At 41.4% G+C, this 282,146-nt stretch overlaps 2 protein-coding genes, 3 non-coding genes and 3 pseudogenes across 10 annotated transcripts; 4 read left to right on the forward strand and 4 right to left on the reverse strand.

Moving 5' to 3' along the window:
- Positions 1-1,197: 1,197 nt before the first annotated feature.
- On the reverse strand, positions 1,198-2,252 carry LOC105713637 (cytochrome b-c1 complex subunit Rieske, mitochondrial-like; annotated as a pseudogene).
- Positions 2,253-9,975: 7,723 nt separating this feature from the next.
- On the reverse strand, positions 9,976-10,530 carry LOC105713785 (large ribosomal subunit protein uL22-like; annotated as a pseudogene).
- Positions 10,531-19,249: 8,719 nt separating this feature from the next.
- SVOPL (SVOP like) lies at positions 19,250-201,134 on the forward strand. Of its 5 annotated transcripts, XM_064373094.1 has the most exons (18): positions 19,250-19,352; positions 19,828-19,919; positions 25,939-26,037; positions 37,870-37,941; positions 41,604-41,728; positions 45,502-45,565; positions 57,314-57,439; positions 60,545-60,673; positions 71,969-72,042; positions 74,060-74,265; positions 74,938-75,049; positions 76,365-76,446; positions 81,818-81,907; positions 110,051-110,164; positions 113,502-113,571; positions 119,047-119,223; positions 120,122-120,232; positions 148,757-152,917. In XM_064373094.1, the coding sequence occupies exons 1-15, from the start codon at positions 19,271-19,273 to the stop codon at positions 113,511-113,513; spliced, it is 1,479 nt and encodes a 492-aa protein (XP_064229164.1). In that variant the 5' UTR covers positions 19,250-19,270; the 3' UTR covers positions 113,514-113,571; positions 119,047-119,223; positions 120,122-120,232; positions 148,757-152,917. The 5 variants fall into 5 exon arrangements, with proteins under 5 accessions (XP_064229164.1, XP_064229142.1, XP_021520985.2 ...); XM_064373072.1 differs by lacking the exons at positions 19,250-19,352; positions 19,828-19,919; positions 25,939-26,037; ... (1 more) ...; positions 120,122-120,232; positions 148,757-152,917 and adding exons at positions 30,991-31,062; positions 200,911-201,134; XM_021665310.2 differs by lacking the exons at positions 19,250-19,352; positions 19,828-19,919; positions 25,939-26,037; ... (1 more) ...; positions 120,122-120,232; positions 148,757-152,917 and adding an exon at positions 30,991-31,062 and having other exon boundaries at positions 113,502-113,854.
- LOC135274532 (small nucleolar RNA SNORA40) lies at positions 77,226-77,354 on the forward strand. Its single transcript, XR_010342338.1, has one exon. It is a non-coding gene; the product is annotated as a small nucleolar RNA SNORA40 (small nucleolar RNA).
- Positions 118,294-238,967, reverse strand: TRIM24 (tripartite motif containing 24). 2 transcript variants are annotated; one of them, XM_012447556.3, is made up of 19 exons: positions 238,601-238,967; positions 192,153-192,271; positions 180,013-180,160; positions 174,225-174,357; positions 167,645-167,761; positions 164,213-164,327; positions 160,916-161,062; positions 149,980-150,097; positions 146,547-146,713; positions 140,103-140,276; positions 136,725-136,898; positions 133,810-133,945; positions 130,711-130,783; positions 129,553-129,721; positions 127,707-128,035; positions 126,546-126,678; positions 125,396-125,470; positions 123,439-123,588; positions 118,294-122,716 (listed from the first exon to the last, which is right to left on the reverse strand). In XM_012447556.3, exons 1-19 carry the CDS (start codon positions 238,965-238,967, stop codon positions 122,507-122,509), a joined length of 3,054 nt encoding a protein of 1,017 aa, XP_012302979.1. In that variant the 3' UTR covers positions 118,294-122,506. The 2 variants fall into 2 exon arrangements, with proteins under 2 accessions (XP_012302979.1, XP_012302978.1); XM_012447555.3 differs by having other exon boundaries at positions 146,445-146,713.
- Positions 186,480-186,956, forward strand: LOC110567097 (cyclin-dependent kinases regulatory subunit 1-like; annotated as a pseudogene).
- LOC135274544 (small nucleolar RNA U13) lies at positions 217,201-217,304 on the forward strand. Its single transcript, XR_010342345.1, has one exon. It is a non-coding gene; the product is annotated as a small nucleolar RNA U13 (small nucleolar RNA).
- A 28,436-nt stretch (positions 238,968-267,403) lies between the features above and the next one.
- On the reverse strand, positions 267,404-267,510 carry LOC135274610 (U6 spliceosomal RNA). The gene has a single exon (XR_010342400.1). It is a non-coding gene; the product is annotated as a U6 spliceosomal RNA (small nuclear RNA).
- Positions 267,511-282,146: the final 14,636 nt, after the last annotated feature.

Genomic DNA, 282,146 nt, shown 5'->3' on the forward strand with positions numbered 1-282,146 from the left:
TCAAAATTATGCTTTGGATGAGAACCTGTTTTTGAAGTACCCATGTGCCCTGTGTGCCATAGAGCTGTCTGGGGCTCATGGAACCGGCATCGCTCAAAGCTAAAAGGAAGCTTCCACCTCCTTCCATGCCAGTGTCATGACTTGTCCAGCACAGTGGAAGGCACATATTAGATGCTCAGTAAATATTAACTTAATGAGGTTGAGCAACAGAATGATAGCTAAGGTCAGACGGTGTACATGTTTGAGTTCCAACTTTGATGCTTTATCATGGGTGCCCTCAGGAAAGAAAAGGAGTTGTTCCCTCTTTCCCAATGGAAATAATGATCTCCACCTCTCTGGATTATAGAAAAGGTGGTTGTAAAGCCCTGGGTGTGAGGAGATACTGTCAGTGATGGTTGAACTGGAAGAACAGAATAAGACAGGATGCAGATGGTGGCATAAGAAATCCTCCAATTCCATGCCGCCATGGTCACTGGACAATTTTCAGGCTCTGAGCTCACTACTGTCCTTCTCAACAATTACCTAACAAGAACACTGTGCTTAAATGGATCACCAGCCTTTGACCCTTAATTCTTTTTTTTTTTGTATACCACCCTGTAGTTTTAAATTAGAATTAGGCCAGGCACGGTGACTCATGCATGTAATCCCAGCACCTTGGGAGGCTGAGGTGGGTTAATCACTTGAGGCCAGGATTTTGGGACCAGCCTGGCCCACATGGTGAAACCCCATCTCTACTAAAATTATGAAAGTTAGCTGGGCATAGTGGTGCGTGCCTGTAATTCCAGCTACTCAGGGGGCTGAGGCTGGGGAATCACTTGAGCCTGGGAGACAGAGGTTGCAGTGAGCCGAGATCACACCACTGCAATCCAGCCTGGGAGACAGAGTGAGATTCTGTCTCAAAAAAATAAATAAATAAATAAAAAATTTTAAAGTAAAAAATTAGAATTACCTAAAAGACATCGTACCTTTCAAGTGTATGACAGCGTAACAATGTTTAACAGTTGTTTTATTAAGTGAACGCTTAAAAGTATTCAACATTAAATTCAATTTACTTCACAGTAATGTTTGCAAATACATTATTATCAATTCTTGAATTATTTGAAATCAAGCAACTTGAAGTTCAGAAGGCTTGCTCTCAAATAACTCTTCTATGGTGACACAAAGACTGAAAGAAGCCTTTGACTTGAGTTGCAGTCTCTAACCCACAATGACTGTTTCATCACTGGCGAACTCATATGAGGGAGGTTCCAGGTCAAGAGGCGCAGGCCCCTTCCAGATTCTGCCAGACGCATCTGTGTGACCCACAGCAAGGGCAATAATCACCAGCAAAATCTTCATTTGCTGTGGGTACATAAGAGGATGAATGCAAAGGCCGAGTAAAGAAACCTGAATGGGTTGTCCTGATAAGCATTGCACTCATCCTTTACTTCTTTTTCAAATTAATTTATTTTTTTATTTTCTGAGATGGAGTCTCGCTCTGTCTCCCAGGCTGGAGTGCAATGGCGCAACCTTGGCTCACTGCAACCTCCGTCTCCCGGGTTCAAGCGATTCTCCTGCCTCAGCCTCCCAAGTAGGTGGGATTATGAGCGCATGCCACCATGTCCAGCTAATTTTTGTATTTTTAGTAGACATGGTGTTTTGCCATGTTGGCTAAGCTGGTCTCGAACTCCTGACCTCAAGTGATCCACCCACCTTGGCCTCCTAAAGTGCTGGAATTACAAGTGTGAGTCACGGTGCCTGGCCCTGAAATCATGCGGTGGGCCCTCAACTGGAACTCTTCAACTATAGCTTCTCGGTCAATTTCCTTTTCGGTTTTATGGCATACACACAGGGGTTTGCCTCTCCATTTGAAAGCCATGTTCTTGTCTTCTGGAATATCAGATAACTTGATTTTAATTTTCGACATGGCCAACTCATCAGCAGAAGCATCGATGCTGGAAACAAGCTGGGAGATGACATTCTTGGCAGCAGATGCGACACCCACAGCAGCTGTTGCAGTCACCAAACAGGAGAACCCTTTCCTAGCCTCGCCACCCTCTTTTCAAGACTTTGTCCCATCAAAAATCTCAGTGTAACGGTAATCAGGGAAGTCAGGCACGTTGATGTCTGTATGGGAATAATGAACAGAAGCAGGGACATTGAGGCCCACGGAGTTGACCCAAGACCGGCTCACACCTGGCCCTCAGTGACTCCTGGCATAGCAAAGGCGGCTGCATGTACAGCACAGGCAGCTCCAGGGTGGTGGGCACCATGGCCTATACCAGGGGCTACAGCACGCCTGCCACCCTGCAGGATGTGGCTGACAGGATGAGCATGAACCTGCCTCTTAATTCTAAACAATGGCTGTGAGCAAATGTTTGCAAGAGCAAAGCTTCCCTTTGCCCCTTACCTATACCTACTCTTTCAGAAATTCCTCCAGCTGTCCTGAGAACAACATAGTAATCTCCTCCAAGGTTCAGCAGCCTCTTTCAGTCTTAACGAGAAATGTAAATTCCCCTTTAAAAGGGGATCAGGTGCAGGCTGTTGAGAAGAGGGCGTGCCCTAGTTGTCATTCACTTGCCCAGAATGCAAAGTTGGCCCTTAAAGAATCCGGATCTGACACCTGACCTGAAAGGAGAGGATAAGAGCAGGGGGCCGGGTGTCTTGGGATCGCAAGTCTGGACACCCCCAGAAGCCATCAGTGCTCCAGCTTCCATCTAAGACTTGCCCACGGTGAGGGGAGCAAAAGAGCCTGCAATTGGAAGGCCGTCCAAGGAGCATACAGAGGTGAGAAACTTGCGGGCAACGTAGATCTGGGCTGACTTTTCCTGCTGCTTAGAGGGTGGGGGTGGGAGCTGACTGTTAGTTTGTGGCTGAAGGCAAATAGAGCATGAAAATTTCATTTGATGTTGCAAAACAAATTACATCACACACCACACACAAAATTCAGTTTAAAAAAGATCTACTGTGGCCCAATTATTTGAGCTTTAAAAAAATCAGTATAACAAAATACAATAGAATAAAATGTCAACCTGTCCTTCAGAATTTGTTTTAATGAAGCTTGAACTCCATCTGAGCCTTGAGTTTCAGGGTAAGTTCCCAATTTATCAGTTTCTTGCCAGGTTTTGTGAAGGTAGGTCATGGATTACTTTCCCCTTGGAGCTTTTTAGGAACTGATGGTGAGGGATGCAAAGCATTCTTTTCCATCTTATTCCCTATTTTCTTGAGTTGGTCTAACTGATCATCCATCTGCCATCCATCCGTCCATCCATCTGCTCGTCCATCCATCCATCCATCCATCCATCCATCCATCCTCTTACTGGGTTAGAAGGGAACCAAAGAACAGAGGATGTCAACTCAGCCTTTCCAGTGTTCCATTTCTGAGTTAAAATCTGAAGCTTGGCCGGGTGCGGTGGCTCACACCTGTAATCCCGGCACTTTAGGAGGCCGAGGCGGGTGGATCACTTGAGGTCAGGAGTTTGAGACCAGCCTGACCAACATGGAGAAACCCTATCTCTACTAAAAATACAAAATTAGCTGGGCATGGTGGCGCACGCCTGTGATCCCAGCTACTCGGGAGGCTGAGGCAGGAGAATTGCTTGAATCTGGGAGGCAGAGGTTGTGGTGAGCTGAGGTCGCACCACTGTTCTTCAGCCTGGGCAACAAGAGAGAAACTGTCTCAAAAAAAAAAAAATTGCAAGCTCTGTCTCTCAATAATGTTCCTCATGTCCATCTCTCAAACTCTTTGTTCTCCTCTTTCTTTATGTAGCTTTTGGCTGAAACTCTAGAAACTACTAAGAAAATACATTTTGTACATATGCTAACTAACTTCAAGTTTGTGTTTGAGTGTCTTTTTAATGACTTGGAGAGTAAGCCCCTTACAAGGTACAGATGTGAATGCTACAATCCTGATAATCTCCTGCTGACACCCCTGAGCCCCACAACATGCTTTACCAAAGGAATCCTGTTGAAAATATATCCTGGCAGGGCGTGGTGGCTCATGCATATAATCCAGCACTTTAGGAGGCTGAGGTGGGCAGATTACCTGAGGTTGGGAGTTCGAGACCAGCCTGACCAACATGGAGAAACCCCGTCTCCACTAAAAATACAAAATTAGCCTGGCGCGGTGGTGCATGCCTGTAATCCCAGCTCTTCAGGAGGCTGAGGCAGGAGAATCGCTTGAACTCGGGAGGCAGAGGTTGTGGTGAGCCGAGATCATACCAGTGCACTCCAAACCGGGCAACAAGAGTGAAACTCTGTCTCAAAAAAACAAGAACAATAAAAAAAGAAAATATATCCTATCCTAATGGTGCGGGAATGAGGACTTTCTTTGTTGCAGGTAAACTTACACATTTGTTTCTTTCCTCTCTTGGCAAATTCCCCTGACCTTGGGAACCCACCCGGCCTTGACCATCTTCGAGGGCTGTGCATTGGGAAGACTGGTGTCACAACTGACAGGCACTGAACGCTGTTCCGTGGCAGGGCAAGGGCCAGGCTTACTCTGAGTGAGCCACACCTCATCGCTAGCCCTTTTCTTCACCCTCACCCCACCCCCTGCAACGGGGCCTTTGGGAGAACTGAAGTTTGAAATCTTCTTCCTCCAAAATATATTGATTTTGTAATGTAGAACACAGGAGAATTTGGAGTGAAAAGTATCCATTTTGTTGTGCCTCTCATAAGTAAGATCAAGTGACAACTTTGGAGAGGTTTTGAGGTCTTATTTTCCTGTAGGAAATTAGCACACTGAGATCACAATTTCCCAACACCACTCAAGTTCACCCGGGAAATAAAATCAACCTAGTTTAGAAAACAAGTAACTTTTTCTCCCACTTTTGGGTAATTTTTCATTTGATCCCAGTATGTTCTAATATTAGCAGAACATTAGCAATAAATGCCTTTGGGAGACATATATATTTGGTAACTCTGTAGATACTTTATTATGTTTTTTATTTTTTGAGATGGAGTTTTGCTCTTGTCGCCCAGGCTAGAGTGCAATGGTGCGATCTCAGCTCACTGCAACCTTCATCTCCCAGGTTCAAGCAATTCTCCTGCCTCAGCCTCCTGAGTAGCTGGGACTACAGGCGGGTGACGCCACACCCGGCTAATTTTTTGTATTTTTAGTGGAGAAGGGGTTTCACCATGTTGGCCAGGCTGGTCTCAAACTCCTGACCTCAGGTGATCCACCCTCCTGGGCCTCCCAAAGTGCTGGGATTACAGGTGTGAGCCATGGCACCCGGCCTGTAGATATTTTAAAACATTCCCTGAATAAATGATTTGTGATTATGGCAAAGTTGTAAAAAGTGTTTGATTGCTTTGCTCAGAGACAAGGGATAATACTACCTTAAGGACTTTTGATGCAATGGCACATTGACATATTTTTTTGTTGTTTTTTTTAAAATATTTTTAGTAGAGACGAGGTTTCACCATGTTGACCAGGATGGTCTCGATCTCTTGACCTCGTGATCCACCCGCCTCGGCCCCCACAAAGTGCTGGGATTACAGGCATGAGCCACCGCGCCTGGCCCAGAAGCGTAGCTTTGTGTCACTGTGGGTTTTCTCTTTTTTCCTTTCTTCCCAAAAAATCACTCATTCATTCATTAGTTCAGTCTTGTTTTATTCTGTTCTGTTCTGTTCTGTTCTATTCTATTCCATTCTAATTTTTTTTTACATTGACATATTTTATAAACATCTTGTTTCATTGTCATCATACACTTAAGAGAAAGTTTATAGTTGAGAATTGCACAAAACTGCAAGTAACAGAGACCAGAAATCACAGTGGCTTAGACCTTAGAGGTATATTTCCTTCTTTCGCTCATGGTATCTGGAGGTGAGCAGTCCAAGGCTGCGGGAGATCTCCTGGTCGTCAGTTTCCAGGCTGTTTTCTGTTTTATGCTGGCCAGATTTAGTCCCAAGTTTCCATCTTTCCATTTGCATCATGACTTGATATGCCAGCCGGAGGGCCGCCACCCGGCCTCTAGTCTAGTGAGGGGGTGTGAGGAAGAGGCGAGGGGCGGAAGAGGGATTTTCTTGCAGACAGAGGAAATAGAGCGAGTTTCATCTCGACCTCACCATGACTACTGACTTCCTTCCTTCTATCCCTCCCTCCCTCCCTCCTTTCCTTCCTTCTATCCCTCCCTCCCTTCCTTCCTTCTATCCCTCCCTCCCTTCCTTCCATCTCTCCCTCCCTCCCTCCCTTCTATCCTTCCCTCCCTCCCTCCCTCCTTTCCTTCCTTCTATCCCTCCCTCCCTCCTTTCCTTCCTTCTATTCCTCCCTCCCTCCTTTCCTTCCCTCCCTTCCTCCCTCCCTCCTTTCCTTCCTTCTATCCCTCCCTCCCTTCCTTCCTTCCTTCTATCCCTCCCTCCCTCCCTTCCTTCCTTCTATCCTTCCCTCCCTCCCTCCCTTCCTTCCTTCTATCCCTCCCTCCCTCCCTTCCTTCTATCCCTCCCTCCCTCCCTTCCTTCTATCCTTCCCTCCCTCCCTTCCTTCCTTCTCCTTCCTCTTGTTCTTCTCTTCTTCTTCTACTTCTTTTTTTTTTTAAGATAGGATCTGCCTCTGTTGCCCAGGCTGGAGTGCAGTGGGTGGCATGATCCCGGTTCACTGCAGCCCCCACCTGCCAGGCTCATTTGATTCTCCCACCTCAGCCTCACAAGGGGCTGGACCACCGATGTGGGCCACCACACAGGGCTAACTTTATAAAGAACTTTTCTGTAGAGACCAGGTCTCACTATATTGCCCAGACTGGCTATTAGAATCTTAATATTTTTGTCCTATAATTTATGGTTTATATCTGCTACAAACATTTACTGGGCACCTGTATTTTTTTTGGCAATTTTTGTCTTGTTCTTTTAATTTTTAAAAATTATGGTAAAATACACATAACTTCAAATTTACCATTGTAACAATTTTTTACTGTTTATTATCATTGTAGAGATGGGGTCTCGCTCTGTTACCCAGGCTGGTCTCAAACTCCTGACCTCAAGCAATTCTCCCACCTTGGCATCCCAAAGTGCTGAGATCACAGGCATGCACCACCACGCCCAGCCTGTTACAATTTTAAAGTGAACAATTCAGTGGCATGTAGCATATTCACAATATTGTGCACCCATCACCACCATCAGACAGAGCCTGTTGTGCGAGGCTACCCTGTGGACTTCTGACCAGTCAATGGTTTGATCGTCTCCAGGTCAAGTGCCTATCCCTGGCCCAATAGGTCATGGCCAGTGATGGAGAGCAGGTGGGGGCATGTGGTGCAAAAACACAGGCCTTGACTGGGCATGCTGGCTCACATCTCTAAGTCCCAGCACTTTGGGAGACTGAGGCAGGAAGATCGTCTGAACCCAGGAGTTTAAGACCAGCCTTGTCAACATGAAGAGACTTGGCTGGGTGTGACGGCTCATGCCTGTAATCCCAGCACTTTGGGACACTGAGGTGGGCAGATCACCAGGTCAGGAGTTCAAGACTAGCCTGGCCAACATGGTGAAACCCCATCTCTACTAAAAATACAAAAATTAGCCAGGTGTGGTGGTACGTGCCTGTAGTCCCAGCTACTCGGTAGGCTGAGGCAGGAGAATCACCTGAACTTGAGAGGCGGAGGTTGCAGTGAGCCGAGATCACATCACTGCACTCCAGCCTGGGTGATAGAGTGAGATGCTGTTGCAAAACAAACAGACAAACAAACAATAAATTAAAAAAAGGGAAAATGAAATAACAAACATGAATCTGCCTTTACAGGATCAGGCTTAATTCAAGAGCAACTGTGAAGCAAATATTTGGACTGTAACAACTTTGGCCAGGCTCTGTGCAATACATCACCTCTCTTTATTGATAAGAGAAAGGAAATATGTAGGGTGTTTATGAGCCATGGAGCCACCTAAGTGGTTTAAAACGCACGCTTATACCACATTAAAATTTGTTCTGGGCCTGGTGCAGTGGCTCATGCCTATAAGCACTTTGGAAGGCCGAGGTGGAAGGATTGCTTGATCTCGGGAAGTCAAGACCAGCTGGGGCAACACAGTGAGACCCCTGTCTCTATTTTTAAAACAATTTTTCAAAGGGCTAAGTATGGTGGCTCACACCTATAATCCCAGTTCTTTGGGAGGCTGAAGTGGGTGAATCACTTGAGGTTAGGAGTTCGAGACTAACCTAGCCAATATGATGAAACCCTGTCTCTACGAAAAATACAAAAATTAGCCGGGTGTGGTGGTACACTCCTGTAATCCCAGCTACTCGGGAGGCTGAGGCAGGAGAATCGCTGGAACCTGGGAGGTAGAGGTTGTAGTGAGCCGAGATCACACCATTGCACTCCAGCCCGGCTGACAGAGTGAGACTCTGTCTCAAAAATAAAATAAAATAAAATAAAAATAAATACAAACTTGTTCTGGGCGGTAGTAAGTGGAAGGTTTCCAGGTTTCTTGCTGTTCTATATAGAAAAACGAGACTTGATGGAAATTGTTTTATTGCCCCTCTAAAATGTAAGGTTTAAGATTGTTAAAATGTAAAATATGTTTAGATTGTTATGAGACATCATAAAGCATGACTGATAGAAGAGATTTAATGTTGACTGAAGACTGAACTCATCGTTAAGCATTTTACTTGTAACTGAACTTAAAATGAACTCACTGGGATTTAAAAATATTATTTTCCCATCAAACTGAATCATTTTATTCCCAGATACTAGAAATAGCCAGATTCCTTTTGGTTTTTAAGTCTGCTACTGCGACTTGCATTACTATTTTATTGCTCTGTTTTTAAAAAAGGAATAAACATATAATTGACATAATCCACATATATCAAAGTCACCGTTTTCAAGGGTACAATTCAGGTTGGGCGCAGTGGCTCATGCCTGGAAGACCAGCACTTTGGGAGGCCAAGGCAGGTAGATATTTTGAGGTTAGCAGTTTGAGACTAGCCTGACCCACATGGTGAAAACCTGTCTCTACTAAAAATACAAAAAAATTAGTTGGGCGTGGTGGTACATGTCTGTAGTCCCAGCTACTTGGGAGGCTGAGGCAGGAGAATGATTTGAACTTGGGAGGCAGAGGTTGCAGTGAGCTGAGATTGTGCCACTGCACTCCAGCCTGGTCAACAGAGCAAGACTCTGTCCCATAAAAAAAAAAAAAAAGGAAGAAAGAAAAAACAGAAAAAAGAAAAGCGTGCAATTCAGTGATCTTTAGTATGTTCACAAGGTTGTGCAACCATCACCACTGTATAATTCCAGAACATTTCATCACCTGCCAAAGAAGCCCCACACCTATTATCAGTCACTCCCTATTCTCCTCCTTCCCCAGCACCTGGCAAAGACTCATCTATTTCTGTCTCTGCAAATTTTCATATAAATGGATATTTCATATAAATGGAATCACAAAATATATGGTCTTTGTGTCTGACTTCTTTTGCTTAGCGTGCTTTTGAGATTCATTCATGTTGTAGCAGGTATCAGACCTCCATTCCTTCTTATTGCTGAATGATATTCCATTGTATGGATGGACCACATCTCATTTATCCATTTGTCAGATGATGGACACTTGGACCATTCCCATTTTTGGCTATGATAAATGATGGCTCTTTGACTATTTATGTGAGTGTTTGCAGGGACACGTGTATTAGTTCCCCAGAGCTGCCATAACAACGTACCATACACTGAGCGGCTTAAACAAGGGAAATTGATCATTTCACGATTCTGGAGGCTAGATGTCTGAGACCAAGGTGTTGGCAGGGTGGGTTCTTTCTGGGGCTGGGAGGGAGAATCTGATCCATGCCTCTCCCGTTGCTGCTGGTGGTTGCTGGCACCCCCTGGGGTTCCTTGGCTTGTGGATGCATCACCCCCATCTCTGCCTTCATATTCCCAGGCCATTCTCCCTGTGTGCTGTCTCTGTCCAAATTTCCCCCGTTTCATGAGGACATCAGTTACAATGGATGAGACTCCCTCTCCACTCCAGTATGACTTCATCATTTTTCTTTTTTTACTTTTAATTGCATTTATTTTAATGACGAATTTACTGTTGTGTCATAAGTTTTTGTTTCTTCAGTTTCTTCTGGGATATCTTTTCCTTCTGGGTACCTCCTCTTCTGGTTTAGGAACAATGCATTCTGTTTCAGTAAGGATCATCTCAGTGGGCAGGGACAGCACTCACGTGTGGGTTAATCTGACCGTGAGCTGTGCAGGTCTGGCGGCGCATCTTAGGCGCTCTGTTCACTTGGATCTGCTCAATGACCAGAGAGTCTACATCTAAATCCTTAAGTTCTGCATTGCTCTCTACATTTTTAAGCATGTGCAGCAAAAATTCAGCACTCTTTTTGGGCCACCGACCTTGTGTCCAGACCCACTGCTTGGCTCAGGCACACCTGCCAACTCCGCCATTGTAACGATGGAAGGGTACGCACTGTTTCTGTAAAGTGACATCTTTCAGATACTTCATGGCTTTTCATATCTGCATACCCTTGATGGCCTGGGAAGTGTCATGAGTGTTCTTAAAGTGAACACCGTGATTTGAACCTCTTGATTTGCATGATTTTATGGGGTTCTCCGGGTCGAGTGAATAGTGAACCATTTTCACAGATTATCTTGGGCTGCTTAGGGAAAGAAGAGCTGACTTCGGCTTAACAAATTACATCGGCAATGATCCTAATTCCAAATCAAGTCACATTCTGAGGTCCTAGGGGTTAGGTCTTCTACATATACATTTTGAAGGGTACAAAATTCAGCTCATCAGATTATATTCTCAATTCTCCTGAGGTTATACCTAGGAGAGGCTCAGGACATATGGTAACTCTATGTTTACCTTTTGAAGAACTGACAAACTGTTTTCTACAGGGGCTGCATGATTTTAAATTCCCACCAGCAACACACAGGGTTCTGATGTCCCCACATCTTCACTAACACTTGTTACTGCCTTAAAAAAAAAAACTCTAAAGTATGAGAACCATACTGCCTACCTTTTTAATTTTAGGGATCTGGCCAGACTTGGTGGCTTATGCCTATAATCCCAGCGCTTTGGGAGGCCAACGCAGGTGGACTGCCTGAGGTCAGGAGTTCGAGACCAGCCTGACCAACATGGTGAAACCCCCATCTCTAATAAAAGTATAAAATTAGCCAGGTGTGGTGGTACATGCCTGTAACCCCAGCTACTTGGGAGGCCGAGGCAGGAGAATCGCTTGAACCTGGGAGGCGGAGGTTGCAGTGAGCCAAGAACACGCCACTGCACTCCAGCTTGGGCAACAAGAGCAAAACTCGGTCTCAAAAAAATTTTTTTAGGCATCCTAGAGCAGGAAGTGATATCTTGTGGTTTTGATTTGCATTTCCCTAATGACCAATGATGTTGAGTCTCTTTTCATGTGCTCATTGGCCATTTGCATATCTTCTTTTAGACACCTCTATTAAAATCATTGCTCATTTAAATAATTAGGTTGTCTTTTTATTGTTGAGCTGTAAGAGTTTCTTGTATGTTCTGGTTACTTCACTCTTATCAGGTACGTGATGTGCAAACACTCTTCTATTCTGTGTGGTTTTTTTTCCCCACTTTCTTGATAGTGTCTTTTGGTACACAAAAGTTTTAAATTTTTATTAAGTCCAATTTTTTTTTTGTTTGTTTTTTGGCTAGGTGTGGTAGCACTCTAGCCTTGGCAACAGAGTAAGACCCTGCCTCAAAAAATAAAAAATTAAATTAAAAATTTAAAAAGTCAGGGCAGGCACCGTGGCTCATGCCTGTAATCCCAGCACTTTGGGAGGCTGAGGTTGGTGGATCACCTGAGTCAGGAGTTTGAGATCAGCCTGACCAACGTGGTGAAACCCTGTCTCTACTAAAAACATAAAAATTAGCTGGGCATGGTGGTGGGTGCCTGTAATCCCAGCTACTCAGGAGGCTGAGGCAGGAGAATTGTTTGAACCCTGGAGGCGGAGGTTGCAGTGAGCCGAGATTGTGCCAGATCTCGGTGACAGAGTGAGACCCTGTCTCGAAAACAAACAAACAAAATTTTAAGTGCTGTTAAAAAGTTTTTAAAAAGGAAAGAAGGCTGGGCACAGTGGCTCACACCTGTAATCTCAGCACTTTGGGAGGCCAAGGCGGACGGATCACCTGAGGTCATGAGTTGGAGACCAGCCAGACCAACATGGAGAAACCCCATCTCTACTAAAAATGCAAAATTAGCCAGGCGTGGTGGCGTGTGCCTGTAATCCCAGCGACTCGGAAGGCTGAGGTAAGAGAATTGCTTGAACCCAGGAGGTAGAAGTTGCAGTTAGCCGAGATCACACCATTGTACTCCAGCCTGGGCAATAAGAGTGAAACTCCATCTCAAAAAAAAAAAAAAAAAAGAGGCTTCCAAATAAGGAATACCCTTCAAAAGAGTGTTCCAACAATGTCTAAAAAGGGAGTAGTAGCTTTAGAATTGTCTTTTCTTATATTCCTTATAACTTTCAGGCTCCCAGATGGACTGAGAGACCAATTATTTTGCATTTTCCACTATGTGTAAATAACAACTTTTCATGCTTTTTATGGTCTCCGTTGAGGGAGAGGATTTCATGGATTATCTTTGAGCATTATTGATCTCTTCCCCATCTGGGAATATTTATGTCTCTGTGACAGTGTTTAAGAAAACAAAGAATATACACACTGCAGTATAATTGTCTGTTGTGTTTATCTTTTGTGTCCCCAGCTAGATTAAAAACTCCTAGGCTCACACTTGTAATCCCAGCACTTTATAGGCCAAGGCAGGTGGATCGCCTGAGGTCAGAAGTTCAAGACCAGCCTGACCAACATGAAGAAACCCCGTTTCTACTAAAAATACAAAATTAGCCAGGCGTTGGTGGTGCATACCTATAATCCCAACACTTTGGGAGGCCAAGGCAGGCGGATCACCTGAGGTCGGGAGTTCAAGACCAGCCTGACCAACATGGAGAAATCCTGTCTCTACTAAAAATACAAACATTAGCTGGGCATGGTGGTGGGTGCTGAGGCAGGGAGGCTGAGGCAGGAGAATCACTTGAACCTGGGAGGTGGAGGTTGTGGTGAGCTGAGATCATGCCATTGCACTCCAGCCTTGGCAACAGAGTGAAACTCTGTCTCCAGAAAAAAACAAAAACAAAAAACTCCTTAGGGCAGGAACATGTATGTCAGATCCTCCTCTGAAATCCTCCATAGGAGCTACAGAGCCAACACTTGGCAAACATTAATGACCTTGATGTGCTGCTACACAGCTGTTCTCTGGCTCTCTTTATGTTCTGGCAAGAGGACACCTTGGCTTGAGTTTTGTTTTGTTTTTCTAACCACTTTATTGAGACACCAACGACATAAAAGCTGGTGCATATTTAATACATACAACTTGATGAGTTTGCAGGTATCACTGTGAAACCATCACCACGATCTATGCCATAAACCTGTTATCTCCAAAAGTTTCCTCTAGCCTTTTGATTATTTATTTATTTATTTATTTATTTATTTATTTATTTATTTATTTATTTTTTGAGACAGAGTCTTGCTCTGTTGCCCAAGCTGGAGTGCAGTGGCGAGATCTCGGCTCACTGCAACCTCTGCCTCCCAGGTTCAAGCGATTCCCCTGCCTCAGCCTCACTGAACCTGGCTATTATTATTTTTGTGATAAGAACACTTATCAGAAGATCTACCTTCCTGGCAAAAGTTTAGGCGCACAATACCATATTGTTAACTATAAGTGCAATGTTATAGGAAGATCTCCAGGATACATTCACCTCGTATAGCAAATATTTTGTGTCTTTGACTAATACCTCCCTATTTCCCCTTCCCCTCAGCGCCGCAGAATGGCATCCACCATTCCAATCTCTGCTTCTGGGACTTGGCTAGTTTAGATTCATCATGTAAATGATAGTATTCATTCCTCCGTGCCTGGCTTCTTTAACTTTATCACGTCCTCCAGGTTCACCTACGGTGTTGCAGATGGCAGGAACTCCCTCTTTTTTTTTTTTTTTTTTTTTGAGACAGAGTCTCACTCTGTCGCTCCGGCTGGAGTGGAATGGCACAATCTCAGTTCACTGCAACCTCTGCCTTCCGGGCTCAAGAGATTCTCCTGCCTCAGCCTCCCAAGTAGCTGGGACTATAGGTGCCCACCACCATGCCCAGCTAATTTTTGTATTTTTGGCAGAGACAGAGTTTCACCATATTGGCCAGGCTGGTCTCAAACTCTTGACCTTGTGATCCAGCCGCCTCAGCCACCCAAAGTGCTGGGATTACAGGCGTGAGCCACCGCGTCCGGCTAGGAACTCCCTCTTTTTTAAAGCTGAATAATATTCCATTGTGGCCAGGCACGGTGACTCACGCCTGTAATCCCAACACTTTGGGAGACCGAGGCGGGGGGATCACCTGAGGTCAGGAGTTTGAGACCAGCCTGACAAACATGGAGGAACCCCATCTGGGCAGGGTGGCACGTACCTGTAATCCCAGCTACTCGGGAGGCTGAGGCAGGAGAATCATTTCAACCCGGGAGGCGGAGGTTGCGGTGAGCGGAGATCGCACCACTGCACTCCAGTCTGGGCAACCAGAGCGAAACTCTGTCTCAAAAAAATTTCATTGTATGCAGGTACCCAATTTCCTTTTCCCACACATCTGTTAACGGACATTTGGGTTGCTTTAAAGTTTGGGTATTGTGAATAACGCTACAGTGAACGTGAGTATAGATATTTCTTCCAGATAACGGATTTCAATTCCATTAGGATATATCCAGAAGTGGGGCTGTTGGATCATATTGGTGGTTCCATTTTAATTTTTTGAGGATAGTTCAATATTGTTTTCCATAGTGGCTGCACCAATTTACATTCCCCCAACAGTGTAAAAGGGTTCCTTTTTCTCCACATTCCCACAACACGTGTTATCTCTCTTGGTCTTTTGATAATCATCATCCTAACAAGTACAAGGTAATGTCTAAGCGTGGTTTTCATCTGCATTTTTCTGAGGATTAGTGATATCCCGCACCTTTTCACTGGCCACTTGTACTGGCTGTCGGCTGTTTGGATGTCTTCACTTGAAAACTGTCTACTCAGGTCCTTTGCCCATCATTTGAGTTTTTTTGAGTTTTTGCTCAAGTTGCAGGAGTTTTTTTTTTTTTTTTTTTTTTTGAGATGGAGCCTTGCTTTGTTGCCCAGGCTGCAGTGCAGTGACACAATTCTCCCATCTCAGCCTTTGAGTAGCAGGGATTACAGGCACCCACCATCATATCCAGCTAGTTTTTGTATTTTTAGTAGAGATAGGGTTTCACCATGTTGGCCAGGCTGGTCTTGAACTCCTGACCTCAGGTGATCTGCCCTCCTCAGCTTCCCAATGTGCTGGGATTACAGGCATGAGCCACCTCGTCCAGCTAGGAGTTTCTTTGCCACCCCTTTCCCCCCACCCCCGCTGAGACAGAGTCCTACTCTGTCACCCAGGCTGGAGTGCAGTGGCACGATCTTGGCTCACTGTAACCTTCACCTCCTGGGTTCAAGTGATTCTCCTGCCTTAGCCTCCCACATAGTTGGGATTACAGGCATGCGCCACCACGCCCGGCTAATTTTTGTATTTTTAGTAGAGATGGGGTTTCACCATGTTGGCCAGGATGGTCTGGAACTCCTGCCCTTGTGATCTGCCAGCCTTGGCCTTCCAAAGTGCTGGGATTACAGACGTGAGCCACTGCACCCAGCCACACACTATCGTTTTATTTTAAAATTTTTAATGGTTGATTTGTTTGAATGAACATCCAAACAATCCACTTTTGATTTGCTGCGTCTCTTTGATTTAGTCTATGGGTTCCCCTTTCCTCATTTTTCCTTGCCATGCATGTAATGAAGAAACCGGGTCATTTATCTTACACAGCTTCCCACGGTCTGCATTTTCCTGGTTGCATCCACATGGTGTTATTCAACATGTTTCTTCATTTCCTGTGTAAAGTGCTAGCTAGAGCTACGTTCTTCATTTGATTCAGGTTCAATTCCTTTTATTTTGAGATGGAGTCTCGCTCTGTCGCCCAGGCTGGAGTGCAGTGGCGCAATCTCAGTTCACTGCAACCTCCACCTCCCGGGTTCAAGCAATTCTCCTGCCTCAGCCTTCTGAATAACTGGGACCACAGGTGCGTGCCACCACTCCTGTCCTCAACTTCTCTTTATCACAGGTGATGTTGTATATGTCTTCCTGTTGCATCTCATTAGGAGCCAATGCAATCTGCCTGTCTCTATTTCCATGGCATTACAATTTTTCAGTGGGTTCAGGTGTTATCAGCTGTATCCCTGTCCTAGCAAAGTTCGCCATCAGCCTTTCACCTAATAGTTTATCAGCCACTGATGATTGTTGCCTGGATCCATTATTTTTTAGAAGGTATAAAACAGTGATAATTGAATTCCATCCTTTTTTCTGCGTATATTAGCTTTATTATTCACAAATAATTTTCTTTCATCAACTGGCTACCCTGATGTACAGACAATCTGTACACAAAAGTCAAGATATTTACTAGTTTTCAGAATGGGTTTGTTTCTTACCATTCTCCAGAGGTGATCAGTGAGGTCTTCATTTTAGTGTTACTGTAAACAAATGGATTTTAGCAGCTTTAATGTGTTTCAGTTCTTTGCAGTCATTTGCCATTTTGATGTTCACATTGTCCCATCTTTGGCCAGTGGGAGCCTTTTCAATTTTAATTTTTTTTTTTTTTTTTGAGATAGAGTCTCACTCTGTCACCCAGACTGGAGTGCAGTGGCCGGATCTTGGCTCACTGCAACCTCTGCCTCCTGGGTTCAAGCAATTCTCGTGCCTCAGCCTCCCGAGTAGCTGGAACTACAGGAGCGCACCACCACACCTGGCTAATTTTTATTCTAGTAGAGATGGGGTATTCTAGTAGAGATGGGGTTTCACCGTGTTGGCCAGACTGGTCTCAAACTCCTGGCCTCAGGTGGTCCTCCTCTCTTGGCCTCCCAAAGTGCTGGGATTACAGGGATGAGCTACCACGCCCGGCTCTTAATTTTAATTTTGTAACCTTTCATTGCAACCCCACAGGTCTTTGATATTGCCCATACTATATAGGCTACAACAAGATGCCCCAGGCTCAGTTTGTACATTTCCTGTCCCCGAGCCAGAATCAGCCATTTACCTAAGGTGCCTGGATTTGTTTATATTTATTATATATGTGTAATACATATGTTATACGATAATATCGTATCTCTATTTCCAGTTCAAAATTAGGATTATAGGCTGGGCATGGTGGCTCACACCTGTAATCCCAGCACTTTGGGAGGCGGGTGGATCACGAAGTCAGGAGATCGAGACCAACCAGGCCAACATGGTGAAACCCCGTTTCTACTAAATACAAAAAATTAGCCGGGCGTGGTTGTACCTTCCTGTAGTCTCAGCTCTGTGGGAGGCTGAGGCAGGGGAATCACTTGAACCTGGGAGGCGGAGATTGCAGTGAGCCAAGATTGTACCACTGCACTCCAGCCTGGGCAACAGAGCAAGACTGTCTCAAAAAAAAAAAAAAAAAAAAGGATTATAAATTTTTTACATAGCAAATTTGATTTTATATTTATGTTTTTCCTCAATGAGGAAAATCTGGGTTCCTAACAGTATTAACATAACTACTTTATTCTAAATATGTACTAATACGCAAATAATGATACCAATGTTACCAACAACATCATTAGCAAGGATAGGTTAGGATTTCTGTTTATCCCGCGAGGAATGTATAATTAAATTACCATATCTTAAAGTCATTTGAAAACAAAAGTCTGTGTGGTTAAGCTGCTGACTTGATACCCATCTTTTCTTGTCTTAGTTTTCTTTTGGTTTTTAGAGTTAAGAATCCTTTTTAGGGTTAAATGCCAAAAGATGAGGTAAAAAGAAGCAGCCAGGTGTGGTGGCTCACACCTGTAATCCCAGCACTTTGAGAGGCTGAGGCTGGCGGATCACAAGTTCAGGAGATTAAGACCATCTTGGCTAACACGGTGAAACCCCGTCTCTACTAAAAATACAAAAACTTAGCCGGGCATGGTGGCAAGTGCCTGTTGTCCCAGATACTCGGGAGGCTGAGGCAGGAGAATCGCTTGAACCCAGGAGGCAGAGATAGCACCACTGCACTCCAGCCTGGGTGACAGAGCAAGACTCTGTCTCCAAAAATAAATAAAATTTAAAAAGCACTTCATGGGTTTCTGTCAGAATTAAATGACAATGACATGCACAAAAGCACACTGGAAACACAAGATCTGCGAGAGTGTAAAGCGCTGCTAACTGCGATTGCTTTCCTGTAGCAAAGCCATGTTCCCTCCCACTCAGAGGATGCTATTGGCTAAATTGCCACGACCTGCGTCTGGCCCCAGACTCAGGGTTAGTTACTGGCCTCAGAGTCCTGATTGTCTAATTTGGCCTTTTAATTTAGCTTGATTATCTAATTTAGCAATTTGGTCGCTATTTCTCAGGTTCCTTATATGCCACACAGTGATAAATGATAATACCTCACAGATCTTCTGTGAGGATTAGAGGGGATAATTCATGTATGCAAAGTGCTCAGGACAACGATTAGTGACAAATACATCCCTCATATACGGTAACAATAGTAACAGCTTCCATTTATCAAGCACATCAGTTCGTGCCAGGTATGGAGTACGTGCTTTCTGCGAAGCAACCCATTCAATAATCATAACAACCTTGAAAGTTGGGTGCCATTATTAGATCATCCCCATTTTAGGAAACTCATTTGAGAAAACTGAGGTGTGCAAAGGGCAAATTTCTCAAAGCCACATACCTAAAAAGTAGTAGGAAGGCTGGGTGCGGTGGCTCCTGCCTGTAATCCCAGCACTTTTGGAGGCTGAGGTGGGCAGATCAACTGAGGTCAGGAGTTCAAGACCAGTCTGGAGAACATGGTGAAACCCCATCTCTACAAAAAAAAAAAGAAAATTAGCGGGGCGTGGTGACACGTGCCTCCAATCCCAGCTACTTGAGAGGCTGAGGCACGAGAATCAGTTGAACCCGGGAGGCAGAGGTTGTAGTGAGCCGAGATTGCAGTCACTGCACTCCAGCCTGGGTGACAGAGCAAGACTGCATCTCAATCAATCAATCACTCAATCAATACAAAATAGTAGGGGAAAAAAGCAATGAGTTGCTTGGTTCCAGAGGCCAGATGTGAAAGAGGATAAAAATACATACCTCATTTGATTTTTGTGAGGGCTTCAGGAAATCGTGTGTGTGTGTGTGTGTGTGTGTGTGTAGTGTGCTTGGCATATACTAAGTAGCCAATAACCATTACATTTCTTTCCTTCTTCCCTCCCTTGCTTCCACCAGGTAAGCTGTCTGGGGAACTTGAGCTATTGAGAAGATGGCAACCAAGTCAACAGAGCCCGTCACGATCCTCAGCCTTCGGAAGTTGAGCCTGGGGACTGCAGAGACACAGATTAAAGGTGAGATTATCATAGAAGTCTCCAGCTCAACCTGCTGCTTCACTTCTTACCACAGGCCCCTCGTATTAGCTTGTTTTTATAATAATGGGTTGGTGGCTGGGCGCGGTGGCTCACACCTGTAATCCCAGCACTTTGGGAGGCAGAGGCAGGTGGAGCATGAGGTCAGGAGTTCAAGACCAGTCTGGCCAAGATGGTGAAACCCCGTCTCTACTAAAAATACAAAAATTAGCCGGGTGTGGTGGCGGGTGCCCAGCTACTCAGGAGGCTGAGGCAGAGAATTGCTTGAACCTGGGAGGCAGAGGTTGCAGTGAGCTGAGATTGCACCACTGCACTCCAGCCTGGGTGACAGAGCAAGACTCAGTCTCAATAATAATAATAATAATAATAATGGATTGGCTTTCTGAAGCTAAGCGATAGTTGCAATGCATTCCCTTCCCTGAAGAAGCTATTTCTTCCACTTGCCTCTCGTTGTTAGAGCCAAAGACATTCACCGTGGAAGACGCAGTGGAGACCGTCGGCTTCGGACGTTTCCACATTGCTCTCTTTCTGATCATGGGCAGCACTGGGGTGAGTGCTCCTTGCAGATGTGGACAAAAAGAGTCAAACTCTGTAAAATAGCTGAAGAGATTTGTTCTGAGCCAAATATGAGTGATCATGGCCTGTGACATAGCCCTTAAGAGGTCCTGAGAACATGTGCCCATGGTGGATGGGCGCAGCTTAGGGAGACAGGAGACATCAATCAAATACATTTAAGAAATACATTGGTTTGGTCCAGAAAGGCGGGACAATTCGAATTCAAAACAGAGTTGAGTGGGAAGAGGGAAGCTTCCAGGCTATAAGTAAATTTAAATATTTTCTAGTTGACAATTGGTTGAGTTTGTCTAAAGACCTGGGATCGATAGAAAGGAAATGTTTGGGTTGAGATAAAAGATTGTGGCCGCGGTGGCTCATGCCTGTAATCTCAGCACTTTGGGAGGCCGAGGTGGGTGGATCACCTGAGGTCAGGAGTTCGAGACCAGCCTGGCCAACATGATAAAACCCCGTTTTGTTTTGTTTTGTTTGAGACTGAGTCTCACTCTTGTCATCCAGGCTGGAGTGCAATGGCATGATCTCGGCTCACTGTAACTTCCGTCTCCTGGGTTCAAGCAATTCTCCTGCCCCAGCCTCCCAAGCAGCTGCGATTACAGGTGCCCACCACCACGCCCAGCTAATATATATATATATTTTTGTATTTTTAGTAGAGATGGGGTTACACCAGGTTGGCCAGGCTGGTCTCAAACTCCTGACATTGTGATCCACTCACCTTGGCCTCCCAAAGTGCTGGGATTACAGGTGTGAGCCACCGCATCCAGCTGAAACCATGTCTTTACTAAAAATACAAAAAATAGCTGGGCATGGTGGCAGGCGCCTGTAATCCCAGCTACTCAGGAGACTGAAGCAGGAGAATCGCTTGAACCCAGGAGGCAGAGATTGCAGTGAGTTGAGATTGCACCACTGCACTCCAGCCTGAATAACAGAGCAAGACTGCGTCTCAAAAAAAAATATTAATAAAATAAAGATTGTGGAGACCAAGTTTCTTTTGAAGTCTTATAGTGGCTGCCCTTAGGGACAACAGATGGCAATTATTTTCTATTCAGACTTTTAAAAGGTGCTAGACTTTTAGTTAATCTCTTCAGGATTGGGAGGGCCTGGAAGAAAATGATCTAGCTACGTTAATAAAGATACTTTACAGATGCAAATTTTCCCCAACAAAGAACAGCTTTGCAGGGCCATTTCAAAATATGGCAAAGAATCACGTCTTGGGGTAACATATTTGACTTATTTCTTTTTGACATAATGTTATGCCAGAGTCAGATCAGAAAATAAGTCAGGATATTTAGGGTTAATAAAACCCGTCTGATGAGAACATATGGTTTGTAGGGCATGACTCCCCAGACCCCTTAGACAGGAATTTGAGCAAGATAAAAACAATCAGAGCTGTCCTCAGAGATCACGTGAGCCTTCAAAGTTAACAAGGCTGAACGCAGAGTCTCTCTTCTGACCTCTGGCTCTGGGCTCTCCCGTCCGGGGGTGGGGGGGTGGGGGTGGGGGTGGGGGTGGGTAGAGATAAGATAAAGCAGGAACCCCAACAGGTGGGTCATCCAAAAATCACTTTCATTCACCTTTGGCAGGTGTTCGGTTATAAGCAAGTGAGCATTTGTATCTATGTTTTGGGAATTCAATACTCATTTTTAAAAGTGGTATAAATGGAGGTTCTTGGAAGAAAGGAGAAAGCTGTGGTGTTATTTTATGTAAAATCGAACACATGGCTCTCAAATATTTTGTGCCTAAGAATCACCAGAGACACCTGCTGTAATTACATATTTTCAGATCCTTTCAGAGGCACTGACGAAGGTTTGTTATTTACTGCTAGGGTTTGAATGTGTCCCTTCCAAAACCCAGGTGATGTCAATGAGATTGTGTTAAGAGGCGGGGCCTTTAAGAGGTGATGAGACCACGAGGACTCCTCCCTCGTGAATGGATTAAGGCCCTTATAAAAGAGGCTTCACGAAGCAACCGTGTCAGCTTCTTTGCGTTTCTCTCCTGCGACCACAGTCGTTCCTCCGCTGCGGAGGGCGCATCCCTTTCCGGGCAGCGGAACCTGATGGCACTTTGATCTTGGCTCCCAGCCTGCAGAACTGTGAGAAGATAAATTTAGATTCCTTATAAATTGCCCGGTCTCGGGCATTTTGTGAGAGCAGCACAAATGGACTAAGACATATGCATATGCAATTTTGAGGAAAGAAGAATGACAGCTTCACCCAGAGGTTTTCACAGCAGTGGTGATGTCTGTGAGCCCACACCACTACTCCCGCTTCCTCCTTTGGGAGATAAGGTGAGAAAATGTTAAGAACCAGGCGTGGTGGCTCATGCCTGTAATCCTAGCACTTTGGGAGGCCAAGGTGGGCAGATCACCTGAGGTCAGGAGTTGGAGACCAGCCTGGCCAACATGGTGAAACCCTTGCTCTCCTAAAAATACAAAATTCAGGCAGGTGGTGGCGCGCACCTGTAATCCCAGCTATTTGGAAGGCTGAGGCAGGAAAATTGCTTGCACCTGGGAGGCAGAGGTTGCAGTGAGCTGAGACCATGCCACAGCTCTCCAGCCTGGGTGACAGAGCAAGACTCCGTCTGGGGGTGGAGCGGCAGGAACAAAACAAGACTTCTTGCCCAGATGCATGATGACAATCAGACAGAGTGGAAAATCAAAGACCGGGGTCAGCCCAACAATGGTGTTGGACCGGAGGGTAAAAATGCAAAGGAGGGAGATAAGTGAGAAAATGCTAGAGAGCTCTGACCCTCCCGAAGCAGCTAAAAGTTACAAGAAACGGTTGTGTGGGCCTGGCGTGGTGGTTCACGCCTGTAATCCCAGCACTTTGCGGGGCCGAGGCAGACGGATAACCTGAAGTCAGGAATTCAAGACTATTTGACCAACATGGGGAAACCTCATCTCTACTAAAAATACAAAAAAAAAAAAAAAAAAAAAATCAACCAGGTGTGGTGGAGCATGCTTGTAATCCCAGCTGCTTGGGAGGCGGAGACTGGAGAATTGCTTGAACCTGGGAGGTGAGGTTGCAGCGAGCTGAGATTGTGCCGCTATACTCCAGCCTGGGCGACTGAGCAAGACTCTGTCTCAAAAAACAGAAAAAAGGTGGTGGGGGGTTGCATGATCTGGAGGTAGCCATGTGAATTTGACGCATCTTTCAGAAGTATTGCGTTCTCAGGCAACAGTCTATTTCTTTTCCTTTTTCTTTTTTCCTTTTTCTTAAGATGGAGTCTAGCTATGTTGCCCAGGCTGGAGTGCAGTAGTGTGATCTCAGCTCACTGCAACCTCCACCTTCCAGGCTCAAGCGATTCTCCTTCCTCCCTCCTGTAGCTGGGATTACAGGTGCGTGCCCACCACAACCGGCTAATTTATTTTGTATTTTTAGTAGAGACAGGGTTTCACAGTGGTAGGCAGGCTGGTCTCGAACTCCTGGCTTCAAGTGATCCTCCTGCTTCAGCCTCACAAAGTGCTGGGATTACAGGCGTGAACCACCTCGCCTGGCCAGTCCTGGTTGTCTTTAAGACCTTCTCTGAGGTCTAGAGTGAAGCTTCTCTGTGCACCCCACCCTGGCTCCCTGCCTGGTCCCTTTCCCCTAAGGCTGCTATAGCAGAATGGGGCAGAGTTTTACTCCGTATTAGTTTATTTCCTTCTAGAACCCTTTAGAGGAGTGGCATCTTGATTAATATGGATCCAGCTGTTCTGTATTACTGAAGGAAGATGAGTTTACTAAATCAAACATTCTTCTGAGATTATTAGTATTATTTTTAGACAGGGTCTTGCTCTGTCACCCAGGCTGGAGTGCAGTGGTGCAAGCTTGGCTCACTGCAACCTCCGCCTCCTAGGTGCAAGTGATTGTCACCCTCCCGACTAGGTGTGCAGTACCACGCCCTTCTAATTTTTCTATTTTTAGTAATCGATGGGGTTTCACCTTGTTAGCCAGGCTGGTCTCGAACTCCTGGCCTCAGGTGATCAGCCCACCTCAGCCTTCCAAAGTGCTAAGATTACAGACATAAGCCACCAGGCCAGCCTCTTCTGAGATAATTATGTTCTCTTACTTCTGACACTTTTTGAATTAAAACTTGCCAGCTGGCCATCTGAACTCTGGACACAACTATAACGCTTTCTGTGGAGAGACAATCACTCTAATATGTGTACTTCAAAGTCCCATACACTAGAGCTGACATAATTCCCCCTTTTTCATCCCAGACCCCCGAGTTATATAAGTATACACATTATTATAATAACCCATGTAGATATCCTATCAGTGTTATCCACAGAACATGTGCCAAACCAATTCGTTTTCTCCTTTAATTTCCTTTTCTTCCTCCTGATAACCTTGTTCCTGTCACTGGTGTCAGTGTTCTTCCCTTCCACCAGGCACAAAAGCTCCGTCATCATTCATGATCCTGTTCCTAACTTTCATCAGCTGTTTCTAATTATTCCTTCAATTCCTTTCTAGCATCTCCTGCCTTTGAGAGACAAACCTATCCTATAGCAGATTGCAAGATATGGATAGAGGATAATACTCTAACTTTGTATTGAAAGAAAGATTTAGTAGCACATGCTACGATGTTTGCTAAATAGACATTTTCGTAGGCTCAGCTCAGTGGCTTATACCTGTAATCCCAGCTCACTGGGAGGCCAAAGTGGAAGGATCACTTGAGCCTAGGAGTTTGAGACCAGCCTGGGCAACATAGCAAGGTCCCATCTTTTTTTTTTTTTAAAGACACTTTCCTGCTGATGAACTCATACTATTTTGTACTCATTGCTTTATTTTCTAGCTTTCATGAATCTTACTATCCCAGCTTCTTTAGATCAGAGACTTTCTCAAAAATCCATTTTTTTAAATTGCATTTTAGGTTTTGGGGTACATGTGAAGAACATGTAAAATTGTTGCATAGGTATACACATGGCAGTGTGATTTGCTGCCTTCCTCCCCTTCACCTATATCTGGCATTTCTCCCCATGCTATCCCTCCCCAACTCTCCACCCCCCGCTGTCCCTCCCTATTTCCCCCTACAGACCCCAGTGTGTGATGCTCCCCACCCTGTGTCCATACGTTCTCATTGTTCAATACCTACCTATGAGTGAGAACATGCAGTGTTTGATTTTCTGTTCTTGTGTCAGTTTGCTGAGAATGATGGTTTCCAGGTTCATCCATGTCCCTACAAAGGACACGAACTCATCGTTTTTGATGGCTGCATAGTATTCCATGGTGTATATGTGCCACATTTTCCCTGTCCAGTCTATCATCGATGGGCATTTGGGTTGGTTCCAGGTCTTTGCTATTGTAAACAGTGCTGCAATGAACATTCGTGTGCATGTGTCCTTATAGTAGAACGATTTATAATCCTTTGGATATATACCCAGTAATGGGATTGCTGGGTCAAATGGAATTTCTATTTCTAGGTCCTTGAGGAATCGCCACACTGTCTTCCACAATGGTTGAATTTTATTTTATTTTTTAAAGATGAGGTTTCACCATGTTGGTCAGGCTGGTCTTGAACTCCCGACCTCAGGTGATCTGCCTGCCTTGGCCTCCAAAGTGCTTGGATTACAGGCGTGAGTCACCATGCTCGGCCTCAAAAATCCATTTGTAAGGTTCATGCCCTGCAACCGTCAGGATCATGAGTACAAAACAACGAAGTTGATGGTGTGAATGCTGCCGGTTAGCTGGTTTCACCCCTTGGCAGTGGGAGTGGCCTTCACACAGCTCCCTTATAGGGCTACCATGCAAATGCATTGCTCAGCAAAATCATCAGTGAATACATGTCACAAATTTTTGGGAACTCTCAAACTGTTCAAACCGTAAAGGTCACATCCATGACAGCTGAAGTTCTATAGTTCCTTATCCAACTAGCAGTACTGTGTGGGTACACGATAGGTGCTCCCTAAGTGGGGAGGGTCGAAGGGGATAGGACTAGATAGGATGACAGACAGGCAGGTCTGGGATGAAGTGATGACAAGCCGGCGCTTAGACATGGCATTGTGTCCCTCTTTAAGGTGGTTGAGGCCATGGAGATCATGTTGATAGCTGTTGTGTCTCCTGTCATCCGCTGTGAGTGGCAACTGGAGAATTGGCAGGTGGCATTAGTAACCACGGTAAGTACCTGCCTCCTGTGCTTTTGGGTTCTTGAGGGCCTGGGCTCCCTTTCCTCCATCCTGCAAGGCTGAGAGCCAAAGGGTATCTCACCCCTTGGTATGTTGGCTTCCAAAACTCAAGGTTTGCAGGCTGAAACCCTCATTCAATGTCTTCCTCGCCTTGTTTTCTTTTTCTAGCGTGCGTAGTCTTGAACTGCTTACTATCCAGATGAGAGGTGCAAATCAGAAAGTGATCCCTAAGTCATGGGTTAAATTGGATCACTCCTTCAACTTGTTACTCCTTCAACTTTCCTCAAAGACCGTGAAGAGTAGCCTTATGGGCCAGGCGCGGTGGTTCATGCTTGTAAGCTTGTAATCCCAGCACTTTGGGAGGCCGAGGCAGACGGATCACGAGGTTAGGAGATCGAGACCATCCTGGCTAAGATGGTGAAACCCTGTCTCTACTAAAAATACAAAAAATTAGCTGGGTGTGGTGGCACGTGCCTGTAGTCCCAGATACTCGGGAGGCTGAGGCAGGAGAATTGCTTGAACCCAGGAGGCAGAGGTTGTGGTGAGCCAACATCGTGCCATTACACTCCAGCCTGGGCGACAGAGTCAGACTCTGTCTCAAAAAAGAATAGCCTTATGGGCTTGGTACGGTGGCTCATGCCTGTAATCCCAGCATTTTGGGAGGCTGAGGCAGGCAGATCACCTGAGGTCAGGAGTCTGAGACCAGCCTGACCAACTTGATGAAACCCCGTCTCTATTAAAAATGCAAAAATGAGCCGGGCATGGTGGTGGGCACCTGTAATCCCTGTCACTTGGGAGACTAAGACAGGAGAATTGCTTGCACCTGGGAGATGGAGGTTGTAGTGAGGCGAGATCACGCCATTGGACTCCAGCCTGGGTGACGAGTGAAATTCCATCTGAAAAAAGAAAAAACAATAGCCTTATAAGTTGCACATCAGGTTTTGCTAGAAAATGGAATTGAAGGCCGGGCACGGTGGGTGGCTCGTGCCTGTAATCCCAGCACTTTGGGAGGCTGAGCTGGGCAGATCACGAGATCAGGCGATCTAGACCATCCTGGCTAACAGGGTAAAACCCCGTCTCTACTAAAAATAAAAAATAAATAAAAAAGTCATGGTGGCAGGCACCTGTAGTCCTAAGCTACTCAGGAGGCTGAGGCAGGAGAATTGCTTGAACCCAGGAGGCAGAGGTTGTGATGAGCTGAGATCATGCCACTGCTTTCCAGCCTGGGCGACAGAGCCAGACTCTGTCTCAAAAAAAAAAAAAAAAGAAAAAATGGAATTGAAGATATGTATCATTCTTTCAGAAAGCACTTATTAAGTACCAGTTAAGTGCCAGTGGACACTATATGCATGAGTGCTGGGAAGACTACAAGCAGTATCACATTGTCTAAATAGTCAGAGGCAGTGATGGGAGGCGAAACTGCAGAGGTGAGCAGGGCCAGAAACACCCCACCTGCTGAGCGTAAATTCCATTCTGTAGCTACTGCTCCCCAACATTGGGCCAAACACATAAGCCCTCCATCCAAAATGTGTGACACAAGGCTGGGAGCAGTGGCCCACAGCTGTAATCCCAGCACTTTGGGAGGCCAAGGCGGGCAGATCACTTGAGGTTGGAAGTTCAAGACCAGCCTGACCAACATGGAGAAGGCCCATCTCTACTAAAAATATAAAATTAGCCAGGCATGGTGGCACATGCCTGTAATCCCAGCTACTCAGGAGGCTGAGGCAGGAGAATAGATTGAACCCTGGAGGAGGCAGAGGTTGTGGTGAGCTGAGATCGTGCCATTGCACTCCAGCCTGGGCAATAAGAGTGAAAACTCCATCTCAAGGCAAGCAAAGAAAAATGTGATACAAATACGTATGACAGTTCTTCAGATGACCATTTTGTTTAACAATCAATATAATAGCATTACTGACTTTATGGTCATACATTTCTGATAAGATGGGTATGAAAGTACACCTTCTATCACAGAGCTTTGCAAAATCTTTATTTTTAATATTAAAAGAGGCTCCTGATGTGTAAGCATGTTGGAAGCCACACTGGAGGGTGGGAATGTAATACTGGGGTTCAGGGTGCTCTCAGCTCCCCTCAGAGGACGTTTCTCCAGGTTCTTGATCTCCTGCCCTCTCAAGAATGAGAGAGGGGACCACGGCGTGGTGCGCAGTAAATGCCGGACTCAAAAGTGTTTGTAGAAAGTGATTTATTTAGAGAAACAGGAGGAGACAGAAAGAAACAGCTAACTCTCACAGGGAGTGAGAGAATCCAGGAGAGGAAAGCAGCTTCCACACTGAGTGGAAGGGAACAGAGAGAGATGGAGTTTAGGAGGGGAACACAGGCATCCACGAGAGAGTGTGGAAGGGGACTCCAGAGGGAAAATCCAGGATAGAGAAAAATAGTTTCCATGAAGGGAGGGTTCATGGAAGGGGATCCAAACGTGGAGTCTGAAGGGGTGTGGAAGAAGAAGAGGACTTTTAACCTGGGAGGAATCCCCACCTTCTCTAAGACCCCTGGCCAATGAAAGGAGTTCCTTAGAACTTCCGCTGGACTGACTTTGAGTTTCTTCCGCGCCCGCAAAATTTAAACAAACTGTTAAATCTCCCGGATGGAGGTAGATGGGAGGTGGAGAAAATATGGTGCTGGGAAGTTCTTGCCCTAGAAACTACGCCCCCTTGTGGACCCGGTAAGAGAATACATTCCCTCAGGAAGCCATTGGAAGGCTTTAAGGAAGGATGTGGTCAGTTTTTTAAGAACTCCAAGGAGATGAAGCTGCAGGGTAGAAGGCCAGTGAGGGCATAACTGCTGTAGGGTTCATCTTTCCCAGTGCCCAGACAGAGCCAACTTATCAAGCAGGGGAACTGCAGTAAAGTGTTTAATACACATAGAGCTGGCTAAACCAGAGGCCAGAGTTTTATTATTACTTCTATCAGCCTTCCTGAAAATTTGGAGGCAAGGGTTTTTTTAAAGATAGTTTGGCGGGCAGGAGGCTAGGGAATGGGTATTGCCGATTGGTTGGGAATGCAATCATAGCGGTATAGAAAATGGATCTTGTATGCTAAGTCTGCTTTTGGGGTGGGGGGGTACAGGACCAGTTGAGTCAGGAAGTCATGGGTCCGAGTGGAGTCATCCTGTCATCAAAAACACAAAAGTCTGGGCCAGGCGTGGTGGCTCATGCCTGTAATCCAAGCACTTTTGGAGGCCAAGGTGGCTGGATCACCTGAGGTCAGGAGTTCAAGACTAGCCTGACCAACATGGTGAAACCCGGTCTTTTAAAAAAATAATAATAAATAAATAAAAATTAAAAAGCCCACAAAAGTCTGAAAAGATGTCTCAAGAGGCCAATCTTAGGTTCTACAATAGTGATATTATTTACAGGAGTAATTGGGGAAGTTGCAAATCTTGTGAATTTCAGAACAAAGGTGGTAAAGCGGCTGGTAATCTTTTAACTAAGCCTACATCTTAACAGAATTCAGGCCCCTCTCATAATCCTAACCTGGTGGCCTTTTATTACTTCTATAAAGATGTTTTAGTTTTGGGAAGAGCTATTATCATCTAAACTATAAACTAAATTTCTTCCAAAGTTAGCTTGGCCCATGCCCAGGAATGACCAAGGACAGTTTGGAAGTTAAAGGCTAAAATGATTTCATTAGGTCAGATCTTGTTCACTGTCATAATTGCTTACCCTTAAAATTTTTGCAAAGATTTGCAACCAGCAGGTGAGGAAAGGTTGATTTATTTGGGTATTGAAGCTGGTTTTAATGAAGACAGGACTTTGTAGGTGCCAAGGGAAGACTTCTCATCACCTTCCAAAGGTTCATTAAAAATCAATGGACAGAAGGTAGATTCATAGGAAACGAGGCATACAAAATTTTATTCTGATAGGCATAGCAGGGAGGCATCACAAGAGTAATTACCAATAACACAGTGTGATACAGGAACATATATAGCCTTTTTCACAGGGGAGGAGGATGGTGGGCAGAGATTCTTTAGAGGGGCAATAAGTCATTAGGGAGAATGGATGGACCAGGGAGGTGAGGGGTGGAGTTGCAGAGGAACAAAGGTTGTTATGCAGATGAATCCCCCAGGTGATCTCTGGGAGCTGCCCTCAGATGACTGGGTGGCAAGTCTGGGGCAAGGTAATACCCCCAGCCCCTTCTTTTTTTTGGTGGCTGATCTTTCTTGGTAATTTGACATGATCCCTAGGGAGTGGGTTTAGGACAATTGCTTTTTTGTTTGTTTATTTGTTTTTGGAAATAGAGTCTCCCTCTGTTGCCCAGCTTATCACAGCTTTGAACTCCTGGGCTTAAAGAATCCTCTCACCTGCCAGGCGCAGTGGCTTTCACCTGTAATCCCAGCACTACGGGAGGCCGAGGTAGGTGGATCACCTGAGGTCGGGAGTTCGAGACCCGCCTTACCAACATGGAGAAATCCCGTCTCTACTTAAAATACAAAAATTAGCGGAGTGTGGTGGCACATGCCTGTAATCCCAGCTGCTCAGGAGGCTGAGGCAGGAGAATCGCTGGAACCTGGGAGGTGGAGGTTGCAGTGAACTGAGATTAGCGCCATTGCACTCCAGCCTGGGCAACAAGAGTGAAACTCCTTCTCAAAAAATAATAATAATAAAAATAAAAAAATAAATAATCTTCAGCCTCCTGAGTAGCTGGGACGTGGGTCACCACACCTGGCTAATTTGAAGAGGCTAATCTCTAACTTCTGCCTAGGCCTCTCAAAGTGTTGGAATTACAAACTGAGTCACTGCCCCTGGCCCAGTTGCATTCCTTTTGGAACAAAGCTTCCTTGACTAGATAAGGAAATTGTCAAGAGAGTCCTTCCCTGTGCCTGAGAGCGAAGGAGCGAGACAAGGTTAGAGGGCGTTGATTCTGCGCAGCTGCCTCTATCCTCTCTGCACGCACGTCAAAGTACCAGTCATTGTTGTATCACTTTCTGAGCCCCAACAACTTAATAGAAAGAATGAGGAGCCCAGGTGCTCAAATCCTCACTAAAGGGAGTGTCCGGGAGGTAAGTAGCCCTTGATGGGTGGAGGATAGCAGTCAGGTGGCAGAGGCCTTGAGGACAAATTCTGTAAGATAGTAAGAGTTAGTCTGAAACTGGTGGTGGAGAATTCCAGAAGAATTCCTCCTGCCCCCTAAACTTACAAGGCTGTGTGGAAAGGAGCAGCCCCCGAAGGTTGCAGGGTAAGGGGATTCCCTGTCACTCCCTGCCTTAAATCTTACCTGTGAATTTTAATCTTTAGGGGGTACCAGGGAAAATCCCCCCCACTGGAGGAACTGGTTAGTTCTCTCAGATAATGGATGGTATTGCCTATTGTGTTTTTCTGTGTTTTGGAGGCTAGGAAGTTTGGATTCCAGTTGTATGCCCAATCATAGCAGCACATCTAAAAATCTGCCCTTATTTTTATTAACCTAAATCAGATACTGAGGGAAAAATCTCATTCATCTGACGTTTATTGAGCCAGAGCTTGAGGGCATGACTGGGAAGAACGTAACAGTCCAGCAGGTCAGATCGCTTTCACTGACTCAGTTACAATTTTGCAGTGGTGGTTTTAAGAACACCAGTTACAGAAACATCTGTGGCTTGAAGCAGAGGTTTCTGGGTGACTCAAGATTTATATTCTTTTTTTTTTTTTTTTTTTTGAGACAAAGGTTCGTTCTTGTGGCCCAGGCTGGAGTGCAGTGGCATGATCTCGGCTCACTTCAACCTCCGCTTCCTGGGTTCAAGCGATTCTCATGTCTCAGCCTCCTGAGTAGCTGAGAGTACAGGCGCCCACCACCATGCCCAGCTAATTTTCATAGCTTTGGTAGAGATGAGGTTTCACCATGTCGGCCAGACTGGTCTCGAACTCCTGACCTCAGGTGATCCGCCTGCCTCGGCCTCCCAAAGTGCTGGAATTATAGGCCTGAGCCATTGTGCCTGGCCTATATTCTTCTTTAAAGGAAAGAAGGTATGTAGGAAGCGGTGGGTAGCCAGCGATGAGACAAATGGTTACATTTTTGTGAGATTTTAATTAGTGCCCAGTAAATCTACATTTATATAAGATGAGGTGAACACTGGAAGAGAAGGGGAGTAAGGAAGCCATCAATTATGCAGACATCTCAGGGTAGGTGGAAGAATGATCTCATCTTCTGCACCTGGGAAGATGAGCGTGCCACCAACATTATCAGCGTGAAATCTAACAGATAGATGTTAGTTGTAGAAGCTAGACTTAGATTGAAAACCTAAGTTAAAATAGACATGTCCTTGTTTTGTAGGAGGATATGGATCTTGAAGGTTTCAAGGCCAGCCGAGAATTTTCCGTCGGGTGAGGGGCTGGCCGATGGATAATGCTTTGACATAAGATTGTAAAGCAACAGCTATTCTGGGAAAAGGATGGCCAGTGTTACGTGACTATCTTCAGGTTTAACCTCCTCTTTGGTATGAGTTTGGAAGTTCCAAGAAGTTTTATTTTTTCCATTATTTTTATTTTATCTTTGAGATGGAGTCTCACTCTGTCACCAGGCTGGAGTGCAGTGGCACAATCTCAGCTCACTGCAACCTCCGCCTCCCAGGTTCAAGGGATTCTCCTGTTTTAGCCTCCCAAGTAGCTGGGACTACAGGTGTTCACCACCATGCCTAATTTTTGTATTTTTAGTAGAGACGGGTTTTCACCATGTTGGCCAGGATGGTCTTGATCTCCTGACCTCATGATCAGCCTGCCTCGCAAAATACTGAGATTACAGGCGTGAGCCACCATGCCCATCCTCATTTTTCCATTATATTATCTTAGTTCCTTTTCCCTCATTAAAACTCCTGTTATTATAGGGAACTGAAGTTGACCTCTAGCATTATTTATTAAACTCTTGTTGGCCAGGTGTGGTGGCTCACGCCTATAATCCCAGCACTTTGGGAGGCCGAGGCAGGCGAATCACCTGAGGTCGGGAGTTCGAGACCAGCCTGACCAACATGGAGAAACCCCGTCTCTACTAAAAATACAAAAAAAAAAAAAAAATTAGCTAGGTGTGGTGGCACATGCCTATAATGCCAGCTACTTGGGAGGCTGAGGCAGGAGAATCACTTGAACCTGAGAGGTTCAAGAGGCTACGGTGAGCTGAGATTGTGCCATTGCACTCCAGCCTGGGCAACAAGAGTAAACTCTGTCTCAAAATAAAAAACAAAAAAACCCCTCCTGTTATTAATGTTGGTGCCCTGGTTCCTTTTTGTGTTTTTAAAGCTCTAATACTTGTTGTCCGAAAGACCAGCAGGATGGCTAAATAATAGAAAGGACAGCTTTATTGGCAATAGTGATTTGTAAGCATGGAAGAGACAGTCTCCAGTGTGCACTGAAGGTGCTCTCTCTTGGAAGAGGAGAAGGACAGGTTGGGTTTTATGTTTCACAAGCCTATCCCTTCCTCATCCGTATTTGGCAGGTCTGGGGGCAAAGCTGTACGTATTTGCGAGGTGAGCCTACATGCAGACTAGGTAAGCGTGTATGCAACATACATCACTTGTTCACTTTGGGGCAGGGTTTTAGCAGTAAAATAAGGTGGAATTTGGCTCTTTATATCAAAAGGTGAACTATAGAACATAAACACCATTTGTGCACTGCCTGTGTAAGCTGCTGAAACTGGCCTGAGGTCTATAGTGGCTTATCAGAAAAGAATGTCTGTAAGGCCAGTCCTCTGGCCAGTCAGGACTCTAGTGGTCTGGGTGGTAAATCAGCTTGGTATCTCCGAAAAGAATTCAGAAATCTGCCATGCCTGCTAGGCCCTGAACCCTTGACCTGTAGATAATGTTCCTTTACTTAACGTTGGGGCCCATCTTAGTTGCTAAAGGGGTGTCTATTCTGGTGTTTCAGATCATATAGAAAAATTTTAGAAATAAAACACGGTGTTTCCTTAGACTCGTAATAAAGTGACTCGATTGGTTTCCATTTTCTCCTATGTATAAAATACAATTACAGTTTAGAAAGTGTCAACCTAAAATAACAGAGCAGCTATACAGAGAAATGAGTTTATCTGGAAAGGAACGATAGGGATTGCAATTTGGGAATTCCTGTACCGTGGTGAACCATGGCCTGGCCATAGGTGTACCCAGGAAGGCAAGGAAAGGCAAGAGTTTTTTAAAGGCAAAATGAGGAAGGCTATATAAGTTATTTTGAAATACTTGTCCTTGGCTACAAGGATCAGTAACAACAGTGGCATCAGTTCAAGGTTGAACAGGCTGGATATTGTCCTTGCAGAAGCAGTCTTTTTTTTTTTTTGCCCAGGCTGGCCTTGAATTCCTGGGCTCAGGGATCAGTGGTCTTGTTGCAAGGCTGTGGTTTTCAGAGTCCTTGGTGCAGTTTTTGTGCTAGACACGTGTGCATGACAGCCCCTCCTCTGTTGCCTATGATCCCATTTTGGTAGGGTGGCCTAACGGACTCCATTTTGGTTCTCATGGCTTTCACTAAAGCGTTACTTGCCAATCCTTGCATCTTTAGGGTGACTCTATAACTTTATATTGTTTTTTGTTTTTTTTGGAGATGGAGTTGCGCTCTTGTTGCCCAGACTGGAGTGTAATGGCATGATCTTGGCTCACTGCAACCTCTGCCTCCTCGGTTCAAGCAGTTCTCCTGCCTCAGCCTTCCAAGTTGCTGGGATTACAGGCACATGCCACCACGCCCGGCTAATTTTGTATTTTTAGTAGAGACGGGGTTTCTCCATGTTGGTCAGTCTGGTCTCGAACTCCTGACCTCAGGTGATCTGCCTGCCTCAGCCTCCCAAAGTGCTGGGATTACAGGTGAGAGCCACCGTGCCCGGCTAACCTTGTATTTAATTCTAACTGATCTGCACCCCAGTTGGTTTGTATATATGCACATCTTAGTTCCTTGAGAATGCTGGAGATCCAGGTGTGGTATTTGACCTGTCAGTTTTTTTTTTAGTACATGATACATATGTAAATGCAATATTTACAGCTCACATTTCATTGGCTGCATTTGTCAACGTTGTTTCCTAACGGTACCTACAGAGGCTCCTTCTGGCAGGTCCGCAGTCTCCCTCCTTACGTCATCACAGCTCCAAAGACCTCTCTCTAAGCAACTGAACTCGCCCGAGGCGAGGCTGTTTCCTGCTCTGGGCTCATCCTATCCTCCTGTCTGGGCTTAGCCCGTCTGATTCTGTCTCTGTTCCTGAGCTTACTGGGAACAGTTCTGCTAACGGAAGGGCCAGGCTAATGAGCAACTTTGTCACCGTCTCCCGGGCCCCGCAACCCCGTTTTCTGAGCAGTTGTTAATTGAGGAAACTGAAGGATTGTGGGGCTATGACGGCTCTTGTGTTTTGTGAGTCAGAGTTAATGCTGAAAAACACCTCATGCGGTGCTTAAATCAGAAATAGAAGAGTCATGTTTCATATTAAAGACAAGCACCTGCAGAAAAGAGCTGACCCTCGGGATGTGGCGAGAGTGCTGGGGGAGGGAGTAGGGGTTGAGCGCGGGCGAGGGAGGGGAATGGATGGGTGGTTGGGGGGGATGGGTGGGGAGTGGGGGTCGAGCGGGGGTGTGGGAAGTAGTGGTCGAGCGCGGGGGTGGGGGAAGGGTCGAGCGTGGGGTTGAGGGGGAAGGGTAGGGGGATGGGGGTAAGTGTCGAGTGCGCAGGATGTGAGAGCAGGGGGAAGGTGGAGTGCCGGAGGGTTGAGGGGGAAGGGTCGAGCGGGGGCGGGTGGGCGTAAGGGGGTGCGTAGGAGGAAGAGTTGGGGGAAGCCTGAGCAGCATGCGGGGGAGGGGAGAAGAGCGCAAGAGAGGGTCGGGGCGTGCGCATATCCGATGGAGGATCAGGGGCGTTAGGAGGCTAGGGTGCGCCTGATGGAGGATTGGGGATGCTGAAGGATTAGGCATGCACCCAGTGCAGGGTCAGGGGTGCGCCCAATGGAGAGTTAGGGGCCGCCTGTTGGAGGGTCAGGGTGCTGGAGGGTTAGGCGCATGCCCGATAGAAGATCAGGGATGCTGGAGGATTAGGCCTGTGTCCGGTGGAGGGTCAGGGGCGCGCCCGATGGAGGATACAGGGTGCTGGAGGGTTAGGCGCGCACCCGATAGAGGGTCAGGGACGTGTCTGATGGAGGATTAGGGGAGCCAGAGGGTTAGGCACGCGCCGGATAGAGGATCAGGGGTGCTGGAGGATTAGGCGGGTGTCCCGTGGAGGGTCTGGGGTGAAGGATTCCGGACGCTGGAGCGTTAGGTACGCCTCTGTTGGGGGGTCAGGGTCGTGCGGAATGGAGGATCAGGGGCGCCCGAGGGTTAGGCGCGCGCCCGATGAGGGCTTCAGGGTCGTGCAGAACGGAGGATCAGGGGCGCCTGAGGGTTAGGCGCGTGCCCGATGGGGGGGGTCAGGGTCGTGCAGAATGGAGGATCAGGGGCGCTCGAGGGTTAGGCGCGCGCCGGATGAGGGCTTCAGGGTCGTGCGGAATGGAGGATCGGGGCGCCCGAGGGTTAGGCGCGCGCCCGATGGGGGCTTCAGGGTCGTGCGGAATGGAGGATCAGGGGCACCCGAGGGTTAGCCGCGCGCCCGATGGGGGCTTCAGGGTCGTGCAGAATGGAGGATCAGGGGCGCTCGAGGGTTAGGCGCGTGCCCGATGGGGGGGGTCAGGGTCGTGCGGAATGGAGGATCAGGGGCGCTCGAGGGTTACGTCCGCGCTAGGTGGGGCGCGCGAGCAGAGGAGGACGTCTTCTGGGTGGAGAGTGGGGGGATAGCTCAGAAGGGCGCAGTGGGGCAGGGGCGGGGACAGGGGCGGGCGGGAGAGGGCGCACCAGAAGGGGCGCCACTGAGGCTCGGGGGCGAGGGAGGGAAGAGGGGAGAGGGAGAACCGGAGCCCCCGCGAGCTTACAGGTTTCTGTCTGTGCAGTCTGTCAAACAGGGCTACTGACGTTTTTGCCCTACAAAGTGTAGCGCACCGGGCCCCATCGCGGCTTTTGTCGTGCAGTAATACGTATGATGAATTTTTCATGGTTCTGTGTGGGAGAAAGGCATTTGAGTCTTCCCTGCGAAGAGTGAGAGAAGGAGAAAAAAAAGCAGAACAGCGACAGCTAAAGGGAAACAGAGCCGTTTCTGGTTTGCTTTGTTTTCCCCAGAAATGCGAGCTAACAGCATTCCTTTGATTGCCCTGGAGGCCGTCAGTCAGGGATGCAGTGAAGCCTGAACTGCTTGAAGGCAGGAAAATAAGGAGCCCAGAGGCACAGGCAGCGGCTGACAGCTCAGGCCGTGTTATAATAAATAACACCCTGGTATCAAATCCCAGATCCTTGAATTTTACCAGGGGAGGACAGGCCATTGTGAGAACGAGCAAGGAAAAGAAGTAGGTTTATCTTAGGACTTATATTTGTTCTGAAGAGTTTTTTAAATGAGTGATTGGATTTGGTGTTTAAAGAAATGTTTATTTGTCATAACATAAAGGGAGACTGCTTCTAGTCGTCCCAATTTGTGTGTTGAATAAGGCAGAGCATGCATGGAGACTTCTAAAAATGACAAAATTTACAAGTGCACATCTGAATGGAGCCGAAGCTGTCCTCTAGCAGCAGGAGGACAGCAGCTCCGAGGACCTTGTTTCCACCTGCGGGGGAGGGGGGTGTCTCCCTCGTTAGGCGATCGAGTGGGATCCGCCAACAGGGAGCATAAACTGCCTTTAAAATCCTGAACATGAAGTGTGTCAGGAGCAAGCAAGCGCTTTGTGAAACCCTGTTCTTTAAATTAACTCCCATTCCTCAGGTATTTCCAGCCTACTTCTAGTGCAAATGGCTAATGGGGTGAAGTAACATCTAAAAACGACTTGGAGAACCATTTTGTCTCACTCCCACCCGCAGATGGTGTTTTTTGGCTACATGGTCTTCAGTATCCTCTTTGGCCTCCTGGCTGACAGATACGGCCGCTGGAAGGTATGTCAGGCCTCAGGGTCTCATTTGGAAGTTTCTTTTGCGTATTCTTTTGGGGGCAGCCTTATCGCTGCTTCTCTCTAGTAGGCATCTCCCTCCCATTACACAGTATAGAAAATGTGGATATTTTCCTCCCTGATGCAACATCCCAGGCTTATCTTCTGGACATCTCATTGTTCTCAGGGTACCTGTGGGCACAACTTTTTCTCTGCATTCCAGGTGTAGAGTAAAAGGAAATGCAGGTATTACAGAGTTCCAAGAAATCTCTACCAAGAAGCACTAGAGGAATGAAGGCCGCTAAGTGGCTCTATTTGAACTCCTAAAGTTTGGGACTTAGAAGTAGTCATGGGTTGGTTAGATGCCCCCCATGTCCAGTTTACTGTGGATTAAGGACAGTGGCTCTGATGTCGGTGGGGGAACACGTCTGTTCTCTCTATCCACACATTCACTTCTTTTTTTTTTTTTTTTTTTTTTGAGACAGAGTTTCGCTCTTGTTACCCAGGCTAGAGTGCAATGGTGCCATCTCAGCTCACCGCAACCTCCGTCTCCTGGGTTCAAGCAATTCTCCTGCCTCAGCCTCCCGAGTAGCTGGGACTACAGGTGTGCGCCACCATGCCCAGCTAATTTTTGTATTTTTAGTAGAGACGGGGTTTCACCGTATTGACCAGGATGGTCTAGATCTCTTGACCTCATGATCCACCTGTCTCGGCCTCCCAAAGTGCTGGGATTATAGGCATGAGCCACTGCTCTCGGCCTCACACATTCACTTCTAAGAGTCAATAAGGGGAAATGGAAAAGGCCCCTTTTGCCCTTCACAGCAGCCCTATTTCTCTTGGGAGGTTTTTTCCTCTGGTTTTCGTTTAACTGACGAGTCCACTGCTGCAGCTACAAGCTCGAAAGAAGGTGTTCTTCTTTCAGGGAGACACCTACATGTCATGAACAAATGTCCAAAAAGTCTCTAGTACCCCAGAGCACTCAGCTGGGTTCAGAGAGAGCAAGTATCCCTTAACTTTGGGGCAAGAGAACTCACCCTTGTGCACCTATCTGTTTGAAACCAGCAGGAATTGGTCACAAATGGAAAGACAAGTCCAAGTTACAATCAGTAGGAAACAGATGCAAGTTTTAAAGCGTGTGATGTAATTTAGAACAAGAGAAAGTAAAACCACTAGTGCTGGATGGCCAAGAGCATAAGCCGAACCTGCTGCCATGAGGCAGAGGTGGAGAAAGCAGGAGTTCTCTGCGGGACCATTTGCCTGAATCTCCTGTCCAGGGACAGAAATGGAAGCCGTTGATCTTAAATGAGAGAATTTAAAAAGAAGCCCCCCCAAACCCTAGACCTCAACCTAAAGGAAAGGAGGTCCAGATTCAGATAGACTCACCCTTTTGTGTCCAGTGAAACCTCTGGAGTTAGGGGAACACGGTGGGTTCGTATAGCAAGTCCATGAGGAGACTCCGGGTGATTGTGGGGTAAGGGTCTGATGTTGCTCTGAACCCTGCCAGCTATGTCAGAAACATTGACCTAAAGGAAGAAACAGAGGCAAAATTAATTTAAGTAGGGAGTTTATTTGGACCAAGGTTGAGGATCGCAGCCCAGAAGTCATATGGTCCAGTTGCCCTGAATATATGCTCCGATTAGCAGCAGTTACAAGGGAGTTTTTTGAAGGAGGGGAGAAAAGAATTTGGGGGCACTTCGTAAGTTAACTAATAATTTACACTGGTTCATTAAAATAACGTAATCTATCTTACCTTACCCCTCATTGTTCTTTTTATCACAAAATCTAAACACACAGAGATAATGGATGAGCGTCACATCAAGTTGAGCAACTTGTGGTAACATTTTAGGTAATTTATCAGCTAATCTGGAAACTACAGGGAAGGGAAGAAAAACAAAATGCCTTTAGACAATTACCCAGGGCATGGGTGCGGGAATGTGACTGACATCTCACTGCCCCTGTGTCTCTGGACCTGATAAATTCTGCATACCTCACATTCCTCAGACTGCTTTGAGCCGCGCTTTTCTTTCTCAAGTTGATGGATGTACAGAATTAAAACATATTAGAATGTAGACATTTGCAGGTGTCAACATAGCAGCTACACATTTTGCTCACGTTGGTAGAGCTTTGGAACTAGCTCCTTGCTCAAAGTCACGTACCTACTAAGATTAGACATGAAGACATAAATTATGTCTTTTCTGTTTGCTTGATTTCTGGTGAAATTCTCTCTAAGCATAAACACAAATGGAGGAAACTCAAAGGAAAACATGCATAGAATTGGCTGTATGTTTTAATCTATGACATGAAATAACTATCATAGATTCTTGTAAATATGAAAACAAGTATCTCAAAAAGGACAAAAAGTCATTTTATAAAAGAAATGCAAATGGTCAAGCAACCTTGAAAAAACATGAAACACAAGATTTATCAAAAACAAAATACACAGCAGGATATAATTTTTCCTTTTCAAATCTGTAAGGAAAAATTTCCTTAAAGAATCCTGCACTAGCCGGGCGCGGTGGCTCACGCCTATAATCCCAGCACTTTGGGAGGCCGAGGCGGGTGGATCACGAGGTCAAGAGATCGAGACCATCCTGGTCAACATGGTGAAACCCCGTCTCTACTAAAAGTACAAAAATTAGCTGGGCATGGTGGTGCACGCCTGTAGTCCCAGCTATTCGGGAGGCTGAGGCAGGAGAACTGCTTGAACCCAGGAGGCGGAGGTTGCAGTGAGCCAAGATCGTGCCATTGCACTCCAGCCTGGGTAACAAAAGCGAAACTCCATCTCAAAAAAAAAAAAAAAAAGAATCCTGCACCATCGAAATGGACACATGTCTTCCAAGTGTGTAGACACCCTCATTATACCCTACTGGTGTTATTATATCATCATATATAATAAACGCTATTGGTATAATTTTTCTGACCATGAGCTTGGCAGTATGAATCAGGAACCTTGAAAATATTGTGCTAGCCTGATCATTTGTTTTCCAGAAATCTAGCTTGCTAAAGATGTCAGAGAGGGCATAATGACTTAAGCACAGATGCCATCACAGCTTATTTTAATAATGAGAAGTTCTGAAACAACTTTAACTTCAACAGTAGAGAAAGATCTTATGTGTTGCATGTATGAAAGTACATCTTTCCACTGGAATATGTACAGCCATTAACACATTGTTTTACAAACAGAAGATGAAACGGTGTTAAGAGTATTTTCTCTGGGTTGGACAATTAATGGTGGTTTCAATTGTTTAATTTTCTTTTTTCTGTATTGTTAATTATGAACTTACATGATCCTTATAATTAAGGAAACAGCAAATACCTTACATGTGCTCCTGGTACTCCTCCCAATGTACGCCTCATTGTGTCCCCAACAGCCCTGTGAGGAGGGAGGACACGTGTTTGCCTTCTGATGTGCAAGTTCAGGGACCTGCCACCCATAAAGTTGGGCACAGCAGGGTGGTTTTAAAGAATGGTCTGAACTTGGAAGGTCTAGGCTTTCAGACACTAGAATGGCATGGATCGTATTGCTGGATGATTGAGAGAGACCAGTGGGCTTGCTATAGATGAACCCACTGTCAGGAGGGAAACAGAAAATCACCTTCAGAAGTTAGGGCTTCTTCCCTCCGCGTGTGGAGGCGGGTCCCCGTCACCAGTGTTCTGTTGTTGCTTCAGATTCTGCTCATCTCGTTCCTGTGGGGAGCCTATTTCTCCTTGCTGACTTCGTTTGCTCCTTCGTACATCTGGTTTGTCTTCCTGCGGACGATGGTGGGCTGTGGCGTGTCCGGCCACTCACAAGGGTAAATATGTTACCCAGCGGACCCTGAGACAGAAACGCCTACCCCTGCAGGCCCTTACCCGAACCCTGCACTTAATAGACCAAAAGCATCGTGAACCCAGTATACCCAAGACAGGTTTCGTTCCATTAGGGAGAAAGCTTATTTTGCCAAAGTTAAGGACGTGCCTGTGACAGCCTCAAGAGGTCCTGGCGACGTGTGCCCAAGGTGGTAGGGGTACAGTTTGCTTTTACACATTTTAGGGGGATGTAATACATCAATTAATATGTGTAAGATTATGGGGTCTGTTGGGGGTGGCAAGGGAGGGACAACATGGGGAGAAATGCCAGATGTAGGCAGCAAACCACATTGCCATGTGTGTACCTATGCAACAATCCTGCGTGATCTGCACATGTACCCCAGAACCTAAAGTACAATTTTAAAAAATACATGTAAGATTTACATTGATTACCTCTGGAAGAGCAGGACAACTTGAAGGGTGGGGTCCTTCCAGATCATAGGTAGATGTAAATATATGCTTTTTTTTTTTTTTTTTTTTTTTGAGATAGAGTCTTGCTCTGTTGCCCAGGCTGGAGTACAATGGCGCAATCTCAGCTTGCTGCAACTTCCGATTCCCAGGTTCAAGTGATTCTCCTGCCTTAGCCTCCCGAGTAGCTGGGATTACAGGCATGTGCCACCACGCCCAGCTAATTTTTGTAATTTTAGTAGAGGTGGGGTTTCTTCATGTTGGCTAGGCTAGTCTCAAACTCCTGACCTTAGATGATCCCCCGCATCAGCCTCCCAAAGTGCTGGGATTACAGGCATGAGTCCTTGCACCCAGCTGATCTAAACATATTCTGATTGGCATTGGTTGAAGAGTTATTATCAGTAGAAAGGAATGTCCAGGTTAACACATTCTGGTTTCTACAACCAAGGTTTTATCATGCAGATGAAGCCTCCAGGTTGCCAGCTTCAGAGGAAGTAGGCTGTAAATGTTTTTTTTTAACCAGACTTAAGGTCTGCATTGATGTTAATGCTGTGGTGGGGGGTGGCGCATGTATCGTGAGGCATGTCCGACCCCACTTCCTGTCATGGCCTGAACCAGTCTTCCAGGTTAAATTTTAGAGTGCCTTGGCTGAGGAGGAAATCCATTCAGATGGTGGTTGTTGGGAGGTGAAGGGGGGGGTTCAAATTTTATTTTTGGTTTACAGCATTCATAAGATACAGATTTATAGACGTCACTGTGCAAATTCAGTCTGAGCTTTGTTTGGTTTTTAGTGATAGCTGCTTATTTAATGCTCTAGTAGGAGACGTTTTCTCCTTAAAATGATGCTTGATGGTGAGGCTAGCAGAGTGCTAGGTCAAACACATGTTAGCTTTTTTGTTCATAAGGCTATTTGTTGTTTTTTCAGATGTGTAATATTTTGTTACACTAAATACTAACAAAAAGTGCCACATATTACGTAACAAAAAGGTCAACCCAGGCTGTGCGCGGTGGCTCATACCTGTAATCTGAGCACTTTGGGAGACTGAGGCAGATCCCTTGAGCCCAGGAGTTTAAGACCAGCCTGAGCAACATAGTGAGACCCTGTGTCTAAAAAAAGAAAAAAAAAAAGTTAAGTCAGTCCAAACATAATTTATTGAATTCGTTGGAAGAATTTGGTTTGGTCATAAGCTCCTGGAACATTTAGGAGTAACCACTTTTAAGTAGTATCACCCTGTGATTTAAGACACCTCTTGTAAAAGGGAGGGGGGACATACATCAGACATGATCAAACTAGAGTGACTCCATCTTGAATAGGGTCTGGGTAAACTGAGGCTGAGACCTGCTGGGCTGCATTCCCAGGAGGCTGGGCATTCGTAGTCACAGGAAGAGAGGAGATCTGCAGGACTGGTTTCACAAGATACAGGTCAAAGAGACCCTGATGATAAGACAAGATGTGGTAAAGAAACTGGCCTAAACCCACTAAAACCAAGATGGTGACCACAGAGAGCTCTGGTTGTCTTCACTGCTCGTTATACCCTAATTATGATGTATTAGCATGCCAAAAGACACTCCCACTGGTGCCACGGCAGCTTACACATTCCCTGGCAATGTCAGAAGCTACCCTTATGGTCTACAACGGGGAGGAACCCTCATTTGTGGGAACTCCCCACCCCTTGAATTGACAGGGCCCTTGGGCGATTCTCCTCTGGGTGCCTTGGAGCAGGCTATTCTTAAGATATATTAGGAGATGTCAAAACACCTAATTACTGCCTTCATGTGTTAGAAAAAAAATTGTTCTTCCCTAGGGCATACAGTAAGCTTTGGAGCCCTAAAGGAGTAGAAGTTAAGTAAAAATTTAAAACATTCCCCAGGAAACAGCTCAAAAAATATGTTAAAACTCCCAAATTCTGGCTAACAACAGCAACAGAGAAGAGCAATTAGAAAACTGATGGAATACCTTTCTATTCTTCTAGTCACAAAGAAAATATGTACTTAATTAGAAACTTGTGCCGGGCGTGGTGGCTCATGTCTGTAATCCCAGCACTTTGGGAGGCTGAGGCAGGTGGATCACAAGGTCAGAAGTTCGAGACCAGCCTGACCAACATGGAGAAACTCTGTCTCTACTAAAAATACAAAAATTAGCTGGATGTGGTGGCACATGCCTGTAATCCCAGCTGCTTGGGAGGCTGAGGCAGGAGAATCACTTGAACTTGGGAGGCAGTGGTTGCGATGAGCCGAGATTGTGCCATTGCACTCCAGCCTGAACAACAAGAGTGAAACTCCATCTCAAAAAAAAAAAAAAAAAATTAGAAACTTGTGCCTTGACTGTCCTCATTACTTGAGAGAACTGTTTACCTTCTCTTGGGTGTAGTTTTAATTTCCCAATATGTTTTAGAAAAGGGAATCAGGCTGAGTGCAGTGGCTCACCCCCATAATCCCAGCCCTTTGGGAAGCTGAGGTGTGACAGCTGCTTGAGGTCAGGATTGGCAATGTAGCAAGATCCCATCTCTGCAAAAAATTAAAAAATTAGTTGGGTGTGGTGGTGAGCACCTAAAATCCCAGCTACTTGGCAGACTGAGGTGAGAGGATCTTTTGAGCCCAGGAGTTTGAGGCTGCAGTGAGCTGTGATCAAACCACTGGACTCCAGCCTGGGAGACGGCCACACTTTGTCTCTAAAAGAAATAAATAAGAAAAGGGAATTAGGCTTGGGGAAACATTTTGCCAATGCTTCCTTTGGCAAAACAGATAAGGCTTATATTTCCTTTTCTTTTTTTTTTTTTAAGACGGAGTCTTGCTCTGTCGGCCAGGTTGGAGTGCAATGGTGCAATCTCGGCTCACTGTAGCCTCTGCCTCCTGGGTTCAAGTGATTCTCCTGCCTCAGCATCCTAGGTAGCTGGGATTATAGGCGCACGCCACCACGCTTGGCTAATTTTTGTGTTTTTAGTAGTGACAGGGTTTCACCATGTTGGCCAGGCTGGTCTCAAACTCCTGACCTCAGGTGATCTACCTGCCTTGGCCTCCCAAAGTGCTGGGATTACAGGCGTAAGCCACCACCTCCGGCCAAGGCTTACATTTCTTAAGTGACAGAAAGTTTGAAATATTGGGAGTAAGATGTAAACCCAGGGGCAGTTGTCAGTTTACTTCTTATTTTTCTCTTATGTGGATATTAGCTGTCACAATTATGTTCTGATATATCGTCAACTTCTGTGCTCTTGAATTTTTGATCCCTGTGACAAGAAAAACTGATTATTTTTAAAAAGATTATTTAGTTTTTAAAACAAAATTGTGCTTTTTCCTGCTTCCTGTTTAGGTTAATCATAAAGACTGAATTTTTGCCCACAAAATACCGAGGCTATATGTTACCGTTGTCTCAGGTAAGACAAAATAAGGAGTTCTGCCTAGCCTTCTGCGTCCTATGGGATGTGATGTACATGCAGGCATACCTTGGAAATATTGCTGTTTGGTCCCAGATCGCCGCAATTCAGCGAGTGTCAGAATAAAGTGAGTCACGCAAAGTTTGGTTTCCCAGTGCGTGTAAATGTTACACTATCCTGAAGTCTGGTAAGTGTGCAATAGCATCATGTCTACAAAACAGTGTACACACCTTAATTTTAAAATACTTGATTGCTGATAAAGTCTAATGATCGCTGAGCCTTTAGAGAGTCATACTCTTTTTGCTGGTGGAAGGTCTTGCCTCAGTGTTGACAGCTGCTGGCTCATCAGGGTGGTGGTTGCTGAAGATTGCGGTGGTTGTGGCAGTTCCTTAAAAACAGACAACAATGGGCCGAGCACAGTGGCTCTTGGCTGTAATCCCAGCACCTTGGGAGGCCAAGGCGGCAGATCATGTTTGAGACCAGCCCGGCCAACACAGTGAACCCCTGTCTTTACTAAAAATGCAAAAAATTAGCCAGGCATGGTAGCGGGTGCCTGTAATCCCAGCTACTTGGGAGGCTGAGTCAGGAGAATCGCTTCAACCCAGGAGGCGGAGGTTGCAGTGAGTTGAGACGATGCCATTGTACTCCAGCCTGGGCTACAGAGTGAGACTCAGTCTCAAAAAAAAAATGAAAAAAGACGATGAAGTTTGCCACATCAATGGACTTCTTCTTTTCCCAAAAGATTTCTCTGTAGGTTGTGGTGCTGTCTGATAGCATTTTTAGTCGATCATCCCAAACTGTGTTATGCCTTTTCAACTAAGTTTAGGAGTATTCTAAATTCTTTGTTGTCATTTCAACAGTGTTCATAGCCTCTTCACAAGGAGTAGATTTGATCTCAAGAAATCACTTTTGTGGCTTATCCATAAATATTAATTCTATAATATATATTACAGTGATATTTGTATATATTATACTATATAAAAATATATGTATATATTATACTAATATATTGCATGCACATATATGTAAATTATGTAACTATATTAGTGTAATATATACAAAATATATACATAAATACAAAATATATGTATATATTTTGAGGTCAGATATGTAAATATATGTGTATATTACACTAATATATAGCATATACATATATGTATATTGTGTATTTACATACATATATGTAAATTATGTATATGGAATATATTAGTATCATAGATACATATATTTTGTAATATATACAAAATATATATTACAAATATACGTTTTGTAATATATACAAAATATGTATTACACTAATATATTGCATATATACATGTAAATTATGTAAATATACTAGTGTAATATATACATAGTACATATACATTTATATGCATATATATTACTGTATAGAGTGTGTGTGTGTGTGTGTGTGTGTGTGTAGCTTATATCACCATAGAGGATAAAAGTGAGGCTCTGATTATTATTTTTTTTGAGACCCAGTTTCGCTTTTGTTGCCCAGGCTGAAGTACGGTGGCGTGATCCTGCCTCACTGCAGTCTCCATCTCCCAGGTTCAAGTGATCCTCCTGTCTCAGTCTCCTGGGTAGCTGGGATTACAGGCGCCTGCTACCATGCCCAGCTAATTTTTTGTATTTGTAGTAGAGATGAGGTTTTACCACGTTGGCCAGGCTGGTCTTGAACTCCTGACCTCAGGTGATCCACCCGCCTTGGCCTCCCAAAGTGCTGGGATTACAAGCATGAGCCACTGTGCTCAGTGGGGTTTGATTTTTTCTTTTCTTTCTTTCTTTCTCTTTTTTGTTTGAAACAGATTCTTGCTCTGTCACCCAGGCTGGAGTTCAGTGGAGCGATCTTGGCTCACTGCAGCCTCTGCCTCCCAGGCTCAAGTGATCCTCCCACCTCAGCAACGTGAGTAACAGGGATTAAAGGTGCACACCATCCATGCCAGGTAATTTTTGTATTTTTTGTAAAGATGGGGTTTTGCCATGTTGCCTAGGCTGGTCTCAAACTCCTGAGCACAAGCAATCCGCCCACCTCAGCCTCCTGAAATGCTGGGATTACAGGTGTGAGCCACTGTGGCCAGCACATTCTGATTTCTTTAAATAAATCAGATTTCTTAAAAAAAAAAAGTTAGATAGCCAGATAGATAGATAGATAGATAGATGGATAGATAGATAGATAGGTAGATGGATGTGGTCTCACGTGTTGACCATGCTGGTCTGAAACTCTTGGTTATTCTCCTGCCTCAGCCTCCTAAAGTATTGGGATGACAGATGTGAGCCTTTTCACCCGGTGAGCAGTAGTATTTTGAAAAATCTTTTTTTCCGAGGTAGGTCTCAACAGTGGGCTTAAAATACTCAGTAAACCATGCTGTAAACAGACATGCTGTTATCCAGGTTTTGTGTTCCATTTCTAGAGCACAGAGTAGATTAGCATCATTTAAAAATTTTATTTTATTGATACATAGATGTACATATTTTGGGTATATATGTGATACTTTGATACATTCATGTAATCAAGTTAAGGTAATTGGGATATCTATCATCTTATTTATCTCTTCTATATACTAGGAACCTATGAATTGTTCTCTTCAAGCTATTTTGAAATGTGCAGTCAGTTAATACTAACTATAGTCACTCTACTGAAACACCAGCTCTTATTTCTTCTATCTCTGTGTTTGTGTGCAAGATTTAGTATAATTCTTATTTATTTATTATTTGTTTTTGAGGGAGAGTCTTGCTCTATTACCCAGGCTGGCATGCAGTGGCATGATCTTGGCTCACTGCAACCTCCACCTCCTGGGTTCAAGAGATTCTTATCCCTCAGCCTCTCAAGTGGCTGGGATTATAGGAATTCACCACCACACCTAGATTTTTTTTTTATTTTTTCTTTTTCTTTGAGACGCAGACTTGCTCTGTCACCAAGGCTGAAGTGCAATGATATGATCTCGACTCACTGCAACCTCCGCCTACTGGGTTCAAGTGATTCTCCTGCCTCAGCCTCCTGAGTAGCTGGGATTACAGGCATGCACCACCATGCCCAGCTAATTTTTGTATTTCTAGTAGAGATGGGGTTTCACCATGTTGGCCAGGCTAGTTTCAAATTCCTGACCTCGTGATCCGACTGCCTCGGTCTCCCAAGGTGCTGGGATTACAGTCATGAGCCACCACACCCAGCCCTGCATTTTTTCTTTAGTAGAGATGAGGTTTTGCCATGTTGGCCAGGCTGGTCTTGAACTCCTGACCTCGAGTGATCTGCCCGCCTCAGCCTCCCGAAGTACTGGGATTACACATGAGACCCACCAGGCCTGACCCCAAGATTGAGCATAATTGTTAAGGGCCCTAGGATTTTCAGAATAGTCAATGATCATTGGCTTCAACTTGAAGTCACCAGGAGCATTAACCCCTAATAAGAGAGTCAGGCTGTCCTTTGAAGCTGTGAAATAGGGCACAGCTATTGGTTTTTTCCCTCTGTAGCTGTGAAAGTCCAGCATGGCATCTTCTTCCAATGGAAGGCTGTTTCATCTACACTGAAAATCTATTGTTGAGTGTAGCCCTGCACCGGTGATCTTAACTAGATCTCCTGGATAACTTGCTGCAGCTTCTCCATCAGCACCTGCTGTTTCACCTTGCACTTTTTTTTTTTTTTTTTTTGAGACAGTCTGTCTCTGTTGCCCAGGCTAGAGTGCAGTGGTATGGTCTCAGCTCACTGCAACCTCTGGCTCCCGAGTTCAAGCGATTCTCCTGCCTCAGCCTCCCTAGTAGCTGGGATTACAGGCATGTGCCACCACACCCAGCTAATTTATTTGTATTTTTAGTAGAGATGGGGTTTCGCTATGTTGGTCTGGCTGCTCTTGAACTCCTGACCTCAAATGGTCCACCCACCTCAGCCTCCCGAAGTGCTGGGATTACAGGCGTGAACCACCGTGTCTGGGCCACTTTCTTATCACTTTGCTCACTAGAGTTTATTTCCTTCAAGAACTTTTCCTTGGCATTCACACCTTGCCTATTTGGTGCACGAGGCCTAGCTTTTGGCTTACCTCAGCTTTCGACATGCCTTCCTGATGAAGCTTAATCATTTCTAGCTTTAGATTTAAATAAGAGATGTGGCTGGGTGTGGCAGCTCACACCTGTAATCCCAGCACTTTGGAAGCCAAGGTGGGACGATTGCTTGAGGCCAGGAGTTTGAGACCAGCCCATACAACACAGTGAGACCCCATGTCTACAAAAATTAAAAAATCAGGCCAGACACAGTGGCTGTCATCCGTAATCCCAGCACGTTGGGAGGCTGAGGTGGGAAGATCACTTGAGGTCAGGTGTTTGAGACCAATTCGGCGAACATGGTAAAACCCTGTGTCTGCTAAAAATACAAAAATGAGCCTGGTGTGGTGGCAAGCGCCTGTAGCCCCAGCTGCTCAGGAGGCTGAGGCAAAAGAATCATTTAAATCCGGGAGGTGGAGGTTGCAGTGAGCCTACATTGCGCCACTGCACTCCAGCCTGGGAGACAGAGAGAGACTCTGTCTCAAAAAAAAAAAAATTGTAATATTTGCAAAGTGCTCTCAAGCAAAGCACAATTAAAAGGAGGTGAGCCTGTGCCTGTTTATTTTTGGCTGGTTGATGGTTCTTCAGTTGATACAGTATTATTTGGTACAAACCAAAGAGCCCTGGGAATGCTTGAAGCCATAGGTCCAATTCTAAGGTTTTCTGAATCCAGGATTATCATCACCCAACAGCAGCATTTAGAACGCAGCAACCAAAAAGTCCAGTGACTGGTCTGACTGGAGTGCCAGAAGCCTAGGAATGCATCCAGGATGAACTTTCTTCCCCACCCAGCCTTCGGTGGCGGGTCCCGGCTGCTACCCCTTCAGGCTATGCTGCCTCCCTTCCAAGAAACCTGATGGTTGAAAGTCCAGAATTGGTTCATACCTGAGAGATTGGGCTAAAATTGCCTCTTTAGTTGCTCCCAATTTCTCCTCAGGCCCCTCCTGGCTGTTGATTAGAGGTTTTGAATCCAGAAGACAGGTCAATCTAGGTGCCTTGTCCCATCTCCACGTAAAGCCCTGATTTTTCAGAGGAACCAGGAAAAAGATGACCCTTCCAACTGAAGCCTTATACACTTGGCAATAAATAAAGCAGTAGGAAAATACTTTCAAATTAATTTTGTTAGTAAACATAGGTGACAATTTTTTTTTCTTTTTAAAGATAGGGTTTCACCATGATGGCCAGGGTGGTCTTGAACGCCTGACCTCAGGTGATCCACTCACCTCGGCCTCCCAAAGTGCTAGGATTACAGGCATGAGCCACTGCACCCAGTGACAATTTTTTGTTTTTTTTTTTTTTTTTTTTTTTTGAGATGAAATCTCGCTCTGTCACCCAGGCTGGAGTGCAGTGATATGATCTTGGCTCACTGCAATCTCCGCCTCCTGGATTCAAGTGATTCTCCTGTCTTAGCCTCCGGAGTGGCTGGGACTACAAGCATGAGCAGCCATGCCCAGCTAATTTTTTATATTTTTAGTAGAGACAGGGTTTCACCATGGTGACCAGGCTGGTCTCGAACTCCTGACCTCAAGTGATCCACCCACCTCAACCTCCCAAAGTGCTGGGATTACAGGCGTGAGGCACCACGGCCAGCCTGACAAAAAATGTTTTTAAAGACTCTAAGAGGCCCAGTGCGGTGGCTCATGCCTGTGGTCCCGGCACTTTGGGAAGCCAAGGTGGGTGGGTCACAAGGTTAGGAGTTCGAGACCAGCCTGGCCAACATGGTGAAACCCCATCTCTACTAAAAATATAAAAATTAGCCAGATGTGGTGGTGGGCGCCTATAATCCCAGCTACTTGGGAGGCTGACGCAGGAGAAGCACTTGAATCTGGGAGGTGGAGGTTGCAGTGAGCTGAGATTGCGCCATTGTACTCCAGCCTGGGCAACGAGAGCAAGACTTTGTCTCAAAAAAAAAAAAAAAAAAAAGAATCTAACAAGTACTGGATAGTGATTCTTTTCAATCCCTGCAGCTCTCTTCTAATCTTTGTCAAGATAGAGGCACAAGCCAGGTGTGGTGGCCCATGCCTATAATCCCAACACTTTGGGAAGCCAAGGCAGGCAGATCGCTTGAGCCCAGGAGTTTGAGACCAGTCTGGGCAACAATGTGAAACTCTGTCTCTACAAAAAAAATTCAAAAATTAGCTGGGTGTAGTGGCATGTGCCTGTAGTCCCAGCTACTCAGGAGGCTGAGGTGGGAGGATCACTTAAGCTCAGGCGACCAAGGGACTGAGGCTGCAGTGAGCCATGATTGTGCCACTGTATGCCAGCCTGTGCAGCAGAGTGAAACCCTGTCTCAAAAAACACAAAAACTGAAGACACACACTCCTAATACTCAGTGCTTAGGTCTTGCACACGGTGCTATTGACTGAGCACACTCCTACTCAAGCTCTCCTATGGACATTTTCTCTTCCACCTGCGCCTCTTACCTTGCCATGCTTCCTGGTTATGTCTCTTCCTTGCTGGTCTTATTTTCCACATCTCCTGGGTCATCTAATATGCTCCAATACTGGGCCAGCTCATGCCTGTAACCCCAGCCTTTTGGGAAGCCAAGGCAGGTGGATCACCTAAGGTCAGGAGTTGGAGACCACCCTGGCCCACATGGAGAAACCCTGTCTTTTTTACTAAAAAATACAAAAATTATCTGGGCCTGGTGGTAGGCGCCCATAATCCCAGCTGCTCAGGAGGCTGAGGCAGTAGAATCACCTGAAACCAGGAGGCTGAGACTGCAGCGAGCCAAGATTGTGCCACTGCACTCCAGCCTGGGTGACAGAGTGAGACTCAAAAATATATATGTATATGTATAAAATATATATGTGTATAAAATACATGAAAGTATGTATGTATACACACACATACACACACCACACATATATACATACATATATATATATATATATATATATATATTTATATACACCTCAACCCCTTGATTATTTTTTTAGAGACAGGGTATCTCTCTCTGTTACTCAGGCTAGAGTGTATTGGTGTGATCTTGTTGTATCCAAGCGAGTCAGAAGGAATGCGCCACGCTCTGAGTTCCAAATTAGCAGTCCTTTATTAGCTGGTGACCGAGAGACAGCTAACACTCAAAATTCTCTCGGCCCCGAGGAAGGGGCTTGATTATCTTTTATACCTTGATTTAGGTAGGGGAGGGGGAGCCTAGCTGAAGGGAACTTTACAGAAGCAGAACAAGCAAGTTAGATAAGGAAGCTGGTAACCAGGGGGCAGGAGGTTGCCAGGGTTGTTTGTTGCTAAGGGTATTTTCATATAGTCATCAAGGCGGGTAGCAGGGGGAGCTTTCCATACAATCAATCACCAAGGAAGGTATTCACAATAGCAGGTATACTTGCCAAGCAGGAAGTGGTTACAGTGGTTACAGGTGCTGGGAACAGTGTGAACCACTCTCAGCGGTTCAAAGCTTCTAAGTGCAGCGTGACCAGCTCTGCACCTGTGGGGGCTATGTCAGAGAGGGATAAGCTAGGCTGGAGCTTACTGCTGAGATGGAGTCAGTTAGGCTAACACAGGCTAAGTTATTACAATCAGCTCCCTGCAGCCTCCTGGACTCCTGGGCTCAAGTGATCCTTCCGCCTCAGCCTCCTGAGTAGCTGGGACTACACATGCATGTCATGGTGCCTAGCAAATTTTAAATTTCTTTTCGTGGAGATGGGGTCTTGCTTTGTTGCCCAGGCTAGTGTCAAACTCCTGGCTTCAAGTGATCCTCCCACCTCAGCCTCCTGAAGTGTTGGGATGATAGGCGTGAGCCACCACACTGGCTCCAAAATCTCTATCTACAACCCAGAGCACCTCCTTAGCCTTCAGACCCAGGCAGCCAATAACATGATAGTCACTTGAATGCCTTACAGGCCCCTCAGTACAAGATACTCAGACCTAATCTCCTCTTCTTCCCCTTAAGCCTCTTATCTCTGTTTCCAATCTCAGTTAAGAGCCAACACTTTCCCCTCAGTGATCTTGGACACAAATTTGGGAGGCATCCTGGACCCTCCCTGTTCTTCATTCCTAATCACCAGCCCTACTAACTCACCCTCTATTATTGGACCTGCCTCCCAGTTTCAAGTGATTCTTTTGCCTCAGCCTCCCGAGTAGCTGGGACTACAGGCATGTGCCACCATGCCCAGCTAAATTTTTGTATTTTCAGTAGCGATGGGGTTTTACCATATTGGCCAGGCTGGTCTTGAACTCCTGACCTCATAATCCACCTGCCTCAGCCTCCCAAAGTGTTGGGATTACAGGCATGAGCCACTGTGCCCGAACCTATCACCTTTATCTCCAAAACGTATTAATCTGTTAAAAAATTTTTGTAGAGGCCGGGCGCGGTGGCTCAAGCCTGTAATCCCAGCACTTTGGGAGGCCGAGGCAGGTGGATCACGAGGTCAAGAGATCGAGACCATCCTGGTCAACATGGTGAAACCCCGTCTCTACTAAAAATACAAAAAAATTAGCTGGGCATGGTGGCGCATGCCTGTAATCCCAGCTACTCAGGAGGCTGAGGCAGGAGAATTGCCTGAACCCAGGAGGCGGAGGTTGCGGTGAGCCGAGATCGTGCCATTGCCCTCCAGCCTGGGTAACAAGAGCGAAACTCCGTCTCAAAAAAAAAAAAAAAAAAGACCATCCTGGCCAACATGGTGAAACCCTGTCTCTACTAAAAATACAAAAAAAATTAGCTGGGCGTGGTGGCACGCGCCTGTGGTCCCAGCTACTCGGGAGACTGAGGCAGAAGAATTGCTTGAACCCAGGAGGCGGCAGTTGCAGTGAGCCAAGATTGCGCCACTGCACTCCAGCCTGGTGACAGAGCAAGACTCCGTCTCAAAAAAAAAAAAAAATTTGTAGAATTAATGTGTCAAAAATGTGTCAATTAAAAATAAAACTTTTTTTTCACCATTTACTACTAAAATCCATTTCAGTCGCTGACCTGGTCGACTGCCGTGGCCTTGTTACTCACCTGGTTACTCATTGCCTCTCCAGCAGTGTTTTCCTGATAATTCACATCCCACTCTATCACATTTTTCTGTTTTCTTTCCAGCTCTTACCGCTTTCTGAAATAATCTTGTTTTTGTTGGTAATAGAGTTATTTAGTGATAAAATAGTCACCCCAGGTCAGGCACAGTGGCTCATGCCTATAATCCCAGCACTTTGGGAGGCCAAGGAGGGCGGATCATTTGAGGTTAGGAACTGGAGATCAGCCTGGCCAACATGGTGAAACCCTGTCTCGACTAAAAATACAAAAAAATTAGCTGAGTGTGATGGTGTGCGCCTGTAATCCCAGCTACTTGGGAGGCTGAGGCGTGAGAATTGCTTGAACCCAGGAGGCGGAGGTTGCAGTGAGCCAAGATCGCATCACTGCACTCCAGCCTGGGTGACAGAGTGACACCCTGTCTCCAAAAAAAAAAAGTCACCCCACAATTTCCCCAAAGAGTCTTCTGTATCTTCTCTCCATCTCTGTGAGGTGAATGGAGTTACTGTTGACTCCCCAACTTCAGATGGTGAAATAATGCTCAAGCTAAGGCTTAGAGTTGTTTTAATCTGACCGGTGGGGCCTGGCCATGGTGTTCTCCATGTTATTTCCTGATATAAAATAATCTCTAAGATATATATATATATATATGTATTTTTTTTTTCTTCTTTTTTTGACCCAGAGTCGCCCAGGTTTGATCACAGCTCACAGTAGCCTCAACCTCCCAGGCTCAAGTGACCCCTCCTTTCTCAGCCTCCTGAGTAGCTGGGACTACAGGTGCATGGCACTACACCTGCCTAATTAAAAAACTTTTTTAGATATGGTCTTGCTGTATTGGCCAGGCTGGTCTTAAATTCCTAGGCTCAAGTGATCCTCCTGCCTCGGCTTCCCAAAGCGCTGGGATTATAGATGTGAGCCGCCCTGCCTTGCCTGAGATACACTTTTAAGTATAAAAAGCAAAGCATGTGGCTCACACCTGTAATTGCAGCACTTTGGGAGGCCAAGGTGGGCAGATCACTTGAGGTCCAGAGTTCGAGACCAGCCTGGCTAACATGGTTAAACCCCTTCTCTACTAAAAATAAAAAAGTTAGCTGGGCATGCTGGCATGCGCCTGTAATCCCAGCTACTCAGTAGGCTGAGGCAGGAGGGATTACACTTGAGTTTGGAAGGTTGCAGGGAACCAAGATCCCACCTTTGCACTCTAGCCTTGGCAACAAAGTGAGACTCCGTCTAAACAAACAAACAAAAAAAACAGAACATGGAACAGTATGTATACCATGGTACCATCTGTGATAAAAGAAAAACAAAAATTTTCCTATTAGCTTGCTTAGAAGAAATGTAATATTGGTTCCTTCTGAGAATAGAAACTGGATGGCAGAGAACTTGGAGAAGAGGGAATCTTTTCAGTCGTCTCCTATGTGCCTTTTGAGTTATGACCCAGTGAATGTATTATCTAGCCAAAAAAGAAGTCAACGAGATGTCATGGGGTCTCAGTTTTGTTTTGTTTTGAGACGGAGTCTTGCTCTGTCACTCAGACTGGATTTCAGTGGCACGATCTTGACTCACTGCCACTTCCGCCTCCTGGGTGCAAGTGATTCTTCTGCCTCAGCCTCCCGAGTAGCTGGGATTACAGGCGTATGCCAACATGCCCAGCTAATTTTTGTATTTTTAGTAGAGACAGGGTTTCACCACCTTGGCCAGGCTGGTTTCGAACTCCTGACCTCGTGATCCACTCATCTCAGCCTCCCAAAGTGCTGACATTACAGGCATAAGCCACTGTGCCCAGCCTGTTTTTTTTCTTTTTTTCTTTTTTTTTTTTTTTTATAGTGATACATGCTGGGTGCAGTGACTCACGCCTATAGTCCCAACACTTCGAAGGCCGACTGTGGCAGATTGTTTGAGCCCAAGAGTTTGAGACCAGCCTGGGCAACATAGCAAAACCCTGTCTTTACAAAGAATACAAGAATTAGTCTGGCGTGGTAGCACCTGCCTGTAATCCCAGCTACTTGGGAGGATGAGGTGGAGGATCACTTGAGCTTGGGAGGTGGAGGTTGCAGTGAGCTGAGATTGTGCCATTGCACTCCAGCCTGGGTAACAGGGTGAGACCCTGTCTCAAAAAAAAGTTTAGTGGTATTGTTGACTCTCTCCCCAGCTTAGTCTCCCACTTACAGACAAAAACTGAGCCATAGAGAAGTGAAGTGAGTTGTCCAGTTCACCCAGGTCATTCGAGGTAGTGACGGGAGTAGAACCTGAGTTACGTGGTTCTCAAATACTCTCCCATCTCACTCTTTAATAAGGGCAAGGTCGAGTGCTGTGGCTCACGCCTATAGTCCTAGCACTTTGGGAGGCTGAGGCAGGCAGATTGAGCTCAGGAGTTCGAGACCAGCCTGGGCAACATGATGAAACCCTGTCTCCGCAAAAAAATTAAAAAAATGAGCCGGGGTGGTGGTGCGTGCTTGTAGTCCCAGCTACGTGGGGAGCTAAGGTGGAGGGTCACTTGTGCACAGGAGGTTGAGGCTGCAGTGTGCTATGCGCCACTGCACTCTAGCGTGGATGAGAGAGTGAGACCCTGTCTCAGAAACAAAAAACAATGGCAAAATGCTGGACGAGGTGGCTCTCAAAAGAGGATACGTAAAGCACATTGGACGGAAGGAATTTTAATCTTTTAAAAAAAATTTTCTTTTTCCATTGTCATTATTCCCCAAACAAAGAACTTTAATCTTGGACTTCTCTCTCCCCAGGTGTTCTGGCTCGCGGGCTCCCTACTTATCATTGGCCTGGCCTCTGTGATCATCCCCACCATCGGGTGGCGCTGGCTCGTCCGTGTCGCCTCCATCCCGGGCATCATCCTCATCATGGCCTTCAAGGTGGGGAAGCCCTCGTGGCTCCTTTCTGTCCTCCTCTCCTGCTGGTCCAGTGGCTTTCATGCCCACAAATACCTTTTTTTTTTTCTAGAGACAGAGTATCACTCTGTTGCCCAGGCTGGAGTGCAGTGGCGTGATCTCGGCTCACTGCAGCCTTCACCTCCCAGATCCAGGTGATTCACCTGCCTCAGCCTCCCGAGTAGCTGGGATTACAGACATGCGCTACCACGCCCGGCTGATTTTTGTATTTTTAGAGATGAGATTTCGCCATGTTGGCCAAACTGATCTCGAACTCCTGGCCTCAAGTGATCCGCCGGCCTCGGCCTCCCAAAGTGCTGGGATTACAGATGTGAGCCACTGTGCCGGGCCCATGCAGTGCACTATTGCTGAGAATCACACACAGGCCCCCAGGTGCTCGGGGACCAGTTAGCTTAGGAAGCCAGTTGCTTCCTGTGAGCAGATTGTCTGCCTCTGTTGGTGTAGTCTAAGACTTTCTGCTGGCCAGACGTGGTGGCTCATGTCTGTAATCCCAGCACTTTGGAAAACCGAGGCAGGAAGATCATTTGAGCCCAGGAGTTCAAGACCAGCCTGGGCAACATGGCATCTCTACTAAAAATAAAAAATTTAGGCCAGGTGCAGTGGCTCACCCTCTAATTCCAGCACTTTGGGAGGGCCAGGCAGGTGGATCACGAGGTCAGGAGTTCAAGACCAGCCTGGCCAAGATGGTGGAACTCCATCTCTACTAAAAATATTTTTAAAAAATTAGCTGAGTGTGGTAGTAGGCGCCTGTAATCCCAGCTATTTGGGAGGCTAAGGCAGAGAATTACTTGAAACCCAGGAGGCGGAGGTTGCAGTGAGCCGAGATCATGCCACTGCAATTCAGCCTGGGTGACAGAGCAAGACTCCATCTCAAAAAAAAAAAAAAAAAAAAAAAAAAAATAGCCGGGTGTTGTGGTCCATGCCTATGGTCCCAGCTACTCAGGAGTCTGAGATGGGAGGGTTGCTTGGGCCTGGGAGGTCAAGGCTGCAGTCAACTATGATTGAGTCACTGCCTTCCAGCCTGGGCGACAGAGCAACACCCTGTCTCTCAAAATAATAATAATAATAATAATAATAAATTAAGAAAAAAGAAACAGGCCAGGTGAAGTGGCTCATGCCTATAATCCCAGCACTTTGAGAGGCTGAGATGGGCAGATCACGAGGTCAGGGGTTCGAGATCAACATGGCCAACGTGAGGCGAGCACATCATGAGGTCAGGAGTTCGCGACCAGCCTGGCCAATGTAATGAAACCCTGTCTCTACTAAAAATACAAAAATTAGCTGGGTGTGGTGGCGGGCGCCTGTAGTCCCAGCTACTTGGGAGGCTGAGGCAGGAGAATCACTTGAACCTGGGAGGCAGAGGTTGCAGTTAGCCAAGACCATGTCATTGCACTCCAGCCTGGGTGACAGAGTGAGACTCTGTCTCAAAAAAAAAAACCCACAAAAAAGTGCTTCCTTTTGACCGGAACTGCCATTTTCCAGTAATTTACCGAAATGACCAACACAAAGGGAAAGAAGAGAGGTCATCAGGTCTTTTAGACAACATGGGGTTGTTCCTGTGGCCACATACATATGAATCTATAAGAAAGACGATATCGTAGCTATGAAGGGAGTGGGCCTGGTTCAAAAGGAGTGCCCCACAGGTGTCACCATGGCGGAACTGGAAGAGTCTATGATATTACACAGCGTGCAGTTGGCTTTGTCGTAAACAAACGGGTTATGGGCAGGATTCTTGCCAAGGGAGTTCATGTGTGTACTGAGCACACTAAGCACTCTAAGAGCCGAGATAGCTTCCTGAAACTCGTGCAGAAAATGATAAGAAAAACAAAGAAGCCAAAGGGAAGGGTACCTCGGTTTGACTGGAGCCCCAGCCCTGCTCCAGCCAGAGAGGCACATTTATGAGAACCATGGCGAAGAGCCTAAGCTGCTGGAACCTACTCCCTATGAATTCATGGCATATTAAGTGCAAAAAATAAAAAGATCTCTGGACTGTTAAAAAAATTAAAAGCATTGGCAGTGCACGGTGATGGCTCACGCCTGTAATCCCACCACTTTGGGAGGTCGAGGCAGGCAGATTATAAGGTCAAGAGATTGAGACCATCCTGGCCGACATGGTGAAACCTCGTCTTTACTAAAAATACAAAAATTAGCTGGGTGTGGTGGCACAAGCCTGTAATCCCAGCTCCTCGGGAGGCTGAGGCAGGAGAATTGCTTGAACCCGGGAGGCAGAGGTTGCAGTGAGCCGAGATGGTGCCACTGCACTCCAGCTTGGCAGCAGAGTGAGACTCCGTCTCAAAATGTTGAAGGAAGGGATTTCTGACTGTGGAAGGGGTTGTGTGCTGGGAAGCTGGCATATCACTGTGGAGGCTGGGCATGAGGCAAGAGGAAAAAGGCTGGAAAATCAAGAGTGTCAGAATAATTGAGAGCAGGACCCGAACTGCTCACTGGCCATGGGAATGCGGGTCCAGGGGCTGCTGTGGAGGAGCTTTTCTGAGGAAGGGCCAACAGCCTTGATTGCATGAGTCGGGAGAGACGGGGAGTGGTCAGAGCTGATGCTTCATCTTCAGTGGCAGCTCATACTGTTTTCTGCGTGTGATATTCAAACTATTCAGCACTCAGTGGGTTGAGGGCCTTGACAATCAGAACTGATTGCTCCACCGTGTGGGTGCTGGAGCCCCCTGTCCCTGTCACCCTTTGGTTGTTGCACGGTGGGGAGGTGCTGGGGTTCCTGGGGAGGGGCTGGAGAGGGGCACCTGGGGCAGTGGCTGTTTACCAACTGAAAGTGAGAAGTTCATTATGTTAACAGCTAGTTTGGGCCCTACTGGTGCAAAGCTGAGTATCAGCCTACTGTCATCCCGGAAGGGACTATGATCAGAAGAATGTGACCCTTTTTGTTCCAAGTCAACTTTGAATCCAGTGGAATTCCCGCTACATTGCATGCCTTTAAGCTGGTTACGTATCTTTCCTATCTTGGGAAACTAGGACTGTACTGTGTATAGAGTGATAACAGCTGTACCCCTGGGTTCTACAGCAGGGGCCACTCTGATGTTCTTGGTAATCTCCATCCAGTTTATTCCTGAATCTGCCCGGTTCAATGTCTCTACTGGGAACACTCCGGCTGCCCTGGCCACTCTGGAGCACATCGCCAAGATGAACCGCGCGGTCATGCCAGAGGGGAAGCTGGTGGAGCCCATCCTGGTGAGTGCTGACCCCGAGGTCTTCTCCCACCACCAGTGGCCACTGGGAAATCTCCTCAGTTGTGGAAGGCTGGAAGGAGGGGGACCCTTGCTCTCTAGTCCTGTCCTAGAGGTGGGGCGATGGCCGGGAAAGATGTGAGACTACCTGCATTTTCACTGTGAGCCATGGGACCCTAGTGAGTTACCTATATTTTTCTTTTCTTTTTTTCTTTTTGAGATGGAGTTTTGCCCTTGTTGCCCAGGCTGGAGTGCAGTGGCGCAATCTCAGCTCACCGCAATTTCTGCCTCCTGGGTTCAAGTGATTCTCCTTGCCTCAGCCTCCCAAGCAGCTGGGATTGCAGGCATGCACCACCATGCCCGGCTGATTTTGTGTTTTTAGTAGAGATGGATTTCTCCATGTTGGTCAGGCTGGTCTTAAACGCCCAACCTCAGGTGATCCACCTGTCTTGGCCTCCAAAAGTGTTGGGATTATAGGCATGAGCCGCTGCGCCTGGCCCTAGCTTTGTTTTTCTTATCAATAAAATGGAAATAATAACACCCACCTTGCAGAGCTGATCACGTGATCTGGCATCTTTGTCAGTAGATGGGAGGTTGTTTGCTTTTTTTGTACTGGCCTGGTGTTATTTTGTTATGAATGTTATAAACCTCATTACATGACTTTTTCATATCTCTGAAATCGTTTCTGTAAGGTAAGTGTTAACCTCCTTGAACATTTAGTAAAATTTGTCTCCAGAGTAGTTTGACCTGATACCTATTTTGAGGGGTTGGAAGATCGTGAGACATTGTTGAGCAGACAGTTCCTTTTTCATTTTTGTTGTTGTTGTTGTTTTTGGAGACAGAGTCTCACTCTGTCACCTAAGCCGGAGTGCAGTGGCGTGATGATCTCGGCTCACTGCAACCTCCGCCTCCTGGGTTCAAGCGATTCTCCTGCCTCAGCCTCCCAGGTAGCTGGGACTACAGGCACACACCACCACGCCCAGCTAATTTTTGTACTTTTAGTAGAGACAGGGTTTCACCATGTTGGCCAGGATGGTCTCGATCTCTTGACCTCGAGATCCTCCCACCTCAGCCTCCCAAAATGATGGGATTACAGGTGTGTCTAACTTGTGGTAAAATATACATGGCATAAAATTTACTATCTTAACTGTTTTTAAATGTATAGTTCAGTGATATTAAGTACATTTATATTGTTATGAAACTGTAACCTCCATTTCCAGAACTTTTTTCATCTTCCAAAGCTGAAATTCTATACCCATTAAACAAAAAATTTCTGTTCACCCTCCCACACCCTTTAAAACCACCATCCTATTTTTTGTCTGTATAAAATTGACTATTCGAGATCCTTCATATGTAGAATCACACAGCGTTCGTCTTTTTGTGACTGGTTCATTTCATTTAACATAATGTCCTTAAGGTTCATCCATGTGGCATAGGTCGGAATTTTCTTCCTTGTCAAGGCTGAATAATACCTCGTTGTATGAATAAAGCGTATTTTGCATTTGTTGATGAATACTTTGGTTCAGCTATTATGGCTGATGTTGCTATGAACATGGGTGACTGGATAGCTCTTCAAGGCCTCACTTTCAATTTTTTTTTTTTTTTTTTGAGGCGATTCTCCTGCCTCAGTCTCCCGAGTAGCTGAGACTACAGATACCTGCCACCGTGCTCGGCTACTTTTTGTATTTTTAGGAGAGATGGGGTTTCACTCTGTTAGCCAGGATGGTCTCGATCTCCTGACCTCATGATCGACGTGCCTCGACCTCTCAAAGTGCTGGGATTACAGGCGTGAGCCACTGCACCCGGCCTCACTTTCAATTCTTTTGGATATATACCCAGATGTGGAATTCCTGGATCCTGTGATAATTCTGTGTTTAATTTTTGTGAGGGGTCATTACACTGTTTTCCACAGCAACTGAACCATTTTACATTCCTGCCAACATTGCACAAGGAACCTAATTTTGCTACATCCTTTTTTATTCTTATTTTTATTTTTTTGAGATGGAGTCTTGCTCTGTCACCAGGCTGGAGTGCAATGGCATAATCTCAGCTCACTGTAACCTCTGCCTCCCGGTTTCAAGCGATTCTCCTGCCTCAGCCTCCTGAGTAGCTGGGATTACAGGCACCTGGGAAGCGGAAATTGCAGTGAGCTGAGATTGTGACACTGCACTCCAGCCTGGGCAACACGGTGAAACTCCGTTTCAAAAAGAAAAAAAAAGAAAAATATAGGTAACTCACTAGGGTCCCATGGCTCACAGTGAAAATGCAGGTAGCCTCACATCTTTCCTGGCCATTGCCCCGCCTCTAGGACAGGACTAGAGAGCAAGGGTCCCCCTCCTTCCAGCCTTCCACAACTTAGAGGCACCTGCCACCATGCCTGGCTAATATTTGTGTTTTTAGTAGATATAGGGTTTTGTTGTGTTGGCCAGGCTGGTCTTGAACTCGTGACCTCAAGTGAGCCACCTGCCTCAATCTCCCAAAGTGCTAGGATTACAGGTGTGAGCCACCACACCCAGCCAAGGCTGTCTTTTCATTGCATTCTAGCATACGATTGATTTTTGTTCTTGCATTAGTCTTATTACTTGAAGTATTTCTTTATATGGATTTGGACCTTTTTTTGTTGTTGTTTGTTTAAACTGAACTTAAGTTTTCTTTTTGAAAACATAATTTCAACTTTTATTTATTTTTTTGTGATGGGGTCTCACTCTATCACCCAGGCTGGAGTGCAGTGGTGCAGTCGTAGCTCAGTGTAGCCTTAACCTCCCAGGCTCAGTCCTCCCACCTCAGCCTCCAGAGTAGCTAGGACCACAGGTGTGTTCTAATTTTTAAATTTCTTGTAAAGATGAGGTCTTGCTTTGTTGCCTAGGCCAATCTTGAACCCCTGGGGTCAAGCAATCGATCCTCCCTCCTTGGCCTCCCAAAGCGATGGGATTACAGGTGTGAACCACTGCACCCCGCCATGCTTATTTTAGATTCAGGGGGTGTGTGTGCAGGTTTGTTACATGGGTCTGTTGCATGCTGCTGAGGATTGGGGTGTGATTGATCCCGTCATCCAGGCAGTGGGCATAGTACCCAGTAGTTAGTTTTTCAGCCCTTGCCGCTTCCCTCCCTGCTCTAGGAGTCCCCAGTGTCTGTTGCTGTCCTCTTTGTGTCCATGAGTACCCAATGCTGAGCTCCCACTTAAAAGTGAGAATATAGGGTATTTGGCTTTCTGTTCTCACATTAACTTTTTCTTTCTTCCTTTTTTTTTTTTTTTTTTTTTGAGACAGAGTCTCGCTCTGTCACCAGGGGCCAGGCTGGTGTGCAGTGGTGTGATCTCAGCTCACTGCAACCTCTGTCTCCTGGGTTCAAGCAATTCTGCCTCATCTTCCTGAGTAGCTGGGACTACAGGCATGCACCACCATGCCCAGCTAATTTTTGTACTTTTAGTAGAGACAGGGTTTCACCATGTTGGCCAGGATGGTCTCGATCTCTTGACCTCGTGATCCGCCCAGCTCAACCTCCCAAAGTGCTGGGATTACAGGTGTGAGCCCCTGCCCCCGGCCTCCCGCATTAATTTTCTTAGGATAATGGACTTCAACTGCACCCATGCTGTTGTAAAGGACATGATTTCATTCTTTATTTTGTGGCTGCATTAACCTGTTTGAAAATTTAAAAAAAATTATTGTCTTTGAGAATGAAATTCCTCAAATTCTATTTTCTCTCATTAACATATTGAAAGTAGCTTTGGTTAGTATCTTCTGTGTGCATCTTTTGCAACTATTTTTAACCTTTCTGTGTTGCTTCGCTTTAAATGTGTTTCTTGAGTCCGGGTGTGATAGCTCATGCCTATAATCCCAGCACTTTGGGAGGCTGAGATGAGAAGATCACTTGAGCCCAAGATTTCGAGACAAGCCTGGGCATTAAAACAAGACCCAGCCAGGCACAGTGGCTCATGCCTGGAATCCAAGCACTTTTGGAGGCTGAGGTGGGCATATCATGAGGTCAAGAGATTGAGACCAGTCTGGCCAACATGGTGAAACCCTGTCTCTATGACTGGGACTACAGGCGCGTGCCACCACGCCCAGCTAATTTTTATATTTAGCTGGGAATGGTGGCACGCGCCTATAGTCCTAGCTACTTGAGAGGTTGAGGCAGGAGAATCGATTGAACCCAGGAGGCGGAGGTTGCAGTAAACTGAGATTGCGTCACTACAGTCCGGCCTGGTGACAGAGCAAGAGCTCATCTCAAAAACAAAACGAAACAAAAAAACCCCAAAACACGAGACCTCTCTGTACCAAAAAAAAAAAAAAAGCCAGACATGCAGCCATAGTGGTCCACACCTGTAGTCCCAACTTGTTACTTTGGAGATTGAGCTCAGGAGGTCGAGCTGCAGTGAGCTATGATCGTACTGCTGTACTGGACCCTGTATTTTAGTAGTCAGGGCAACACAATGAGACCCTCTCAAAGTATTTCTTGTAAAGCTACAGTTGATTTTTTCCCCCTTCTCTTTCCTTTGTTTTCTTTCTTCGTTTTTGAGACGGAGTCTCATTCTGTCGCCCAGGCTGGAGTGCAGTGGCACAGACTCTGCTCACTGCAACCTCTGTGCCCTGGGTTTAAGTGAGATTCCTGCCTCAGCCCCCCAAGTATCTGGGATTTCAGGCGCCTGCCACCATGACCAGATAATTTTTGTTTTTTTAATGGTGACAGGGTTTACAATGTTGGCCAGGCTGGTCTCGAACTGACCGCAAGTGGTCCACCCACCACAGCCTCCCAAAGTGCTGGGATTACAGGCATGAGCCACTGTACCCAGCCAATATTCTGTCTTTAATAATGAGTCGGATCCACTTACATCTCCTGGCATATTTGGGCTTCTGTCATTTATTTTTATTTATTTATATTGTTTTGAGACACAGACTCACTCTGGTGCCCAGGCTGGAGTTCAGTGGCAGGATCTCAGCTCACTGCAACATTCGCTTTCTGGGTTCAAGCAATTCTCTTGCCTCGGCCCCCTGAGTAGCTGGGGCTACAGGCGTGCACCACCATGCCCAGTTAATTTTTGTTTCTTTATTTTAGTAGAGGTGGGGTTTCGCCATGTTGGCCAGGCTGGTCTCGAACTCCTGACCTCAGGTGATCCACCTCCCTTGGCCTACCAAAGTGCTGGGATCACAGGCATGAGCCACTGCGTCCGGCCTGTTATTTATTTTGTATTTCTTACGTGTGTGCACAGTTGCAGGAAAATATTTTGTGTTTCTTTTGAATGAGGTCTTTCCTTTTCTCACTGACTAACTTCTATCAAATTGCGTTGCCATTTCCCTTCTCTGCATTTCCTTTTATAGACTTGGAATTGATCCACTTTCTTTTATTCTAGAGGTAGCTTTAACTATTGAAAATGCACATTTATAGTATTTACTATTATTTGCTACCTTTATCTGTTGGTTTTCTCTTTCTCTTCTCTCATTTATGTGGCTTTGGACCTTAAATTCTTTTTTTTTTTTTTTCTTTAACTGAACTTGTTTATTTTGTTTTTTTTTTTCTGTGATGGGGTTTCACCCTGTCACCCAGGCTGGAGTGCAGTGGCACAGTCTCCATTCACTGCAGCCTCTGTCCCCTGGGACGCAGTGCTGCAATCATAGTTCACTGCAACCTTGACCTCCCAAGCTAGACGAACGATACAAGGACCCTAATTGTGTTTTTGCCAATTATCGTCTTCCAAATCTTGTTTGCCTCATATTTCAGTTACACTTTGTTTATAACTTTCCTTAAATTGTCTTTATTTTGGAGCCAGTATTTAGATTTCTTAGCATTTTTAGTGCTGTCTTTTTTATTGATATTTGAACTTAGTTTTTATCACTAATGATTTTTTTTGGCATCTCTCTCCTTTCTATTGTATTAATTTGGTTTTATTCTTTTTTTTTTTTTTTAATTTTTTGAGATGGAGCCTCACTCTTCTGCCCAGGCTGGAGTGCAGTGACGCCATCTTTGCTCACTGAAATCTCCCCTTCCTGGGTCCAAGCAATTCTCCTGCCTCAGCCTCCCAAGTAGCTGCATTTACAGGAATGGGACACCACGCCCGGCTAATTTTTGTATTTTAGTAGAGATGGGGTTTCACCATGTTGGCCAGGCTGGTCTCAAACCCCTGACCTCAAGTGATCCACCTGCATCGGCCTCGCAAAGTGCTGGGATTACAGTTGTGAGCCACTGGGCCCAGCCAATTTGTTTTGTTTTTAATTTTTGAGACGGAAGCTCACTCTGTTGCCCAGGCTGGTATGATCTCAGCTCACTACAACTTCCGCCTCCTGGGAGGAGGTTCAAGTGATTCTTGTGCCTCACCCTCTGAAGTAGCTGGGATTACAGGTGACTGCCATCATGCCCAGCTAATTTTTTGTATTTTTAGTAGAGACAGGGTTTCACCATGCTAGCCAGGCTGGTCTTGAACTCCTGCCCTCAAGTGATCCACCCTCCTTAGCCTCTGGGATTACAGGCGTGAGCCACTGCGTCTGGCCAATTTGGTTTTATTCTTAATATTTAAATGTTAGATCTTTGTGGGTTTAATTGGGTACAATGAAACATTGTACAGATTTAGCTTTGTTATATCCACATGACTAACCAGTTGCTCTGATGTGTGTGTGTGTGTGTGTGTGTGTGTGTGTGTGTGTGTATTTGAGACGGAGTCTCACTCTGTCTCCCAGACTAGAGTGCGGTGGCAGGATTTCGGCTCCTGGCCTCAAGTGATACACTCACCTTGGCTTGCCAAAGTGCTAAGATTACAGGCAAGAGCCACCACACCCAGGCCGTGATGTATATTTTTTGAATAATCCATCCATTATCTATTTGGATCTATTTTGAATAATCTGTTCTAATGATAGATTTGTAGATTCAAGTATGTATGGGGATTTATTATATGATAAAGAGAACATTTCAAGTTGTTGAGAATAGGATAGACAGGTCCATTGATGGCATTATATGGCACTGTTTTAATTATAGTATTTTATAATATACTTTTGATTTCTGATAGGGTAAATTCCTCTAACCAAACGTCCCTTTCAGAGTTTTCCAAACTATTTTTTCAGGCTTATTTTTCTAGAAAAATTTTGGAGCCACTTTATTAAGATCTACTCACACCTTCCCCTCAAAAAAAAAAAAAAAAAAAAAAAAAAATCCAACCGGGCACTGTGGCTCAAGCCTGTAATCCCAGTACTTTAGGAGGCCAAGGTGGGTGGATCACCTGAGGTCAAGAGTTCGAGACCAGCCTGGCCAACATGGTGAAGCCTCATCTCTCCTAAAGATACAAAAACTAGCTGGGCTTGGTGGCAGATGCCTGTAATCCCAGCTACTCAGGAGGCTGAGGCAGGAGAATCACTTGAACCCAGGAGGTGGAGGTTGCAGTGAGGTGAGATTGTACCACTGCACTCCAGCCTGGGTGATACAATGAAACACTATTTTTAAAAAATCCTATGAGAGTTTGAGTTTTTGTTGACATTGTAAGCTAATAATGTAGAGAGAATTACTATCTTTATAATACTGAGTATTCTTGTCCTACTTCAAGTATATTTCCCCATTTATTAGATTCTTATTTTTCTCAGCAACATTTTTTGCTACTTCTGTCAATACTGCATATTTCTTGTAAAATGTATTCTTATCCACTTTGTTTTAAAAAAATATTTTGTAAATGGAATTTAAAAATTATTTTTCTATCAGATTCATATATTTTATTTTCTGTGTTGTGTGGCTTACTTATTTTGTAAATGTTCTCTGAAACATTTTTATAGCTTTATAACCCTCTTAACAACAGCAAATACCAATTTCTTGATTGTTCAATGGCACCCATTCTGATAGAATTCCTTGTGAATTGGGTGAAGAAGCCATTTCTCTGGAGAACAGCAAGAAGCTTCTTTTTTTTCCTTCTCTGTTTTTTTTTTTTTTTTTTTTTTTTTTTTTGGAAACGGGGTTTCACTCTTGTTGCCCAGTCTGGAGTGCAATGGCGAGATCTTGGCTCACCGCAACTGCCTCCTGGGTTCAAGCGATTCTCCTGCCTCAACCTATCAAGTAGCTGGGATTACAGCATGTGCCACATTGGCTAATTTTTAATCAAGACAGGGTTTTTCCATGTTGGTCAGGCTGGTCTTGAACTCCCAATCTCAGGTAATCCACTTGCCTCGGCCTCCCAAAGAGTTAGGATTACAGGCATGAGCCACCGTGCCCGGCCCAAGAAGTATCTTTAACGTGAGTATTGGGTACATTTGGGCATGTGTACTATCTAAGCTAACTGCAGGAACTTCGCCATCTCCATGTGTTCATTCCTGGCTCCTGCCTGCATCCCAGCTCCCCACCTTTCTCTCTCTGTAGGACAGTTATTCTTGGAATTGACAGGCATATAAATCTCAAATTGATGATCAAGTTTAAAACAAAACTCCTGGCCAAGTGTGGTGGTTTGCACCTGTAATCCCATTTCTTTGGGAGACTGAGGCAGGTAGGTTGCTTGAGGCCAGGAGTTCAAGACCAGCCTGGGCAATATGGCAAGACCCCCACCCCCATTTAAGAAAAAGTAAAATAAAACAGAACTCCTCATTTTCCTCCTCCAACCAACTTTGTTTTCCCCTTTCCAGTCTTTTTATTGTGGCAAAATACACATGACCAAAAATTTACTGTATTAACCTTTTTTTAAAATTTCTGGGACAGGATCTTGCTCTGTCACCCAGACTGCAGTGCAGTGGTGCGATCTTGGCTCACTGCAAGCCTCAACCTCCTGGACTCAAGTGATCCTTCCTCCTCAGCCTCCTGGGTAGCTAGAACTACAGGTGTGTGCCACCATGCCTGGCTCATTTTGTACAATTTTTTGTAGAGACAGGGTTTTGACATGTTTCCCAGGCTGGCCTTGAACTCCTGGGCTCAGGCAGTCCTCCCACCTCAGCCTCCAGAATACCTGGAACTGCAGGCGTGTGCCTCCATGCCTGGCTCATTTTTTCATTTTTATTTTCCTGTTTTTTTTTTTTTTTTTTTTAACTATAAGGTCTTATTCTGTCGTCCAAGCTGGAGTGCAGTGGCGTGACCTTGGCCCATTGCAGCCTCAACCTGCTGGGCTCAAGCGATAGCCCTGCCTCTGCCTCCTGAGTAGCTGGGACTGTAGGTGCATACCACCACAGTCGGCTAATTTTTTAAAAATTTTTCTTATTTTGTAGTGACAGAATCTCACTGTGTGGCCCAGGCTGGTCTCAGATTTCTGGCCCCAAGTGATCCTCCCACCTTGGCCTTCCAAAGTGCTGGGATTACAGGTATGAGCCACTGTGCCTGGCCTTAATTTTCTTATTTTTTAGTAGAAATGAGGTCTTGCTGTGTTGCTCAGACTGGTCTCAAATTCCTAGCCTCTCTGCCTCCCATCTCTGCCTCCCAAAGTACGGGGATAGTAGGCGTGAGCCACCGCACCAGACCACTCAGTGCAGATTTTGATAGCAGGAGGAAGACAGGATCCAGGGCTACTGGACATCTGGCAGAATGAGATGGCATCACCACCAAGGCAGGCAATGAATGCATAGCAGGGACACCAGGAGGTACAGAGAAAAGCTGCCAGTGTACAACCTTGCTGGGCTGGCAGGGCCATGGGAAAGGCTCTTCTGCCCTCAGTTCATCCTCTGTGTCTGAGATGGATCCAGAGCAGCAGCACTGCCTGTAACTGGGTGACAGGAGCAGGGCTGCTGGGGTGTCCCAGAGACGCTCACTGTCCCCTTATCAGATGTGTTTTCCCAGGTCCTTGGGCCTCATTCACCCAAGAATGGGGAGGGGGCCTTGGTGGCACGGCGAGCTCATTCAAGTAAGTATCGGAATCAGAGAGTTTTGCAGAAAGTGATTTATTAGGCAGAGAGGGAGGGAGAGAGGGAGGGGGGGAGGGAGAGAGAGAGAGAGAGAGAGAGAGAGAGAGAGAGAGATCTCCCATGCCGCCATGAGAGGGGATCCCTGAGAGGGAAATCGGTATAGGTAAGGGATCAATGGTGGATCTTGGTCAGATTGGGAAGAGTAGTGGAAGAATGGGGTGGGTTGTAGGGATGGTTAATGAGTACCCCCCCAAAATAGAATAATACTAGTTGATAGTAAAACAGTGACTATAGTTAATAATAATTGTACACTTTAGAATAACTTAGAGTATAATAGCTCGAAGGATGAATGCTTGAGGGGTTGGATACCCGTTTTCCATGATGTGCTTATTTCATGAGATGTATCGAAACCTCTCCTGTGCCCCATAAATAGACATACCTCCTATGTGCCCCACAAAAATGAAAAATTAACCATTGGAGCAAGAGGCCTCTAAGTACCCTTCAAACTCTAACTTTCTGTGACAACAAAATCCAGGACATCCACCCTCCTGGTGTCTCTAGAAAGAGCCTGTAATCCCAGGTCTATTTCTGAGAAAAGAGCTGTTGGTTTTCAACAGCGTGCCCTCATCTGAAGTACTTAGCTTTACATAAAAATCCATTACTGCACCATCATGTAACATCCTTAATTGTTTTTATCCAAAGGTATTGAATAAGTACTATGGACCAGAACTTTTGCTAACTATACTCCTTAGAGACAGAAATTAGGCATTCTCCCTTCTTTCAACTTTATGCCATTGTTTTCCTAACAAGACTCATTCTCTTTTTTTTTGGAAATGAAGTTTCGTTCTTGTGGCCCAGGCTGGAGCGCAATGGCATGATCTCAGCTCACTGCAACCTCTGTCTTCCAGGTTCAAGCGATTCTCCTGCTTCAGTCTCTTGAGTAGCTGGGATTACAGGCATGCACCACCACACCCGACTAATTTTGTATTTTTAGTAGAGACAGAGTTTCTCCATGTTGGTCAGGCTAGTCTCAAACTCCCAACCTCAGGTGATCTGCATGCCTCAGCATCCCAAAGTGCTGGGATTACAGATGTGAGCCACCATGCCCAGCTCATACTTTTTTTTTAACACAAGAGTTTTCATTTTAATGCTAATTTTAGATGAATCTCCGATCAGTTTCACAGTTACTTTCATGTTTCCTCCTACCCTCCCCACCTCTGCGCCAGTGCTGGCGAGCAGAGGAAGAGCAAAAGGTTAGCATCTCAAGTTCAGTGAGTTTTGGTACTTGTCAATGATAAGAAAAAGCCAAAAGACAGATTGGCTGTGACAAATGTGTTAAAAACAACGATCTCTGGGTTTGTCAGCTGTACGCATAGGAGCTGAGTGGGTTTCCCACGCCACCGTGCTCCAGTATGATTCTCATCTTCTATGATCTAAAACAGTGAAAACACCTTTGTTCATCCTTAGCCTGCTGAGTATATTCTGTCTCCCTCTTTTCATTACCCCAGGAAAAAAGAGGAAAGTTTGCAGACCTATTGGATACTAAATATTTACGGACCACATTACAGATCTGGGTCATATGGTAAGAGTGTAATGATTTCAAAACTAGTTTTAAATAGAGGCATTGGGAGGAAGCCTATTTAAGTAAATCTGTCTGAGTGCCACTGGGGAGAAAAACATGACCAACTCCACATATCACATCCAGCAATGTCTTGTCTTTCTACAAACACCGCCACTGCTAAATAAATCAGTAAATAGATACATAGACAGATAGAGGAAAAATCTCTGATTGTCTTCAACCAGTTTTTAAATTTTTCTTATGATCATATGAGCTCACTTCTTAACTTTTGCAGCCTGGTTGTTTTCCTCACCACAGGACAGAAACTGGTCCTTTGATGTCACCAATCAAGTTCAATGGCATAGACTTTATGGTAGCTGTGATTCATTTCTCTACAGCATGATTTTGAGTAAGCAAATTTTCTTTCCCTTTTTTTCTTTTTTTTGAGACCGAGTTTTGTTCATGTTGCCCAGGCTGGAGTGCAATGGCGTGATCTCAGCTCACTGCAACCTCTGCCTCCTGGGTTCAAGCAATTCTACTGCCTCAGCCTCCCGAGTAGCTGGGACTACAGGCATGAGCCACCACACCTGGCTAATTTTGTATTTTTTTTTTTGTAGAGATGGGGTTTCTCCATGTTGGTCAGACTGGTCTCAAACTCCTGACCTCAGGTGATCTGCCCACCTCAGCCTCCCAAAGTGCTGGGATTAGAGGCAAAATCACTGCGCCTGGCCTGCAAAGATCTTCTAAATAGGACTAAAACATGCTGACTATAACAGAAAAGATAGATGAGTTTTGAGACTTTAAATTAGGAACTTAGGAACTGTGTCATAAGATATCAAGAAGGGTGGGTGCGATGGCTCATGCCTGTAATCCCATCACTTTGGGAGGCCGAGGTGGGAAGATCACCTGAGGTCAGGAGTTTGAGACCAGCCTAGCCAACCTGGCAAACCCTGTCTCTACTAAAAATACAAAAAAATTAGCCTGGCATGGTGGTGGGCGCCTGTAATCCCAGCTACTCGGGAGGCTGAGGCAGAAGAATTGCTTGAACCCAGGAGGTGGAAGTTGCAGTGAGCCGAGATCATGCCACTGCACTCCAGTCCTCAAGCCTGGGCAACAGAATGAGACTCTGCTTAAAAAAAAAAAAAAAAAAAAAGATATCCTGAAGAGCCTGAAGGGTAGGCTTACCCACTGGGAGAAAAAATTTGCAATGTATATTTCCTGCAAATCATACACACACACACACACACACACACACACACACACACACACACACACACACATATACACACATATATTATAATTTTTTCAACAAGAAAAAATAGACAACCCAGTTTATTTTTAAAATTTTTTTTAAGTTTTAAAAATATTATTAAAGTTTTAAAATTTATTTTATTTTGCATTCATAGAGATGGGTCTTGCTTTGTTGCCCAGACAGGTCTCAAACTCCTGGCCTCAAGCAGTCTTCCTGCCTCAGCCTCCCAAAGTGCTGGAATGACAGGCATGACCCACCATGTCTGGCCAACAGCCCAGTTTAGAAATAGGCAAGAGTCTTGAACAGGCACTTCACCGAAAATGTACACCAGAGAAACACATCAAAACATGCTCAACCTTAAAGTCCCCAGGGAAATACAAATTAAAACCCAACCGGATACCACTACAAATCCACCAGTCCATGAGAATGGCTAAAATGAAAGATTGATAATACCAAGGGTTGAGAAGGATGCAAAGTAATGGTAACTTACATACATAACTGACTGGAATTCAAATTAGTACAGTCACTTTGGAAAACTGGAGGTATCTATTACAGCTGGAAGTATGTGTATACTATGGCCCAGCAATTTCCGCTCCTAGGTTTACACCCAACAGGCACGTGTACATCTGTATGACGTGTAAGAGGCACTTCCATGAATGTTGTGTGTGGCAGCCTGGCTTCCTCCCTTTGCATTTCTACATTCTGCACCTTTCACTTGCTATTCCCTCCCGACTCATCCTTCAGGTCTGGTGTCAGCATTTGCTAGTAACGTTCTTTTCTCACTTCGAGGCTTGGAATCTCCTTTGCCTACTATGGGGTTATCTTGGCCAGTGCTGAGCTGCTGGAGCGGGACCTGGTCTGTGGTTCGAAGTCGGACTCTGAGGTGGTCGTGACTCAGGGGGACTCAGAGGAGGGCCAGAGCCCCTGCCACTGCCACATGTTTGCGCCCTCCGACTATCGGACCATGATCATCAGCACCGTCGGTGAAATTGCTCGTAAGTGTCCCTCTGCACGTAGGGTGGCCTACGTGCGGTTGAGTCTCAGCGGAGAGAAGTATGACCCTGTAACGTGGGTCCTGCCTAGCAGAACTGAACAAGTCACCAAATGGTGCTGAAAAATCTCCAGTTTGGATTGGTGTTGGCAAGAGAAGTCTGGAGCTTTGAAGTGCTGTATTCTATCAATCCTAAGGTGTTTTTCCCCTCCTCACATTTTAACATCTCTGGAATTGGTATGTGGCTTACAATGGCTTGTTGGATTGCAATTGACAGCATTATTTCTATTTTAGTAGACATAAAATGATCGTACTTAAAAATCAATGGCTGGATGTTAAATTGAGCTGATGAAAAAAAATCAATGGCACCTTGAATTTGATGAAAACATATAAAACATTTAAAATGCCGGCCTAGCAAGCTGGCAATCTGCAATAGACCTGCATAATATAATAAGTATCCTGGGCACCAGCACTTATCATTCCTGGACCCACGTGGGTAAAGTATATTAAGAGTCTTGAAATTGATGATAACGTGACTGGATTTTGGCTGGAATACTCGTGAGGTTTGGATGAAGTTGCTTCTTTCTGAAATGTCAAGGATGAGTCCGTGCCAGTGTTGCAATATGCCACTTGCCTTCCAAGGTCCCAGAAATTGTCTTTACTGTTTGCTTTCTAGTGAATCCTTTAAATATCCTGGGCATCAATTTCCTGGGAAGACGGCTGAGCCTTTCCATTACCATGGGATGCACGGCTTTATTCTTCCTTCTCCTCAACATTTGCACGTCAAGGTATTTGCTATTTGGTTGCTTCAAGTTTTGTGCAGTGGTTTCTAAATAGAGTCTCCTGACCCATGGTGTTCGGTAGTTTCAGGGACAAGTCCCTTTCATCCAGGAGAGTAGAGAATGGGCTGCCTGTTTGACTAGAATGGTCTTGCCGAGTCCCTGCTACTCCCCTTCCCTCTTCTCACGGACCCCATTTTCCTCCAGCTGTCACAGGATTATGGGTGCCAATGATGTTGTGCTCACTTTACCCACCAAAATATTGAGGATCATTATGTAATGCTTCCTGGAGAATTGAGACTCTGGTTGTTTATCACGTTATTTGAACCAATGCCAAGAAAGTTTTGTGATTACAGACAACGTGCTTCCTTGAGCCTTCTGCTCATTTCACTCTTAATTTGCTGAGCTCTGATATGCATCATTTATTCTACAAGTTGTCTGTACTGTTTTCCAGGGGATGGTAGCAGTGGATGTGCTTTTTTCCCTCCCTTTAAGACAGGGTCTCTCACTTTGTCACCGAGGTTGGAGTGCAGTGGTGTGGTCTCAACTCACTGCAGCCTCCAGCTTCTGGGCTCAAGCCATCTTTCTGCCTCAGCCTCTTGAGTAGCGGGGACTACAGGCACACACCACCATGCTGGGCCAATTAAAAAAAAGTTTGGTGGCTTATACGAATAATCCCAGCACTTGGAGAGGCTAAGGTAGCTGGATCACTTGAGCTCGGGAGTTTGAGATCAGCTTGGACAACATGGCAAAACCTCATCTCTACAAAAAATACAAAAATTAGCCAAGTGTGGTTGTACGTGCCTATAGTCCCAGCTACCCAGGAGGCTGAGGTGGGAGGATCACTTGAGCCTGGGAGGCTGAGGCTGCAGTGAGCTATAATTGTGCCACTGCATCCCAGGCTGGATGACAGAGCCAGATTCTGTCTCAAAAAAAAAAAAAAAAAAAAACCGCGAGAGAGACAGAGACAGTTTTACTATGTTGCCTAGGCTGGTCTTGAACTCCTGGCCTTGAGCAATCTGTCCGCCCAGGCCTCCCAAAGTGCAGGGATTACAGATATGAGCCACCGCGCCCAGCAGGTGTGCAATGTGAGGGGCCAGGGTGATTGGCAGCTGTGGGGAAATGGAGAGGGTGGTCGGGAGTAAGATTGGAAGGAGGTTTGCTTAAGGACCCCACAATCAGGCCAGCTGAGAAGCAGTACCCTACTCGGGTTCTGAGTTATCTGAGAGTGTGTCTTAGCATCCACGGTGCCCTTGGAGCTGGGCCACGGGAGGTGGTTCTCCATGCTGCTTTTTATAATTTCTCTTCGCTTCCTGTTTTCTAGTGCCGGCCTGATTGGCTTCCTCTTCATGCTGAGGGCTCTGGTGGCTGCAAACTTCAACACCATCTACATTTACACAGCTGAGGTGAGTTTTCATGCAGGGCTAGCTTCCAACAGGGTGTGTAAGGTGAGCCCCTTCGGGTGTCCATCCAAAGGTAATGCATCCCTGGTTTCTGTTGACTTTTGATGATTTTCTAAAGACAGTCTGTCAAAAAGACACCAGAAGTTTATTTGATGTGAATTTCCCCTTACCCATTCAGTCTGTTGAAAGACAGTCTCTGGAAGATAACATCTTCTTCCTTTCTTTAAATAGCATGCATGTAAAAAAACAGCTCATTGCCCTCGCACTAGGCTTAGAACACTAGGCTTAGAATAGGTAGCTGTCAAATGTCGAATTTCTTTTCTCTCTTTTTGAAATTAGGATACATTTTTCACTGTTACTCTTTTGGAAGATCCCTTTCCCTCCATCTGTTATTTGCTGCTTGTAGCTTAAACTTGAATATAATCTTGATTTATTCTTAGTTAATTTATTGAATTAGTACATCTTCATGCAAGGTACTGCCTGAGATACCTGAAGGATTTCCTCATAAACCTCCCACTTTAAAGAACTAATATTCTTAGAAAGGAAAGAGTATTTGAATAGGGAACTTAACAGTATTTTCACTGGTTTTGTCATTCATTGAGCTACAGGAAATAGTGCTTTAGATACCGATAAAGCTGCCCTCATGTTCATGGCAAGAAATGGGGAAGTCTATTGTGCTGGAAGATTCAGGATGTCAGAAACCATTAAACCTGCAGAGAAAAGTACTTTTTCTCCCACACAGAGATAAAAATAGAAAACTATGTGGTATTTGAATTATACATAATACTTTATTTAGTTCCATTAACAAAATCTAAAGTTGACTTATAGACAGGTGCAAAAAATAAATCCTCTTTTGCAATCCAGAACTCATTGTTCAGTATAAGTTTTGCTACAAATAAGAAAGGGGTATTATGATACCTGAGACACTTTTTTTTTCTTTAATTTTTATTTTTTATTTATTTATTTTTTGAGACGGAGTTTCGCTCTTGTTACCCAGGCTGGAGTGCAATGGCGCGATCTCGGCTCACCGCAACCTCCGCCTCCTGGGTTCAGGAAATTCTCCTGCCTCAGCCTCCTGAGTGGCTGGGATTACAGGCGCGCGCCACCATGCCCAGCTAATTTTTTGTATTTTTAGTAGCGACGGGGTTTCACCATGTTGACCAGGATGGTATCGATCTCTTGACTTCGTGTTCCACCCGCCTCGGCCTCCCAAAGTGCTGGGATTACAGGCGTGAGCCACCACGACCGGCTAATTTTTATTTTTAAAGGCGAGGTTTCACCATATTGGTCAGGCTGGTCTTGAACTTCTGACCTCAGGTGATCTGCCCGCCTCAGCCTCCCAAAGAGCTGGGATTACAGGCGCGAGTCACCGTGCCCAGCAATACCTGAGACACGTAAATGTGATTGGAGTATTGATAACCATCAAGGGTGGTTCCAGGCTAGGCATAGTGGTTCATGCCTGCAATCCCTAACCTCTGGGAGGCTGAGATGGGAGAATCACTGGAAGCCAGGAGTTCAAGACCAGCCTGGCCAAGAAAGCAAGACCCTATCTCCACAAAATTTAAAAATTAGCCAGAGGTAGGTGCATGCACCTGTAGTTTTAGCTACTTAGGAAGGGGAGGCTGAGGCAGGAGGATTGCTTGAGCCCAGGAGTTGGAGGCTGCAGTGAGTTTTGATGGTGCTACTGCACTCCAGCCGGGGCAAAGACCCTGTCTCTAAATTAAAAAAAAAAAAAAAAAAAAAAAAAAGGCCCAGCATCATGGCTCATGCCTGTAATCCCAGCAATTTTGGAGGCCAAGGCAGGCGGATCACAAGGTCAGGAGTTCGAGACCATCTTGGCCAACATGGTGAAACCCTGTCTCTACTAAAATACAAAAAATTAGCTGGGTGTGATGGTGGGCACCTGGAATCCCAGCTTGGGAGACTGAGGCAGGCGAATTACTTGAACCCAGGAGAGCAGATCATACCACTGCACTCCAGCCTGGCAACAGAGTGAGAAAAAAAAAATTTTGATTTTAGGACTGTAGAATATAAGATATGAGAAACTCTCGGCTATATCAATTTTGTATTCCAGTTTGATGTTGACTTGATATATCAGGATGACTTTTTGTTTTAACGGTTTTTATCTTGAGCATATGATGTCTGGGGTTAAAGGTGTTGACATATCCCACAGGTCTGTACTGTTCTCGACTGTGATAGTTTAGGAATGAATATGATTTGAACTCACTCATGTTTACAGAGGGCATCAAATGGGGAATGAGGCAGATCCACCTACTCCAAAAATGACCCTAAAGTAAATTGGTTGAAGAAGTTAGATCTCAAAAGATTCTTGGTGAATTTTGAAGTCTTCACCACTATATCCATATTAAAAGGAGACGAAAGAAGCCAACATAAAAGAATTATGGGCCATGAGGACAACTGGATTAAACATCAGTTCTATTAAGAAGGGCTAACTTGAAGATAATTGATTTGATGATAAATTTTATTCCTGCTCTGTAGGGGAACTAAGGTGACCTTGATGAACCGTGGAAGGAATTACAACATGAAATTCCTTGAATAAAAATTAATTGGCTGGGTGTGGTGGCTCATGCCTGTAATCCCAGCACTTTGGGAGGCCAAGACAGGCAGATCACTTGAGGTCAGGAGTTTGAGACCAGCCTGGTGAAAACCCATCTCTGCTAAAATGATGAAAACCCATGATGCAAATGATGAAAACCCATCTCTACTAAAAATACAAAAAGTTAGCTGGGCATGGTGGTGGGCGCCCCCCAGCTACTTGAGAGGCTGAGGCAGGAGAATCGCTTGAACCTGGGAGGCAAAGGTTGCAGTAGGTTGAAATTGCACCACTTCATCCAGCCTGGTGACAGAGAGACTGGAAAAAAAAAAAATTATCGACTTTAAATAATTTTGCGTAGTTAAAAAAATTACATAATAAAACAAATCTAAAGTTTAAAGTTATTTTGTAATTTTATGAACCAAAAGCCTATGTGTAACATGGCATACTTCTAGAATTGCATTTGGAATGTACCCTCAAACATTTATTTTGGGTATTTGCTCGTTTTGAGGGTCATTTCTAAGTATTTTATTTTTTATATTGATTTCTTTTTTGTGCTTTTGAAGTGGAGTCTTGCTCTGTCACCCTGGCTGGAGTGCAGTGGCACGACCTTGGCTCACTACAACCTCCACCTCCCTGTTTAAGTGATTCTCCTGCCTCAGCCTCCCAAGTAACTAGGACTACAGACATGTACCACCATGCCCAGCTAATGTTAGTATGTTTAGTGGTGACAGGGTTTGACCATGTTGGCCAGGATGGTCTCGATCTCCTGACTTCGTGATCCACCTGCCTCGGCCTCCCTTAGTGCTGGGATTACAGGCGTGAGCCACTGTGCCTGGCCTATATTGATTTAAAAAAAAAATCAGATGTGTAACTAAAAATGATAGTTTTCTGTTATTCTGTCTTCCAGACGACTCAGAATGTGAACAAAGGACTTTATCAGTATTACAGCAAAGAAACCGTCACATGAATTCATTATTTTCAGTCATAGCAACCTCATTTTTCAGAAAATAATAAAGCTTCCCATAAAGATATTCCACCCCCAGGCCTTCTCCTGTAGATATAGCTGTGTCCTGTGAGGCGGGAAAGCATCTTGCTTTTTGCATTTGACAGATGGTGGCAAAGATGTGGCCAACTAAAGGATGCTACATGCTTTGCCTTAGAGAGTTGCTAAAACTGTTTTATCAGTATTTTATAGCACTAAGAAAATGTTCCAACATTTTGAGAAAGAGTTCTTTCCTAGAAAGTATTCTTCATATAATTCTAGGTATTCAGTAATACTTGCTGACTTATTAAACTTCTTCTAGTTCCTTTAAGAATTCTGAATCAATGAAGAACCAATTAAGAATGAAGAATTATTAGGTTTTACTATAAAAATAGAAAAGTTGCAGCAAGAAAGTAGCATATGGCTAGGTATGGTGGCTCATGCCTGTAATCTCAGCACTTTCGGAGGCTGAGGCAGGAAGATTGCTTGAGCTTGGAAGTTTGATACCAGCCTGGGCAACATAGTGAGACCTTGTCTCTATAAAATAAAGATTTAATAAAATGTTAAAAAGGGCTGGGTGCAGTGGCTCATACCTGTAATCCCAGCCCTTTGGGAGGCCAAGGAGGGTGGATTACCTGAGGTCAGGAGTTCGAGACCAAACCGGCCAACATGGCGAGACACCCCCCCGCCACCCACTAAAAATACAAAAATTAGCCGGGAGTGGTGGTGCACACCTATAATCCCAGCTACTTGGGAGGCTGAGGCAGGTGAATCGCTTGAACCCAGAAGGCAGATGTTGCAGTGAGCCAAGATCGCACCATTGTACTCCAGCCTGGGCGGCAGAGTGAGACTCCATCTCAAAATAAATAAATAAAAATGTTAAAGAAAGTAGAATCTGCTATAAGATTCTGCAACAGCAAAGAGGCTAGGGAATTTAACAAAAACACGGGGGCCAGATGTGGTGGCTCATGCCTCTAATCCCAGCATTTTGGGTAGTTGAGGTAGGAGGTTTGTTTCAGGCCAGACACTCAAGACCAGCCTGGCCAACACAGCAAGACCCCATCTCTAATTAAAGAAAAGAAAAAGAAAAGAAAGAAAAATAAGAACACAGGGAATGGTGTGGCAAGTACCTAGCCTTCTAGTCAGTTCTCTTAGCTGTACTTGAAGACTTCATTAGATCTCTGGGGAGTATTTTCTTTCCATTCAGGCGAATCACTTTTATATATTTATAGTTCTGAAGTCTTTCTAAAATTCTATTTGGAATATTCAGTGAAACACATTTTTGGAATTTGCTCATTTTTATTTTTTATTTTATTTTTTGAGACTAAGTTTCACTCTTGCTGCCCAGGCTGGAGTGCAATGATCTAGGCTCACTGCAACCTCCACCTCCTGGGTTCAAGCGATTCTCCTGGCTCAGCCTCCTGAGTGGCTGGGACTACAGGCATGCATGCCCATGCGTGGCTAATTTTGTATGTTTAGTAGAGACGGGTTTCTTTCATGTTGGTCAGGCTGGTCTCAAACTACCGACCTCAGATGATCTGCCGCCTTGGCCTCCCAAAGTGCTGGAATTACAGGCTTGAGCCACCTCGCCCGGCCTTGGAATTTGCTCATTTAAAGGATGATTTTGAAGTGTTTATTTTTTGCTGATATTATCCCAAAAATTTAAAGTTGTGTGCCTGAGAAAGTGAACACCTTCTGTTTGATGTTCTGTAACTGTGTTTGGCATTCTGTGTATTCCAAAGCCTGACGTGAAGAGGGAGGGGAAGAGGAGGGCTCGGGGAAGGACAGACAGACAGACGTAAACTGACTGGTGCTTTCTACGCCTCTCCCTGCAGGTCTACCCGACCACGATGCGCGCTTTGGGGATGGGAACCAGCGGCTCCCTGTGTCGCATTGGTGCAATGGTGGCGCCATTTATATCCCAGGTATGGCCAAGGACTCTGTAGGGAGAGTGAGTCTGAGAGAGGTGGGGAAAGAGGAACCCCAGGGCCCTTCAGATGAAAAGTGTAACCAAGGATTTCTATTGACTTCGTGAGTTTTCCGGAGGTGCTGTTTCCCCCACTGTTTGGTGGATTTAGGTAGAGAGAGAAGCCACGTGACTGCTACCCGTCTTCCAGACTTCCGTCAGTAGTATGCACTGCATTGCACTGAGGGTTTGCTCGGTTTTAAACTGGGTATTACTGGGGGAAGATAGAATACAATGGACAACACGAGAAGCTTGGGCAGCTGAATGACAGCGGCTCGAACCCTGAGTTAGAATTGTTGTCTGGTCCATTGTCCAGGTGGCAACTGAAAAACAGAGCCCCAGCGTGCGGGCAGGTTCAACTGAGGTGCGGGGAGGTGGTGCTGGGCACAGGTGAGCCAGGCTTAGGCTGGGATAAAATCCAGGGGTGACTTGGAGCCGTGGATGGAGCCTTGTTTTGGGAGAAACAACAGAGGCAGCTGTGGCGACCCTCAGAGTCATGGTTCCTCAGAGGTCTATGGAGCTTGCCATTTTGCATTAGTCAGTCTTTTTTTTTTTTTTTTTGCTGCAAAAAACCAGAAATCCAGGCTGGGCACGGTGGCTCATGCCTGTAATCTCAGCACTTTGGGAGGCCAAGGTGGGCAGATCACCTGAGGTCAGGAGTTCGAGACCCGCCTGGCCAACATGGTGAAACCCCGTCTCTACTAAAAATATAAAAATTAGCCAGGTGTGGTGGCAGGCGCCTGTAATCCCAGCTACTTAGGAGGCTGAGGCGGGAGAATCACTTGAACCCAGGAGGAAGAGGTTGTCATGAGCCGAGATCACGCCATTGCACTCCAGGCAGGTGACAGATAGAGACTCCATCTCAAAAAAAAAAAAAAGAGAAACAGAAATCCACGTGACCTGGCTATAGCAAAATAAGGCAGGAATGAGGCTGAGCCCGGGGAGGGCCTGATCCAGGAGTGCGGGCTCACAGGGACACCTCTTCCTCTGTGTGGTGCCCATGGTCACTTATTTCCACCCGAGCATGCCAGCTTTCCCCCTCCCTGAGAACCAGGGTGCTGTGGGTGCCCGTGCACATGGCACTTCAGGAATCCCAAACACATAGCCTTTGCTCTGGCCTCCAGCGGACACTGATTAGTTCTCTCTGAATCCCGAGCTAGAGACCCCCATTGGCCCAGGTCTGGGCAGTTGTCCATGCTTGAGCTAACTCAGCTGTGTTTCACAGTCAGGGTTATGTGTAAATGCAGCTGGGGGAGGTGAAATTGCAGAGAACGTGAGTGGGGTTGGGCTGAGTCGACTTGAACGTGTATTTCCTACAATTTCACATAGGGATTTTGCTACCACGATTTTTTTTTTTTTTAACTATCTTGGGAATGTTTTCCCCACTTGTCTTTTTTGCTTTGTCTTTTTTTTTTTTTTTTTAAACATCTGAGAAACCAAGCTAATCCCCACCTGTCTTAAAGAAAAACGGGGATGGCTTGTGTCTGTTGCTTTTGCTTTTCAAAATTTCATAGTACTTATTTCGTCATTTTCAGAGAAGAACCTAGTGATGAAAAAAGTTGTCATTGTTTTTTTTCAGAGACAGGGTCTCCCTCGGTTGCCCAGGCTGGGGTGTAGTGGCACAATCATGGCTCCCTGCAGCCTCAGTGCCCCCACATGGAGTCTCACTATGTTGCTTAGGCTGGTCTCTAACTCCTGGGTTTAAGCCATCCTCCTGCCTTGTCCTTCCAAAGAAGTGTTGGGATTACAGGCGTGAGCCGCTGCACCCTGCCAGGAGTGAAATATTAACCCTATTTCAGGATGACTGGACTGAGACATAGTTCATTTTCCAAGCTTTCATTAGGAATTGAGTTCTCGGCCACCTGGAACGTTTTCCCTGGGCATTTGTGGGTATTTATCCCAGAGGCTACACTGCTGTTGGTGGGTTTGTGGATTAGGAAAGAACGCAGCTGGAACCAGGTCTCCTGGGGCCACAAGGCCCTGCTCTGCTCAGCATCCTGTAGCCGGGCTGGATCCTCAACTCTTTGTAATTGATTCTTAGTTATCTTTCTCTGCTACCCTCTTTTCTTTTTCTCTTCTTTCCTTCTTTTTTTGAGACGGAGTCTTGCTCTGTCACCCAGGATAGAGATCACAGTGGTGTGATCTCGGCTCACTGCAACCTCTGCTTTCTGGGTTCAAGCAATTCTCCTGTCTCAGCCTTCTGAGTAGCTGGGATTACAGGTGCCTGCCACCATGCCCTGCTAATGTTTTATAATTTTAGTAGAGATGGGGTTTCGCCATCTTGGCCAGGCTGGTCTTGAACTCCTAACCTCACGCGATCTGCCCACCTCAGCCTCCCAAAGTGCTGGGATTACAGGTGTGAGCCACTGCGCCCGGCCTGCTACCCTCATTTCTGAAGTGGAGATAAATAATAGCACCCACTACAGAGTTTTGCTCTAAGGATGAAATGAGGTGAATACATGTAAATCAATCAACCCAGTGTTTGACATAGAGTAAGCACCCGGTAAATGTTAGCTAATATGACCGTGATGATCGATAATGATCAAGGTGAAATGCTATTCCAGTGGATACTTCTCAGTAATTTAACTTTGAAGAGTGTTGTTATACCAATCACTGTGGAATCGAGATGCTCTGCTTTCTTTAGCAGGCTTGGATCGGGGAGCTTTCGAATCTGGGAAGCTTTGTGCCAGCTCCTAGGATATTTGCCTCAGTTTAGGATTGGGTGAGCTGCTTCAAGTAGACAGTAGGGTTTGGTGTGACTGTCATGAGCTGATTCGTCAGACTTCCTTTAAAGATAGTTCTCAAACTTTAGTGCTTCTCAGAATTATTTGGGTAACTTGATAACAGAAAGATGCTTTTTTTTAAAAAAAAAATTTATTTATTTTACTTCAGGTGCATACTATATCTGGCATTTCTCCCCATGTTATCCCTCCCCACCCTCTGCTGTCTCTCCCCAATCCCCCAACTGTCCCCTGTGTGTGATGCTTCTCTCCCTGAGTCCATGTGTTCTCATTGTTCAACACCCACCTATGAGTGAGAACATGTGGTGTTTGGCTTTCTGTTCTTGTGTCAGTTTGCTGAGAATGATGGTCTCCAGATTCATCCAAGTCCCTACAAAGGACACAAACTCATCGTTTTTTATGGCTGTGTAGTATTCCATGGTGTATATGTACCACATTTTCTTTGTCCAGTCTATCATTGATGGGCATTTGGGTTGGTTCCAGGTCTTTGCTGTTGTACACAGGGCTGCAATGAACATACGTGTTCATGTGTCTTTATAGTAGAACGATTTATAGTTCTTTGGGTATATACCCAGTAATGGGATTGCTGGGTCAAATGGAATTTCTATTTCTAGATCTTTGAGAAATCACCACATTGTCTTCCACAATGGTTGAACTAATTTACAGTCCCACCAACAGTGTAAAAGTGTTCCTATTTCTCCACATCCTCTCCAGCACCTGTTGTCTCCAGATTTTTTAATGATGGCCATTCTAACTGGTGTGAGATGGTATCTCAATATGGTTTTGATTTGCATTTCTCTAATTAACAGTGATGATGAGCATTTTTTCATATGTTTGTTGGCCTCATGTATGTCTTCTTTTGAAAAGTGTCTGTTCATATTCTTCACCCACTTTTGAATGGGGTTGTTTGATTTTTTCTTGTATATCTGTTTTAGTTCTTTGTAGATTCTGGATATTAGCCCTTTGTCAGATGGGTAGATTGCAAAAATTTTTTTCCATTCTGTTGGTTGCCGATTCACTCTAATGATGGTTTCTTTTGCTGTACAGAAGCTCTGAATTTTAATTAGATCCCATTTGTCTATCTTGGCTTTTATCGCCATTGCTTTTGGTGTTTTAGTCATGAAGTCCTTGCCTATGCCTATGTCCTGGATGGTTTTGCTTACGTTTTCTTCTAGTGTTTTTATGGTGTTAGGTTTTATGTTTAAATCTTTGATCCATCTAGAGTTAATTTTAGTGTAAGGTGACAGGAAGGGGTCCAGTTTCTGCTTTCTGCACATTGCTAGCCAGTTTTCCCAACACCATTTATTAAACATGGAGTCCTTTCCCCATTGCTTGTTTTTGCCAGGTTTGTCAAAGTTCAGATGGTTGTAGATGTGGGGTGTTTCTTCTGGGGCCTCTGTTCTGTTCCATTGGTCTATGTCTCTGTTTTGGCACCTGTACCATGCTGTTTTGATTACTGTAGCCTTGTAGTATTGTTTGAAGTCTGGCAGTGTGATCTCTCCAGGTTTTTCTTTTTGCTTAGGATTGTCTTGGCTATTCGGGGTCTTTTGTGATTCCATATGAAGTTTAAAGTGGTTTTTTCCAGTTCTGTGAAGAAGGTTATTGGTAGCTTGATGGGGATAGCGTTGAATCTATAGATTACTTTGGGCAGTATGGACATTTTCACGATATTGATTCTTCCTAACCATGAGCATGGAATGTTTCTCCATCTGTTTGTGTCCTCTCTTATTTCGTTGAGCAGTGGTTTGTAGTTGTCCTTGAAGAGGTCCTTTACATCCTTTGTTAGTTGTATTCCTAGGTATTTTATTCTCTTTGTAGCAATTGTGAATGGGAGTTCGCTCTTAATTTGGCTCTTTGTCTGTTATTGGTGTATAGGAATGCTTGTGATTTCTGCACGCTGATTTTGTATGCTGAGAGTTTGCTGAAGTTACTTATCAGTTTGAGAAGCTTTTGGGCTGAGACAATGGGGTCTTCTAGATATACAATCATGTCATCTGCAAATAGAGACAGTTTGACTTCCTCCTTTCCTAATTGAATACCCTTTATTCCTTTTTCTTGCCTGATTGCTCTGGCTAGAACTTCCAATAGTCTGTTGAATAGGAGTGGTGAGAGAGGGCATCCTTGTCTAGTACCTGATTTCAAAGGGAATTCTTCCAGCTTTTGCCCGTTCAGTATGATATTGGCTGTAGGTTTGTCATATATAGCTTTTATCATTTTATGATACGTTCTGTCAATACCTAGTTTATTGAGAGTTTTTAGCATGAAGGGCTACTGAATTTTATCAAAGGCCTTCTCTGCATCTATTGAAATAATCATGTGGTTTTTGTCTTTGGTTCTGTTTATGTGATGGATTACATTTATGGATTTGCATATGTTGAACCAGCCTTGCATCCCTGGGATGAAGCCTACTTGGTCGTGATGGATAAGCTTCTTGATGTGCTGTTGCAATCTGTTTGCCAGTATTTTATTGAAGATTTTTGTGTTGATGTTCATCATGGATATTGGCCTGTAGTTTTCTTTTTTAGTTGAGTCTCTGCCTGGTTATGGTATCAGGATGATGTTGGTCTCATAAAATGAGTTAGGGAGGATTCCCTCCTTTTATATTGTTTGATACAGTTTCAGAAGGAATGGAACCAGCTCCTCTTTGTACGTCTGGTAGAATTCGGCTGTGAACCCATCTGGACCTGGACTTTTTTTGGTTGGTAGGCTATTGATTGCTGCCTCTACTTCAGCCCTTATTATTGGTCTATTCAGGGTTTCAACTTCCTCCTGGTTTAGTCTTAGTAGAGTACAAATATCTAGGAATTTATCCATTTCTTCCTGGTTTACTGGTTTATGTGAGAAGAGCTGTTTGTAGTAATCTCTGATGGTAGTTTGTATATCTGTGGGATCAGTGGTGATATCCCCTTTATCGTTTTTTATTGCATCTATTTGATTCTTCTCCCTTTCCTTTTTTATTAATCTGGCTAGTTGTCTATTTTGTTGAACTTTTCAAAAAACCAGCTCCTGGATTTAGTGATTTTTTTGAAGGGTTTTTTTGTGTCTCTATCTCCTTCACTTTGGCTCTGATCTTAGTTATTTCTTGTCTTCTGCTAGCTTTTGAGTTTTTTTGATCTTGCTTCTCTAGCTCTTTCAATTTTGATGATATGGTATTGATTTAGATCTTTCCTCTCTTCCCTGGTGGGCATTTATTGCTATGAATTTCCCTCTCGACTCTGCTTTAAAGGTGTCCTAGAGATTCTGGTAAGTTGTGTCTTCATTCTGGTTGGTTTTGAAGAACATCTTTATTTCTACCTTCATTTCATTGTTTATCCAGTTGACACTCAGAAGCAAGTTGTTCAGTTTCCAAGTGGTTGCACAGGTTTGAGGGTGTTTCTTTATCCTGAGTTCTAGTCTGATTGCGCTGTGGTCTGATAGACTGTTTGTTATGATTTCTGTTCTTTTGCATTTGCTGAGGAGTGATTTGCTTCCAATGATGTGGTCAATTTTAGAGTAAGTGCAATGTGGTGCTGAGAAAAATGTATATTCTGTGGATTTGGGGTGGAGCATTCTGTATATGTCTATTAGGCTCACTTGGTCCAGCTCTGCATTCAAGTCCTGGATATCCTTGTTAATTTTCTGTCTCGATCTGTCTAATACTGACAGTGGAGTGTTGAAGTCTCCCACTATTATTGTGTGGGAGTCTAAATCTCATTTTAGTTCATTAAAAACTTGCTTTATGTATCTGGGTGCTCCTGTGTTGGGGGCATATATATTTAGGATAGTTAGCTCCTTCTGTTGGATTGATCCTTTTACCATTATGTAATGTCCTTCTTTGTCTCTTTTGATCTTTGTTGGTTTGAAGTCCATTTTATCAGTGACTAGGATTGCAACTCCTGCTTTTTTTTGTTCTCCATTTGCTTGATAAATCTTCCATCCCTTTATTTTGAGTCTATGTGAGTCTTTGCATGTGAGATGGGTCTCCTGAATATAGCATACCAATGGCTCTTGACTTTTTATCCAGTTTGCCAGTCTGTGTCTTTTGATTGGGGCGTTTAGGCCATTTACATTCAATGTTAATATTGTTATGTGTGAATTTAATCCTGCCATTTTGTTACTGGCTGGTTTTCTTTCCCATTAGTTGACTCATTTTCTTCATGGCATTTTTGGTCTTTGCCCACTGGTTTGCTTTTGCAGTGACTGGTACTTGTTCCTTTCCATGCTTAGTGTTTCTTTCAGGAGCTCTTGAAGGGCAGGTCTGGTGGTGACAAAATCTCTCAATAATTGCTTGTCCATAAAGGATTTTATTTCTCCTTCACTTATGAAGCTTAGTTTGGCTGGATATGAGATTCTGGGTTGAAAGTTCTTTTCTTTAAGGATGTTGAATATTGGCTCCCACTCTCTTCTGGCTTGTAGGGTTTCTGCCGAGAGATCTGCTATGAGTCTGATTGGCTTCCCTCTGTGGGTGACCTGACCTTTCTCTCTGGCTGCCCTTAGCACTTTTTCCTTCATTTCAACCGTGGTGAATCTGACGATTATGTGCCTTGGGGTTGCTCTTCTTGAGGAATATCTTTGTGGAGTTCTCTGTATTTCTTGAATTTGAAATTTGGACTGCCTTGCTAGGCTTGGGAAGTTCTCCTGGATAATATTCTGGAGTGTGTTTTCCAGCTTGGATTCATTCTCCCCATCATATTCAGGTACACCGATCAAGCGTAGATTAGGTCTTTTCAAATAATCCCATATTTCTTGGAGGCTTTGTTCATTTCTTTTCACTCTTTTTTTCTCTTGTCTTGCCTTCTCTTTTTATTTCGTTGAGTTGATCTTCAATCTCTGATATCCTTTCTTCTGCTTGGTCGATTCGGCTATTGAAACTTGTATATGCTTTGCGAAGTTCTTGTGCTGTGTTTTTCAGCTCCATCAAGTCGTTTATGTTCTTCTCTAAGCTGGTTATTCTAGTTAGCATTTCGTCTAACCTTTTTTCAAGGTTTTTGGTTTCATTGCATTGAGTTAGAACGTGTTCCTTTAGCTCAGAAAAGTTTGTTATTATCCACCTTCTGAAGCCTGTTTCTGTCATTATGTCGAACTCCTCGGTCAAGTTGTGATCCTGTGTTGTTGAGGAGTTGTGATCCCTTGAAGGAGAAGAGGTTTTCTGATCTTTGATGGTTTCATCTTTTTTGCCCTGTTGTTTTCCCATCTTTGTGGATTTACCCGGCTGTGGTGTCAGGGAGCTGCTTGATGAGGTCACCTGTCTGCCTGTGGGGGCGCTACTGGGTTTCTAGGGACTCCTTCAGGTTCCTAGGGAAGCTTCCTGTGTCTTTTTTATTTATACTGGGAGATTAGGCCTTCTTTTCCGCTGAACTGTAGGTGCTGCTGGGTTGTCAAGAACACCATCCCGTTGCTATGTAGGCTTCCTGTGTTTTTTGTTAAAACATGTAGCCCAGTCGCACACCTCTAGTGGTGGGTTATGCCCTTCCTCCCCTGGGCTGGATCATTCAGCGTTCATCTCAGACTGTGGCACTGGCTGTGCAACCCACTAGAGTCAGAGCTTCAGCCCTCTGGGGTTTGTGGGGGAGGGTAGGGACCCACCCAGCCACACCCGGCCTGCCGTCTCCCCCTTTTCAGCTTCCTCTCTCTCCAGTCATGGGGTGCAGGCCCCGCCCAGCTGCTCCCGCTTACAGCTCCCTCTCTCTGCTTGAGGGGAGGGGGTGATAGCTCAGTCTGCAGGCTTTTATTCAACTCCACGCTTGTAATTCCCGACGCTTGACTGGCAAAGATCCCCTGTTCTGTGTATTGCTGAGGCTTTGGGGGAAGCGCTGTATCTGGACTGGAGTGCAAGAAGAGGAGCCTCCAAGTCGCTGGTCAGTTGCACTTTCTGGGTGAAGCAGCACCCCTCCCCGCCTCGGCCTGCTCTGAGTGGGCTTTGCTCACCATCGGACCAGACCCGTTGAAATGCACCTGGTACCTCTGTTGGAGCTAGGAGATCTCTGGATTTCTGCATCTCTCTCACTGGGTGTTGTGCACTGGAGTTGTGTCTAATCAGCCATCTTGGATCTTCAATAACAAAAAGATTCTTGGATCCCCCATTTTGTAGATGGGAGATCAGTTACCTACTTTCTTTCTTTCTTTCTTTTTTTTCTTAAAGATAAGGTCTCAGCCGGGCACAGTGGCTCATGCCTGTAATCCCAGCACTTTGGGAGGCCGAGGCGGGTGGATCACGAGGTCAAGAGATCGAGACCATCCTGGCCAACATGGTGAAACCCCCTCTCTACTAAAAATACAAAAAATAGCCAAGCGTGGTGGTGGGTGCCTGTAGTCCTAGCTACTCAGGAGGCTGAGGCAGGAGAATTGCTCAAACCCAGGAGATGGAGGTTGCAGTCAGCTGAGATCATGCCACTGCACTCCAGCCTGGCGACAGAGTGAGACTCTGTCTCAAAAAAAAAAAAAAAAAGATAAGGTCACCCAGGCTGGAGTACAGTGACATGATCAGGGCTCACTACAGCCTCCACTTCCTGGGCTTAAGCAATCCTCCCACCTAGCCCCACAAATAGCTGGGACCACAGGCATGTGCCACCATGCCTGGCTAATTTTTTTGATTTTTAGTAGAGACGAGGTCTCACTCTTTGCCCAGGCTGGTCTCAAACTTTTGAGCTCAAGATCCTCCCTCCTTGGCCTTTCAAAGTGCTGGGATTACAGGTGTGAGCCGCTGAGCTCGGCCTCAGTTACTTGGGTTTGTAAGCATCCCCAGCAAATCTGATGCAGCTGGTGGTGGGCCACCCTCTGGGAGGCACTGCTGCCAACAGGGAGGATTGGGAGATTAGTTCTTCCTTTCACTAAATTCTTCCTCTTGTTCTTCCACTTCTTCTTTTTCCTTCTTCTTGCTCCCCCTTCTTCTTATTTTTTTGCCCTAAAACAAGCTGTTAAACCAGTTAAACTAAGCGCTTACATTTTAATCGGTAATATGTTGACACATTCTAATGACTATCTGTTTAATACAAAGGTCTCTTTTAAAATGAAAGTTTCCTGCTGAGCACAGTAACACACACCTGTAATCCCAGCACTTTGGGAGGCCGAGGTGGGCAGATCACATGAGGTCAGGAGTTTGAGACCAGCCTGGCCAACAGAGTGAAACCCCACCTCTACTAAAAATACAAAAATTAGGCCAGGCATGGTGGTTGGCGCCTGTAATCCCAGCTACTCTGGAGGCTGAGGGATGAGAATCGCTTGAACCCAGGAGGCAGAGGTTGCACTAAGATTGTTGAACCAAGATTGTGCCAATGCACTCCCGCCTGGGCTACAGAGCAAGACTCTGTCTAAAAGAAACAAAAAAATCAAAAAAATAAAGGAATGTTTCTTCCAGGTGTAATGGCATGCACCTTTAGTCCCAGCTACCTGGGGGGCTGAGGCAGGAGAATTGGTTCAGCCTGGGAGTTCAAGGCTGCAATGACCTATGTTTGCACGACTGCACTCTAGCCTGGGAAACAGAGCAAGCTAAATAAACTAATGAATTAATTAGTAATAATCCACGCACCCAACTACTTTAAATAAGAACACATTTTAAGACATTTAGTTGTTAGAAACTAATGATAGTAAAAAATAATAGTCGTCAGGAGTATGTGGTCCAAGAAAACAATAAAGGAAAATTTTGCAATGAAAGTATTGAAGACTCACTCAAATACAGAAGGGACCAGTGCAAGGCCTCTGCCAGCAGGTCAGGGGCTGCCTCCTCACTCACTCTGAGCAACTTCAAGAGATCGGTCACTGCAGCCCAAGCCAGGCGTCTTAGTTCAGGCTGCTGTAACATGTACCACAGACCGGGTGGCTCATAAAAACAGAAACATCTTTCTCATCGTCCTGGAGGCTCGAAGTTCAAGATCAGGCACTGGTATCTTTGGGTTCTAGTGAGGGCTCTCTTAGCTTGCAGACAGCTGCCTTCTCGTCACGTCCTCCCATCCAGAAAGAGGGGAAAGAGTTTTCTCTGCTCTCTTTTATTTTTATTTTATTAAAAAAAAAATTTCCTTTCTCATACTGGGTGGTACATCTGTGATCTTTTTTGTTTCTTTTCCCTAAAGTCTTGCTCTGTCACCCAGGCTGGAGTGCAGTGGCACAGTCTCGGCTCACTGCAACCTCTGCCTCCTGGATTCAAGCAGTTCTCCTGCCTCAGCCTCCTGAGTAGCTGGGACTACAGGTGCCCACCACCATGCCTGGCTAATTTTTGTACTTTTAGTAGAGATGGGGTTTCACCATGTTGGCCAGGCTGTTCTTGAACTTCTGACCTCATGATCCACCCTCCTTGACCTCCCAAAATGCTGGAATTACAGGCGTGAGCCACTGCACCCGGCCTTGTGATCTCTTTTTTTAAGGGCACTGCTTCCATTCATGAGTGCTGCACCCTCATGACCTAATTACCCCCAAAGGCCCCACATCCACAAGTGATACTGAGGATTCCACCTATGAATTTTGGAGGGACAGAAGCATCCAGTCCATAACACCAGGCATCCCTTGGTTCAGTGATGTGTGAATGGACAGTTAAAGTCCTTTTCGCATATCCATGGCTTTGGGCTTCACCCTAGGTTTGCAGCACAGACCCGTACAGCCCCAGGGTGTGTGTCTGTGATTTGGGTAGTGCAACCAAGACCTCTCCCTTGTGGTCATACTTCACCTAGTGTCTAATCGAAGGAGATGGTGTAGCATCCGAAAGAAGCATTGAAAAGCGTGTAAAGTCTCTATAAAAGCTCCTCAAAGAGATGTCACTGGAAAAGCCCATTTGTGACTGGAGCAAAACTTTTAAGCAGCCTCTTTGCCTGACTCACTTCTGTTGTCATCAGTCGCATAGCTGTTATCCCCAATCTCCAGTCTCATCCCTTCAACCTCACCACACCTTCAAAGTTCAAATGCTGGCCAGACGTGGTGGCTCACACCTGTAATCCCAGCACCTGGAGAGGCTGAGGCAGGTGGATCACTGGAGGTCAGGAGTTTGAGACCAGCCTGGCCAATATGGTGAGTCCCCATCTCTACTAAAAATACAAAAATTAGCAGGTGTGGTTGCACATGCCTGCAAATCCCAGCTACTCAAGAGGCCGAGGCGGGAGAATTGTTTGAACTCAGGAGGCAGAGGTTGCAGTGAGCTGAGATCATGTCATTGCACGCCAACCTGGGCAACAGAGCGAGACTCTGTCTCAAAAAAATAAAAAAGTTCAAATGCTGCCAAAATTCAGCTGAATTAGCTTTTTTCCTAGCCTCCTACAAACCCCCTTGATATATTTGCTTGTCTTCTCTGCTTTTTCTAACTGAAATCATTCAGCCTTTCAGGTTTCAGAAGAAAGCAAAGTAGACAAATGGAGACTCTTGTTAGGAGGAAGGAAAGTTCCTTAATTCAGGGTCCTGTTTTGGTGACCATTGAACAAGTTCCTTCTGGAGTAATTCTCTACAAGTTTTAGAGGACTTCTTATATAGTTTGGCAGCTAGAGCACCAAGAGACTCAATTAGCTGCGGTCTATTTGTTAGAATAGAATCAAGAATGATTTCATCCAAACTGAATGTTCAACACGTTTATGGAACTCGTCCTCTGTGCCTGCCATTTTCCTAGTTCTATTTATTTGCAGTAATCAGTAAGCCAGATGAGATGCCAGTGGTGTGCTGGAGCTGGCCTGGACTGGCTTTTGAAAGCCGATTGTTAAATTTTCTGGAAAATTTGCAACTGGTTAATGTCACATTGTTTGAAATTAGACATGGCGGTAGTGAGTACCCTGTGGAAATTGACAAATGATGTACATCAGGGCTTTGGGTTTTTTGAGAACCTGTTGTTGAACATTTTGACTGCACACCACCATAAGGTTCCTGCCCTCAAGAGACTTACATTCAAGTTGAGTACTTTATCAATAATGCAATTAAATTAAAATAACTCCAGATTGTGATTAGTGCTTTGGAGGTAACATGGCAATGGGTAAAAGGGATGACAGACTTTTTTAGGCAGTCCTCTCTGGGAAGGTGACATTGGAGTGGAGATCTGAAGTATGAGAAGCTGGCAGCTGTGTAAAGGGAAACAGCATTTCAAGTAGAACGACCTCTGGTTTGAGGGCCACATCAATGTGTTCCAGGAATAGCCATGGGGAGCCAAATGGGGAGAAGTGAAGGGACAGAGTGTGCCTTCCAGGCACATTAAGGACTTTAGATTTTTATCTTAGGAGAGTGGGGGAAAAAATTTAAGGGTTTTAAGCAGGTGAGGATGATATGATCAATTTTGTTTTTTTAAAAAGATCACTCTGGCCAGGCGCGGTGGCTCACGCCTGTAATCCCAGCACTTTGGGAGGCCGAGGTGGGCGGATCACCTGAGGTCAGGAATTCGAGACCAGCCTGGCCAACATGGTGAAACCACGTCTCTACTAAAAATACAAAAATTAGCCAGGCGTGGTGGCACGCATCTGTAGTTCCAAGCTACTTGGGAGGCTGAGGCAGGAGAATTGCTTGAGCCCTGGAGGTGGAGGTTGCAGTGAGCCAGAATTTTGCCACTATACTCTAGCCTGGGTGACAGAGTAAGACTCTGTCTCAAAAAAAATAAAATAAAAAGCTCACTCTGATTGTTTGCAGGGACTACATTGGAGGAGGGAAAGGGTAGAGCAAGCTTATAAGACAGTTCTCATTTCACATTGCCATGTACGAATGCCGTGAGAGGAAAGATTTCAGAATTCTGGAAAACCCTTTCCTAGTGTACTATAAAGATACAGGAAAAGATGGGAAACCTGACTGCGTAAAAAATTTAAATTTCTGGCCTGGTGTGGTGGCTCACGCCTGTAATCCCAGCACTTTGGGAGGCGGAGACTGGTGGATCACTTGAGGTCAGGAGTTCAAGACCAGCCTGGCCAAGATAGTGAAACCCAGTCCCTACTAAAAATACAAAATTAGCCAGGTGTGGTGACATGCGCCTGTAATCCTAGTTACTCAGGAGGCTGAGCTAGGAGAATCCCTTAGAACCGGGGAGTCGGAGGTTGCAGTGAGCCAAGATGACACCACTGCACTCCAGCCTGGGCGACAGATGGAGACTCTGTCTCAAAAAAAAAAAAAAAAAAAAATTTGTTTCTGCACAGAAGAGAAGTCTGTCTTGGATAAGGATGAAAGAGAAACTCTTACCTTTCGAGGGTCACAAAACCTAATTTAATGGTCACAGCTGAACAATGATCTTTTTGTCCGATTTAAATGCCTGATGTTCTCTTGAAGCATAGGAAAAAATCAGCACATAAGACGGCAAAGTACTTTACAAGTTAATGGGACTCAAAATACATCCATTTAATCTTCTCATAAGTTATTTCCAATAAGCAGTGAACTTACTGAGATACTGTACATTGTCAAAGATAAACAGAGCTGGGCACTAAAGGGGTGAGGATTGGTTTGGGATTTTTTGTGTTTGTTTGGTGGATCAGGGGTTTTTGAGACAGAGTCTTGCTCTCTCGCCTAGGCTGGAGTGTGATGGCACAATCGTGGCTCACTGCAACCTCTGCCTCCTGGGTTCAAGCAATTCTCATGCCTCAGCCCCCGGAGTAGCTGGGACTATAGGCACACACCACCACGCCTGGCTAATTTTTGTATTTTTAGTAGAGACGAGGTTTTGCCATGTTGGGGAGGCTGGTCTTGAACTCCTAAATCTCAAGTGATCTACCCACCTTGGCCTCCGAAAGTGCTGGGATTACAGGCGTGAGCCACCGTTCCTGGCCCAGATTTTGATCAGTAATAACTATTGCAAAAGAGAAGAGTCCATGGTGAGCTGAGCTCAGCCTCCATTTGTACAGAGGTGACTGGGTGTTTCACAGGGAGAGTGGCAGGTAGTCTAAGGAGGGTGGCAGGGGCTTGGGCAGGGGCTTTAGCAGGGTCAGTGAAGTAAACAGTTACAGATACCTGCAAGGGGGCGTCAGTCTGTATAAATCCCACCTGGATTTGCTAAGTGGCACTCTTGAAAGTTGGACTCCTCCAAGGCTGGGAGGTGGGGGCCCTATCTTCAGGTGTCAGCTAGAACAAACAGATTCTTTGGGCAGCTTTGAGTTTTCTCAGGCAGGTCCTTCGAGGGTGGGTGGAGCCTCATGGGGGTGTGTCCTTGAGCTCTTAGCAACTACCTTAGTGTGTGTTCAAGTGTCTGGGCAAGGTTGAGGCCTAGTGGGGAAGAGGGCTCGTAGGAGCTGCGCTGGGGTCTGGTCAAGGAGAGGATCTTAGTCTCTGATTTATAAATATGTTTGTGTGTGTTGTATTTTGAGTGATTTAAGAGATTTCCAAGGGCAATTTTGACCACATGTGATTTTTTTCTTCCATCCAGAAAACACAAAAACCTGCAAAGTAGAATTTAAACTTTACTAATATTTCACCATTTAATGATAACAAAAAAAAATATTTTAATGAGGTTTTCAAAATATGTTTTTCTATGTATGTGTGTGTATAAATATGCATATACATTGTTAATGATGTAGGTTCAAATGAAAAAAAGTTTAAATTTCACCCAAATATCATAGTTCATATGTAGTACTTTTTATAGTCTGCTCTTTTGTTCTCTCTCTCTTTTTTTTTTTTTTTTTTTGAGACGGAGTTTCGCTCTTGTTACCCAGGCTGGAGTGCAATGGCGCGATCTTGGCTCACTGCAACTTCCATCTCCTGGGTTCAAGCAATTCTCCTGCCTCAGCCTCCCGAGTAGCTGGGACTACAGGCGTGCGACACCATGCCCAGCTAATTTTTGTATTTTTGGTAGAGACAGGGTTTCACCATGTTGACCAGGATGGTCTCGATCTCTTGACCTCGTGATCCACCCATCTCAGCCTCCCAAAGTGCTGGGATTATAGGTGTGAGCCACTGCTCCTGGCCCTCTTTTTTTTTTTTTAAATGTATGGTCAGAGGAGAGGGAGGGGAGAAAGCAAAGGAAACGTAGGAAGGAAAGATAAGAAAAGGATCTTTTGTTCTTATGTTGCAGACATTTTTCATGTCCATAAATATAAAACACAAACATTAAGCTGAAAATATTTCATTGTATGTATCTCCTAAAAGTTACTTTTCAGTTACTTAGTTCCATATTATTGAACATCTCGACTATTTCAGAATATTTTTAATATAAACTACATGGTGGCTCACATCTGTAATCCCAGTGTTTTAGGAGGCCGAGGTGGGTGGATCACTTGAGGTCAGGAGTTTGAGACCCGCCTGGCCAAAATGGCAAAACCCCGTCTCTACTGAACAAGCAAAAATTACCCAAGTGTGGTGGCAGGTTCCTGTAATCCCAGCTACTCCAGAGGCTGAAGCAGGAGAATTGCTTGAACCTGGGAGGTGGAGGTTGCAGTGAGCTGAGATGGTGCCACTGCACTCCAGCCTTGGCAACAGAGCAAGACTCCGTCTCAAAAAACAAAAAACCAGTAATGAGCATCCTTGTGCTTACTTCTATTTACTTTTTTGTTTTGTTTTGAGTCAGGTTCTCACTCTGTTACCCATCACAGTTTATTGCCACCTCGACTTCCTGGGCTGGCGTGATCATCCTCCCATCTCAGCCCCCTGAGTGCTCGTTACCACACCCAGCAAATTTTTTTTTTTTAAGAGATGGTGTCTTGCCACGTTGCCCAGGTTGGAGGCTGGGCTTGAACTCCTGGGCTCAAGCAATCCTCCCACTTTGGCTTGCAAAGTGCCAGGATTACAGGCATGAGCCACTGTGCCCAGCTGTGCTTACATTTTCATCCAGTTGTGCAGTTATCTCCTCAGGGTGAATCCCTGGAAGCTGGATGGGTGGGCGAAGGCGTCTGCTTGCTTCCATTTTGGCACGTTGTGCTCAAGTCCTCTTGGGGGAGTTTGTACCGATGCCTGAGAGCCTTGCTGCTTCACATATCTGCCACAGATGTTAGTCTTTCCTCTTTGCCAATCTCACTGGCAATAAATGATACCTCTTTATGGTTGTAATTAGTGTTTCTTTTATTAGGAATGGTACTGAATGTTCTTATTCATATTGTAATTGGGTAATTTGTCTTTTTTTAGCTTGCCCATCAGGTACTTGCCCATTTTTCAATTCAGTCTTTAAAACATGGATTGGTAAGAGTCTCTCATAAATGTGTGTGTATATATGTGTGTGTGTATGTGTCTATAAAGGATTTTTAGCAATTTTTCTGATATATTACAAATATTCCACATTTGGCGATTATGTTGCAGAGATTTTTCATTTGTCTTTTTTTTTTTTTTTTGAGATGGAGTCTTTCTCTGTCGCCAGGCTGGAGTGCAGTGGCGCAATCTTGGCTCACTGCAACTTCTGCCTCCCGGGTTCAAGCGATTCTCCTGCCTCAGCCTCCTGAGTAGCTGGGACTACAGGCACCCGCCACCACACCCGGCTAATTGTTTTTTGTATTTTTAGTAGAGATGGGGTTTCACCATGTTAGCCAGGACAGTCTCCGTCTCTTGACCTCGTGATGCACCCGCCTTGGCCTCCCGAAGTGCTGGGATTACAGGCGTGAGCCACCGTGTCTGGCCTCATTTGTCTTTCATTCTTGTTCGTGTCCTTCTTTTTCTGTGCAGGGTTCATAGGCAGTCAAATGTATCAGTGTTTCCCTCTGTATTTCTGGAGTCCGCAATTAGGATTATAAAAATATAACCTCTTTTCTTCTAGGCCTTCTATGGCGTTTACTTTTTTGAGAGGGCAAGAGGGGAGTGTACCCTTTTGATTGAAGCATAACGTACACATAGAAGTGCCCACATCATAAGTGGTCAACTTATTCAGATTTCACGCAGTGAACGCATCCCGGATTCTGACCCAGAAATCCCTGCCGCATCCTCTTCCAGGCCATTGGCGACTATTGAGGCGTGAGGTCCAATGCCGGAAACAGCTGTGCAGTTTCCCCCATGGCAAGCCGGTTGTCCCAACACGATGTATTAAAAATCCATTTTTCACTCTTAGGTTAGAATTGTCTGTTTGCTTATGTTCCCACAATTGGCCTATTTCGAGCTCACTATTTTAGTCCATTGATCTGTCTGCTTTTGTCGCTGACATATTCTCTTTATTACTCTAGTGAGATTTATAGCACATTTTAAAAACTGGCTGTAACCCACTCCATTTCTCTTTTTCAGAATCACTTAGTAACATTCTGCCCAAATCCTATTAACATTTTAATTGTTAATATGTGAAATGTATGGGCTAACTGAGGAAAAACTGACTCTTTTTTCTTAAGGTTTCTCGCGCCCTTTGTTCAATTTCCCTCCCGTGGCCCTTGCTGGGATTTTATTGTTTTCTTCACATGGATCCTGCGTGTCTTGTTATGTTTATTCCTAGGCATCTCGTGGCATTTTGCTGTCATTGGGTATGGATTATTTTCTTTCATTATAACTTCTATTTTAACATTCCAAATAGCTAGCTGTATTTAGAAGGCTATTGATTTTTTTTTATTGATTTTTAAACAGCCAGCTTACTGAATGCATTCCTAATGCTTTCTCATTTGAGTCTCTTGAGTTTTTCAGGTTTATAATTGTAGGCCTTCTGTGATTTCTAGCTATCCCTTGATGCTGAATGCTTCCAATCAGCATTTAATGTGCTTCAGATTCCACAGCTTCCAAGCTGCAAAATCAACCTTGTTCACAATCGCTTTTCTCCTCTTTCCAGCTAAACTCCTGTAAAGGGTTCCCTTCCCTCTTCACTCATTCCTTCTCCTCCTCCAAGCTGAATGCAGCCATCTCTACTCGCCAAAATTATTCTTGGTGAGGTCTCGAGGGACCTCCGTGTCTCTAGGTTCAAAGGTTGTTTTAATCCCGCATCTCAGCTGATCTTTCACCCGAGTTCAGGACTGCTGGCCGTGCCCTCCCTCTGGCGTCCTGTGTTCTCTTCTGGTGGCTTCCATCACGTGCACTCGTGGGTTTCCTCCGACGTCTGCGGCCGCTGCTTCCCCACCTCTTTGTGACTCATCTTCCTCTATCTTTTGTTGTGGATTTCTTACTGCTCAATACGAGACCCTTACCGTTTATTTTACTCTCCATTGAGAGGATATCGTCCTTTATGACCGTAGTTACCGGTGATTTACTCATGAGTCCCACACTTCCAGCTCTAGACAAGGCCTTGCTTCCATACTTCAGAGTCGTCTACCTGATTACCTCCCCAGCATTTTCACCTGGGTGTCTCAAAAGCATCTTAAATCCAGCATGTTTGAAATTAAGCTCCTGAAGTCTCTCTCCGGACCCTTCTGGCCTCCCTGCTGTGAGCTCCTGACACTTTGTGCTCTTCCTTCATCTCACTTATTGTATTCAGAGAGGAGAACAGGAAAAAACAAAGAAGAAAACCGTTAAGCAGACAGTTAGGGCAAGTCCTCCTAGAATTTTTTTTTTTTTTTTTGGATATAGAGTCTTGCTCTGTTGCCCAGGCTGGAGTACAGTGGTGGGATCCCGGCTCACTCTAACCTCTGCCTCCTGGGTTCAAGCGATTCTCCTGCCTTAGCCTCCTGAGTAGCTGGGATTACAGGTGCCCACCACCATGCCTGGCTAATTTTTTGTATTTTAGTAGAGACAAGGTTTCACTATGTTGGCCAGGATGGTCTCGATCTCCTGATCTTGTGATCTGACCGCCTCAGCCTCCCAAAGTGTTGAGATTAGAGGAGATTACAGGTGTGAGCCACTGTGCCCACCCTTTTTTTTATTTTGCCCAAGCTGGTCTTGAACTCCTGGCCTCAGGTGATCCTCCCATCTCAGCCGCCCAAAGTGCCAGGATTACAGGCATGCGCCACTACACCCAACCTTCTTTCACATCCTTAATGCCATGATTTTTTACTTTATTTCTAAGTAGGTTTATTTTTTTTCCTAAAATAAAATACTTCATGAGTTAATTTATCAACCTCACTTACTTCTATTTTCCGTATTCATCTAGCCTTTTGTTTTTATTCTATTGCACTAATTTCTTAGGTTTATTAACTTTAACTTCTTGAATTGGAAGAGTAGTTCATTGTTTTCATTATTTCTTTTATATTAATATATTTTTTTCTTTTGTTTTTGAGACGAAGTTTTGCTCCATCACCCAGGCTGGAGTGTAATGTCGTGATCTCGGCTCACTGCAACCTCTGCCTCCTGGGTTCAAGCAATCCTCCTGCCTCAGCCTCCCAAGTAGCTCTGGGATTACAGGCTCCCACCACCATGCCTGGCTAACTGTTTTTGTATTTTTAGTAGAGACCGGGTTTCGCCATGTTAGCCAGGCTGGTCCGAACTTCTGACCTCAGGTGATCTTCCCACCTCAGCTTCCCAAAGTGCTGGGATTACAGGCATGAGCCACTGCACCCGGATGTCTATATTAACATATTATATATTAACAAAGTTTACAATCATTTACATTTTTTTCTTAGTATAAAAATATGCTTATTACAAAGCTTCAGACATAGAAATATGTAACTGAATATCATCAAAAATTAAGGCTGTTGACCAGGCATGGTGGCTCACACCTGTGCTCCCAGTGCTTCAGGAGGTCGAGGTGGGAGGATTGCTTGATCCTAGGAATTTGAGACCAGCCTGAGCAACATAGTGGGACCCTGTATCTACAACAAATAAAAAATTAGCTGGGCATGGTGGTACATGCCTGTAGTCCTAGCTACTTGGGAGGCTGAGGTGAGAGGATCGCTTGAGCCCAGGAGGCCGAGGCTGCAGTGAGTCGTGACTATACGACTGCACTCAGCCTGGGCAACAGAGTGAGACCCTGTCTCAAAGAAAAAAAAAAGAAATTAAGGATTTTGAAATAGAAATAATTTTGTAAAGGTTTAGTGAAAGCCAAATGTGATGACCACAAAGTTGGGAGTGTTCTGGAATCTGTCACAAGGAGAAAAGTTTTTATAGGAAAGTTTAAAAGAAAGAAGTCTTTTATGTCAGAGTTGTTCTCTTTTCATTGGAGGATATAATATAGAGGTTACGATTGTTAGCTGCAGATTATAACAAAGGTTACAAAGGTCTATGTGCAAGACAGTCAGTAAAATCTCATGCTTTAGCTAATCATTTTTTTTGGGCAGTCTCACTCCATCGCCAAGGCTGAAGTGCAGTGGTGCAATCTTGGTCACTGCAACCTCCGCCTCCTGGGTTCAAGCAATTCTTGTGCAGCCTCCTGAGTAGCTGGGACCACAGGTGCGTGCTGCCACACCCAGCAAATTTTTTATTGTTAGCAGAGAAGGGGCTTCACCATGTTGGCCAGGCTGGTCTTGAACTCCTGGTCTGAATTGATCCACCTGTCTTGGCCTCCCAAAGTCCTGGGATTACAGGCGTGAACCACCTCACCTGGCCTGCTTTAGCTACTCGTTAAATAAATCTGCACCCTATTCAGTGTCAGCAGGTTTTACATTGATCAGTACGTCAGCAATATGAAAAGTTTACCGTAAGATATTTGACTTGGAGACAGAATGTCACCATCAGATCAAGACCTTCCCAAAATGGATTAATTTGGAAGGCTGCTTATTTCTAAACTGTCAAATGTGACCTGTAAGTTATAAGAAAGGGAAAATGACCTGTAATTCATTACCAGAGATAATCACTGTTCGTAGTTCGGGCTATATTCTTCCAGATGCTTTTGTATACATATATTTTGTCCCTCTGGGCGTGTCTGTGTGTGTTCCAGTCATATTTGTATATATGTGGATGTGGATGTTTATATAGATAGGTGTTTTATATACATGTTATATGTATGATATATAGATGCTTGTGTAACGTGTTTATATGTTACATGAATTATATATAGATGCTTATGTATCTGTAGATATATTTACCTCCATGCGTATCTGTAGGTCTATCTAGATATATCTCTGGGTCTATGTTACGGTGACCTGCAGAGGCAGATGGATAGCATCCTTTTCAAAGTTTGGTCCAAGTGTTGAGACTGATGGTGCCACACACATACACACCACGAGGGTGTAAAACGGTTTCTTACCTCGTTACAAACTGGAGGTCCTGGGAGAGCGGGACAGACCTCTCAAGCAGGTCAGAAATAGCCCAAGAGAGCAAGGGAAGGTGACTGGCCTGAGCGTTTACTGTGGTTAGGGGTGGAACCGTAGTGAGGGCCCCTATGCAAGGGCAGGGGCTTTTGTGGTTTAAATCTCCTGCTGGCACCAAAGGAAGGAGCTTTCTCATAAGCTTGTCCAGATGTGGAACACAAAAGGAAGCAGGGGGAGGGGTGAGGCTTAAAGGCCATGAGCGAACATCAGATGGAGTCAGACATCTCTTTACAGTCTATAGCTACATCTGTGTGACTATGTAGATATGTCTGTGTGTAAACACACACATCTACATATATATATTGCAGTTGCCTTTTCTCACTAATCTTATGTCAGTACATGTAGATTACCCTCATTCTTTTAAGTAGGTGCATAGATTTCTGTGGCATGGATGCGTCATAATTAGATAGCCATCACCTTGTCAATAAATACATTGTTTCTATTTTATTTTTTTCTGCTATTTACAAGCAATGGGAAACTGAACATTATGCATAATACACCTTTGTCCACATGCAACTATTTTTTTTCAAGATACAGCGTCTTGCTTTGTTGCCCAGGCTGCCAGGCTATTCACAGGACTGATCATGGCTACTCCAGCTACTCAGGAGGCTAAGGCAGGAGAATCACTTGAACCCAGGAGGCAGAGGTTAGAGTGAGCCGGGATCCCACCACTGTACTCCAGCCTGGGCAACAGAGCAAGACTCTGTATCCAAAAAAAAAAAAAAAAATTCTAGGAGGACTTGCCCTAACTGTCTGCTTAACGGTTTTCTTCTTTGTTTGTTTTTTCCCGTTCTCCTCTCTGAATACAATAAGTGAGATGAAGGAAGAGCACAAAGTGTCAGGAGCTCACAGCAGGGAGGCCAGAAGGGTCCGGAGAGAGACTTCAGGAGTGTAATTTCAAGCATGCTGGATTTAAGATGCTTTTGAGACACCCAGGTGAAAATGCTGGGGAGGTAATCAGGTAGACGACTCTGAAGTATGGAAGCAAGGCCTTGTCTAGAGCTGGAAGTGTGGGACTCATGAGTAAATCACTGGTAACTACGGTCATGAAGGACGATATCCTCTCGATGGAGAGTAAAATAAACAGTAAGGGTCTCGTATTGAGCAGTAAGAAATCCACAACAAAAGATAGAGGAAGATGAGTCACAAAGAGGTGGGGAAGCAGCGGCCGCAGACGTCGGAGGAAACCCACGAGTGCAGTATTTGTCTTTTTGTGCCTGGCTCATTATCATTTTAGCATAATGTCCTCTAGGTTCATCATGTTGTTGCAAATGGCATTTCCTTCTGTTTTAAGGCCACCTGATCTTTCATTGTCTGTGTATATCACAGTTTATTCACCTTTTGGTGGACACCTCGATTGTTTCCATATTTTGGCTAATGTGAATAATGCTCCAATGAGCATTTGCAGAGGGAGTGCAGATATCTTTACAAGGCGGCAATTTTCTTTTCTTAGGGTATACAGCCAGCAGAGGGATTGCTGAATCATCTGGTAGCACTAGTTTTAAAATCTTTAGGAATATCATAGTATGTTCCATAGTGGCTTCACCAGTCTACATCCCACTGACAGCGGGTTTCCTTTCTCTACATGCTCGACAAAACTTATCTCATCGTTTTCATAAACACGTGATATCTCACCACATGTGACGTGATATATCTCTGTGGTTTTGATTTTCATTTTCCTGATGATCAGTGAGGTTGAGCACATTTTTATATACCTTTTGGCCATTTGTATGCCTTCTTTGGAGAAGTGTCTATTCAGGTCTATAAACACACTGTTAAGCAAGTATCCATTTCTTTTCATCATCACCAAAAGGGATAGCAGTCTTTTCTTTTGAGACAGTGTCTCGCTCTATCACCCAGGCTGGAGTGCAACGGCACAATCATGACTCATTGCAGCCTCAAACTCCTGGGCTCCGCGATCCTTTCACCTCAGCCTTCTGAGTAGCTGAGACTACAGGCGTGTGCCTCTGTGCCCAATTTTTCTTATTATTATTTGTAGAGACAGGGTCTCCCTGTGTTGCCCAGGCTGGTCTTGAACTCCTGGGATCTAGCTAGGGCTCCTCCCACCTCAGCCTCCCAATTTCGACAGTTACAGGTGTGAACAACTGCACCCAGCCAGGGATAGGAGGTTTTTAAACCTTTTTCAATCTGGTGAGCAATAAGTTATATCTTGTCTTAATTTGCACTTTGTTCATTATTAATAAAGTTGAGCAGCTTTCATTTACTATCTTTTCCCATTTTATTAATTTTTTTTATTTATGTGATTTGCAGTTTTTCTACAGGCTGTTAGCCATGTACTGTCGTACTACAGATGTTTTTATATTGTTTCTATTTTGGTTTTACTATCAAGTTTTTTGGCAAACAAAATATTAAATTTGTATGTAGTCAATTTACCAATTATTTTCACTGATGGTGTTTGTTTTCGGTCATGCTTAAATGGCCTTCATCGCTTGTTCACTCGTATTTCTGCAAATATTTATAAAACATCGAAAGTTCAGAGGCTTTCAGTGTTTCATCTAACACATTACATTGATTTTTTTCATAATTTATGCATAAGGCCTGAAATAAGGATCTAGTGTGCTCGCTCTCTCTCTCTCTCTTTTTTTTTTGAGATGGAGTCTCACGCTGTCACCCAGGCTGGAGTGCAATGGCATGATCTTGGCTCACTGCAACCTCCGCCTCCCGAGTTCAAGCAATTCTCCTGTCTCAGCCTCCTGAGTAGCTGTGATTACAGATACCCACCACCACACACCCAGCTAATTTTTGTATTTTTAGAAGTGCTGGGATTACAGGCTTGAGTCACCATGCCTGGCCTGGATCTAGCTCTAAAAAGCCACAAAATGCCCAGCTAGTTATTCTGAGGCCATCAGTCATCCTAGTCCATCTCCCTCTAATGATTAAACATGTCCCGGTTAGAATAAACCAAATGTCCATAGATATTTGGATCTATTTTGTGACTCATTGCTTTACTGATCTCTTTATTCCAGCACCAACACTACACTGCTAATGATTGCAACGTTAATTCCTCCAAGGCCAGTAACCTCTCTGACTCCCTCTACCCCCACGTTTTCAGAAGTTGCCTAATTTTTCTTATATGTTAGTTCTTTCTAATTAGCTTTACTACATAAAGAATCCAGTTTATTTTAAAATGTTGTTGTAATTTGTCTTTTGACATTTCTATATCTCATTAATTTTTCTTGCTATGTTGCTCAGGTTGGAGTACAATTGTAGTAGCTATTCTCGGGTCAGTTATAGAACACTACGGCCTCTAACTCCTGACTTTAAGTGATCCTCCTGCCTTAACCTCCCAAGTATCTGGGACTGCAGTTGCGAGCTACTCTGCCCGGCCATGTTAACCTTAGATTTAGTTTTTTCTCGAGATCCTGCTGGGATGTTAATTTCTATTAGAATTACAGATTGTTTTGGAGAAGATTATATTTTTACAAGATTATATTTTCCTAAGAACTGAAATAGATTTTTTATGTGCTTAGTAGAGTTGCAGTTTTCTTAGACATTTCTTGTAAAGTTTATTCCTAAGTATTCTATTTTTGTTCCTATTAGCTGTGTCCTATACATTTAATATGTCGTGTTTTCATTCCATTCCGTTAGTTTTTCTTGAGACTTCTTTGGTGAATGGATTACATAGAAGTGTTTGGAGATTTTGCTGTTAGCTGTTCTTAGCTGGACATCCTTTTGGGACAAGAACCCACACGACGATTTCAATTCTTTTAAATCTGTCGAGGTTCGTTTTGTGGCCGTGGATATGGCTTATCTTGGTGAATGTTAAGTGGCCATGTGAACAGAGGATGTATTTTGCTGTTATTGGGTGGACTGTCCTACAAATGTCAGTTAGGTCTCCTTGCTTGATGGTGTCATAAAGTCCTATGCTGATCTGCTGTCTAATAGTTCCATCAATTGTTGAGGTAGGAGTATTTAAGTCTCCAACTATTTGTGAATGTCTTTTTCCTTTTATTTCTAACAGTTTTGCTGAATGTATTTGGAAGCTCTTTTGTTTGATGTATAACCTTTAGCATAGCTTCTTGGTGGACTGACCTTTTTGTCATTATGTAATGTCTCTCTTTATCCCTCGTCTGGGCTGCTTTCTAGAAGAAATTAACAATAGATCTCTTTCCTTTTAATACAGTAAATCTGGAGTGGTCTCTGAAAATCTGCTTAACAAAATTCCAAGATGATTTTTATAATCTTATAATCAGGTATTACTCAGAGTTCTTGCTTATAAACAATAGAAACTAAGTTTACTAAAGTCAGTTTCTATTGTTTATAAGCAAGAAAAAGACATTCACAAATAGTTGGAGACTTAAATACTCCTACCTCAACAATTGATGGAACTATTAGACAGCAGATCAGCATAGGACTTTATGACACCATCAAGCAAGGAGACCTAACTGACATTTGTAGGACAGTCCACCCAATAACAGCAAAATACATCCTCTGTTCACATGGCCACTTAACATTCACCAAGATAAGCCATATCCACGGCCACAAAACGAACCTCGACAGATTTAAAAGAATTGAAATCGTCGTGTGGGTTCTTGTCCCAAAAGGATGTCCAGCTAAGAACAGCTAACAGCAAAATCTCCAAACACTTCTATGTAATCCATTCACCAAAGAAAATATCCAGTAACATCTACTGGATTGTTGAGTCTTGTTATGAAGCTTCAGGGAAGCCAGAAAGCCTAGGCAGTTACTCTCCCTGACCCTGGCTGATGGAGCAGAGTTATGTGACCTAAGCTTAGCCCATCAGGGTCTCACACCACCCAGGACTTCAAATGTGGTGTAAAGGATGTAAAGTAGGGATAGTTTAGGATTCATGCTGGTGGTGGCAAGAATTTTGGTGTCCAGTAATAGAAGTAGCAATAATGACAGAATGTAGACACATGCCTGATTATGGCATGATCTGATCTTAGTTCAGACTGCCTGGCCTTTTGCTTTCTATCCTTTTTCTAAGCTTGCTTCCCAGACTTCCAACAGTAAACACACACACACACACACACACACACACACACACACACACACGTGGTATACAAATTCCTGTTTGGGGAAAATTGTAATTATTTTGGGAGTGAAAATCAGCACAGTACCTATCACTTGCTAGGTCAATTGCAAAATAATGAGTGAGGTTAGTATTGTGGGTTCTGTTTGCATGGTGAGTGGAATTATTTAGTGTTTTGGAAGCCAGCAGCCCTGAAACACAGAAAGTAGGCTCCCAAATTGTGTATCATAAGGGAATCTAGGTGGTGGTGGTAACACTAGGCTGTGCGTCAGGATCTGTATCTGGCTTTAGACAAGGGAAGAAATTGTATTAAGCCAGATAGTTTCTGGGCCTTTCTTGATTATGTTATTCTGTGATTCTAGAGAGCTTTGCTGTTGGTTAACCTCCTCATACTCTATTGTCGTGAGATTAGTGGAGAACTATCAAGAACACAGACCAAGAGAAACTGAAGTATGAGACGGAGTGTCTGAATTAGTCAGTATCGGAAAGGTCCAGGCCAAAGAATGTACACAGATGGACAGAAACCCACTTATTGTGGAAAAATGGACACCAAAGAGTTTTGGTGTCGCACAAGGTTTGTCACCCAACTCCATAACTGGAGGAAAGACACATCAGTAATTCTTTCAGAGATGCTGACATAACATCTCTTCCAAAAAGAACTTTTGCCTGTTTTATGCTGTCTGGACTAAAGGGAAAGGGATATTTGGCAGAGAGAGGATAGAGTATGACATGAGAATTAGAAGTTAAGCAAGCTGAATTGGAATGAGAGAGGGGCTGGGAAAATGGGCACATCCCCCATCTTCTCCAGATACCAAAACCTGACTGTGGAGATGCCTGACAGGCAGGTGCCAAGAGAGGTCTTACCTGGCCAGTGCGTATTAATGCAGTCCCTGCTTTTTTTATCTTTTCTTGTTTTTTTGAGATGGAGTTTTGCTCTTGTTGCCCAGGCTGGAGTGCAATGGCGCGATCTCAGCTCACCACAACCTCCGCCTCCCAGGTTAAAGCAATTCTCCTGCCTCAGCCTCCTAAGCAGCTGGGATTACAGGCATGCGCCGCCACACCCAGCCAATTTTGTATTATTAGTAGAGATGGGGTTTCTCCATGTTGATCAGGCTGGTCTCAAACCCCCGACGTCAAGTAATCCACCGACGTCAAGTAATCCACCCACCTCGGTCTCCCAAAGTGCTGGGATTAGAGGCGTGAGCCACCACGCCCGGCCAAGTCCCTGCTCTTGAACTAATCACACAAAATGACTACACCAGATTGGCTCAGATAAAACAATTTGTCAGGAAGGTACAACCTGCAGAATGGCTGCAAAGGACCATCTTAGTGAAGTGAATCTGTATTTTCCTTTTCACATAAAGAAGAGTTTCAAAGTGACTGGAGCACAATAAATTGAGTAATTCTCTTGTAACTTGCAGGTTCTTATGAGTGCATCAGTACTGGGGGCCCTGTGTCTTTTCTCATCTGTCTGTGTTATATGCGCCATTTCTGCATTTACTCTCCCCATTGAGACCAAAGGACGGGCCTTACAGGTGAGTGATGCAGGGAACTCTGAAGTCTTTCCGACTACCGCTTTTGCCCAGAGGAAATGAATGTGGTATATGAACATCCTTCTTTTTAGCAGACGTGATATCCATGTTTGTGTTAAACACAGTATATATTTAGCAGCTTTCAAAAGAAAAACTGAGTCTGCAGTTTTTTCCACACATAGCTTTAAGCATCATTTTAGTTAAAATAACTAATAATTCATATAAAATTTCTTTCTGTAAAGTTGTAGTTTGAATAACAAGAATTTTTGTTTGTTTTTTGAGACAAAGTCTCACTCTGTCACCAGGCTAGAGTGCAGTGGCGCGATCTTGGCTCACTGCAACCTCCGCCTCCCGGGTTCAAGTAATTCCCCTGCCTCAACCTCCAAGTAGCTGGGACTACAGGCATGCACCACTATGCCCGGCCAATTTTTTGTGTTTTAGTAGAGATGGGGTTTCACCATGTTGGCCAGGCTGGTCTGGAACTCCTGACCTTGGGATCCACCCGCCTCGGCTTCCCAAAGTGCTGGGATTACAGGCGTGAGCCACTGTGCCCAGCAATAACTTCTTTTTCTTTTTCTTTTTTTTTTTTTGAGATGGAGTTTCGCTTTTGTTACCCAGGCTGGAGTGCAATGGCGCGATTTCGGCTCACCGCGACCTCTGCCTCCTGGGTTCAGGCAATTCTCCTGCCTCAGCCTCCTGAGTAGCTGGGATTACAGGCACGCGCCACCATGCCCAGCTAATTTTTTGTCTTTTTAGTAGAGACGGGGTTTCACCATGTTGACCAGGATGTTCTCGATCTCTTGACCTCGTGATCCACCTGCCTCGGCCTCCCAAAGTGCTGGGATTACAGGCGTGAGCCACTGCGCCCGGCCTATAACTTCTTTCTCTAATGACAGTTGTTGAGGCCTAAGGATTCTACCCTTTCCACTTTTCTTTTTCCTTTTTTTTTTTTTTTTTTTTTTTTTTTGAGACAGAGTCTTGCGCTGTCACCTGGCTGGAGTGCAGTGGCGAAATCTTGGCTCACTACAACCTTCACCTCCTGGGTTCAAGTGATTCTTCCGCCTCAGCCTCCCAAGCAGCTGGGACCACAGGTGCGTGCCACCATGCCTGGCTACTTTTTGTATTTTTAGTAGAGACGGGGTTTCACCATGTTGGCCAGGATGGTCTAGATCTCTTAACCTCATGATCCGCCCGCCTTGGCCTCCCAAAGTGCTGGGATTACAGGCGTGAGCCACCGCGCCTGGCCCCTTCCCACTTTTCTATCTGGATGTAAGCCTTGCTGCAGAGCTGAAAGTGGCTGGCAGAGCTGCAACAGCTATTTGTGTTGCCCTTGGGACCACGTGGTTTCAGTGTTGGCCCAGCTTCATTTACCTCTGGTCCCTGTGGGAAGAACTGAGTCAGAAGCTCCAATGCTGCACCAGTCACCATCCAATACTAACAGCAGCACTGAATGCTCACTCTATTTTGCAAAGTACATTAAAAAGAAAAAACACCCCTCAAAAGCGTAAGGCATGCTTCCAGGCTCAAGGTTGAAGAGAGGGCCTCTCCTACCCCTACCCTCATGGTTGGATTCAGTGAAGGATGGTCACATCCAAGTACAGGTGGTGGGTCTGACGTTTTCCTGCCCTCAACACAAAGCTTGTAACTGGCATACAAGGGCATGTATGTGTGCTTATGGGGAAGGGGGAGAATGGTTGGGTTAGGCGACTGGTCACATAGTTTAGTTGACCCTGAGCTGCCGTCTCTCCCTGAGGCCGTAGAGTCATGATGCTTCTGTGGCTGAATGTGACTTGTCCTGTCTGCCATGTCCTACTCATAGTAAACCTTATATGCATTCATACTTGTTCTGGTACCGATATGTTTTGTTTCTCTGAGTAGACACAAGGAAGGCGCTATTGGGTATTAAAGGCTTAGTCTTTTTTCTTTTGTTGTAACAGTCTAACTCTGTGGCCCCAGCTGGAGTGCAGTGGCACAACCTCAGCTCACTGCAACCTCTGCCTCCTGGGTTCAGGTGATTCTCCTGCCTCAGCCTGCCGAGTAGCTGTGATTAAGATAAATAACCTTATTATCTTGCCTTACTCCCAACTAGTAACCTAGTAGGAGAAATCTTTGTAGTCATAGCTATACCACTACATCTGGCTAATATTTGTATTTTTAGTATTGACACCATGTTGGCCAAGCTGGTCTCGAACTTCTGACCTCAAGTGATCCACCTACCTTGGCCTCCCAAACTGCTGGGGTTACGGATGTAGGCCACCGAGCCCGGCCTAGTTTGTCTATCTTTAAGGCTAGTTTATCTTTAAGGTAATAATGCATTTAAATCAGATTAGATGATCTACTATATAATTGTAAATTTAGGGCTTTAAGTTTCTTACTCAGAAAGTCGATTCATTCATTGAATGCTTAAAGCCAGAGACTTAGATAATTGATATGCTTCTTTTTAATCATAAGCAAAAAGATGATCAGATCCTTTATACAAATGAGAAAACTAAGGCACAAGTCGCGCAACTTGTATAAAGGAGCACACTAGTATTGTAGTGGGGCTGGCATTTAAACCAGACTGTAACACTAAGGGAACAGGAATTTAGCGTCACTTAATTTTGCAAATAATGATACATATAAAAAGAAACCTGACTCACCATCTAAGGTGTGAGAGAGTCTCCTATTCAAGTCATATCCACTTAGAAGAATTTTGTCTTCTGTTGACTGGGACTTGGTTTTAGCACTATGGTGAAATGATTCTGCAAGATTGTTGACAGCCTTTTAAGCAAACAAGTAGGTTCAATACAGTTGTCTGGGCTTGTATCCCTTGATGACTGCCACTAACTGGCTACATGTATTTGAGCAAATCTTAAAACACACACCCATACCCCCTCCCCCTACTTCAGCGTTGCAAGTGGTTACCACATGAAACCACCTGACACCAATACATCTTTTAGAAATGTTTGTAAGGACATGCCAAAAATGTTAACTTCCAACAAGAACACACAAACACAGCACCCTAATAATGTGGATGAGCCAGCCTGGCCAACAGTTTTCAAGTGGTGTTGATTCTGTGTTACAGCTACCCTACGAAACTGATTTGACGAGTCTGTTAAACTTAAAATTCCGAAAACACCATCTAGAAAGAGAATTTGGCCAGGTGCAGTGGCTCATGTCTGTAATCCCAGCACTTTGGGAGGATGAGGCAGGTGAATCACCTGAGGTCAGGAGTTCAAGACCAGCGTGGGCAATATGGTGAAACCCTGTCTCTACTAATATATATATATATATTTTATTTTAATTAAAAAGTCTATTTTTAAAAAGTCCATTACTGATCTATTAAATAACTTTCTTCCAGCAAATTAAATGAAGACCTGCAAAGCTACGTCTACGAGACGAGAAAAATGACTTCCATCTTCAGAACTGCGGTACATTGCTTAAAATTTGGTTTTACTTCTGTATGCTACTCGGTAATAAAGTGATCATGATTTTTCTTTTTTTTTTTTTTTTTAAATAAGGCATTTATGGGAGTGGGGTGGGTAACTGGATATTGATCTCTTCCTTGAGAGACAATATATAAAGTACTTTTATAAAATATAATTTAAGCTTTGAAAGGGATGTGAGAGGGAGATGGTGGGGAGAAGATGGCTTTTCTTCCTTGAAATCAAGTCTGTAAACCTTTGTATGACTAAATACTAAATTATAAACTTATATTTGATATTCTCCCATGAGGTCTGTAGCTAAACTTGGACTGAAGTTTTGTAGCTAAGGCAAGACACCTGGGATAATATCATTAAGTCTTTCTTTTTTTTTTTTTTTCCCACCGACTTCCTATGTTTAAATCTTTCAAAACAATTAGAATAGCCACCAAGTTCAAATTAAAATTAGCCTATGTAACTTATATTCTACATAGTTTGATAAAAATTGCCTATTCATAAAATGCTTAAATTAGAATGAGTATTACACATAATCACCAAGAAGCAGGGAATAAACTATTTCCCCCCTTACATTCCCAACCTCTAATTTTATTTTTTTTATATGGGGTATCTTTGAATCTTGTGATAGAGATTAATGAATGCAGCAAGCTTTCCTGCATCATGTGATTACAGGCATGCCATTTTACTGTGCTTCTATATACTGCACTGTTACAAACAGCACATACTCACTTCGTCTCTGTCATGTTTTGGTAACCTGTTATGGTGATTGGTGATCTTTGACACTACTATTATGTTTTGGGAGTGCCACTAACCACACTCATGTAAGAAGGCAAACTTAATCGCAACATGTGTGTTCCGACTGCTTTGCCTACTGGATGTTCCCCCTTCTCTCTCCTTTTTCTTAGCCCTTCCTATCCCCTGAGACTCAGCAATATTGAAATTAGGCCAAATAACCCTACAATAGCCTGTAAATGTTCAAGTGAAAGGAAGACTGGCACATTTTCCATTTTAAATGAAAAGCTAGAAGTGATTAAGCTTAGTGAGGAAGGCATGTTGAAAGCTAAGACAGGCTCAAAGCTAGGCCTCTTATGCCAAACAGCTAAGTCGTGAATGCACAGACAAAGTTCTTGAAGGGGACTACTTTAGTCAACACAAAAATAAGAAGAAAGCACAACAGCCTTATTGCTAATGTGGAGAAAGTTTGGTCTGGATAGATCAAACTATCCACAACATTCCCTTAAGCCAAAACCTAATACAGAGCAGGACCCTACCTCTCTACGAAGGCAAGTGCAAGGTGAAGCAGCAAGTAACTAATGGAGACACAGCAGCAACTTATTCAGATTTAGCTAAAATCACTGATGGTAGTTACACTAAACAACAGACTTTCATGTAGATGAAACAGACTTCGTTTGGAAGAAGATGCCAACTAGGACTTTAGAGTTACAAGTCAATGCCTGGCTTCAAAGAATAGGCTCTCTTCTTGGGGATTAATGCAGCAGGTGAAGCCAATACTCATTGACTGTTGTGAAAATTCTAGGGCTCTTAAGTATTACACTAAATCTACTCTTTTACTTTATAAATGGAGCAGTGCTTAGATGACAGAATTATCTGATTATGGGATGGTTAACTTTTTGAGCTCATTGTTGAGACCTACCACTGAAAAGAAAGGACTTCATCTGAAATATTACTGCTCACTGACAATGAACCTAGTCACCTAAGATCTCAATAATTTAATGCCTGTTAACAAAATAGCCATTATGCAGACCATAGATCAAGAAGTAATTTTGACTTTCAAGTCTTACTAAGAAATACAATTTCATAAAGCTATAGCTGCCACTGATAGTGATTCCTCTGACGAATCTGGGCAAAGTAAATAGAAAACCTTCTGGAAACAATTCACCATTGCAGATGCCATTAAGAACGTTTGTGATACATGGGAAGCAGTCAGAATAACTCAGGAATGAGAAAGACTTCAGTGAAGAAAGGTACTACAGATATGACGGAAACACCTAGAGAACTAGAAGTGGAGCCTGAAGATGTGACTGAATTGCTGTAATCTCAAACTTGAACAGATGAGGACTTGCTTCTTGTGGGTGAGCAAAGAAAGTGGTTTCTTGAAGTAGAGTCTACTCCTGGTGAAATTGCTATGACCATTGTTGAAATTACAACAAAGGATTTAGAATATTATGTGAACTTAGTTGATAAAGCAGTAGCAGAGTTTGAGAAGATGGACTCTAATTCTGAAAGCTGTTCATTCTACTGTAGGTCAAATGCTATCAAACAGCATCATGTGCTACAGATAAATCTTTCATGAAAGGAAGAGTCAATTGATGCAGCAAACTTCATTAAGAAATTGCTACAGCCACCCAGCCTTCAGCAACTGCCACTCTGAACAGTCAGCAGACATCAATATTGAGGCTAGACTCTCCATCAGCAAAAGATTGACCCGCTGAAGACTCAGATGATCATTAGCACTTTTCAGTAATGAATTACTTCAAAAGTAAGATATGTGAGAAGCTATTTGGTGAAAGTTAAGGTATGTACATTTTTTAGATAAAATGCTATTGCACACTTAATAGGCTGCAGTATAAACATAACTTCTAAAGCAATGGGAAACAAAACTATTTGTGACCATTTTTGATATTCACTTTATTGCACTGGTCTGGAACTGAAGCCACAATCTCTGTGGTATGCTTCTACTTACATGCTATTTGTTTTGAAACCACTCCATGCAAGGCATCACACCTGTGCATGCTGTACTCTTATGTATGCTGTAGAATGAAAGCAACTAAGGTCTATGCATTTATGTTTTCCCTCTTAATTGCTGTTCAGCCTTGTTGTAGTCTCTTTAAAGCACAGTCTATAATGGCAAAAACTACTTTTATAATATGAATGCCAAAATATTTTGGACTTTTTATACTTTGGGTTTTTTATTCTTTTTTTTTTTGAGATGGAGTCTTGTACTGTTGCCCAGGCTGGAGTGCAATGGCACTATCTTGGCTTACTGCAACGTCCACCTCCTGGGTTCATGCGATTCTCCTGCCTCAGCCTCCCGAGTAGCTGGGATTACCCCCACACCTGGCTAATTTTTTTGTATTTTTAGTAGAGACGATGTTTCACTATGTTGGCCAGGTTAGTCTCAAAACCCTGACCTCGTGATCCACCTGCCTCGGCCTCCCAAAGTGCTGGGATTACAGGCATGAGCCACCACACTCGGCTTGTACTTTGAGTTTTCTTAACATACATTCTTATTAGTGAATCTCTAATAGGACCAGTCAGATAACCAGCATCACTGTCAAAATCTGGCACTTGGTGGCCTAGTTTGTTTTCTTTCTTGCTAAGAACACCTTGGGTTGAGTGCAGTGGCTCATGCCTGTAATCCCAGCACTTTGGGAGGCTGAGGCAGGAGGATTGCTTGAACCCAGGAGACTGAGGCTGCAATGAGCAGTGATGGTGCCACTGGACTCCTGCCTGGATGATAGAGGGAAACCCTGTCTAAAAAAAGAAAAAGAGCATCCTGATTTTTCTTTAGGGAAATGCCACTTCTCAGGTCAGTACATTTTCATTTCAAAGGCGAGGGGTGTTTAACTAGATCTGTGTATTCTACCCTCTCCCCCAAAGAAATGGCAATGGGGCTTCAATCATTTGCAATGGAAAGATTCCTGACTGAATTTTCTGGCTCAGTTGTCTTGGGGTTAAAAGTATTAGTACATAGGCAAAGAATCCACATTCCCAAGTATCTCGCAGGGAATGTTAAAACAGCCTTTCTTCCATACCACGTGTGAAAACATGGGAAAATAATTTTATTGAATGTTTAACTTGCAACTAACAAGGAAAGATTGTTTAGGACTCAAATTAGGAGTTAAGTATTCTAATTGAAAATTAAGGAATCAAATAGGTTGGCCCCATACAAGATCTGTTAAAACATCCAGTAGTATACTTAAAAAATAGTACTCCCAGCACTTTGGGAGGCTGATGCGGGCAGATCACGAGGTCAAGAGATCAAGACCATCCTGGCCAACGTAGTGAAATCCGTCTCTACTAAAAATATAAAAAATTAGCTGGGTGTGGTGGTGCGCGTCTGTAGTCCTAGCTACTTGGGAGGCTGAGGCAGGAGAATTGCTTGAACCTGGGAGACAGAGGTTGCAGTGAGCTGAGATTGCACCATGCACTCCAGCCTGGCACCTGGTGACAGAGCAAGACTGTGTCTCAAAAAAAAAAAAATAATAATAATTCTCAGAAATTACGAGAATCAAAACCTTTCAAACTTTGTAAGTGGAATTAACATAGCTAAAAATTTTAAATGACTTCCAAAAGTCCCCACTCTGTGTCTTTCCCACTTTCCCACTTCCCCAAATGAGTTCCAGACAAGTAGAAGTTCTCAGGGCATCTTTGGTTCTCCTACTCTGGGAGTGGCTGGTGTGAGGCAGAATAATCCAACATATTTGCCACTGGCTTTCCTTTCTGTCAGACTTTTTTTTTTTTTTAATCTTTTAAGGCTGGTGAAATACATCTGTTAGAATTTTAAAAACTGTTTTCCTGTTACAGCTATTTATGGACTGGTAGCTTGCCCTTGTTTGTATCCATGTTACAGCTGGAGGAACAACAGAGGTAGTAATGGAGACTCAAAGTAGTTAGTTAGAACTCTGCTGAAGTAACATTCAGTAATTTTTCCTTTAAAAAATCCTTGTGGTAAAATAGTCACAGTAAAAATCCATCAAAGTTAATTTTTATTAAAACCAAAGCGCCAATCTGCCCCCCAAAATTAAAAACAAAAAGACTGCTGCTTAAGATGTCCTTCACAATAAGTAAAACCTTCATGGAGAAAAATCTGTGATCTGATTGGCTAGCATTATTCTCACTCAGAAACATGACACCAGTATGTGAATTATGACAGTAAATTCACATCCAAGATGAATATGCAATAACATTTATAAAAAGACATCGACTATTAATTTACATGGGGCTATAAAATACTTTAAAAAATATGTACATGGTTATTTAAAAGGAGGAGCTCAATTTCAATAAGAAATTAAATGGCTGAACTCATGGTCACCATATAATGTTTTGAGACAGTTTTGCCCTTGTCGCCCAGGCTGGAGTGCAATGGTGCGATCTTGGTTCACTGCAACCTCTGCCTTCTGGGTTCAAACAATTCTCCTGCCTCAGCCTCCCGAAGTAGCTGGGATTACAGGTGCCCGCCACCACATCCAGCTATTTTTTTTGGTATTTTTAGTTTAGACGGATTTTCACCATGTTGGCCAGGCTGGTCTTGAACTCCTGACCTCAGGTGGTCCATCTGCCTCGGCCTCCCAAAGTGCTGAGATTACAGATGTGAGCTACCGTGCCTGGCATGGTAATTTTAATGGTCAATCAGATCACTCAATTTCTCTCATAACAAATACATATAAACCATAAAATGATTAGATCTTCAATTTAAACCTAAAACCTTTTGTTCGTATGCAGCAACTGACTTTTGGGATTCACATGAATTTGGACCAGAGCTCAGCAAAAGGAGTTCTTGTTTTCACCGTCTCTCTTTGGAACTCAAATGTATGCGTCTAAGCACAGTAACAGCAGATATTGAAATGCAGTTTCATAAATGGAGCAATCAGCTGTATACTCACCCTTTTGACTGTGGAGGTAACCTTTTTGAAAGCATTACTAACCAAGTTATACTACATCTGTACTACTGTGTGGTAGTAAAATATAGTAGTAAAGCCGGTTCTTTAGCTTAGAAAAGAAAGTAAAACTACCACGATGAGAGGATATTTTCCTTTCCTTTTTTTTTTTTAGATGGGGTTTCACCATGTTGGTCAGACTGGTCTTGAACTCCTGACCTCAGGTTATCTGACTTACTCCAAAGTGCTTGCATTACAGATGTGAGCCACCATGCCCGGCCACATTTTCCTTTTCTTTTAGTACCTTCCACTTTCCTACCCTTCCATTCAGAAAAGACAAGCAGGGCATGTTAATTCAAAAGAAAACATGATTGCAATGCCAGACACTGATCTAAAATGTAGTCTATTCAATATGGTCTATGTCTGTTCATGGCCGTATATGTCACTGGTCGAATACCTGGGTTTCCTTCTCAGGAAAGTCAGTTGTTTGGCACCTAGAAAAGCTATCAGTGAGGTAGAACTGAGTAAATCGTAGCTCCCACGTGGTCTGCTCATCCATAAGCCCTAGCCAAAGGTGTAGTAACATTCAGCAATGGGGGACCACTGGGTTCCTGGTCTCAAATCCAGAGGAAAATCTCCCAGAGTTTATGGTCAAAGATACACACTAGAGTGTAGAAGTTCAAGTCAGGTTTACCTAAATCGCACTGAACTTTTGGGGGAATGCTTGATAAATGAGTGTGGGTTATAGTTAGGCTCATTTTATGGTTTACTTCTATTTGAATAGAATTTAAGGATGAGATCCACCTGGGCACACAGGTACTTGTAATAAAGTCAACAGATAATAATCTAAAGACCATTACGCAAGGGCTATTTATGGAGAGAAACCCAAGACCTTTACTTTTTTCTTTTTTTTGATTTAGTCTCTGTCGCTCAGGCTGGAGTATGGTGGTGAGATATTGGCTCACTGCAACCTCTGCCTCCTGGGTCAAGTGATTCTTCTGCTTCAGCCTCCTGTGTAGCTGGGATTACAGGTGGGCGCCACCATGCCTGGTTAATTTTTATATTTGTAGTAGAGACGGGATTTCACCATGTTGGCCAGGCTGGTCTCAAACTCCTGACTTTGTGATCCACCCACCTTGGCCTCCCAAAGTGCTGGTGGGATTACAGGCGTGAGCCACTGCATCTGGCCCCAAAACCTTTACTTTTAATATAATTAATTATGTATGACCAAAGATGGTTCTGCCTTTCATTCAGCCAAAGATTGTTGTTAGGGAGAAACAAATACTGTTTTAAAAGGTAAATATGGCACTGAATGTAATAGTGACAGTTTGGGGTTTATTAGGAAATTATAGTTTTACTCTCACAAGTTCTAACTCCCTTTGTGATGATTCTCAAAATAATTTATCTGCATTGCTGTTTAACTTAGGAGACAAGTATGGAAGAACAAACTGTCAGACGAACAGTATTCTAAGATACCAATAACTTATTAGCAAAAGCTCCACAGCTGCTGTGCTAAAAATAAAATACTAGAGCAAAGAAAGACAAAAGATATATGCACAGTTACCAAAATCCATTCCAACACTCTTTGGAGAACAAATGTCAAATGCATTTTTAAAACAGTGACAAACATTACCATGTAACACACATCTGGAAAAGTGATTAGGACTTTTTAAACAATATATAATTGACATATTATGATTAAGACCTATATATAAAAAATGGGAAGCTATTGCTAACAAGTTATTTTCTTTTTGTATTTTATCTTTAGCAATACCTGAAAACCCAATGAATTAGCCACAGAATACTTTCCACTTTAAGAAGTAAAGCCATGTAGATAAAACCAAGTCATCTATGCTGAATTTATAGGGGGTGATATAATGCAAATAATAGCCTTCTTTCAAGTCAGCTCTTTTTATTCTATCATCCTAAGGAGACAAATTTACCCCAGTTAATGTTTTATAAAGGAAGATGATTAACTTTGGCAAACTAAAAATAGGTGTTTTGTCAAATGCTGGATTAGTGTATGGCACAGCAATTTTCTGTCTTAATCTGGTTTCTTTCTTTGACATTTCATCTGATCCTAAAAAAACACTGAACAAGTAAAAGGAAAAAATTTGTATCAGTTGAACTGGCTAGGTCTGGCCCATTAAGAATATGCTTGTCCTCAGAATATAGGTCTTTTATATTTCTATCAGGAAAATCAGAAGTCAGATCAAAAACTAAATGTGATGTTCTGACTCTTGAAAGAAAAACATGATTGACAGATGCTTCAGGAAAAAAAAAATCCACTATTATTGCCCCCAATTGCCTGTTCCCAAAATCCCACAACGCATTTTCATTCCAAATTATAGACAGATGAAAATCACAAAAACGAGTCCCTTTTAGAGGAACTTATATTTAATGCCCAGTAGGGTATATGATGAAGAAACCTCACATCAAATACAGTGCACACTGCTGTATTTATATTTGGGTAGTTCCACTAAAAGCTATACTGCAAACAAGGAGGCTGTTGTAAAAGGATCACTTGAAGGTTTTAACCACACATAGACGACACACAGCAAAACCAAACATGTATACTTCCCTCAGTGGAAGAAGTTGAAAATCTAGATCTAGAAACGTATGAAAAATGGCCTTGAAAACCTGCTATACCAATACCTCTATAGACAAGATAAAAACAAAAACATCAAACGTTTGTTTTCCTGATTTTGCTTTAATACAGTTGCCCTCTTACATAATGTACTATTAGGTGCCTTAATAGCATCTAATCTACCCTTCTGTTGCACCGGTTGGCCTCCTGGGATGGAACTCTTGTTACCACCCATGTTTGTGGAGTACTGTTCTTCAGTTATACTACGCCTAACCCTTATGGTCAGGCCATGTACTTCACGGGTAGTGGTATTAATTTCTAAAACTGAATTAGCGCACACATCCAAACCACATATACTTTTCAACTTAAGAGTTCATACAAAAGTCTATTTCCTTTCTACAGTAGCCATCGCTCCAGATAGATAGATTGTAGTTTAAAAATCCAAGAAGTGGGAAGAATGTCTTTGTATTCAATGCTTCCTTCTTCCATCCTTTCTGCCTTCCCTCCATGTTTTTTCTTCCATTCGTTTCCTTCTTTATTCTTTTTCTTTCTTAGTGATAAGAGGTTAACAAAAATAATGGGTTATTAAGGAAATCAAAGTCTAGTAAATGGCCAAAACAGAGTAGTCACAAACTCTTCTCTGTAGTGATGTTAAATTACCGACAAATGTTTATTGAAAACAAATCTAAAAACCAGCACAAGCCAGTGGTGCTGCATATTATTTAAGCAACTGGCGTTCTTCAATGCTTTTGAGGCGTTTCTTTCGGGGCTGTACAAAGTCATCATCTGAATCATCACTGTATTTATTATCTTCTGATTCATTCCTGAATTCTGGTTTAGGAAATCTTTTTTCTGGATAGAGGTTCTTTAGAAGTTCTTCAAAATAATTTTCAAGTTTTATACCAGCATTAGCTACTTCTGAATCAGGCTGTTAGGTAAAAATAAAAATATGATTAAAACAAGGAATAAATCACACTTTTGACTTCTGAGATTGTACATATTAATGAGCTGTTTTGAAAAGTATAGCTCATTTGAAATACATAGTCATTGAAATAAATAGGACTAGACAAAGTCTACAGAAGGTGAGCTAAAATAAAGATTCAGAAGTGTGGAAAAAAGATAAAAGTAAATAAAAGACTGACTTATCTGGCTTATTCTAAAAGAAGGTGGTAATGGTAGGACTGTATTGCCAAAGATAGATCAGTTAAGATGCCATAACCATAGGATCATGAACCAGGTATTTCTAGAACAAACCGCCAGCAGCAAAAGCGTTCTGACAGATGTTTAGATGAATTGACAGATGCGAAAGTTTAAATTATAGCTATTTGGAATCCTTAGTATTTCAAGATCAACATAAAAAATAATAAAGGTGGGACTGATAAAAAATGTTTCTAGGTCAGAGAAAAATATTGTCTTTCAGTTATAGGCTGTGATTTGCATTTCAATCACCATCTAATAAACCTTTGAATATAAATGTAGGTAAAGTCATCTGAATTTTCTCCTGCATTCCCTGACCTGAAAAATTAGAAATGTATTCTAACACAGACCTCCTGGTATCCTCATATGTTGACAAGGTGTTTAGTGTAAAATGATTTTCATACTGCTATTCCTTCCTGCCCCATCCCCTCCCCTCCCCTCCCCCAGCCTCACCTCATTGAATTCAGCACAGTTTTGAAAGATCAATCTAAAATCAGCTACAAAATCTTCAGGTTTTGAGTACATGGAATAATCTTCTTGTAGTCTCTTCTTGATGGTTGACAAATCCATTGGATTTTTAATTATTTTGTAATAATCAGGCACCTTTAAAAAAAAAATGAGATGCTATAATACAAATAGCTGAATTCTACATTGTCCTAAATACATTCTATAAGATGTACTTATTCGGAATGTTCTCATTGCTCTTCTCTGTGCTATTTGTCATTAGTAAAGAAACACATTTAACAGTGTTTACAAGTGTGCACTGCACCTTTCCCACAATGGTAAAGGTTTGTGTGACTTTTTCCCAAAAAGTTTAACCAATTATTTTTGAAACAGGGTCTCTCTCTCTCACCCAGGCTGGAGTACAGTGGCACAATTTCAGCTCACTGCAAACTTTGCCTCCTGGGCTCAAGCAACCTCTCACCTCAGCCTCTCGTGTAGCTGGGGTACCAGGCTAATTTTTTTCTTGTAGAGACAGAGTTTTGCCATCTTGCCCAGGCAGGTCTCAAACTCCTTGGTTCAAGTAACCTGCCTGCCTTGGCCTCCCAAAGTGCTGGGATTATAGGCATAAGCCACTGTGCCAAGCCCCAATTATTTTAATGAAAAAACTTGTCTTCACATATTCTCTCTTAAATCATCTAGGTTTTCCTTGTTCATTATTAAATAAAAGCAATTCGTAGAAAGAGTATCATTTCTAGTAGAATCTGACATGTTTTTGCTGCATGTACTATAGCAAATGGTAAAGAGGAAGGACTTTGGATCTGGGTTTAATCCCCAGCTCTGCTGCTCAGTATCATGATCCTGGTAAGTTACTTAACCTCACTGAACCTTAGTTTCTTCATATTCCAAATAGGGATGTATTTTGTAGAGATTAAATGAGGAGATGATATTTATTAAGAAAAAGGGGGCTACTTTGTCATTGCTATTGCTATTAATATAAATGTAAGCCAGAATAATAAAAAGCGCAATTCAAGGTTACATTTTCAAGTTGGTACTGTTGTTACAAGCCTCTCTTGACTTCTTTACCCTGCCTCTTTTGGGTACAAAAGATCCTTCTCCCTGGAAGTATTTATTTCCTATATCCAGTTCTCAAAACCTGTGCTTAAGAAAGAAGCTATTTATCAGCTGAATTTATTTACTAAGCTGGTTTTCTTCTTCTAACTTGGGATTAATTTTTGAGATTTACCAAACTGTAGAACAAATTTATTAAATTTTAAAAGGAATTTCAGGCATTATAGAAGTTTTCTTTGGGGGGGCGGGGGGGAGGCACGGGTACCAGGCCCTTTCCAGTACTCTAAAATTTGTGTTAAAGTCACATCAAACTTTCATTATGAACAATTTTGAAGTCAATAGTGCGTGCACACACATACACACCCTTCCTCGACTTTTTTTTTTTTTTTTTTAAAGATGGGGTTTCACCATGATGGTCAGGCTTGTCTTGAACTCCTGACCTCAGGTGATCCACCCACCTTGGCCTCCCAAAGTGCTAGGATTACAGGCATGAGCCACCGCGCCCGGCTTTTGTATTTTTAAAGTCTACTTATTTACTTGAAGTCTGGACCTATAAAAATACAGAAAATTTTGCTGGGAGAGATGATGTCTTTATTTCAAATAACGTTTTTTCCAACAGCTTCGGAAACATGCCTAAAACTCCTGAGATACAATTAACAGAAATCATCCCAAACATCCCAGAGACTAGTAAGTAAAATAAGAAAAGAAGAAAGAATACCTGAGAAATGAACACAAGTTTTGGGCCACTTACTAAAGTGTACCTATTTAGGACCAAAGCATTCACTATGTATTAATAAGCTTTAAGATTGAGATATTAAAAAGTACTGAAAAATGGCATTTAAACTAGATTCCCGTAACAAAACTGTGTAAACATGCACAAATCGACATTAATACTTACAGTTAGAGGAACAGGGTCTTGAAAAGCCAGGCTCATTTCATGGCAGTAAAGAAATAAAAGTAGGCGCTCACACTTCTAAGCAAAAATAAAAATTGAGATAAAATATTATAAAACAATTCCTGGCTTATTTTAAATAATAATTTTAAATAATCTCAGAGATCCCAAAGTGTCATACTAAAAAAATCTGATGAATACAAAATTATTGATTCTTGGAGTTTTCTTCTCCTTTCCAGTCATTAACTGAACTGTACTACTTGACAATTTAGGGTGTATTTGATATCTGACCATCCCTATAATTAAATGTACTAAGAGAGTATCACTGTAAACCCATTTAAAGTTCTCTAACAATAAATTTATACTTATTGCCCCAGTCTATTATAAATTACTAATAGTCAATAAAGGAAGAACCTATGTCTCTTAGAACTGGAGGTGGAGCCTTCTCAATGTGCATCTAGACTTAAGGCACCTTTCTGCATGTAGAAGGTCCAACCATGTGCTCTGCTATTCATACTTCCCTGGTTATGGGTTTATCCCAGTAAACACTGAGTAGTACTGGCAGTGAATGGGTATGTGCCCTCTTGCATAACAACTTCCATACTATTATTCTACTTAATAATTTAGCAAAGGAGTTTCTTTGATAAAAAAGTGTTGACTGGGAAGCTATAAATGTTATTTACAGTCAAATATATCAGGTGGCTTTGATGCATAAGCCTAGTCCCATTCAGTTAAAAAAAAAAAAAAAGGAATTATTTCCAGGAAGAGTGAAGAAAAAACCCAGCTCCTTGGTGGCAATTCTGAGGAAAAAACTTATCTATGGTAGAAATAAAACAAAATAGAAATTTACTTAAGGTAGATTAAATTTAAAAGTCAAGGTACATATTCCATCTTGTTCAGGTACAATAAGCTTCTATAAAATATGTGCATAATTCTATGATTTTTTTTTAATTTAAAGAAAGTTTGTCTTTAAGATTCATATACCTTTGTGGAAAAAAAATACATCTAAATAAGAGGATCAATATAAAATCTGATTGGATAGATATATACCTCTTTGATGAAAGGCACCACAGTAAAATATTGCACTACAATACAATAATGCATCTTACCAAAAAAATTGTCTAACACTGTAGGTTGGAAATGCTCAAAGACTTACCCTTTTATCTATAGGTGTTAATTTAACAAGGCCTTCAGTTTTCTTTTTTTCTGAGTTGAGACTGGGAGCATCACAATCATATTCAACTTCTGGTTTAGATAAGTCTCGGCAGAAAGTGCAAATCCACTCTCCACTGTTGGGGGACAATGTACTTTTGAATTCCTAATACATCATTTCCTCTCTTCACTATTTCCCTTTCCCACCTCCTCCAATATATCTATGATACAGAGTTGTTTATTTGGCATGAATTTTAATTATTGAGCATTTACCACATACCTACTAGGTATACTGCACCATGCTGAAAGGAAACAGCAGAAATATAATGCAAGGCCCTAAGTTAATATCAAAATCTAGTTAAGAAGGCATGAGATACATATATAGGGAAAAAATGCCTAAATAAATTAACACATTAATCTAGGGCTCACATATCTAGAGCATAATTGAATTTGTCCCCCAAAGGATTCAGGAATCGGCAAAGCTCTTTGTACTACTCTTCTTGTTACTCTAAGTTTATAAAATTAAATTTTCAAAAGTACAGCCTTCAAAGAACTGAGAGATCAACCCAATGGCTCTTAACCATCTTGGTCATGCTGATGATCATCATCATCCCACAGGGTTTGAGAATTTACTTGAATTACTTATAAATGGTATTTTGATGCCTGGCAAAAAGATGTAATAAACTGTGGTAGCTGTTATGCATAAAGACATTATTCCTTATGGTGACCCCTGTGATAATTTAAAGGGCCTCTTTTTTTGTTTTTTTCTTATATTGACTAGGGAGAGGGTCTTGCTCTGTTGCCCAGTCTGGAGTGCAATGGTGCAATCACAGCTCACTGCAGCCTCAACCTCCCAGGCTCAACCAATCCTCCCACCTCAGCCTCCTGAGCAGCTGGGACTACAGGCATGCACTACCACACTTGGCTAATTTTTTAAGTTATTTGTAGAGACAGAGTCTCCCTGTGTTGCTCAGGCTGCATGATGAGTTTTTGGAGAGAAGCACAAGGAATAAGTGGTAGGGTATGGGAAACCCTAGACTATTCATTTGGATTTTGGAATATACGTTTGTGCCAAGTGGAATTTAAGTTTTTACAAAGGCTTTCTGTTAAAATAATCTTCAAAATTTTATAGTAAAACAATGTGGGAAGGGAAGTACTATCTTACCTTGGAAAATTTGTCAATGTGGGCACATGACAAGAAAGATGGAATACTTTGGGGCACTTTTCACAGCACAGGAGTTCCCCTCCATTTTGACAAACTGCACACCAGTCCTCATTTGGGTCATCCTCTTTCCTTGTCTCTCCAACGTGAAGGGGTGACTTCTGGGAAGGATCCAGCCACTCAGACTTCCCATTCGAGGAATTCTCCTGGTGAAGTCCAGGTTGATCTCCTGTACTATCAGGGGCATCTGATCTTAGCACAGTCTCCTCAGAAGTAGAGCTCTGACTGCTATTTAAGAGCAGGGAGGTAAGTATGCTTCTTGGATAATTGGCCTGCAGTAGATTAAAAAAAATTTTATCACTACTGCAATTCTGAATTATAAACCACTGTGTAATGAGCACCTGGCTGCTTCAAAAGAATCTTAATGAGAATAGTATATGTTTACTGCTAACTGGTATAGAAGACATGAACCTCTACTAAAAAATATCAAAATATAAAAAAAATCTGAGTCTGTTGATGGCTACAGAAATTAGAAAATGGGTGGGTAGGGTGGAAAATCAACCACATGACCTATAAATATACTTCACTGGAACTATTCATTCAAATTATACCTAAGATAGAAAAATTATAAGATGAATCTAAATTTTCTGTTGGAGCCCAGGATGGCAAGAATTTCAAATCAATAAGAAAAATTATCTCTTTCAAATATGTTTTCAAAAATTTCAAAGTAATAAATGTATATAGAGTTAAAGTACTCATTCCTTTGAAGTACTATTTTCAAATCTAGCTTTTTCTTCTGCCGTTTACCTCCATATTTCTAAATAAAATTGCAATGCATCTATAATCCTTACTAGTAGAAAATCAAGAGATTAGGTTTTTACATCCTGATTCTCTAACCCCGTTCTCCTTCCATTTATACATACACAAAGCCACCACCAACATTCACCCCATCTTTTTAACATTTTTATTAAGCATTGATTTTTTAGTTGGTAGGTGCCAGTATAACTGTTTATTGCCAGTATCTATTCCAACTGACCGGTATTTGTCTGTACTGGTTAAGTATTCTGAAAATTACAATTTTTGATTAAATGCATATTCAGGTTATATCCTGATTGTGCCACAGTTTTAATTACATTTGTACTCTAGTGTTTGTTTATATCATTATGACTATGTAAATATTGTTCACTGCAGACCACAAAAATGTACTATGACATTCCTTTTTTTTTTTTTGGTAAACTTCTTGTTTTTACTAAGACTCAGTAATTACCTTATTTTTTCAGTTGCTTGTTTTTCTAGGTACATATTTCTATGTCATTCTCACAATCTACAATAGGAGATTCTCAACACTGTTGAAGTATTTTTCTCCCTTTAGATACATCCCTTTGAGTCCTATGCCTTCCTGCTATAGACTGTACTGCACAAGCTGCTGCTGCTGTACTGGGGGTTGCCCTGTTTTTCTGTGTCAGATTCCATTTTTGGGATTTTATGTCTTCCTCTTTCTTGTTTTACTATATTTTTGATTCATATTATCAATTATCTTCGTGAGAATGAGTACAGAAGAATTATTTTAAGAAATTGAACAAAAATGTATTTTCATGTCTGATTAATAATTTACCTGGGTATAAAACTCTGGTTAGAGAATATCTCATTTTCAACTTTCCAGGTTCCATATTTGAGCCTCAGATTTTTAAAACCTTTCTGTTTTTCTATCTTTGCTTTTTAATTTACTGAGAGATTAATATAACATTACAAAAAAAAAACAAAAACCCTCCTAAGAGCTATTTAAAAGTTTCTCTCACCCTGCCCACCACGTGCATAGGAATAGTATTGCAAGCCTTCATATAATTACATTTTGAGGCCTGGATTCTTCATCTGATTCTTGCTTCACTATAACAACAGGGAAATCATAATTTTCAGGTGGTCCACTGTTTTCTTGTTTTATTCGAATTGGCTCCAACATTACCACTGGGACTTTGTGTGTAGAATCAGCTCCTGCTGGTTTGCTGGAAGAGCCAGAGCTATAAGTATGAGAGAGAAGAAAAAACCATCTAAGAATGTGAAGCTAAATACCTCATAAAAAAGCGTAACAACAACTTTCTAAAATAATACTGTATTTTCACAACAATAACTACATCAGCAACTAATGCTACATTACTGAAATGTAACTGCTGTGAGTTTCATTTATGATAAAAATGTTTTATATATTAACCTATATCTAAATAGTTAAACATCTGGAAAGATACCTCAATAAACCTAAATTTTTTAAAAAACTGAGGCTTTACAATTAGGCAACCAGATTTAGTATCTTAGAACTGGCATTTGATTTTAGGCTTTCTCATTTTCTTCTCTTGTCAGTAGCAAAGTAAACTCTAGGCTCACATTAACACTTTGTCAGTGTCTAAAGACAATGAAATAATCATTTATTTAAACAGTGCTATTTAAAGAAGGTAGTGGGACAAAAACCTTTTACAGATATTCACTATGTTCTCATGGGATTAAAGGCAGACTTTTCTCTCTGAAACTATTCTGCCACATGATTAAGAAAGTAAGAATTGGGTTCACTAGCTAGGAAGAATTTTCAGGCATAATGCAGGGAAAGGAGAGCAGTTGCTTAAAATAGAATTTCAATAACTGTACATTTATTTATTTTAAAGTAGAATCAATTTTTCTTCAGTAGAGATCAAATTAGCATAAAACTGTATCTTGTCCCTAAGTTTGTTTCCATATAATGTACTGTGTTATACCTATTCATTTTTATGTTTTCCTTGCTATTATGTGAATATCAGACATTTCTTATTTTCAACAAATATTCTTCTATCTTCAAGGGTAAATTTGTACTTTAGTTAATCTCTTAACTAATTTATTTAGATATAATAGTTATTAAAATTTTAATTAAAAATAGAAGAAATTGTTCAAAATATATTGAGTATCAAAACATGTTGAACACTGGCAAGAGAAATCTAGTTAGAGATTTTATGTACTAGAAAATATGGTTTAGTCAGTTTACCTTCCTCGGCTTCCAACGCTGGAGGCACTAGGTGAACGTATTGGGGGGTGTACACTAGTCATAGTAACAGGTCCTGAGGAGGGGGATATCAGACATAAAACAAATGAATAATTATGCACTGAAGTCCTATTGAATGTGTTAACTTAGCACTATATTGAAACTAGGAACCATAATGAAATTCTATGAAAGAGTAGTTGCTGAATTTTCAGTAGTCTGTTACAGTCTGTTATACTGGCAGGGTTTTTCAACCTCTGCGCTACTGACTTTTGGGCCAGATAATTCCTTGTTGTGGAGGAATGTCTGTGCATTATAGGATGTCTGGCAACATCCCTGGCCTCCACCAATTATTAGATACCAGTGGCATCTCTCTATACTTCCCAGCTTGGGGTGCGACAATAAAAAATGTCTCCAAACATTGCCAAGTCTTTCTGTGTTAGAGTAACAGAGGTAAGACCTTAGTGAGACCCCAGTGCCAGTGAAAGCTACAGAAGACAACAGAAGGTGGTACAGGTTGATAGAAAAAGGAGTTCAAAAAAGAAAACCATGTAAACAAAAATGAGACCAACTAATGGAAGACACAGAAAGTCAGATCAATGGGTTCAGACTTGAGGCAATAATCAAAAGAGGGATTCTGGACTATTGCCCTAAAAATGATAATAAAGAAGCTATGCTCTGGTGGTACTGTAGACTAGAACAAGGAAAATCTAATTAAAAGCAGCCAAGAAAGAAGAAAACAAAACCTGCTGCAAATAATTTTGATTTGAATTGATGAAGGCCCAAACTAAACAGTAGCAGTAGGAATGCAATGCAAGTGGGAAGTAGAAGAAAAAATTCAAAGTGACAAAAGTTCTAAAGGGTCTGATGAACAACAGGATATGGTTGATAAAATGAAGAGAAAAAAATTCCATTTCATTTGTTTGTAAACTCTGGATAATTTCATTTAAAAATAAAACAAAAGGACTGGACAACAAAGATCTGTCTCTACAAAAAAACTAAAATAAAATAAATTTAGCCAGGCCTGGTAGCATATACCGATAGTCCTAGTTACTGGGAATGGTGAGGCAGGAGGATCGCTAGAGCCCGAGTTTGAGGCTGCAGTGAGCCATGATTGCTACACCCTGGGTGACAGAGTGAGACCTTGCCTCAAAATCAATCAGAACAATGGCTATTTATAATCTTCTGATAATACAAGAATACATGCTTCATTTTAGAATAGATGAAAACTTTTTATAAAAAAGATACAACATTCAAGCAGCCCATAACTTCTGCATCCATATATAAACACTGGTAAGGTTCATATATATCTTTCCAGTTTTAACATACTTTTACATCTTTTATATGGTTCTATATAAGCACTGCTTGAATAGCTAAGTAATATTCTGTTTACAAGTGAGCACATTCTAATTTATCATTCTCTTATATTTAGGTCATTGCTTCAAAATTTTAACTACTGCAAATAATGCCCTTTTTAAAAAAAAAAAAAAAAAAAAAAAAGGAGAACAACAAAGCTTTATTGGTACTAGGCTCATTCCTGAGCATTAGGGGGAGGGGTTGAGATGCAGTTCACATACCAACCCAATTAGGTTTCAATTAGGTTTGCTGAAACCAGGAGCCAATCAGAAAAAACATAGTATTTACAAAACTCTGAAATAGTTGAATAGCAACTGTGTTGACTAATTTTAAGATTCCTTTCAAAAAGTAATTTGTCCATTATTTGGAAGCTGCCTGCCTTGATTATAGTACTGGAAAATGGAAACTGGAATAATAATAATGCTTAGTAAATAGTAATAATATAAGTATTAATAAATATGTTCTGCCTATCCAGTTTCTAATTATTTCCTTATAATTGGAGTATTAAAATGGAACTATTGTGTTCAAGGGTACTTACATTTTCTAAGCCCCTTAAAGCAAATATCCTACTACGTAATACACATATAAGGTACTTTGCCCAGTCTGGCTCACAGTCCAATACTGGGTAAATGTAAACCTTAGTAACATTGCTATGATGGTTTCCAGAAATGTTTCGACAAGTCATACGCATCCCACCTATGTATGAGAGTACCTCTTATTACATTTTTAGTGACTACTTTTATTATTTAAATCTTAACTAATTCAGTAACTTAGAAATTATATCTTGTTTGGATTTTTCTTATCACTAGTAAGAATGACATTTTTTGTCTCATCTGCTATATTGGCTATATGTATATATACCTACTTACTCATCATGTCCTTTGGCAATACCACAAATGTTCCTTATTTGTATAAACTTGTCATATGATAAACAGTTTATCTGCCATATTGTCCTATGTTTGTTTAAAATAGGCATCCCCATTTACATCGTGTTCATGTGACTGGTGAGTGACTTTAGAAATTCTCCTCTTTTCATATTTTGGTTTAAGGTACCTATGTCCTCAGAAGTAATATTACAGTTTTCCTCTCAGAGAAAATGAGTAGGTATGTTAAGATTCACAAACGAAATTAAACACCAAACAAATCACCAAAAGAGTGGTAACTCTACTTATTGTCACTAATAAATTTTGATCCTAGGCAAATTACATCTTAAAAAAGACCACATCACAGGCAGCTTATCAATAAGAGAGAATATAATACTGATTTCCCCCCTGGAAGTACTATAATGGCTAGAAGTTCTGTTGAAATTGAAAAAGTAAAGTAGGCCTGGTGTGATGGCTCATGCCTAATCTCAAAGCTCTGGGAGGCCAAGGCAGAAGGATCGCTTAAGGCCAGAAGTTCAAGACTGTCTCTACCAAAAAAACAAAACAGCCACGTGTGGTAGAGCAGCACACCTGCAAAGAGTCCCAGTTACTCAGGAGGCTGAGGTGGAAGTGAGTCTGCAGTGACATATGATCACACCACTGCACTCAAGCCTGGGCAACAGAGCGAGACCGTGACTTGAAAGAAAGAATGAAAAGATAAAGAAATTTAACCTTTATTTACTTTGAAAGCATACTAATTTTAAATAGTGGAAAAACTCAGATTAAGCATCAAACAAAAAAGGAGGAGAAGAGGGGTAATTTTTTTATTCTAAGTAAAGTGAAAACTAGAAAACCTTTCACAAAAATCAAAAGAAGCCCACTTTACCTGCTAGGCCTGGAGATGGCACTGATGAATTTGGTGACTGGACCGTTCTGTTTGAGGGTGGTCTTGGCTGGCCATGATCTATATTAGTATCTTTCCTCACAATATTGTCCAGCATAATAGTACTTGAACAGTCAATCTTACAAGAAAAGAAATTATTTCAGGCATTCTGAATTTGCAAGTTAAAAGCTACTTTTAAATTTATAAGAAAACTTCAATAACTTAATTATTATGAAACAACAAAAAATAAATACCACATTTGAGAAGTTCTAACATTTTCCCCATAAACAATGCTGAATAAAGGTTTTCACTATCTTAGTATTTCACTTTAGTAAAATATTGAGGACACTATTTCAGAAACAAGAGCCAAAAGAAAGGAGTATCAGGTCATTCGCATTCTTAAAAATTGAAAAAAAAATTCTTCATTTAAAAATAAACAACAAAAGGTTGCTATATGAAAAACACAAACTTGGTGAGAAGACTATCACAATTTCACATTTCTTGCAAATCTCTTTAATGTCTCCCTAAACAGCATTCAATCTATTGTGGTGTACGGTTTTGAATCTAGCCTCATACAGATAGGACTTAGTGGACCCTTTGAAACGGATAGTTAGACAAACTGATGCTCTGCTCTGGGTATGTGCTAGATAGATGAAGTCCATATATCTACAGCACTAACCTCAACAGTAATGTATCACTAAATACATTACTGTTGTTTTGTAGGAGAAAAGGTGAACCCTACAGATTCTTGCTTTACACTGGGTGTGGTGGCTCACACCTATAAGCCTAGCACTTTGGGAGGCTGAGGCAGGTGGATCACCTGAGGTCAGGAGTTTGAGACCAGCCTGGTCAACAAGGCAAAATCTTGTCTCTACTAAAAATACAAAAATTAACTGGGTATGGTGGCACACACCTGTAATCCCAGCTACTCAGGAGGCTGAGGAAGGAGAATCGCTTCAAGCCGGGAGGTGGAGGTTGCAGTGAGCCAAGACTGCACCACTGCATTCCAGCCTGCACGACAGGAGTGAGACTCCATCTCAAAAAAAGAAAAGATTCTTGCTTTAATGTAATAGGAATACAAATAACACTGCTTTTCCTAATTCATTGCCAGGCTAAAATACTTACAAATCCCTAATAAGAGTTTAACACTTTAAACACTACAATTATTTCATGCCTGCAAAGACCAAATTTCCCACCAATGTTTTTGTGCTTAAAATCCAGTTCAATTCTTTAACATAGTTTGTATATAATGAATTAATTTCTTGCTTATGCACCTAGAATGGTACTAGTTATGAAACATCTTTGGGAGAAATCAGAAAATGGTCACTCATTTCAGTTTATTTTGTAATCCAAATGAGGAATTTCAGGTAATAGAAAGGTTCACCTCCATGAGGACTGCAGAGGAAAAAGCAGAAGGACAGTTTTACTTTCTGTGGGTTCTCTTTCACGGGGGCAGGGGAAATCAGGGCAGGTGGTTAATACACAGGGTCATTTTTGTTTAAATATTCTTTTGGCAATACATGGCCAGTATTTCTCAGAGAGTACAAAATGTACTAGAATGACTAAATTTGTGAGAACTTAATACAAAGAAAGTTGTTTACATTGTGGAATAATCCTAAAAGTCAAATAAAACTATAGGGATTAGATATAAGTTTTCCTATGTACCATCCATGCATGAAAAAATACATGTATTGTACTCATTTAAAGTATACAAACTATTTAAAAAATGGAATGATTCTGGTAAGATTAACAATGCAACTATTAGGAAATATTAATTGATCCAATTTGAAAAGCAAATTAAATAATGAAAATAAAAAAGTTCTTTTCACAATCTTATAGGTAATTCGATCCAAGTAAAGAATACAAGATATTTCCTAAAAGCTTCTTAATGTTAGGTTGTGTATATGTATATGTGCACGACCATGGGTTATCTAACCTTAGATTTAAAAAGGACCAAACACAGAATCAACTTATACATGGAGATATGTCTACAGAATATAGTAATTTCTGCCTGTGGAAAAGTCATACTGGCTGGGTGTAGTGGCTCATGCCTTTAATCCCAGCAATTTAGGAGGCCAAGGCAGGAGGATCCCTTCAGCCCAGGAGATCAACACCAGCCTGGGTTAACATAGGCAGTCCCCCATCTCTATTAAAAATAAAAATCATTTAAAAATATAATAATAAATACAAAGTCATACTGAAAGAGTTTGGAGAGTGAGTTTAATTTACATATAATATAAACCAGAGGTAATTTTGCACTTGTCAGTATGATCTAACAGGATTTCTATTACTAAATTTGTCTTCTGATGTCCAGCCATTCAACTTTCCAGCGTATCTTTCCATGTCCTTTCTTTTCTTCTTTCCTAGCTTAGATTCCATGATCCATCATCATAATCATTCATTTACAAACACCTTTAACTCTGGTGCCTTGAAAGACATTAGGTTATGTGTCCAATGTTCATAACCTTTTTATTTTTACTACTGTTGTAATATTCTAAAGGATTAAAATTAACTGGTAAAAACAACCTATAATCTAACAATTCATGCCTTCTACTACATCCCAATTCACTGACAATTTTCTTTCTTTCTTGAGACAGGGTCTTGCTCTGTTGGTCAGGCTGGAGTGCAGTGGCATGATCTCAGCTCACCACAGCCTCTGCCTCCCAGGTTCAAGTGATTCTCCTGCCTCGGCCTCCCAAATAGCTGGGATTACAGGCATGTGCCACCATACTTGGTTAATTTTTGTATTTTTTGGTAGAGATGGGGTTTCACCATGTTGGCCAGCCTGGTCTCAAACACCTGACCTCCAGTGATCCGTCTGCTTTGGCCTCCCCCAAAGTGCTAGGATTACAGGAGTGAGCCACTGCACCAGCCGACAATTTTCAATAGACATTAGTATAAATTTTGTGTCTACTTACATCTGGAAGAGAGGGAAGATTATAAGAACCTCCCACTGGTGAGCTCAAATCAATCATAGGTGAACCAAAAGCCTTTCCATCATATCCTGCTGCACTAGTAATCGTGGGGCTGGAAGGAGTAGAGGATGTGCTGTTGGTAGTTGATGGGGCACCCTGTCCACTGCTGATCTGCCACTACAGTAACAAGAAGGGAAGAAAAAAGGCTATCAACAAGCTTATAAAAATACAACGTCTATCTAATCACACACATACAAAATGAAGTAGAAGAGTGCAACTGTAATTTACATGGAAGGAGAATGGGACAGGGAGACTGCATAAGTATGTGTCATTTTCATTAATCCTGTAAAAACAAAAACAAAAAAACCAACCAAACAAAAAACAGTAAAAAGCACTGATTTTTACTGGAAGACAACATGTAGTATATACCAGAAAATCACAGTACACAATCTTGACAGGTTTATACATACTGGAAAAAAAAAAGTAAATATATACATAGCAACTACAAGGTAAAGATAGAGGGCTGAAAACATACATTTCTTCTATTCCTATCTGAAACACTTGAAAATAATAAGCTACAGACCAGTGCTTTCAGGATTTTATATTCCTCTTTCTCATATATGAACATAATTAGACCTCGATAATATCTGAGGAAAGTACTGTCGGTCATGCTGAGATAAACATATTAACTAAGATGATGACAGGCATGCTGAAGTATATAGAGGTGAAGCATGCTGCTGTCTGCAATTTACTTCAAAACCTATTGAAAAATATGACGGGCCAGGTGCAGTGGCTCGTTCCTATAATCCCAGCACTTTGGGAGGCTGAGGTGGGCAGGTCACTTGAGGTCAGGAGTTCAAGACCAGCCTGGCCAACATGGTGAACTCCATCTCTACTAAAAAATATAAAAATTAGTCAGGTGTGGTGGTGGGCATCTGTAATCCCAGCTACTCAGGAGGCTGTGGCAGGAGAATCACTGGAACCCAAGAGGCAGAGGTTGCAGTGAGCCGAGATCGCACAAGTGCACTCCAGCGTGGGCTCAACCTCAAAAAAATGAAAAAAAAAAAACAAAACCAGAAAGAAAAAAAGAAAAATAGGAGGACTTGATGAATAGACAAAGGAATAAATATGCATAAGGCAAGTAGAACAAAATTAGAACAAATGTTTCCTATATAATTCTTTCAATTTTTGTTATGTTTGAACATTTTCATGCTGGGAGAAGGAAAGTAACTAAGCGGTACAGCAAGATGCTGTATTTTCTAAACACGGTCATTCATAAACGAACAGCGCCATATAGAGAGACAGTGTCTGAAAGATTTTAATTTTGAAAAACCTAATTTATATATTCCATTGTAAAAACTACATACAGAAGCATATTAAATTGTGTATGAATGTCCTCTTTACCACCTACTCCTTCCTCATATTCCCCGCCCCTATGCCCCCTGCTTTCCTCCTTCTCTACCAAGAACAATCACAGTTGGTGGATCTTTTCAGGTTTGTTTTCTATGTACATGATGAGACTGGAGGAAAATACACACAAACAAATAAGATAATACCTCACAAAAATTCTACATGTTTTTCCTCACATAATATACTCAGAAAATCATATCTAGATTATCGATTTTCTTAATATCTGAAAAGTATTCCACTGTATGAGTGCATTCTAATTTGTTAAACTCATTTACCACTTAAAACCAATTTTCCACTAGACTCTTTCCTGGCTTGTTCATTTACTTATTCATTCATGTTTACATTTTTGGTCAACAACCATTTTAAGAACCATGTTTAGAGTATGTACTCGTTAAAATATAATAAATAGGGAAGAGATAAAGTAAACGCTTGAGTATGGAATATGTGGTAGGTGCTTGCACATACTTAAGAATAAATTCTCAACATAACTCTGGCAAGATACTCATTTTATAGCTGAGGCAAGTGAAATGTGAAAAGTCACAAAATTATTAGGAAAATAAGTAGAATTTAAGGCCAAAGTGAAGGTTGGGTCCTTTTTACTTTCCTTCTCATGATGAATTAAGTATTAATTTTATTTAAAATAATTAAAATATTAAGAAAATTTAGTGATGATATAGCAAAGCCAAATTGATTATACAAACTTATGTATATACACAAAGTATGCATACTTTTATAATAAAATATTTAAATGATTTTATTAAAATGAATGTTATAGAATTAAGAAAATTGCATCATCTTTATTTTGGTCTTGGAGGAAAAAACCAAAATCAGTCTACAATCAGCTGGACAGGAGATTGTCACAGGAGCTTTTTAGAAGACAAACTCTGTGATAACTTTTACTTTTAAGATAATGTAAAACACAGAAAATATTTTTACCTGAAGACATTAAGAATATAAATAATATGGCTAGGTATGGTGGCTTATGCCTGTAATCCCAGCACTTTGGGAGGCTGAGGCGGGCAGATCACTTGAGGCCAGGAATTTGAGACCAATCTGGCCAACATAGTGAAACCCTGTGTCTACTAAAAATAGAAAAATTAGCCAGGCGTGGTAGTGGGTGCCTATAATCCCAGCTACTCTGGAGGCTGAGGCAGGAAAATCGCTTGAACTTGAGAGGTGGAGGTTGCAGTGAGCTGAGATTATGCCACTACACTCTAGCCTGAGTGACAGAGCAAGACTCCATTTCAAACAACAAAAAAGAATATAAATAATAAGCTGTGTTATATTAATATATATTAATTTCTTTTTTTTTGAAGATGGATTTTCACTCTGTCGCCCAGGCTGGAGTGCAATGGCGCAATCTCAGCTCACTGCAATCTCCACCTCCCTAGTTCAAGCAATTCCCCTGCTTCAGCCTCCCAAGTAGCTGGGATTGCAGGTGTGAGCCACCATGCACAGCTAATTTTTTTTTTGTTTTTGTATTTTAAGTAGAGACAGGGTTTCACCATGTTGGCCAGGCTAGTCTTGAACTCCTATCCTCAGGCACTCCATCCGTTGGGATTACAGGCCTGAGCTACTGTGCTGGACCTAAATATTAAACTTTATCAGATATATATGTATTGCCTCTTGAAATTGTGCCATAACTAAGTCTGTTTCCAAGAAATCTTCTTGAGACACTTCAAAGATTCATTTATTGTTCTATTTTGTAGAATATAACTTATATTTGTTAGAATACTTTTAGGAAATTTAATATACTCACCTAAAAGTTATCCATACATAATTAATACCTATGGCTCATTGTTTATATTGGACCATTACTTCTACATCTTTGCAATTCACATTTATTTAATATATGAAAATGAAAGCTTGCTCTTGGCTCTTTATAACCTGTTGCTTAATCTATAAATTCAATGAGATTTGAAAGTAGAAAGCAGCAGAATAAGCAACTGAGAAAAGGAAGTAGATATATACCTGTTTTATGGCTTGTTGAGCCAAGAAAGCCATTTGTAGGGGATTGGGCTTTATTGCTTGTCGTGGTATATTCTGGTTTGGTGGATATCTCAGTTGTTGAGGATGAGGAGGAAGAACTGGTCCATTGGGTTTGGGGCTGTGATTCTGAAAGTTTATCAAACGTGGAGGGGGTTGCTAGAAAAAAACAAATTAAACGATTTAGTAACAATCTTCTGAAAAACAAATGATAAATCTCTATCTTATAAAACTTTTACAGAAACACAGAACTCTGCCACAGATCAATGAATTACCAAGATTACAAGGGAATGAGGAGTGGGGGATGGGCAGACTTTCAGAATTTGTGTAAACAACTTTTTAAAAATAATCTCATTAGGAAGAAACTTGGGAGAAGGATTGCCACCTAGATTTTGTAAGTAGGTTGTACCAGAATTGGACCTAGGCCATGTTGGGAAGTAGGTAAAATATATGTTTGGTATCCTTCTAAGTCCTTCATGATTATCTTTCACAAAGAACTATACTCTTGGAACCTCCAAAAAAAAAAAAAGTGATGGCAGAATTATAACTGCTAACATTTACTGAGCAATTATTAAGTGCCAGGTACTGCTTTAAGTGCCTCACATGTATCCACTAATTTAATCATAACACCAATATTTGAAGCACAGATTATTTCTATTTTGTAGATAAGAAAACTATAATAAAGTACAGAAAATTTAGTCACTTGTCCAAGATTAACAGACAGGCATGAAGCTGGGATTTGAACAAGTAGTCTGGCTCAACAGGTCTACTCACAAAGAACAAATCGTTAATAATGAAAATAGTTGATGTTAATGAAACTTAATAAGCTTTAGATCTTATTGAGCCTGCCAGGCATTTCACATATTATTATGTCATTGAGCCTTGTGAAGTAGGTATAATTACTTTTGCTTTGCAAATTAGGAAACTAACAGTTAGAAAACATAGATAATCTGAAAAAAGTCACATAGCTAATAATATCAGGCATCACACCCAGGCTTTAATAAAAATCTAGTCTGCGGCTGCGTGCGGTGGATCATGCCTGTAATCCAGGCACTTTGGAAGGCCGAGGTGGGTGGATCATGAGGTCAGGAGTTTGAGATCATCCTGGCTAACACACTGAAACCCCGTCTCTCTAAAAAAAGAAAAAATCTAGTCTACCATATCATTACCAAAACATGTTAAGATACTGAGTAACTACAACTTAGAGGATGAGTCTCCTCAGAAGAAAACACACATTTTCTGTTTTTTTTCTTTGAGACAGAGTCATGCTCCCATCTCGGCTTACTGAAATCTCCACCTACTCAGTTAAGTGATTCTCCTGCCTCTGCCTCCCAAGTAGCTGGAATTATAGACATGCCCACCATGCCTGGCTAATTTTTGCACTTTTGGTAGAGACGGGGTCTTGAACTACTGACCTCAAGTGATCTGCCCATCTCAACCTCCCAAAGTGCTGGGATTACAGGCGTGAGCCACCGCACATGGCCAGAAAACATATTTTCAAAAAAAACTCTTTAAGAACAACCCTGGTTGATTACAGAAGGCTGAGTGAAGGAATCACAAACAAGGCAAGGGCTAGAAAGGCAAGCCTACTCTGTAGGCTCATAAATACTGGCTCTGGAAATTGAGATCAGTCCTAGAAGAAAAAGGTAGCCTTATATGACAGTCTCCTTTTGACTGATTCTTTCTACAGTTGGAAATGTATTGCAAAATAAATATTCTTTTTAGCATATCTTAACTGTATGATCACAACTTCTCAAAGAGAATCCTATTTCCCCCTACATTCACAGGGGGACAAATAAACAGGTAATCTTTAAGGTTGAAGTAGCAACACCTGAAACTTTGACACTGTGAGGGCAGACAGCTATAAAGTATAGTCCTATCTGCTTTATTATTTTTCCTCTTCCTCCCATTTTTGGAATTTACTATATTCTCCTGGGTCAACTGCTTCTCTCTTAAAAATTAGTTTGCACTGAGTTTACCTCTCATTAACTTTCAAGAGTAGCCAGCAATTACAGACCCAGTGAAAAACAGATTTAGATGCTGATTCTAACTAAACAAGTGGAATTCTATAGGTAAAGAGTAGAAAAAAATATTTTCTTAACCCAAAATGGTCCTTAAGGGAGAATAAAGGTAATCATAGAAGTCTTTTAAGTCTTTTACCACCTTCATCCAGACTAATGTTTACATATTGACAACCAAGAAATGTCACTTAATGCCAGTGCAATGTGCATGTAAGATGTCAACCATGCCATCAAGATGCTTATGGTCTGGTAAGATGTAAGGTGATTTTTCCCCCACTGTCCTAAACTGTTATGGTTGTGTTAATGTCTAAGAATCCTGTGACAGGGGAAGCAACTTAAAAAATAAAATTAGTAAACAGTTAAAAACCTAAAGAAATAGCAAAATATATTATATATGTGACAGTGTTCTGTCACAAATTTAGATTCATTGGAGTTTAATGGAATATACTGTATAGAGCCAAATAAACAGAAATGTACGTCTATTGAGTTTGCCTCACTTAGTTATACCACTATTCTACTTTTATTATCACCTAACTCTTTTAACCACGCAGATGACATGGTTAATCTTCAGAGGAAGAATAGAGAACTGTCATGTAAGTGATTTTTAGAAACAGTTCTTTTCAGTTTACCTGTATATATGGGCAGATGCAGAGTATAAATTGCATATACTCATAGTTACACAGACACACCAGCTGTGTGGCTATGCCTAGACAGGTATTTTTCCATATGTACCTACAAATAAGCTGGTAGAAAACTCAAACTGTAGGAGGGCAGGGCAATATACAAATTTACAGAAGAGGGACACCAAATAGTGAAGATGTATGAATGGGCATTTGGCAGAGAACAGATAATAATGAGTGATGAGAGGCTAAGGGCAGTGGCTCACAAGATCAGGCGTTTGAGACTAGCCTGGCCAATATAGTGAAACCCCATCTCTACTAAAAATACAAAACAAACAAACAAAAATTAGGCGTGGTGGCAGGCACCTGTAATCCCAGCTACTCAGGAGGCTGAGGCAGGAGAATCGCTTGAACCTGAGAGGCAGAGGTTGCAGTGAGCCGAGATTGCACCATTGCACTCTTGCCCAGGTGATAGTGCAAGACTCCATCTTTAAAAAAAAAAAAAAAGGTCAGCTGTGGAGGCTCACACCTATATACAATCCCAGAACTTTGGGAGGCCAAGGTGGGCGGATCATGAGGTCAGCAGATGGAGACCAGCCTGGCCAACATGGTGAAACCCTGTCTCCGCTAAAAATACAAAAAAATTTGGCCGGGCATAGTGGCGTACACCTGTAGTCTTAGCTACTCAGGAGGCTGAAGCAGGAGAATCACTTGAAACCCGAGAGGCAGAGGTTGCAGTGAGCCGAGATCACACCACTGCACTCCAGCCTGGGTGTCAGAGCAAGATTCCATCTCAAAAAAAAAAGTAATGAGAATGTGAAAGAAACTGCAGGAAGTTTTCAAAAACTGACAGAAAAAGAACAGTATGTGATGTAAGAACTGCAGTATGTGAAGAGTACCTTGTTCTAAGTGTGAAAATTAGGTTATACAATAGAGACTATACAGATTATAGGACTAAATTGTAGAGACAAAAAAGATCAAAAGAAAAATTCTGAGAAAATCAGGCTAAGGGCTCAAGTCACTTCCTTTTGTCACTGCTTATATAACTATTTTCACATAGTGTCTACTAACTGCCTCGGTTAGTTTTTTTTGAGACAGCGTTTTGTTCTCTCACTGGGCTGGAGTGCAGGGGCGTGATCATGGTTCACTGCAGCCTTGACCTGCCAGGCTCAAGCAATCCCTCCTATCTCAGTCCCCCAAGATAGCTGGAACTACAAGCATGTGCCACCTCACCTAGCTAATATTTTATTTTTGTAGAGATTGGGGTGGGGGAGGTCTCCCTATGTTGCCTAGGCTGGTATCGAACTCCTGGAGTCAAGTGATCCTCCTACCTCAAGTCTCCCAAAGTCCTGGGATTATAGGCATGAGCCACTGTGCCCAGCCAGTTCTTGACTTCTTAGTGAAAAGGCAATTAACTCAAATGATGGATTCATTCCTTTTGTTGTCAGTAAACTACTAAATATTTAGAAGGTAAATATTAATATGTGCAAATGCTTAGCACTGGGCATTCTAATATTTTCTCGTTTCCATTATCTAGCTTCAGAAAAATTTTAGTCATCTTTGCAGTCTATCTGAAATACGTCATTCTGCCTTCAATTTTCTTAACAAAATTTCTACTCTGCTAGGTATACTCCTAGTATATAAAGTACAAAATTATCTTCCCATGGAACACTCAAAGATCTTTTACGTTGCTTGCTACTTAATTTTTTTAAGAATCTGGCTTGAAACGAAGTTTTAAACAGCCATGCTAATATTCTCTTGGACTTTACATACCTTCTTAAATTATTAGAATTATTAGTCAAATTATTATAAACCTCAAATACATTACCTCGGATCTTTACATATACTACGTAACATATTCTGGATCTACAAATGCCCACAACTTTTACTGAGGATTAAAGTATGAGTCCCATATAAAGAAAGACCATTTCTATTTTTTTTAAATTTCTACCCAAAAAATTGCATTATGCCATTTAATTGCTTTTTCATAAAGAATCATATTAAGTATTCCTCTTAGTGCTAGCAAAATACTATTAAAACTTTCTCTCCCTAATTAATTGGTATGTTTTCCTTTTATTAGATAGCAATATCCATATTATTCTTGTTTCCTTTTTGCTTTGGTTGGCAAGAAGTTCTGAGCTGAGTTGTCTTTTTCAGTATGAGAATTCTTAGCCTACACCCACATACTTTGACTCTTTTAGTAAACTCTGCTCAATCTCATTTGTATCCTATACTGTAAATCACTTCAAATTCTTTGCAGAAAAAGAGTATACATAGCCGGGCGCGGTGGCTCATGCCTGTAATCCTAGCACTTTGGGAGGCTGAGGTGGGCAGATCACCTGAGGTTGGGAGTTCAAGACCAGCCTGACCAATGTGGAGAAACCCCGTCTACGAAAAATACAAAATTAGCCGGGTGTGGCACATGCCTGTAATCCCAGCTACTCAGGAGGCTGAGGCAGGAGAATCGCTTGAACCTGGGAGGCAGAGGCTGTGGTGAGCCGAGATGGCACCACTGCACTCCAGCCTGGGCAGCGAGAGCAAAACTCCACCTCAAAAGAAAAAAAAGAGTATATAAATAAATGATGTAACTGAAAACAAATTATATAAATTAGACTTTACATTCCTTACTAAACTTGTATTAAATCTAAGTCTGCCCACATGTAACCTGCTAGGAGAGTTAAACTAACAAAACAAAACAAAACAAAAAAAGGGCCAGGCATGGTGGCTCACGTCTGTAATCTCAGCATTTTGGGATGCCAAGTCGGGCAGATCACCTGAGGTCAGGAGTTCAAGACCAGCCTGGCCAACATGGTGAAACCCTGTCTTTTAAAAACAAACAGAAAATATATAGATACATTTTATCTTCAAAAACTGGATTGAGGCCAGGCACAGTGGTTCATCCTTGTAATCCCAGCACTTTGGGAGGCTGAGACAGGCGAATCACTTAAGGTCAGGAGTTTGAGACCAGCCTGACCAACATGCTACAAATATAAAAATTAGCTGGGCACAGTGTTGCACACCTGTAATCCCAGCTACTCAGGAGGCTAAGGCATGAGAATTGCTTCAACCTGGGAGGTAGAAGTTGTAGTGAGCTGAGATCGTGCCACTGCACTCCCGCCTGAGTGACAGAGTGAGACTCTGCCCCCCTCCCCACCACAAAAAAAGATTGGATTGTAGTAAAAATAAAAATGGTAAATAGTATATTTGCTTAGAAATAAAGTTTGAAAAAGGTAGATTATAATTAACCACACTTTTGCCCTTTTCTATTTCACTCTGCCCTAGTTTCTAAGATGCAATGTGGTTTTCTAAACACTGTATCCTCACAGAGGACAGATTCTTAATGTAGTCATCATTCTGAAGCACTACTATAGGAATTACAGGTACACAGATTTTCCCATCAATCACAGGGCTTGGGTTATTTAGGAATATTAACATTTGTCCTCTGCTTTAATTTGAAGACAATGAAGGGTAGGTAGATGAAAATAGATTTATCAGCTAAATAAACCATTAAATCCTTTTTAAGTAGGGATAAAAACTAGGCATTAAGTCAGGGATCCTTAATGTGATAAGTTTTTATAAATGCAGATATTCAGATGATGGAAAATGGATGTCTTTGTTATTTTGAGCTGCTCAACACAATTATACTATAATTATCTAAGTGAGGACAGGCCTGCTTCCAAATTTACCTGATGAGAGATGGAAGGTTGCTGGATGGGCCCCTGCATTCTAGGGTTTGGTAAACCCACAGGTGCTGGCCTCCGTTGCACCTGTTGCCTCTGAGCCATTACCTGTTGCTGCATATGCTGGAGCCGTAATTGAGCTAGGCTGATCTGTGTTGGGAACTTGGATAACTGGTTTGATGATAAACCACTTGGTGGCTGTGAATTCTGTTCCACGACAGGATTCTGCTTAGGCATTTGTGGCTGGCTCTCTTTATCCTCGATTACTAAAGAACCTGATTAAAAAGAAAAGGTTAAGGGAAAAAGTTTTTCAGATAGGTGGTGAAATATCACATTTTGTAAGGCTATTTTTGCAGAATATCAGAATTGTCAAGGAATTCTCTGGTCTCATGAGCCCTTACTCTGAAATATAGAAGATCCCAAACAGCTTTTGTTCATTTAAGTTCTAGTCACCAAAATTTATAATATTAGAATTAAAAATAATTTTTAAAATTACTAATTCATTTAAAAATAATAAAACCATAACAACATGTTTTTATAAAACTATATTATAAAAAATTTGGTAAACAGTGGCATTGTTTGATATTTTAAAAAATCTCTTTGAATGTCTGGCTTAATAGCTGAAATCTCATCTGTTTCTGCACTATCATAATATATTGTTAGGTTAAAATATATGAAAAAAATTTCAGTCTCACTGTATGGCAGACAACACCTGACAACAATAACTTAAGTGTACCCTGAGAGTGACCCTGTGCGGCCTAAGAAGAATGTGTGTTTGGAGTTCCGAGCTAAGGAACCCAGGATTGGCCAATGCAGAGATTCATTCTTTATTAATGAAGAATATCTGAACTCCCAGCCCAGCCTGTGGAATCCAGGCCATATAGGGGATGGAGGCCTTTTATTTTGTGTTAAATGAAGGTTGACACATGGAGGTTGCTAGGGAGAGGGTGCTAAATGCTATTTAAACTACTTGCTGGTGGTTCTCCCATCCAGACCACTGCCACTGGACTGTCCTGTATGTTAAGTTCCCTCAATAAACCCTATGTCTCGTTCACTGGCTCGAGGTCTCTTCTTGGGCCTCTCAAACATGGCACTATCCCTACCGAAGTCCATAGAGGTCTGGCCTAACACTTATTCAGACATGCAGTTGGAAAAGGGTGGCCTTTGTGGTCCCCTGGAAGAGTACCAGACTGTACTTTGAGAACTATCATATATCAAAACAAAATCTGAGACTGGCTCTAGAAACAATCCCATACAGTATTTCTAAATCTTTATTATTAACAAGTTCTGATCTCTCAAGTTTCCTATACCTTTACAATGCACACATATTATGTTAACTTTTTGATACAGAATATGTTGACTGGCTTAAAAACTAGTTTTAAGAGTTTACTGGTGCCTTTGAAAAGTCAGATCCAAGCTTGATTTCAATTGTAGAGACTCAAATGTTTATGATTTACTAAGCAAATGCATTCTAAAAATACAGTTATTCATTAAATGTTTACTGTGTGTAATTCACTATGACAGGTAGGTATATGTATATATTTAAAAGAAACAATAACATTCTCTTTTACACATAAAGGATCTCAGATTTAGAGAGACTTTAAAACTTATCCAAAGTCACTCAAGACAGTAAAAAAATATTCATCTAGATCAATATTGTTCCCTACCACTCTTCTCTGTTTCTCAGAAGCCATGGGTAACAAGGTTAGAAAACTTGTCTCCTTCTTTAGAGATTTACAATGTAAATCTCATGTACATGAATTAACAGTTCTGTAAATGACAGGAGAAATCCTACAGTAAAATATATTGTTTAACTTTATTGTATCAGTTTCACAAACTATTAGACTAGAAGATCCTGTTTTTGTTTTGGCTAAAGTAGGTTTATCTGAAACTACAACCATTTATGTGTGTACAGTTTTAAATATAATTCTTAAATATACTTATGTCTATATGTAGGTGTGTTTACCTATTGTGATGAATCCCTACATATATGACCAACTTGTGTGGATTTGTACCTTGTGATGGGTTCTGAGTACAGATGAATGTGTGGTGACAGAGTCAGGTGTGGCAACAAGAGTAACTTATACACGTTTTGTATTCTAAAGATGCTTCTTTTTGGTAAAATGAGTGTGTATAATTCCAGTTTCCTGCTATATCAATATACATATGTCTGTATCTAAAGCAGTCTGCAAGGGTCTCCTTATCACCTTTGCTTCCAGGATTCTTTTTGTTCTTCCCTTACATGGGTAAGATTGCCTATTTCCTCCTTTCCTAGTGAGTATGGGCTATTTCTCCAGTCATTTTCTTTTCTTACCCAGAATCTAGCATTGGAGATGAGAAACCATCTTTGATGATTCTGAAACAAATACGATAAGCTCCCCGCCGCCCAAAAAAGAAATCATCAAAGGTAATATTGGTTGCTGATGAACAGACAATGGGTTGCTAAAGGATGGGAATACGTTCTGAGAAATGTGTCATTTAGGTAATTTTGTCTTTAGACAAACAGCAGTTTACTTATGTAAAAGTATACTGTATAACCTACTACACACCTAGGTTATATGGCATAGCTTATTGCTAGGTAGAATCTAGGCTACAAACCTGTACAGCATGTATTTGTACTGAATTATCTAGACAATACTGTAGGCAATTGTATTGTAACACAATGGTTAAGTATCTGTGTATCTAAACATAAAAAGATATAGTAAAAAAACCTCAGTATTTATAAGTCATAGATGCAGTTAGTTGACTGAGACATCATTATGCAGTACCTAACAGTTTAAGATTTGGGTACTTGTCAGTATGTATGTTATACTTCAGTTAGTAAGATATTTACATAACTATTACCTGATCAGGCAAAAGAAGAAAATTAAAAGTCCTCCCCAAGCAAGATAAAGGATTGAACCATTAGGTTCCTACTGAATGGTTCTAAAGATATGCCAATAAAAATAAAGTAGTTTAAAATAAAACTTTCTAGATATCAAAAACCCTTTATCAATGACAAGTCAAGTTAACTCATTCTGATAAATTTAGAGCTAACGGAACAAATCAGATTTGGGGGGGTTGAGGTAACACGACAGGACACCTAAATCCCTAAGTCTAGAGACCCTGTAATTCAATGTTATAGAATGTTTTCTTATCTGTACATGTATGTGTGTTTATATTCATGTGTATGTGTCACCATATACATACAATACTATCAAAAACAGCATGCCTTTTTAAAACAAAATAAAGCATTTAGAATGTGAGAAAAGACATTTTCTTTAATCCTCCAGTGTCAGCCTTCTAAGTAGCTGGGACTACAAGCATGTGCCACTATCCTTGGCTAACTTAGGTATCTTATGTCAAAATGGGCTCTCCCTGTGTTGCCCAGGCTGGTCTTGAACTCCTGGGCTCAAGTGATCCTTGAGCAATCCCAAAGTGCTGGGATTACAGATGTGAGCCACTGTGCCCAGCCTAAGAGACCATATTTTCAGTAACATGTCATAATCATTGAGAGTTCTACAAACAAAGGGCACTTTGAGAAATGTATGTAATGGCCTACCTAAGTTGATAATATTTTGAGCCCAGAAACTAGGATCACAGTGAAACTGGATGGTGTTGTTGGTCACTGGGGACGCATCACATCTTGCACGAAGGAGGTGCCGCAACCGGTATGTAATCTAGAAGAAAAAGGAGAGACAACCAAATATTAGGAAAATAATTTATTAAGTGCCCAGTAAATACCTAAAAGCAGTCTCTGATATGTACATCAATACACAATAAACAATCATATATAGGTCCAAAGCATGTTAAAAAGTTTTGAGGCATAACTCAGTTAGCTGTACTATTAAACCTATTTTGAAGTGACAGGTTAAAGTCAGTTTTTTGAATTATTAATAAAACTTTGTAGAAGCACTAACAAATATTTGTAAAATAAAAATTGTTAACATATCTTAATCATCAGTGAGGATCTAGTCATTCTCCCTCAGTTCTTGAAGATTTTAGTTCTTGGTTCACTATCACCATCTCCAACATAAGTCCTGTTGCAATTTTGGATGATTTCAATATCCAACCCAAATGATTCTTCTTTCACTTTCTCTAGTGCCCAAATACCAATAATCCTATAAACCTATCTGTCCTTTCATCTCACTTTACCCTTACCTCTATCCCTCAGTTCCTCATTATCCAGCTTCAATTCCAGTAATGATTTCCTTGCATATATATCTCGTCAACTCACTCAATTATGTATGCTCACTTCACTCTCCTCAACGTTTCCCTTAGATAAAACAACCTACCCTGGTTAAATCCCACCTTCTGCCTGAGTATCACTGAACTGATCTCACTTCAAACACTTGACCAGTTACTTCAGCTAGGCCATTAAGGCTGACTAGCTATCATGTGACATTTCTCTAGTCCATTCGATTCCCTAACTTTCCTAAGTAACTATTTCCTACTTTCTTTTCTCTTTTCTAATCTCCAGTATTTCCTCCCCCATTCTTAATCTTAGCTGATATACTTGCTTAGCATTTCACTGAAAATCAGCAATAATCAAAGATCTTCCACAAACTTCCACCACTTTTCAGTCAGTATCCCTTCCTTTTACAATGGATGATGAAATGTCCATGTTTCTAGTTAAAGCCAGCCTTCCACTTGTGCAGTAGAGCCCACCCTGTCTTGCCTACCCAGTAATTTTCATCCCTTTTCTGTATCACGAATTTTCCCATTTTACTGGATCACACCCATCAACATATAAATATGCTTTAAGTTTTTGCAGGTAAAAACAAAACTCTTGACTCCTTTTCTCCTACCATCAACTACCCCATTTCTTTTAAAGCAAAATTCTACAAAAGAAGGTCTACTATCTCTAATCCTTCCCTACCTATTCTTTCCTGAGACCATTATGTTTAGGTTTGTAGCAGTTTTTCACACAGGTGGTCAGTCTGCCTTCATGGAAACACTTTTTTCATTTGGCTTCCAGCACACTATAATCCCATGGTTTTCCCTTGTTTCACTAGCTGCTACCCTTTGGAGCCACTGAGAATAGATTTAGGTTCCAATGCCAGACTGTTTTTAAACTCTCCAGTAAGGGCAGGGATTCCTCTGCTTGTTGGCAATGCACAATCTCAGTCTCCACTGTGGGTGTTTTCTTCTCTCCCACACTGCTATGTGCTGGAATTTCCAGGGCTCAGTTTTTTGACCACTCTTCCCCTACATCCATATGTAGTCATGCACCACATAGCAGTGTTTCAGTCAACAATGTACCACATGTACAACAGTAGTCCCATAAATTATAATGAAGCTGAAAAATTCCCATTACCTAATGATGTTGGAGCTGTTGTAACATCACAGCACCAGGCATTACTTGTGTTTATGGTGATGCTGGTGTAAACAAACCTACTGTGCTGCCAGTCACATATAAACGACTATATTATTGGTTTATGTATTTACTATACTACTCTTTTTCTCATTATTTTAGAGTGTACTCCTACTACTTACTAAAAAAATGACTGCCTCAGCCAAGTCTTTCAAGAGATAGTCTCAGAAAAAGGATTATTATAATAGGAGATGAGAACTGAATGCATGTTTATGCCCCTGAAGACTTTCCAGTAAGACAAGATGTGGAGGTGTAAGACAGTGGTATTAATAACGTGAACCTTGGGTAGGCCTAGGCTAATGTGTGTGTTTGTGTCTTGATTTTTAACAAAAAGTTTTAAAGTAAATAAATACAAACATATAAGGAAAGAAAGTATGTGTACAATGTGTTTGTGTTTTAAGCTAAGTGTTATTAGCTGAAAATAACAGTAGCTTGACTCTTTAACAAGAGTCAAAGCATTTAAAAAATTAAAGTTTATAAAGTTAAAGTAAGCTTTAAGTAAGCTGAAGTTATTATTGAAGAAAAAATATTTTCAAATAAATTTAATGTAGTCTAAATGTATGGTGCTTATAAAGTACCCAGTAGTGTATAGTAACATCCTACGCCTTCACAGTAACTCACCATTCCACTCACTTGCTCACCCAGAGCAACTTCCAGTCCTGCAAGCTCCATTCATGGTAAATGCCCTACAGGTGTGCTGTTTTTTTGAGTCTCACTCTTGTCATCCAGGATGGAGTGGACGGGTACGATCTCAGCCTGGCTCACTGCAACCTCCATGATGTAACATTTTTTTAATCCTTTGTATTGTATTTTGACTGTACCTTTTCTATGTTTAGATACACAAACACCATTATGTTACAACTGCCTACAGTATTCAGTACAGTAATATGCTGTACAGATTGGTAGCCTAGGAGCAATAGGGTATACCCTCTAGGTTTGTGACACACAATGCCAAAAATCACCATTTCTCAGAATACATCCCTGTCATCAAGTAACATATGACTGTACTTTTTATCCTCAGGTGTACTCTTCCTATAATCCTCCCCATCTCAATTACTGGCAATACTATTTTTTCCTACAACTTCAAAGTCCTTGGTTCCTTTTTCTTACACCCTGTATTCAACCTGTCAGCAAATCTCACTGGCTCCTTGTTTAACATATGTATAGGCTGGGCGGGGTGACTCATGCCTGTAATCCCAACACTTTGGGAAACCAAGGTGAGTGGATCACAAGGTCAGGAGTTTGAGACCAGCCTGGCCAACATGGTGAAACCCTGTCTCTACTAAAAATACAAAATTAGCCGGGCGTGATGGCACACACCTATCATCTCAGCTACTTGGAAGGCTGAGGCAGGAGAATCACTTGAACCCAGAAGGTAGAGGTTGCGGTGAGCCAAGATGGCACCACTGCACTCCAGCCTGGGCAACAAGAGCGAAACTCCATTTCAAAAAAGAGGGGAGGGGAGGGGCCAAGCCTACATTTCTTTCACCCAAATTCCCTGAGTGTTAACTTATGACCACATTTGCTGCAGTGCTCACCCAACTGCTCCTACACACATTTAGTCTTTTTCCAAAACTTTGGAGAGCAAGCTACAGGCATAAGGTCCTGTCTCCCCTAAATACTACAGTATGGATATCCTAAAACAAAGATAACTAAATCCCAGATTCCAAATTCATAAACTAATTGTTGCAACACAGCCATCCAGTTTAAATACTTCATCTAAATGCCAACAGTTTCAGCAGTCTTTTCTATAATGCTATCAAGGAATACAAGTTGCTTAGTTGCCTCATTTTTCAGTTGCTCAGACTTTTTCTTTCGTTCATGTCCCTGATGTGTTTTGAAGATTTTATGCCTTACATTCTGTAGGATGACCTTTAACCTGGGTGATATTTCCTCCTGATCAGACTTATTTACAGTATTCTTGTCAAGAATACCACATAAATGATGATGTGCCAGGAAACGTAGGATGTCAACTTGTCCTACCACTGGTGATATTAATCTTGATCTGTAATTCTGCTACTCAATTTCTTAACCTTAAAGTTGAAGAGGTATTCTAAGATTTTACTAATACTGTTTCCCATCAATCCTCTACCCAGCATATTTGCAGCCACTGACTAGTCCTCCCAGATTACTTCTATGATAGTAACCAAATGTGCTCCTTTATACCCATTACTCTTTCTACAACCATAACTTTTTGTTTTGTTATCAACTTCTCCCCCAAATAACCTACTGTTTACTGATTTATATTATTATAAACTCATGTATTCTTACTTAATTCAGTGTGTTATAATTTATTATAGTGACTTATTTTGATCCTCAAATTTGTTTTTGGTTTTCCCAGTGGGAGCCCTTTTACACTGAATCCTGTTTCCTTTGACATGTCCCCATTATCATCTGAGCATTTCAGTAGTTTGCTGGTATAACATCATGTTCTGGGCACACCTTTTACTTTCCCCCTCTTTCCCTGGCATTTTGAAACCAAGATCTGGAAGAAGTGGGCTCTGTGCTATTGGGATGCAGCACACCAACAATGATGAATACATATGCACATATAGATGGATACATATACATCTGTAACTATTTCTAGATCTGAGTCCAAGAATAAAAATAAAACTCTAAGTTCATACTTGTACTCTTAATTCCAATCCAACACATCTTTGGGCCCTTCCTAGCCTAGCTTCTTTCTAAATACCTTCTCTGGAAACTTGGCTGCCATTACCTTCAGTATATTTATTTACTTATTCAATCCATTTACTTATTTACTCAATGTAACCAAGATCCAAATGACACTGGCTAATTCTTCTGAACACCTCTGTATTCCTCCCTCCCACTTCACATCTGTGGCTATTGGCTTCATGCCTGCTGTGATTCCCCAACCCTCTCCAATATCCAATGACCTCACAGACACCATGCTGATGCCTCCATGCCAGGAAGAGAAGTCAAGTCAGTAAGATTCTTGATAGTTTTTATGTTAATATATAGATACACACACACACACACACACACACACACGTATTTTATGTATTATGTATATTGATAATTAGCTATCTTGAGGATAGGGACCAAGTCTAAACATGAAGTTTATTTATGTTTCATATACCCAACATACATAGCCTGAAAGCAATTTTATACAATATTTCTAACAATTTTGTGCATGAATCCAAGTTGTGTTCAATTCTTATGTGTATAATTTCCCACTTGTGGTATCATGATGGTGCTCAAAAAGTTTTGAATTTTGGAGAATTTCAGATTTCAGTTGGGATGCTCAACTTTTGTAAGAAACTCATGCAACTCAATAGCAAAAACCCAAATAAACATAATTTAAAAATGGGCAAAGACTTTGAATTTCTATTTTTCTAAAGAAGACATATAAAAATGTCCAATAGGCATATAAAAAGGTGCTCCACATCACTAATCAATAGGAAGATGCAAATCAAAACCATAATGAGCTATCACCTCATACCTGTTAGGATCCAGCTAATATCAAAAAACAAGACAAGTGTTGGGCAGGGTGTGGAAAAAAGGGAACCCTTTGTACACTTTAGGTGGAAATGCAGATTGGTACAACCACTATGAATAACAGTATGGAGGTTCTTCAAATAATTAAAAATAGGACTACCGTAGGTCCAGCAATCTCTCAGCTGGGTATTACTAAAGGAAATGAAATAGGATCTTGTAGAGATATCTGTACTCCCTTGTCATTGCAGCATTATTCACAATAGCCAAGATAGAAAAACAACCTGTATCCAATGATACATGGATAAATTGTGTTAGATATATACAAGAGAATATCATTCAACTTTAAAAAAGGAAAGAAATCCTATTTGTGGTAACAGAAACTTGAGCTCACTATAAGTGAAATAAGCCAGACTCAGAAAGAAAAATACTATATAATTTCTCTTATACATGGATTATTTTTAGAAGTTGAAGACAAAGTGGAATGGGGGTTACCAGGGGCTAGGTGGGTAGGAAATGTAGAGAAGTAAGTCAAAGGGTACAAATTTGCAGGTAGGTAGAATAAATTAACATTGAGATGTAATGTACAGTGTAAGAACTATAGTTATTAACATTGTAAGGCCAGCCAGATGTGGTGGCTCATACCTGGAGTTCCAGATCAGGTGGGGTGACAGAGCAAGACCTTGTCTTTACAAAAAAAAAAAAAAAAAATCTAGGCATGGCGGCATGCATATGTAGTCCCATCTACCTAGGGGACTGAGGCAAAAGGCTCGCTTGAGCCTAGGAGTTTGAGGCTGCAGTGAAATACAATCATGCCAGTGCACTCTAGCCTGTGTGATAGACAGAGACCCTGTCTTGAAAACAACAACAACAACAACAAAAACTTCCATAATAATATTGTAATGTATATCAAAAATTTGATAATAGATTTTAGGTGTTCTTACCATACACACATATACAAGGTAACTATGTAGGGTGATGGATATTAAACTATGTAGGGTGATGGATATCATGTTGTACACTTTAAATATATAATAAAATATAAATAAATTTTTAAAAATAGCAAGCCAAGCTTGAGGTTTCAGGTCTGCAAGGCATTTCATTTTATTTTTTTTATGCATATAAAATCCATCATTTAAAGGATAACCTGAGTAAACAAGGCTATATTTATAAAGCAGAACTCTGGAGAACAGAACTATACAATATAATGATTTTCACTTTTTCTGAAGTTAGAAAATCTTTCTAAATGTTTAAAAATAATCATGAACCTCAGCTCTTCATGCATTACAGGCAAATTACTTTATTATCTACAGCTGCTACAGAAATGCATCAATGCTCACTTGGGTTCCACAGGATTTTTAAAGTTTAGTTAACCAAGAATATGGTTAATACTGGTACTGTATGATTCACTGTTCCTATTTTCTCCTATGTATCATATAGATGACTATCTCTTTCATTCCTATTTCAACAGATCATTGTGTAAATTAATTTATCCCATCTCCAATTTTCATTTTTTCCATAATACAATCAAACAAAATCAGAACAGAATGAAAAAAACACATTTTTAAATTGATAAGGAGATTGACAGAATGCTCATCTGATTGTGTGAATAATCTGTATAACATACACATATAAGAATACTCATGATGGGTTAAGTTGAAAAACACAATTCTCTATTCCCTCTATCCCTTTTCTATTTGACTTTCAGAAAAACATAGGTAAGAGAACAGAAGGTATATAGTATACAGATGTTTTCCATTAAGACTAATGAAAAATAAGACTCTGGATGGAGACTGTATCACTGATAATTGTGAAAGGAAAACAAATCCTAAGAATTAAATGCAATTCATGATTAACAACAGTTACAGAACTCTGATGTCATTCAATATTTGAAGTTATTTTACAATGTTTATCCAGAATCACATCTCCTTATTTTAAAATCGTATAGAAAATTTCTGGACTTCCATTTTTTGGAATAGGTGACAGAAAACTTGATTTGGAGGTAACAACACAAGCATATCTTGTTTTACTGAGCTTTGCTTTACTGTGCTTCATAAATACTATGAATTTTACAAATTTAAGGTTTGTGACAACACCACGTTGAGAAAATCAGCACCATTTTTCCAACAGCACACACTCACTTTGTGTCTCTGTCACATTTTGGTAATTCTTAACAATAATCTGTTATGGTGATCTGTGGCCTTTGATGTTAATATTGTGACTGTTTTGGGACACCACAAACCACACCCATGTAAGAGCAAACATAATTGATAAACAGTGTATCCTGACTGCTCCAATTTTGCTATTCTTTCTTCCTCTCCTCAGGCCTCTTGAGTCTCAGACATAACAATATTGAAACTAGGCCAATTAATAACCCTACAATAGTTGCTAAGTGTTCAAGTGAAAGGAAGAGTTGCATGACTCTCACTAATCAAAACTTAAGATATGAGTAAGCTTACTGAGGAAAGCATGTTTCAAGCTGAGACAGACTAAAAGCTAGGCCTCTTGCACCAGTTAGCCAAGTTGCAAATGTAAAGGAAAAATTCTTGAAGGAAATCCAAAGTGTTACTCCAGTGAACACATGAATGATGAGAATGCCAAGCAGCCTTATTGCTGACAGGAAGAAAGTTGCATCGTCTTGATAGAGGATAAAACCAGTTATGACATTCCCTTAACCCAAGATCTAATTCAGAGACAGGTCCTAAAACTCTTTAATTCAATAAAGGCTGCAAGAGGTGAGGAAGCTGCAAAAGAAAGTTTTAAGGTGGCAGAGGTTGGTCCATGAGATTTATGGAAAGAAACCATCCATTCTGCAGTCTCCACAATATAAAAGTACAAGGTGAGGCACCAAGTGCTGATGTAGAGGCTGCAGTAAGTTAATCATAAGATCTAGCTAAGATCAGTGATGAAGGTGGCATGCTAAACAACACGTTTTCAGTGTAGATTGCTCAGACTTCTACTGGAAGATGATGCCATCTAGAAATTTCAGAGAGAAGACAATGCATGGCTTCAAATCCTCAAAGGACAGACTGACTCTTATTAGGGACTAATGCACCTGGTGACCTGAAGTTGAAGCCAGTGCTCATTGACCATTCCAAATATCCTAGGGCCCTTAAGAATTATGCTAAATCTACTCTGCTTTTGTGTTCTATAAGTGAAAACAAAGCCTGGATGACAGCACGTCTACTTACAGTATATTTTGGTAAATACTTTAAGCCCACTTTTGAGACCCACTGCTTAGAAAATGAAGGATTTTAAAATATTACTGCTCACTGACAAATATAACTGGTCACCCAAGAGCTCTCATAGAAATATATATGGATATTAAGGTTATTTTCATGCCCACTAACACAACATTCATTCTGCAGCCCATGAATCAAGAAGTTATTCTGATTCTCATGTCTTTATTTTTTTCTTTTGGTAGCAACAGGGTCTTACCCTGTGGCCCAGGGTGGTCTTGAACTTCAACTTCAAGCCTCAAGTGATCCTCCCACCCCTGAAGGCCCTGGATCAGGTTTTACATAATCTGGGAGTTAAGTCTGTTCAAGCATCTTACAGTATACACTTGGCTTCTCAGTGTTGGTATTATAGGTTCATGTCCTCAAGTCTTATTTAAGAAATACATTACGTGGCTGGGTGCAGTGGCTCATGCTGTAATCCCAGCACTTTGGGAGGCTGAGCCAGGTGGATCACTTGAGGTCAGTAGTTCAAGACCAGTCTGGAAAACATAGCGACCCGTCTCTACAACAAAGAGAAAACTTAGCTGGGTGTAGTGGCACATGCCTGTAGTTCCAGCTATTGGGAGGCTGGGGCAGGAGAATTGCTTGAACCTGGGAGCTAGAGGTTGCAGTGAGCTGAGATCATGCCACTGAACTCCAGCCTAAGCAACAGAGTGAGACTGCATCTCAAAAAAAGAAAAAAAAGAAAAAGAAAAAAACCCATAAAACATAAGGCTACTATAATAGCCGCCATACATCGTGATTCCTCTGATGGATCTGGGCAAAGTAAAGTAAAAAACTTCTAGAAAGGATTCATTATTCGTTGCCTTTAAGAACCTTAGTGATTCATGGGAGAAGATAAAAATATCAACATTAACAGGAGTTAGGAATAAGTTGATTCCAACCTTTAGGGATGACCTGGAGTAATTCAAGACTTCAGTGGAGAAGGAACTACAGATGTGGTAGAAACAACAAGAGAACTGGAATTAGAAGTAGAGCCTGAAGATTTGACTGAATTGCTGCAATCTTATGATCAAACTTGAATGGATGAACAGTTGCTTCTTATGAATGAGTACAGAAAAGTGGTTTCTTGAGACAGAAATTACTCCTGGTGAAGATGCTGTGATCATTGTTGAGATGACAACAAAGAATTTAGAATATTCCATAAATTTAGGTGATACAGCAGCTACAGGCTTTGAGAGGACTGACTCCAATTCTGAAAGAAGATCTATTGTAGGTAAAATGCTATCAAATTATCATTGCATGCTATGGAGAAATATTTCATTAGAAAAGAGTCAATCAGTGCAAACTTCATTGTCATCTTATTTTAAGATATTGCCACAACTATCCCAACCTTCAGCAACCACAACCCCAGTGGCCATCAACTTCTCCACCAGCAAAAAGATTATGACTCTTGTAGGCTCAGATGATTAACATTTTTAGCAATCAAGTATTCTTTAGTTAAGGTATATACATTGTTTTTGAAAACATACTACTACTGTACAATTAGATTACAGTATTAATAGTCAAAACTCTTATATGCACTGGAAAACTTTTAAAGAAGTGTATGGCTTGGCTTATTGATATTTGCTTTATTGCAATAGTCTGGAACTGACCCTACAATTTATACTATACTTCGGAGTATAAATCTCTGTTCAATCTTTAATAAAATGAATGTAAAGCAGGAATTTTTAAGAACGTAACTGTCTTTTATACTTTTGCTACTCAAAGCACAGCCCACAAACCAAGTAGCATCAGCATCACCTGTAAGCTTGTTAGAAATTCACAAGCCCCACCATAGCCCTTCTGATCAGAATTCTCAAGTGATGTGGATGTGGTAGTCATATGTTAAGTAGCAAGATTCTAGACCAATGTCAAATGGTTCACCAAATCAATCACACAGCTATTTTTCTGTTGCGAAAATATCCAGCCAGACAGATTGCCGTGTAGTGCTGACAAGAAGAACACAGGCTCAGGTCATGTCTGAGATCATATAAACCCTGGCTATTCCTCTTATTGTGTGATGTTAGGCATGTTATATAATCACATGCCTTAGTTTCATCATTTGTAGAATGGGGGTAAATAGGTGTATCTCATAAGAATGAGATAAAAGTTTAAACATTATATGGGAAATGCTTACAATTAGTACCTGGCACACCACAGGTTATCAGAAAATGTTCACTATCATTCTTATTTTTGGTATTAAGTTCAGTTGCTATGAAGACGTGAATAGTTGGAATAGTTGGAAAGAACAAAAAAGAAATTCATGATAAGATTAAAACTGAATTATGCCAGGTAAAAATATTTTTTTAAACCAAAATATTTTGATAAATATTAGAAATAGGTAAAAAGCATTTATGCACAAGCAGAATAAATTTTAAGCATTTCAATGGCTCCACTGTTCTACTGTGCATTTTTACAGTATATTAAATAGCATACTTTTATCTTACCAGTCGTTTGCTATAAAGTAATGCTGTACTACTGCCACTGGAAACTGCCCATTTAGAAAAATGCATGACATGCTCCAATTGTTTAGAAAGTCCAGCCACTTCCTGTTGTTGTTGCATAAGTTTCATGCGATGGTCCTTTGCAAGGCTCTGAAAACAATAATTTCAAAATTAGTATCAGCATATAACATACACTTTAATGGTCATTTCCAGGTAAACAAATTAGAATAACTACAATCTCTAGGTACTCAATTTACTGCAAATAAAAATACTCTTAGTGTTTTCCTCATTACAAAGGATCACTTTCACTACAGCAAAAGCTGCACCGCAAATGTGACCCCTCACCCCTGAAGGCCCTGGATCAGGTTTTACATATTCTGGGAGTTAAGTCTGTTCAAGCATCTTACAATACACAAAAAAGATGGATTAGCTATAATACAGTAAATGCCTATGAAATTCAACACTCACAAACAAGAAAGATGTACTGTCCAGCAAACTAGTAAAGTAACTCGATCACATAATTTACTCAATCATATAATTTCACCTTTTAGAGACTCTACTTAATAGTTGCAATTGCAAGTAGTTTGTGCAAAACAGAGTCATGGTGTGTTGTAGATGACACTTATCCTCTGTATGTGGTAATTCTTTAAAAAAGCATATTATTTCTGTCTATTGAGAATTAACATGGGAGCCAACAGATGAACTCAATGACTGTGCCAATGCACTCTAAGAAAAGCTACATTAAAGAATATAGATTTCGCTAAGGAGAGTATGTATGTACTTTCCTTAGAGAAGACAGGATAATCAAAAGTAGAGAACACCGAACTTGGGTTATTTTAAAGGTTCCTATCCAAAAGCTCATCCTAGACCTAGCAAAGAAAAGGGAGGGGCACAGGACTTTCTATTATCTCAGATAAATTAAAGAAGTTTTAAAGTAAAATTGCTATACTACTACATGGACTTAAATATTCTCAATGAAAACTGGACCCAGATTCTGGCCCTAGTCAGTTCCAGATTTGGAAAATACACATGAACTACACTGAATTAAGAGGGAAATTGCAGTTGTCTATTTGAGGTACTGACAACAGCCAATGGCTCTGCCATATCTAATTTAAGTTAGAGACAGTAATTTGCCTATTAGGCTATTTTTGACCTCTGTAAAAATTTATTAAGTGTTTCTCTGGAAACATTCTAGTAGGAATGGAAATTCCATTTACTTTCGAGAAGTTTGAGAATTAAGAATTAGAAGCCCTGGTTTTTTGGTCTTCTATGCTAATTTCTATATCTTACGAGTCTTAACAGATAAAAGGGGTTATGTTTATTTGCCTTTAAAAGGGACTCCAACCAGCCTGGGCAACACAGCAAGACCATATCTCTTAAAAAAAAAAAAAATTAGCCAGGAGCAGCGGCACATGCCTTGTAGTCCCAGCTTCTCAGGAGGCTCTGTCACGAGGACTGCTTGTAGTCCCAGCTTCCTGGGAGTTTGAAGCTGCAGTGAGCCAAGGCCATACCACTGCACTTGAGCCTGGGTGACAGACTGAGACCTTGTCTCTAAAAAGTAAAATAAGAAAATTCACTAGAGTGAGACTTCATCTCTATAAAAGTAAAAAATTAGTTAGGTGTGGTTGCATAGCTACTCAGGAGGCTGAGGTGGGAAGATTGCTTGAACCTGGGAGGTAAAGGCTGCAGTGAATACACCACTACTGCATTCAAGCTTGGACAACAAAGTAAGACACTGTCTCAAAAAAAAAAAAAAAAGGCGAGGTAGGGTAGCTCACACCTGTTATCTCAGGACTTTGGGAGGCAGAGGCGGGCAGACTGCCTGAGCCCAGGAGTTCAAGACTAGCCTGAGCCAACGTGTCAAAACCCCATCTCTTTAAAAAAAAAAAAAAAAAAAAAAAAAAAAAAGCCAGGCATGGTGGCATGCATTTGTAGTCCTATTTACTTGAGAGACTGAGATGAGAGGATCACTTGATCCCAGGAGGTGGAGGCCGCGGTGAGCTGTGATTCATGCTATTGCACTTCCATCTAGAAAAAAGTGAGACCCTGTCTCAAAAAAATTTTTTTTTGAATTTTAAGAATGAACCTGAATGAACCAGGTTCATTCTTACAGATTCATGAGTCTGGTAATCTTCTTTAAAGCTCTTCAAGTGATTCTGATGTACCATCAAGTTTGAAAACACAGAAATAGTAATGTATGCACTACTAATCTCTGGGAAAGCAAATCAAAGTGATATTTGATTTTAAATAGTTTTGGAAACTCAAATTCTACTTGAATTATTATTTTTTTAAAGACATAGATATTGAACAAATAGTCACTATAAATGGGGTCTGATTCTTCCTGCCCAGAATACTTCCTCACTAAATAACTACGTTTCCAAAACAACAGAGAATTATTTTAGTCTTTGTTTCCTGTATAGCTGATGATAATACACAGGAATGATCATGCTTTCCCAGAAGGGCTTGAACTTTCATGACATAAAGAGGATAACCTATATTATTTCTAGAAGTCTTATTTTTCCCCAAATCTTCCATCATTAGGATTCTTTTTTTTTTAAATGCTTTACTGTATCAGTATTCTTTCTTTCTATGTCAACATACTAAAGGAATACCTAAAGATCACACAATTAATATTACACATTAATGTACCATGTAGGTGTTAGAACCTCACGTTATTTAAAGTCAAACACCAACTTTGGATCTTGACCTTCGTGAGTTTTAAAAAGCTGAGGAAGATAGTAATTTTTTTTTACTTGCAGTGAGAAACATCTATGTGCCTTGAGCATGTCTCTCTAAAATGCTGCTTTCGCAATTAGAATTATAAAATGTTGATGGCAGGGCTAGCCATATTCTTTTACCTAACTTCTCACAGGGTTAAATATATATATTTGAGAACTAAATCGAACAGTGTATCTTTCTAGAAAATTTTGTTCCACTAAACTCCTTTGGTGATGCAAAGATCTATTTAATATTCAGAGATCATCCTATAAGCAAGGCATTACAATTTGTGCTATCAGTCATCAAACATTTATAGCATATTACTAAGCTATAAACTGTCAGCTACAATATAAAACCCAGCAAAGGAAAATTTGGGAGTGGGCAAAAAAATTATTAAATCACAAATGAAACAATTATATAAAAAGCACTGATTTCTAATTCACATTATGTTAGGAAATACTATTTTTTTGTTTGTGTTTTGTTTTTTTTTGGAGGGGGGTGCACAATTTGACATTTCAATGTTATCCAAGGAAATTCTATGTTGAATCAATATAAGATACTATCCCATGGGCAATCACTTACCTCTAACTGATGAAGTAGAGCTTTTCCTTTTTTATTTATTTCTACCATCAATGTAAATATAGCAACTTTAATATCCTGTTCCACCTGCTTTTGATTTTGATTTACTTCAATAATTCTGAAAATTAAAAGGGGAAAAATATAAGGCAGATTTTTTGTATATTATTTAAAATTGATGTTTTAATGTCTAAATTACATCAAAATGTTTTCAGCCCTTAGAAGCTCTGCTATTTCTGAGTCCTTCAGTTTAATCTGACTGTGTTGAAGATGAGACAGCAGAAATATAATTCTTCTAAAAGATATCACCACTCAATCTTAAAATTAAGTCTTGAACCTTAAATCTTAAAAAATATATACAGTTAGAAGAGAATGAGTACATTTTAAGAAAGTATGGTTTGGAAAAATTATGGTGATACCCGGGAAAATCAATGCTCTACCTAAAAGGATGGAGGGTGGGGTGGGGTGGAGGTGGACTAAAAAGGATTTATAAACCATGATTCTGAACAAGTTCTACTATATTAATTGCAACCAAAAGCTAGAAAAGTGTATATGTGATACTCTTTTCTTAGTAATCTTAACTGCTGCAGTATTCATACACCTAAATAGAAAAAGACAAAAATAGTAGTTTGCTCCTTAAACCCATTGTTCACAAGATTAGCAGCCAAATAACTATGTTTCATCAACCACATACTTTTCTTACAGAAAGAAAAACATATGGTCCACACCAGAATATCTTATAGAAAATAACAGAGCATCCACCAAACTTTGTGAGATTAAATTAAAAGCTTCATTTCTTCTGTAAGCTTCTCCCATAGTTACCCTCCAAAACTTAAGACCAAAATGGCAGAGACTTTATTTCCTGCTGGAAAAGACAATTTTTTGATATCAATGTTACTACAGGATCCAGGGAACCAGATAAGCCTGAGAAGAAACCAATTTCAAAAAACTCATTTAAATACTCATGATGGTAGAATAGGATGAATAAGGGAAAAACAGTGCCATGGAGGCAAATGCATAAAATGTAACCCTTTTATAATCAGATAGACTATACAGATATATAAGCAATTTGCACTTAACAAAGACTCTTTGATTTTTGCCTCAATTCAGAAATCAAAATTGTTCTACACAATGTTATTATTTTGTAGAAGAAGAAAATCACAAATCACTTTACAAAAATAAAAGATAAAAGAACAAATCTGAAGAACATTATCTGATTTTAAGAGTTACTATAAAAAGCTACAATGATCAAGATCATGAAACTAGAGTACTGGCAAAGAGAAAAACACAATGGAGCAGATTAATAATCCCACACACATATGGTCTGTAAAGGTGTTGAAAAACAATTCAACAGAGAAATAAAATAGCTTTTCCAAAAAATGATAGTGGAAGAAATGGACATTGTATGTATTAAAAAAAAAAAAAAAAAAAGCAAACTTTGACCATAACTCAAACCATATACTCAGTGAAAGAGTAAGAAAAAAGTCAAAGGGATAAATTTCATTAAGGGCAGATCTTTAATTTAGAATTAATTATTATACAATCGCTACCTTTTGCCACTAAATGGTAGAAATGCCTATATTTATCTCTCTTCATTCATTTGATAAATATTCATTACAAATTTCCAATTACTCAGAATCAAAAAATGTTAAACCCACAAATTATTCTACTTGGGAAAATATACTATTCTAATTAGAATATGGTAAATAAAGGAAATAGTATTTCATTAACTACAGTTGTGTCAAAGAGAAAAGTATAAACAGGGCCTGGCATAGTGGCTCACGTTGTAATCCCAGGGCTTTGGGAGGCCGAGGTGGCGTATCACCTGAGGTCAGTAGTTAGAGACCAGCCTGGCCAACATGGTGAAACCCCATCTCTACTAAAAATACAAAAAATAGCTGGGCATGGTGGTGGGCACCTGTAATCCCAGCTACCCAGGAGGCTAAGGCAGGTTAATTGCCTCAACCCAGGAGGCAGAGGTTGTAGTGAGCCAACATTGCATCACTGCACTCCAGCCTGGGTGACAAAGCGAGACTCCGTCTCAAAAAAAAAGGGGTAAAAACAAACGAGAGCTGATAAGGAAGAATGAGAAAAACTAAAAGACACATAACACAGTAATAAATAGATATAATAATGATGCTGGGACATCAATAAATGGTAAAAACTATGTTTAAAAGCTGGGCACAGTGGCTCATGCCTGTAATCACAGCACTTTGGGAGGCTGAGGTGGATGGATCACCTGAGGTCAGGAGTTCAAGACCAGCCTGACCAACATGGAGAAACCCCATCTCTACTAAATATACAAAATTAGCTGGGCCTGGTGGCACATGCCTGTAATCCCAGCTACTTGGGAGGCTGAGGCAGGAGAATCGCTTGAACCTGGGAGGTGGAGGTTGCGGTGAGCCAAGATCGTGCCACTGCACTCTAGCCTGAGCGACAAGAGCAAAACTCCATCTCAAATAATAATAATAATAATAATTATGTTTTAAAATCTCTTTTAAGGAAATCAAGTAATACAGGGAATTAATTACCTTTAAAAAATTCCCAAATGTTTCACCGCCAGTTATGTTCCAAAATGATAGTAACAGATTATGATGATTTCCTTAAAGGCTGACACAATTTATACAAGGAACATTTAAATTCTCTGTGAGGTCTTTTGCTCCGGCACATTCTAATAAACATTCCTTGACTTATTTAGGCAGTGATATTACTTTTGTGTGTAAAACAATAGCTCATGGGATTTCATAGGTGTGTAAATTAAGTATCAGTATGTGCCCTAAATGGGATTTAGATAACATCTCCACCTGCCCCTACTCCAAGGAGGTTAGTGGTTTTCTCCCCAATCATTGATGTCTAAGATATGAAACTTCGGACAGGTGATGATTTCCTTACCAGGATAAAAGGCATAACAAGTAATTGTTTAAGCATTTTATCAGACAAGGAGTAAAAGGTGTGTGAACAGTTTAACAATCCCTGTCTCCTGGTGTCTTAAAATTTCTACCACTTTGCAGTTAAAAAAAAAAAAAAAAAAAAAAATCACAGCATAAGGAAGGCAACTCAAACTTTAGCAAGCCTTAAAATAACAATTAAGGGTTCATTCAAATGTTAGAATATTTACATTACTGGCAAAAAATGGTTGATTCTGCATTTAAATCTTGGGATTTCTTTAACATTGGAAAATAAGTGATAACAAGTTATCAATACCTACTAAATAAATGAGCTATTATAATCCTAAGTGTAGTTAATTATCATAATAGTTTTGAAATTTTACAGCAGAAAAGAATGCTTTCCAACCAAGTTTCTGGGAAAGTCTTATGAACAATGTCTTATTGCAGTCATCTGAAAATTTACTACTTAACTGTGAGTTAAGGAAAATGGTCTGTTCTAAAAGCGAATAACAAGTTATATTAAAATGATTATATAATACGATAAAATTACCTGTTTTGGATCTGATTTCCTGTGAATTTTATGTATTTTGTTTTTTCCATCAGTTTGGTGATTAGTGTATCTATGATCACTTTCTGATTCTGAAAAGCTTCTTCTATAAATTGATATCTGAAGAAATAAGTAAGCAAATTATTTCACATAAAAATATAAAATGAGGAAAAGTCCAAGAATAAAGAAATGACTGATAAAAATATAATAGAATTAAAAAGAATTCATGTAATAATCTTTTAAAACACCAAAAGTATCCCTAATAAGGCAAGTTTTCCCCACCTCTTAAATTATCCCACAAGAAAGATTTGGACACGTAAATATTTTGCAAGTTTGAGAACCACATGCATCCAACATTCAGTTTTATAAGCTTACAGAGTTCACTTTCACCTGGTGGAACTGGCAAAAAAACAGTCAATGATATATAATCAGATTTATTAACTATTTATAATTTCTTAATTATGTAAGCCTACTGTAAATAAACATCTTAAAAGATCACTTTTAAATAATAGGTAGTTATGTTCTGGGGGACACAAAGATAAATCAGGATAAATACAGGGAGTGAAGGGCAAAATTCCTGATGTTATGCCTTGAGATAAAACTTTAAGCAATAGTATAATAAGATAAGTTTATAATTTCAAAGTGAGGAAAGATGATTTACTTTGCCAGACTATGTTTGATGACTGAAGAGAAGTTCTAGAGGAGATAGACAGGCAATGATACAGAAGATACATATCAAGAGTTTTATTTAAATTTTTCTATAAAATGCACAAAATACAATATTTCTAAATCAACATATTTTACATGTGATTTTAAATGTTTACATCTAATTAAATAAGGTTGCCAGAATTAGAAAAAGGGGATACTCAGTTAATAATTATATTGGCATTTCCTTTGTATATAATCCCATCTGTGAATAACAACATTTCAACTACTTTTATAGGCAACTCAAGTTTTTTTTATCTTAGTAAACTTTTTCTTTACTACACTTATTTGATATAAGGTTACATGAAATGGTCACCCTTATGTTGTTCCTAATCTCAATGCAAAGACTTTCAATATTCCAACATTAAGTATGTTTTCTACTTTCCACAAATAATCTTTATCAGGTTTAGGAAATTCCCTTTTATTCCTAGTTTGCTAAGATGTTATATCATGAATGTACATTTCATTTTTATGGAATGTTTCTACTGCTTCTATTGAGATAATCATATATTTTTTCCTTTATTTTTTTAACATGACATGAAAGATTTTAGCATCAATGATTTTGACATGTTAAATGAAATTTGTATCCCTAAAATGAGGCCAAATTGGTTTGATTACAACTGTCCCAAAATGACAATACTATGAGACTTAAGGCAAGTCTTCCCCTCCTCTCAAATCATCTGTTTTCTTATTTTCTGCTTCTTGGAATTTTACATTCATTTCATGGATGAGACTGGTCTGTAATTTTCCACTTCTATTTATTGTCAGTTTTTGGTGTAAAGGTTATGTTGGCTTCATATAAGAAGTTGGAATGAATTCAGTTTTTTGGCCATTCTCTGTATAAGAAAGGGACTACAGTTACCTTAACTATGTGGTACATTCATCAGTGTCATTTGTATGTGTAATTCCACCCCCCACATTTTTTTTTTTTTTGAGATGGAGTTTCACTCCTGTTGCCCAGGCTGGAGTGCAATGGTGCAATCTCAGCTTACCACAACCTCCACCTCCCAGGTTCAAGCGATTCTCCTGCCTTAGCCTCCAGAGTAGCTGGGATCACAGGCATGTGCCAGCAGCCCGGCTAATTTTGTATTGTTAGTACAGACAGGGTTTCTCCTTGTTGGTCAGGCTGGTCTCAAACTCCCAACTTCAGGTGATCGTCTGGCTTGGCCTCCCAATATGCTGGGATTACAGCCACCACACCTGGCCTGTATGTGTAATTTTCTTTGTGATAAGGTTTTAAATTATGAATGAACATTAAATTATGAATGAACATTAAAAATATTCTGATTTTCTACTGTATTTTACGTAAGTTTTGGTAAAAGTTGCATTTTCTAAGAGTTTTCCCAAATCATTTACACATTGTCTTATTATTTAGAGATATCCTTTTTATCTTTGAATATGCATTTAAAATATGGAGTAATGCCACCTTCCTACTCCTGGCAGTGGTTATTTGGGCCTGCTCTCTCAATCACTTATACAGAGAATTGTTGATTTTTCTAGTCATTTTGGCTTTAACTATTTCTACACTTGTCTTTATCATGTTTCTTTTAAAACCCATTTGCTTTGGGTTTAATTTGCTACCTTTCCTAAACTGCAATAAATGTTTAGTGAATTGACTTTATCCTTTACATAATACAAATGCATTTAATAATATAAATTGTCTTCCAAATATGGCTTTAGTTATTAAAAAGAAAAACCTCAAGGCTTGATTGATATCTTCACTATTATTCAGATGAAAATGTTTTCTACTATCTACTGAAATTTCTTTTTGATTATTTAGATGTATTTAACTGATTTTAAAATAATTTCAAAGTTAAATTTAAATCTGTAATCTTTTTACAATACTTTAACCTATAGATCATGTTTTTTAATTCTATCATTTGTCTAAACAATGTCTTCTAAACAACTTTGTTCTTTAATCTAGGATATAATTCCAGGATTGTGCATCAGTACACTTAGTTATCACAAGAATTTCATTTCCAAATATATGGTATCTTTCAATCTTTTCAAATTTAAGACTTTAGCATATGGTCAGTTAAAGCTATTTTATTGTATGCTTGTAAAGAATGTGTATTTTGGGGTACAGTGTTCCATAATGTCCATAAAACACTATACTATGTTACTCAATTTTTTTTTTTTTTTTTTTTTGAGACGGAGTTTTGCTCTTTGTCACCTATGCTGGAGTGCAATGACGTGATCTTGGCTCACCGCAACCTCCGCCTCCCAGGTTCAGGCGATTCTCCTACCTCAGCCTCCTGAGTAGCTGGGATTACAGGCCTGAGCCACCATGCCCGGCCCTTATTTCTCTATCTTTACTGATTTTTCAGTCTGCTTGTTTTGTTCTTTATTTATTTATTACAGATAGGTCTTACTCCCACCTCAGTTTCCTGAGTAGCTAGGTAGCTAGCACTTACAGATGCCTGCCATACTGCTCGGCTTCAATTACTGCATAAAGTGGTAACTCCACTATGCCTATGGAGTTTTCTATTAGTTTGAAGTTCTGTCTTTTTTTTTGTAAATTTATAATCTGTATAAATTTACAGGGCATATCTTTTAAGATGAAGAGAGCCTTTTCATCCTTACAAAGTGTCCCTCTTTGCCTCAAGTAATGGATTTTGTCTACTATGCAATCTTGCCTTTGGTTAGTATTTACATGGCGTGTCTCTTCCCATTAACTCTTTTATATATTGAGTTTTTAGATATATCTCACAAAAAGGAAATAGCACATTTTTGTATTTTCCTTCTTATCCAGTCTGAAACCTGTCTTATAATTTGGAACATTTTGTCTGTTTACATTTAGTATAATTATGGTATATTTGTAGATCTACCAACTTACCAAGGCCTCATTATATTCCATCTGTTGTTTATTTCTTTTTCTCACTTTTTGGCCTTTGTTTATACTAATTATTCCACATTCCCACAACTGCCCACACCTTGGTAATTGTATATACTTACTATTCTTTTAGTGACTACTCTAGACATTACAAAAACAAATTTTTACATGTCATCATTTAATATCTATACTTTTCATGCTCTTCCATGCATGGACCTTAGACCATAAATTCCATACCCTTTTAGCACATCTGCTGCTATGTGATATACATATACACACAGCACACCAACAAGATATTATTGTTTCCTAAGTCAACATTCATTTAGATTTACTCATACCTATTATTTTAATTGCTCTGTATTCTTTTCTTTACCTCCTATTTTTCTCCTGCTAAAAGGTACTTTAAGTGAGACTTTACCAGGGATATGCTTTCCCAGTTAATTTTGTCTGAAGTGTTTTTATCTACCTTCATACTTAAAGAATATGCAGGCCAGGAGTGGTAGCTCATGCCTGTAATCCCAGCACTTTGGGAGGCCAAGGTGGGTGGATCACCTGAGTTCAGGAATTTAAGACCAGCCTGGCAAACATGGTGAAATCCTGTCTCTACTAAAAATATAAAAATTAGCCAAGCATGGTGGTGCACGCCTGTAATTCCAGCTACTCGGGAGGCTGAGGCATGAGAATCACTTGAATCCAGGAGGTGGAGGCTGCAGCAAGCCGAGATCGCACCATTGCACTCCAGCCTGGGCGACAAGTGAGACTACGTCTCAAAAAATATACATATGCTTACTGGGTACAGAATTTTAGATTTGAAAGTTACTTTGTTTTTGTACTTTAAAAATATTACTTTCTTAATTATCCTGGTAGGGGTTTGTGCAACTTCTTAAATATGGGCTTAATGTCTTTCATCAGCTTCTGAAAGTTCTTAGCCATTATATTCTGTCTTCAACTATTGCTTCCTTCCCCTTTTCTGTACTTTCCATTCTTCTTGGACTGCAATTACATCCATATCTCTTCTACTTTTCATCCTCCTCTTGTTTAACACACTTCTTTATGGATATTTTCTTAATTTTCTTCTAGCTCATTAATTCTCATTTCATGCTAAGCCAAATCTGTTCTTAAGCCCTTCTACTGAGTTAATTTTAGTTAATTTAATTTTCAGAGTTTTTTGTTTTTCCTTCTTTTTTAAAACACAGGATCTCATTCTGTCACCTGGAGTAGAATGCAGTGGTGCTATCACTGCAGCCTTGAACTCCTGGGCTCAAGCAATCCTCCCGCCTCAGTCTCCCAAGTAGGTAGGAATACAAGCACCCACCACTGTGCCTGACTAATTTAATTTTCTGTGAGGATGGGGTCTCACTATGTTCACATTATCTAATCTCCTAACAAATCTGGTTATTTCTAATTCTGTGAATATCACTTTTGCAAACTTCATTACTGAGTAAGTTAGAGGTCTAGGATGTTTTCTTTGTCTTTCTGGTAAAGATTTACATTTGATTCTACCAGGAAACTTGAGAAACCAGATATGATTTCAACTTAATCCATTTTAGGTGCGGAGCTTTAGTCCCGGTGAGGAACTACTTACTAGCTAATTACCTTTACTGAAATAGTGTAGACTTTCAGGGTCCCAACTCAAGACGAGAAGCAGCATTCACCATGCATGATCCTTACACTCTAAGCTATGATTTCTCAGCCCTGTGAGGCTAATATAAATTCTCCTCAATCTCTAGAAATACCTCAAGGAGAGAAAAAAGCTCCTATCATTCTTTGTGCCCACTCCAACCCAATACTGTCCAATACTGCTTTACTATTTTATTAGCTCTAGCATTTCATATAGACAATTTCTGTATTTTGTCCAAGTTTTCTAGTCATTCTCACTGTTGGTCCAAATTATGTAGTCTGCCATTATCAGGAGCCTAGACCATCATAAGCAATTATATTTGTATCAATCTGAATCTTACGATCTAAATTACCTGTTGCTGATCTGAATGTCTATTGAGATCAGATTTAAAAGTAAGCTTTATGCTGGGCACAGCGGCTCACGCCTATAATCCCAGCACCTTAGGAGGCCAACGCGGGAGGATCACTTGATGTCACGAGTTTAAGACCAGCCTGGGCAACATGGTAAAACCCCGTCTCTACTAAAATACAAAAAATTAGCCAGGCATGGTGTGGCGGGTGCCTGTAATCCCAGCTACTTCGGAGGCTGAGACAGGAGAATCACTTGAACCCTGGAGGCAGAGGTTGCAGTGAGCCGAGATCATGCCGCTGCACTCCAGCCTGGGTGACAGAGCGAGACTCTGTCTCAAAAATTAAAACAAAATAAAATATAAAATAAAGATCAGAACATTTGCTGGGTGCGGTGGCTCATGCCTGTAACCTCAGCACTTTGGGAGGCCAAGGAGGGTGGATCACCTGACGTCAGGAGTTCAAGACCAGCCTGGGCAACATGGTGAAACCCCATCTCTAAAAAAAAAAAAAAAAAAAAAAAAAAAATTAATTAAAAAAATAAATAAAACTAAGCTTTGCTAGGAACTATAATGAACTGGAAAAGGCATGTCTCAAATGTTGACATGAAAGTATACAGACCCAGAGCTAGAAAATCCAGAAATCTAGATATTTTAAAAAAATGTAAAATCTCCTCATTTTGCAATGCTGGCAACTAGTTCTATATATTTTAAAACAGTGTGTCTGCCAGTGTCCTCAACTCAGGATGATTTTTCTCCTTAGGCTGTTGCCAATGTCTGGAGCTAAATTTTAGTTGTCACAACTGGGGAGGGTTAGAGGGTTACTACTGGCATCTAGTTGGTAGAGGTCAAGCATGCTAACCACCATATAATACACAGATCAGTCCCCAACAATAATTATCTAGCCCAAAATGTCAGTAGTGTCAAAACTAACAAACCGTGGTATAGGCCAGCATACTGCTGGCCAAACAAACCTATTTGCAGACTGCCATTTGACCAGGGTTGCCAGCAGTCCTTTAGCCCTCTAAAGCTGTATATGCACCTATACACAAATCTATATAACCAAAGATGCTGGTACCTATGCTCTTTATGTTCTAATAACTGACAGTCTCGACATGTCAGTTTGTCACATGTCTCACAGTACAGCTTCAACTGCTCCTTTTTATGAAAAGGACAAAACACTGGTCGCTGGCTGGTGACACCAACTGCCTCTGCAGAAACAATGGGAGAAAAAGAGAAGAAAATTAACATAACTGAATAGTAAATAATTATTAGATTGCCCATTTGAATTCACGTCTATTGATATAAACACTACAGTTTCACCTATACTATACCGTAACTTTCACTAAGAATTACAGATATTAAGATATCACATATTGTGTCAGCATTTCAGGAAAAAAAATTAACCTTTTCATTTTTCAAGTAAAAATTAAAATTAATTCAGAAGTAAATGAAGGAACTAAGTGTAGTTAAAAATATGTTTTACTGCATTAAAAAGTCTTAAGAAGACAACCCTGGTGAGTATGAACCACCTGGATGTCTTCTATCCCAAATATGAGAGGAGAATTTTTGAAAATGCAATTAGGAAAATCAAGCCGGGCACAGTGGCCTACGCCTGTAGGCTCAGCTAGTCAGGAAGCTGGGTTGAGAGAATCGCTTGCTTGAGCCCAAGCGTTTTTTGAGTCCAGTCTAGGAACACTGCGTGACCTCACAGAGAGAGGCAGAGAAAGAGATGGAAAGAGAGGGAGGAAGAAAGAAAATATAATACAAATGTCTAAAAGGAGTAGTTAAATAAATTACTAATCCACTTTTGTAAAAATCCTAACAGAGGATACCCATCAACACAGAAATAATGTTTTCATTATTACACTCTAGTTTTCCAGCGTGGGGATAAAACTGGAAAATGTTTATATCATGTTAAGTGGGAAAATCAGAATATGAATAAATATAATTAAATAGTAAACCTCAGTTATCTTACTAATAATTAAAGGCAAAATACAAACATTTCAGAAATAATCCTACCTCCAGAGATAATTACTATTAATAACATGGTGTGTACTACTCTGGTTTTTCTAAATATGGAAGTACATATAGTATAGTGCTGCATTTTATAAAGCAATAAATGGTAGCACATATATTGTCGAGATTTTTTTCTCACTTAACTCTACCTTAGATACCTTTCTATATTAGTAAATATATCCACCTCATTCTTATTAACTGTATAGTATTTCATAAAACAGATATTTATAAGTTACTCATTTTTCAGTATTGCAAATAGTGCTGAAATAAACATGAAAATTATAAATCATTTAAATGTTTCCATAAGGTAAATCCCTAGTAGTAGAACTGTTAAGTCAAAGGGTAATTCATATAGAAAAATAATAAATAATTGTGCCAATCCGTACTCCAACCAGTGTAGAGTGGCTATATTAACAGGGGGGAAGTCTCTAAATTTTCATCTTTGACAATTTAATAAATGCAAGATAGTAAAGTATGAACTTTACTATCTTAGAATGCATTTATTTAATCACTGAGATGAATCAACATTCAGTTATCAGCCATTTGCATTTCTTTTTTTTTAGAAAGAAAAAAAAAAGAATGAAGAGGAGGAGGAAAAAGGAAGAGAAAGAGAGAGAGAGAATAGGAGTATTGCTTTCTTGCCCAGGCTAGAATGCAATTTAGTAATGGGTATTGAAAACCTCTTTTATACCAATAATTATACTTAATGATGTAGTCAAGAAGGAATAAGGGAAGAAAATAACAAACAAACAGCCAACCAATATTTCATTTAAACCTATGAAATGCTATGCAATTACTGAGGATTGATTTACTTCCAATTATGTAGTCACTTTTGGAATAGGTGTGAGGTGGTAATGTATGTTTTGTGCATTTGAAGTGGAGAGTTCTATAAATGTTTATTAAGTTTACTTGTTCCAGGTCTGAGTTCAAGTCGTGAATGTCCTTGTTAATTTTCTGTCTCGTTGATCTATAGAATCGTTAGCTCTTCTTGTTACATTGATCCTTTTGCCATTATGTAATGTCCTCCTTTGCCTCTTTTGATCTTTGTTGCTTTAAAGTCTACTTTATCAGAGGCGAGAATTGCATCTCCTGCTTTTTGTTTATTTGTTTATTTTTACTCTCTGTTTGGTTGGTAAATCTTCCTCCTCTTTGTTTTGAGTCTTTGTGTATTGTTGCATGTGAGATGGGTCTGGATGCAGCATACCGATGGGTTTTGGCTTTTTATCCAATTAGAATATATATAAGTTTAATACTGACATTTGATGCTAGCTTGCGGTTTTGCCCATTAGTTGGTGTAAATTTTTCATTGTGTTAATGCTCTTTGCTTTTTGATATATTTTTGGAAAGGCTGATATTGGTTGTTCCTTTATATGTATAGTGCTTCTTTCAGAAGCTCTTGTAAAGCAGGCCGGGTGGTGGTGAAGTCTCTAAGTACTTGTTTGTTCGCAAAAGATTTAATTTTTCCTTTGCTCATAAAGTTTGGCTGGATATGAAATTCTGGGTTGAAAGTTCTTTTCTTTAAGGATGTTAAATATTGGTCCCCACTCTTTTCTGGCTTGTAGGGTTTCTGCTGAGAGATCTGCTGTAAATCTGATAGATTTCCCTTTATGGGTAACCTGACCTTTCTCTCTGGCTGCCCTTAGTATTTTCTCCTTCATTTCAACCCTAATAAATCTGGCGATTATGTGCCTTGGGGTTGGTCTTCTTGAAGAATATCTTTGTGGTGTTCTCTGTATTACCTGGAGTTGAATATTACCCTGCCTTGCCAGGTTGGGAAAGTTTTCCTGAATGATATCCTGAAGAGTATTTTCCAACTTGGATTCATTCTCTTTGTCACATTCAGGTACACCTATCAAACGTAAATTAGGTCTTTTCACATAGTCCCATATTTCCTGGAGACTTTGCTCATTCCTTTTTATCCTTTTTTCTCCAATCTTGTCTTCTTGTTTCATTTCACTGAGCTGGTCCTCAACTTCTGATATCCTTTCTTCTGTTTGATCAATTCGACTGTTTAAACTTGTACGTACTTCGCGAAGTTCTCGTGTTGTGTTTTTCAGCTCCATCAATTCACTTATATTCCTCTCCAAATTGTCCATTCTCGTTAGCATTTCGTCAAACCTTTTTTCAAGGTTCTTAGTTTCTTTGCATTGGGTTTAAACAAGTTATTTTAATTCACAGAAGTTTCTTATCACCCACCTTTTGAAACCTGCTTCTGTTATTGGAACACACTCGTTCTCCATTAAGCCTTGTTCCGTTACTGATGAGGAATTGCAATCCCCTGTTGAGGGAGAGGCATTCTGATTTTGAGTATTCTCTGCCTTTTTAGGCTGCTTTCTTCCCTTCATTATATATTTATCCCTCTGTTGTCTTTGTAATCACCGACTTTCTAAGTAGGTCTCTGAGCAGACGTCCAACTTTTTGATTCCCAGCGCCGAAATCTGAGCAGTCCACTGCGCCGGCCAAAACAGCGGTGTTAAGATTGACGGTGCTTTTCTGCCCGGGAATCTCCGGACTCTGCACCAAGAACTGCCGCTCTAAGGCGGCAGCAAAACCGCTGTGCCGGCCACAAGAGTCACTCTGGCGACCCGTGGGGCTCCTCTGCTGGGAGTCTCTTGGTCCGTGAGCAACAAATATTCGTCTGAAAGTGGGGCGTCCTCTCGTTCTCTGCGCTTTCACTGGGAGCTATGTGCCCGAGCTGCTAGTGATCAACCATCTTGGATCTCTCTTGCCCTCATTTCTTTTTTATAATGCACAGATCGATCCCCAACAATAAAGAATTATCTAGCTCAAAATGTCAACAGTGCCAAAACTGACAAAACTGATCTATATGCAGACTGCCAGTAGGTTTTGTTTGGCCAGCAGTATGCTGGCCTATACCAGGTGTGGTGGCTCACACCTGTAATTCCAGTACTTTGGGAGCCTGAGGCGGGTGGATCACTTGAGGTTAGGAGTTCTAGACCAACCTGGCCAACATGGTGAAACCCCATCTCTACTAATACAAAAATTAGCCAGGCACAGTGGCACAGGCATGTAATGCCAGACACTCGGGAGGCTAAAGCAGGAGAATCGCTTGAACACGGAAGGTAGAAGTTGCAGTGAGCCGAGACTGTACCACTGCACTCCAGCCTGGGTCACGAAGTGAGAGTCTCACCAAAAAAAAAAAAAAAAAACCTAAGGTAACCTGAGAGAAATTACAGATAAAATTAATGAACTAAAAAATATAAAACAGACAAATTCAAGAGCTACTTCTGAAGACAGAAATATGTAAACATGTAGAATTCAGAATGAAAATGAAAATAACCAGATAGAGAAAACTGGCAATATATTATAAGAAATTTCAATGCACAACACATCAGGATGATATATAGAATTAACTCCAGCAATGCAAAGATGGTTCAATCTTTTTTTCTTTTCCTTTTTTTTTGAGACAGGGTTTCACACTGTCACCCAGGTGGAATGCAATGACAATGATCACAGCTTATTGCAGCCTCAAGCTCCCTGGTTCAAGCAATCCTCCTACCATCTCACCTCCCAGGTTGCTGAAATTACAAGTGTTTACTACCATGCCCAGTGAATTTTCTGATTTTTTGTAAATAAGGTTTCACCATGTTGCCAAGGCTGGTCTAGAACTCCTGGGCTGAAGCAATCATCCCACTTTAGCTTCCCAAAATGCTGGGATTACACCAAATCTTTTCACTAGTCTCAAACAAGCAAACAAAAAAAGAAGTTTTGCTACATTTTGATACATGTTAGTACATGAGTGAATTCTTAAAATACTGTGCTAAGTAAAATAAGTTAGGTATCAAAGGACATCATACCGTATGATTCCACTTATGTGAAGTATCTAGAATAAGCAAATTTATAGAGACAGAAAATAAAGGCTGGGTGCAGTGACATATGCTTGTAATCCCAGCACTTTAGAAGGCCAAGGCTGGCAGATCACTTGAAGTCAGGAGTTTGAGATCAGCCTGGCCAACATGGTAAAACACCGTGTCTACTAAAAATACAAAACTTAGCCAGATGCGGTGGTGCATGCCTGTAATCCCAGCTACAGGCAGGAGAATTGCATAAACCCATGTGGCAGAAGTTGTAGTGAGCTGAGACTGTGCCACTACACTACAGCCAGCCTAGGTGACAGAGTAAGACTCCATTTAAAAAAAAAGAAAATAGGGTAGAAGTTACCAGGAGGTAGGGGAAGAAAATTGGAGTTATTAAAGGGTACAAAAAAAGATGCTGACTGGGGTGACAAAATAGTTTTGAAAATAGTAATGATGGTTGCACAATGTGTAAATGTAATAAATGCCACTGAATTGTACACTTAAAAATAGTTAAAATGACAAATTTTGTTGAATGTATTTTACCAAACTAAAAAAATGTATTAGTGAACTGCATTAAAAACAAGACAATAAAACCAAAAATAACAATTACATAAAAAAGCCTCTCTGGCTATCCATATATCAGACAAATTTTAAAAAGCAGGTTTACTACAAGAATGTCAAAAGGAAAAAGAGTTATAAAATATTTGAGTCCACTCCTTGTTGTTACCTTAGGGATAAAAGAAAAATAAGAAAAAGCAAATTTTTTCTCCATTTGTTCTATATTCACACCAAATGAAGATATTTATAGAAGCAGAAAGACAGGCAGTAAGAATGTAAAACAGGGTTCTACATCTATTCACACTTTCCAACATTTGTAAGTACTTAAATTTCAATTACAATATAAACCTCTTTAATTAAGAGTACATTTAATACTTAACAAAACAAATGTGTCAAAACAAGTCAATACAGGAAGGAAGAAAAGATGGGGGAAAGACAGAAGAAAAAAAATAAAAAGAACTCATTTATTACCTGGAGATACTTCCTCTTTCTGTCTGACAGTGTGGTCTTTTGTGAACTTTACCCGCTGATGAGCTCTGATACATGTCTTGCAGAGCCATTCAACACACTCTACACAAAAGCCATTAGCTTCTGCGTTGTCCTCACAGCTTGTGCACACCTGACAAGAAAAGAACCATGGCACGTGAATTTTTGACAAAATGAAAAGCTGGTCCTATCACCAGCTTTCATACATGATACACCAACTATACTGGGCTAAATCAGTTATCTTCCTAACAGTGTTTGGAAATTTTAAACTGACATTGTGTGTTACATTACACACATATGAAATTAAAATACCTTGAAGAGATAAGAATGTAAGTACATTTTCTCCTTAATTCAGTACCCCAAATATTTTAGCTAGGTGTTTATTTCCCAAACATTATGCTAGGTGTGAGAATAAACAGTCAAGAAAAGCAAACATGATCCAGGCCTTTATGATAACTACAGTCTTGTAGATAGTGCAGGTTTGAATCACAGTTCCCTCACTTACTAGAGCTCAGTGGTCTTGGGCAGGTTACATAGAGTACTCATCTTTAATATGAGGATATTACTGAGTAGTTGTGATGATTATTATTACTACTTTAATAGTACAGACATTACTGAGTAGTTGTGAAGATTAAATGTGAGGCAGATGCACGTTATTAGAATAAGCATATCAATATATAACTGCAAACTGATCAATATATAACTACAAACTGAGAAGCACTATAAAGGAAATATATGGAAAGTAAGATGAGCATATAATGAAGAATGAATCTCATTTTAGTGGGGTTAGAAGGCTGGGGAAAGCATGAGGAGGGATTACCCAGTGAAGGCTTTTACTTCTAGGAAGAGACAACAGCATGTACAAAAGTCCCAGGCAAGAAGAGCAAGAAGGTTCAAAGAACTGAAAGAAGGCAAGTGTGACTGAAGTGGTGCAATCGAGAGGAAGACTGGCAAGAAAAGCTAGGACAAGACGGACAGGGGCCAGATCAAGCAGTCACAAGGCAATTCTGGTCTTTGTCCAAAGAAATCTATTAAAAGCTTTTAAGAAAATGACACGGTCAGATTTCCATTTTTATGTCACAACGGCTGCAATGTGGAGAACAAATTAGAAAAGGAGCAAGTGTTTTTCTGTATAATAACAAGCTAGGAGGATTTTTCAGTGGCTTTGGTGAGGGTTGCTGGAAGTGGTATATGGAATGAGAACAGGCTTGACAGTAAACTTCCACTTCAGTGGTTGACACAAGCCGAATTCCAAATACCTGATTATGTTCATAAACCAAAATCTACCTTTTCTCTGCACTTATCATCTTGAATCTTTCTAACATCACTTGATACCACTGACTCCTGCTTCCTAGAAGCCATGTGAATTCCTTACTACCTGCCAATCCTCCTGTCTCCCTGATTTTCCCTGTGGATCCCACCCTTCACCCTCTGATTCTGTAGTTTGTGTTAGATTATAGGAACGAATCTCATCTACTTCCTTAGCCTCACATAGCATCTCTAAAAGGATGTAATCTAAAATTTAATCTCCATCGTAAGCTATAAAAAGAAATAAGTACTTTCTATTTACACCACTTAGGAGAGATTGCTAGTACAAAGTAAAATAAAACAGGAAAAGTGTGTGTGTGTGTGTGTGTGTGAGAGAGAGAGAGAGAGAGAGAGAGAGAGAGAGAGAGATGGAGAGATGCTACTGCTTATTCAAGAAAGATGGTGATATGGTTTGGATCTGTGTGCCTGCCCAAATTGCTGAATTGTAATCCCCAATGTTGGAGGTGGAGCCTGCTGGGAGATGGGTGGATCATGGGGGTGGATTTCCTCCTTGGTGCTGTTCTTGTGACAGTGAATTCTCCTGAGACCTGGTTAAATGTGTAGTGCCTCCCCCCTCTCTTTGCTCCTGCTTCTGCCATGTGGATGAGCCTGCTTCCTCTTCACCTACTGCCATGATTATAAACTGAGCAGATGCCAGCATCATGTTTCCTGTACAGCCCATAAAACCATGAACCAATTAAACCTTTTTTTTTTTTGAGACGGAGTCTCACTCTGTTGCCCAAACTGGAGTGCAGTGCGCGATTGCGGCTCACCACAATCTCTGCCTCCTGGGTTCAAGTGATTTTCCTGCCTCAGCCTCCTGAGTAGGTGGGATTACAGGTGCCCGCCATAATGCCTGGCTAATTTTTTTATTTTTAGTAGAGATGAAGTTTCTCCATGTTGGTCAGGCTGATCTCAAACTCCTGACATCGTGATCCAACCACCTCGGTCTCCTAAAGTGCTGGGATTACAAGTGTAAGCCACTGCACCCGGCCTAAACCTCTTTTCTTTATAAGTTACCCAGTCTCAGATACTTCTTTATAGCAACGTGAGACTGGACTAATACAGAAAATTGGTACCAAGGAGTGGGGTATAGCTATAAAGATACCTAAAAGGCTGGCCGCACTGGCTCATCCCTGTAATCTCAGCACTTTGGGAGGTTACGGGCAGGCGGATCATGAGGTCAGGATTTCAAGACCAGCCTGACCAACATGGTGAAACCCCGTCTCTACTAAAAATACAAAAATTAGCCGGGCGTATTGGTGCGTGCCTATAATCCCAGTTACTCTGGAGGCTGAGGCAGGAGAATAGCTTGAACCTGAGAGGTGGAAGCTGCAGTGAGCCGAGACTGTGCCATTGCACTCCAGTCTGGGTGACAGAGCGAGACTCCATCTCCAAAAAAAACCCAAAAAAACCCAGATACCTGAAAATGTGGAAGCAGCTCTGGAACTTGGTAATGGGCAGAATTTCAAATGGTTTGGAGGGCACAGAAGGCAGGAAGGTGAGGGAAATTTTGGAACTTCCTAGAGATTTGGTAAATTGTTGTGACCAAAATACTAACAAATATGGACAATGAAGTCCAGGCTGAGGAGTCTCAGATGGAAATAAACTTATTGGGAAATGGAGCAAAGGTCACTTTTGTTTTACATTGGCAAAGAGCTTGGCTGGACTGTGACCCTGCTCTACGCATCTGGGAACTCTGAATTTGACAGATGATTTAGAGTATCTGGTGGATGAAATTTCTAAGCAGCAAAGTGTTCAAGATGTGATCTAGCTGCTTCTAACAACCTATGCTCACATGCATGAGCAAAGAAATGACCTAAAGTTGGAACTTAAATATTTCAAAGGGAAGCAGAGCATAAAAGTTTGGAAAATTTGCAGCCTGGTCATGTGGTAGAAAAGAAAAGCCCATTTTTAGGGGAGGAATTCAAGCAGGTTGCAGAAATTGGGGATAGGGGAAGGACTTGAAGGTATTTCAGAGACATTCTGAGCAGCCACTCCTGTTACAGGCCCAGAGGCCTAAGAGGATTGAATGGTTTTATGGGCCAGGCCAGCCCAGGCTCAGGACACTGCGCCCTGTGTCCCAGCCTCTCTAGCGTCAGCCATGGCTCAAAGAGGCCCAGATACAGCTCACACCACTGCTTCACAGGGTGTAAGGCATAAGCCTTGGCAGCTTCCACATGCTGTTAAGCCTGCAGGTACACAGAACATAAGAGTTGATGCTTGGGAGCCTCTGCCTAGATTTCAGAGGATTTATGGGAAAGCCTGCATGGATGTCCAAGCAGAAGCCTGCTGCAGGGGCAGAGACTTCACGGAGAACATCTACCTGGGCAATGCAGAGGAGAAATGTGGGGCTGGAGTACCCATACAGAGTCCCCACTGGGGCCCTCCCAAATGGAGCTGTGAGGAGAGCGCCACTGTCCTCCAGGCCCCAGAACGGTAGATCCACCAGCAGTTTGCACCTTCAGCCTGGAAAAGTCACAGGCACCCATGAGAGCAGCTCAGGAGAGCAGCTGTGGGGGCTGAACCTGCAAAGCCACAGGAGTAGGTACACCTGCCCGAGGCTCTGGGAGCCCACTCCTTGTACCAGTGGGTCTTGGATGAGAGATGTGAAGTTAAAGAAGATTATTTTGGAGCCTTAAGGTTTAATGACTGCTGCTGGGTTTTGGAATAGCGCAAGGCCTACAGCCCCTTTCTTTTGGCCAATTTCTCCATTTTAAATGGGAGTATTTACCCAATGCCTGTACCCGCATTGTATCTTGGAAGTAACTAACACGTTTTTGACTTTACAGGGTCATAGGCAGAAGGGACTTGCCTTGTCCTTCTCATCTCAAATATGAGACTTTGGACTTTTGAGTTAGTGCTAAAATGGTTAAGACTCTGAGGAACTTTTGGGAAGGCATGATTGTGTTTTGAAATTTGAGAAGGACATTAGATTTGGGAGGAATCAGGGTGGAACAATATGATTTGCATCTGTGTCCCTGACCAAATTTCATGTAGAACTGCAATCCCCAATGTTGGAGGCAGGACCTGATGGGAGGTGACTGGATCATGCAGGTGGATTTCCCCCTTGGTGCTGTTCTCATGATAATGAGTTCACATGAGATGTGTTCATTTAAAACTATTGGCACAGCCGGATACAGTGGCCCATGCCTGTAATCCCAGCACTTTGGGAGGCCGAGGTGGGTGGATCACCTGAGGTCAGGAGTTCGAGACCAGCCTGGCTAACATGGTAAAACACTGTTTCTACTAAAAATACAAAAAAATTAGCCGGATGTGGTGGTGCATGCTTGTAATCCCAGCTACTCAGGAGGCTGAGGTAGGAGAATTGCTTGAACCCAGGAGGCGGAGGTTGCAGTGAGCCGAGATCACTCCATTGCACTCCAGCTTTGACAACAAGAGCAAAACTCCATCTTAAAAAAAAAAAAAAGAAAGAAAAGAAAAAGAAAAAAGTGTGTGGCACCTCTGACCCTCTCTTTTTGCTCCTGCTCTGGCCACATGTAACATGAACCTGCTGCCCCTCTTCGCCTTCTACCATGATTCTAAGTTTCCTGAGGCCTCCCCAGAAGCTGAGCAGATTTCATGCTTTCTTTATAAATTACCCAGTCTCAGGTATTTCTTTATGGCAATGCAAAAACAGACTAATCCAGATGGGATGGAGTGGGATGACTTGTTTTTAAATTGTATATTAACATAATATTTAAAAAGGAAGGATAAACCGTAAAGGACATTTAAATAGTTACCTATAAGGTTGGAAAGAAATAAGGTAGACGGGTAGACAAAACAGGGATGAAATTTATCGATTTTATTTTCAAACAACATGAATGTTTTATATGTAGTTATATAAAATTTTAAAAATTTAAATTCCTAAACGACAAAGGCAAAATTTAATAAATGAACTTGCCTAATCAAGTGGGTGGCTTAACCACACAGAGAAGATTTATTTATTTCAGGTAGACTTTAAAACATGATTTGATTGGCTGGGCGCAGTCGCTCACCCCTGTAATCTTAGCACTTTGGGAAGCCGAGGCAGGTGAATTGCCTGAATTCAGGAGTTCAAGACCAGCCCGGGCAACACAGTGAAACCCCATCTCTACTAAAATACAAAAAATTAGCTGGGGGTGGCGGCATGTGCCTATAGTCCCAGCTACTCAAGAGGCTTGCAGGAGAATTGCTTGAATCCTGGAGGTGTAGGTTGCAGTAAGTCAAGACTGTGCCACTGCACTCCAGCTGGGGTGACTCTGTCTCTCCAAAAAATTTTTTTTAATTTAATAACTGCTGTATTTCTTGCTATCTGTTTTGATACAAACACTCTACAACTTCTATTTTCAGCTCTAATACCACTCTACTATAAACTCTTATTCTGCAAGCCACATTTATGCTTTACAAGCTGGTTTCACATTTTTATCTAACAATGGATAGTGCTGCAAGAAGAATGCAATGCCAGAAGAAGGCAGTTGATTCTCATAGTTAGCTTCCTCTTTTCTTCCTATCTGCATGCAATTTCTGTGAGCATCACTCCAATTAATGCTGCTTCATTCCAGCTGCAGGAGTTCCTTCCAACAATGAGCTAGCTCTAGTTTGCAGTTTTTCCAGTATTTGTAGAACCAGCTTTACTATAATCCACTTCAGAAATGCCAGCACTAATACTTCTGCCTGTCAGAAGTCTGAGTCCCAAGCCAAAAACCAAGACCCTATCACCAGCCAAGTTGCACTTCCTGAGCTTTAAGTTCCATGAGGCCCTTCCTGAGCTTTTACCTTTTAATAATTCCAACCTTTTGCATTTGTTCCCTCAGGTGCTTCTCAAAGTTGCTACCTCTGTGATACTTTAAGAACTGTATTTGTGTCTTTTCAGAAAACCTTGTATCTAGTTTACAATTCCTTATTTTATTTTATTTTATTGAGAAGGAGTCTCCCTCCGTTGTCCAGACTGGAGTGCAGTGGCATGATCTTGGCTCATTGCAACCTCCACCTGCCGTGTTCAAGCAATTCTCCTTCCTCAGCCTCCCGAGTAGCTGGGATTACAGGCATGTGCTACTATGACCAGGTAATTTTGTATTTTTAGTAGAGATGGGGTTTCACCGTATCAGCCAGGCTGGTCTTGAACTCCTGACCTTGTGATCTGCCCGCCTCAGCCTCCCAAAGTGCTGGGATTACAGGCATGAGCCACTGTGCCCAGCCTTATAATTCTTAAGAATTAAAATGATTCTTAGGGGCTGAAGGCTAGCAGATGAAGCGATCATGTGGCACGAACAAATTTACTATTCGGACAAATATGACGACAAGGAGTTTGAGTATCGGCATGCTGCCCAGGGACACAGCCAAGCTGGTCCCTAAAACCCATTTGATGTCTGAATCTGAATGGAGGAATCTTGGCATTCAACAGAGTCAGGGTTGGGTCCATTATATGATCCATGAACCAGAACCTCACATCTTACTGTTCCGGCGCCCACTACCCAAGAAGCCGAAGAAATGAAGCTGGCAAGCCACTTTTCAGCCTCAAGCTTTACACAGCTGTCCTTACTTCCTAACATCTTTCTGATGACATTATTGTGTTGCCTTCTTGTTTCTCACTTTGATATTTAAAAGATGTTCAATACACTGTTTGAATGTGCTGGTAACTGCTTTGCTTCTTGAGTAGAGCCACCACCACCATAGCCCAGCCTAATGAGTGCTCTGTGGACCCACAGCCTCAGCTGAGTGTGACCCCAGAAGCCACAGTGTGCTGTGTATCCAGAACACACTTGGCAGATGGAGGAAGCATCTGAGATTAAGACCATGGCTGTTACAGGAATTGTGTAAACTTGTTTTTGCTTTTTTCTGCCAGGTGTTGTATGTATGGTGACTTGTGGATTTATGTTTCAGTGTACTGGAAACTTTCCATTTTATTCAAGAAATCTGTTCATGTTATAAACCTTGATTAAAGAGGAAGTTTTTATAATCTTAAAAAAAAAGGTTCTTGATTGACCCAGATTATATATTATACATGTAATAAATATTATGCATATACTATATATTACACACACATATGTGTATATGCTTTTTTTTTTTTGAGATGGAGTCTCACTCTGTTGCCTAGGCTGGAGTGTGGTGGCACAATCTCAGCTCACTGCAACCTCCCCCTCCTAGGTTCATGTTATTCTCCTCCCTCAGCCCCAGAGTGGCTGGGACCACAGGCGTGCACCACCATGCCCGGCTAATTTTTGCATTTTTAATAGAGACAGGGTTTCACCATGTTGGCCAGGCTGGTTAGGAACTCCTCATCTCAAGTGATCCGCCCACCTTGGCCTCCCAAAGTGCTGGGATAACAGGTGTGAGCCACCGTGCCCGGCCATATTACATATATATTATACATAAATATAAACTTTTTTTCCTAGAGAAAATAAATTACATCAGTGCAATTAATAACCAACATTTCGGCTGGGTGCAGTGGCTCACACCTGTAATCCCACCACTTTGGGAGGCTGAAGAGGGCGGATAATTTGCGGTTAGGAGTTCGAGACCAGCCTGGCTAACATGGTAAAAACCCACCTGTACTAAAAATACAAAAATTAGCTAGGCATGGAGGTAGCCACCTGTAATTCCAACTACTAGGGAGGCTGAGGTTACAGTGAGCCAAGATCAAGCCACTACACTCCAGCCTGGGTGACAGAGTGGGGAAAAAAAAATGAAGAACCAACATTTCTAGTATAGAAGAGATACAAATATAAAATCAAAAAAGCAAAACTCTATGATTCTAAATTTGACTTTAAAATATCAATACATACTTATATTTTCTTTTATAAATAAAGTCTGTTAGGCCCTGAAGGCCTAGGTAGGTGACCAACTCAGTGATGATGAGCGGAGACAATAATGACTACTGCAGACTCAAAAAGAGGGACACACACACACACACACACATATCTCTCTCTCCCCTCACTGCCCCCAATTAGTCACCTTCTGAAGAATGCTAAGAAATTAACTCACTGCTCTAAAAACTGGCAACTAGAGAAAAGGAATCAAAATTGAACTTACCTTTCCTGGATGAACTATAGTTCAGAGTAATCAAAAAATTGATGAAGGAAGCTTTTGCTTTCTATTCCAATTAAGAAATAAAGAGGAATAATAGAATAAAAATGTCACTATTTTTCAAAACCCTAATGAAACATATGGGATCTTGGCAGTGATCATCAATGGCCATTAACATCACAAAAAAGAAAGACAAACCCAGACACCATATGCCTCCTGATGTGGACATATAGATCAAAGTATTCTTACCCTTTTCCTCTAACAGAACCAGAATCTAAACAAGCCACTGTATTTTTATGCAAAATTTCACAAAATATAGAATCAGCATGTTATATGACTTTATGGAATTTATCAGCAAAATTCAGAATAAAGCTAACTCTATTGAACATGCAACCCAGTTTATGCAACAAAAATGTTAAATAGGAAGAAAAGAAAAGCAAGAGAAGCAAAGGGTTAACGAGATTAATTAAAAGATAGGTTTGAGACAAATCAACCAAATGTACTGTGTAGACCTTGTTAGATCCTTATAGAAACAAACCATTGTTTAAAAAAAAAAAAAAAAGCCTATAATAATTAGAGCCATTTGATTACTGTATAGATATTTGGTAATATTAAAAGATCCCTAAGCATTAAATTTTTTTTTTTTTTTTGGAGATAGGGTCTCACTCTGTCACCCAGGCTGGAGTGCAGTGGCATGATTACGGCTCACTGCAGCCTCCATCTCCTTGAGCACAGGTGATCCTCCAACCTCACCTCCTAACTAGCTGGGACTACACGTGCACACCACCACGCCTATATGCTTTTCTTTCTTGTTTATTCATCCATTCATTCATTCAGACAGGGTTTCATCATGTTGCCCAGGCTGGTTCTTTTATTTTTTATATAGGAAATTGATATGGTGGTTATGTTTACAGAAAAAAAAAAATTTATTGAAGTACATACCAAAATATTTACAGATGAGGCTGGGCACGGTGGCTCACACCTGTAATCCCAGCATTTTGGGAGGCTGAGGTGGGTGGATCCCTGAGGTGAGGAGTTCGTGACCAGTTTGGGCAACATGGTGAAACCCTGTCTCTACTAAATATACAAAAATTAGCCAAGTGTGGTGGTGGGAGCCTGTAATCCCAGCTACTTAGGAGGCTGAGGCAAGAGAATCGCTTGAACCCAGGACACAGAGGTTGCAGTGAGCCCAAGACCTCACCATTGCACTCCAGCCTGGGCAACAAGAGCAAAACTCCCATCTCAAAAAAAAAAAAAAGTTAGAGATGAAATTATAATAATGGCTGGAATTAACGTCAATGTAAACTAGTGGCTGGGGATGTAGTATCAGGGTATGCACAAAACAAGAGTTGATGACTATTGATCTAAGTGATGGGTCTATGGGAGTTTGTTATGTCAATTGTTTCTTTGGTAATGCTTGAAATTATCTACAACAAAGATAGAAGTTTTAAAACTTTTCAAAATCTCCAGCTGTGAACTCTCTTCAGAGCTCTACTCTAACCATGGATGACACCTCTACTTTACAGTCTCATAGGCAATGCAAACTCAGTCACATCCAAAACCGATCTTTATCATGATCTCCGTGAAAGGCACCATCCCGGCAGTAAAACATCTCTTAGCTTCCACACCCAGTCAGGATTATCAAGTTCCGTGGGTGATAACTTCCTTTCCTTATTGTTACCATGCTAATTCAGCTCTCACTATTTCTTGCTAAGTACTGCCTGGTTCCAATTCATCCTCCATATAACATCTCCAGTCTCCATCCTCACCAAATGCCTCCAGCAGCACCCTATTCTCATACCACATTTCATACCCCAACCCATGCATGACCAGTATCAACATATAGTATGTATATTGGACTCTATCTCTAGTTTAACTTCTTCCTACTATGTTTCTGTGACAGAAGCAGACTAAATAAACATAAATGTACTGACAACTAATTGATCATATGGAGGTATATGATCCTATTAAACTTGTCCTTTGGATTAGAATCCCTTTAACTCTCATGTCCTGTTATCATTTCATGTCATATAAATATTCTATCTGGTTGACATTTATGTATGCTACTTTACATTTGAGGATTACTTATGCTACTGTATTCTTTAGTTTTCTGGATTAAGCATGCACATGTACTACTATGACTCTAATGAATAGTATAGCTACAATCACATGTAAAGCAAAGTGACAAGACACAATGGAAGAGAGAAACAAAATCGTTTGATTTCAAAAGAAAACTTTCAGAAGACTTAAGTGCTCAACACTGTAGGCCACATAAATAATTATGTTTCTTTCTTTAAGGGTGGTTTCACAATTACACAATTAGAAAGTTTATCTCCTGCAGCAAGCTCTGTTTTGGCCTTTGATAAGGTTCAAATCAGGAAGAATTGTGGATACTTTCCAAACTACAAAAACATGTATTTTAGTCAGTAGTGGCTATGTTCATTCAAAGTGAACCTTAAATTCATGCAGTTCTCCCAACGAACACAAAACTGAAAATTCAACAAAAAGTACAGAAATTAACCATGTGATTACTAAAGAGTCCTGATAAACATAGCGAATAATCACTTTTTCCTAACCAGATTTAGTTCTTTCCCAGATCTTCCATTCCAAATTAAGGAAACTGCCTAGAGGAATCATCAATGAATCATGATCCAAAAGCAGACTAATACACTATACTTAGCACAAGCTGTAGAATTAATCTCAACATGGCTAATCCCCACTGGAGCACTATAGATTATGCATGATAGATCTGACATCTAGATTTAAGAAGCCAACAGAAATGTTCTATATATGGGTTATAGAAGTCAAAAAGAAAAGAAAAACACCACTGGATCTCTAAATCCAACACCTTGGACAACGCTACCAAATGAGGCATTCGTTAGCTGGGCATGGCAGCATGAGCCTGTAGTTCCAGTGACTCAAGAGGCTAAGGTGTGAGAATCACTGGAGCCCAGGAGTTGAAGACTGCAGTGAGCTATGACTACATCACTGCACTTCAGACTGGGCAACAAGTGAGACCCTGTCTCCACAACAACAAGAACAACAAACAACAACAACAACAAACTCCAAAACACAAATGAAGCTTTCAAAGTAATACCATATAGAAAAGAAGGCTTTCTTAAAAATGTAAAAACCTTACTGATCAAAGACATGATGTCTTTCATACGTATCATTATAGAGCTTATCATTAAAATAGGAAAAAAGTGAGAACTGAGCTTTAAATAAAAATCTAATTGTCAATACCTAGTAAAAGTACAAAGAAATGAAATAATATCAAATGTAAAACCATGGTTTCTCTGGAGGAGATTGGAATGTGGGTAATGCAATCAAGAGCTTCTATGCTGTCACTGTTTTATTTCTTAAGGTGAATTATTCATTATTCTTTATATACCTTTTAAAATATTACATAATTTTATAGATGAACTATCTAATGTTTGATTTCTTTTACTTTAGAGACCTCCAGCATTTTATGTTACCCCATCAATAGCTGACAAAAGAGGCCAGGCGTGGTGTCTCACAACTGTAATCCCAGCACTCTGGGAGGCCAAGGCGGGTGGATCATTCGAGGTCAGGAGTTCAAGACCAGCCTGGCCAACATGGTGAAACCCCATCTCTAGTAAAAATACAAAAATTAGCTGGGTATGGTGGCGCATGCCTGTAATCCCAGATACTCATGAGGCTGAGATGAGAGAATCACTTAAAGCCAGGAAGCAGAGGTCACACCGCTGCACTCCAGCCTGGGTGACAAACCAAGACCCAATCTCAAATTAAAAAGAGTTGGCAAAAGGTTCAAGATGTAATACACTTACCTGATTTGACTTTTCTACTGTACTGCTGGGAACCTCAGTAGTGTCCTTCACAAAAAAGTTATCTATGATGTGTCTCTCTGCACATTCTTGGCTGCAAACTGGGCATCGAATGACTCCAACTGGGAAAGACAAAATTATACCCTAAATACACTGAGTACTCAATCAATATATCTCATTCAAACTGTAACTGTTCTTTTTCAATGTCCATTCTTTTTAAATTCATACCTGCTGCCACTTAATAAAAGACAATTGTTTATGTAAATATACTAATTTTATCTATACATCACACATGAAATATTAAATGATGCATAAATTCTTCAAAATTTTAAATGAAATGCCTCCCTTCCCCCACATCACCATGGGCTAAATGCTTTTACTATTTATTTAGCAACTTCTCTAGCAGTTTTCAAACAGAAATGTACAGAACCACATGGGAGATTTTTAAAAGAACAAGGAGGTGGCTGGGTGCGGTGACTCATGCGTGTAATCTCAGCACTTTGGGAGGCTGAGGCGGGTGGATCACAAGACCAGGAGTTCAAGACCAGCCTGGCTGGTGAAACCCCATCTCTACTAAAAATACAAAAGTTAGCTGGGCATGGTGGTGCACACCTGTGATCCCAGCTACTCCGGAGGTTGAGGCAGGAGAATTGCTTGAACAGGACCTGGGAAGCGGAGGCTGCAGTGAGCAGAGATCGCACCAATGCACTCTAGCCTGGGCTACAGAGCGAGACTCCGCCTCAAAAAAAAAAAAAAAAAAAAGAAAAAAGAAAAAAAGAAAAAAAGAAAAGAAACAAAACAAGGAGCTAAGGTTTTCTCTAGACTTACAAAATTAGGATTTCTCGAAGCAGAAAAGAGGTATGTTCCTTTTGTTTGAAATCTCTGCAGAGATTATGAAATACCATTTCCTTTTAACAAATGCAAAATAGTAATCCTTCGAACAAAAAAGAATAGTCTTTAATAGTGCTTGGTAAACAATAAAAAATAATACCAAATGAGTTAAAACTCTAATATAAACTTGATGCTGTAAAATTTATACTAAGAGTGCAATAAGGTTCCCAGATATATTTTTTAATGAAATGCGTAAGAACAAACACAAAGTAATCCAAAGGCCAATTTCATTTGTATATAGAAACAACAAATAAAAATTTAATTAAAAAAAGTTTTACAATAGCAACAAAAATATATTAAGTACTTAGAAATCAATTTCAAAAGACTGTGAAGGTCACTGTGCAGAAAAATATTCAGCTATATTTAAAAACATTTAAAAATATCTAAATCACGAAGAAAGCATGTCCATGATGGTAAAGATGGAAATGCTCCCACAAACATATCTATAGATTCAATGCAGCTCTAGTAACAATCCCAACAGAGATTTCAATAGAATTTTGACAAGCTGTGGGGACATGTCTACCAAATAACAAAACCTACTATAAAGCTATAACAATTAAAATGGTGTGATATTTGTAAGGCTTACATAAATGTATACTTTATATATATCAGATGTCTCACTAGAAATCAGTGGGAAAAGGGATGAACTTTTCATGTTGCTGGAACAACTATTGGGGGGTGGGAAATGAAATCAGAACACTACTTTATCTGATTCAAAAAAAATTACTATTTTGAATAGATTAAGAACTATAAAACTTTCAAAGGCTGGGCGTGGTGGCTCATGCCTGTAATCCCAGCACTTTGGGAGGCCCAGACAGGCAGATCACAAGGTCAGAAGTTAGAGACCAGTCTGATCAACACGGTGAAACCCCGTCTCTACTAAAAATACAAAAATTAGCTGGGTGTGGTGGTGCACAACTGTAATCCCAGCTACTCAGGAGGCTGAGGCAGGAGAATCGCTTGAACCCAGGAGGTGGAGGTTGCAGTGAGCAGAGATTGCACCACTGCATTCCAGCCTGGGTGATAGAGCAATATTCTGTCTTTAAAAAAAAAAAACTTTCACAAGAAAATGTGAGAGAATATATTTGTGACCTTGGAGTACAAATTTATTGGAATAAATTTTTAAGCAAGAAACAAAAAGCAAGAGCTATAAGGAAAAGATTAATATATTCATCTTCGTTACAGAACTTGGTTACAGTTCTTTGTTACATACAACTGGTGAAAATATTACCATGAACAAAGTGAGAAGACAAGCCCCAAGTTGGAAGAGCTATCTAAACACACGGTACTGGCAAAGAATTAATACTTGAAATCTGGAAAGATGTTACAATGCATTTCAGAAAGAGAAAGATGAAGCAAATTTAATTTTCATTATGCCTTCAGCTACACACAGCTAAGAACTCTAGACATTCTATATAAAACAAGACGACTGTGAAAGGTAGACACTACCAATTCAGGACCCAAGGATACACATAGTGGTGAGTTTACTGGGTTTTCTTTTTGTCTCACATATTCCAAAACGGGTGCTCATAAAGCCAGTAACCCAGAAACACCAAGAAGGATAAACAAAAAAAGCCCACAAAGGCTTGCTCTCTCTGCCCAAAGAAACAGGAAAGGGGCAGAAAGATTTTAGAAAGTAAGGGTTCTACTTCAGCCAAACATTACAGAAAAAAACATGCCCCTCTTTTTCACCAGCAAAGGCCCAGTAGAAGGCCTAGCTGAAACTAGGTGCCCAACTACCCACTGTTCAGTGGTGTCAGAGAAGCCAGGGCCCCACTCCCCAAAGTGTCAGTGGAGAATACATAGAAAGCAGTGAATAGGCATTCATGCCCTTCCCAGTCAGAGAGGTAGTCAATAAAGACCTGATAGGAGCCTAAACTTCTACCTTCATTCACCAGTAAGGAGGAAGCTCTCTCCTCCTGGTGTCAATGGAGGTAGAAAATTCTAAGCGCAGAAGTCAATGAAATTGACAGCTTAAAAATAAAGAAAAGTCAATCAAACAAAAAGCTGGTTATTTGAAAAGGTCATAAAATTAACAAACCTCCGTGCAAGATTGACAAAGAAAAAGAAGACACAACTTGCCAAAATGAGGAATGAAAAAGGGGATACCATTTTTTCATTTCATGATACCACCAACCATGCAGAGATTTAAAAAATTAAGAGATAATTAAGAACATGCACACACAAACTTAACAACTTAGGTGTGAAATCAAATTGATGGGAGCTGACCAATTCCTTAAAAAGCAGAAACTACCGACTTACCCAGTATTAAAGGGATAATCTGAATAGCCCTATAACAATATGGAAATCAAATGGTTCTAAGCAAAATGAAATAGGTGTAAACCTAACAAAACATGCAGAAGATTGTATGCTGAAAACTATAAAATGCTAATGAAAGAAATCAGAGAAGTTCTAAATAACCAAAGAAATGTGGATTAGGATACTCAATGCAGTAAACATGCCAATTCTCCTTAATGTGATCTATAGATTTAAAAAAAACTCCTAATATAGTCCCAGCAACACTTTTTTGTGGATGTAGGATTATTTTAATATTTATGTAGAAATGTGAATGCACTGTAACAGCTAAATCACTACTGTAAAAGAAGAATACAGGGCCGGGCGCGGTGGCTCACGCCTGTAATCCCAGCACTTTGGGAGGCCGAGGCAGGTGGATCACGAGGTCAAGAGATCGAGAACATCCTGGTCAACATGGTGAAACCCCATCTCTACTAAAAATACAAAAAATTAGCTGGGCATGGTGGCGCGTGCCTGTAATCCCAGCTACTCAGGAGGCTGAGGCAGGAGAATTGCCTGAACGCAGGAGGCGGAGGTTGCGGTGAGCCGAGATCATGCCATTGCACTCCAGCCTGGGTAACAAGAGCGAAACTCCGTCTCAAAAAAAAAAAAAAAAAAAAAAAAAAAAGAAGAATACAGTGGAGGAATCACGCTACTCAATTTACAGACTTATTAAATAAGCTTTATACAATAAGCTTATTATATAAGCTACAGTAATCAGGAATGTGTGTTACTGACCAAGGGATAGACACCTAGTTGAATAAAATAGAATAGAGAACCTGAAATAGACCCATAAGTAGAGTCAACTGATTGACAGAAACACAATAGCATATTTATTCTAAGAAATATAAAATCCTGGTAAGATAAACTGAAGAAGACTTAAATTCCTAGAGAGATATAATGTGTTCATAGACTCAAGATAGTAAAGATGTCAATTCTCTACAAATTGACCTATAGACTAATGTATTCCTATCAAGATCCCAGCAAGACTTTTTTTACAGATACAGACAAGATTATGGCTGGGCACTGTGGATGATGCCTATAATCCCAGCACTTTGGGAAGCCAAGGCAGGTGGATCACCAGAGGTCAGGAGTTTGGAGACCAGCCTGGCCAACATGGTGAAACCCCATCTCTAACAAAAATACAAAAATTATCTGGGCGTGGTGGCAGGCACCTATAATTCCAGCTACTAGGGAGGCTGAGGCAGGAAAATTGCCTGAACCCAGGAGGCGGAGGTTGCAGTGAGCTAAGATCATGCCATTGCACTCCAGCCTGAGCAACAAGAGCAAAACTCTGTCTCAAAAAAGATTAAGATTTTACATGGAAAGGCAAAGGAACTAGAATGGCTAAATCAATTTTGAAAAAGAACTGATAAGAATCTCTATGCTCAATTTTATAATTTCTAGAGATAAAGTCACTGAGACGGTGGTTAACGGGGGAAGGACTGTCACACAGATGGGGGGCGGGGAAGAACAGAACCCAGAAATACACAAGTAAGCCAAACGGATTTTTGATTAAGGTATGGAAGCAATTCAATGGAATAAAAACAGATTTTTCAACAAATTGTGCTGGAACAACTAGATATCCAGATATACAAAGGCAAAAAAAAAAAAAAAAAAAAAAAAAAGGAATCTTAACCTAAATTTCGTATTTTACATAAAAATTAATTCAAAGTGAAGTGGAAAATTTTAATGTAAAATATAAAACTATAAAACCTTTAGAATAACACATTAGGAGAAAATCTTAAGGACTTAGGACTTAAGTGAGGAATTCTTAGACATGATACCAAAAGCAATCCATAAAAGAAAAATCTTGATGAATTTGACTTTAAAAATTTTAAAATTTTTGCTCTGCAGAAAGACTGTGAAAGGATGAAAAGACTGGGAGAAAAATATTTGCAAACCACAAATCTGACAAAGGATTCGTAACTATAATACATAAAGAACTCTCAAAACGCAATAGCAAAAAGCAATTGAAAATGGGCAACAGACAAAAAGAGTTATTTCACAGATGAAGACATACACACATTCACAGTAGGGAATATAAAATGGTACAGCCACTCTGGGACAGTTTGACAGTTTCCTTAAAAATCAAACATGTTTGTCATATGACTTGGCAATCTCACTTCTAGGCATCCAGAGAAATAAACTTAAGTCCATACAAAAACTTAAACATCTGTGGCAGCTTTATTCATAAGAGCCAGAAGAGCCAAAATCTTCTCAAATACATTAATCATTGGCCAGGCACAGTGGCTTATACCTGTAATCCTCGAGTTTTGGGAGGCAAAAGAAAGAGGACTGCTTAAGCCCAAGAGTTCAAGGCCACCCTGGGGCAACACAGTGAGACCCCCATCTCTACAAAATTTTTTTAAAAGCTTAGCAAGCTGTGGTCGCATGCACCTGTAGTTCCTACTAACACAGAGGCTGAGGCGGGACAATCATCTGAGCCCAGGGCGACTGAGGCTGTAGTGAGATGTGATTGCACCACTGCACTCCAGCCTGGCAGACAGAACAAGATCCTGCCTTGAAAAGAAAAAAGGTTAAATACACTTGGTATATATCCATATCACAGAATACTAGTTAGCAATAAAAAGGAACCATTGATACATACAACCAACTGGGTGGATCTTAAGGGCATCATTCTGAATGGAAAAAAGCCAATTTCAAAAGGTCACTATGAATGATTTCATTTATGTATCATTCTCAAGATGACAAGATTATAGAGACAAAAAACAGATTAATGTTTCTCTGAAACCAGGGGTTGAGGATGAGGGTGGGTGTGACTATAAAGGGGCAGCCCGAAGGAAAACTATTTTTTTTCTTTTTGAGACAGGGTCTCGCTCTTTTTTTTGAGACAGGGTCATCCAGGCTAGAATGCAGTAATGTGATGTTAGCTCACTGCTGTCTCCAACTCCTGGGTTCAAAGTACTGGGAATACAGGCACGCACCAACACATCTGGCTAATTTCTTTTTTTTCAGAAATGGGGTCTTGCTATGTTGACCAGGCTGGTCACAAACTCCTGGCCTCAAATGATCCTCCTGCCTCAGCCTCCCAAAGTTCTGGGATTACAGGTGTAACCCACCATGTCCTGCCAGGAGAACTTTTTGTAGTAACAAAACAGTTCTGTATCTTCACTGTGATGGTAGTTATACAAATCTACACATGTGATTAAGTAGCACAGAACTATACACGCTCATGAACCAGTGTCAATTTCCTGGTTCTGATATTGTACTACAGTAATGTAAGCCATAATCATTGGTACAACTGGATTCATGGGACTTCTCTGCAACTTCCCATGAACCTATAATTATTTTAAGATACAAAGTTAATGTTCTGTGAATTATCAGGAGAGGAAAAAAAAAGGAAAAAGAGAAAAGGGGAAAAAAAGATTTTTAGCTGGGCACAGTGGCTCATGCCTGTAATCCCAGCACTCTGACAGGGCAAGGTGGACGATCACCTGAGATCAGGAGTTTGAGATCAGCCTGGGCAGCATGGTGAAAACCTTGTCTCTACTAAAAATACAAAAATTAGCCAGGCATAATGGAGGGCACCTGTAATCCCAGCCACTCAGGAAGCTGAGGCAGGAGAATTGCTTGAACCTGGGAGGTAGAGGTGGAGGTTGCAGTGAGCCAAATTGGCGCCACTGCACTCCAGCCCGGGTGTGTGTGTGACCAAGGTCACACATTAGTGATGCTGAGATTTGAACCTATAACCAACTAACCCCAGACTCCATGTACTGTGTACTACTGTACTCTACAAAAAGTGTCTTAGAAAACTACAGGTTAATGCATCCCATCATGTCTGACAGGAACGAATTCCATTGGTGTATAATTATGACTTTGACCTAAAGGAATTTAAATCCGAATAAATGCTAACCTAATAGTACTTTCTTACCTGTAAAATATGTGTAATTTCTATTCCTCCAAATCTGAGCACATTTGTAGCTTCTTTACACAAATCAGTAGAGAACAGCATCTAGGCTATATCTATACTTCTAGAAAATGTGTATAACTAAAAAATAATTCTCTAAGAAGGGTAGACATTTTTACTTTAATCATGTATCACTATGTGCTTAATGGCCACAGATATCCATTTCCTCTGGTTAGGCAATATTTTTAAATGGTGCATAACCTCCTTAAGTTTGTTTCCAAATATCACCTTTGATGAAGTCTACACACAACATGCACCTTCCTACACACCTGATCCCCCATATCCTATTCTAATTCTTTTCTTTCTGTTTCATTTCACCATCCTTCTATTTCATTTATTTATGTTCATTGCTTGTCTCAAACAGAAGGTAAACTCCATGAGGTCAGGGATTTAACTCTTTAGTACTTGGCACATACAGTGCTCAATAAATATCTGTTGAATGAATAAAGGAAAACCCTTTTATTTTTTATTTTTTTAGAGGCAAAGTCTCACTCTGTCGCCCAGGCTGGAGTATAGTGGAATAATCATGACTCACTGCAGCCGTGAAATCCTGGGCTCAAGGGATCCTCTTGCCTCAGCCTACTGAGTATGGCTGGGACTACAGGCACATGCCACCAAGTCCAGCTAATTAAAAAAAAAAAATTATATATATAATTTTTAATTTTAGAGACAATGTTTTACTATGTTGCCCAGGCTGGTTTCAAACTCCTGGCCTTAAGTGATCCTCCCACCATGGCCTCCCAAATGGATGGGATTATAGGCATGAGCCATCATGACCAGTCACCTACCCTGTGATCCACAATTCCATGAACATTAGAAACAAAATATTATGGCATATTCAAATAATGAAATACTACACAGCAAAGAAATGAATGCATTAATCTATACATATCAATGTGACTGAATCCTCCAAAATGTTAAATAACTGTAAATTTCAGAATACATACTATATTCCATTAAAGTTCAAAAATGGTAAAATCCAAATTAAATATTGTGTAAGAAAGTGCACATAGTTGATAAAACTGTAAAGAGGGGCCGGGCGCAGTGGCTCACGCCTGTAATCCCAGCACTTTGGGAGGCTGAGGCGGGTGGATCACGAGGTCAGCAGATCAAGATCATCCTGGCTAACATGGTGAAATCCCGTCTCTACTGAAAATACAAAAAAAAAAAAAAAATTAGCCAGGCGTGATAGTGGGCGCCTGTAGTCCCAGCTACCCAGGAGGCTGAGGCAGGAGAATCACTTGAACCCGGGAGGTAGAGGCTGCAGTGAGCCGAGATCGCGCCACTGCAGTCCAGCTGGGAGACAAAGCAAAACTCCAACTCCAAAAAAAAAAAAAACTATAAAGAAAAGCTAGGGAATGATTAACACAAAATTCTGACAGTGGCTATGCCTAGAAAGGAGAAAAGAGGAAGCAGCTCCTCTCTAATACTATTAATACCTTCAAAACCTATTTTTCCTTAACCAGTTTCTAAGGCCTAAGAGGAGGTGGACATGGGTGGTACAAATGAGGCTGGGTGGTACAAATGAGGCCTCAGGCCCAGTCTAAGACCCACTGGCTACCTTCTAGGGTTAGAAGAGAGCCTGAGGTCTAGTAATTCTCACAACCTAATTCTAGTGCATTAAGTGTTACCCCTATTTTACAGATGAGAAAACTGAGTGCTATGACTGGTCCATGGTCTCACAACCACTGATGACATGTTATGTGTACACTCTACATAGTAAGTATTTAAATGGAGCTGTAGCATGGACTTTAAAGCTGTACAAGACCTAGATCAGCCCTCCTCGTTGATTGCTCTGTAACTCCTAAACAATCTTTCTGAGCCTCTGTTTTGTCTTCTGTGAAACAGTAATACATGGTAATCATGATGATGGCTATCCTATTGAGAACTTGCTGTGTTCTAGTTACTGTGCTCAATATGCCAGTTCCATTAGAACAACTCTGAGGCACAACTGTTGTAAGGATTACATCAGTAAATGTACAGAACAGGTCTAACCTAAGATGGTACCCGGTTAACCTAGGCAGTAAGCCCTGTACTCTCCAACTAAAATCAGATGACAATAGCTGGCTCTTTCTAAATCAGGTAGATGAGGACCAGCACAATCTCATCTACATTGATTCTCTCCAAGTATGATCTCTAAGGCTACAAATAAATTCTGAGTCACGGATGTACCTCTACCTAATAAGGAACAATTGAGACCAAATGTTAGTAAATCCCAAATTTACATCTCTACCGGAACTTCATTCCCAAGCCTCAGGTGTATCTTTTTTCAGTAATAGAAAAACAAAGCACTATATATTACACAGTAAATACAATCACGAGCTGCATAACATTTTTTGTATTTGTTTTTTTTTCTTTTGAGATAAAGTCTCGCTCTGTCACCCAGGCTGGAGTGCAGTGACGTGTTTTTGGCTCACTGCAACCTCCGCCTCCCCAGGTTCAAGCGATTCTCCTGCCTCAGCCTCCCAAGTAGCTGGGACTATAGGCACATGCCACCACACATGGCTAATTTTTTGAATTTTTAGCAGAGACGGGGTTTAACCATGTTAGCCAGGATGCTCTCAATCTCCTGACCTCATGATCTGCCCGCCTCAGCTTCTCAAAGTGCTAGGATTATAGGTGTGAGCCACTGCAGCTGGCCGTTGCATAACAGTTTTTAACCAACAATGGATCGCATATATGTCAGTGCTACCATAAAATTATAATGGAGCTGAAGGCTGGGCATGAAGTTCTCCTGCTTCAGCCTCCCAGCTACTCAGGAGGCTGAAGCAGGAGAACTGCTTGAACCCAGGAGGCGGCGACTGCAATGAGCCAAGATCACGCCATTGCACTCCAGCATGGACAACAGAGACTGTCTCAAAAAAAAAAAAAAAATTATAATGGAGCTGAAAAATTCCTATCACCTAGTGAAAGCTGTGGTAATATAGATAATATTGAGGTGCAATGCTTGTGTTTAGGGTGATACTGATATAAACAAGCCTACTGAGCTGTCAGTCATATAAAAGTATATAGTAATGTTCTAGGCCCCCTTCATATGCACTCATCACTCACTACCTGACTCACCCAGAGCAACTTCCAGTCCTGCAAACACCACTCATGGTAAGTGCTCTCTACACAGGTGTAGCTTTTTTTAAAAAAAATTTTTATACTGTATTTTTCTAGGTTTTAGATATATTTAGATATACAAATACCATTGTGTTACAGATGAATACTACAGGATTCAGTACAGTAACATGCTGTACACATTTGTAGCCTAGGAGCAACAGACTGTACATATTCACTTGATGTATAGCAGGCTATACCACAAAGGCTTGTGTAAGTACACCCTATAATATTTAGACAGCAAAATTGCCTAATGACACTAAGAGACCAATGGACGATGGTATCTCAATGTCTGGATGAAGGAAGTGACTCTTTTGACACACTATCCTGGCAAGAGTAGAATACTGGGGAAACATAAATCAACTTTCCTTTTTTTTTTTTTTTAAGATGGGGTTTCACAATGTTGGTCAGGCTGGTCTTGACCTCCCGACCTCAGGTGATCTGCCCGCCTTGGCCTCCAAAGTGCTTGGATTACAGGCGTGAGCCACCACGCCCGGCCCAACTCTCCTTTTTATAAGAAAAAATATGAAGTCACAAAGGCAGAGAGAGAATCAACTTCAAAGAGAAATATTAAAACAAATAAGCCAGTATAGTTTCTATAAATTGCTTCTCTTTGTCAATACAAACAGGTAAGAATATGTGCAGAAAACAAGCTGAACAATGAAACTACCTGTTTATTAATTAAGCTGGAGCAACTAACACTTCCAGTGTCATATTTTTTGCATTTTAAAGAGCTGTTTAGGTTTAATGCTCCTTACCCATCTAAATCTAATTGACTGTGTTTGCTGAAATCATGAAACATGTTTAGATAACTATAGTCAAAAACCATGACTGACTGGGACAGGCGTGGTAGCTCATGCCAGTAGTCCCAGCACTTTGGGAGGCCAAGGCAGGTGAATTGCTTCAGTTCAGGAGTTTGAGACTAGCCTGGGCAACATGGCAAAACTCTGTCTCTACAAAAAATTTAAAAAGTAGTCAGGTGTGGTGGCATGAACCTGTAGTCCCAGCTACTCAGGAGGCTTGAGGTGAGAGAATCACCTAAGCCTGGGAGGTTGAGGCGTCAGTGAGACAAGATTGCACCACTGTACTCTCCAGCCTGGGCAATAGGTGAGACCCTGCCTCAAAAAAAACAAAAACATGACTGACACAATAGCCCATAAATTATACACTTACAAAAGTAAGCAGACTTAAAATGAATCTACTAGATTCTGATTTTATTTTATTTATTTATTTTTTTGAAACAATCTTGCTCTGTCACTGAGGCTAGAGTGCAATAGCGTGATCTTGGCTCAGTACAGTCTCAACCTCCCGGCTCATGCAATCTTCCCACCTCAGCCTACTGAGTAGCTGGGACTACAGACATGCACCACCATGCCTGCATAATTTTATTTTTTTTGTGAACAGACAGGGTCTCACTATATTGCCCAGGCTGGTCTCAAAGGATCCTCCTGCCTCAGCTTCCTAAAGTGCTGGGATTACAGGCATAAGCCATGGTGCCTGGCCTTATTCCCACCCCCATCCCCCACCCCCGCTTTTTTTTTTTTTAAGACAGGGTCTCACTCTGGTTGCCCAGGCTGGAATACAGTGGCATGATCTTGGCTCACTGTAGCCTCAACCGCTCAGCATCAGGTGATTCTCCTACCTCAGCCTCCTGTGTAGCTGGGACTACAGGCCTGTGCCACCATACCCCACTTAATTTTTTGCATTTTTAGTAGAGTCAGGATTTCACTATGTTGTCCAGGATAGTCTCAAATTCCCGGACTCAAGCAATCCGCCTGTCTCAGCCTCCCAGAGTGCTGGAATTACAGGCATAACCCACCACACCTGGCCTCTTATTCCTTTTTTCTACAAATGAAATGTTTCAAGCTTTTGGGTTTTGAGATGTGAATATGATTTGTTATCTCCTTTCTGTGAAGTTTTAGTTTCTAAACCTAAGCATAATGCAGGGCTTAAGTTTCGACATTGTGGGCTAGGAATGGCTGGCACTTCCTTGATTGCCTAGCTCCACAAAAGACTTATGTGGACTTAAAGTCTCTTATTACACACTTTGGATCACAACACAAGTGAGTTTAATGACAGGGTCATGAGATGGATCACCACCAGCAAAGCAACTTTATTCCAACATCCACAGCAGACAAAGGAGAGGATATATATAATGCAAAATAGTGCCGTCCGTGGTCCTGTCAATACCACTAATGATACTGAGTCTTACATACATAAATAACAACAACAAAAAAGAGTAAGTGCTATCTACAAGAAATCTACTTCAAATATATAGAGGTTAAGGGAAGGAAAAAAAAAACCAAGATGCTAACAGATACACATTCAAACAATAAGCATATGTACAGGGCAGTTCTCCAGGTGGCCTTGAATCAAGCCAGTTCCCTGCCCCGCCCCACACCTTTGTGTAACTATATACCATGCTGACAATGAAGCATCCTGAGACAAGGAGGAGCTGGTTGGAAGAGCCTCAGTTTCTGTTCCTGTCATTTCCTCCACCCTCAAACAGGATATCCTTCAATGCTTTAGCCCGATGAATCATGGTACCCCTGGGACATAAAACCTTCTTTCCTGGGTCCTCAGCTATGGGCTACAGACAAGAGACTACCCAATCTAAGCAGCTTTCCCAAGCCTTGAGGGACTGATTTGCAACGAATGCTAGGCTTCTCCTGTCCCTTGCTGCCTATCTGTGGGTAATAAAACTGGGCTTCACGTAACTTGTTGTGGTTATGAATGTTTTGACTCACTGGACTCAGGCAAGTAGTAAAAATGCAGTCCGAAATATAGTGGGCTAAAATGGCAACCAGTACACAGTGAACATCCTTCATAATATGAAACCAGAAGGACTTAATACTCTCAGACAAAGCACACTTCAGAACAAGGACTATAACAAGAGATAAAGTAAGAACACTGAGTAATGATAAAGGGGTTAACTCATCAAGCCATAATCCTAAATGCATATGCATTTAATTAACCGAGCTTCTCAAAAAATGATATAGAAATTGATACAGCTAAAAAAACAACAACAACAACAACAAAGACAAATCTACATTTGTTGATTTCAACTCTACCCACTCAGAAATCAATAGAGCAGCAGACAGAAAAATCAGTAAGCGTGAAGAAGACCTGAACAAAAGAATCAAACCTGATCCAAATGACACTTAAAAAACAACGTGAGCAGGCCAGGTGTAGTGGCTTACGCCTGTAATCCCAGCACTTTGGGAGGCTGAGGCAGGTGGATCACCTGAGGTCAAGAGTTGAAGACCAGCCTGGCCAACACATGGTGAAACCCCATCTCTACTAAAAATACAAATTAGCCAGGCATGGTGGCACATGCTTGTAATCCCAGCTACTTGGAAGGCTGAGGCAGGAGAAGCGCTTTAACTCAGGAAGCAGAGGTTGCACCACAAGATCACACCACTGCACTCCAGCCTGAACAAAACTCCCATCTCGAAAAAGAAAAAATGATAGAGAAGGCACATTCTTTAAGTATGCATGGGATATTCACCAAGATAGAACATATACAGGAAAACAAAATGTGTATAAATGTATAACTAAAGCCACACAAGGAGCCAGACACAGTGACCACACCTGTAACCCCAGCACTTTGGGAGGCCGAGGTGGGAGGACTGCCTGAGCTTAAGAGTTCGAGACCAGCCTGTTCAACATGGTGAAGCCCCATCTCTACCAAAAATAAAAAAATCAACCTGTTGTGATGGTGGGCGCCTGTAATCCCAGCTACTCAGGAGGCTGAGGCAGGAGGATCCCTTGAATCCGGGAGGGACAGGTTGCAGTGAGCCAAGATTGCACCACTGAACTCCAGCCTGGGCAACAGAGTGAGACTCTGTCTCAAAAAATTAAAAAATAATAATAATTAAAAAAACAAAATTTAGCCTGGCATGGTGGCATATGACTGTGGTCCCAGCTACTCAAGGGAGTTTAACAACAGGATCAAGAGGCTGAGGTGGGAAGATGTCTTGAGCCCGGGAGGTGGAGGTTGCAGTGAGCTGAGATTGCACCACTGCAACCTGGCCTGGGTGACAGTGTAAGACCCTGTCTCAAAACATAAATAAGTTAAAAATAAAAATTTTAAAAAAACCACATAAGGCCAGGCACGGTGGCTCAAGCCTGCAATCCCAGCACTTTGGAAGGCTGAGGCAGGCAGATCACTTGACCTCAAAAGTTCAAGACCAGCCTGGACAGCCTGACCAATGTGGTGAAACCCCGTCTCTACTTAATACAAAAAATTAGCTGGGCGTGGTGGCGGGTGCCTGTAATCCCAGCTACTTGGGAGGCTGAGGCAGAAGAATCGCTTGAACCTGGGAGGTGGAGGCTGTAGTGAGCAGAGATCGCACCACTGCACTCCAGCCTGGGCGATAGTGCAAGACTCCATCTCAAAAAAAAAAAAAAATTGAATTTGTAACTGAAAGCCTTCCCATGGGCCAGGTGTGGTAGCTCATACCTGTAATACCAGCACTTTGGGAGGCCAAGGTGGGAGGATTGCTTGAGTCCAGGATTTCAAGACCACCCTGGGGAACATGGCGAAACCCCTTCTCTACAAAAAATCCAAACCAAACCAAACCAAACAAACAGAAACCCTTTCCACAAAGAAAAGTCTAGATCCAAAGGGCTTCACTGGTGAATTCTATTTAACATTTAAAGAAGATAATACCATCCCTAAACAAACTGTTTCAGAAAATAGATAATCCCAACCTTATTTTATGAGGCCAGTATTACCCTGATACTAAAATCAGATAGCCATTACAAGGAAAGAAAATTATAGACCAATCTCTCTCATAAACAAAAATTAACAAAAAATCATTAACACCAGAAAATCAAACACAGAAATACATAAAAATATATATACATCATGATTAAGTAGAGTTTATTCCAGAAATACAAGGTTAGTTGAGCATTCAAATAATTCACTATGTTAACAAAATAAGGGAGAAAAGCCATATTTGATCATCTCAGTATATCTGGAAAAGAAATCTGAAAATTTTGGATGGGCAGAGTGGCTCATGTCTGTAATCCAGTGCTTTGCGAGGCTGAGGTAGGAAGATCACTAGAGGCCAGGAGTTCAAGACCAGTCTGGGCAACATAGCACAATCTCATCTCTACTAAAAGAAAATACAATTAAAAAAGAAAAAGGAGCCGGGCGCAGTGGCTCATGCCTGTAGTCCCAGCACTTTGGGAGGCCAAGGTGGGTGGATCATCTGAGGTCAGGAGTTCGAGACCAGCCTGACAGGGAGAAACCCCATCTCTACTAAAAATACAAATTTAGCCGGGCATGGTAGTGCATGCCTGTAATCCCAGATATTCAGGAGGATGAAACAGGAGAATTGCTTGAACCCAGGAGGCAGAGGTTCCAGTGAGGCTAGATCACGACATTGCACTCCATCCAGCCTGGGCAACAAGAGCGAAACTCCGTCTCAAAAAAAGAAAAAGGAAAAAAAAATCTGAAAGGTTCACCTATCCATAACAAATTTTCAGCAACCTAAGAACAGATGGAAACTTCCTCAACCTGATAAAGATCATCTCTAAAAAATCTATAGCTGATATATATTCAATGATGAAATACAAAATGCTTTCTGCTGTGACTGGGAAGAAGGCAAGGATGTCCACTCTTACCACTTCTATTTAGAACTGTTTTAGTGAGTGCAAAAAGGCACAATAAAGAAAATAAATCCAGATTGGAAAAGAAGAAGTAAAATTATATTCACAGGTGATGTGATTGTAGATACTGACAAACTAATCCTAAAATTTAATGAAAATGCAAAAGACAGAGAATTGCAATAACAATTCAAAAAATACCAAATCTGGAGGACTTACGCTACTTGATTTCAAGATACTATGGGTAGAGCTACTGTCATCAAATAGGGTAGTATTTGAGAGAGGAGAGAAATATATACAAACAATGGAAAAGAACAGAGCCCAGAAATAGACATATACATAGATTGTATAACAATTATTTAATCAGAGTCTCAAAAGAATGGACTGAGAGAAAATAAAATGGGCAAGAATTTTGTTGAAGTGAAGTAACAGATTCTATTAAGTTTCCCAAGTCCAGTGACTCCCGAGTAGAATAAAAAGAAACTAACATCTAAATGTATCACACTAGACTGGACATGGTGGCTCATGTCTGTAATCCCAACATTTTGGGAGGAAGAAGCAAGAGGATTGTTTGAGGCCAGGAGTTTGAGACCAGCCTGGAAAACACAGTAAGACTCCATCCCTATTTTTAAAAAATGAAGAAAATAAATATACCATCCTAAAACTGCAGAAATCAAAGACAAAGAGAGGTCTTAAATACAAAGAAAAAAGGATAAATTATCATGAAAAAAGACAAAAGTAGGGCTGTTATCCTACTTCTCGTCAGCTAAAACGTTCAGAAGACAGTAGTGGGCTGTCTTCCAAGTGCAAAAAATTGCCTAACCAGAATCCTAAATCCAGAAATACTGTCAAAGACTAAGATGTATTAGTTGAAACAGACTGTCAGAATCAATAATAAAATGCCAATATACGCTGCTGCATTGCTAGTTTGATACATTTTGTAGGTTCACTACTTTTAGAGTTTACTTTTTGTTCTGATATAAAATTATTTTTGAATACGTAAAACATTTACATGGGTTCAAAAGTCAAAAACTGTATTAAAAAGTACAGCAGGCTGGGTGCAGTGGCTCACACCCATAATACCAACACTTTGAGAGGTCGAGGCAGGTGGATCACGGGGTCAGGAAATCGAGACCATCCTGGCTAACATGGTGAAACCCTGTCTCTACTGAAAACACAAAAAATTAGCTGGGCGTGGTGGTAGGTGCCTATAGTCCCAGCTACTTGGGAGGCTGAGGCAGGAAAATTTCTTGAACCAGGGAGGCAGAGGTTGCAGTGAGCCAAGATCGTGCCACTGCACTCCAGCCTGGGCAACAGAGCAAGACTCCATCTAAAACAAAAAAGGTATAGCAAATCTCTCTTCCATCTTTTTTCTTTATATTCAAAAGAGTGTGAGTCTTTTTATGATACTTTCATTGTATTTATCAAATAATATAAATTATAACATAATTGGATTTCTCACAGGACACTACTATTAATTTTATTTTTAATTTCATTATTATACTTTAAGTTCTGAGATACATGTGCAGAACATGCAGGTTTGTTACATATGTATACATGTGCCATAGTGGTTTGCTTAACCCATCAACCCATCATCTACATTAGTTATTTCTCCTAATGCTATCCCTCCCCTAGCCCCCCACCCTCTCTTCCATCTGTATCACTCTATTCCATTTGCCCTACTTGACCTGCCCTAGTCATTTTTATTAAGCCGTGTTTTCTGGTATCCATCCAGTTATTTTTTCCTTCTTCTTTTCCTAGAAGTTCTTTTTGCAAAAAAAACACTGTACTGCAGCTTGTTTTTGTTTTCCACTTAACAATACATCCTGGTGATCACTCCTTATCAGTGAATACAGATCTACCTGCATTCTTTTTTTCCTCACATTGTATGTACCTCAACCAGTCCTTTTTTACAACTTATTTCCCATCTTTTGCTATTATAGTGATGACTCAATGAATAACTCTGTCTACATATCACTTTACTAGTGGCAGATGTACCCTTAAAATAGATTCTTAGAAGTGGGTTTGTGGGTCAAAGGATAAAAGGATCTGCAATTTTGTTAGAAACCACCAAATGCACTCTCGTTGGAAATGTGTAACAATATCCAGTTTCTCAAAGTCTCAAATAGAGTATTTTAACAAACATTTGGATTTTTGCCTGATAGGTGAAAAATAGCTATATTGGTATAGTTTTAGCTGACATACTCCGTATTGTAAGGTTTAACATCTATCTTTTTGTTGTTGTTTCATTTTATTTTCCTTTTTAAAATACAGATGGGGTCTTGCTATGTTGCCCAGGCTGGTTTTCAACTCTTGCCATCAAGTGTTCCTCCTGCCTCAACCTCCCAAAGTGCTAGGATCACAGGTATGAGCCACTACTCATATTAATCATAGAAGTAATTCCAGATTAAGAGAAACATGGCCAGGTATGGTGGCTCATGCCTGTAATCCTAGTATTTTGGGAGGCCAAAGCGGGAGGGTCACTTGAGGCCAGGTGTTCAAGACCAGCCTGTGCAACATAGGGAGACCCTGTCTCTATTTAAAAAATAATAACAATAATAAACAGATATAAAGGGCATTTTTGGGAAAAGGGAAAAAAATGGAAGATGGACTTGTATTAGACTATTGGGAAATAACACATATTTTAGACAGCTGTGATAAAATTATTGGTATTATCAAGGTGACTATCTATCTTTGGTAAGAGAGTGGTATGTATGAACCAGCTACCATGACTCCTTCCATAGTCCTGCTGCAACACAGGGACAGCATTCCTAGAGTAGCTCACTGTTGCTATAGTGAACAGTAAGGACTTTGTGCTCTAAAATTCTGGGGTGTGATTTAATTGGTATGGCAGTTCCCTGAGGATCAGCAGAGATGGTTGGCTATATCTGATCCCCTTAGGCTTATGGTGGCTTCTCTGGTGACATCTATCAGCACATTTAAAAGGAATACACACTAGTTTTTAAGAATCTAGACATTTAAAAATATCTGAGAGGCTGAAAGCAGATACAGAGTTAATGGGACAGAAACGTCAATAACCCACATAATAAGGAACACAGACTTCACAAAAATCATTTGGAAAAGTCACTATACAAATAGACAACTTTAGACCTCAATAAACAACAAAATAAATCCCTGAGTAGAAGGACAATATGTTTTTGAGTTACCAGCACATTGTAATACTCAAATTGACTGGTTCTCAACAAAAAAATTTTTAAATCATAGAAAGCACATGGCTGGCTAACAGAAAAAAAATAATCTGACAGCAAACTATCCCTGGGACAGCTCAGACAGTCAAACTACTAGTCAAGGATGTTAAGTCAACTGTCTCAAATGTGCTCAATGAAATAAAAGAAACTATGCACAAAGAGTTAAAGGACATCAGAAGAGTATATGAACAAACAGGGAATGTCAGTAAAGAGACATACATTATAGAAAGGAACCAAAAAGAAATTCTGAAGCTGAAAAGCCCAAGAGCTAAAATGAAAAAAATCGTACAGCAGTGCAAGGGCAGATTTGAGCAGGCAGAATAATCAGCAAACATGAAGATAAAACACTTGAAATTATCCAGTCTGAAGATTAAAATGAAAAAATAAAGAAAAAATGAACAGAACCTAAGGTACCTGTGGAACACCATCGAACAAGTCCTAGAAGAGAAAGAGGCAAAAAAAAAAAAAAAAAAAAAGTGGAATAATTAATACCTAAAAAGTTCCCAAATTTGATGAACATGAATCCATAGCTCCAAGCAGGATAAACTCAGTAATTTTCCAACTTCTAAGGGGTGGCTTATTTTTGCTTGTTGATGGTTAGTACAGTCCATTTGCGACTTTCCCCAGAGCAGTAGCCTCTCCCGTCATCAAGCACTCCCCTGGCTCCACAATCTGAAAGTTGATTCCGGTCATTTTTTCCAGCTTACTGGTTGTTTCAATGTAAGAATTAACCTGTAGAGATTCCTACTCTGCTACTTTGCAGGATGCCCTCTTAACCAAAATCAAAACTACAGTACATTAAAGGACATTATCAAGAGGGTGAAAAGACAACCCACAGAATGGGAGAAAATATTTGCAAATTGTGTATCTTATAAAGCATCTTAGTAACCAGAATACATACTTTTACAACTTAACGAAAATTCAAAAATAGGTAAAAGAACTTCAATAGACATTTCTATTCTTTTTTTTTTTTTGAGACAGGGTTTCATCCTGTTGCCCAAGCTGGAGGGCAGTGGTCCCCAGGCTGGAGGGCAGTGGTACCATCAATCACCTCTCACTTTAGCCCCCACCTCCTGGGCTCAAGTGTTCCTCCTGTCTCAGCCTCCTGAGTAGCTGGGACTACAGGCATGTACCACCATGCCTGCCTAAATTTTTTTAATTTTATTTTTGTAGAGACAGAGTCTCCCTGTGTTGCTCAGTTTGGTCTCAAACTCCTGGGCTCAAGTGATCCTCCCACCTCAAACCCCCAAAGAATTGAGATTATAAGTGTCAAGTCACTGTGTCTATCCAACATTTCTCCAAAGAAGATTAAAAAAAAAAAAAAACAAGCACATTAAATGATTTTCAACATCATTTGGGAAATGCAAATCAAAACCACAATGAGATTATCACTTCACACCCACTAGGAATGGCTTTCATCCAAAAAATTTAAAAAAAGGAAAAATAAATATTGTCCAGGATGTGGTGTAATTAGAATTCTTGTGCATTGCTGATGGAATGCAAAATGGCAGAGCTGCTGTGGTAAACAGTTTGGTAGTTCACCAAAAAGCTAACAGCCATTCTACACCTAAACACCCAAAAATAACTGAAAACAGGGACTAACACATACTTGTACACCAACATTCATAGCAGTATTATTCATAATAGCTAAAGAGTGGACAATATAAATATTCATTAAAAGATCAATGTGTAAATAAAATGTGCTGTACCCTTACAATGGAGTATCATTCACCCATAAGAAGTGAAGTCTGATATATGCTACTGGGGGATACAGTAAATTCCTCTTCAAAGAACCAATGTCAGTATGTTCAGCTTCCCTATTCTTTGTTCTCCATTTTAAAGTTTAACTTCCTTGTTCTTTACTTACGTCTCCTTGCCCCTGGTTTCAGTAAACAACCCCCTCCTAGCCTCTATCACCTGCTTTGTCCTTAGTCATCCTTCGTCACCTGCTCTGTAACCATCCTTCCCACCAAAACTACTCACCCTGCCTCTCTGGATCATACCCCTGGCTCTCTTTAAAATAGCCAATCAGAATTAGCTAAGACTGTGGTGTCCAACCCTAGCCAATAGGGGAAAGACACAGCAGTAGAGACTAGCTACATCAGGGATAGGACCCCCTTCCTCTCCCTTGTCCAGTATGCTCTCACCATTGCTCCATCCACCAGACACACTCTTCTACAGAAATAAATTTGCCTTGCTGAGAAAATTTATGTTTGAGTGCTATTTCTTTTGTGGCACTGAAAACTTGTTTCCAACACTATGCTATGGATAAAACTTAAAAATATTATGTTAAAGGAAATAAGTCAGACCAGAAAAAACAAATATTATATAATTTTATTTGCATGAGGTTCTAGAATAGGCAAATTCACAAGGACAGAAGGAAAGAGAAGCAGCACAACAGTGGTTGTCAAGAACAAACACCTTATAAAAGGCAGCAAAGGGAGCCAAGAAGGTGGTTGATCCATTTTCTTAGAAAGATTGGTATGATATGAAAGCTTCTGCTATGTCCAATCTAAGAAATATTGGAAAGACACTAGTCACCAGAACCCCCCAAGAAACAAAAATTTGCATCTGATCATCTCAAGGGTCATGTGTTTGAAGTGAGTCTTGTTGACTTGCAGAATGATGAAATTGCATTTAGAAAATTTAAGCTGATTACTGAAGACATTCAGGGCAAAAACTGCCTAACTTTCATGGCATGGGTCTTACCCCTTGACAAAATGTGTTCCACGGTCAAAAAATGGCAGACCATGATTGAAGCTCATGTCGATATCAAGACTACTACTGATGGTTATTTGCTTCATCTGTTCTGTGTTGGTTTTACTAAAAAACCAACAATCAGATACAGAAGATCTCCTATGCTCAGCACCAACAGGTCTGCCAAATCCAGAGGAAAATGCTGGAAATCATGACCTGAGAGGTACAAACAAATCACCTGAAAGAAGTGGTCAATACATTGATTCTGGATAGCATTGGAAAGGACACAGAAAAGGCTTGCCAATCTATCCTCTCCATGATGGCTTTAGTAGAAAAGTAAAAATGCTGAAGAAGCCCAGAATTGAACTGGGAAAATTCATGGAGCTTCATGGTGAAGGTAGTAGTTCTGGGAAAGCCACTGGGGATGAGATCAGTGCTAAAGTTGAATGAGCTGATGGATATATATGAACCAGCAGTCCAATAATCTGTTTTCAAATTGTGGCAAATAAAATGTTCTATTTGTGAAAGTAGGAAAGGGGTTACCAGGGGTTAGGAGGAAGGGGCAATAGGGAGTAGCTCTTGCTTAATGGGTAGAGAAGTTCTGCTCAGGATGATGAAAAAATTCTGGAAATAGTAGTGAAGGTTACAGAACACTATGAATGTACTTAATGCCACAGAATTATATATTTGAATGATTAAAGTAGTAAATTTTATGTTATGTATATTTTACCACAATAAAAAAAAACTATTCAGAACATTGATAAGGCATAGTAAAATATGCTCACAGAAAATAGAATAAAATTAATAAAATAAAATAGAATTATTAATGTATTTTTTCAAAGAAACCAATAAAATTGAAAATCCATATTGAGGAAAGAGACATAGAGAAGCTATAAAATCAGCACCAGGAATGAAAAAGAAAATTTCATAACTTTAGATGACACAGACAATTTCCAAGAGGTTATTATCAACCACCTATATCAATAAAATTGAAAATGTATATAAAATGTACAGATTCCTAGAAAAAAAGAAACTGTCTACCATAGTCTCTCAAGTAGAAGAGTCCTATAGATAAACCTTTAAGAAAATTGAATCCAGAGTTAAAATCTTCCTGCAAAGAAAAGCCCAGTCCCTGACTGCTACCATATATTCAAGAAATATACTTTAATTCCAATCTTACACAAATTCCTTCAGATAAGTAGCACTCTGTAATCCATTTTATGAAGTTCACCTAACTCTACAAGAAAACTCACAAGGGCAGTATTACAAAGAAAAACTACAGGCCAAGGTAATTCATAAACACGAAAGCAATAAACAAAGTATTAACAAACCACATCCTACAGCATGTGAAAAGTATAATATACCATCACTAAGTAGACTTCTGCCTAGGAAAGTAAGGTTATTTTACTATTAGAAAATCAATTCTTAGAACTCAACACCTAAGAGATTAAATGAATCATGCTTTCACTAGATAAATAAGAAAAAGTATATTAAAAAAAAAAATCTAAGGGAAGGCATGGTGGCTCAGCCTCCCAAAGTGTAATCCCAGCACTTTGGGAGGCCGAGGTAGGTGGAGTGCCAGACCAGTCTGACCAACATAGTGAAACCCCATCTCTACTAAAAATACAAAATTAGCTGGGCATGGTGGCACGTGCCTGTAATCCTAGCAACTCAGGAGGCTGAGGCAGGAGAATCACTTGAAGCAGGGAGGTGGAAGTTGCAGTGAGCTGAGATCACGCCATTACACTCCAGCCTGGGCAACAAGAGCAAAATTCTGTCTTTAAAAAAAAAAAAATCTATTCATGATCAAAAAGACAGACACATAGACACAAACACACAGACAGACACATACCCTCTGTAAATACTAGGAAATAAATGGGGGGAGTATATGGCCTAGAACTGAGGTTCAATATTATGTACTGCCTTGGTTCTGAAAAATTGGGAGGACCTTGAATAGCCTAATCACAAGGTCTTCTCCCCATTCTACTTCCACAGATAAGGTCCCTTAACCAAATACTTTATTAAAGTGACCAGGCACAATTTCTGCTTATGCTTAAATATTGAGTTTCGGTTCCTTGCCAGTCTACAGAATTATTCACGCAAGCCAATCACATCCTCCTGTGGGAACCAGGGGCGCTTTTATGATACTACATGAAAGACTACCTTCCACAGTCCCTGTATGTTTACTCTGTCCCAAGTGCAACCATCATATGGCCCTGTCTGTCAATGTATTGTCCTCCCCAGGGCTATATAAGTCTATGTGACTAATAAACTGTTGTCAATTTCCTCTGTCCAGTCTCAGATGTTATGTATTGGGCCAACCTCATAACCCTAGGGCAGGAATCCCTCCCTCACCAATGGGAATATCTATATGCTTATAAAAGATCTGTATAAAATCCTACGGCAAACTTCACATTTAATGGTGTAATGTTGAAGCTTCCTTCCTGAGATCAGAAATAAGATAAAAATATCCACTGGCTTGACTTTTATTCAGCAATGGAGTTTAGCCAGCATGATAAAGCAAGAAAAAGAAAAGGCATAACAATTGAAAATAATAAACATTGTCATTATTCACAGATGACATGATTACATTTAAGAGAAGCCAAACAAAGCTACAGAGAAATTACTAGAACTAGAAAGATTCAACAAAAAGTTATTGGAAAAAAAAAAAATTTAAGACACATTTGGGGCCAGGCCCAGTGACTAATGCCTAGAATCCCAGCACTTTGGGAGGCCAAGGCCAGAGGAGTATAGGGATTTGAGATCGGCCTGGGCAACAGAGTGAGACCCCACCTCTACAACAATGTGCAAAAATTAGCTAAGCATGGTGGTGCATGCCTGTAGTCTCAGCTACTTGAGAGGCTAAGATAAGAAGATCACTTGAGCCCAGCAAGTTGAGCTTGCAGTAAGCTGTGATTGTGCCATTGCATTCCAGCCTGGATGACAGAGCAAGACTGTAGCTCAAAAAAAAAAAAAAACTAACTAAGAAACAAAATCTATTTGGGCCAGAAATGGTAGCCAAAAGCTCTCAGCACTTTGGGAGGCCAAAGTGAGAGGATCGCTCGAGTCCAGGAGTTCAAGACCCACTTGGGCAACATAGTGAGACACTACCTCTACAAAAAATAATAAAAAGGGAAAAAAACCCCACACATTTGTATTTATTTTACCAGGAACACAAAGGTAGAATGAAGTAGATTAACACTTATGGTAGCATCGTAACCTATCAAGTACCTAGAAAAACCTTAAGAGAAGACATGGAAAATCCCAATGGGAATAATTATACTTAACAAGTCGCTAAAGAAAGCATAATAAGATCCCTTTGTAGTTCATAAGCATGATGATCAGGTTTTCAGACACATGTGTGCGATGTGTCTCCCTCAAACTTTGTTAGGATGCCAGCAAGCTACCCATCAGACTTGAAGGGAAAAAAAAGCATAATAAGAGATATTTTCCCCACATTATCAATTTCTCATAATCCCAATTAATATCCTATCACGTTTTCTGTGAAATCCGATAGGTGAATTCATATGTGATAATTCAAATAGCTAAAAAAATAATTAGAAACTTCTGAAAAATAATTACATGTAGTGGCGAGGGAAAACATAAGGACTTGCTTTATCAGTTTTCAAAAACTATTGTAAAGAGAATGTGGGACAGGTAGTGGTTCATGCCTGTAATCCCAAGATTGAGGCTGGAGGACTGTTTGAGGTCAGGAGTACAAGACCAAATTGGGCAACATAGCAAGACCCTTTCTCTAAAAGGAAAAAAAAGTGTGGTACTGGTACAGGTAGTAACAAATAGATTAATAGATCAAAACTGCCTGAGAAAGAGAAATCAGACTGCTAAAAAAGAAACAGACTCATGCATACATAATTTATAAGCACAGCAGTGTAGAGCACTGGGAAATGCTGTGAAACTGGACTGCAACCTCACCATATATATATAAATCAACTGCAGATGAAACAAAAATCCAAATGTGAAGGGCAAACTATAGAGCTTTTAAAAGAAAATATTTTTTTCTTTTCTTTTCTTTTTTGGAGGCAGGGTCTTGCTCCATTACTCAGGCTGGAGTGCTATGATCAAGGCTAACTTCAGCCCCAACCTCCTGGGTCCAAGCAATCCTCCCAAATTAGCCTCCCAAGTATTGGGATCACAGGCTTGTGTCACCATGCCTGGCTGTTTTGTTGCTGTTATTGAGACAAGTTCTCCCTATGTTGCCCAGGCTGGTCTCAAACACCTGGGCTCAAGTGATCCTCCCACCTCAGCCTCCTCAAGTACTGGGATTACAGGTGTGAGCTACAGCACCCAGCACTGTAGGCTCTTAAAACAAGAGTGCTTATCACAAAGATTCATAAAATTAAAAAGGACCCTATAAAAAAGGCAAATGGAATGGAAGAATAGCAAGAATATAAAATAACTTCTATTAAAATTAAAATAGCCAGACATGGTGGTGCATACTTGTCATCCCAGCTATTTGGGAGGCTGAGGCAGAAAGATTGCTGGAGCTCAGGAGTTTTGAGACCAGCCTGGACAACATAGCAAGATCAAGTCTCATAAAAAAATAACTTTTTAAAAAATGAAAAAGAAAAAAAAGTTTAACCCAACAAAAAGAAAAAATAGGAGAGACTTGAACAAGTACTTTACAATAGCTGAAATCCAAATGATGGATATGAAAAGTGCTCAACCTAACTGGTACTTAGGAAAAGCTTCTCAGATCCCAATAAGTTAACAGGAAACACCGACAAGATTGCCAAAAGATAAAAAGACTGATAACACAAAATGTTAGTGAACATCTACATCTCAGTTAATAGGAACATAAATGAACTGCTGGTGGGTATATAAGAGATGGTAAAAGTTAACTTGAGCGTTCACCTTCTCTATAATCGGGAATTCTGCTTTATAGTGTATTAATAAAAATAAAATAAAATAAAAAAAACACCAAAACCTCAGGACTCACATACATGAATAGCAGGATATATTAACAAAATGTCAATAGCTTCATTGCTTAAAAAAAAAAAAAAAAGCCAAAAACAAGCAACATTTCCAATACACAGCAACAACAGAATGGAAAAACTGTGGTATAATTGCACAATGTATTTACAGCATTAAAAATGAATAAACTATAGCTATATGCAACAACATGGATGACCGCTTCAATGTTAAATGAAGACAGGAAGAAATATACCAGCACCATTCCTTTCAAAGTCCCAAAACAGACAAAGCTAAGTTAAAGCATTTGCCATAAAGTAAATGAAGGAACTGTTAATATAAAAGCGGAGCAGGCCAAGTGCAGTACCTCACACCTGTAATCCCAGCACTGGGAGACTAAGGTGGTAGGACTGCTTGAGCTCCAGGGTTCAAGACCAGCCTGGGAAACACAGGGAGACCTTGTCACTACAAAAAAGTTTTTTTAAAACTTGAATATTCAGGCATGGTGGCACATGCCTACAGTCCCAGCTTACTCAGTAGGGTATGGCTGGAGAAGCACTTGAACCTAGGAGGTAAAGGCTGCAGTGAGCCATGACTGCAGCGCTACACTCTAGCCTAGATGACAGAGCAAGACCCTGAGACAGACAGACAGACAGACAGACACACACACACACACACACACACACACACACACACGTTGGGCAAACGGTTACCTTCTAAGGGAGAAGGAAAAAGATAAAAATATAGCAGACAAGAAACTTCTGGGGGTAATGGCAATGTGTGTTTCTTGACCTTGAAAAGCTTAAGCATCCTGAGTTTTCAGTTCATGGTGGAGAGACCTCTTCAACAAAAATGAGAAGGCACCCTCAGAGACAGGAAGAACAATTAGGAAGCAGCTGAAATGACCTTAGGAAATAAAGACAGCTTGAACTAAGAAGATAAAAAGAAGACAACAGAATTCTGAGATGCAGAATGGAGAAATAACACAATTTATTAAGGGAATGTTAGTTTTTTAAAGAAAGTCAAGGATGGAGCCTTAACTTTTAGTCTTTTTAATCTCTATTAAAATAATTAATTAATTGGCAGCTGGAGACAGTGGCTCACACCTATAATCTCAGCACTTTGGGAGGCTGAGGTGGGTGGATCACGAGATCAAGAAATCAAGACCATCCTGGCCAACATGGTGAAACCCCATCTCTACTAAAAATACAAAAATTAGCTGGGCATGGTGGTACATGCCCGTAGTCCCAGCTCCTCCAGAGGCTAAGGCAAGAGAATCACTTGAACCCAGGAGGCCAAGGCTGCAGTGAGCTGAGATTGCGCCACTGCACTCCAGCCTGGCAACAGAGCAAGACCCTATCTCAAAATCATCATCATCATCATCATCATCATTATCATTATTAATTGAGAGGCCACTATGCTGAGATGGCCATAGCACTTTGGGTTCCCACTTAAGCAAAAAGAAACCAAACTTGTTCAGAAACCAACAACCTCCAGTGACTTTATGAATCAGAAACTGCCAACTAGCCTCTAACTAAGTACTTCCCATTGTCTTGATGCCAAGAACACCTTATCCAAGTTTCCCACTCCTGTCACTTCTGTGGAGCACTGAGCTGCCTGCTCAACTGATACTGCCTATTCATGAATCCATGAGTTCTAAAATAAACAAAAGCTATCTGGGTGTGGTGGCATGCACCTGTAGTCCCAGCTACTCAAGAGGCTCAGGCAGGAGGATTACTTGAGCCCAGGAGAAAAAGGCTGAAGTGACATGTGTTTGTACTACTGCACTCTATAGCCTGGGCCACAGAGCAAGACCCTGCCTCAAAAAAATAAAAAATAAAAATAAAAAGACAGGGTTTTTACTATGCTGCTCAGACTGGTCTTGAACTCCTAGCCTCAAGTGATCCTCCTGCCTCGGCCTCCCAGAGTGCTGGGATTACAGGCATGGACCACCATGCCCAGACTAAAATAATTTACCCTGGCCTATAATATTAATCAATATACTCAGTTTACTTTATACTAATACATAAACTTTTAAATATAACATTATCTTTTTAAATTATAACATTCCAAGATTTATAAAACACAAGAATTACATGTCCTGTCTTACAGTGGAAAATGTAGGTAAGCCCCCATGCAAAAATCTCCTTCCCTCCTTATCCTCCTGACATTTATTTCTATTAGTTTTCCAACAAATTTATAATTTTAGTTGGAAATTTGATAAATGAAATATATATTTATATATTATGAACATTTAATAATATTCACAACTGAGCTGCAGAGCATAGTACACTATTTCCTTTCTCAAGCAATTTCATTCTCGAATTTAACAGTTGCCTGCATTTAAAAAATCTTAGTTTTTAAGTATTTATCACTTTCCAACAGAACCGTAAATCTTTTTCAATATGTTCGAATATATCAGCTAATCAAAGAGTTTTACATTTGTGCCCTCAGATGTATCCTCCTCCGAAATCTGAAATCCTTCTTCCAGATCCAAATCTTTTCAAGCCTGCTGCAAGCTGCCATCCTGGAACTTTCCTTCATCATTATCCTGGGAATTCTTATGCCTAATGATATTGCCACAAGTATCTATTTGTTTTACGTCACATGAAATCTGAATAGTTTCAAAATACCAACATAACCATTAAGAATACACCATTGAATGCAATATAAGCTTTTTGTGCTTACAATATAGCATAGGTCTAATTTTCTTCTCTAATTCCTTCCCAATTTTTAATTCCCCCACTAGCAGCCATTTTTAGGTATTTATTCTTCCATTGTTTGTTTGTTTGAGATGGAGTCTCTCTCTGTCTCCCAGGCTGGAGTGCAGTGGCCTGATCTCTGCTCACTGCAACCTCTGCCTTCTGGGTTCAAGCGATTCTCCTGCCTCAGCCTCCCAAGGTGTGGGATTACAGGTGTGAGCCACCATGCCCAACCTCCATTGTTTATTTGTAAATATAAGCACATATTTTCTCTTTCTCCTTATTGTCACAGAAATACTGTTGCTTTAGATCCTTTTAGTGGCTAGAGCTAAGAAACACACACACACACACACACACACACACACACACAAACACACGGTAGCAGATAATACACATTCTTCTTCACCTCATTTCTACTTAACAATACATCATGGAATTCACTCCACAGCAGTACGTATATATCTTTTTCGTTCCTTTTTTACATCTGCACAGTAATATACCATAGTTTATTCCACCAGTCATTTACTGCTGGTCATATCAATCTTTCATTATTATCAACAGTGCTACAAATAACTCTGTGCACACTTCACTTTATTCTTTTGCATCTGTATCTCTGAGATATATTTCTAGAAGTGGAGGTTGCCAGGTCAATGAGGAAATGTATTTGCATTTTGCTATATATTGCCAAATTCCCTCCCAGTTTGCATCCTTCATTCCCACCAGCAACATAATGGATTATCTTCCTTTCTCCAGTTTCACCCAAAAAAGTATAAAGCCAAAATATAATGCTGTACCTATTTTGGGGGAAATTTTTGAGAGTTTTCTTTGTACCTCAATAATCATTTTTCATGAGCATCCCATGTGAATTTACAAAAATGTATAATCTCTTATACGCAATAAATAACCCTAAGATCTACCTTCCAATTGTGTTATTTAGGTCCTGAGTAGCCTAAAAGTTTTTGTTCACTTGATCTACCTTGAACTGAGATGGATTTTAGGTCTTTTATTATTTATATGTTCCTAATTCTTAACGACTCACCTGAAGCTTTTTATTTTTTATGTTTATGAAAGCTGTCATGAATATCCATGTACCCAATATAACATATCTTCATTACGGACTGCAGCTTATAGCATTATAATGTGTCCTACCTCCTTAATGATTTCTGGCCTGAGTTTTACCTTGTGTAAAATAACTATAATAACCCTTGTTATTATATTTGCCTGGCATATCTTTGCCCAACCTCTTAATCTTTGAGTTTTTTTGGTTTTGCAGATGCATCTTTTACATAAAACACAGAGTTGAGCTGGGTGCAGTGGCTCACGCCTATAATCACAGCATTTTAGGATGCTGAGGTGGGTGGATCACTTGACGTCAAGAGTTCAAGACCAACCTGGCCAACATGGCGAAACATCATCTCTACCAATAATACCAAAAATTAGCTGGGTATGGTGCATTGTGCCTGTAGTCCCACCTGCTTGGGAGGTTGAGGCAGGAGAATCGCCTGAACCCTGTAGATCGCAGTCGGATCACAACACTGCACTCTAGCCCAGGTGACAGATTAAGACTCTGTCTCAAAACAACAGCAACAAAGCAAAACCACAGAGTTGGATTTTGCTATGTTAACCTAAAACTATTTTTTCTCTTAATAGGCCAGTTAAGCCTATTATTTACTAAGATCACTATGTGGTCTCAATTCTGTCACTGAGAATATATAAGTTATTTCATTGCATTTGTTTCTTTTGCTCTCCTTTCTGCACCTCTCCACCTCCTCCCTCCCCCTGCCAATACTTCTTTTGTTATCTAGAAAGGTTTGGGCTTTTGCCCGAATGGTTAGCTTTATATAATATCCTTCCTTAAGTCCTCTCTTTCTTAGACACTGTCTTGTGATTCCCTAGTATGAGCAACATAGAAATTAGTTCCATCCTTCCCCCCTCACCATCCCCACACCATAGCACACAGCATCTATTTAAAGTAATAATATCACTTGATGCCCTGGTTAAGTTTTATAAGGCAATCAATCAGTAAGCCTATTAAACCATTTCTTGGTTGTGTGAAACTTAATTCTCTAACAACTTCCTCAGGAAGTATTCATATAAATTATATTCCTTATGCTCCTGAATAACTTATTATCTCTACATTGTTAGGGCATATAACAAGTACATACTACTTTGTCACCCCTTTTCTCTGTCATTAAATTTAGTTCTACAGTTAGAAACAGGATTCCCTGCAGAACTGTTTTCCTGACATAAGATCTCTTGGCTTTAATACAAACTCAACAGTATGACATTAGTGTAAAGATACACAGCCGGGCACGGTGGCTCACGCCTGTAATCCCAGCACTTTGGGAAGCTGAGGTGGGTGGATCACGAGGTCAAGAGATCAAGACCATCCTGGTCAACAAGGTGAAACCCTGTCTCTACTAAAAAATACAAAAATTAGCTGGGCATGGTGGCGCACGCCTGTAGTCCCAGCTACTCGGGAGGCTGAGGCAGGAGAATTGCTTGAACCTAGGAGGCAGAGGTTGCAGTGAGCCGAGATCGCGCCATTGCACTCCAGCCTGGGTAACAACAGCAAAACTCCGTCTCAAAAAAAAAAAAAAAAAAAAAGATACACAAAAAGACCAATGGAACAGAAGAGAGTCCAGAAATAAACACAGACGTGCGTGGACAACTGATTTTTGACAAAGACAATGCAGGAGAAAGGACAGTCCTTTCAACGTTGCTAGAAAAACTGCACATCCATATATAAAATGAACTTGGATCCGTATCTCATACCACATACCAACATTAACTCAAAATGGATCATAGATCTAAATGTAAACCTCAAAACTATGGTACTTCCAAGAAGAAAACAGAGGAGAAAATACCCGTGTTAAAGAAATGTTTCTTAAATATGGCACAAAAGAATAATCCATAAAAGGTAAACTGGATTTCACCAAAATAAGGAAATGGGGCTCCTTAGAGAGCTGGCATAGAAAAAGCGTAAGATAAATCTAGAAATTCTTGTTTTGCCAGGAAATAAGAAAGTGCTCAACTGGGTGCCGTGGCTCATGCCTGTAATCCTAGCACTTTGGGAACCCAAGGAAGGAGGATCGCTTGAGCTCAGGAGTTTGAGACCAGACTGAGAAACCTAGGAAAACCATGTCTCCACAATAAAAATTAAAATTAGCCGGGTTTGGTGGTATGTGCCTGTGGTCCCAGCTACTTGAGAGGCTCAAGTGGGAGGATCACTTGGGCCTGGAGGGTTAAGGCTATAGTGAGCTATGACTGTCAACTTTTAGATGTTTCAACTATTGTCCAAATTAGGGCAATTTGACTATCAAAAGAAGAAATGGCTATAACATACTAAAATATTTCATAAGCCCACGATAGATAAATGGAAAAAGAAATGGTTATCAATACAGCGGACTATCAACTAGTAAGCACAGAGTGACACAAACATCATTTTGTACTATCACAGTAATAACTGATAAAGGCAAGAATCAGTGGATGTCAACCTAAGTTTTTTGGGAACCAAATATTCACACAGACTCTGAAGTATCTCCTAAAAGGATATTTGCTAATCTGAAAAGGAGGGCAGGAGATATCTTTAGACTGGAGAAATCAGGGAGTCACCACCTTAAACAAGTGATCAAAGCCAACACTAACAAGGGGACAGAACAACAATGTGTTTCCTAAAATGTAAAGCACTGAAAAAGACAAATCACTTTTGCCCAAAATGATGCATCAGTCTGGATAGAGAGAAACCACACATTAATTTGAAATAAAGTTTAACATAAGGAGTTACTATTATCATTTTTTTTTTAGACAGAGTCTCACTCTATTGCCCAGGCAGGCTGGAGTGCAGTGGCGTGATCTCAGCTCATCGCAGCCTCTGCCTCCTGGGTTCAAGTGACTCTCCTACCTCAGACTCCTGAGTAGCTGGGACGACAGGCATATGTCACCACACCTGGCTTATTTTTGTATTTTTTGTAGAGATAGGATTTCACCACATTGGCCAGTCTGGTCTGTAACTCCTGTCCTCAGGTGATCTGCCCGCCTCAGCCTCCCAAAGTGTTGGGATTACAGGCGTGAGCCACTGCACTCAGCCAACATAAGGAATTATTAACCACTGCAAGGGATCGAATGGGAGGCCAAGGCAGAAGGACTGCTTGAGTCTAAGAGTTCAACCGGACTAGCAAAGTGAGACCCCCATCTCTGTAAAAAAAAAAAGTTTTTAAAGCTTGTGTCAGAATGTAAACCAACCAAAATCATTTAGTTCATCTGATATTTAGTTCAGCTGGATGAAGGAAACAGTACACTGGTTAACATTCTGTGGCAAGCTCCTAATCTTGTTTCAGACCCTTGTTTCAGTTCATGGACCATGACTTGAGTAGCACTGCCCTAAAATACTTTGCTTCAAAAAGATGCTAGATAGCACTGTAAGAAGACAGACAGGTATCACTGTTAATTCATGGTATCTAGCAGCAAACAAGTCTTAACACAACCTGCACTAACACTACATTTTATTGGTCAACTTCAAAACTCCCTTCTCAACCTTGTTCGACTCCTGTTACCCTCTCCACTCTCAGCAGATGACCTCACTTTCTATTTAAGGGAGAAATCAGAGCGGGGCTCAGAATACAGAAATTCCATCCCTTTTGAAGACACACAAACCTACATTTAACACTTATTCTTACCTTCTCTCCTGTTTACAAGAAAGTATGTCTCCTATCCAAAGTCACCAATCTCTACCCATGCCTTAGATCAATGCCTGCCTTCTCAGAAGCCTCACACATGCACCAATTTTTATTATTATATTCAATAGTTCTCGTGGATCCTTTCTATGTCCATTTAAAGTGCTTAAGCCTCTCTGATTTATAAAAAAAGAAAATAAGAAATCTTTCTCAACTTCATATTATTTTCTCCCCTTAAGTACCGCCTTATCCCCTTCCTCCCCACTTCAGAGTTGTCTAAACTTTCCAATTGTGTCTCTTCATCTCCCTCTCATTGTTTAACCTACCTCAATTTGGCTTCCACTATGTCTCAACCTATATGCTTTTCCATGGTTGGTTTTTTTCTTTTTTTCTTTTTTTTTTCCTTTTTGGTCTTCTCTTACTTGACCTTGCAGAAGGAGCATGACCCTGTAAAACACTGCTGCCTTTGTTAAGAGATGCCAGGAGACTCATCACCCATAATCAAAATAAAATAAAGATCTTCTGGTAGTCAGGATTCCTAACTCCTATAGAAGACATTTTTTTTTTAAATTTATTATACTAGGCCGGGTGTGGTGGCTCACACCTGTAATCCCAGCACTTTGGAAAGCTGAGGTAAGGGGATCACCTGAGATCAGGAGTTTGACACCAGCCTGGCCAGCATGGTGAAACCCCATCTCTACTAAAAATACAAAAATTACCTGAGTGTGGTGGTGTGCACCTGCAATCCCAGCTGTTGGGAAAGCTGAGGCACAAGAATCACTTGAACCCAGGAGGCAGAGGTTGCATGAGCCAAAATTGTACCACTGCATTCCAGCCTGGATGACAGAGTGAGACTCTGCCTCAAAATAAATAAATACAAAATAAAAAATTATGAGATGACAACCTATAGATTATTTATATTAGGAAAAAAATCAGAAGAAAGTCCTTAGAGAAATAAGGTGGTTTCATAATGTAAAAGAAGATAGGGCATTTAAAAAAGGCTTTTGAAAGACTAGTTCAAAAGCAAAAATACTCAGGCAATTCAGACAATAGTTTATGTTTGTCATTTTAGACAAAAATATTTGAATATGGGGCCAGGCGCGGTGGCTCACGCCTGTAATCCCAGCACTTTGGGAGGCCGAGGCGGGTGGGTCACGAGGTCAAGAGATTGAGACCATCCTGGTCAACGTGGTGAAACCCCGTCTCTACTAAAAATACAAAAAATTAGCCGGGCATGGTGGCACATGCCTGTAATCCCAGCTACTCAGGAGGCTGAGGTAGGAGAATTGCCTGAACCCAGGAGGCGGAGGTTGTGGTGAGCCGAGATCGTGCCATTGCCCTCCAGCCTGGGTAACAAGAGCGAAACTCCGTCTCAAAAAAAAAAAAAAAAAAATTTGAATATGTACTGTACATATCCCATAGTACTAGTATATCCTATACATATCATATACGCATAAAACATATGAGGAATAAAATCAAGATGAAGTAAATATTTTTAAATGTCTCACTAATCAAGATAGCTTCGCACTACAACTAATGCTTTAAGTATACAGTTAAAGAATGGTCCATCATTTGCAATGGAGATGTCAGTCAATTTCAAAGAGTATTCTTGTTAATTTTGAACTTTTAGGCCCACTTCTTGTTAGATGTGGTTAGATAATCAGTTGTTAACTTCACAACAAAACTGGTAAGAGCCTATAAGTGCCAGCACTGCCACTTTAATGCTATCGTACTTGCAAAGGAATGCTATCCTTATCATAATTGAAAATAAGACTTCAAAGATTCAAATAATTTAAAGCTGGTGAGAAATTAAAGCTCCATCAACTCCACACACCTGACAAAATGAAATGCAAAATGAGACAATAACAGCTACAGCTTTCTATAGGACAGGGATCTCCTTGCCAGCTCATCTCTTTGTCAGCTAACTGCTGACAAAGGTCAGGTATACATCCATCTACTCAACATTGGTGAAGTTACAGACTTAAATGGAACCGTCTCTATGTTGTTAATTGAAACTGAGGATCACTTTTTATGGTTATTATACATGTGTCCTATATCCTACAACTTCGGGACTTCCCAAACTGCTGAAATTAAGGGGCTTTTGTGAGCAGCCTCCATATGGGACTTCCCTAGGAAATGAGATTAAGGGTTTTATGCCAGAGGCCTGGTAATGGCCTACCATAATCTTCTATTTTTGTTGTTGTTTGTTGTTTTTTTGAGAGGGGGTCTCATTCTGTCACCCAGGCTGGAGTGCAGTGGCATGGTCTCAGCTCACTGCAACCTCTGCCTCCCGGGTTCAAGCGATTCTCCTGCCTCAGCCTCCCAAGTAACTGGGATTCCAGGCACAAACCACCACACCCAGATAAGTTTTGTATTTTTAGTAGAGACGGGGTTTCACCCTGTTAGCCAGGCTGGTCTCAAACTCCTGACCTCATGATCTGTCCACCTTGGCTTCCCAAAGTGCTGGGATTACAGGCGTGAGCCACTGCGCCCGGCCTATAATCTTCTATTTTTTGACAGCCATTTAGTTAAAAACAGATATTAAAACCCATAAACCTACTTATACAAGTACATATAAGTTATGTTACAAAGGCTGGGCATGGTGGCTCATGCCTGTAATCCCAGCACTTTGGGAGGCCGAGGACAGTAGATCACGAGGGCAAGAGATTGAGGCCATCCTGGCTAATATGGTGAAACCTCGTCTCTACTAAAAATACAAAAATTAGCTGGGTGTGGTGGCACATGCCTATAGTCCCAGCCACTTGGGAGGCTGAGGCAGGAGAACTGCTTCAACGCAGGAGATGGAGGTTGCAGTGAGTCGACATTGCGCCACTGCACTCCAGCCTGATGACAGAGCGAGACTTCGTCTCAAAACAAAATAAATAAAACTTATGGCCGGGCGCGGTGGCTCAAGCCTGTAATCCCAGCACTTTGGGAGGCCGAGGCGGGTGGATCACGAGGTCAAGAGATCAAGACCATCCTGGTCAACATGGTGAAACCCCGTCTCTACTAATACAAAAAATTAGCTGGGCACGGTGGCGCGTGCCTGTAATCCCAGCTACTCAGGAGGCTGAGGCAAGAGAATTGCCTGAACCCAGGAGGCGGAGGTTGCGGTGAGCCGAGATCGCGCCATTGCACTCCAGCCTGGGTAACGAGCGAAACTCCGCCTCAAAAAAAAAAAAAAAAAAAAAAAAAAAAATAAAACTTATGTTATAATTTGTATGAGGGAAAAAGAAACAACAGAATCTGCAGTATCGAAATCCCATTTCCTCTAAGGCAGCTGTGTACAGTTAGATAGGTTATATAGTACAAGGGACTGCCTGACTTGTGGAGAAATGGGGACTTACAGGCAAATGTGGGTCCACATTCCACTTCCTAAGGCACGCAAACTTTGGTACCATATATGTCAAGAGGACTCTTTTTTCCAACTCACACAAATACCATTTGGGCTTGAGGCAGCCTTAATTCCTTCTCTCAGGATACTCCATACAGCATATGTGAAACGTAACCACTTAACATACTTATTCATGTGACTGTGACAAACTACATATCAAGTACTTTTGAGCTCAATTTCTGAAAAGAAATTCTAATGTCTTCCTTCATGTTAGTGAATATTTTACTGCATAATATGGTACATTTCCCCATGAAACAACTATCTAGACCTTTCCCACATGACCATTGTCCCATATTAAAATTCCTTAACATCACATAGCACATAACATCATGCACCAGACATAGTGAATAAATGATAATGGCATTATAGAATAAAATATAATGGCATTCAGTCATGCCATTTTGGAGACAACTGGTCTAAGCGTGTGCTCAAAATGCAGGAGTAAAATTGAGAAAGGGGACTGGGCATGGCAGCTCACACCTGTAATCCCTGCACTTTGGAAGGCAGAGGCGGGTGATCACCTGAGGTCAGCAGCTCGAGACCAACGTGGCCAGCAGGATAAAACCCTGTTTCTACTAAAAATACAAAAAAATTAGCAGGGTGTGGTGGCACGTGCCTGTAATTCCAGCTACTCAGGGATTAGCTGAGGCAAGAGAATTGCTTGAACCTGGTAGGTGGAGGTTGTATTGAGCCAAGATCCCCACTGCATAAGACACAGTTTCAAAAAAAAAAAAAAAAAAATTGAGAAAGAGGTCAAGATTACATTACAGAAAGAAATTTGAGAAACTTGTGCATCTAGGTGATAGTTTAACTTCTCGAAGAAAAATTAAAAAGAGAAATCTAGAGACCTAAGAACGAAAGTTTACAAATTACCCACATTTGGGTATATTAAAAAAGGTACAATGAAATCAAAAAGCATTCTTCTGACATCAACTTTCCAGCAGGATAGAGTAACTAGTACTAAGACAAGCTTTCCTGCCATTAATTACTGTACATAACCAGGACAAATATATGAGACAACTTTTCAGACAACGGACAAAAGGCAATGCTGTAATCCCTGAGGAAAGAGAAAAGGCAATACTGTGATCCCTGAGGAAAGAGAAGCTCAGGTGAGCCCCCTCAATCTTGATTCTCTAACTGAGCACTATTGTTTGATCATGGTTTAATGGAGCTACAGCCAACGCAGAACACAGCAAAGGAGCCAGAGAGATTCAGGGATTGTGAACCAGATGGAATATATAGGGCAAAGCACCTGGGAGAAGGGAGCTGAACAGAGGAAGGGTGCCAGTAGTCTATGTAAGGGTTTTGCCAAGTCCTTGGCTGAAGGCTACTACGCATGTGCAGAACAAGTCCATGAGAAGTTTACCAGAGATCAGCTGCTAAGGGATTGAGAGAAGAGCAAAGATACTGGAGGCCAAACAGAAACAAAGAGAAAACAAATAAAAAGATGTCAGTCTTATAACCCTGACATACCAGCAATTATGTAAAATACAAATGGATTAAAAAAAAGGAAAAATTAAAAGCTGGGATAAAAAACCAAGACAACTATAAGCTATACACAAGAGATACTTAAAAAAGTTAGAAGTTAATGCATGGGAAAAATATACCATTCAAACAGATGAAAAAAATGCCATTAATATCAAAGTAAACCATAACAAACCATTATAGGAAACAAAGAACATTTCACCTTAAAAAAGGGCAGGCAATTCATCAAAGCTTCAAAATACCTGTAGCAAAACCAAGTGAGGTATATCTCAAGAATGCAAGATTGGTTTAACATCTAAAAACCAATGTAATTCACACATAACAAAACAAGGAGACAAATTGCACGACCATTTCAACAGACACAGGAAAAGTACTTGGCAAAATTCATCACCCATTCTTAATAAAAATTCTCAGCATATTAAAAACAGAAGAGAGGCCGGGTGCGGTGGCTCACACCTGTAATCCCAGCACTTTGGGAGGCCGAGGCGGGTGGATCACAAGGTCAAGAGATCGAGACCATCTTGGTCAACATGGTGAAACCCCGTCTCTACTAAAAATACAAAAATTAGCTGGGCATGGTGGCGCACGCCTGCAGTCCCAGCTACTCGGGAGGCTGAGGCAGGAGAATTGCTTGAACCCAGGAGGCGGAGGTTTCGGTGAGCCAAGATCGAGCCATTGCACTCCAGCCTGGGTAACAAGAGTGAAACTCTGTCTCAAAAAAAAAAAAAAAAAAAAAAAAACAGAAGAGAACTTCTTTATTTGGATAATGGGAGAAAACAGCTAACATATTAATGGTGAACAACTGTTTTCCTCCTAAGATGAGGAATAAAGCAAGGAAATTGTCTCTCATTTAACACTGAAATTCAATTTCTAGTCAATATTGTATTGGAGTCCTTGCTAGTGCAATAAGAAGACATAAATTATGAAGAACAGAAAGAAAGAAGTAAAACTCTCTCCCTGTAGACTACATAGAAAATCCTAAGGAATCGTCAAAACAAAAACAACCTACTATATTTAATGATTGAATATAGCAAGATAATGAGATGCACCCAATAATCGTATTTCAATATACTACCAACAGTTTAAAATGAAAATTGTAAAAATATCGTTCAGGTGCGGTGGCTCACGCCTATATTCCCAACACTTTGGGAGGCCGAGGTGGGCGGATCACAAGATCAGGAGATTGAGACCACCTTGGCCAACAAGCTGAAAACCCGTGTCTACTAAAATACAAAAAAAAAAACTAGCTGGGCGTAGTGGTGTGCACCTGTAGTCCCAGTTACTTGGAAGGCTGAGGCAGAGGAATCGCTTGAACTTGGGAGGCAGAGATTGCAGTGAGCAGAGATCACGCCAATGCACTCCAGGCTGGTGACAGAGCAAGACTCTGTCTCAAAAAAAAAAAAAAAAAAAAATATATATATATATAATACGCACACACACACACAATATCATTTGACATTATAAAATATTTAATATTTATACTATCTAAACAAAAATTGTACAAGACTGCTAAAATGAAAACCATAAAACAGTGCTGAGAATGTAAATTATCTAAATAAGTGATAAAACATATTCACCAATTGGAAGAATCAATAGTTAAAAACATTTTCCCCTTACCCAAATTGATACCTAGATTCAATGCAATTCCAATCAAAACCATGACAGACTTTTGTGTAGAAACTGAAAAGCTGATTCTAAAATGTATAAAGAAATGCAAATGACTTCAGAGAATCAAAATCATTTTGAAAAAAAGAACAAATTGGCATATTTCAAAATTTGCTGAGAAGAGTACTGTAATGAAAAAACATTATGTATTAGCTAAATGGACAAATCAATAAAGAACAGACCACACACAGATGGTTGATTTTTGTATAAAATTATGTATTATTTTGGCATTTGTATATACAAGTCTTACAAATGCCAAAATAATATAATGAAAAATTACTCTCTTCAATAAATGGTGCTTTAACATATAGTTTAAAAAAAACATGAACCTCAACCTCACACAAAAAAATAACTCACGGCCGGGCGCGGTGGCTCACACCTGTAATCCTAGCACTTTGGGAGGCCGAGGTAGGTGGATCACCTGAGGTCAGGAGTTCAAGACCAGCCTGGCCATCATGGTGAAACCCCATCTTTAAAAAAAAAAAAAATAACTCACAAAACAGATTATGGGTTTATATTTTAAAGCTAAAACTATAAAAACACTCGGTTAAAAAGTGGAGAAAATCTTACTAAACTCAGGGTAGGCAAAAAAATCGTTGTAGGCTGAGGGAAGAGAATCGCTTCAACCTGGGAGGTGAAGGTTGCAGTGAGTCAAGATGGCACCATTGCACTCCAGCCTGGGCAACAGAATGAGACTGTCTCAAACAACAAAAGAAGTTTAAAAGACTGACAATACCTAAATTGGGGAGAGTGTGAACCAACTTTGGAGGGAACTGCTAGAGGGAGTATAAAGCAGTACACCAGTGTAAACATACATTTATCACAATAACAAGAAACTCCAAGTATTTACTCAGGCAAATAACAGTGTATCCACATCAAGACTTTTCTACAAATACCTCTAAGTTTTATTCACAATGGCCCCAAACTAAAAAATATTTTGATTTCTGCCAACAGGTGAATAAACTATGTATAGAACTGACAGATTATATAGATCATTCTCTTTTTTTTTGAGACATAGTCTCACTGTCGCCCAGGTTGGAGCGCAGTGGCGCAATCTCAGCTCACTACAACCTCAACCTCCCAGATTCAAGTGATTCTCCTGCCTCGGCCTCCTGAGTACCTGGGATTACAGGCACCTGCCACTGCATCCAGCTAATTTTTGCATTTTTAGTAGAGACTGAGTTTCACCATGTTGGTCAGGCTGGTCTCAAACTCCTAACTTCATGATCCATCTGCCTTGGCCTCCCAAAGAGCTGGGATTACAAGTGTGAGCCACCACACCTGGCCAGATCATTCTTAAATATTAATCCTGTGCCAAGGCCGGGCGCGGTGGCTCACGCCTGTAATCCCAACACTTTGGGAGGCTGAGGAGGGTGGATCATGAGGTCAAGAGATCGAGACCATCCTGGTCAACATGGTGAAACCCCATCTCTACTAAAAATACAAAAAATTAGCTGGGCAAGGTGGCGCGTGCCTGTAATCCCAGCTACTCAGGAGGCTGAGGCAGGAGAATTGCCTGAATCCAGGAGGCGGAGGTTGCAGTGAGCCAAGATCGAGCCATTGCACTCCAGCCTGGGTAACAAGAGCGAAAGTCCGTCTCAAAAAAAAAAAAAAAAAAAAAAAAAATCCTGTGCCAACAAAGCTTGCACTCATGAGATGATTTATACTTTTTGCCAAGAAATTAGTCCAGAATAGTTACACATCTTGTATACCGCCAGTTGGTAAAGAAATCTTGGAAAAGGGATTTAGTCTTTTTTAAAGACGGGTTTCACCATGTTGGTCAGGCTGGTCTTCAACTCCCGACCTCAGGTGATCCGCCCGCCTTGGCCTCCCCAAAGTGCTTGGATTATAGGCGTGAGCCACCATGCCCACCAGGGGATTTAGTCTTATTTATATTTTACCCTCTCTAGCCAAATAATTTGATACCTCTCAAAACTATGTTCTCAGTATGTTAAAAATAGCTCTTCAATATTGTCTTTTAGGTATGGAGGGAAAAAATGCTCTCAAACTCTCTTGCTACTCGTGAGCTGAACAGTACATTAGCAACACAAAATACTACACAATGTCCTAACATTTCTCTAAGATCAGTCTGTTTTCTTAATGTACATAAAAGAAAATCCATTTCCTGAAGTTTTGCCTCTTTCTTAGATATAACTGCATACCAAGAAAATGACAGTCAAGACTGAAGGAGTCATCCAACTTTAGCTTGTGGTCATTTATCCTCATCCCATCCAACATGTGGGCTGACAAAAAAGGACAGTTAAACCAAGGTTTTAAACAAATGTTCTCAATGGGGACTTGGTGGCTAGTGATAATTGCGTCTCAGCATTTATAAATTACAACTTTCTGCTGTTACTTGCTTCATTTTATTTCTCCTTTAAAACAGTTCAAACATTATGTTTACTTTTGTAATAAAAATGTATTAGGAAGGATTTTTTTCAAATGCAATTAATTTAGGATGACAAAGAGAGCATGAAAAAGTATTTTATAGAAAGGGAAACTAGATCAGAAACTCTTTTAGAATACTGCTTGCATTAAAGAAACAACTCTGGAGTATAACCATATTATAATCTAGAATTCAGAAACTATGCCAGATTAGGTAGAATCGGGCTTTCAGGAGGGAGGAACCTAAAAATCTAACTTTTTTTTTTTTGAGATGGAGTCTCACTCTGTCGCCCAGGCTGGAGTGCAGTGGCACGATCTTGGCTCACTGCAACCTCCACCTCCCAGGTTTCAAGCGATTCTCCTGCCTCAGTCTCCCAAGTAGCTGGGATTACAGGTGCGTATCACTTCACATGGCTAATTTTTGTATTTTTAGTAGAACGGGGTTTCACCATGTTGGTCAGGCTGGTCTCCAACTCCTGACCTTGTGATCTGCCTGCTGTGGACTCCCAAAGTGCTGGGATTACAGGTGTGAGACACTGCACCCAACCAAAATCTAAATTTTTTTAGGTGATTCTAGTAGTGTTAACGTTTGAAAATCTCCAGTTTTTGATATCTACAAAGTGTATGAACTATAACATATTTGGCCGCAATAAACCTATTGTTTGGCCTATACCATGGGACCATAAAGTAATTGTGTGCATACATATTTATGTGTATAAATATTTCACACATTTTTAATTACTTGACAATGTCTAATACTAGAAAAACTTTGTTCAAAAATCCAGATTCAGACTTTGCATTAAATAAAAGATTCTTCAATACTTGCCCTGCACCCACATGACAAACTGCTATAGCTAAGCAGAGTCTGCCTCCTGCTTGCACTCCCCATCATTTCCTATCATTTTACCCCAAGGCTCACAGTTCTCCATTCCAACTACGTGCTTACCCTTGTGTAATAAATATTACTTGACTCATGATGCTTGTACTCACAAATTTATTAGGAAAATGAAGAACTGATTTGATCAAATGAAGCTATTACTTCATTAAGAAATGTCTAAACTTTTGCTTCAGCTAGTATTAAAACAAGTATGCAAGGAGAGAGAAAGGGAGAAAATACCCATCACTAAGACTCAGGATAGCATTTTTAATTTACTAAAGATAACTAATCCTTTTAGAGGTTTATTTTTAAGTATAATTTGTTAAAAACATTTTTTTTAGTGTAAAAACAAAAACATCTTCCAATTTGAATGTTTTAACTCTTGCTTACAATACAGCATAGAGAAAAAAAAAAAAAAAACACTCAGATTGTAATTACATACAACATTTTGAGATATATGGAATCCCAAACCTGTCTCAGAATTGAGAATGAGAATTTTATGACCCATGTTCTCATTAATTCAAGTCCATATGTCATGGCCATGATGCAAACAATACATCAAAATTCTGTAATCACGCACAATTCAGATCTTAATTGGCTACTAGCCTGTTTAACCATTTAAAATATAAATAGAAGAGGCCAGGCAGGGTGGCTCACTCCTGTAATCACAACACTTTGGGAGGCCGAGGCAGGCGGATCACCTGAGGTCAGGAGTTCAACACCAACCAGGCCAAAATGGCAAAACTCCCTCTCTACTAAAAATACACAAATTAGCTGGGTGTGGTGGCGCCCAGCTGAGAGACAAGAATAGTTTGAACCGGATGGCGAGGTTGGAGTGAGTTGAGATCACGCGCGCCACTGTACTCCAGCCTGGGTGACAAAGCAAGATTGTCTCCAAAAAAAAATATATATATATATATATTTTTATATATATATATATATATATATATATATATATTTATATATATGAAGTAAGAATTAAGATTTAAGTTTTCACCTGTACAAACTTCCTAGTCGTGGGCCTCTTCAGAGCAAACTAGTGTGAACGATCTGAGAATATGTCCAACTTGCAAGCCAACAAATAACCTTACCAGTTTCATGGATGGTGACAGAAGACACTCAAGGGTCTGAGACGAAAGGCAGTTTTTTTTTTTAAACTCACAGGAACAGCATAAGCCAAAACATCAAGATTTTTGCGCTAGTTCTGAAAACTCCAGGTTCCTATTGGGCAAAGTGAAGAGAGCCAGTTGGTATCTACCCAGGCAGTTCCTTCTCCACAGGAGAGGAACCGCAAGCTTAGGGAACCCTAATCTTTTAAAATGGGCAGTAAGCATGCCTATCCTTTTGCTCCAGGGGGAGACATTAACTTTATTATACTGGATAGTATGTATCCCTGCCTTTTGCTCTGGTGGAAGACTCTGTACCAAGGCTGCTCTTTAGAGAATATCCATGAAAAAAATTCAAACAAAGGGCAGTCAGTATCTCCCTGGCAAGAGTGAAGAAACAGAGACCTATGGAAAATTGTCTCCTACAAGTGGATACTGCTGGTAACATACAGTTAAATAAACGAGTCGCAGACTACAATCTATTTAAAGTATCCATTTCATACACCCCTTGACCTAGTGTAATTACTTAATTAGCATTTTATTTCAAACTAAATCAACGATTCCCTCTGTAAACTATTAAAAATGTTTTTCCAGTTACACCGTATTTTTTAAAAGGAGGTGCTCAAACATTTGCAATAAAATTTAAAAACCGGCAAGTGTTCTACCCGAAACTATACTTACTTAAACTTACTTTAAATGTTTCAAACCTGTTAACGTTAGCAATGAGAACTACCTGTCAAAAGTCTCATTTTACAGCAAAAAACACCACAAAGAGAACAGTAACTTCCAGCTTTGTCTATAAAATACCAGAAAACCCTGCACTCCAAGTCACTGTACTATTTCTCTTTACCGTGTCAAAATAAAACCTTTGAAAGAGACAGACAACAAAACACCGTCTCTTGGTTCCTTTGTCCCCAGCAGAAGAGAGAGGAGAAAACTGGAAACTCATTAAGGTAGAGCCCCAAACATGCAAGACAAATAAATGACATCCTATCTGCAATTATCAAAGAAAGTCACCATCACTTCATCTTCATCCCTCCCTTCCCCCTCTCCAGCTCAAATAACGTGGATATAGACGAGATGATCAGGATCATATGGACCTGGACAAAGCTTAGTGGAGGCAGCTGGAGGGTGGTAGTTAACTGGCTGTAGCCGGCAAAGAACCCAAGATTCCGGCTGCAGGAGACTCGGACAGAGGTCTGCAAAAGTGCGGGCGGCACGGGCCGCTCGGCTCCAGAGAACGCGGAGTAGCCGCGGCCGCGGCGGCGGCGCAACCAAGTCCACAGCGCCCGGGGAAGTTGTTGGCCGAGCGCGGCACGCCGCAGAGCGCGGGCCCTCCATGTCACCGTCGCCAGCACAGACCCTCCTGCTCGCCCCTCCCCCGCCGCGCTCCCCGAGCGGCGGCGACGTGACAGCGGGTCGCGCCGCACAAGGGCGCCCGCCCCCCTCCCAGCCCCCTCCCCAGGCTCCCCCGCGGTCGCGGCCGGTTCTCACCTTGGGTGGCGAACGGCGACGAGCCGCTGACCGGCGAGCCCGGGGCAGGAACGGGCGGCGGGGTCTCGGCCGAGCCCAGCATGGGCGCGGGCAGCATGAGGTACCGCTGGGGCGCGGGCAGGCAACGCTGGCAGAAAGAGTGCAGGCAGGGCAGCAGCTTGGGCGCCCGGCTCTGGATGTTCTGGTGGCACACGGCGCAAGTGTCCAACAGGTTGAGCCGGGCCGCCTCGCCGCCGCGCTCCGAGTCCGGGCCCTGCCGACTCTCGGCCTCGTTCTCCCCGCTCGGCGCGGCTGAGGGCCCCCCAGAGGCCGCCGCTGAGGCCGCCGACGCCGCTGCTGCCGCCGCCTTCTCCACCGCCACCTCCATTGTCCTGCCCCCGCCGCCGCCGGGGAAGCGAAAGCGCGGTCTCCGCCCGCCGCCCCCGACGACCTCCTCCTCCTCCTCCTGCGGCTGCTCCTCAGAGGCCGCTCAGTGGACCCGCGGCAGCGCCAGCGAAGGAGGGAGAGCAAGCCGGCCGGGGGAAGCCTCCTCAGGCCCCGGGGATCCGCCTCCCGAGTGGCGCGGCCGGAAGAAGGGGATCTGTCAGCGGAGACCGTTCCTCGCACCGGGGAGGCTGCAACCCGTCCGCTTCGCCAACCGCCGCGGCGCTCGTCGAATCCGCCCAGCCCGCCCTCGCCTCCCCGCCTTTCTCTTCACCCCCGGCCCACCTCAGGCCCCGCCCCCGCCCTCCCTCTCCCAGCAACTGAGACTTCGGCGAGGAGCGCGCCGCCCAATAGCGGCCGCGCCTGGCGAGAGGGTGGGGCCTGTCGGAGCAGGCGGGAGGTTGGGAAGTGGGAGGTGCTTGCCTAGCCCCGCCCTCTCCGGGCTCCTGGAACCGCGGCCTCTGATTGGGCCTTTGTGTGTGTTTCCTCCTCTGAAAAGATGAAGGGTTCATTTGTTAACGACCAGACCCCTGATTCGGTCCGTGGTGTTAGCTCCTCCTACGGGGTGGGACCCCACTTGTCTACTCCATGCCGTTAATTAAATAACTGCTTGGAAAACTGGTTTTAATACTGGAGACCGGGTCTTGTAGGAGGAGTAAATATGGTGGGAGGGTCACAGGAGGAAGGAGTGGAGGTACTGAAGAGCAAACAAGGGAAGAATTTTTAAAAATACTGTGTGCAAGAAGAAGTCTAGAGGCAGCATGGATTTTGCAACCTAGTTTTACCCATCTTTAGAATGAATGACTGAGCATTAAGAATAAGGGGGGAAGTTCTCGTGCAAGTTGGAAATTTTTAAACTGTTTCCCCAATGAAAAAGGTGAAATTAATTTTTAAAGCCAGTGATTTGCATTTAAGGGGAACAAAAGTGGTTCGTTTTCCCAGGAATTAATAAAGATTGGGAAATGTTTTTATTGCATAAATATAGCATCATTAAGTAAAAATAAACCTCAATACTTATGCCCAAATAATTGATAACTTCAAGATTCTTATTTTCTCCCTCACCTCTCTACACTGACATCAGAAGTTACGCACATTTTTCACTCAAAAAGTGGTGCAGCTTTTAAGGAACTTGAAGAATAGAAAAGAAGTGGAGAAAACAAGCTTTTGTACACAATAACTTTAAGAAGTGTGTATAAATATCTATTTTCAATACGAATGAAGTGGTACTGGACTTTAGAGGAGGATGGGGTGGGTCATAAAAGGCTTTGCTAAAATCACAATTTTCCTGGAGACTGTAGGATGGCAATGGGGGAGGTCTAGGGAACCTAACCTTCCTTCCCTTAAACACAGTCTCCGTAGGCCTCAAGTGAGAGGTTCTTTTACTTAATCACATGCCTTCAACGGCTCTTTGGGTTGTTTGTTTGCATGGAAGTAGCTCTTAAACCTTAGTTTGCATAAGAATCACTGGAGAAGCTTAATGAAAAGCAGGTGCTTGGGCCACCTCAGTATTCAGTTATTCAATTTTGACAGCATCTCAAGTGATTCTGACCTAGGTGGGTCCAGAAACAGAAGTCTATCCCACATGTCTTCACCCATTCACAAATCCCTCCACGATTCCGTCGTATATGCCTCTCAAGCTGAAGTCGCCGCTGCTCTCATGCTTCGTGCTGCAGCAGTGTTAAGGCCACTCTGCTTTGCACACTCTGTTCCCTTTGTTTTAGTTCCTTCAAAATTCAGACTTAACTATTATCCCCTAAAAACCACTCCAAAGTTCAACCCTCCTTCCCCAGAATTCAAACCGTATTGTATATTTTTGAAACTGCACCTTGAAAATCTTCACATGCTAGGAATGGAAATTTTGTATTCAAAATAAACTCCTTTAATATGCTAAAAATTCATTACTTAGGTGGTATACAGGATTCAAGACTACTAAAGGTAAGTCCCTCGTATTCTTCAGATGGTGGTGGTAGAGAAGTAAAACTGAATACACTCGTTTTGAAACAATTCCATGTAATTTGATCAAACCCACTAGGTTGAAGTTTTTCAAATCATCATGGATTTACAGAAAATTATATTCCATTGTTTTAGCCTTCCTAATTTCACATGAGTAAAACAATTGTAACTTGTACTTTGTTCACATATATGGGACTTCAAGTCCAGAAAATGAATTTATTATTTGTTTTTTTAATCATATAATTTATTTGGATATTGTTGCCCTACAAAGTGTGTTCAAATATATTTCACAAAGATCCACACTACTAATAGATTATTCTTCCTTAATTACAGCTCTCAACCTATGTTCCTCTCTTGTCCCATAATTTTCTGTGACTCTCCACTGCATCCAAAGCTCTCCACAATTTTATTACCATCTGATCTTCCTGCCTGATGTCTCTGCTTTCCCATATCCATCCTATACTTCTGCCTAATTGGATGACATGCTGTTCCTTAACTGCACCACTACCACCACCTGTGAGGGAGGAGATCAAAGCCGTCTGGACTGGAAGAGAAGGACATCAGCAAGGAGAATAAGAGCATTAGATGCTAGTGAGATTTCTCATCCCACCCCTCAAAAGATGCTCATGGGTGGAAATTCTAGAACTTCCAGGGAAGCTTAAGAAAATCATTTTTGAGGCTAGGTGAGGTGGCTGCTTCAGCCTTCTGAGTAGCTGGGATCACAGGCTCCCGCCACCATGCCTGGCTAATTTTTTCTATTTTTAGTAGAGATGGGGTTTTGCTATATTGGCCAGGCTGATCTCAAACTCCTGACCTTGTGATCTGTCTGCCTAGGCCTCCCAAAGTGCTGGGATTACAGGCATAAGCCACTGTACCCTGCCAGCTAATTTTTGTAATTTTTTTTAGTAAATGTGGGTTTTTGCCATGTTGGCCAGGCTGGTCTAGAACTCCTGACCTCAGGTGATCTGTCTGACTCGGCCTCCCAGAGTGCTGGGCATAAACCACCGCACCCAGCCAAGGGAGCATCTTTTTAGAATCTATGTAAATATACTCTATACATATATACCTGCAATACATCATTGAAGTTATAATACAAATAATTTTAGTAAGCTTTTAACCAAAAGGTTTGGACTGAATTGTGCCCACTCCCCCACCCACCACCACCAAATTTATATATAGAAGCCCTAACTCCCAATGCAACTGTATTTGGGTCTTTAGGAATAAAGTTAAATGAGGTCATCAGAGTGGGGCTGTAAAAGGAAACCACTTTTTTTATATATTCACAACACCTGCTACCAGATGTATGGGTTTTCCACACCAAGCAATTCTCCAGTTTTCTACAAACACCAACTAGATGTCCAAAGACTCAATTCAGTTCTGGCTTTAACTATGCAAAGTTGACATCAGAATCTACAGGCTAAAGGTTCAGTCTGAAAAGACTGCCCCTCACTTTATTTTTTCTTTATTTTTAATAAGATAGGCTCTCACTGTTTCCTAGACTGGACTTGAACTCCTGGCCTCAAGCCATCCTCCTGCTTCAGCTTCCCATAGAATTGGGATAAGAGGCCACTGCACCCAGCCTGCCTCCCACTTCAGATGCCAATTGCAAGTCCCTGGCCCCTTGTGCATCCAGACAACTTGGTTACAAATCGGGGGCTCTCACAACCCCTTACTCAGGTTTGATAATTTGCTAGATCATCTCACAGAACTCAGGAATGTACTTTACTTATGTGTATTGGTTTATTATAAAGGATGAAACTCAGGAACAGCCAAATGGAAGAGATACACTGTGTAGGGTAAGGGACAGGAGTGGGGAGGAGGTGCAGAGAGTTTGTATGCCCTTCTGGGGGCACCACTTTCCCCTAACCTCCATATGCTCATCAACCTGGAAGCCCTCCAAACCCCATCGTTTGGAGTTCTTATGCAGGCTTCACTACATAGTCATACTTGATTCAATTATTAGTTAGTAGTGATTAGGTCAATCTCCAGCCCCTCTCCCCTTCTCAGAGGCTAGAAGGTGGGGCTGAAAGTTCCAACCATCCCAGTCAAATGTTGGTCTGGTTTTTTTTTTTTTTTTGAGACAGAGTCTCGCTCTGTTGCCAAGATTGGAGTGCAATCTCAGCTCACTGCAACCTCTGCCTTCTGGGTTCAAGCAATTCTCTGCCTCAGCCTCCCGAGTAGTCGGGATTACAAGCGCCCACCACCACACCTGGCTAATTTCTTATTTTTTAGTAAAGCCGGGGTTTCACCATTGTGGCCAAGGCTGGTCTCAAACTCCTGACCTCATGATCCACCCGCCTCGGCCTCCCAAAGTGCTGGGACTACGGGCATGAGCCACTGTACCCAGCCAAGTGTTGGTCTTTCTGGTAACCAGATTCCATCCTGCAAGAGTTACTTCATTCCCACAAATCCTCTATGGTTAAAAGGTGCTTATTATGAATAACAAAAGGCACTGCTCTCACCCCATCCCTGAGGAAATTCCCAGAGTTTTAGAAGTTCTTGTGTCTGCAACCAGGGTCAAAGACCAAATATTAGAACAAAAGATGCTCCAAGCACCCTTATCACTCAGGAAATTACAAATTTAGGGGCTCTGTGTCAGAAACTAGGACACAGATCAAATATATATTTATTTTATCACAAACCCTAATCCAAGGGAGTTGATGTCCTCATAAGAAGAGAAAGAGAGCTATGGTCTGCCTTCCACAGGCACACACCAAATAAATAAATGAATAAATAGCCATGTAAGAACCTAGGGAGAAGACAGCTGTCTGCAAGCCAGAAACAGTGTCTTCCCCAGGAATGGAATCGGCTAGAACCTGAGAGTTTCCAGCTTTCAGAACAGCGAGAAATAAATTTCTGTTGTTTAAAGCCACCCAGTCTATGGTACTTTGTTATTGCACCTCAAGTAGATGAAGGCACCCAACAATACATATGGACATCTATAGATTTATAAAATCTATTTGAACGCTTGTTTATTTTTCTATAATAACATAATTGGTCGGGGGTGGGCAGGGAGCTTTATCAAGAGACATTTGGTTGGTGCAGTGGCTCATGCCTGTAATCCAGTACTTTGGGAGGCCAAGACAGGTGGATCACCTGAGGCCAAGAGTTCAAGACCAGCCTGGCCAGCATGGCGAAACCCTGTCTCTACTAAAAATATGAAAATTAGCCAAGTGTGGTGGCACACACCTGTAGTCCCAGTTACTCGTGAGGCTGAGGCACAAGAATCACTTGCAACTTGGAGGTTGCAGTGAGCCAAGATTGCACTATCTCACTATCTCATTCCAACGTGGGCCACAGAGTGAGACTCTCTCTCTCTCTCTCTCAGAGGAGGAGGAGGAGGAGGAGGAGACATCGAAGCCTATATTAGTTTAGTCATGAGTTAGGCTGATATGACAATGTCAGTAGCTCCAATAACAGCAAGTTTATTTCTCTGTCATATAACATGGCCCTGGGTGGGGCCACAGCTCCACTTCTCCATCATTCAAAGCAACAAAAACACCTCCCATATCCAGAGATTATCCAAGGATTCACCTATAAGATCTTCTAATGTGTATATTTTAATAGGTAATACATTTTATGGTTTAAAGATTAAAATACAAGAAGAAAGCTAGACAGTGAAAAGTCTTGCTACTTCCCCTAGCCCCATCTATCTCATTAACTCCATGGCCCTCTTTCTCTCCTGGAAAATCTCCTGTAAACTCATGAAAGAATGAGAGGAAAACACAGATAACATATCAGTATTATTTCAAAAATAGTTTTGACTTCACAGACCTCCTGAAATTGCACCAGGGACCTTTAGGGTTTCTCAGACCACATTTTGAGAACCACTGCCCCAGTCCAAGACTGGCAGGTAGAAAAATTTCCCAAAAAGCTAGTTGAGAGGCAGGTACATGTTTGCTGATATGGGAGAATCACTTGAGCCCAGTAGTCTTTGACCAGTCTAGGCAACATAGCAAAACCTGCATCTTTAAGAAAAACATTTTTTACCCTGGAAAGCCAAGACTTTCAGAAAGAAGAAAGGAAAAACTTTTTTTTTCTTTCTTAAGATGGGGTTTCACAATGATGGCCAGGCTGGTCTTGAACTGCTGACCTCGGGTGATCCACCCACCTCGGCCTCCCAAAGTGCTAGGATTACAGGCGTGAGCCATCGTGCCCGGCCGGAAAGACGTCTTTAAATTAAAAAAAAAAAAAAACCTGGCCGGGCCAAGTGGCTCGCACCTGTAATCCCAGCACTTTGGGAGGCCAAGGCAGGTGGATCACCTGAGGTCAGGAGTTCGAGACCAGCCTGACCAACATGGTGAAACCCACTAAAAATACAAAAATTAGTTGGGCGTGGTGGTTCATGACTGTTATCCCAGTTACTTTGGAGGCTGAGGCAGGAGAATTGATTGAACCTGGGAGGTGGAGGTTGCAGAGAGCTGAGATCGCACCACTACACTCCAGCCTGGGCAACAAGAGTGAACTTTCATTTCAAAAAAAAAAAAAAGACAATTGAACAGATTTATTTATTAAATAACCACATAATTTATTTAGTGATTTACAATTTATGTAATACTTTCCATGTGACTGTTTGATAGTATTATTTATTTTTAAATTAAGCCACTATGAAAGCTTGGAATAAAGAATAATGGCTCCCGGCGGGGCATGGTGGCTCACACCTATAATCCCAGCACTGTAGGAAGCCAAGGTGGGTGGATCACCTGAGGTCAGGAGTTTGAGACCAGACTGGCTATCATGGTGAAACCCTGTTTCTACTAAAAATACAAAAATTAGCTGGAGCCAGGCGCAATGGCTCATGTTTGTAATCCCAACACTTTGGTAGGCCAAGCAGGCAGATCACAAGTTCAAGAGTTCAAGACCAGCCTGACCAACATGGCAAAACCCTGTCTCTACTAAAAAAACACAAAAATTAACTGGGCATGGTGACGCATGCCTGTAATCCCAGCTACTCATGAGGCTGAGGCAGGAGAATTGCTTGAACCTGGGAGGCGAAGGTTGCAATGAGCCGAGATTGTGCCATTGCACTGCAGCTGGGGCAACGAGAGAGAAACTCCGTCTCAGAAAAAAAACTAAACAAACAAACAAAAAGAATAATGGCTCCCACAGCTCTACCCAGCTCTTATTCTCCTCCTCATGGTAACCATGGAAACAGTTGTTGTACATACTTCCAGGTTGTTTTTCTCTGCATATGTATTCATATACACTGTGCACTTTGGGCTTGGGGTTTGTCTTCCTCAACCTCAACACACACACACACACACACACACACACACACAAATAGGATTGTGCTGTATATATTTTTTCTGTGACTTAACTCTTTTTACTTTATGGCCTGAAGATCTGTCCATATTTTTTACACATAAATACACTTTATTATTTTGCACAACCACATAAGATAGTAACAACTCTGTGACATGGACATTCTATTATTTCTAGAGGCAGGGAAGGGAAAGAAAACCAAGTTAATTCTTGTTTTCATATAGATGACCAGTGGTACCAACTACATTCATTAAATGGCTCATCTAAGTTGAAATGCCACCTGTGGCTTGTATCAGATTTCCATATATGGGTCTGCCTTTTATTGATTTGTTTATTCTTTTTTTTTTTTTTTTCTAAGACAGGGTTTCACCATGTTGGCCAGGCTGGTCTTGAACTCCTGACCTCAGGTGATCCGCCTGCCTTGGCCTCCCAAAGTGCTGAGATTACAGGCATGAGCCACCACGCCTGGCTGATTTGTCTATTCTTAACTACACTTTTAAGTTATACATCTTTATTATATAGTATTTCAGTCTAAGAGAATAAGTCTACTCTGTTTTATTTCTCTTTTCAGATTTAGACTATTCTTGAATGTTTACTATTCCAAATATACTTTGCAATCAATTTATCAAGTTGTATAAAAAAACCTAATTGTGATTTTTTTAATGAAATTTTAAGTTTTTGAATATAAATACATGGACTTCATGCAAAATTCCAAGTGTATACGGGCATACCCTGCTCACTGAATATGTGTGTACTATTGAGAAAGCAGCCATGGCAGGTGGCATGGTTGCTAAAAAAAATTAACTCATGACTGTATGCATGGTGGTTCATGCCTGTAATCCCAGCACTTGGGGAGGCCGAGGCGGGCAAATCACGAGGTCAGGAGTTCAAGAACAGCCTGGCCAACATAGTGAAACCCCATCTCTACTAAAAATACAAAAATTAGCTGGGCGTGGTGGCGGGTGCCTGTAATCCCAGCTACTTGGGAGGCTGAGGCAGGAGAATCTTTTGAACTCTGGAGGTGGAGGTTGCAGTGAGCCAAGCCTGTGCCATTGCACTCCAGCCTGGGTGACAGAGTGAAACTCCATCTCAAAAAGTAAAAAAAAAAAAAAAAAAAAATTAACTCATGATGATCTTTATATCACTAGTCTGGGTCATCACCATTAATTCTACTTATGAGGACCTATAGCATTAGGTTGTAGCTCTATTTTGAATCATTTTTATTATAGTTAATTGTATATACAATTGTATCTGTCTCCCCAGTGCAAGTATGGGCTTCCCACGGATAGCATTTGTGTTGATTTCTCTTTGTATTCTAGTGCCAAGGATGCAGCCCCAAACCTTGGTATTAAGGAGAGAAAGAGTTGGTTTTGATGTGTAGAGCGTGGGCTCCGCAGGGCATAGACACTGAAACAGAAAACAATTGTCATTTAAAATATGCAAACAATTCTTGGCCTCCTAGAGGGAAAGCCTTGATTTACATGGTGATCAACCATCTCAGAGTTCTAAGAAACCATTCTCACATTTGCATTTTACTTTAGTTCTGCAAATGCGAAGTGAAGACACTTTCTAAAGTGAAGCTGCGGTCTAAAGCCTGAAGTGCTCTTCAGGGTTCTATAACATTTGTCTGAATGCAGGTAGAATTGTGTATCTTAATATTCTTCCCTTGAGACTCTCATGTAGGGAAACATTTGTTTCCTAGAGCCATGTAATTGCTTCTTTTTCTTAATTTAATTTTTTTTTTTTTTTTGCAATGGAGTCTCACTTTGTCTCCCAGGCTGGAGTACAGTGGCGTGATCTCAGCTCACTGCAAACTCCATCTCCTGGGTTCAAGTGATTCTCCTGCCTCAAGCCTCTCAAGTAGCTGGGATTACAGCCCACCACCACACCTGGCTAATTTTTGTATTTTTTTTTTTTTTTTTTTTTGAGACGGAGTTTCGCTCTTGTTACCCAGGCTGGAGTGCAATGGCGCGATCTCGGCTCACCGCAACCTCCGTCTCCTGGGTTCAAGCAATTCTCCTGCCTCTGCCTCCCGAGTAGCTGGGACTACAGGCGTGCGCCACCATGCCCAGCTAACTTTTGTATTTTTAGTAGAGACGGGGTTTCACCTTGTTGACTAGGATGGTCTCGATCTCTTGACCTCGTGATCCACCCGCCTCGGCCTCCCAAAGTGCTAGGATTATAGGCGTGAGCCACCGCGCCCGGCCCTAATTTTTGTATTTTTAGTAAAGATGGGGTTTTGCCATGTTGGCCAGGCTGGTCTCGAACTCCCAACCTGAGGTAATCTACCTGCCTTGGCCTCCCAAAGTGCTGGGGTTATCGGTGTGAGCCACCACGCCCGGTCCTGAAATTGCTTCTGCTTACTCTTGGGCCTTGTCTGTAACGAAATCATTTATTCTGTGGTTACTCACAGCAAATCAGTGACACTAAACATTGATGAAATGATATTCAGACCTGATCATCCCTTCGTGCTGGAGAAAAAACTGCCCAAAGCACTACACTTGTCACCAGTGGAGGGTGTCCAGGTTCTTGGAGTCTTGAACAAAGAATTGAACAAAAAGCACAAATGAAGCGAGGAAGGAATGAAGGGATTTACTGAATATGAAAGTACACTCCAGGACCTGGTATGGTGGCTCACATCTGTAATCCCAGCACTTTGGGAGGCCGAGGCGGGTGGATCACCTGAGGTCAGGAGTTCGAGACCAACCTGGCCAACAGGGCGAAACCCTGTCTCTACTAAAAATACAAAAACAGTAGCCAGGCTTTGTGGCGGTCACCTGTAATCCCAGCCACTCAGGAGGCTGAGGCAAGAGAATTGCTTGAACCTGGGAGTTGGAGGTTGCAGTGAGCAGAGGTTGTGCCATTGCACTCCAGCCTAGATGACAGAATGGGACTCCGTCTCAAAAAAAAAGAGCAGGGTGCGGTGGCTCACGCCTGTAATCCCAGCACTTTGGGAGGCCGAGGCAGGTGGATCACGAGGTCAAGAGATCGAGACCATCCTGGCCAACATGGTGAAACCCCGTCTCTACTAAAAATACAAAAAATAGCCGGGAATGATGGCACGTGCCTGTGGTCCCAGCTACTTGGGAGGCTGAGGCGGAAGAATCGCTTGAATCCAGGAGGTGGAGGTTGCAGTGAGCCAAGATTGCGCCATTGCACTCCAGCCTGGCGATAGAGCAAGACTCAGTCTCAAAAAAAAAAAAAAAGAAAGAAAGAAAGCACACTCCACATTGTGGGAGCGGGCCCAAGCATGGGGCTCAAGGGCCCTGTTACAGAATTTTTGGAGTTTAAATACCTTGTACTTGGACTTTGCCCTATGTAATGAAGAGAATGACAAGTCATTTACTCAGCATACACTCTATGGAGACTGTCATGGCTGAAGTGTGAGTCAGCCTTCTATTTCCTGCCTCCAGACCCTATTTTCCTCCCTCACACTGATCATACTATATGACACAGACTTGATCGTTGACAGCACATTGTTTAATTCAAGACTGAATATCCCAGACTTTGATAACAACAACAACAACAACAACAACAACAAAAGATTAGGGTCAAGTGAACTTGGAATAATTTCCCCTTTCTTCAGATTGAAACTAGAGGAAGCTCTTTTGTGGATATGATCAATTTCCCACAACATATAACCAATTCAGAACCCTCCCCTTTTCTCCTCTCCCCTTCCCTTTTTCCTTCCTCCCTCCCTTTCTCTCTCTCTCTCTCTTTTTTTTTTTTTTTTTTTTTTTGAGATGCTGTCTCACTCTGTCACCCAGGTTGGGGTACAATGGTGTGAATAATGTCTCATCGTAGCCTTGACCTCCCATGCCGTAGGAGATCCTCCCACCTGAGTAGCTGGGACCACAGGCATGTACCACTACACCCAGCTAATTTTCTTTTTTGTTGTTGTTGTTGTTGTTGTTTGTAGAGATGGGGTTTCACATGTTGCCCAGGCTGTTCTCCAACTTTTGGGATCAGACAGTCTTCTCACTTTGGCTTCCCAAAATGCTGGGATTACAGGCTCATTGTGAGCCATTGTGCCAGGCCCAGAATTTTTCTTTATCTTCTCATAATTTCCAAAAACTATCATACACAATACAGTGAGCTCTCCCATAAAAACATCCAATATATTCTATTCTTATTCTCTTTTCATTTTCTTTATTACATCCATCTTAGTTCAATGGTTAGTTTTCTTCTTTCTGGACCGTTTTTTTTTTTTTCCACCAATACTTGTACCTTTTGGAGATTCATACCTATTTTGCACTTGAACTGTTTTTTAAACTAAAACTGTAATACACAAAAAAAACCCTTTAGGACAAATGAAGTCTAAACACAATAGCACCTTAAAATAGCTGAAGAATCTCTATCACTTAATGCACATAGAAACATAGACAAAAGTCAAACATAACATACAATTCAAATGCACATAGAAACATAGACAAAAGTCAAACATAACATACAATTCAAATGCACATAGAAACATAGACAAAAGTCAAACATAACATACAATTCAAATGCACATAGAAACATAGACAAAAGTCAAACATAACATACAATTCAAATGCACTGCACATGATACTCTCTCACTAGAAACTGTCATGCCAAGGTAATCAGTGAGTGGGACTTTGAAACCATGAGGTCAACATATTCTCATAAGATATTTAGTTAGTATATTTTTGAGTGAAAAGTCATTATTATTATTATTTCTTTTTTAAAAAAGGAGTTAGAAAAGGAGCATTTTGGCCATTATGGTAAAAGGTTAGTCAAATAGTTGCTATGGGTTAAGAATAATAAAAACCAAAAAAATTAAGTCTAGTGTCTTAAAATTTTATCCTGAAATCATCAAGCATTTATTAAGTCTTGTTAAATGTTTCAGTGAGGCCCAGTGCTGTGGCTCACCTCTAATCCCAGCACTTCAGGAGACTGAGGAAGGAGGATCGCTTGAGCCTGGGAAGTGGAAGCTGCAGTGAGCTGTGATCCTGCTACTTCACTCCAGCCTGGGTGACAGAGGAGAACCTGTCTCTTAAAAAAAGAAAAGGAAGAAAGAAAAAGAAAGTGTTTCCGCTAAGTCTTAGCTATCATCATTGGGAAAAGAAGGAAATGTGCACATCTGCTGTTGGGACTAAGCAGTAAGAGAGAAGGAGGAGCTGTTTAGAACCTGTGGAATAAGAAGTATCCTAAAAGCAGCAGCTGCTGCTTCTCTGTCTTCTTCTCCTTGTTCTTCTTTCTTCTGCTTCTGCTGCTTCTTCCTCTTCTTCTTCTTCTCCTTCTTCTTCTTTCTTCTGCTTCTGCTTCTTCTTCTTCTTCCTCTTGTTTCTTCATCCTTCTTCCTTTTCCTTCTTCTTCGTTCTTATTCCTCCTCTTTCTTCCTCCTCCTCTTCCTCTTCTTTTTTTGATGCAGGGTCTCACTCTATTGCCCAAGGGTGTGATCTCAGCAGTGATCAGCTCACTGCAACCTCCACTTCCTGGACTCAAGCCATCCTCCCACCTCAGGCTCCTTCCAAGTAGCTGGGACCACAGATGTGTGACACCATGCCTGTTTTTTGTTTGTTTGTTTGTTTGTTTTTGTTTTGTTTTTAAGAGACAAGATAGGCAGGATCTTTTTATTTATTTATTTATTTATTTTTAAAGACAGGGTTTCACCATGTTGGTCAGGCTGGTCTTAAACTCCTGACCTCTGGTGATCCACCCACCTTGGCCTCCAAAGTGCTTGGATTACAGGCGTGAGCCATCACTCCCGGCCTTATTTATTTTTTTAATTTTTATTTTCTTTGGTGCCGTGACTTAGGATCTTACTCTGTCAACCAGGCTGGAGTGCAGTGGCATGATCGTAGCTCACTGCAACCTCAAACTCCAGGGCTGAAGCACTCCTCTTGTCTTCGCCTCCCTAAGTACCAAGATTACAGGCACAAGCCAACATGCTTGGGCAATTCTAAAAGCTTCTAAGGGAAGGAAAAACAAAGAAACCAGGTCATAGATAGAGAACTAAGAATCAGAATGGAATCAAACTTCTCAACAGCCACACAGAAAGCTAGAGACAATGGGGAAAAGCCTTCAGAATTATGAGGGAAAATCATTACCAATTCTGAACATTTTTCTGTATTATTCAAATGATTTATAAAAAGATAATACCAGTGCATAGCTTTATGATTATATTGAGAGAAGAGAAAGGAAGAAACCAGTCAGGCAGGCAGTTAGGGTGGGTCCTCAGCTGAATTCTTTCTAACAAAAGAACAGCCTGAAAAATCAAGCTGCAGGCACAGATAGGCATAGGTGGGGGGGCGGTGCCTAAGACATGCTGACAGTCACACAGATAAGAAAGGCTACACAGCTGACTTGCCCAGACATGCCTGCAATGGAAAATTCTGTCCATTGACACATGCGCAGTAAGGGGAACAAAGCAATATGGAGTAACTCAAGCTAAGGGCCCACATGTGCATTAGCACAACAGGGTGGAGCTACCAGAAATTAGTGTCTGATGCAAATGAGATGCCCTGCCCTCATCAGTTTCTTATAAAAGCCTTTGCACTCAACTATAAAAATGGCAATCTTCCTTTGGGCTCCCTCTCCACTGCAGAGACTTCTCCTTTTGCTTGTTAAACTTTTGCTCCAACCCTACCCTTTGTGTCCATGCTCCTTAATTTTCTTGCTTGTGAGACAAAGAACTCCAAGTGATACCTCACAAGGAAAGACGGCTACATTGTGGTGCATTGGCAAGACTATAACAATATGTATTTCTACTCCTCTTTAGCCCAAAAAGTAATCTCGTGAGAATAATGTCTCTTTGCTGTATAACTGTAACAGTATACATATATTTGAGGGGGAGGGGTCTCAATATGTTGCTCAGACTTGTCTCAAGCTCCTGGGATCAAGTGATCCTCTTACTTCAGTCTTCCAATTAGCCAGGATTAGAGGTGCACAGCACTACACTCTGCTTCTCTGCTCCCTCTCTCACTCTCTCTCTCTCTCCATATGTGTGTGTGTGTGTGTGTGTGTGTGTGTATATATATATATATATTTTTTTTTTTTTCTCAGGCTGGAGTGCAGTGGTGTGATCATAGCTCACTACAGCATGGACCACTCAGGCCCAAGCAATCCTCCCACTCAGTCTCCTAAGGAGCTGAGACTACAAGCATGGATCACCACATTGGGCTAATTTTGTTTATGTTTTGTAGAAATGCACATCCAAAGTCTCACTATGTTTCCCAGTCTGGTCTTGAGCTCCTAGGTTCAAGCAATCCTCCTGCCTCAGCCTCCCAAAGTGTTGGGATTACAGGCATGAGCCACGGTGCCCAACAGCCATATTTTTAATGTTGTAGTCATAGTAAAGCATTGCCTGTTACAGACGTCAATAGAGCCACGGTGCCCAACTGCCATATTTTTAATGTTGTAGTCATAATAAAGCACTGCCTGTTACAGACTTCAATAACTAAATGTACTAGAAGTTTGTATTAGTCCGTTCTCACACTGCTAATAAAGACGTACCTGAGACTGGGTAATTTATAAAGGAAAGAGGTTTATTTGACTCACAGTGCAGCATGGATGGGAGGCCTCAGGAAACTTACAATCATGGTGGAAGGGGAAGCAAATGCCCTTCTTCACATAGCATCAGGGAGAAGAAGGATGAGTGCCCAGTGAAGGAGGAAGCCCTTTATAAAAATATCAGATCTCATGAGAACTCACTATCAGGAGAACAGGATGGGGGAGACTGCCCCCTTGATTCAATTATCTCCACCTGGTGCCCCCTAAAACATGTGGGGATTATGGGAACTACAATTCAAGATGAGATTTGGGTGAGGGCCCAGTCAAACCATATCAATGTTGTAAAATGCTTAAGTAATCTCACCCCTCTCCTAACTTGACTTTCCAAAAGAATTGGAGTTCTCCTTTTCAGAACTCCAGTGTAACTTACATTGTATTATGATCAATGGTCTCCTCATTAGACTCTTAGGGTGACCATCTGAGTCTCCCCAGCTTACTACACCCACTAGCCTCTCACAGGGCCATGAACATGGTAGGAGCTCAATGGCTACATGTTGGTAGTTGCTATACTTTGCATAATTATCTATCTTTGAAAATCTTTTCAAAAATATTTTCATCAGCTAGGCACAGTTGCTCAGGCCTATAATCCTAGCTACTTTGGGAGGCTGAGGCAGGAGGATGACTTGAGCCCAAGAGTTCAAGACCAGACTGGGCAACATGGCAAGACTCTGTTTTTTAATTTTAATTTTAATTTTTTCAGATGGAGTCTCACCCTTTCACCCATGCTGGAGTGCAGTAGTGTAATCTTTGCTCACTGCAAACTCTGCCCCCTGGGTTCAAGTAATTCTCCTGCCTCAGCCTCCCGAGTAGCTAGGATTACAGGTGCCTGCCACCATGCCCAGCTAATTTTTGTATTTTTAGTAGAAACGGGATTTCACCATCTTGCCAGGCTGGTCTTGAACTCCTGACCTCGTGATCCACCCACCTCAGCCTCCCAAATTTCTAGGTTACAGGCATGAACCACTGCACCCAGCCAAGACTCTGTTTTATTAAAATAAAATAAATGTTTTTATTACTTCAAACTCCTTCCCCGATACAGATTCTCCCTCAAGGTAAAAAGATAAGTTTGTTTGTTTGTTTATTTATCTTTCAGGTTCAGAGGTACTTTCAGGCAGTTTGTTATATAGGTAAATTCATGTCATGGGGGTTTGGTGTACAGGTTATTTCATCACCTGGGCACTAAACATTGTACTCAGTAAGAATTTTTTCTGATCTTCTCTGTCCTGCCTCCCCGAAGTTATTTTAAAACCATGACTTCCCACAACATATTCTATAAGAGGCAAAATTCATATTGAGATATGAGGTCCAATCACGCTTTACCTCTTAAACATATTTGTCTTCTCTCATATAAGTATCAATCATTGAGAGAAATAACTAGTTATTACACTCAATTCATTATTCATTGCTCATAAATATTTGAGTTGAATCATTCCAGATGAGATTTGATAGTAAAATATGCAATTTGAAGCCTTGCTTTCTACTAGAATAGTTGATTTCAGAAGTTTTTAGAGCGTCAAGTATGTATATTTTTTCTACATTATACAATGAATGAATCCAGTTTGTCCCTTACACTGGTGAACACCCATTCCTTGGAAATGGAAAGTGATATCCACTTAGCCCCTCTAGAAGTCATTAGCTGCATGACTGGTAGTTATTGCCTCCTATTACATTTTGTTTTGTTTTATTTGAGATAGAGTCTTTTGCTCAGGCTGGAGTGCAGTGGTGCAATCTAGGCTCACTGAAACCTCTGCCTTCTGGGTTCAAGAGATTCTCCTGCTTCAGCCTCCCGAGTAGCTGGGATTACAGGTGTGCACCACATGCCTGGCTAATTGTTGTATTTTTGTAAAGACAGAATCTCACCATGTTGGCTAGGTTAGTCTCGAACTATGGGTCTCAAGTGATCTGCTCACCTTGGCCTCCCAAAGTACTGGGATCACACTTGTGAGCCATGAGTGCCTGGCCTTCCTTTTTTATATTTTTTATATTACTTTTTATAAAGGCATATTATAAAAGTGTTAGTGCACAAGTGGGAGTACAAATCAGTTCATTTTGAAAGGTGTAGCAAAACTCTTAATTACTTTAGATATTTGACCTAAAATTCTACTGTAAGGATTTTGTTTTTGGGAAGAAGTATGCACAAATATAAATAATGGCATGTATAGAGGGTTTTTAAAAAATTACAGCTATAGTCACCATAGCCAAAAAGCTAGAAACAACCTATAAGCCAGTACTGAGAGTTTGCTTAAATAAATTGTTATATCTATGTATTGAAATGCTATGTAGTCTTTAAGAACTCTCCTGTTGGAACACAATATAGAATATATAGGACACAACATAGGACAAAGTAGGATATGTCCCAGATAAATAGGGGAAGAACTAACTTATGAAAAAGAAGAAGAAGAAGAAGAAGAAGAAGAAGAAGAAGAAGAAGAAGAAGAAGAAGAAGAAGAAGAAGAAGAACTAAGGAGGGAAGCAAGGATGGAAAGAAAGACCTAGAAGGGTATACATCAAAATGTTTCTGTGGATTTTCCCTGAGTGAGATACAGGTGATTTTGTTTTCTTCTATGCATTTTTCTGCTTTTCCAATAAACATCTTTTTTTAAAATCAAGCAAAATATTTTAATAAATATAAAGTCAAAGCAACCAAGAATGTACCATAATATAAACTACAAACTTTGGGTGATAATGACGTTTCAATGTAAGTTCATCAAATGTACCATGATGGTGTGGGATGTTGATATGCGGGGAAGGTATGTGTTGGGGTAGGGAGTATATGGGAAGTATATACTCTGAAGCTTTCACCAATTTTGCTGTGAATCTAAAACTGCTCTTAAATACTGAAGTACTGGATGGGCATGGTGGCTCATGCCTGTAATCTCAGCACTTTGGGAGGCCAAGGCAGGCAGATCACCTGAGGTCAGGAGTTTGAGACCAGCCTGACCAACATGGAGAAACCCGATCTCTACTAAAAATACAGAATTAACCAGGTGTGGTGGCAGGTGCCTGCAGTCCTAGATACTTGGGAGGCTGAGGCAGGAGAATCATTTGAGCCTTTGAGGCAGAGGTTGCAGTGAGCCGAGAGCATGCCACTGCACTCCAGCCTGGGCAACAAGAGCAAAACTCCATCTCAAAACAAAACAAAACAAAAAACCCTGAAGTATTTTTAGATAAATCAATAAATAAATAAAAAGGAAGGAAGTGGGGAGCCAAAGCTTTAGTTCAAATGCTGGGTGAAAAAATGGATTCTGTGTCTCATCCCCAAAATGTGTTCATCAGTTCTATCTTGCTTCTCACTCCTTACTTTTCGACACATCCTAATTACAATACGTATAAATGTTTGATAGCTCTTTAATTAATTTGTAAAATAGCTTACTCCCTGAGAAGTAACATTGTCTCACATTTGGGGTTTAGAACAGAACTCTTGCTTATTTATTTATTTATTTATTTATTTATTTATTTATTTTTTTTTGAGACGGAGTCTCGCTCTTGTTACCCAGGCTGGAGTGCAATGGCGCGATCTCGGCTCACCGCAACCTCCGCCTCCTGGGTTCAGGCAATTCTCCTGCCTCAGCCTCCTGAGTAGCTGGGATTACAGGCACGCGCCACCGTGCCCAGCTAATTTTTTTGTATTAATAGAGACGGGGTTTCACAATGTTGACCAGGATGGTCTCGATCTCTCGACCTCGTGATCCACCCGCCTCGGCCTCCCAAAGTGCTGGGATTACAGGCTTGAGCCACCGCGCCCGGCCGTATTTATTTATTTTTATAAAGAGGAGGTCTTGCCACATTGCCCAGGCTGGTCTCAAACTCCTGGGCTCAAGTGATTTGCCCATTTTGGCCTCTCAAAGTGCTGGGGTTACAGGTGTGAGCTTTTCTTTTGGAGACAAAGTCTCACTCTGTCACCCAGGCTGGAGTGCTGTGGTGTAATCTTGGCTCACTACAACCTCTGCCTCCCAGGTTCAAGCGATTCTCCTGCCTCAGCCTCCCGAGTATCTGGGACTGTAGGCATGCACCACCATGCCAGGATACTTTTTGTATTTTTTTTTTTACTAGAGATGGGGTTTCATCATGTTGGCCAAGCTGGTCTCAAACTCCTGACTTCAGGTGATCCACCCGCCTCGGCCTCCCAAAGTGCTGGGATTACAGGCATGAGCCACCACACCTGGCCTTGAGCTTTTCTTATATGATGTAATTAAACCTACTTCTGTGAAGTATCCAGCATTTCTAAGAAAATGTTTCAAACAATTTTCAGATAGACTTTTATTCTGACATAGGAAAAACCAGTGCCTTTCCTATTCTTTTGTTAGAGTAGACAGCTAGGCAGACATGAGCAGGGCAGAGAGGGCCCCACTCTCCCCAGGAATGTTGTGCAAACGTCAGGGGATGGTCAGGCGGTTGTTAAAGTAGCTAGCTAGGATAATAATTGGTTACAGCTGGTGCCAGGGAAAGACAGGCTCCCAATAGACAGAAAGCACCTGAAGCTAGTGACCAGCAGCTTTCCGATAAGATCTCAGGAGTTGGATGAACAGCCACCTCTCTCTCTCTCTCTCTCTTTCTCTCTCTCTCTCTCTCTCTCTGTCTGTCTCTGTCTCTGATGGAGAGAGGCGGGCAGATCACGAGGTCAAGAGATCGAGACCATCCTGGCCAACATGGTGAAACCCCATCTCTACTAAAAATACAAGAATTTGCTAAGCATTGTGGTGTATGCCTGTAGTCCCAGCTACTCAGAAGGCTAAGGCAGGAGAATCACTTGAACCCAGGAGGGGGAGGCTGCAATGAGCTGAGATCGTGCCACTGCACTCTAGCCTGGTGACAGAGTGAGACTCGGTCTCAAAAAAACAAGAAACATATCAAACAAATGCAATGGGAAAATCTTGTTTGGGTGCTGATTGGAAAAAAACGTTGTAAAAATGAAACATTTATGAAATGGTAGAGGAACTTTGAACACTGGCTGGATATTTAATGATATTAAGGAACTATTACTAATCTCATATATGTATACATGTGTGTGTCCATATATATATAATTTTTTTTTTTTTTTGGTGTAGCAATATGGTCTCAGTGTATTGCCCAGGCTAGTCTTGAACTCTTGGGCTCAAGAGATCCTCCCACCTTGGCCTCCCAAAATGCTGGGATTATAGATGTGAACCACCATGTTTGTCTGCTAGTGTTTTTTTGTTATTTTATTTTATTTTATTTTTTTGAGATGGAGTTTCGCTCTTGTTACCCAGGCTGGAGTGCAATGGCGTGATCTCGGCTCACTGCAACCTCTGCCTCCTGGGTTCAGACAATTCTCCTGCCTCAGCCTCCTGAGTAGCTGGGATTACAGGCACACGCCACCGTGCCCAGCTAATTCTTTTTTGTATTTTTAGTAGAGACGGGGTTTCACCATGTTGACTGGGATGGTCTCTATCTCTTGACCTCGTGATCCACCCGCCTCGGCCTCCCAAAGTGCTGGGATTACAGGCGTGAGCCACTGCGCCCGGCCTTGTTATGTTAAATAGAGAAAGAGAACATCTTAGAAGTAGAAACTCAAGTATCTATTGGGAAGGAAAATTTTCCTCTATCTTTTTAGGTTTCTGGCTTGATTTTCAAAATAAACTTACATTAGAAAGATCAACAGGAGAAAAGTCACACAAATGAATTTGATGTTAAAAGTTTTCCATGGCGGGGGTGGGAAGTGCCTCACGGAGGGAAGAGAAAACCTCTGAAGAAATAACTAAGCTTGAGGCTCTTATACCATTCAGGAAAAAAAAAAAAACACATTTGAAGAGAAATGACAAATCAAAGGAAAGGGTCTTTGCACTTCAAGGGGTGGCACATTATAGGAAGGCAATTACATGGGTAAACAAATGGTAGGTAAAGGTAGTGAGGTTTGTGTAGGCCCTTTCTTGATGACTTCTTGTCTCACATGTTAAGGTGCTTATTCCCTTCCTGTTATGGGAAGTGAGTGGGTGGCGGGGTGCCCTTCACAGGAGAATTTTATGATCTGTTTTCAGGCACACGGGAGATGGCAGAGAGCTCTTCCTATGTTTGTTCTTCCTCAATTGCCACCAGCTCAAAATAATCTTTATGCCAGGGTAGCCTATTTAGAGGTGGCATGTTCTAATCTCCTACATTATCTGTAGGTGAAATTTGGAATTTGGTTTAAAAGAATCCATTTGGGGAAGTGGAATAGATAAGAGAGTATATTAATAGTATTGGGTATGAGTTGATAAGCTTTGAAGCAAGGTGACCGGTAGAGGCCATCATGTTGCTGAATGTCAGGGGTTTCATGTAGGTCTGGTTGTTCACCTCACAGAAAGCCAATCCCTGAGACAACAAGTATTGACAGGGAGAAAGGCTTTATCTTGGGTGACATCAGTCTAGAAATAGGGGAGAAGCCTCAAATCCATCTCCTAACCAACTAAAGTTTGAGGTTTATATAGTGGGGAAGGAAAATAGAAATTGGGATGGGGTGAGGAAGAGGAGTTGTCTAACAGGTAGCAGGTGTGTCTCATTGTCTTTGTGTGGAAATCTGGAAAGTTTTAGTTCTTCGATCCTATCTGAGAAGCCTGACAGTCAGTTTCCTGAGAAAAGAACTCAGTTAAGACAAGTGTAAGTTTCTCAAGCTTTGGTTCTATGGGAAAACTGGATCAGTTTTGTTTTGTTTTGTTTTGTTTTTGAGACTAAGTCTTGCTCTGTCACCTAGGCTGGAGTACAGTGGCACGATCTTGGCTCACTTCAACCTCCGCCTCCCGAATTCAAGCAATTCTCCTGCCTCAGTTTCCTGAGTAGCTGGGACTACAGGCGCATGTCACCATGCCCAGCTAATTTTTCATATTTTTAGTAGAGATGGGGTTTCACCATATTGGCCAGGCTGGTCTTGAACTCCTGATCTTGTGATCTGCCCACCTCAACCTCCCAAAGTGCTAGGATTATAGGTGTGAGCCACTGTGCCCTGCCCAGGCCACTTTCAATTATACTACCTTTCTAATTTTGTATAAAACTGAACCACAATAAAATATCTTATAATAGCGTTCTTCATGAGTTCTTAGATCTTCACACACACTTTTGTAAAGAGTAACTTGCACATGAGGAGCCCAATAACCTGTACCCCAATAGTTTTCCTTGTACTTAGTCTAAAAATGTTAACTAGCTACCCACGCATATCAGAAAAAGTGTCTATGAAAGAAGTCTATGAACTTTCTTCAAGTTCCCTTGAGCAAGATTGAAGTAAACTTTGACTCTGCTTAGAATAAATTGTTGCCCTAACAATTGTTTGAACAACGTTGAGAGATAAGTAGTGTAAATATTAGTATGCTTACTTTTTTTTTGGTGCGGTGACTCGGATTCAAAAGTATGCTTACTCTTTAAGTAAGGAAACTGAGATTCAGGAAAGTTCACTTTTTGAAGGACAAAGAGCTCTAGTTGAAAAATTGGAAGAACCATTAGTAGAATCCAGAGCATGTAATGCTCGATTGTGTTCTGTTTCCTCTGCACCAGCTGCTTCTCCACAACCCTTGTTTCCTTACTACCTGGTAGAAATGTTAGTGATTTCAACCCCACAGAAACCAAGTTCTCTGTGCATTGTGCAGTAGACACTGTCTTACCCTGTTGTTCTTTTGACTCAAGATGTGCACAGTGAAGGAAAAATCCTTAGTTCCTTCCTCTTACCCTTTGTGGGTCATTCTGGTACATGATTATGATATTAGGATAGCACACTACTGGAGGATTACTATGGGCAAACTCACTTTGTATATGAGAGGCTATTTTAAGGCCACTTAATGCTATTCACTTAGCGGGGAAGGAAATTTCTCAGACTGGATATAAAAGGAAAATGAAACCCTGCCTTGCAAGGTGTGGTAACTCTTCTTTGTGAGCCAGACCACGGATAAGCCTTGTACTGTATTGTATTTTATGTGCATTTCTGTTTTATCATTCAATTAAGTATTTTAAAAGTTTTTGGTCTGTTTTGGTCTGGTGCGGTGGCTCATGCCTGTAATCCCAACACCTTGGGAGGCTGAGATGGGTGGATCACCTGAGGTCAGGAGTTCAAGACCAGCCTGACCAATATGGAGAAACCCCGTCTCTTAAAAAAACAAAAATTTTTTTTTTGGTCTTAATTCCATCTGAGGGAAAGCAGAAAAAGGCTTTTGTGCATTCTCGCTCTAGAGAGTTAACCTGGAAGCAGGCAAGCCCTGTAGTCAGGATGATGATAGGTGTAATGAAAGTCACAAGCAGAGTGTAACCCAGAGGGAAGTTAACATGCCAGTTAATTTGGTGACACCAAATTCATTAAGTAGCACATGGGATGACATGTGGGTTGTGAGTTGGCTTTCTCAGTGAGCTCTAACTTGGTAAGACTAATACCATTAACATAAAAAACAATAGTAAAAGAGCTTTCAATTCCTTTTTTTTTTTTTGAGACAGATTCTTGCTGTCACCAGGCGAAGTACAGTGGCGCAATCTTGACTCCTTGCAACCTCTGCCTCCTGGGTTTGAGCAATTATCCTGCCTCAGTCTCCCTAGTAGCAGGGACTACAGGCATGTGTCACCATATCCAACTAATGAGAGCTTTGAATTCATTAAGAAAAAAATTGAGCCAGGTGCAGTGGCTCATGCCTGTAATTCTAGCACTTTGGGAGGCTGAGACAGGTGGATCACTTGAGACTGGTAGTTTGAGATCAGCCAGGCCAACATGACAAAACCTTGTTTCTGCTAAAAATACAAAAATTAGCTAGGTATGTGGTGCACGCCTAGAATCCCAGCTACTCAGAAGGCTGAGGCATGAGAATCACTTGAACCCAGGAGCAGAGGTTTCAGTGAGCCAAGATGGCACCATTGCATTCCAGCCTGGGTAACGGAGTGAGACTGTCTCCAATAAACAAACAAACAGACAAACTTATTAGAAGAGTGACAGTATCAGTTAGGTCAGTACTCTGAAACTGGACCTCTAGAGGGAAGCATATTAGATGAGAAACACAGTAATACACCAGATTACAATGGGCCGACTGACAAAAGAAAAGGCCAAGAAAAATGATCAAGAAAGGGACCACTTCAGCAGGAAATTAAAAATCACTTCACGATCAATGCAACCAGATTCTCTTCCAAATTTCAGTGCAGTAATTCTGTCAAGATTCACTTAGAGATACTGATGAGTTTGAAGCTGAAACAATGGGAGAATTAGAACTCAGGAGACCTCCAAATGAGTTATTGAGTATTTGAAAAGAGTAAGCAATCAATCAAGGGGGTTTTCACAATAGCAAGTGGGCTTGTCAAGCAGGATATGGTTACAACGGTTATATGCCTCTATAGTTCTAAGCACAGCATGACCCAGCACAGTAGCATGACCCAGATATACACTCAAGGGAGAAATGGCAGGAGGGGTGAGGCAGAGGTTAAGATGGAGTCTGTCTGGCTCTCAGCAAGATGGAGTCTGTCAGGCTAACACAGGGTAGGTTAGCACAAGATGAAAATAAGATAAAATAATCTGGACACTGTGGTTTATGCCTGTAATTTCAGCACTTTGGAAGGCCAAGGCGGGCAGATCACCTGAGGTCGGGATTTCGAGACCAGTCTGACCAACATGGTAAAACCTGTCTCTACCAAAAATACAAAATTACAGGCATGGTGGCGGGTGCCTGTAATCCCAGCTACTTGGGAGGCTGAGGCAGGAGAATCATTCGAGACTTTGAGGCAGAGGTTGCAGTGAGCCGAGATCATGCCACTACACCCCAGCCTGGGCAACAAGAGACAAGAGCAAAACTCCATCTCAAAAAAAAAAAAAAAAAAAAAGGAGAAAATAAGGTAAAGTGTGGCCAAGTGAGCATTTCTAAGTATTTCAGTCTCACAAACATTACAGAAGCGACATTGTAGTCAGAAGTAATAAAATTCATTCACTGTGAAGTTTTCCTGCCAGCCTCTGTGAAGACTTTAAGAATCATCAGTGGTTCGTTGGCATCACAACGTGGTTAAATTTAAATTTTAATTTATGTTCAGTTTGGAGTTTCAGCTTTCCTTAGTTTAGCTTGAAAAATGGATTTGCCCCCAAAGAAAAGCCTACCTTTTATTACAAGAATAAATTAAGGATTTAAAATATTCATCTGGAATAGTAATACAGAATAAAATCCTAGGTAACTAAAGAATCAAAAAAAGAAATGCCTGCTGGTCATGTTATAAGAGATATAGAAACATCTGTCTGAGCACTACTAAACTGAATAAATTCAGAATCAATTCCCTAAGAGAATTACGAAGAGAAAAATCTGCATGTTATAGAAAGAGCGTGGATTCTTAAGGGTTTCAAAAGTGGTTTCAATGTACTTCTAACTGGGCAGATCTTGTGGGAATATGATTCTTAGGCAATCACTGAGACTCAGCTTTTTTATTTACCTTGAGAAAATGAAATATATTTCAGCTCTCAAAATCAATGATTCTAGTTGTTTTGAAAAGATTACATTTGATGTTTAGAGTATGAAAAAAAAGAGGTACTCTGTCTTTATGAAAGCAGTTAGATGAATAAACTACTAAAATGAGGATTAGTTTATGTGCATAAATGCTTCAAAATATTGAAAAATTATAAAGTCTTTATTGCTGATGAATAATTAGTGAGGGCTTTACTTCAATAAGAAATTTTTTAAACGCCTAAATCTTTTCATTTGTAGCTACAAAGGAATGCAGAATACAGAGTATGTAATTTATGGTACATAATAATCTCATGGACAGCTGGGAAACGTAAAACTCATATACAAGGGATTGCATTTTTATTCACATAGACATACAATTTACTTGAGAGTGGATTATTTTTTAATTGTATGTGTTTGAAGGAATTTAGTTGTATCAAAAGAGATGAAACAATAACAGATGCCTTACTCTGCAAGCTTTTAAAAAATATAGCAGACAAAAAGATGCTGGATTGTAGGCTTAACAGTTCTCTTTTTTAATGCCCCATAACCATCTATCCTATATTGTCTGGGATAGACCTGGTTTTAATATCCTTTTCAATCATCTCCATAAACATTCACAGTTCTCTAGAAATTCAAATATTTAGAAAATGAATTAATCAAGTTAGCATCCATTCAAATAAAAACATACATATATTTTTCAAAAGACAGGAAGTTACAAGTGACAGAGAATTATAGGTTTTAGAAATAGTTTGATCATTTACAGAAGCTCATGCATGCCAATTAAGTATCCGTATATAGCATCATTATAGATCCAGGAGCCATGGGGAATAAGTACAGATTCTATTCAGCCCCCAAATCTCAGAATACACTTTCTCAAATAAACATGGCTCCACCTCTGTTGGTTGCTCAGTTTCCGCCCATCTGTTCTGAGAATCGCTTTTCCTTCCTCATGATAGTTTCCAGTGTCTGGACAGGCTTATCCTGTTTCCTCTGGATGATGTTTTTGTTTGGAATGAGTTCCTGATTCCTCTTCCTTTTCCATTTTATCCACTCATGTTTAGTCTCTCATTGGCACAATAGACTCCTTACATGTTGCATCCTAAACGTGATTCCAGTAATAATCTCTAACATTTATGTGTGATGGTTGTTGAGTTTAATATCATATATGTTTTTGTAGCATTATACACACACACAACTTTACGAATTTGGGAAGAACATAATGAATGGTTGGGAGGAGGAAACGGCTAAGTGCGTTAAACATGTTGTGATATTTAAATTTTATGGCTATATATAGACAAAAACAATTTATAAAATTCTACTTGAAAAGTCACAAAACATGAGAGACCACTTAGTTAATGTTGGTTTGGGGGTGATACGATGGGTAGGGTGTATTTCTCTAAAGTGGCAGGTATAAATCTACAAACTAGAAAAGAAGGAATCGAACCTGGGAGAAGTCATTAGCAAAAATCCAACTTGCTCATGGGAAAAACGGGGCTCGCTTATAGCTATAGGAGTGAGAGGGAAGAGTCCCCATAAAGGACCAAGTCCAAATGGAGGCTGTGGAGAGACAATTCTTCAAGAATTTCTTGCATTTCTGTGCATTTTGCAACCAGGGCACTGATTGCGCTTTGTTCCCATCTATCTTTAGAGGACATTTATATAGCAAACTGTCTTGAAGGTTAGAGATTGTGTCTCTCTTCATAGCAAAAGAACAAGTAAAATAATCTTGCCTTCTAGGGCTATGGGCAAGTGTGCTACAGCCCATTATAACAGGATTCTTTTTCCAAGCTCAAGCTGCTTTTCCTGTAGCAGAACTCACTGCCTGAGTGGACATCAACTAGCCCTTGTGTCACCCTGTGGAAACTGAGGCATGGGGAACCGGTGCCGAATGCTGTTACTTTGGCTATTGCTATTGTTGTGAGTAATAAACTGTCATTTATTTCTGACCCAGATGTCTCATGTCTTCTACCAGCATCCATGAAACTAGCAGGCTGACTAGATAGTTAGTCTTCAGGGTAAACTCTTAGATCTTTAAAGTCCTAATAGGACCTAGCCCAGGTATTAAGGTTACAGTATTTTGTGCTTTGGGAGGCCGAAGCGGGTGGATCATGAGGTCAAGAGATCGAGACCATCCTGGTCAACATGGTGAAACCCTGTCTCTACTGAAAATACAAAAATTAGCTGGGCATGGTGGCACACGCCTGGAGTCCCAGCTACTTGGGAGACTGAGGCAGAAGAATTGCTTGAACTCAGGAGGCGGAGGTTGCAGTGAGCCGAGATCGTGCCATTGCACTCCAGCCTGGGTAACAAGAGCGAAACTCTGTCTCAAAAAAAGAAAAGAAAAATTTATGGCCTGCTTTTAGGCAGATGGGGGAGAACAAAGAACTCTTTCTGAATTTGTTAATTCTCAATTGCCTTTAGCACAAATTAATATTCCTTATGCCAGAGTGGCATGTGGCATTTTCTGGATTGCTTCAGCCCAATATTGCCTACCCTGATGGCTAGGTTCAATAGTGGTGATAGCCATGTTGAGAAAGAAGATTGATCTGTTGAGAAAGGAGATTATATGCCTATAATCCCAGCGATTTGGGAGGCTCAGGCAGGAAGACTGCTTTAGACCAAGAGCTCTAGAGCAGCCTGAGCAACATAGTGAAACCCTGTCTCCACAAAAAAGGTTTAAAAATTTAGCCAGGCATGGTGGCGTGTGCCTGTAGTCCTTGCTGCTCAGGAGGCTGAGGTGGAAGGATCGCTTGAATCCAGGAGTCCGAGGCTGCAGTGAGCTACGATCATGCCACTGCACTCCAGCTTGGGTGACAGAGTGAGACCCTGTCTGAAAGAAAAAAAAAAGAAGATTGCTCTGTGGATTTCACAGATACAGAATACTGTTCCTCAGAAAGTGATGACAAATTCTTCTATCTCCTATTATAAAATTTTGAAATTTTATAATAATTTTATTTAAGAGTTTAAAATATTCATTAGATCATTTTTTCTTATTTTAGGCCCCCAGGACCCAAGGGATAATACATTATGAATATTGGTTAATCACTACTACCACACTGCTCCCTAGTAAGATAGGAATTTTTTTTTAATTTTAAAGATAATGTTTTTTACTGATTGTAAACAAATACATGCTGCTCAAAAATTAGGAAAGTTCAGGACAAAAGTCCCATCATCCAGAGAGACTATCGCTATGAACATTTTCCCATATTGCTTTCTAACCATTTTTTATTTTTTATTTTATTTTTTAAAAAATATGGCACACTTCACGAATTTGCGTGTCATCCTTGTGCAGGGGCCATGCTAATCTCCTCTGTATCATTCCAATTTTAGTATATGTGCTGCCGAAGTGAGCACCTTTTTTTATTTTTTAGTATATTTAAGAATATGTAGCTGGAACGGCGAAACAATGTGTCTTGAATGCCAAGTTTGATTAATAGGTAGTGAAGCGTGGAATAGAGAAGGCTACTAAGACTCCATCAAGTTTGTGTTTTTGATACTGAAAAATGCATAAAATTTGTCAATTTGCCAAGCCCTTGTTTGCTATGGTTTGTAATGTGTCCTGCAAAATTCATGTGGGCCGGGAGCAGTGGCCCACACCCGTAATCCCAGCACTTAGGGCGGCCAAGGCAGGAGGATCGATTGAAGCCAAGAGTTCAAGAGCAGCCTAGGTAACACAGACAGACCCCATCTCACACAAAAAATTTAAAATTAGCTGGGTGTGGTTGCATGTGCCTATAGTCTCAGCTACTTGAGAGGCTGAGGCAGGAGGATCACTTGAGCTCAGGAGCTAGAGGCTGCAATGAGTTATAATCATGCTATTGAACTCCATCCTGGTCCAAAAAAAAAAAAATCACGTATTGAAACTTAATCTCCAATGTGATAACATTAAGAGATAATACCTTTTGGAGAGAGGATTAAGTCACCCAGGCTGGAGTGCAGTAGTGTGATCATAGCTTACTGCAACCTCGGACTGCTGGTTTCAAACGATCCTCTCACCTCAGCCTCCTGAGTAGTTAGGACTACAGGTGCACGCCATCATGCCTGGCTAATTTTTTTTTTTTTTTTAACTTTTGTAGAGATGGGGTTTCATTATGTTGTCCAGGCTGTTCCCGAGCCTTCATGAGTGGGATTAACAACAGTTATTATTTTTATTTATTTATTTATTTTTTGAGATGGAGTCTTGCTTTGTCACCCAGGCTGGAGTGCAGTGGTGTGATCTCAGCTCATTACAACCTCCACCTCCTGGGTTCAAGTGATTCTCCTGTCTCAGCCTCCCGAGTAGCTGAGACTAAAGGCACACACCACCATGCCTGGCTAATTTTTTGTATTTTTAATAGAGACGGGGTTTCACCATGTTAGCCAGGATGGTTTCGATTTTCTGACCTCGTGATCCTCCCACCTTGGCCTCCCAAAGTGCTGGGATTACAGGCATGAGTCACCGCTCTCGGCCTTAACCACCTTTAAAAAGGACTAGAGGGAACAACGTAGGCCTTTGCCTCGCCCTCCCTTCTGCCATGCGAGGACACAGCATTTAAGGTTCCATCTTGGAAACAGAGACTGGGCCATCACCAGACACTGAACTTGCCAGCACCCTGATCTTGGACTTCCCAGCCTCTGAAACTGTAAGGAATACATTTATGCTTTTTCTAAATTACCCAACCTCAGGTATTTTGTTATTACAGCACAAATGGACTAAGACACTGTTTTAGCTGAGAACAGAGTGGCAATTGGTTTTCACTCATTATTAGAAATACCTTGATTACATTTTAACAGCTTTAGTCAGATGAAATTCACATACCATACAATTTAACCATTTAAAACATACAATTCAAAAGTTTTTAGTGTATTTACAGAGTTGTGCAACCAACATTATAAGTTTAGAACCTTTTTATCAAACCCCAAAGAAACCCCACACACTTCAGCAGTCATTCCGTTTGCCTCCAGTCTTGCCACCCTGAGACTGTCACTAATTTATTTTTTGTCCCTGCAGATTTGCCTATTCTGGACATTTCATATAGATGGAGTCTTATGTGACTGGTTTCTTTTGTTTAGCATTTGATGTTTTTGAGGTTCATCCATGTAGCACATATTGGTAGTACTTGATTTCTTTTCATTGTCAAATAATTTTTGATTATATGGATAGACCATATTTCACTTATCTGTTCACCAGGTGATGCACATTTCTGCTGTTTCATTTTCTGCTGTCATTAACATTGCTGCTATGAACATTTGTATATAAGTTTTGTGTGGATATACACTCTTAGTTATCTTGGGTCTCTACTTGACAGTAGAATTATGTGGTCCTACGGTAAGTTTCTGTTTATGGTTTTGAGGAATTGCCAGACTATTTTCCAAAACACATCCCACCAGCAATGGGAAATTCTTCATATCCTCTCCAACACTTGCTACTATTTGTCTTTTTTATTATAGGCCATCTTTCCTAGTGGGTGTGGAGTAGCATCTCATTGTGGTTTTGATTTGCAATTTCCTGATGGCTAACGGTATTAAATATCTTTTCATGGGCTTATTGGCCATTTCCTTTTTTGTTTTTTTGTTTTTGTGTTTTATATTTATATTTATATTTTTTATTTTTATTTTTAAAAAGAAAAAAGAAAGAAAGAAAAAAGGAAGAAAGAAAGAAAGAAAGAAGAACGCAGAAGAGGAAAAAAAAGGAAGAGAAAGACAGAGAGAGAATAGGAGTATTGCTTTCTTGCCCAGGCTAGAATGCAGTTTAGTAATGGGTATTGAAAACCTCTTTTATACCAATAATTATACTTAATGATGTAGACAAGAAGGAATAAGGGAAGAAAATAACAAACAAGCAGCCAACCAATATTTCATTTAAACCTATGAAATGCTATGCGATTACTGAGGAGTGATTTACTTCCAATTATGTAGTCACCTTTGGAATAGGTGTGAGGTGGTAATGTATGTTTTGTGTATTTGAAGTGGAGAGTTCTATAAATGTTTATTAAGTTTACTTGTTCCGGGTCTGAATTCAAGTTCTGAATATCCTTGTTAATTTTCTATCTCGTTGATCTGTAGAATCGTTAGCTCTTCTTGTTGCATTGATCCTTTTGCCATTATGTAATGTCATTCCTCGCCTCTTTTGATCTTTGTTGCTTTAAAGTCTACTTTATCAGAGGCGAGAATTGCATCTCCTGCTTTTTGTTTATTAGTTTATTTTTACTCTCTGTTTGATTGGTAAATCTTCCTCCTTCTCTCTGAGTCTTTGTGTATTGTTGCATGTAAGATGGGCCCGGATGCAGCATACGGATGGGTTTTGGCTTTTTATCCAATTAAAATATATATAAGTTTAATACCGGCGTTTGATGCTAGCTGACTGTTTTGCACATTAGTTGATGTAAATTTTTTATTGTGTTAAAGTTCTTTGCTTTTTGATATATTTTTGGAAAGGCTGATACTGGTTGTTCCTTTATATGTATAGTGCTTCTTTCAGAAGCTCTTGTAAAGCAGGCCTGGTGGTGGTGAACTCTCTAAGTACTTGTTTGTTCGCAAAAGATTTAATTTTTCCTTCGCTCATAAAGCTTAGTTTGGCTGGATAGGAAATTCTGGGTTGAAAGTTCTTTTCTTTAAGGATGTTAAATATTGGTCCCCACTCTTTTCTGGCTTGTAGGGTTTCTGCTGAGAGATCTGCTGTAAGTCTGATAGGTTTCCCTTTATGGGTAACCTGACCTTTCTCTCTGGCTGCCCTTAGTATTTTCTCCTTCATTTCAACCCTAATAAATCTGGCGATTATGTGCCTTGGGGTTGGTCTTCTTGAAGAATATCTTTGTGGTGTTCTCTGTATTACCTGGAGTTGAATATTACCCTGCCTTGCCAGGTTGGGAAAGTTTTCCTGAATGATATCCTGAAGAGTATTTTCCAACTTGGATTCATTCTCTTCATCACATTCAGGTACACCTATCAAACGTAAATTAGGTCTTTTCACATAGTCCCATATTTCTTGGAGACTTTGCTCATTCCTTTTCATCCTTTTTTCTGCATTCTTGTCTTCCCGTTTCATTTCACTGAGCTGGTCCTCGACTTCTGATATCCTTCCTTCTGCTTGATCAATTCGACTGTTTAAACTTGTGCATGCTTCGCGAAGTTCTCGTGTTGTGTTTTTCAGCTCCATCAATTCACTTATATTCTTCTCTAAATTGTCCATTCTTGTTAACATTTCGTCAAACCTTTTTTCAAGGTTCTTAGTTTCTTTGCATTGGGTTAGAACAAGTTCTTTTAATTCACAGAAGTTTCTTATCACCCACGTTTTGAAACCTGCTTCTGTTATTGGAACACACGTGTAATCTATTAAGCCTTGTTCCGTTACTGATGAGGAATTGCGATCCCCTGTAGAGGGAGAGGCATTCTGATTTTGAGTATTCTCTACCTTTTTACGCTGGTTTCTTCCCTTCATTATATATTTGTCCGTCTGTCGTCTTTATAATTACCAACTTTCTAACTGGGTCTCTGACGTCCAACTTGTTGATTCCCTGCGCCGAAATCTGAGCAATCCACTGAGCCGGCCAAAACAGCGGTGTTAAGATTGATGGTGCTTTTCTGCCCGGAATCTCTGGACTCTGCACCAAGAACTGGCGTGCTAAGGCACCAGCAAAACCGCCACGCCGGCCACAAGAGTCACCCTGGCGACCCGTGGAGCTCCTCCACTGGGAATGTCCTGGTCCGTGAGCAACAAATATTCGTCTGAAAGTGTGGCGTCCTCTCGTTCTTTGCGCTTTCACTGGGAGGTACGTGCCCGAGCTGCTAATCCTGATTATTTTCTTAGCATAGATTCCTAGCACTGCGACTTTGGATATAGAGCACATTTGGGACTCTTGCTGTGTACTGCTTTCTGGCAAGTTCTATTTTCATTAACTTTGGAGAAAGTTAGGTATTAAAGCTTTGTTTTTCCTCCAAATTATAAGCTTTTGGATTTATTAACTTGTTATTTCGGATTAAGAAAAAATTTCAACACAAATTGTTTTGTATTTTTTGCCTTTAATTATTGGTTTTGTTTAGGATTGCTTTTGTCTTTGTTTTGTTTTGTTTGTTTATTTGTTTTTGAGATGGAGTTTCACTCTGTTGCCCAGGCTGGAATGCAATGACATAATCTTGGCTCACTGCAGCCTCCGCCTTACGTGTTCAAGCAATTCTCCTGCCTCAGCCTCCAAAGTAGCTGGTATTACAGGCACCCACCGACACTCCTGGCTAATTTTTTGTATTTTTAGTAGATATGGGGTTTCACCATTTTGGCCAGGCTGGTCTTGAACTGGCTTCAGGTGATCTACAAAATACTGGGATTACAGGCAGGAGCCACCTCACCCAGCTGCTTTTGGCAATTTTTTACAGCCATCTAACTCTAGAAAAGAAAAAGGTAATAGTTAATCGATAATCTAATACTTGGTTTAGATATTAAATAAACATGCCTAGTTTAAGATTATTAGAATACCTGTATTCAGGCTGGGTGAGGAGGCTCACACCTGCAATCTCAGCACTTTGGGAGGCTGAGGCAGGCAGATCACTTGAGGCCAGGAGTTCAGGACCAGCCTGGCCAACATAGTGAAACCTGGTCTCTACTGAAAATATAAAAATTAGCCAGTCGTGGTGCCATGCGGCTGTAATCCCAGTTACTTGGGAGGTGGAGGCAGAACTGCTTGAACCTGGGAGGCAGAGGATGCACCTAAGCCAAGATCCATCCACTGCACTGCAGTGTGAGTGACAGAGTGAGACCGTCTCAAAAATAAAAAACACCTGTATTCACTGGTAACTGATTGGATGACTACCTAGATTCTCAGATGTCTTTAATTCCTTAATTTTTTTTTAGAATTAAACATTTTATCAGAAATGCTAATTTCTTCCTAGAAGGAGCTGATCAGGGAGTGAAAATTCTGTTTGATGCCAGCCTTGGGAAATTTTTTCTTTAGCTCTTTGTTTGTTTGTTTTCTATCTCAATTAAACTTACTGAAAGAAAAAGAAAAAAATTCCACATGCAGCCAGGCAGAAGTCACCTAATAGAGAAATCCATCAGACTGCACTGAGATTTCTCAAGCGATGTTTAAAGACATGAAAATATTTTCAAAACGGAATTCTCTTTCCTGCTCAGTTTATATGTAAAAGCAACAGAAAGCCCTGCCCATATGTGCCAACTCTCAAGACACATCCCCCGGAAACTTTCCTAAATAAGCAAGTAGCAAAAACCCAACTAGACACAAAACAACTTCATGACATGATTTAATCAACAGTAAGAAGAATGAAAAACAAAAAACACATGAATGCCTCATTATAAGGCATGAGAGACTGGGAGTAATTACTGCACTTCTTCGTCCAACTTAGTCTAAATAACTACAGAACAGAATAACTAATTCCACTCCTGTGGAACATTTTAGTTATGTGTTATAAATAGTATTGAGATGCATATCTTTTTTTTTTTTTTTTGAGACGGAGTCTTGCCCTGTTGCCCAGTTGGAGTGCAGTGGTGAGATCTTGGCTCATTGCAATCAAATGGTGATTCTCCTGCCTCAGCTTCCCAATTAGCTGGGATTACAGGTGCGTACCACCACACCTGGCTTATTTTTGTAATTTTAGTAGAGACAGGGTGTCTCCATGTTGGCTAGGCTGGTCTCAAATTCCCGATCTCAAATGATCCACCAACCTTGGCCTCCCAAAGTGCTAGGATGACAGGTGTGAGCCACAATACCCCACTGATAGGGTCTCACTTTTACCCAGGCTGGAATGCAGTGGCATGATCATAGCTCACTGCAGCCTCAAACTCCTGGGCTCAAGCAATCATTCTGCCTTAACCTCCTGAGTAGCTGGAACTATAGCCACGTACCACCATGCCCAGCTAAGTTTCTTTTCTAAATTAATTTTTTTTTTTTTTTTTTTTGGCAGACATGGGGTCCACTGTGTTGCCCAGGCTCATCTCCAGCTCCTGAACTCAATCCTCCTGCCTCAGACTCCCCAGTAGCTTGGACTACAGACAGATCCCACTGCACCTGGCTCCAATACATGTTTTTCATTATGGTACATTTCACTTTGGACCAGTCACATCTGAAATGCTTGATAGCCATGTGTGGCTGCGGCTATTACCTTGGAGGTCAGAGATTGCATTTCTCTCTTATCTTTGTAGAACCCATCAAAGTACCCAGGATAGATGAAATGTTCAAGAAATATTATTTGGTTGATTAGTTATTAATAATTACACTAGCAGATTGGGCTGTAATCACATGAAGCCCTGTGCTTGCGCTGTGCCTGTGGCTTAAGAAAGTGCCCCAGGTTTTTCTGGGGTGATCAAAATCTGCTAGGCCAGTTAATAGGTAATCTTTAGTATTCTATTCAGAATCACTTCAAAGGCTGGGAAGGAGGAGGGGCTCACTTCAAAGGCTTTGGGAGAGAGAAATAGAGCAAGTTAGTAAAGCCGGTTGCCAGGACAACCTTTTCAGGATTGAAAGCAGACAATCATAGGTTGTAGACCTAGGCTGGGTGTAGCCGTGATCTTTTCCTTTTCTAATATACTCGCCTTTTGCTTGGCTCTAAGAAACAGCAGTTTTTAAATGGCAATTTAAGAGTTTAATTTGGAGCCAGGAAGCTATATGGTGCTGAAAAGTGTTTAAGTGCAAAAGGAAGGAAAATGGGCAGAACATTGATTGGAAGGGAACCACCTGAGGTGAAGAACAATCACGTATAACGTTCAACCTGATGTTCACATTCAACTGTTGGAATGTGCAGTTCAAGAGGAACTTTTCACCTTCATTTGCAGATAGACCTCGTTTAATGGGAATCCAAGAATCGGGAGCAAAATCAGTTTTTTCCTTGGCCTTAGAATGTCATTAGATTAGGCAGTTTAAGAGTTAAGAAAGTAATTATTTGATATTTATTTTTTCTTAAGTTTTATTCTCAAATTATTTAAATATTTATGCAGATGTTAGTCGGTTATTATTTTTTAATTAATTTTTTTTTTTTAGAGGGAGTCTTGCTCTGTTGCCCAGGCTGGAGTGCAGTGGCACAATCTCGGCTTACTGAAACATCCGCCTCCCTGTTCAAGAGATTCTCCTGCCTCAGTCTCCCAAGTAGCTAGGATTACAGGCACCTGCCACCATGCCTGGCTATTTTTTTGTATTTTTAGTAGAGATGAGATTTCACCATATTAGCCAGGCTGATCTCAAACTCCTGACCTTGTGATCCGCCTGCCTCAGACTCCCAAAGTGCTAGGATTACGTGAGCCACTGCCTGGTAATTAATTTTTTTTGAGACAGGGTCTTACTCTGTTGCCCAGGCTGGAGTGCAGTGGTGAGATCCCGGCTCACTGCAGCCTCAACCTCCTGAGTTCAAGCGATTCTCCCACTTCAGCCTCCCAAGTAGCTGGGACCATAGGCATGTGCGTCCGTGCCTGGCTAATTAAATTTATTTTTTGTAGAGAGAGGTATCAATTTTTTCATAAATAAATAAGCTTTTATGGGGCACTTACTGTATGCCTGGCACTTTACTAAATGCTTTTTATGTATTTAATTCTCAGAAAAAAAATTTTTTGCTTACCTTTTATAGATTTTTTTAGCAACTCTTCTGGGACTTGAACCAGATTTTTTAAAAATTAAAGTTTTGGCCAGCACAGTGGCCCGTGCCTGTAATCCCAGCATTTTGTTAGGCTGAGGTGGGAGGAGTACTTGAGCCCACGAGTTTCAGACCAGCTTAGGCAATATAGTAAGACCATGTCTCTAAAGAAATAAGAAATTTAATTTTTTGGTGGAAAAAAAATAAAATTAAAAGAAATTTAATTTTTTAAAAAAAATTTTAGTTTTGAGAGATTAAGTGCCTTGTTCAAGAATTGTTCATGGCTGGGCATGGTGGCTCGCACTTGTAATCCCAGCACTTTGGGGGGCTTAGGCAGGTGGATTGCTTGAGCTCAGGAGTTCAAAACCAGCCTGGGCCACATGGTGAAACCCCATCTCTATAAGAAAAAAAAAAAAAAGCCAGGTGTGGTGGTGGGCACCTGTGGTCCCAGCTACTTGAGAGACTGAGGTAGGAGGATCATTTGAGCCTGGGAAGTTGAGTCAGTAAGCTATGATTACACCACTGCATTCCATTCTGGGCAACAGAGTGAGACCCTGTCTCAAATAAAAAAAAAAAAGAAGAAGAAAAGAATTGTTTCTATAGAAATAATATAACTGTGGATAATTTTTATATTTCCATTTTATTTAAAACATTTTTAATTTACATATAACTGTACATATCTGTGTAGTACAATGTGATGTTTTGTTTCATATATATACACACACACACATACATTGTGTAATGATCACATCACAGTAATTAAGCATATCTGTCACCTCAGATATTAGCATTTCTTTGTAGTCAGAACATTCAAAATTTTCTCTTCCAGCTATTTTTTTTAAAAAAAGGAAGAAAGAAAGAGAGAAAGAAAGAAAGAAAAAGAATGAAGGAGAGGAAGAAAAAGGAAGAGAAAGAGGGAGAGAGAATGGGACATGGTTTTATTGCCCAGGCTAGAATGCAGTCTAAAAATGGGAATTGAAAACCTCTTTTATGCCAATAATTGTGCTTAACAATGGAGACAGGAAGGAATAAGGGAAGAAAATAACAAACAAGCAGCCAACCAATAGTTCATTTAAACCTATGAAATGCTATGCAATTACTGAGGAGTGATTTACTTGCAATTATGTAGTCACTTTTGGAATAGGTGTGATATGGTACTGATAAGAATGTATGTTTTGCGTATTTGAAGTGGAGAGTTCTATAAATGTTTATTAAGTATTCTTGTTCTGGGTCTGAGTTCAAGTCCTGGATATCCTTGTTAATTTTCTGTCTCGTTGATCAGTCTAATATCGACAATGTGATGTTACAGTCTCCCACTATTATTGTGTGGGAGTCTAAGTCTCTTTATAAGTCATTAAGAACTTGTCTTCTGTATCTGGGTGCTCCTGTATTGGATGCGTATATATTTAGGATCGTTAGCTCTTCTTGTTGCATTGATCCTTTTACCATCATGTAATGTCCTTCTTTGCTTCTTTCGATCTTTGTTGCTTTAAAGTCTATTTTATCAGAGGCAAGAATTGCAACTCCTGCTTTTTATTTATTTATTTATTTATGCTCTCCGTTTGGTTGGTAAATCTTCCTCTGTCCCTTTGTTTTGAGTCTTTGTGTATTGTTGCATGTGAGATGGGTCTGGATACAGCATACCGATCGGTTTTGGCTTTTTATCCAGTTAATAATATATATGAGTTTAATACTGACATTTGATGCTAGCTGCTGTTTTGCCCATTAGTTGGTGTAAATTTTTCATTGTGTTGATGCTCTTTACTTTTTGATATATTTTTGGAAAGGCTGATACTGGTTGTTCCTTTACATGTATAGTGCTTCTTTCAGAAGCTCTTGTAAAGCAGGCCTGGTGGTGGTGAAATCTCTAAGTACTTGCTTGTTCACAAAAGATTTTATTTTTCCTGTGCTTGTGAAGCTTAGTTTGGCTGGATATGAAATTCTGGGTTGAAAGTTCTTTTCTTTAAGGATATTGAATATTGGCCCCCACTCTTTTCTGGCTTGTAGGGTTTCTGCTGAGAGATCTGCTGTAAGTCTGATAGGTTTCCCTTTGTGGGTAACCTGACCTTTCTTTCTGGCTGCCCTTAGTATTCTCTCCTTCATTTCAACCCTAATGAATCTGATGACTATGTGCCTTGGGGTTGGTCTTCTTGAGGAATATCTTTGTGGTGTTCTCTGTATTACCTGGAGTTGAATATTGTCCTGCCTTACTAGGTTGGGAAAGTTTTCCTGAATACTATCCTGAAGAGTATTTTCCAACTTGGATTCATTCTCTTCGTCACATTCAGGTACACCTATCAAACGTAGATTAGGTCTTTTCACATAGTCCCATATTTCTTGGAGACTTTGCTCATTCCTTTTTATCCTTTTTTCTCTAATCTTGACTTCTCGTTTTATTTCATTAAGTTGGTCTTTGACCTCTGATATCCTTTCTTCTGCTTGATCAATTCGACTGTTAAAACTTGTGCATACTTTGTGAAGTTCTCGTGTTGTGTTTTTCAGCTCCATTAATTCACTTATATTCCTCTCTAAATTGTCTATTCTCGTTAGCATTTCGTCAAACCTTTTTTCAAAGTTCTTAGTTTCTTTGCATTGGGTTAGAACAAGTTCTTTTAATTCACAGAAGTTTCTTATCATCCACCTTCTGAAGCCTACTTCTGTTAATGGAACTCACTCGTTCTCCATCAGGCCTTGTTCCATTGCTGATGAGGAACTGTGATCCCCTGTAGAGGGAGAGGCGTTCTGGTTTTGGGTATTCTCAGCCTTTTTATGCTGGTTTCTTCCTATCATTGTAAATTTATCCACCTGTCATCTTTGTAATTACCAACTTTCAAATTAGGTCTCTGAGTGGATGTCCAACTTGTTGATTCCCAGCACTGAAATCTGAGCAATCCACTGTGCCAGCCAAAACAGCGGTGTTAAAATTGATTGCTTTTCTGCCTGGGAATCTCCAGTCTAGCTCCCTTCTTGAGTCCGTCCTTCAATCAGCTGAATAGGCGACTCTGTCTTCCCGGAGCTCCAAATGTCGGCCAAAAGGTGATCCAGTCCCGCTTACTCTGCACCAAGAACTGCTGCGCTGAGGCGCCGGCAAAACTGCCGCACCGGCCACAAGAGTTGTGCTGGTGACCCGTGGGGCTCCTCCACTGGGAATCTCCTGGTCTGTGAGCAACAAAAATTCGCCTGAAAGTATGGCGTGCTCTCATTCTCTGCACTTTCACTGGGAGCTACGATCCCGAGCTGCTAGTGATCAGTCATCTTGGATCTCTCTCCCCTCTTCCAACTATTTTGAAATATGCAATACATTATTGGTAAGTATAGTCACACTACTGTGCAGGACACCACAACCTTTTCTTCCTAATTACAACTTCCTACTGTTGCCCATTCCCTTTGTGTTACTGAATGGAATTGGGGTCTGCTTACTGGGTGTGCTAAGGCCAAACATCCACACTGAGGTTTTGCAGTGGGAGAAAGAAGGGCGTTTATTTGCAGGGCACCAAACAAAGAGAATCAGGCAGCTCAGGTTTAAGGCCTGGCCTCCCCAAAGGCTTACAAATAGGGGTTTTCCAGCCAGGTGTGGTGGCTCACGCCTGTAATCCCAGCACTTTGGGAGGCCAAGGCAGGTGGATCACGAGGTCAAGAGATCGAGACCATCCTGGCCAACATAGTGAAACTTCGTCTCTACTAAAATATAAAAATTAGCTGGGCATGGTGACATGCATCTGTGGTCCCAGCTACTTGGGAGGCTGAGGCAGGAGAATTGCTTGAACCTGGGAGGCGGAGGTTGCAGTAAGCCGAGATTGCGCCACTGTACTCCAGCCTGGTACCTGGTGACAGAGTGAGACTCTGTTTCAAAAAAAATAAAAATAAAAAAACAAATAAGGGTTTTGTTTGAGACAGAGTCTCGCTCTGTCATCCAGGCTGGAGTGCAGTGACACCATCTTGGCTTACTGCAACCTCTGCCTCCCAGGTTCAAGTGATTCTCCTGCCTCAGCCTCCCAAGTAGTTAAGATCACAAGCACATGGCACCATGCCCAGCTAATTTTCGTATTTTTAGTAAAGACAGGATTTCGCCATATTGGTCAGGCTGGTCTGATCTGGAACTCCTGACCTCAGGTGATCCACCTGCCTCAGCCTACCAGAGGGCTGGGATTACAGGGATGAACCACAGTGCTGGGTGTATACACAAGGGTTTTTAATGGTGGAGTACAGTTCAGGAAAGCAGATGTTACAGGCAAAATTAGAAATCAATACATGGAGGTTATACTTTGCTTTGGCCTAAAGTAGTGGGATAGCTTAAAGGCGGGTGTATTAGTCTGTTGTTGCTCTGCTATAAAGAAGTACCTGGGTTGATTTATAAAGAAAAGAGGTTTCATTGGCTCACAGTTCTGCAGGCTGCACAGGAAGCATGGCTGGGGAGGCCTCAGGAAACTTAAAATCATGGCAAAGGTAAAGGGAAGCAGGCAGCATGTCTTCACATGGCCAGAGCTGGAGGAAGAGGGTGGAGGAGGTGCTGCATACTTTTAAACAACCAGATCTCGTGATAACTCAGTCACTATCATTAAGTGTTAAAACACGTGCTTTGAATGAAGAGACCCCTTCAAACAGACTTTGTGTGAGCAACATGGCTGTTTATTCACCTGGTGCAGGTGGGCTAAGGCCAAAAAGGGTGTTAGCGAAGGGCGGTGGGATAGGAGTTGGTTTTATAGATTGGGGCAAATTTTTGGGGGAGGGGCAGGGGTGTTACAGAGTAAGATCAGTTACAGTGGTGGGGGTAGGGGCAAGGAATATACATTACTATAAGTTCAGTTACAGTGGCAGGTGGGGTGAGGAGTAAGAGCATTTAAGATGGCAGGGTGGGGTGAGGAGTATTTACATTATCATAATAACAGTTAGGATGTCAGGGTGGGGTGAGCCATGGTGATCTGCTGAGGCAGGCAGGACTCTAGACTTTCTGGGTCCGGGCTTGCACGTGGAGGCCTGACAATAAGAACAGCATTAAAGGGGAAATCTGCCCCCATGATCCCATCACCTCCCACCAGGTCCCATCTCCAACACTGGGATTACTTTTTTTTTTTTTCCAAAGGAGTCTCTCTGTCACTCAGGCTGGAGTGTAATGGCATGGTCTTGGCTCACTGCAACCTCTGCCTCTCGGGGTTCAAGTGATTCTCCTGCCTCAGCCTCCCAAGTAGCTGGGACTATAGGCGTGTGCTACTACACCCAGCTAATTTTTGTATTTTTAGTAGAGACTAAATAATAAAATTAAAAAATTTTGTATTTTTCACTACTTTGGCCAGGCTGATCTCAAGCTCCTGACCTCGTGATCCGCCTGCCTCAGCCTCCCAAAGTGCTAGGATTACGGGCGTGAGTCACTGCGCCCAGTGTGGGATTACAATTTGACATGAGATTTGGTTGGGTACACAGACTTACACCTTACCACGGGGGTGGAGGGGGGTACTTATAGGTCATCGGTAGATTCAACGATTGTTCAATTTGCAACTGGTTAAGGAAGGAAGGGAAGCTTTGTCTAAAGTCTTGGGGTCCACAGAAAAGAAACTTAGATGTGGCCTGTGGGTTTGACTTCCTCCAGGTCCCTCAGGAAGAAGTTCAAAACAAAGAATGGCTATTAGAGTTCAGTCCTCAGTTCCCCCTTCTCTGAGGTCTCTGTGCCATCGGACAGCATTTTCTATTTGGTGGGGGTCTGGGTTTCTGAAAAACAACTCACTGACAAATGTTAAGATGTTATCTTTAGATTTTACAGGGAATCAAACATTTTGTGACTTGAACTTCTTTGGCTATTGCTTTAAGCTACTATTACCTTCTCGCTTGTCCAGTTCATTTACTTCTCAAGGCTGGCTGGGTGTCTGGAGTTTCCCTTGAAGGAACTCAAGATTTTCCTTTATTTCCATGTTTGGGGGTGTCCAACAGGCCCCTAAGAAGAGTCCCTGCTTCATCCCATTCTGCCTCTCCCCAGCGCCTCCCTTCCCCAGTCTTTGGCAAACGCTGCTGTATTCTCTACTTCTATGAGAACGACTTTTTAGATTTCACATATGAGTGAGATCATATGGTATTTATCTTTCTGTGCCTGGCTTATTTCACTCAACATAAGCTCTCCAGGTTCATCCATGTCATCTCAGATGACAGGATGTCATTCCTTTTTATAGCTGAATTGTACTCCATCATGTATACACACCACATTTTCTTTATCCATTTGTCAGTTGACGGAAACTTAGGTTGATTACTTATCTTGGCTATTGTGAATTATGCTGCAACAAACGTGAGAGTGCAGGTCTCTCTTCAACATCCTGATTCCATTTCCTTTGGATATATACCCAATAGTGGGATTGCTAGATCATATGGTAGTTTTATTTTTAATTTTTGGAAGAGCTTCCATACCGATTTCCATAATGGCTATACTAATTTACATTCCCACCAACAGT

The sequence above is a fragment of the Aotus nancymaae genome, unplaced genomic scaffold (assembly GCF_030222135.1).
Source record: "Aotus nancymaae isolate 86718 unplaced genomic scaffold, 86718_ANA_hifiasm-v0.15.2.pri h1tg000002l, whole genome shotgun sequence".
NCBI lineage: Eukaryota > Metazoa > Chordata > Mammalia > Primates > Aotidae > Aotus > Aotus nancymaae.

Bases quoted from the DNA above. Each gene is read 5' to 3' on its own strand.
- SVOPL (XM_064373094.1), top strand. From the start codon at position 19,271: ATGGCAACCAAGTCAACAGAGCCCGTCACGATCCTCAGCCTTCGGAAG. The intron at 37,942-41,603 runs GTATGTCAGGCC...TTGTTGCTTCAG, and splicing joins ACAGATACGGCCGCTGGAAG to ATTCTGCTCATCTCGTTCCT. The intron at 75,050-76,364 runs GTATTTGCTATT...CCTGTTTTCTAG, and splicing joins CTCAACATTTGCACGTCAAG to TGCCGGCCTGATTGGCTTCC.
- TRIM24 (XM_012447555.3), bottom strand. From the start codon at position 238,967: ATGGAGGTGGCGGTGGAGAAGGCGGCGGCAGCAGCGGCGTCGGCGGCC. The intron at 174,358-180,012 runs GTAATAAATGAG...TTGTTTCTGCAG, and splicing joins GAAAGAGGAAGTATCTCCAG to AGGCAGTTGGTGTCACCAGC. The intron at 146,714-149,979 runs GTAGGCCATTAC...CTTTTTAATCAG, and splicing joins TCAAAATATTATCAACTTAG to GTTCTTTAGTAATCGAGGAT.